This window comes from Castor canadensis, chromosome 14 (assembly GCF_047511655.1).
Source record: "Castor canadensis chromosome 14, mCasCan1.hap1v2, whole genome shotgun sequence".
NCBI classification, from domain to species: Eukaryota; Metazoa; Chordata; class Mammalia; order Rodentia; family Castoridae; genus Castor; species Castor canadensis.
In genome coordinates this window covers 85,042,161-85,330,518 of record NC_133399.1, presented here as the reverse complement: position 1 = coordinate 85,330,518, position 288,358 = coordinate 85,042,161, and the positions used below count along the sequence as shown (strand labels likewise).

The window sequence follows — 288,358 nt, the reverse complement described above, 5'->3', positions numbered from 1 at the left end:
ATATACAACTTCCCTAAAATTTTGATTTTTTTTTTTTGATGAGCTTCTGAAATGAGAGATTTAAATCTCATGCAACATTTGCTGCTTATCTGTGGTAAAAGAGCATTCAACATACAGGGGGCAGTGCTGCCACGAGAAAGGAACTAGAACTTGTTGACGAAGGCATTATATGTCCTACGGTCTGACCAGTAACTGACCAGGCACTCAGCCAGTCCAACAGATGGGCATTAGTCCTGATAGCAATGTGACCATGTATGTTCATCAAGGTTGTTTTCTATAGAACAAAATTGTCACCCACAATTGTTCCAGCAGCTGTTCACACTGAGCTTATACACTTCCAGTTGGGAAGAGATGTCATTGCCCATTTGTCTTCGAGTGGGATAAACTTTCCACATGAAAAAAGAAATCACCATATAAAGCGACCATTCAGCAGCAGCAAAAGTTACTCTAATGGCAGACAAAACCTAAATCTCCACTCGAGAACATCTACTTAAAGGCCTTCAGCAAATTAATGAGAAAAAGTCATCTCAGATCTCTGCTGCTCAACACTTCAATTACCAAAGCACTTTTTGTTCTTTCTGGTAGTTTTTCCTGTGTGTAATACCATGTTCAGAGATACATTTGGCATTTTATTGACTTATGTAGTCAAGAAATATATTACAGATCACAAAGAAAGATTTGAGGCCAAATAGTCAAATCACCTAATATTTTTTTAGCCCATTGTGGGCAAAGTGGCCTCCAGACCAGGCAGATTTCTATATGTAACACAAAGGGTAAAGCAGATGTGATAACAAACACTTATATACACAAACTGGTTCCAAATGGAGTCCAAGCTTGACTAAGTAGGATTGATGAGAAAGGAGGAATCAGAGTCGCATATGACACCAAGCTATTTAAAGTATTTTGATTCTTCTGTTTAGTTCTCTTGTTTATAAATATTGATTTTCAGTTGCCCACATTGAGATCCTGGCTTACCCTGAAGTCACCAAGCCCACCCCTGACTATACCTTGTATCTGTCCTTTAATCACTTGGGCACAGCCATTATTATGGTTGAAGCTATCATAATACAGCCCAAATCATTACAACCATCTCCTTTCTGGTCATCCTGACCCTGGTCCTGCCTGGGAAATTTTAGCCACTCTGTCTTTTATGCTACTGATTCTTTTTGTCAGCTTCTATTCGAACAGGGTAATATGAAATGTTTATTACTTTCTTATTTCACCCACTCTGGTTCAAAGGTTTTTTTAAAGAAAGAAACAGATGAACACCTGCTACACAACAAACCGTCAAGAACTATTCACTGAATAAATATTGTATATTTTAACCTGCATTACACACTCTTCTATTACTTCCTAAAGTGAAAAGTGCATACTTAATTGTGCATATGTTTATATGAAGGCTCAGCATGTGTGAATACATTCTCTGATATTGAAGTATTATTTAAATTTGTTCCAATTTATTTCAACACCTCTGTTCTACTAAGAGGGTTTTGATTTTGCTAGCATGAAGTAAAGATTACACATCCGATTACTTCATTGATCTCAGTTGAATGCTCTGAGCTTCAGAATAAATTATAAATCTCTTGAAATGCAATCGAAATTGCTTACCATTTCTCCAGCTTGTTTCCCACTAATTTCCCAAAAACACTCCAAATTAAACATACCAACCACCTCCAGCTTACTAAATACCCCACGGGTTTTCTTTTCTTTACCTTTGCACACTGGCTTCTCTTCATAGCTTAGCTATCTCAATTCTCCTTGTGTTTCAAGCTTTGACCCAACTGTTATTTTATGTCTACACCTGGTTTAGGTACCTGAGAGCTCTGAGCTAAATAAGTTGTCTGTCATCAACCCTTTTCTGTAACAATTATCACTAATAAAATACAACTATAATAATCATACATTAAATTCAAGTGTCTAATAATTCTGATAAGTATATTATCATTACTTAATTTAATCCAAATGACAATCTACATTTTGTCAACAAGGGGCATTTTCCTCTAAAGTCATTAAAAACAAAGAGGACTCTGATTCTAGGCATGCCCATATGCCTCCAAAGTCCCTGTTCTCATCCTCGTTCATATTTACTATTTGATATCCAAACTCCCCTTTAAGATAAGAAATGCAGTTTTTTCCTGTGGCACTTGCTCCTAGTGTATCATCTGTCATTTATTACATCTATTCATCTATTTCTATGTCATTTATTCATTGATTTCTTATTAAATAGATGTGTGAATGTACCAGTAAGTGAATGTTATTTCTGTGATATATAAAAGAAGATGAATTTTAAAATGTCAGATTTTTCTGGTTTGTTTTCATTTCAATGAAACTACATAGCTTAACTTGTGTTAAAATAGGAAAAAAATGCCTTCTTGTGAATACTAGAGTTCATCTCTACACTAAAGCGTTTACCATCATAACCTGGAGGACCAACAGTACATAGTTACATACTAACCTTAAATATTTCATTTCTCCATTAAATAGTGTATTTCTGAAATGTAGACCTAAATTATAAAATGCATTTGAACATCTTCTCTAAGATACCAGTTGGCTTTTGAAAATAACCACCAACAGGAACTTAAAATGTAGACAACATCAAGTCAAGGAACCTTCATGCCGAGTTAATTTTCTTAGATTTCATTGGGTTTTACAGAAAAGCAATACAATTGTTTCAACCCAACTGGGAAAGAATATTCATTTATTAATGTCAATGGCATTAAACATCAGGAAGAAGGAAAAGTAATGTTATAATCCTACTAGGAGTAGACAAGGAAATATTTTTTAACATTGAGTTATTAATTTAGTAGTAAACTCATCAATATATCTTTGACTTTGCTTATAGGCATTTAGATATATATTAACATGTGCCTACTTTCAGTTAATCAAAATCATACCAGAAGATTCCTAAAGGATAAGAATCCTTTATCTACATTCCTAAAAGTATTTACATTGGCAATTTAGAATTGATAGGACACCAGGTAATTTAGTTTGCTGATTCAATCAACACAGGTCAGGGTTTGTTACAGTAACAAGCAATTCAAAATATTATTCAATTATACTAATAGCTTTATTTTTATTTCTTATGATATATGTCTAACATGAGTCATCAAAGTAATTCAGTTTTATCTTGGTCACACACTAATAGAAGATGGCAGAGGTTTTATTTTGAGTATATGTTTCTCTAATTGTGGTGACAGAACTAATTATAACTCTGCCCACCTGAAAAAGTAACTAATAAAAGTAATTCACCCATGAGTAAGATATGGACGAACTTTAGAACTTTCTAGTACATTTCAAATGTTGACTTGAAGTCATACTGTATTTATTTACATGTGAAAACTGGAAAGATCAGTTTTCAAGTTTAGCTTTCTTTCCTTGATTTACTTGTTAGATTTTGCCCAAATGTAGATTTATTTTAAAGACTTTGATACAAATACTGGTTCTTATCTAAAAAAGAATTTTATGTACTTTCTATATCACTGACTCCATCTTGTCATAAAATATACTTCCTGCTGCTATTCCTAATAAATTAAATGTGAAGTGCTTCCATGGGCTCCTCTTTCTCAAGTTCCTGCCTCCACATTAGGCTTTGTACAGATACCAGCACCTCCAAATAGCTACATTAGTTTGACTGTCATAAGGATCTTGTAATATCTATAATAGCAAAAATTAAAATATTTGATCAAAATTCCTACATTTGATTTGGTAGAACGTGGGTTTAAACTCAGAGCCTTAACACTCTGCCACTTGAGCCATGCACCAGTCCTTTTTTTGCTTTGGTTTACTTTTTCAGATAGGGTCTTTCTCTTTTGCCCAGGCTAGCCTCCAAACTGCAACGCTCTGCCTCTCACATAGCTGGGATTACAGATGTGTACCATCATTATTGCCCCACAAAATTCCTATTTGATATAAGTAAAACTATTATAATTCCATTCGCTTTAACATTTACAATCACAGATTCTTGAAAATTTTGACATAATAGTAACACTTCTCAAAAATTGTGTAAGGGCCAACTTTGATTCTTAACAAGTGTGTCTCCTCCACATTCAAGATTTTAAGTCTTTCACAGACTAGGGATATTTCAATCATTTGATTTTTGTGATATATATGTTATAGAGAGATGATAGATGGGTGATAGATAGATGATAGATGATTGATAGACAGATAGATAGATAAGTATGTATACATACATACATACTGTGAATAATTGGATATCAGAACTTCAGTTTTGGAGAAAGCCTAAAAATTTATATAGTCAACTAATTAAGTTATTCTCCAAAGCCCAAGTTCCTCTATTTCATTTCAATTCATGCTATCCTTTTTTGGGGTAGCTGTTTACAACTCTCTATAAATTGTTAAAGAATGGAAAGTGTTTATATGTAACTCTTATTAATAATTCACAAGTTAACATGACAGACGTGTTTTAAACATTTTTCTTTCTTTTCTCTTTTTTTTTTTGCTTTTGGCTGCATTCATTTAATTTTATTCTTGTGACCTTTCTTTTTTTTAATCCCTTTATTGTTGTGCTGAGTGGGGTTACATTTTGGCATTTTCAAAGGTTCCTACAATGTATCAAATATACCATACTTAAATTCACCCCCTCCACCACTCTCCTTTATTGCCCCTCCCCCAATTCCTGGAACAGTTTCAATAGGTATCATTTTTGGATTTACATACATGTGTACACATTTCTTGCACCATAGTCATCCTCCTACCCCACTCCCCCTCTTACTGGTGTGACACCCTCCCTTCCCTGCCCTGCATGACTTTTTTGCTAGTTTGAGATAAAGATAGCTACACAGGGGGTTTCCTTGTGATATTTCCATGCATATATGTATTACAACTCCATTTGGTTCATCTCTTCTAATCCTCTTCACTCCTCCATAGTTCCCTTCCCATGGTGTTCCCAGCCACCATATAGTCATTCCTGTACAGACAGCACATCTACCACATTCAAGCTCTTAGTTTCCTTTCCTTGTCCTATCCTTCCTGTGCATGATCTCCCTTTAGTGTGACCAGTGTCCCATAACACTTCTATATTTGTTTTAGGTCTATATTCTACATATGAGGGAGAATATGTGGCTTTTGCCCTTCTGAGCCTGACTAACTTCACTTAACATGATGTTCTCCAGTTCCATCCATTTACCTGGGAATGACAAAATTTCATTCTTCTTTGTGGCTGAGTAAAATTCTATTGTATATAAATACCACATTTACTAACTAATACAGTACAGTATTTTCTTCCTTTTGTTTTAAAACCTGGGTGGATATCATTAGATATTAAATAATAGCTAGATAAAAGTAAGAAGTTCTGATGTGCTATTGAGTCAGGTGACAATAAGCAAAAAGAACATACGATATGTTTGAAAAATCTAGAATGTTTTCACTGTAAAGAAATAATAAATGTTTGATGAGATAGATATGTTCAATCTGATTTAAACATTTCACAATGTATACCTTTATTAAAATATTATATGGTATCCAATAATAAGTAGAAATTTAATGTTTTCAGTATCACTTAAATTTAAAGTATAAATATACATATATATAATTTTCTAAGCACTCTATTTTAGTTTCAAGGAAGTTTCAAGGATTTTGGGGAAATTATGTAGTATACAAGCCTAAGTGACAGCAATTCACTACTACTGATATGAAATAAAGTATTTACCTGAGAAGAAAACACATAACATTCTGAATTGACCTTTGAGACTTTTAATTTGTAATTTTGTCATGACTGCGGTGGCTAAGTAATGAATTATAACTATGTTGCTCGTTAATATAGCCAAAATAGACAGACTGACCCACAAGTAGCCTTCTAGTCAACTATGAAGGCATGCTTTTACATCTAGGCAATAATTTAAACTCTGCCTCATTAAATCACTAAGCAACAGTTTTATGTAACATATATAAAAACAGGCCAAGGCTTAGATAGCCTTGTTCACTGTGGATAACTAAGGAATTATTCATTGTAATTCTTGAAGCCCAGTTTGGTAACAAACACCTTCTGTTAGACTATAAAATGGCCAGGGTTGTAAGGAAATGAAGTGTGAAGGACCATAAATGAAAATATCAGAAGTTAAAATCCTTCACAAACATAGACAAATGTGAGCCAACTAAAATTTTTTGGTTTTTATTATTTTTAAAGAATGAGCACAAAGTTAAAAATCAATGTCCACATCTTTAAAGCCAAACACAAGCATCTCAATAAGAATCTAATCAATGGTTATTTCCTTACCCTTTTCCCTCTATGTTGTATTGTTCAGCAATTTTCAGTGCATTTTGTTCCATCTTTTCCTACACAAGGGTGATATATTAAGATTCCACTTCATTCATGTCAGAATGTCTATCATCAAGAATACAACAACAACAAATATTGGCAACGATGTGGGTAAAAAGGAATCCTAATATACTGTTAGGAATGTAAATCATAGAACTACCATATGATCCAGCAACAACACTCCTGGACATATGTCTGAAGGAATGTAAGTCAGGATATAATAAAGACACTTGAATACTGATGTTCATTGCAACATTATTCATAATAACCAGGCTAAGAAAACAGTCCAGATAGCCTACAACTGATGAATGAATTAAGAAAATGTGATACAATGAATACAATGAATATTATTCATCCATAAAGAAGAACGAAATTTTGTCATGCATCAGTAACTGGATAGAACTGGAGAACATCATGTTAAGTGAAGTAAACAAGGTTCAGAAAGACAAAGGTCACTTGGTCTCTCTGGTATGTGGAAGATAGACCCAACTACAAATACAAGCATTATCATCTACATACACACACACACACACACACAGAGACACACAGAGAGAGAGAACTAGAGAGAGAGAGAGAGAAAGAGAGAGAGAAAAACATGTTCCCAATAGTGAAACTATTAAAGGAGGCTAGGAGAGGAGGGAAAGAGGAGAATGTTAGAGAGTGAATAATAGTGAAATACATTGCATCTGTATAGGAACAGAACACAGTGAAAGGCACTGAAAGCTGTTGAACAGGAGGAAAGGGATAAGGAAGAGTATAATGGAGAAGGTTAGACTGATTAAAGTACAATATATTTACAGGTAAAATACCAAGGCAAAATCCCATTGAACAAGGAAAAGACACTTACACAATGAAGAACAAGAATGTAAACAAGGTTATGATAAGGGGAGGACCTTTGTGGGAGGGGGAGGGTAAATGAACGGGGTAAAGGAGGATGAATATGATTGATGCATTTTCTATACATGTGTGAATATGGAATACTGAAATCTGTCAAGATCATTTTAAATAGGGAGAAGAAGGAGAATAATAGAGGGATGAACCATACCAGAGTACACTGTATACGTATATGGAATTTTCACAATGAAATCCCCTGTACAACTAATATATGCTAATGAAAATGTTTAAAAAAACCTCAGCATTATGAATAAAACTCCAAAGTTATGAGTTATTTTGTATTATATAATACAGTGAAATATATACAAGAGTATCCAGAAATTCATTTTTCAATCTTTGAATTGATATATATCATACCATTATTATTACTATTTTAAAATAATTTCTGAAGAAGAAAATAATAAATATTTCAAAATTAAGATTCACTGTTTTTAAATCTTTGGCAAAGAAAAATAAAAAATCACAAGTCAAATCCTTACCTTTGGTAAATACATTTATTGGCTTCTTTTACTGATTTGAAATTCTCTATGCAACTCAGAACAATTACAATGTTAGGATTGCACATTGTAATTGTGATCTATTCTCCATACAGTGGATTTTGTACTAATAATGGTTATTTTATTTTATAAAGTGGACCAATATCTTTTTTATTTTGTGTCACTGTAATAAGTATATCCTTGTACAAGAAAATAGATAAATATATTAAAATAGTAAATGCATTTTAGCACACAATATACTATTTCATGCTTTTATATTACATTTATGTTAAGACTCAAACTCTATAGCTGACATGCAAAAAACAGAGAATATAAATGATGAAAATTATCCAAAGAATTCATGAACCGACAATGGATGCTCTGGATACATAAATTTGGAGTTTTTCTTTATCTAGGATTATTTGAACTTTGTTTTGGCATGTTCTTAAGGCAGACAAGTATCAATAAGACAAATATTTTCTTGTTTCTGAATTTTATAATATGTTATATATTTGTACACCATTTGGGCTATACTTTTTGGGTCAACAATTTGAATTACCCATTTAGACTACTCTTGGTGTAACTACTCTCAGGACTAAGATTTTAAATATTTATGAAAGTCATCACTATGGCCTCCAAATCTTCTTATTTTGTATAAAAACTGCCAGGAGTGACTAATTGCATCTTACTGACCTAACAATTATCTATTAAATCAAATATGTAATGTCCACTTAGGAAATACTGTTAACACTGTGTACACACAATGTAATTCAATGTCTTGAATTCTTAGAATTGAAGTGTCCAAGGAAATGCTCTAACATGAAACTCAAAAAGGTTGTTAATTATAAATAATTAAATGCACCATATTATATAATTAAACACAGAGTTAGAATGCAATTTTTTCTTGGAATACAAACAGCTCTTATCATTATAGCCTTGTCATTTTGCCTGGTACTCATCAAGTGCACAATAAATAGTAGGTAAATTGAGAAGAATATTTAAATAAATCTAAAGTTATGATCACATAGCCATGTGAAGGATGTGTGTAGTAATGCCAAGAATGACCATAAATAGGAACAAGAACTAACAGTCATGACCAGTCACATTTGTATTCTATTTGTGTCTCAGTGTTCTCATTTATTAAAAATAAAATGATTTGGCAGAAGATCCAATATATCCTTCATTTAGATGTTATAAAATCATTTCACAAAGATATTTCCTTCATGATTCCTATATTAAGCTGCCATTGGTGCATTAAAATGACAATCTTATCTAAGATTCTTATTTATTGAGTCAGAAATATTTGTATGGCAAGTTACCAAATAAATGACACTCTCATGCTTTGGAAGCCTGCCAAACTTGCTTTTAATTCAAATGTATGGGGCACTAGAACTATACTCACATGATAGGAAAATTGCCACTTTTCTTATTTATTCTATGCTCTATACACCTAGAAAGCCAGAAACACCATTTTCTAATAAGTAAGACTTCTTTTTAGTAAGTTTCCCATAGTTATGGGTCAAGTGTGTGTGTGTGTTAGTGTGTGTGTGAGTGTGTGTGTGAGTGTGTGAGTGTGTGTGTGAGTGTGTGAGTGAGTGTGTGTGTGTGTGTGTGTGTGTGTGTGTGTGTGTGTGTGTGTGTAGTAATACTGACAATGACCTTAATAGGAATAGGAATGTTGCAAACATAGACATTCATAGTTATATACTTTACTGGGGAAGAAGTCAAAGATTTGGAACCTGTCCCAACATTCTTATGGATAAGTTTTATGAACTTCAAAAAACCATCTTTATTTATATCTATTCCCATTACACATAAGATGATAGTATATTCTTTGTACATTTCAGATTTCATTTCCCAAATACATTCATTATGTTATCTTGGAAATTGTTATTCTTGAAAAACTATTCATATTATACTTTTAAACTTGTTATAGACTTCTTGATAAGGAATGCAATCAGACCATATCTTTAAATATAAAAAAAATCAGGAAAGAGATGGGATATGACATCATGTTGTGATAAAATGTACTGAATGATAGTCATTGAACTCCCTGGGTGTTTTTCCATTTATAGCTTTTATTTTAATTATTTCTTATATGAGTTGTATACTATGAGTTAAATGTAACTATCATTTTACTATTACTATTTTCTTATCTCTATTCTTACTCCCTTCACTTTCCCTCCTTTTCTTGTGCTACAATCCATTCTTCTCCCCCAACACATATTTTTTCTGCTGCTTTTCACCCACTCTCTCCCCCTGATTTCAATTCCCCCTCCTCACTTTCTCCTACCTTTCACATCACTTCCTCACCTTCCTCCACACTTACAACCCACTGATTAGCGTACTGCACCAACTGTACACAACCCCATCCCTCTGGAATCCCTGAAAAAGGCATCCTCCTCTACAACAACTGAACTACATCTTAGCACACATAATGGCCCTAAAACACTATAGCCTCCATACCTATTCTCCCCATACTCCATCTTCCATTCTGCTTCCCCTTTTGGCACCATCTTTTGCAATTATCCAAGTATCTATTTCTATCTAAACAACCAATAACCCCCAATTCCCACTATTTATAAATATTACCACCAACGAGTTCTCTGTATAATATGCAAACAATTGGTCTGCATTAAACTTGTGAATTAATTACTAATAATCTGCACTTCTAGGCCAGGGACAGAAATAACACATCAACCTAGCAAACAACTAAGTCAGTCACAGCACAGTAATTAAATCAAGGAAAAGAAAATAAGCAATTAAACTGCCAACTAGCCAATCAAATTGGAAGCATGGGGAGAAGAAGAAGTCAAGGAAATTTCACTCCTTAAAAGAAAAACAATTCAATAGAGGATTTAGTGAGAAATAAAGAAAATGAATACCCAGTTCCAAACACTAACAGATTGATGATAAATATCATCAATGAGCTCAATGATATCCACAAAAAAATCTCTCAAAGAGGAAATCATGGATGAGCACATTGAGATGCTCATGGAAAAACTATAAGAGACAGTTAAATAGAATGTACAGTAGGAACTCAAGCAATATTAAGACAACACAAATAAAAAACTTGAGAAGACACAGAAACAACTAAATGAACTCAGAGTGGACTTCAACAAACACCAAAGTGAAACAAAGGAGACAATATAAAAAAAGAGATATGAAATAAAGAAGACAACACAAAATATGAAAGAGGAGTTGAACAAAGGTATGGAAAATCTCAGAAAAAATGAATCAATAGAAATCCAGGAAATAAAGATTCCGTTTAGTCAAACAAAAAATACAGTGGAAAGTCACTCCAGCACACTAGAACAAGTGGAAGACAGAATCTGAGGGCTCAAAGACAAAATAAATATTAAAGAAAAAAACAGAAGAACACTTAGACAAAAGACACAAGACTTGCTAAAGGAATATGTAAGAACACAGCAATTCCATCAAAAGACCAAACCTGAAAATCATGGACATTAAAGAAGGTGAAAAGCTACAAGCCATAGGGATACATAATATATTCAACAAAATAATAGCAGAAAATTTCACAAATCTTGAGAAAGAGTTGCCAATCAGGAACAGGAAACTTCCAGGACACCAAATAGACTTGACCAAAAAAGAAACTCTCCACAGCATATAATTGTTAAAACAAGCACAGAGAAAGAATATTGAAGGCTGTAAGAGACAAAAAGACAAATAACATATAAAAGTCAATCCATCAAAATAACAGTGTATTTCTTAACAGACACCTTGCAGGCAAGAAGGGCATGGAGTGAGGTATTTCAAGCACTGAAAGAAAAAATTCCAGCCCTAAGATATTCTACTCAGCAAAACTATCATTCAAAATTGATGGAGGATTAAAAGTCTTCCATGATAAACAGAAACTAACACAATATATGACTACCAAGCCACCAATACAGAAGATTCTGAAAGGAATTTTACATACAGAAGATGAAAACAAACAAAACCACAACAAGATGGGAAGTATTAAACCTCAGGAGAAAAACAGACCAGTATTCAGAGAGTAGCATTGATTCAGCTGACACACTCAAATCCTTAAACAACAAAGACAACTAAATGGCAGGAATCACCACCAACCTATTAATATTAACACTAAAGGTTAATGGACTGAATTCCCCCATCAAAAGACACCAAAAAGGAGGATCCAACAATCTGTTGTTTACAAGAGACTCACTTTATTGACGGAAATAGAAACTACCTTAGAGTGAAAGTCTGGAAGAAGATTTACCAAGCAAATGGCCCCTGAAAACAGGCAGGATTAACAATACTTACATCAGACAAAATGGACCTCAATCTAACACTAGTCAAAAGAGACAAAGAAGGTCACTTCATACTAATAAATGGGTCAACATATCAAGAGGAAATAACAATTATCAATTTATATGCACCCAATGTCAGAGCACTCAACATCATTAAACATATACTAAAGGACAAAAATCACATATAGACCCCAACACAGTGGTAGTGGGAGATTTTAATACCCCTCTATCCCCAATACATAGGTCATCCAGAGAAAAATCATCAAAGAAATCCTAGAACTAAATGACACCACAGATCAAATGGACCTGACAGATGTCTACAGAATACTCCACCCTAAAACACACATCATACATCCTTCTCAGCAGCCCATGGAACTTCCTCCAAAATAGACCATATCTTAGGTCACAAAGCAAGCCTCAACAAATATAAGAAAATTGAACTAATTACCTGTCTACAATCTGATCACAATGCTATAAAACTAGAACTCAACAACAAAAGCAGCAGCAGAAAACATACAAACAATTGGAGGTTGAACAACACATTGCTCAATGATCAGTGGGTCACAGAAGAAATAAGGGAGGACATCAAAAAGTTCCTGAAATTTAATGACAATGAAAACACAACCTACAAGAACCTATGTGACATAGCAAAGGCAGTTCTAAGAGGAAAGTTTATAGCCATGATTGTATATATCAAAAACAGAACTCAAATAAACAACCTAATGCTACACCTCAAACTCCTAGAAAAACAAGAACAAGCTAAACCTAAAACAAACAGAAAGAGAGAAATAATAAAAATAAGGGCCAAAATTAATGAAATAGAGACAAAAAAAAAACCCATGTAAAGAATCAACAAAACAAAAAGCTGGTTCTTTGAAAAAATAAACAAGATTGGCAAATCTGACTAAAAGAGGATGATATGATCTTATATCTAAAAGGCCCAAAAACTGCACCCAAAATCTACTAGACACCAAAAACATCATCAGCAAAGTAGCAGGATACAAAGTCAACTTACAAAAATCAGTAGCCTTTCTATACAACAATGAACAGATTGAGAAAGAATATAGAAAATCAATTCTATTTACTATAGCCTCAAAAAAATCAAATATCTAGGAATAAACTTAACAATGAATGTGAATGACCTTTACGAGGAAAACTACAAACCACTGAAGAAAGAGATCAAAGAAGACTACAGAAGATGAAAAGACCTTCCATGCTCATAGATTGGCAGAATCAACATAAGAAAATGGCTATACTACCATAAGCAATCTATATGTTCAATGTAATTCCCATCAAAAACCCAATGCATTCATCCCAGAGATTGAAAAATCAACCCTAAAGTTCATTTGGAAAAACAAAGGACTGCGAATAGCCAAGGCAATGCTAAGCAAAAAGTACAACACTGGAGGTATCAAAAAACCCAACTTCAAACTATACTACAGAGCTATAACAATAAAAACAGCATGGTACTGGCACAAAAACAGATATGAAGAATAGTGAAACAGAATAGAAGACCCAGATATGTATTCACCACAGCTATGCCCACCTAATTTTGACAAAGGTGTCAAAAACATATAATAGTGAAAGGACAGCCTCTTCAAAAAATGTTGCTGGGAAAACTGGATGCTGATATCTGCCTGCAAAAAAACTGAAACTAGATCCATGTTTATCACCCTGTACTAGTATCAACTCAAAGTACATTAAGGACTTTAAATATCAGACCTGAGCCCTTGAAGCTAGTACAGGAAAGAGCAGGGAATACACTGGAAACAATAGGCATAGGCAAGGACTTCCTCAGTAGAATGCCAGCAGCTCAGCAGCTAAGAGAAAGGATTGACAAACGGGACTATAATAAATTAAATAGCTTCTGCACAACAAAAACCATGATCTCTCCACTGAAGAGGCCAACCACAGAATGGGAGAAAATCTTTGCTAGCTATACATTAGACAAGGGAATGATTACCAGAATATACTAAGCTCCCAAAAAATCAATGACCCAGTAATGAAATGAGCAACTGAACCAAACAGAAATTTTTGAAAGGAAGTCATCCAGATGGCTAAAAAAGATATGAAAAAAATGTTCACCATCCTTGGCCATAAAGGAAATGCAAATCAAAACCATACTAAGATACCACCTTACTCCTGTTAGAATAGCTACCATCAAGAACACCACCACCACCAAACCTCAAGGATGTGGGTAAACAGTAACCCTCATACTCTGCTGGTGGGAATGTAAACTACTGTAACCACTGTGGAAAACAATATGGAGGCTCCTTAAAATCTAAAAATAGATCTGCCATATGATCCAGCAGTACCACTCCTAGGATATACCTGAAGGAATGTGAGTCAGACTATTTCAAAGGCATCTGCACAACCATGTTTTTTTATAGCACTATTCACAACAGTTAAGCTATGGAAACAGCCAAGGTGCCCCGCTACTGATGAATGGATTAAAAGGCCAAAGTCACAAGTTCTCCCTCATATATCTATTATAGACCTAAAACAAATGCAGCAATATTATGGGACATAGGTCACACTAAGTGGAGGCCATGCACAAGAGGGATAGGACAACAGAAAGGACTTAAAAACTTGAATGTGGTTGATGTGCTCATGGTACAGGAATGAATATAGAAATCTTAATCTGGCTGGGCTATCATGGGAGTGGGACTAGGGAGGAGTGCAGAGGACTGGTAGAGATGAACCAATTTGGGTTGTAATAAATATATACATGGAAACTCCCTGTGCAGTTATCTCTGTCTCAAACTAACAAAAATGCATGCCTCTCTTTTTATCTTTTATGTGTTTTGTTCTACAAAATCAGAGAACAGGAGGGAGGAACAAGTTCTCCCTGGGAAGGAGGGGGATTGGTACCAGTGTGGGGGTGGTGGTGGAAAAAGGGGTAGGAGGGTGAATATGGTGCAAATAATGTGTACACATATATGTAAATGCAAAAATGATATCTTTTGAAACTATTCCAAGAATCAAGGGAGAGGGGGCTGAAAGGGAGTAATGGAGGAGGTGAATCCAAGTGTGATAAATGTGATACATTGTAAGAACCTTTGTAAATGCTACAATGTACCCCCACCTAGCACAACAATAAAAATATCATGTGACATTCTGGGAAGCTGAGAGTTAAGAAAGCATAAGGGGTTGCTGCTTTAAAGTGGATTTCCCTGGGTTGCTATTACTCTAAAGGAAAAGACAAGTTATAACTCAAAACATTTACAAATTTTCTTACAATGTATCATAGTTGAATTTACCCCCTCAATCATTTTCCTTTATTCCCCCTCCCCCATTCCTGGAGTAGTTTTAGCAGGTCTCATTTTTCCATTTTCATACATGAATACATAATATTTCCATTTCACTCAGCCTCCTTATATCACCCTTTCCTTATATCCTCCCCACTCTCACTGGGACCAACCCCCAGAAGTGTCATTTATCATACTGTCCTTCCATCTTTGTGTTTAAATGAGATGATCCAGAAAAAGCACAAATACCTAACTCATTGTAAGTACTCAATAAAGACTATTTTCCGTGGGACCTTCAGCTGTCCCTGAAAAATTTTTAGAAGTCTGAAAAGTCAAAAGTATATTTATAATAATGTGAAAACATTACTGGCATCGTTCACTTTCATTCTTTCATGAGTGTGCAATGAGTTTTAACAGTAGATTGAGATGTGAAATTGCAGCAGGTTAAGTGTAGAAGCAGAGTTGAGAATGTAGCTCTCTTCTATTCAGACAGTGAAGCTTGCAACATGTAAAACAATACCTCTTCTTTTAGCAAATGTTTTTATTTTTGAGAAATATATTGATTCATATAAGTAAAAATTGAGTATATTACTGTTGTATTAAATAAACTCATAACTACTTTTCAAAATTCTCCATTTTATTTTTTTACCTAGCAAATAACAAATTCTTTTTAAGAGTTTTAAGAGTATAAAGAGTAAAAATTAAAGGTTTGAGATTTTTCCTAATTAGAACTAAAATTATTACTTTCTATTCCTAAGTGCTTTCTAAACTTGAGAGTTCAGGATATTTAGAGTAACAAGCAAAGCAAAATTAGAATACTAGATTTTAATCTTGAAAGGATTATTTTCTTATAACATTTATGCCTTACTGAACCTTCCATTATTTATTTAGATTTTATGTCTGCCAGATGAAACAGAAAATAAATGATGCTTTATATAGTTGGTGAAAGCTATAACTGTTCATAACACTTTGATAGAGAATATACTAGTATAATGTGAAAATAGATTATTAAAGTAACTTTTCATTCATCCTGTGCATAGAATGATATTGTGCAAAAAATGGCATGTGACATAGTGTAGGACACAGTTCAGCAATTTCTTGTAATGCATATTGGACACGGTTTCTTAAACATAAAATCTAACTTCACAGGATCAACTTGGCAAGGAATAAAACTTTGTGATTAGGGTGAAATTTGTTAATGTTTCTATGTAAATTGGCTTTGAAAAGTTTCATGTCAAACTCAGAAGATTTTAATTTTGTTTTTTTCTCCATTTAAAAGATGAATTAATCCTTCATTTTTCAGATAGACTCCCCAATTCTGTATAGCGATTCCTTGAATATTCACTTCTTAGATCAATTTTCCTTTTGGAATTTTCACATTTTTGTCAATGAAACAAAAATTCCCAAGTAATTGGAATTTTTATGTTCTTCCTCTCCAGGTACTTATTAGGAATTGTACATACATTAGTATGCATTGTCAAAGCAATCACAAAACCCATCCCACAATTGTCTCAACTGCTTTTCTACCATAGGAGTCAGCAGTCAAACAATTGGAAATAACAGAAGCATTTGGTTTATTCTGCATACTACTTTTTCATTTAAAAAGTGCTTTTCTAAAAAGCATTCTTTTTTTATTTTCCACAAAGAAAACAGTATTTTCAAAAAAGAGTACATCTGGGGGAGATTCCAAGATGGCGGCTAGAGGGAGGAAGCAGAAAGCGTGCTTCCTAAAGTAAAATCTTGGAGAGATGTTGGAGATACATATTACAGGAAAACCACTGAGAAGAGGCAAAACTTTTACTCCTCCACAACCCCAGCTCACGCATAGCATCTCCACTTCACGTTAAATGGAGAAACCAGGAGGGCTCCCCCACTGCCATATGCCAGCTCCCAGACTGCTCGGGAAGACACAGACCACAAAGTTAGTGAAGCAGCACACGGTACTCCCACAGACAACCCCGGGCCAGATAAGCATAGTCCCCTAGACAGACCGACCCCCACCCAGGGGAAAAAAACTGAATAATAAGCAATAACAACAAAAAAGACACATAGCAGAGAGGGTGAGGTGCCCTGAGTGCCAAAGAGGGGGGAGGAGTAATCCCTCACAGAACTGTAAATAAACAAGCCAGCTGCAGAACGCAGGAGCGGTGGCACCCACCCAGCAACCAGGAGCACGAAAGCTTGTAAAAGCAGCAGTGGCAGAAAAACTCCACAGGAGAGGAAGTGGGGGAAGGCCCACTTCCTACATGAATGGTAAATAAACATGCCAGCCTGAGAAAGCGGGTGCAGTGTCACCTCCCTCAGTGTGCTTGGAAAGGGGAAAGCTTGTAGCAGTGGCACCCAGAAGATCGTGAAGTAAACAAAGCCTGAAGGGCTAGGTGAGTGCTAAGCTCAATCCTGAGATCTGCATAAATCAAGCCTCCAGCAACAGCAGGCTGACAGCAGTGGTCAGGTGAGCCACAGCATCAGATAGCCATTCACAGAACTGTCTCCAGACTCTGTTTTTTTCTCTCTTCCTTTTATGAGACAACAACCAAACTATACCTGCATGCTGAAAAACTTACTGAAACTATATTGCATTTGAACGTGGGACACTTTGTGGTGTTTTTTTTGTTTGGTTTTGTTTGGTTTGGTTTGGTTTGGGTTTTTTTTCCCCTTTGATGAGACAATGACAGAACTACTTCTGAGATGCCATGTCCAGGATTGGAGGCTGAGGGACTAACACCAAAATTATTAAGACTGAAACTTCATTGCATTTGAACTTGGAGATTTTTAAATTTATTTTATTTTATTTTTTTATATATATATTTTTTCAGTCTGCTCTCTGTCTCTCTAATGCCTGCTCAGCTCACTGTTGATTAGTACACTATCTCTTCCTGTTTATACCTTTGAAACTTGTTTCTTTGTTTGTTTGGTTTGGTTTTTTTACTTGTTTCCTTATTTGTTTTTCCATTTTTCTTTAACTTCTTTGCTTTCCCTCTCCTCTCACCCTTCCATTCTAAATATCACCATTGCTATTATTACAAGCTAGAAAATACTTAATTGCACACAGTACATGGACAATAACAACACCAAGGGAAATGACAGAAAGGCAGAAAAAACAGGGAAAACAGTTTCTCCACAGCAAAAAATTAGTACAGGAACCAGAGAGAAATGAAGAAAACAGATAAGCAGATCCAGACTGCAACAAAATGAAGATAAACTATGCCAAAGAACCCAATGAAGTCCACAAGAATAATCTAAAAGCAGAAATACTACAGGCAATCAATGAGAATTTTATAGAGATGATACTGGATATGGCCAACCAAAATGTACAGGAGACACTCAAGAAATTCCAAGACAACAAAAACAGAGAATTTGGGAATGCACAAGAAGAAATAAAGGAAACCATAGAAGCACTGTATAAACACCAAAATGAAACAGAGAACATGATTAATAAACAGATAAATGAACTCAGGGAGAAAATAGACAACACTAAAGACAAAATGACTCAGATATGGAAAACCTCAGAAAAAAGAACAACCCAGAATTGTAAAACAAAATGGAAGGCCAATCCAGCAGAATAGAACAAACAGAAGACAGAATTTCAGAACTCAAAGATGAAATGGTAATTAAAGGAAAAACCAAAGAACTATTAGTTAAACAACAATGCAAGAACTCACTGACTCCATCAAAAGACCAAACCTGAGAATCATGGGCATTGAAGAAGGAGAAGAGGTACAAGAAAAAGGAATGCATAATATAGTCAACAAAATAATAACAGAAAATTTCCCAAATCTAGAGACATCTACTGCCATACAGATGCAAGAGGCCTCCGGAACACCAAACAGACCAGACCAAAATAGATCTACCCCATGGCCTATTATCATTAAAACAACAAATACAGAAATCCGAGAAAGAATACTCAAAGCAGTAAGAAAGAAAAAACAAATAACATACAAAGGTAAACCCATCAAAATCACAGCAGACTTCTCAACAGAAACATAAAAAGCAAGAAGAGTTTGGGGTGAGATCTTCCGGGCACTGAATGAAAATAACATCAACCCTAGGATACTCTACCCAGCAAAACTATCATTCAAAATAGAAGGAGCAATAAAAGTCTTCCATGATAAGCAGAAACTAAAACAATATGTGACCATAAAGCCACCACTACAAAAGATTCTTCAAGGGATTCTGTACACAGAAAGTGAAACCCAACATAACCATGAAAGGGCAGGCAGCACCAAACTACAGGAAAAGAAAAAGCAAGAAAGTAGAGAATAACCTGAACTTAGGTACACACAATCAAACTTTCAAACAACTAAGACAACTAAATGACAGGAATCACCACATACCTATCAGTACTAACACTTAATGTTAACAGACTTAATTCCTCTATCAAAGCACCATTTGATGAAATGGATTAAAAAGAAAGATCCAACAATTTGTTGCTTACAGGAGACCCATTTCATTTCACTGAGAGAAATAAGCATAGGCTTAGGATGAAAGGCTGGAAGAAGATTTACTAAGCCAATGGCCCCTAAAAACAGGCAGGAGTAGCAATACTTATCTCTGACAAAATACACTTCAAACCTACATTGATCAAAGGGGATAAAGAAGGACATTCCATACTAATAATAGGGGAAATAAACCAAAAAGAAATAACAATTATCAACCTATATGCACCCAATGTCAACAAACCCAATTTCATCAAACATACCCTGAAGGACCTAAAAGCATATATTAACTCCAACACAGTGGTTGTGGGAGACTTTAACACCCCATTATCATCCATAGATAGGTCATCCAAACAAAAAATCAATAAAGAAATCCTAGATCTAAAATATACCATAGATCAAATGGACCTAGTTGATATCTACAGAACATTTCATCCAACTTCTACACAATATACATTCTTCTCAGCAGCCCATGGAACCTTCTCCAAAATAGATCATATCCTAGGGCACAAAGCAAGCCTCAGCAAATATAAGAAAATAGAAATTATACCATGCATTCTATCTGATGACAATGCAATAAAACTAGAACTCAACAACAAAAGTAAAGACAAAAAACATGCAAACAGCTGGAAACTGAGTAACTCAAATCTTAATGAACAATGGGTCATTGATGAAATAAAAGAAAATTTAAAAGTTCCTTGAAGTCAATGAAAGCGAAAATACAACCTACTGGAACCTTTGGGACACAGCAAAGGCAGTCCTGAGAGGAAAGTTTATAGCCATGAGTGCATATATTAAAAAGACAGAAAGATCCCAAATCAATGACCTAATGATACATCTCAAACTCCTAGAAAAACAGGACAAGCAAATCCCGAAGCGAATAGAAGGAGAGAAATACTAAAAATAACAGTGGAAATCAATGAAATAGAAACAAAAAAAACCATACAAAGAATTAATGAAACAAAAAGTTGGTTCTTTGAAAAAATAAAAATGATCAACAGACCCCTGGCAAACCTGACTAAAATGAGGAGAGAAAAAACCCAAATTAGTAGAATCAGGAATGCCAAAGGGGAGATAACAACAAACACCATGGAAGTCCAGGAAATCATCAGAGACTACTTCGAGAACCTATATTCAAATAAATTTGAAAATCTTAAAGAAATGGACAGATTTCTAGATACATATGATCATCCAAAACTGAACCAAGAGGATATTAATCACCTGAATAGATATATAACACAAAATGAAATTGAAGCAGCAATCAAGAGTCTCCCCAAAAAGAAAAGTCCAGGACCTGATGGATTCTCTGCCAAATTCTATCAGACCTTTAAGAAGAACTGACACCAACCCTCCTTAAACTGTCCAACGAAATAGAAAGGGAAGGAAAACTGCCAAACACATTTTATGAAGCCAGTATTACACTTATCCCAAAACCAGGCAAAGACACTTCCAAAAAGGAGAACTATAGGCCAATCTCCTTAATGAACATTGATGCAAAAATCCTCAATAAAATAATGGCAAACCAAATTCAACAACACTTCAAAAAGATCATTCACCACGACCAAGTAGGCTTCATCCCAGGGATGCAGGGGTGGTTCAACATATGAAAATCAATAAATGTAACAAACCACATTAACAGAAGCAAAGACAAAAACCACTTGATCATCTCAATAGATGCAGAAAAAGCCTTTGATAAGATCCAACACCATTTCATGGTAAAAGCTCTAAGAAAACTAGGAATAGAAGGAAAGTATCTCAACATTATAAAAGCTATATATGACAAACCTACAGCCAGCATTATACTTAATGGAGAAAAACTGAAACCATTCCCTCTAAAATCAGGAACCAGACAAGGATGCCCACTATCCCCACTCCTATTCAACATAGTACTGGAATTCCTAGCCAGAGCAATTAGGCAAGAAGAAGGAATAAAAGGAATACAAATAGGTAAAGAAACTGTCAAAATATCCCTATTTGCAGATGACATGATCCTATACCTTAAAGACCCAAAAAACTCTACTCAGAAGCTCCTAGACACCATCTATAGCTATAGCAAGGTTGCAGGATATAAAATCAACATAGAAAAATCATTAGCATTTCTATACACTAATAATGAACAAACTCAGAAAGAATAGATGAAAACAATTCCATTTACAATAGCCTAAAAAAAAAAAATGAAATACCTAGGTGTAAACCTAACAAAGGATGTGAATGACCTCTACAAGGAAAACTATAAACTTCTGAAGAAAGAGATTGAAGAAGACTATAGAAAATGGAGAGATCTCCCATGCTCATGGATTGGTAGAATCAACATAGTAAAAATGTCTATACTCCCAAAAGTAATCTACATGTTTAATGCAATTCCCATAAAAATTCCAATGATATTCATTAAAGAGATTGAAAAATCAACTGTTAAATTTATTTGGAAACACAAGAGGCCACAAATAGTCAAGGCAATACTCAGTCAAAAGAACAATGCTGGAGGTATCATGATACCCGACTTCAAACTATATTACAAAGCAATAACAATAAAAACAGCATGGTACTGGCACAAAAACAGACATGAAGACCAGTGGAACAGAATAGAGGACCCAGATATGAAGCCACACAACTATAACCAACTTGTCTTTGACAAAGGTGCTAAAAATATACGATGGAGAAAAGACAGCTTCTTCAACAAAAACTGCTGGGAAAACTTGTTAGCAGTCTGCAAAAAACTGAAACTAGATCCATGTATATCACCCTATACCAAGATTAACTCAAAATGGATCAAGGATCTTAATATCAGACCACAAACTCTAAAGTTGATACAGGAAAGAGTAGGAAATACTCTGGAATAGGTATCTGCAAGAACTTTCTCAATGGAACCCCAGCAGCACAGCAACTAAGAGATAGCATAGATAAATGGGACTTCATAAAACTAAAAGTCTTCTGCTCAACAAAAGTAATGTTCTCTAAATTGAAAAGACCACCCACAGAGAGGGAGAAAATATTTGCCTGCTACACATCAGACAAAGGACTGATAACCAGAATATATAGGGAACTTAAAAAACTAAATTCTCCCAAAATTAATGAACCAATAAAGAAATGGGCAAGTGAACTAAACAGAACTTTTTCAAAGAAAATGTGGTATTTATATACAATGGAATTTTATGCAGCCATGAAGAAGAACGAAATGTTATCATTCGCTGGTAAATGGATGGAATTGGAGAACATCATTCTGAGTGAGGTTAGCCTGGCCCCAAAGACCAAAAATCATATGTTCTCCCTCATATGCAGACTTTAGATCAAGGGCAAACACAACAAGGGGATTGGACTTTGATCACATGATAAAGCGAGAGCACACAAGGAAAGGATGAGGATAGGTAAGACACCTAAAGAACTAGATAGCATTTGTTGCCCTCAACGCAGAGAAACTAAAGCTAATACTTTAAAGCAACTGAGACCAATAGGAGAAGGGGACCAGGAACTACAGAAAAGGTTATATTAAAAAGGATTAACCTAGAAGGTAACACACATGCACAGGAAATCAATGCAAGTCAACCCCCTATATAGCTATCCTTATTTCAATTAGAAAAAACCCTTGGTCCTTCCTATTATTGCTTATACTCTCTCTTCAACAAAATTAGAGATAAGGACAAAATAGTTTCTGCTGGGTATTAAGAGGGTGGGGGGGAGAGGGAGGGGGTGGAGGGATAAGGGAGGGGGTTGGGGGAAGGGGAAGGGGGTTGGGGGAAGGGGGGAGAAATAACCCAAACATTATATGCACATATGAATAAAATAAAAATTAAATTAAAAAAGTACATCTATTTTCTTTACTTGACATCATCATTTGCATACCTAAATAGATTTTCAAACTTCACATGTCCAAAGCAAAATAAATATATTTTTTTCTGTAGCTATTTTCATCCACATGGTTTCTCAAGTTCAAATCTAGAGCATAACTTAAGTCTTGTTTTTTCTTATTCTCCAAATTCAATTCATCAGAGAGTATTGTCCACTCTACTTTCTAAACAATACCATCCCAGTCCAAACCATATTTTTGTTTTTATTTGACAACTAATAATTGTGCATTATTTTTGGTATGACTGGGGTTTGAACTTGGGACTTTGCACTTGCAAAGCAGGCACTTTACCACTTGAGCCCCACCTCCAGTTCATTTTGGTCTGGTTATTTTGGAAATGAGATCTTACAAACTATTTGTCTGGGCTGGCCTCAAACCACTGTCCTCCCGATGTCAGCCTCCCAAGTAGCTAGGATTATAGATGTGAGCCAACAGCACGTGGCTGTACATTTTTATGGATACTGCTGGATAGTTTAATACTTGCATATATTGTGCAATGATCAAATTATATTTATCACTTACATCACCTCACTCATCATTTCTTTGTGGTAAGAACATTCAAATTCCTCTGTTCAAGTTATTTGAAATTATGCAATATAATACTGTTAACTGTTGTCACCCTCTGGTATAATAGAACACCAGAATTTATTTCTCCATTCTAAATGTAATTTTGTACTCACTGCCCAATATCTTCTATTTCACTCTTTCCCTTACTCTTATAAATAGCTTCTTAACTATAGTCTTTGCTTCCACTAGCCCCATTATAGAAAACATAAACTGTGTATCAAACTATACCATCCTCCATCTCACTTAAAAATTTTCAGTTACAACCACATTTTACATAAAAGTCAAATTCCATACATTGTCTGGGCCTCCCCTCAGCCCTTACCTCCTGCTTTAATTCAATTTCCCACTGATGAAATCTCCATCTTTTTTACTTCTCTCCAGCCACTATGGCCTGCTTTTATTCCTTGTTCTGGATTCATGATCTTTATTCCTTTGTTCCCTTTCCTCTGGAATATTCTGTCATCTGCTTTCCACTTGACCTCTTCTCCTGATTATGTCTCTCTTCCTCAGAGAGTCCTCCCAGGTCTCCAGTGTGAAGTTACTCTAATTCTATATATTCTCAAACTTTCATCTTCTTTTTTTTCATTATTGCTCTTAACATTATTTGAAGTTGTCTTGTCCATTTTTGTTTCACTCTTTTTATCTACACTTCTCTCCTCCCCACTAGAATATGAAATCTGAGAGCATATGGCTCTTGTCTGTCCTCTTTACCACTGAACTTCAAGGTAAAACAAATTCCTGAATTGATAAAAGACAGAAGGAATAATATCTCTATTTGTATGTGACAAAGAACCAAGAAAAATAATTCAAAATTGTGTTTCAGATGAATAAAAATGTTTTAATTTGGCAATTTGCATAAACACATTTCAGCATTTTTGGAAATTAGCAGAATTAATATAATGAGTCAAATAGCAATACATTTAGTTAAATGACTAAACCATTGGTAAATTGATATGCTATATTTTTCCTAAAACATTAATTTCTTTTTTTCTCTTTCTCTAAAATATAAATGAAATGCATAGAGAAAAACAATATGACTTTCTGATATTGAAGACCATTATAACTGAACACATTTCAAAGACAAAACTTTTAAGATTATTTTGATGCACCTAGATAAATTAAGGAAGTAACTGCCTTTTTAATGATCTACCATAGTTTATTCTTTATATGAAACTTACAATTCTTCCACTGAATTTTACTGAAAATTGAAAAGAATGGTGAAATGTTTATTATCAGCTATCACTACAGAGTTTAAATTTATAGTATATAAAGTAATAGTTGATAAAGTTCTGTGAATATCATGAAACTACTAGTAACATAACTTAAGTTATCATAATAGTTCAATTACTTATCAGCTATTTGACCTTTGTCCAGCAGCATAGAAGCATAAACTCAATGAAGAGATTTCTGAGGGAATAAGCATTTGGGGGAGTTAGTTAGGCTTAGCAATGTTATGTGGATTGAGAATTAAATATTAATTAGCCAGAATGTGCTATCATCAATGCATAAATCATCCAGGAAATTTTAACAAGTATTGTCTCAAAGAAAATCTTAACTATTTCTATAAGTAGAAATACAAACTATATTTTCTGATCAAGATGCAATGAAATCATGAATCAATAATAAACTTTCATCTCCTATCTATAAATGAGTATCTCTGTTTAAACAACTTTAAAAACTCTTGTGGTAAAGAGTATATAAAAATCAAAGTTAGTATTGATAATGAAAATTCCACATTTTGCTATCTGTTTGATACAATGGGTAGCAATCAGTTTATATCAAAGCTTTAAATATATCAACAAAAATAAAAGAATTAAAATATGTATATTAGGTTCTTAAAAGCTAGAATAAAATTAAATTTAAAGAAAAATGTAGAAGAAAATGAAGGTAGAAAGCAGAAATAAAATATGACAGAAAATAAGAAAAATCAATAAATAAAAATGTGCATGCTTTGAGAATAATTGAAATTAAAATAATAGCAAAAACTACTGCCAAATAAATTAATAAACAAAAGCAAAACAAAAATGTGAAAGCCTGATTTGAAAAATACATAATAACAAATCTGAAAATTTATATGTAGTAAATGATTTCTTAGGAAAACACTATTTGGTAAATTTAATTCTAGTACGGACTAATTTTCCCAGATGAAATGGAGAATTTTATTAATGAACTGGTCCATAAAATTATGGAGGCTAAATGGATTCATGAGAAAATCGGATCAGTTTTTCAAAGACAAGATTATACCAATGTCATGAACTTGGATCAGAAAACAGAAAAAAAAATTTAAATCTCCTTTTGGTACAGCATTGATATGAAAAACAGATGAAGAGTGTATAAAATGATTTTATGAAAATCAACATAATAATCCTAAACAACATAAGCAAATAGAATGTAAATTATTTAAAATGATACGTCATGATTCAGTGGTACTCTGTGCAGGAAAGTAAGCATACTTCAACATTAGAAATTGCATTCAAGTGATAATTCATCATATGGATGAATCTGAGGAGAAAAAAATCCTATGATAATTTACATAAATATTTAAAAGTACTTTGACAAATTTCAACACACCTTACTGGTGTAACATTCAATAAGATATCAAATGATGACACTTGAGCTCCCAAATCAGAATCTTACTTAAAGGAGAAACTCAGGAAAATTTCCTTGATAATAGGAACTAGATATCAAATCATTAAAATGGGTCATCAGTAAAATATCAATTCTAACAGGGCATGGGTAGCTCATGCCTGTAATCTCAGCTACTCAGGGGGTGATTGGAGGATTCCAGTTCAAGGGTAGCCCAGACACAAAGTTTGCAAGACCAAATCTCAACCAATAAACTAGACTATACATTCAGAGGGTCAATATGTAAAAATATAAAATACTAAACTCAAGTGCTTTTACTGCAGACATGACTGCTTGGATCATATCACTATAATTAGTTATTCATAGTCTTTAGCCTTGATTTTCTTAAATCATGATATAATATTCAAAGATTACAAGAATGTCAAGTCTATGGTTAGTTAGTAATAATTTAGTCATCTGTTTAGATTACCTTTTTACTCAGTCTTTCATTTCCTTCATTATTAAAGATCTGAATTCAGTGAAAGTGGGGAGGATGTAGGGAAAGGGCATCCAGGTAATGGAAACAAGAGAGATAAAGGAGAATAATGGTGGAGGTGAATTCAACTATGATATATTGACTTTGGTCAATGTTACAATGTACCCCCAGTACAACAATTTTTTTAAATTTAAATTTAAAAAAAAAGAGCAGTAACAAAGGCTATAGAGCTGAGAGTCACCTGAGATGAGAGAACACAAATTTGTCCCAACATTGATTTGCACAACTGTGCATTCCTTCGACAGACTCAGTATTATTGGTTGAGGAAGTTGAGAAATGTGTAACTAGAATGAGTCAAGATTAGAGTTTAGCAAATTCAATATGTCAGAAAGAAAAGAAGTGGAGAATATGGAAATTGTTTATCGAGATAGTGGTTTCATGAATGTAATGGGGTGACAGAAGTGATTTTTAAAAAGCATAATGATGTCACTGTTGTCCAAATTCTTCCTCTGCAATTTATAAGTATGACATTGGTGCAAAAAAGTCTGAATTCAGGTCAAATCAACACTTTTCATATATGCTTTATTAGTGCCTACTCTCAGATCGCATTTAAAGATGTACTTATAATTTATATATATAAATTAATCTTCATACCAAGTGTAAAAGTATATATTATCATCCTGTTTTATGAATAAAGAGGCACAGAGCATATAAGCAACTTGTTCAAAATCATACCTCTATGGCTAGTGCAGTCTTAACACTGGAGCCACACATTCATGAACACAAGATGCATAGCCTGCTGACCTCTTCCATTCAGCATTTGCTCTCTCACCAACCAGGCAGCAGAAATACCTGACATCCTGTATCAGCATATTTGCACAAATCCTCATGTCATGAATATTCAGATAGTTTCCAAATAGAAGCTGAGGATCATGGTCCAGGCAAGCCTGAAAATAAATGAGACCCTATTCAAAAAATACCTAAAGCAAAAAGGAATGGGGTATGACTCATGTGCTAGAATGTCTGTCTAGCAAGCACAAGACCATAAATTCAAACTCTAGTACTGCCAAAAAATATGCTAACTCTGAGAAAATGAAAGAACATATTTAATTAATGTAGATGCTTTGTTAAAATTCTCCTAAATGTGGGCCCCACCAAAAGGCTCATTTCTTTGTCTTTCTCACATTTTTTTGTATTGAAGTCAGCAAAAATGTATAGCATAGAAAAGGCAAAGAGCATTGTGTCAACATTTTGACTCTTACATAGTTTTTAAATTGACTCTGACAGAATTTTAGACCAATGCTAGCCAGATTTTATAGTGATTAAAACCAATTCCAAGTTGAAGTCTACTTTTCCAGATTGGCTTCCCTCACTAAAATATATGCTCATTTTACTCTCTAAATCAGTACAGAAACCTTATAAGCATTACCTAGCTATAAAGAGAGGTCTAATTCCAACATTTGTTCTGAAAATGACATATTAGCCTTAACTTGTAAATACCAATTTAAAACAGTAGCTTAAAAATTCTTACTCCATAGATTCATTACTCACTGTATATTATTTGCTCATATCTTTAACTCTGAAAGTTAATGAAAGGTTTATATAAGGAATCAGGTAAGGAATCTGAAAAAGGTACTTCAACATTTATTTATGGACTATATAGTAAATAAAGGGAAAAAGGGAACTTTTAGGTAACTTTTTTTGAAGTAAAAGCAAGGGACTTAATAGAACACTGGCAGAAAAGATATCCTATGTGCTGATGTTATTTTTAAAATTAAAATTATGCAACTACCTGTTATACACATATTCATATCTACATATATGTCCCTGCATGCAGATATTACAAAACATGAAAAAAATTAAATTTTGAATATTATTAGATTTTGAATAATATGAATAAGTTGTAGCATGACAGATTCTCCAAGATAATTTTTAAATGTCAAATGATTAAGATATGTTCTTCAGAAAAAGGGATCATAGGACTGGAATGATAACACACCATGATTTTAAACTTTATGAGCAAGCTGGAGAATGTGAACGTAACTATTTAACCCAAGATATAATGCCAACCCAATGGAGGCTGAATGGAAATAAAATATTAAGTCTTCCTCTTTTTTTTTTTAACAAAACAAGAACTGTTTTATTATTGAATCATCTCTCAATGACTTACAATACCTAACACAATTACATGATATGTAAATAGTTGTTACACTGTATTTAGAGAAAAATCTGTCCATGTCCAGTACAGACACTTTTTTAAATATATGTTTAGAACATATATTATATATTACTTTTTTTTTTGGTGGCACGGGGTTGAAACCCTGAGATTAATCCTTCTTTGTTTAAGAAAATGTTAGTGTCTCCAGAAAACAGAATTGCATTTGCCTTCCTTTATGTGAATTTGGACTTCTTAATTTCAATGTCTTAATAAGATTAAATCAGAAAGGTCATGACTCTACATCTTTGAAATATTTAGTTTTCTCATAAAGGTGAATAGTATTCTGTGTATTTCATGCCCTGCTATAAATTGCAATAAAAGCTTTTGTACTATAATTGTAGATTTGATATTTTATTTTCATATGTATTTCATATTTTTGTAATGATAATTTACAAGATCATTTTCATCTTTTTCTGGAATTAATAACTGCTTATTTGAGTACATACATTTTTTACCTAGCCTCTTTACTGCAAGTCTTGTTAATTTTCAGAACTATCTTGTTTTTTGCAATATCTCTAAATAGTAACGATATGTCTCATTTCCTTCTGTATCTTTAAAACCTCACTCCATATTTACTTTCTCCAAAATATTTTTACCTTAAAAGAACAACATTTATGTTTGCTATAAATATTTAATTATTGGGCTTTTGGATTGAAATACCTTTTTCATGTTAGGAAATCCTCCTTCATCTAAGTTTGTTCAGATTACTGAGAGTTATTATGAGAGAAAAAAAATGGTGATTTTTTTTCCTAATGACTCTTGAAACTACTAGAAGTGGTTGTTCTATTTCTTTTTTGATATAGTAAAAACAATATTTAATTATCCTTTTGAAGGATGTTAAATAAGTCATAGTGTATTATTCTTAATTTATGATACAAATTTGACAACATGTTTTTAGGAATTTTGTATCCGTTTTCTTGTTATACTGGTCATGAATTTTCTTTTTCATGTTGGTCTCCGTCAAGCTTAGTAATTGGCCTTGCAGTAAATCCATAAATAAGTGATCTGAGAGTCTCCTTAGTCTTTACATGTAAGCAGTCAGTCCTTTCCTCTCACCAGTCTGTGAGGAGAAAAGACTTCCCATAGGAAAGGACCAACTGGAGATCTTCCCAGGGCTGTAATTCTCTGCAGCTTCATCTGCTGCTCTGTTTCACTTGGCAACATTGTCTTCTCCTTTTTGATGGGCAGTGGATCACTGATGCCTAGTTGGATAACAAAACAACATCCAGGAGAGCAAGTATATCCCATGCATGATTAACAGTGAACCCCCTTCAGCATCCCTCTTTCCTTCCAAATGGCTGCATGAGCATTGAGGATTAAGAAAACATATTTTGAGTCTGTAAATATTAGCTCTCTTATCTTCTGACAGTTCTGAGGACTTTGTAAGGACTACTAGTTCTTCTAGTTGAGCACTGGTATTCTGGTACTGAGAGGGAGAGGGCTTCACTGGAGTGTGACAAACTCCACCACTACTTCAAACCTGGCATATCTGATTCCATTCTTGACAAATGAGTTGCCATCAATGTATAGTACCAGATTAGGATTATCAAGGGACTGGTCACTTAACTCAGGTCTGGTGGCGTAACTTCTCATAAGTACCTCTTCACATGAATGTTCAGGTTTTCCCTCCCCCTCTCGTAGGAAAGACAGGGGATTGAAAGCTTGACAAGTCTTTAAAGTAACTTCAGTTCCTTCTACCAATTGGACTTGATATTTAAGGAAATGGCTGTCAGACAACCAGAGGCCTCCCTTAGAGTTTAGAATACCTCCTACATCATCGGGAGTATAAACACTTAAATGCTGACCCAGGATGAGCTTTTGGGCCTCACTGATTAAGAGGCTTACCAAGGCCACTGCTCATAAACATCCTGGCCATCCCTTAGCTACGTGATCCAGTTCCTTACTCAACTATCCAACTGGTTAGGGAGTTGGCCAACCAGTTGGGTTACTACTCCCAAAACCAGGCCTTTCTTTTCACAGACATATAGCTAGAGTTTACCTTCAGTAGGGAGGCTTACGGCAGGGACCCTAGTTAGAGCTCTTTTTAATTGGTGGGAAGTATCAGTGATAGCATTATCCCATTCAATGGAGAGCTGGAAGTGTTTTGGTGCCCCTCTAAGGACTTGATATAGGGGTCAGGCCAGATCTGCATACCCTGGGATCCAGACCCTGTAAAAGCCTGTCACTCCCAAAAAGGCCCTCAACTGCTTTAAGGTCCTGGGGAGGGGAAAGGCTAAAATTGGTTGAATTCTGTCTTCCCCCAGTGCTGTCATTCCCCCAGCCAAGACAAGCCCCAGATAGGTGACCTTGGTCTGGTATAATTGGGCCTTTTTCCATGGAAACCTTATATCCTTGGTCTACCAGAAAGTTTTAAAGAGGCTTAGTGGCTTGGGAGCCAGTGGGCTTGGATGGCCCACAAAGAAGATCATCCACATATTGTAGTAGAGTGGCCTGTGGATAAATCCATTCCACCAAATCCTGGAGCAGGGCCAATCCAAAAAATTGGGGGCTGTACTGTAACCTCTAAGGGAGGACAGGCCAAGTTACCTGTCCTGCCTTTTGAGTTGGATCCTCAAAACAAATATAGGTTGACTGTCTGGGTGCAAGGGAATACAGAAGTCATTCTTGAGGTCTAAAACTGAATAGTTGGTGGTGTTGGGTGGCAACTGAGCCAAGAGAGTATAGGGTTTGGAACTACAGGATGAAGGGGAACTACTGCCTCACTGACTAATTGGAGGTACTGGACCAGTCTCCATTTGTGAGGTCCATTCCTGATCCCCAAAATAGGAATAGTATAGGAGCTAGAGCACTCAATGAGGAGTCCTTGCTTCTTTAGTCCCTTGACAATAGGGATTAGTTCCTCTCTAGTCTTGGGTCTCAGTGGTTATTGGTTTTGGTGAGGAAACAGAGGGGTCTTTAAGGTGGATTAAAGACAGCATTATTGTTTTAGCCCTCCACACTGAGTATCCATCCATCCACACAACTGGGTCTACTTGTGATTTGATTAGTGGTGGGCAGAAGTATTCTGCCAGGGGCAAAAGGAGCTGAACTGTCAGTTGAGATAGGAGGTCTCATCCTAACAGAGGAGTGGGAGTCTCAGGGACTATCAAAAAGAATGACAGAAGTGGAAATCAACCCAGGCAAGTGGGTTGGGCAAAATAAAGCTCTAGAGGCTGGCACAATATGCCCCAAACAGTGACTTTATTTGGAAACCTGGGTCCAAGGGAAAAAAGGATAACTGAAAAGCACCCTCTTGTGTCTATAAGGAATCAGACCTTGTGCTGTTCGACTATAATAACAGCCCAAGGCTCCTTAGTTTGTACCATGTATGGGAGGCCCCAGGACCTGTAATTGTTCAGATTGCCATGTACTCACTTCTGCCAGGAGCTAAAGGCAATGTGCCTTCCAATCATTCCCCCTTATAGATGGGACAGGGTCCCAAAGGCTGCCTATTCCTCCAGAGCCACTCCCTCCTGAAATGGTCTCCCTGTCCACATTGGAAGCAAGTCCCCAGGTTTGGACCTGATCCAGAGGAAGCCACTCCTAGGGCAGTGACCAGTGCTTCCCGTCACTTATCCTTTTCTTTCTCCTTTTCCAGGTCCCTGTTATAGAATGCAGATGTAGCCATCCAGACCATTTGGTCTGGGTACCTACTCCCTTCAGCCACCAGTTTTGGAGTTTTCTATGAATATCAGGGGCTGATTGTGTAAAAAAAGAAACATCTTTTAGGATGTTCTCCTCCTTATGTGATCCTGGATCTATATTAGTATGTTCTTATAAAGTGTCCTTTAGCCCCTGTAAAAAGGTCACAGGGGCCTCAGATTCATCCTGTTGCACTGCAATAACCTGGGAGTAGTTAAGGGGCTTTATCTTGGCTCTCCTTAGCCCCTCAGTAACACAGAAAATGAAATTATTTCATTCCCATTCATGTCTTTCCTCTCAGGGATTCCAATGAGGGTCACTTCAAGGCACTGCTTGATCTTGTTGGGATTTTTCATTCCTTTTGTTGAGATTTGCTCTGTGAGAGGTAGTACTTATTCCCCACTATGGTGGCCTGTTCTAAGACCCACTGCTTCTCTAAAGTGGTTAAGGTCTAGATTAAGAGGAACATTGTATCTTTCCAAGCCATATCAAAATTTTGATTTAACTCTTGGAACTTCTGGATATATTGATCAGGGTTCTCAATGAAATTTCCTAAATCTTGTTAATTTAAGTTCATTTACTTTGAATGGAACATGGACAACCTTGTGCCCAAATTCTCCCCCCAGCAAAGCTTGCAAAGATAATGAACTAGGTCTAAGGGACTGTTGCCTCTGAGTAGTTGACTCTCCCAGATAAGGAAGTTGGGGAGCAGTGGAGTTATAAAAATCTTTTAAGTCCAGATACAGACTTGTGGTGACAGAAAAGACAAAGTCTCTAGGTCCTTAAGAGCTTTATTCAGAGATTTATTCAGGGGAGGAGGATCCAGGGAAGCCTCGGAGTCCTGCTATTCTGGAGATCAGGGAACCCAGGGGAGGCCAAAGTTTGGGAATCCAATTTATAGTCCTTTATCCATTCAGGGTGGTCTAGGAGATAAAAGAAAAGATGGACATATAGGACTTCTGTCCACTTCCCTTCCTTCCTACAAAACAGGTCTAATTGTAGAATAGATTATAATTTATGCTTCTCTCATTTGGCTATAGCTCCTGATCCCCTAGAGTATTTAGGTCAAGGTTGACTACAATAGAAGATAAGGACCTTCTTTCATAGGCTTTCTGGATCAAAGTTCTTCTAATGTTTCAGTAAACAGGCAAGGGGAGATCCCTCCAGCACTCAGAAAGTTTGTGCTCCCATCTAAAAAGAGGGATAAGGAGTTGGTCACTTTGAGGATTCCCTTTGTCTGGATGTCCATGAGTATGGGAAACATCCCATTCTCCTTTTGCTTTTTCCTCCTCATACTTGTGACCAAGGTTGAGAGAAAACAGAGCTGTCTGTCTGGATTGAAGCTGCCTCACTGGTATGACCCTAACCAATTCTCTGCCTGTTTGCCTTAAGACCCTATTGTCTCTGATTTGGGTGGGATATGGGCATGATTTAGGGTGTGATTTGGGAGGATGACCCCTCCCTGTTTTAGTGGCCATCTTAGCCATCAAGACCACATTATTTTTGACTATGTGCATTCTGCCAGCTCTCCACTATAAAATCAGAGTTGGGGACTATTATTTTGGGTCTTTGCTTCCATTTCCTTCATGAGGGCAGGAAATATTTCTCTCTCTTTCTCTCCACTCAACCCCCTTGTCAATACTTTATCCTGTTATATAAATAAATCCTTTCTAAAACTTTCACCTTCTAAGATTCTTTGTTGTGAGTCACCTTGAAATACTTTTCAATGTTTGTGGATCTCAAGGACCTGTGATTTTTGCAAGGAAACTGGGAAGCTGTGGGAGCCCCCTTATCTGTCCTCTAGTGACTTCCTGAGAGAGGTGAAGTTAAAGCCTTCACTTTAAGACAGGTTAGCCTCTGCAACAGACTGGCAGACCTAGATGTGAGACAAAACCTATACCTCCCATAAACCTTAACTCCAGTACAGGAATTTGACAGGACAGGGACCTCTCAGCATGATAGACCAGCATCAGAACAAATAACTTTTCATTCCCTATATTTCAGAAAGCATTTGGCATGGCAACATCTTGAGAGAGGGCCTCAGGACTGATGAAGACTGGGGTACTTGTGAGATCTTGAAAACAAGGAGCACTTGTAGTTCAGGGCATATTAAGACACTTGACCACAGTGTATGAGCAGGGACAGCCATGAGAAACTCATGGAGAGGGAGAGGCTTTGACTTAGGACAAGCTGAGAAGTTATGAGGGCTCATGAAGGGAAAAGCAGTGTTCACTGGCCCCACCCTATCTATTGGTGGAAAATTTAAAAAAAAAAAAAGCACCTAGCATTCACTGAAGGAGATCTCAGGTTACAAAAGCTGCATTCAAACAGTCTGCAGGCAGGCAAGCTTTGAGACTGAACAAAACTGGTGATTTAAAGAGTTGTAGCTTAGGGAATTATAGGACTCCCAGCTACAATGTCTGCACAGGAGACTGCAACTAGATGCAAACATGGAGAGGGAAAAGTTTTGGCTGGAGCAAGCTGAGAGCTTCTGGCAGAATCCCAGGAAGCAGCAAAAGGCCCAGAGTTTGGCTTCCCTGTTCTACTCAGAAACAGCAGTTCAATTGAACAAGATTAATTTCAAAAGTAAAGCATCTAGCCTTCATTGGGAGAAAGCTCCAGTTATAGGAGCTCCCCGAACTAGATGGTATCCAGTAGGTCTTTGAGACTGATGCAGCCCAGGCACTTGGAAAATAAAGGAACAGTCACTGCTTGCAACCACAATGTTGGGAGAAAGACAGCCAGAAGTGGTTAAGGAAAGGAAGGGCCATGATCCGAGAAATTAAAGCAAGGCCACCTTCCTTAGTTAGAGCAAGTGCCAGTGCCAGGAGATCACTGCAGAAACAGCACCATGGCTGGCACAGTGCTCAACATCCAGAAACTATCTGGTGACTGAGAGCTTGCTGCCAAAGGGATCTGAGAGCTCTGAGCTCAGGTGATATCCCCCAGCCTCATCGCCTCCACAGGGCAGCAACTGCTTGATGAGGTCTTAAAGAACTGAGATCTGAAGGCAGAGAACTCAAGTCCCTCAGTTCTCTACCCCCAGTGCAGAGCTCAGTGAGCTATCTTCTCCCCATCAGTTGAATTTGGGGGACATCCTGAAGCTTGCACATTTATTGCCCCAGGGGACACAAACAGGGGGACCTGTGTAGCAAGTGGGAACTTATCTGGCCTATTGACAAAAAAGCACCATGCAGACAGCAGAGGCTTCCAGCACAGAAGGGAAGCCTCTAAGATGGAAACAGCACAGAAGTAGACAACTGACACATGAACACTCCCACCCTCAACCCACACTAACACCAGCCTATTTACAAGGAAACACAAGAAACCCCAGCTAGTTCTCTGGCTAGTGCCTTAGACATGCTGGCCAGAGCTTGCCTATGGAGCTACCCCACAGTCCTGTGGTGAGAAACTACACTGCAACTTTCCCAATTCACAGTCCAGCTTAAACACTGAGAATACTTCAACTGCAGACCACTTGTGATTAAAACTTACAACAAATGAATTTGGCTTCAGATGCATAAATGTCAGTGCAGCAACATAAGAAATATGAAAATCAAAGCAACATGACATGCTCAAATGTCAACACTCCATGGTAACAGACACTAAGGATAATGATGATGAACAAAGCCCAAAGAACACAAAAACATGAGTATAAGAATGATCATCAAAATAAAAGAGGACATGTATAAAAAGACAAATGACTTCAAAGAGGATACACCAAACACCTGAACAAAATTAGGGAAACAATACAAGACATAAAAGAGGAATTCAATAAAGCTACAGAAATCCTGAAAAAGAATCAGACTGCAATTCTATAAATGAAAAAGCTCGATAAGTCAATAAAAAACTCAGTAAAGTATATCAAATTGAAGACACCTATCAGGGCTTGAAGACAAAGTAAAGGTATTAGAAAAATCAGATGAAGAAAAAGGAAAATGCTAAGGAAGTATGAATGAAAGATGCGAGAATTCTGCAACTCCATTAAAAGACCAAACTACAAATCATGGGCATTGAAGTAGGAAAAAAGTACATGTTAAAGCCATAGGAAACATATTTAAAAAACAGTAGCAAAAATCTTGAGAAAGAGATGCCCATTCAAGTACAGGAGGCCTTTAGGACTTCAAATAGACAAACCAAAATAGAAACTCCCTGTGGCATATTACAGTTAAAATATTAAGTACAGAGAACAAGGAAAAAATATTGAAAGTTGCAAGGGAGAAGTGCCAAGTCACCAATGAAGGCAAACTCATCAGAATCAGGCAGATTTCTCAAGAGAAACCATTAAAGCAAGGAAGGCATGGAATAAGGCACATCAAGTATTAAAAGAAAATAACTACAAACATAGATTACCCAGTAAAGCTATCATTCATAAATGAAGAAGACAAAAAAATTTCCATGATAAACAAAAATTAAACAATTTATGAAAACTAAATGAGCACTGCAGAAGATACGCAAAGAAATTTTAGACACAGTGGAGGAAGATACATGCAACTATGAAAATATGGGCAAAAACAAATCTCACCAGATAAATATATAATCAAATGAAAAATAGAGAAAATCAAATAGAATAAAAACAAAAATGATGAAATTGCAGGAATTACTTTATACCTTTCAATATTAACACCGAATGTTAATGGTCTCAATTTTCTAATCAAAAGTCATAGATTAACATGTTGGATCAAACAGCAAAACAAGACCATTTGTTGCCTCCAAGAAATGCTTATCACTAACAAAAGTGAATTGGCTTAGAGCAAAAGGGTGGAGAAAGATCTTCCAAACAAACGTACTCTGAAAGCAGGCAGGAGAAGCTACACTCATATCTGATAAAGCAGACTTCAAGCCAAAATTAGTAGGAAGAGACAAAGAAGATCACATGATATAATTAAAGGAAACGGTCAATCAAAAGGAAAGAACAGTGTTAAAGTAATGCTTTAGTGTTTAACAATTGTTAAACAAGTGTTAAAGTAATGTCATTATATCCAACTTCATTACATAAACACTACTAGAACTTAAAATCACAGACAGACCCCAACAAAATAATAGTGGGAGAATTCAGTACCCCTCTTTCATCAATAGATAGGTCGTCAGAACAAAAACTTCAACAAAGAAACCTCAGAATTAAACAATGCTATGATCAAATGGATTTAACAGTCATCCAAAGAATATTTCATACAGCAGCTGCACAATACACATTCTCAGTTGCCTATGGAACGTTCTCCAAAATAGATATCTTAGTACACAAAGTAAGTTTTAACAAATATTAAAAAATTGAAATAACTCCCTGTATTTTATCAGACCATAATGGAATAAAACTAGAACTTAACAACAAAGGAAACTACAGAAAATATTCCAACACTTAGAGACCAAATAACACATTATTGAATGACCAGTGGATCACTACAGAAATAAGGGAAGAAATCTAAAAGTTCTTAGAGTCTAATGCAAATGAAGACACAATCTACCCGAATTTTGGGATATAGCTAAAGCAATGCTAAGAGGAAAGTTTATAGCTATGAGTGCCTACATTAAAAAACAGTGATCCAAAATAAAAAGCCTAATGATGAACCTCAAACTCCTAGAAATATAAGAACAAGCCAAACCCAAAAATAACAGACAGAAAGAAGCAAAAAAGATGAGGGCAAAAATTAACAAAATAGGGACTAAAGAGTCTATACAATGAATCAATGGAACAAAAAGTTGGTTCTTTTAAAATATAAATGAGATTGAAAACTCTTAGCCAATCTAACTAAAAGGAGGAGGGAAAAGGTCCAAATTAATAAAATTAAAGAATAATAAGAGTATATCCCAACAAATTCCAATGAAATCCAGAGGATTGTGAGGGAATACTTTGAAAATCTATACTCAAATGCACTGAAAAATAAGTGGATACAAATAGAAGCTAAGAAGCATAAATAGAGAATCATGGTCAAAATAACCAAGAGAATATAAACCACTTAAATAGAGCTAAATCAAGCAATAAAACTGAAGCAACAATACAGTCTTCTAATGAAGAAGAGCTCAGGAACTGATGGATACACTGCCGAATTCTACCAAACCTTTAAAGAATTAACATCAATACTCCTCAAACTTCTCCAGGAAATAGGAAGGAAACAAACATCACCAAAGTCATTGTATATAGACAGTATTATACTCATTTCAAAAATGAATCACTATTATAGAGCAATGAACAAACATTCTCAACAAAATACTTGCAAACCAAATTCAACAAGGAATTAAGTAGTAGAAAAAGAGCAAGCTGGTTTCATTCCAGCAATGCAACAATCATTTAGCATATGTAAAACAGTAACTATAATACAGCACATAAAAGAGTCAAAGATATAAATCACATGATCATTTCAATTAATGCAGGAAAGGCCTTTGACAATACTCAATTTCCTTTCATGATAGAAGCTCTGAAGAAACTAGGAATAGAAGGAATGTACCTCAACATAATAAAAGCTGCATATGAGAAGCTTACAGCCAACATCATACTAAATGTGGTAAAACTGAAGTCATTTCCTCTATAAAGTCAGGAAGGAGACAAGGCTGTTGTTCTACCCCTTATTCAATATAATATTGGAGTTACTACCCAGTGCAATAAGGCAAGAAAAGGAATTTTAAAAAGGGATTCAAATATGGAAGAAGTCAAATTATCCCTATTTGCAGATGATATGATTCTATACTTAATAGACCCAAAAGAATCCACCAAAAAATTCCTGGGTCTGATAAACACTTTCAATACTATAGCAGGTTATAAAGCAAAAGTACATAAATCGATAGCTTTTTGTAAACCAACAATGAACAGGCTGAGAAAGAAGTCTGAAAAATAATTACATTCACAATAGCCTCAAAAATAATAAAATACCTAGGTATAAGCTTAACCATGGAATTAAAAGACCTCTTGAATGAAAACTATGAAACCTTAAAGAAAAAAAATTGAAGATGACTCCCGAAGACAGAACCCCATCTTCATGGATTAGCAGAATTAATATTGTGAAAATCACTACACTTCTGAAAGAAATTTATAGATTCAATTCAATGCCCATCAAAATTCCATGTCATTCTCTGCAGAAGTGGAAAAATCAATTCTAAAATGCATATGAAATAATAAGGCACCCCACATGCCCAAAGAAATCCTGTGTTGACAGAGCAATGCTGGAGGTATCACAATAGCAGACTTCAAATTGTACTACACAGCCATAGCAACAAAAACAGCATGCTACTGGCACAAAAAGAGACACAAAGACTAATAGAACAGAATACAACACCCATAAATAAAGCCACACTATTATAGCCATCTGATCATTGACAAAGGAATCAAAGACATGCTCTGGAGAAAAGATAGCCTCTCCAACAAATGGTGCTGGGGAAACTGTCTATCTACATACAGAAGACTGAAACTAAACCACCATTTCTCACCCTGTACAAAAATCAACATTAAGACCGGAAATACTGAAACTACTGCAGTAATAAATACAGAAAACTCTGGAAGATATAGTCATAGGTAATTATTTTCTGAGTAGAACTCCAATTGTCCAGGAAATAAGAATAAGAATAAGAATTGACAAGTAAGACTGCATCAAATTAAAAAATTTCTGCACATCAAAAGAAACAGTTACCAGCATGAACAGACAATCCACACAATGGGAGAAAATCTTCAACAGTTACCCAGCAGATAAAGGATTATTATCCAGAACATACAAAGAACTCAAAAACTAAATAGAAGAATAAATAATCCAATTAAAATGGCAAATAAATTGAAAAAATAGTTCTCAGAAGATGAAATACAAATGCCTATTAAATACATGAAGCAAAGGTCAACACTCTTAGCTATAAAGGAAATGAAAATCAAAACTACACTAAGATTCCATCTCATCCCAGTCATACTGGCTATCATTGAGAAAACAACAAGGAATGCTGGCAGGGATATGGGGGAAAAGGAACTCTTCATACACTGTTGGTGGGAATATAAACTAGTGCAACCAGTAACCAATCTAGAAATCAACATGGAGGCTCCTCAAAACATTAAAAATAAATCTACCTTATCACCCCATACCACTTTTGGGAATATATCTGAAGGAGTGTAAATAAATATGTAAGAGTGATATCTGCTGCATAGTAAACACCCAAGTGTGCTTGGTAGCTCCATTGGCTTTGACTCTGGGATAATTCTTTATCTCTGCATTGAAAGGAGTATTTTATCCTTTTAAATGTATTCAGAAAGTCAGCACATCATATAAAAAATTGAAAATAAATAAAAATATTAAAAGAGAGAGATACCTGCATACTCATATTTATTACAGCTGTCTACAGCTATAGCCAAACTGTGGAATCAGCCAGGCACCCAACAACCAATGAATGGATAAAGAAAATAGGTATACATAGATACAGAGAGTGATAAAGAGATATAAGTATATAGATAACATACTATGGAATATTACTCAGCCATAAAGAAAAATGAAATTATGTTATTTGTAGGAAAATGTATAAAACTAGAGATCATCATCCTGAGGAAGATACACTAAGCTCAAAAGGCCAAATTTCTCATGGAACCTAGACCTAAAATGATGATGTTGATGACAATATTACTAACACTACTACTAATAGTAGTGGGTTATGAATGTATATATGAGACTTCTGGGGTGAATCAGGTAGAGAGGGAAGAGAAAAAGGAAAGGATACTGAGGGGTAAAGGAGACGGAAGTACACTGCATATACACATATGGAGACAGCATAAAGAAACTGATCAGACACTATTTGAGAGGGAGGAAGAGGCAGAGGGGAAATAGGAATGTAATGAATGGAGTGAGTAGTGTAGCATATATGAATTATCACAGTGAAATCCCCTTGCATTATTAATGCATGATAAATCAAAAGTAAAATAATTTTTTCAAAAAGAGTACCCAGTATCCTATAAAGAAAAGTAAATGGTCAATTTTACAAGTGGTTAACAAAAATTCATATTGTTGAGAAAACAAATGAAAGTAGTGTGTCATAAATAAAATTTGAATAGAAAAAATGACAACAGAGGTAAAACTATTTTCTGTACATATGCAGAGGTGATATTAAAATTAGGCCTTAAACTTCCAATCAACTAAAAGAGAGAATAAAATATTATATATAACATTGAGTCCTTTTTCATAAGATTAAAAAATAGATTCCTATAATGTTATATCCAAAAAGCAATTTCTAACACAGACCCTCACAAAGCCAAAAATATATTATGTTATTTAATAATCAATATACTCAAAAAAGCTGCAAAATAAAACTCAGTAGTTTGGTACTACATAATGCCAACATAAAATTCTCTAAGAAAAAGTTATTCCGTGAGGAGCCAAATTTAAGAACGTGAATGTCTGATTCTCACATAAGCAAGTTTAATACAACTACAAAATTTAATATTTTAAAAATACTCTATAAAATATTTATATATCCTACAAGCATATATATTTTCAATTTTTTGTTAAGATTTAGGTAGCAACAAATTTAGATTGTGTTCTCTAGCAAGTGTCTACAGGAGTACAATTTTTTATAGCTTTAATTAAGGACAAATCTATTGTATTTAATGTTTAATGTGATGTAATGATAAGATTGAAAAGGATGATAGTTTATTTTTAAATTAAAAAGATAAATTGACTTCTTTCTGAACAGATTGCTTTTTAATTCTACACAAAATTTGACACAGCTAATGTAATTATTTTCACTGTAGTCAGATTTTCTGTGTCATTTTAGAACTTCAGAGATTGCACTTAATATTGTTATGGTTCAGAAAATAAATTGTTTGCATTTTCTTAAAGATATTAATAGCAAAATAAATATGCTGCTACTAAGCCAAGCAGCAAGATAATAAATATGTTTCTTTTATATTATAAAAACTTTATTAGTATATCTTCATTATGGAGGAAATATTCATAATGACAATTCTGATTAGGCTCATATTGTACATTGGTTAGATCACCTCCCTCCTTTCTTTCCCTCAATACCCTCCCTGCTCCACTTGAAGCAATTGCAAAAAGTTTCTTTGTTCTATTTCATGTAAATATATGAAGTCCATCAATCATATACCCTCACCTTAATCTTCTTCATTCACCCTTCCCTCTCCCACTAACACCCCCAAACATACTGTACCTATTTTGTAGCCCTGTCTTTCATTATTAATATTTTAGTTGATGTTGAAAGGGTTTCTTTCTGTATCTCAGCTGTGGGTATACTTTATTTTGATCCATTCAACCCCTTCCATTGATTTCCCTTACTCCTTTACCTCCCACCCACCCCCTTTTTCAACAGCTTTCAATACACATCCTTATATCCTCTACCTTCACAGATGTTGTGTTTTATGCTATTACTGATGCGCTATCATTCTCTTTTCCTTTCCCTCTTTCCCCAAGTTCTATAAAGTTCCACTATTAGTAACATGTTCTACATATGAGTTTGTATATGATCATGTTTATTTTCATGTATATCTTTATCTTTTCAATCTATCTTCCACGTATGAGAGAAAATATCCAGCCATTGTCTTTCTGAGCCTAGCTTATTTCATTTAACATGATGTCCTTCAATTGCATCCCTTTACCTTCAAACCACATGCCATTATTCTTTATGCCTGAGTAAAATTCCATTGTGCATAGATACCATAATTTCTTGATCCATTCATTAGTTGTAGGGCATCTGGGTTGTTTCCATAGTTTGGCTATTGTGAATAGTGCTGTGATGAACATCAGTGTACAGGTGTCTCTATTGTATCCTGACTTACATTTCTTTGGATAGATGCCCAAAACTAAATCAGTTTTGCAACTTTAAACTAAAAATGATGCTCCTGAATGTAATTTAAAGGTTATGTCAAGGTTACTGAAGTGCAAGCTATACATCAAATTTGAAAAAAATATCCTAAATTACCACTCTATGGTTGAACAATTAGTTCTTTGAGTATGTTTTAGATTTTAAAATGGTCTGCAGCTCACAGATTAAAAATATCACTGGTCTGAACCAATTCAGGTTATAATACATATATACATGGAAATATATATATAATATACAATGAATACATATATACAATGAAACTCCCTATATATTTAAAACAAAACAAAACAAAAATGTCTTTAAAATAAAAAAAAACAAGCAGAAAACAGGGAAGCAAAACAGATCTTGTTTGGGGGGTTGGTACAAGTGGGAGGGAAGATATAACCAAAGGGTCTAGGAGGGTGAATGTAGTGGAAATGTCATGTGCTCATGTATGTCATGTGCTCATGTATGTCATGTGCTCATGTATGTCATGTGCTCATGTATGTAAGTGGAAAAATGAGACCTGTTGAAACTATTATAGGAATGGGAGCAATGGGGATGAAGGAGAATGATGGAGGGGGTGAATTCAAGTATGATATATTATAAGAACTTTTATAAATGTCACAATGTATTCCCAGTACAATAATTTAAAAACTCACTGGTTTGTTTATTGTCTTAAATCATTCTGTTATGTAAAGGCTTGATATAGGATTCTCTATGTAAATAGTGTTCATTTTATCAGCTAATCAAGTGGTGGTAAAAAGTGCTGCTTACTCACTGAATCGTTGATGAATACCGTAGTCTTGTGTAAAATTTTTGAGTATACTACAAAAGTAAGACTCTGTGCTACTAGCCCTTTAAACAAAGGTCATGCCACATGACAGAAATAACTGCTAATTTGCAAATTACACCATGCAATGGGTCTCCTGCATATTTGGCTTTGTGTCGTTGGAGTGATTTTCAGCATCATTAAGCAGAAAGTACATCATTTCCCAAGTAAGGAGAAATGGAGTACATACAGAGATTGACTTGGCATCTGTTACATAAACTTTCTGTTTTAGATTTGCAAAATTTACATAACGCTGGAACACAACAATGCCCTGCAAACATATTTGTGGTGTCAGTTCAATTTCCCTACAGTGCCATTCTACAGTGAGCCCTGCCAAGTTTTATCTGGCTGTTAAATTTTATGACATGATTTTGTTTTGTTTTGTTTTTTTCTTTTACAGTGCTAGGGATCATGCCCAGGGCCTTGAGTATGCTAACTCAAGTCTGTACCACTGAGATACATCCTGGCCTGACATCATGTTTTTGACACAAAATATCTTCTACTTCATTTATCAAATTTATAGCTGATTTTTTAGAACTTTTCTCCTACATACTAGATGTCTACATGAAGCTTGGAAAATATATTTTAGATTGTTTTGGTAATTGGGAAGTCTTGAAATATTCAACTCTCCCACTCCCATATTATTTTTTAATTAAAATTATATAAAATTATTATTTTTATGTATGTGTATACATACATATTTATATAGAGTTGCTTTACAGTCTTTCCTTTGCAAGTCCAAATTCAAAGGCAAATTTAAAGATTTTAAAAATATTTTATAAATAATTTCTTAATCTTTTTAACCTATGACAAATATATTCATTGCAAATGCACAAAAATTTTTGGTAATTTGAAATAAATCTGAGGAGTAAAAACTATGAAAACATAAACCTGCTTAGGAATAGAACGGCTATGGTTTCTTAAACTTAATTTGGTTTTCTCTGTATCAAAAATTTTAAAATACCCAAAATAACCCCTAAAAAATTCTATTCTATTTTATAGATATGTGTTACACAAACCATTAATAAAGTACTTCAAATGATAATAAATTGAAAATATTTATTGTTCAACTATCTTAAATCTGAAGACAAGAGTTTTTTAATCTGTTGTAAGAATAAAAGTATACATTATATTATGTACTTACAGAATTAAGTGAGCATTAAAAATTGACCAATCACAAAATAAACTTATAAATACATGAAGGACTTCTTTTGTAAGATCTGGTAGAATCAAAAGCCTTAAATATCTGGTGCTATTGTTTTTACAGGAAAGTTGATAAACAGTCATTGAGCATTATTTTCATAACCTAAGAAGATGTCTTCAGAATCATTATAATTATCTAACAAATTCAGATCATCCTTACAGGCAACCTGAATAAAGATTTTTTTACTGAACTATCAAGAATGTTATTCTTGTAAAAATGATTCTAACATCACAACCTAAATGTAGGATCATCACTGACCAAAATGTACTTGATATATCAGAACAAAGCATCTTATCCTGGGGAAAATGCAGCCCCACACAAGGTCCATGGCCGAGTCAGAGAAGCACAACTGGCTTAGCTCCTCTTCCCAAGCCTGCCCATTGTGCTCATGCAGGACTCAGTCTGTATAAGTTTACACATCAGGTCTGCAGAATTTTTCTCACGCTTAAGAGTATAGACCCTCAATCTCCATGCTATAATTTTCAACCTCAGTGCAATTAGCACTGAACCAATGAGCTACTGAACAGTTATTATTTTATGACATGGAGCAACAATTAGGGGTGAGATGAAAGTAGGCAAAGAATTTGGTGTCACCCACCCTGATCCTTTTAATATACTTCATTTGCATTTATGGAATTTTATGACAAAATTGGGCTAGTAATCACATTTAGTGAAAATATTGAGATAAAACAGAACGTTAGTATTCTCTTTTCCCTTCTTTCTTTGGATGACTGGAATATTTAACATACTGTCAATCAAGACGTACTTTTAAATGAAAGTGTATTTTATACATATACATTTTTATCAGATTATTGAGTAATTTTTGGATCTTCATTAACTTATCATAAAATCATAAGTAAGTGTACCTTATAGATTACTTTAATGTTCATCTTTTATTTCAGACTAACATTTTAAGGTTAAATGTACCATGTCAAATATGTGAACATTTGAGACAGCATTAATTGAAATAATAAAACATCATAAGGAAGAGTTTGTCCTCTATGTTTAGAAAAAAGAGAAAGCATTGTCAAATGCTTGATGCTGTTTCCTACTTTCCAGGCCAATTTCTCCTTTGCAAAATTATTTTTTAAAACATTTTTGAAATAAGGATTGTGGAATGGCTCAAGTGGTAAAGTGTTTGCTTAGAAAACCTGAGGCCCTAAGTTCAAACCTAGTATCACCACCAAAAAAAAAGTTGAAATACACTGCCAAAAGACCAAAGTCTTTCCCCTTTAAACTGACAAAAAAAAAGTTAAGATAAAACCCAGTTGGCCACAAAAGCGTCACTGGGACCAATAGGTGGATAGACCTCAATGTGGACCAGAAGAATGTATGTCACTCAGGGATTTTGCTCCCAACTCCTCCTCCAACTTACTTGGCTGCCAGCAAACACATGAGGTGCTCTTACTGATGCTACCTTAATAGAAACTCAAAAGAAGTGATCATTACCTGCCATACTTTCTCAAGCATGGGGCCTTGCCTGATGGTACCAACCTTGGTTCATATTATATGAATTCTGACTTATGCCTACTATGGATTACTAATACAAATCAAATTCTATATTTTTTCCTTTGAATCACATCAAAGACTAAAGCCATGATCACAACTACTCTCCCAGGTTTTCACAGAGCTCTGGAACATTGCTATTTCACCCTTTGCAGTTGGAATAGCCTATCTTTGCACTTAGTTTTATAGCACATTGGGTTGAACATGTTGGTAGGCATTGTGAGATATAAAAATAAAGCCAGAATACCAGACATGGCCTTTTTTTAGTAAGATTTTCCTGGGTTTTTTTTTTTTTTTTTCTTCCCTTCCTACTTTTTTTCTGTCTTGTCCTTGTTAGTGGCCTTTCTTTCATGGTTGAAAGCTGGTGGGATCCAATTGTGTCACATCTTATTGAAGTTGGTATTTGTGGCAATAAGCAAATTCTATGTTCACTCAGTTTCCCACAAGCTATTCCTAGTAAGTTTCCAAAAGTTAGTCACCCAAAATAAACAATTCTTCTCTCTCTTCTCCTCTGATGACATAGAGTCTCACAAATTATCTTACTTTAGAGTTTGGATCAGTTTACAAACTACTTGGAGAGTTTTTAAGGGATTTTATCTTACACTTTATAATTTTCTAGTCTAGATTATACCATTCTTATTTGGAAAGTCTGGTACAATCAGCTCTCAGTCACTTAGCTCGCTAAACTACATTACATCTAGGGTAGAAAGTCAGGCACGTAATCTATGTAATGAAATGTGTTTGGGTTGCAAAGAACATAATACAATGAAATATTCCACCTTCTTGTTAAGATTCTAAACATTTTCTCCTAAAGTGTATTTTTCCTTCATTATGCTTAAATGTACGCTTTGATCTTATAAACATTAGTTATCCAGGTTATAAAGGATAGAGAACGTTTGTTAAGACAGTTTTTAAATACTTCAAAAGAAATTTATGATTAAGTTCCATTAAAAAGCAAAACTTGCATTAGAATTGGTTTTTAATTGATCTATATGGGCCAATATAGTTAAAGTAAAAAAGAACTTGAAGCACAATGTGGGATTGAATTCATGTACTTTCAGTCAGCATTAGCAAGCTTATTTTGGCTTTATTTTGTTTCTGATTTATATTATGAAGGAATGTTATTGGTTAAGGAGAACTTTAAATGTCATTACAAATTCCTTGCAAAATTTGAATGAAATAAACCCAGTTTAATGCATAAAGCATAAAAATGGTGTCTTATTATAATAAAAATTATAATTAATTTAGTAAGTCAGTGAAAATGCATATTTATGCCAAGTTTGTTTTATGCCATAACCTTTACTGCAGTGAATAATCTTTAATGTTTGATGAAAAATAGTGATACAGTTCACCTGTGTTCAGCATGTACTTATCTACCTCAATTTTCTTCCTAAAATTCAAAACAATGAGCACCTTTCAGACATGGCTGGATCATGAAATTCAAAAAACAACACCAACAAATTTTAAAACTGTAGAGGGATTTAGCCAATGGTGTTGAACTCACTGGCATCATACTTTGTTTTCTGCAACAATTCTGGAATATTCAATGTTTTTCTCTAGGGAAGAACAATGTCCATGAAGGAATCTATTAACTTTTCTGAGATAATTTTACCTCGAGCCCAAGAATTTTGCAAATGAATAGGATGAGTTCATTTTCCTTCAGGATATCTCTTTGGAATACAAAAGAACAACTCTTTTCTGGAGTTTAAAAATAAATCAACACAGTCAGATATGGCCTTTCTTAGCACATTTCATCAAGCTTAAGTCAATGAAAGAGATTTAATTAGTTTAATTTCAAAAATAAGCTACAAGAAAGTCTTAAACTTTGATGGGTCTATTTCTCATAAAATACAAAGAAAAAAATCAGTTTTGCTTAGATATAGAATCAAGACCTGGATACACAGAATAGACTCAGATCCAGCAGAAGCATAGAGTACCAAGCACTAAATGTTGAACTAATAGCATTGGAGATTTTAATTTTCAATTTTGGTAAGACAGAGCAATTATCAGTGTTTAGTTATGTATCAATCTTAGAAAAATCACCAGGGAAAACTATGGTGACACTTGGAAATCAAATAAATGCACATATTATTCACTTAAATAAAAAAAAATGGGGTGGTACTGGGGTTTGAATTCAGGGCATTGTGCTTGCTAAGCAAGTGCCCTATCACTTGAGCCACTCCACCAGTTCTTTTTATTCTGTTGATTTTGTAGATAAGGTCTCACTTTTTTTCAAGGCTGGACTGGAACACAGTCCAACTATATTATGCTTCCTGAGGTCACTAGGACGACAGGTATGCTCTAACAGGCCCAGATTTTTTCCACTGAAATGGAAGTCCCACAAACTTTTTTTGTCCAGTGTGGACTGGAGCCATGATCATCTCTTTCTCAGCCTCCCAAATAGCTTAGGATTATGGGCATAAGCAACTGCATCCAACTATTGGTTGAGATGGAGTCTTGCCCAGTCTGGCCTTGAACCATGAACCTCCCCACCTCACCCTCCCAAGTAACTATGATTACAGGTGTGAGCTACTGACACCTAGCTTCACTTAAATAAAAATTTGAAGCAGATATGCAAAGCATAAACCATCCTAAGAAAAAATTATTTGGTACTAATTACATTATATTTACTACAAGTGTGTCCATTAATGAATCTCAAAAGAATTACCTGGCACATACCTGAGGAAGGATTGTAAAGTATAGCATTCCAGAAGCATATGCATATGAAAAAAATCTTATTCAGCACTCTACTTTGTTTTTTAAATATTCTTAGTCATCTCTGTTTAAAAAGATGATAACCCATAAGTTAAAGCAGGGGAGACAGCAAGGGATTTATATTGCTAACTGATTAAGACCTGTTTTATTTTACACTGACTGTTTCTGCATAATGGTAAATGAAAGAATAAAATCCTTGTCCCTCACTAAGTGATCACTGATATTTTCTTCAAGCATGTTATCAGAAACAAAGTGGTGAAAAGGTCAGATTTAATTAGATGAAAATCACAGCTTCTTAGCTATTTCCTTGGTGCTCATCTGCTTTTGGTCTTCTAAAGAAACTGAAGATGTTTTCTCACTGGAACTCAACTTTCCCCATCCATGTATGAAATGTTTATATGAATGCATAGCCAAAATAATTGCACAAACAATTTAATAATATAAAGTTTAATAATACAAATATAATAATATAAAGGGTTTTTTTCTTTCTAAATGAGTATATTTACTGTCTCTTTTGGCTGTAATATATGTCATTTTAGGAATACAGATTCTAATGTAGAAGTTGTTTTAGTTGATCTTGCTTCACTGATTAAAACAGATGTCTCATATATATATAGCTATGCTAGAATTATTCCCATAACTTTCTCTTTCAAAGGGTACTAGTCTAATTCATAGCAAGGATATGAAAGACTGGTCAAAATTTTAAACCCCCAAAATGTACCTGTAATCTAGCTTTCATACATGACTTCCTTGAACAAAGAAAAAGCATTTCCTCTGCATGTACGTAACTACCTATGGTGTGTGTGTGTGTGTGTGTGTGTGTGTGTGTGTGTGTGTGTGTGTGTGTGTTGGTACTTGGGTTTGAACTCAGGGCTTCATGGTTACTAGGCAGGTGCTTACCACTTGAGTCACGACACCAGCCCTTTTCATCTTTGGTTATTTTTGAGATAGGGTCTCACTTTTTTGGCCAGGCCTGCTTGGACCACAATCCTCCTATTTTAGACTTCTCTACCATACCTGAGATGACAGGCATGTGCCCTCACACCCAGTTTTTTCCCCTTGAGATGGGGTCCCATGAGCTTACTTATTTTGCCCATGCTGGCCTGGAACTGTGACCCTACTGATCTCAGCCTCCTGCCAATCTGGGATGACAATCATGGGCCATCTGTGCCTGGCTTACCAATGTATTTTATTTTACGAAAACAAAATCTGCAGGGTAGTATGACATTTATCCTGATTTTAATACTTTGGGGAGTTTTAAATCTTAAACTATAAGCTTTTAACTTATCATTTTTGATGATTGGTATGTGTTTAGATTAACATATTTCTTTATAACCAAAAGCATAAACGTGACATTAAAGGCTAGACCTCTTTATAACTCTCACCTCCTAGGGCTCCTCAGTTTTCAGTTTTGGGGAACCCAGCTATCTGAGTCTCTGCCCTTCACTTTCAGCCCGTGCATGTACATATACCAAAGATGAGTGTCTTGTAAACAGCATATCACTGGATATTGACTTTTTAATTCATGCAGTTACTCCATGGAAAAAGGTATACTGTTTGTATGCAACCAAAATTAAACTATTATCAGCTTAAAGTAGACCTTTATAAAATATTTTGGGAAAGACTCATGTTTAATTATAAGCCAAAATTTATGGTAAATACATTACATACAAAAAAGAATCAAAGCATGTCAGAAAATCATCAAATCATCCAAAAAATAGAAAAGAGATGGTAATCTCTGTTTTTAAAACAGCCAGAAATCAATGAGTAAAAATGACAATAAAAACTCCTTACCTACCAATAATTACATTAAATACAAGCAGATCAAATTTTCTAATCAAAAGACAAAATGGCTGAATGGCTAAAAACATAAAACCCAACAATATGTTGTCTATAAGCGAGTCATATCATCTTTATTGACACACATGGGTGGAACACATGTGATACAGACAGAAAACAAAAGAGAGCAAGGTAGCTGGACTTTTATCAAGACTTCCCTTCAATCACAAAGAAATTCCTCAAAATATTTTCAACATATCATAAAATAAACCCACATTTATAAAATCTATTTTCTTTTCCTTGTTACTTATGTCAATACAGATAACACAGTTCGCTCAGTTGCTCAATTCAGATGTAGCACTTATCCTTTGTATCTCCTACTTGCTGATCCCCAGATTCCTTCACCATGTCCAGATGTTTCTAAAACCAAACTTATTCTATTCTATTCATGGTGATTTCTGCTCCGCCTTCAAACTGCTCTCTCTGTCTCCAGTTTTGCTTTCCATGAAGCCATTCTGTTTACTCTCAAATTATGCCATCTTACAAATCATGGCTTTATTAGCTATCCATCGTTATGCTAAACTCTGAATTTGCTAATATAACTGTCAAAATCTTCTTCTGAAAACTTTCAGTATTTCTTCAAGCTTCCATACCACTCTTTCCCTTCTAATTATAAACACTAGCAAAAGCTAAAGTGTTTTAATTCCTTTACTAGACACTTTTTCTCATCACTTTTCACCACTCATTTTTTTCAGTATGTAAACTTCTTATAGGTAAGCATTTTGCTTGTTTGGCATTAAAAACAAATCAGCTAGCCACCTGTGTTTTTATCTCCACCACATGAAATATGCATTTTTTCTCCTTCTTTTCCAGCATTTTATCAATTCCACTCATCCTCTGATTTCAATCTAATGTCACATAGAAGAACCTTCCTTAAGTCTCAAATTAGATTAGGACTCTTGCTCTCTTTTCTTAAAACACCTGAGCCCCTCTAATATCACATCTCATTTATAATCTTTTATTTTCTAGATTTATTTGTATCTGTGTTCTTGGAAAATGTACAGCTCTCCAAGATCAGGATCTACAATTTCCTTATTTATATATGTTTTCTCAATATCTAATATGGTACATATACATCAGAAAAATGTGCCTTGAAAGAACAAATACATGACAGATTACATGAACTAAATTCTTAGAGATTGAAAGAGGTAATGGTTCTTATTGTCTATGCTAAATCATGACATTTAAAAATAATATTTTCCTAAAATTCTTATAGATTAAAAGCAAATCACATAAATACTGAAAAGGCTCTAAATGCAACTAAATTAAAAAGAATACTCTGCATTCTTACAGAAAATATGATAACTCCTGAAAAAATAGTTTTAAAATACGTTGCCTCCTAGAATGTTTCCCTTCATCTATTCATTTAACAAATATTTATTGAGTGCCTACTAATATCCTAGCACTGTGACGTATTTTGATAACGACACAGTTGGAATGTTCCATACGTGTTGCATCTGAGGGTTTAATTTTAAAGTTAACACTCATATGATTTCTAAAATAAAGTCAACAGATAGTAAGATGAAATATAGGTAAGATTCTATACAATAAAAATGAGTTTAATATCTAAAAACTACTGATTTGTTCATTTAAAACAGAAAATTACATGGAAAAGTAACTTGAAGAGATAACTACCTTAACTCACTTGCCATTTTCCTTACAAAACCCAGAATCCATCTACTATACATGAATCCAGAAAAATAATGAAGGTAAGGTAACCCCAGAACCATGCTGACATAATTTATTTAGCTGTAATCAAAGTTTTAATTAAAGATTAGAAGTAATGGAAAGTGTCCCTATAATCTGAGAAAGAACTGGAAGAGGCAAGGACACTCAGGTTTTTCCACCTCATTTTTGTAAACTCATGAAAGATCTAATATTAGAAAGTATCATCTATATATAAATACAAGATTACACATAAGTTTTTACACAATGATCTAAAATAGGAGAAAAAAATAGCCTCATATAAGTACCTAAAACACTAACTGTTAACACTAAACCATGTTGCTAAAAAGGAAGAAATTCTCAGTGTTTTTCACTTAAGAAGAAATAGAACATTTCCCTTATGACAGTTACTCACTTAGAAAACATGAAATCCAGCAGTTACTTGGCTTTTGAAGGGATGCAATTTTGAAAGGGTTCAGATGAATTGTTCTAAATGTGGGATTTCATTGCTTCCTTCACTCCCATGACATATAGAATACTCATAGAAGTTTGAAAATAAAACACATTTTCCTCTTCACCCTGCTCTGTGCCATTGGCAAAGGCTGCTTATTTTCACATGTTTCAGATTAGGTGAGCTAACATGACTGGTTTTGTTTAGCAATGACTTCAAATAACTGGGCCTTTTTCAGGCATTTTTGTATACCACTACTATTCATGATGTTATCTAAGACTGAACAACAATATTCTTGGTAAAAGCTGAGCAAATTACCAATGAGTATGATGGCAACAGTCACATATTTATCATGGCATACTGGCAGGAGGAGTTAAAAAAACTGAAGGATAAGCATTGAAGCTAAATATGAGCTTTCAAAGAATATATTTTTCAATATCATATTATTGTTGTACTGGGGGTACACTATGACATTTACAAAAGTTCTTATAATATATCATAGTTGAATTTGCTCCCTCCATCATTCTCCTTTATCCCCTTCCTCTCATTCCTGAAATAGTTTCAACAGGTCTCATTTTTCTATTTATACACATGGGTACATAATATTTCTACCATATTCACCTTCCTAAACCCTTTCCTTATATAACCCCCCCTGACACTGGTACCAACTCCCCGGACAGGACCTGTTTTGCCTTTCTGTTCTCCATTTTTTGAAACAAAAAAGAAGACATTTTCATTGTGACATTTTCATAGATAGATAGATAGATAGATTATAACCCAAATCGGTTTACCCCTCTATTTTTCTCCTTTTTACCTTCGTCCCCTTCTTATGGTGATTTCAACAGGCTTAAATATATTTGAAAAATATGAATATGAATAAATATTTCCAGAGCTAGTTTTTTTATTAGTAACATGCTAATTATTTTTCTGCTACAGTATATTTTATACCTGTACATTTTTCTATCATAACTATAAACCATGACTTATTTATCCACATACTCCTGATATTTTGGTTAATTTCAGAAGTCTATCAATGATCATGAATCATACTTTTTTTATATATCCTCAATTATTTACAGAGATACATTTGTTCAATTTCAATCATCGGACTATACTATGATATCCAACTTGAAACCAATTTTTGGAGTAGAATCTACTTTGTAAAACTCCTGAGGGACTTTTGTTTGTAAGGATCTCACAAACAGAACTCCATACCACCTATAGATGGTTAGCTCCCAACTAAGGTAGGGTACAAGTCCTTGAAAAACTGATTTCATAGACCTTCATAATTATCATCATCTTTTAACTTATCCTCTAGCTTCTGCAATAAAGTAGGTAAATATCTAAAATTAATATTAAAATGATATTCTCTAATTGCCTCACAAAGAAAGAAAAAAGTCCTGACCTTGTAAAGGCTTCAAGTCCTATGTAAATTTATTTACATTTGATAGAATGATTTCACATCCCTAAGGCAGTAAATTAAAGTATTTATTTAGTAATTTATATTTTCAGGTCATGAGTTATATTGATTTCCAGTTAAATGAATATAAGAGTATTTGGTTATACTGTGGTGGTTCCTACTTTGTCTGAAATATCCATTATAAATTAAAAAGGTTATCAGAATGTAGAATAATGATTTGGTTTAATAAGTCAGCATTAGATGAAAAGTAAAAATGCCTTCTATTTCTAGATAATAAGCTAAATATATATGTATATATTTTGTCTTCCATACTAAAATATACTAACTATAAAAATGTACAAATAGTTGAGAGGAACAAATATAATGAAACTGTGGTAATGAACACATTTCCTTTCTTAGAAACACTGTTCCCATCTCCAAACTTCTGCACATATCTGCTACTGATTGGTTCCTACAAGGCAGTTTGAGAATGAGTCAATCAATAGCAATCTGGTAATAAGGATACAGGTTAGTGCTGGAAAGGAGTTCACTGGCTTGTGCGATATTTCTGAACTTAGGAAGCATGAGGGAATAGTTTATAAAATTGGGTGACTGTGACTGAGTGTCATCAATTCAGTGGAGAGAAACAATGACAGATCCAGGGTGGTAATCGCCAATTAGGAACAACATCTAAAGACCCAGACTTTCCATGGCAGTATTTAACAAAGCCCTAATCTGTAAATGAAAAGCAGATGCAATGGATGAATGGGCTCAAAACTAAATCATAAGAGCAAAAAAGATTCAGAGAATGTTAGGCACTGCCATTTTTACAAAAGTTTAAAAATTTGAAAGATTCACAAGAGAACATGGTACATGTTCCTGTAAGACTTTTTAGCAAAGGTGAAGAATTCAGTACAATATGAGAATGAATGTAAACAAGCATGAAAGTCTAAAAAACTTCCAGGCATACCTAAGTAGGGTGTTTCTTGTGCGCACAAAGCCATACTTTCTCTCAGAACTGAACTTCCAAGATTCTTTCAATTAAATTTGGTTTGGGTAGCATTCTTTAAAAGTTTCTAGCAGTGTCCTCTATTCCCATTATGGTCTTAGCCAAATTAAGCTAGATAAGCAGTTATGCTTATATGAGTCATTAATTAAAAAATCTGCCTGGGTCTTTGCAGTGGGATTCTAAATTTGAAACATTGTGTTGACTCACTATACTTCCATACTGTCCAGAAGTGGTCCAATTCTCATGTGAAAATAATGGTCATTTCTTAAAGTATGTCAGAGGACTCAAAACAAGGAGTTGCCTCATGAGACAAAATTTCTCTTTTCTCAGGATTCACTCCCATCTCCGTTGATGACTAGATCTATACCAGTGGTCAAATATCAGCTTGACTCGGCAGGAAAATAGGACTGACAGAGGTGAGATGGTATACAATGAACAAAATCCAATGAGGACACAAAGTTGAGAAGATGAGAGTTTGTAGTTATAGGATCCCTCTCCTACGACAAAGAATTTAGCTCTATGACAGACTTCAGGAGATGGAATTCATACACTGCTAGGATGGCTCTTGGAAGCTTTAAAAAAGTTATGGTCTACAGTAAGTGTCAAAACTGACCTGAAAGATAAGACTGAAAGGGATCAAAAGATTCAAGCAGACATGTTGTTATGCTAGACAAGTCTGGAAAACTCACCAGCCATCTGTGTTTCCTAACAGGACCTGAAAGATTCTGAGTTACCAAAGAAAATGGAAAGCTCTGGTGAAAAGTGCTCCAACATTGTTCAGAAGTTCAGCCATTGCTGTCTTCTGTGGCATAAGGCTGACAAAAGGAGGCACTACTAGAGAACTTGGTTCTAAATGGCAAAAGATATGGTAGAATACTGGAAAAATAAAGGGTCAACATTTAACCATCAGTGGTGCAATGGATGAAATTATCAGAAGGGCAGAGAAATTTGAGTAGTATGTAACTTTCAGTAATTACTAGAACACAGTGTTTCCATAGACAGAGATAGAAACCAAACAAAAAGTACTATTCCATTTAAAGAATCAAAATAAGGGATGAATGGATAATCTGGAGGGTATGGACAGACACTTTAATAAGTCATGTCTCTTTCCCAGTTTCACAAGCTAGTTCTCAGACCTGAAACCCTATAATTGAGGGAGCACTTTGATTCCTTTAAGGCAGAGCACTAAAATGTCATGGAAAGTTTATTTGGCAGTAAATCCCCCAGTCTAATTCACTAAAGAAATTTCTTTCAGTCATTGTCTTTAGTAATAGTGAACTGGAAAAGGAGAAATTACTCAGGTTTGGGAGATGGGTAGGATTTCTGAGCATAGGATTTTCAGATGGTTTAATAGCCAGGGTCCCAAAGTTATAATATAGACATGTGAGCTCAAAAATAAATGGAGTCTGAACCCAGAGCCAAAGAACAGTGGACTTGCTTATGGTTCATTATCCTAACTGGTAGACATTTCCTCAGCTTCCAAATGTGTAATTAGAAGCATACTGATGCTGGATGCTGGTGACTCACACCTGAAATCATAGCTACTTGAGAGACAAGATTCAGAGGAAACCTGTTCCAGTCTGGACAAAAGAAAAAATAAAGTATGGGAGATCTCATCTCAATAGAAAAATGATGGGCTTGTCATCCCTGAGATGGCAGAAAGCATAAAATAGGATCACAGGCCAAGGCCAATGAGATAAACAAAAGACCTTATCTCCAAAATAACAAGAGCAAAAAGGGTTGGAGGCATGGCTCAAGTGGTAGAGCACCTGTCTAGCAAGTGAGAAGCCCAGAATTCAAACCCAAACCCAAGTACTGCCATTAAAAAAGTATAGACTTACTTAGTAACTGATGGAATCTTTACATGCATTTCTTATCCTGTGGGGCTAAGAGCTACTGTGGGAAGGTCAGGTTGAGGACTCTGAAACTGCTTCCAGTGTCTACTGAAGACAATAGAAAAAAAAAAAAAGAAAGAAAACTACAACACTGCATACCTAAAGGAATGGATAGATTATTGCTATCCTTAATAGCTAAAAAACGTAGAGTTGGTTACTATCCTCTAATTTTTCAACCCAACCACTAAAATTTTTTTTAAGAAATTAAAAAGAGAACTCTTCTTTCTATAAATGATTCTTTCCTTTAAAACAATCTTTAAAAACAGAACTTCTGCAGAAGAATCCTTCCTTTTGCAGGGAGGACAGCAGACTGCAGATTTTCAGCCCTCCCTGTTCTAAATCATTTATGCTTAATAGCAGCTCTCAACCCATTTACTTTAAAAAGAAACCTGGGAGTCTTTGCTCCCATTTCCTGTGTGGGGAATAGGAAATGCTTCTCTCTCTATTTTCTCCTCCCTGTTCCTCTCCTAATAAATTTTACTGTTACTTTCATAAAAAAAAAAAAGGAAACCTGATGCAGTGATGGGCCCACATGATGCACAGAGGTTCTAATTAGTCTTTGCACTTCTTGCAGGGGTCTACTGGGGAAACAGATCCACCTACCAACCAACAGAGGAAAACCAAGCCAGATCCTTGCAACAATCAATTTCTTCGTTCTTAAATATTTCATGAAGAAAAAGAAATATTCTCACCTGTCATAGGAATAAATTCAATTACAAAAAAAATCAATATAAATAAGTAGTCCCAACTACATCTAAAGGCAAGAATAATTGTTCTTGAGAGGGCTCAAGATGGTGGCTAGACGACAGACTCTGGAATCCTGAGCTCTTACAAGTTTAAAAGAATACTTCAAATTCATGGTAACAAGGATTGGAATACCTGGCTTTTTCACCAACTAAGATACCACCCATTCATTTTGGGAACACAATGTACAAAGACCAACCTTTAAATTAGCTTTTTATAGCACATAATAGCCCCAAAAGTCCTGGTAGCTGCTGGTTTGCCTGCTGGAAAGCTGTTTTTCTTTTCCTTTCCTTTTTTTCTATTTATCCTCTCTCCAGAGAGCAAAATACAAAACAGAACTGCAGAACAAGTTCTGAAAATATCTGGGAAATCCTGGACCCGCCAAAATTTATGAATGCAGAATCTCTAACTACCACCTGCTTGAGCCTACCCAAGCTGACCCCCTAATACCACCAAGCAAAACTACAAACCTCACCAGGTAAATGGAAGGAATTGGAGAACATCATGTTAAGTGAAGTTAGCCAGATTCAGAAAACCAAAGAACACATGTTTTCTCTCAGATATGAAATATAGACCTAATACAAATACAGCAACTTTATGAAAAACATGTTAATCTAAGGTGAGGTCACATACAAGAGAGTGAGGGTAAAAGAGGGAGGTTAAGATGAATATGGTTGATTTACTTCCTAAACAAGAACAGATATAGAATTTTTAAACCTTTGAAATCACCATAAGAAGGAAACTAAGATAGAAAGGAGATGGGTCACGCTAAGGGAAGAATGCGTATAGGAGGAATAGGGAAAGGTAGGAAACCCAAAACTTGAAAGTGTTTGATGTGCCCATTGTAGAGAAGCAAATAAAGTAATCTTAAAATGACAGAAACCACTATGGGAAGGTGGCCGGGAAGTAGTGCAGAGGTCTGATAGAGATGAGTCAATTCGGGTTGTAATACACATGTGCACGGAAGCAATGCTAGGAATCTCTCTGTGTAGCTATCTTTATTTCAAGCTAGCAAAAATGCTATGTCTTTCTTATTATCACTATGTCTTCTCTTCAACAAGATTGGAGAAGAGGGCAGAACAGGTTCTGCATGGAAGCAAGGGGGGTTGGGGGAGAAGGAGGGGATGGGGGCAGGGGCAAGAGATGGCCCAAACAAGGTATGCACATATGAATAAATGAATAAATAATAAAAAACAGAGGGGATGAACCAATTCAGATTACAATACATACATATGTGGAAATGACATAAGGAAACTGACTCCCAATATAGCTATCTTAAACAAAAAAAATTGTTTTGTTTTATAAAATCAGAGAGCAGAGGGCAGACTGATCCTGTCTGGGAGAGGTGAAGATGGCACCAGTGGGAGGGGGAAGGAAGTAGAGAAATGGTGTAAGAGGGTAAATATGGTGCAAATACTGTGTACAAATGTATATGAATAGAAAAATTAAACCTGTTGAAACTATTCCAGGAATGGAGAGGGGATAAAGGAACATGATAGAGTGATGAATTCAAATATGATATTTTTGATATTTTGTTAAAACTTTTGTAAATGCCACAAGGTACTTCTGAGCACAACAATAATAAAAAAGATCGGATGATAGTTGGTGTTTGTTTTTTGAGTTACCTCCATATTGACTTCCATAGAAGCTGAACTAATTTCTATTACTACCAGCACAATATAAAGATTCCTTTTTGCACATCATTACCAGCATTTGCTGCTGTTTGTTTTTTATTTGTTTTGATATTTGATGATAACAGTTCTGTCTGAGGTGAGGTGTAATTTCAGTGTCATTTTGATTTACATTTCTTCATAGTAAAGATGAAAATATTTCATTTTTAAATTGTTATTTTGCTTCTTTTAAAAAAATATAAATATTCTTGAAAAATAAGAGATGTTTAAAATATTCTTTTTTTTGTTTTGTTAGTATGGTAGTACTGGGGTTTGAACTCAGGCTCTCACACTTGCTAGGCAGGTGCTCTACTATTTAAGCCTCACCTTCAGCCCTTTTTGCTTAAGTTACTTTTTAGATACGAAGCTCATGTTTTTGCCTGGGACTTCCTAAGATCACGATCTTCCTGCTTATGCCTTCTGTATAGCTGGCAATACAGATAAGCACCACCATGTCCCATACCCCACTTTTGGTTGTGATGGGGTCTTGCTAACATTTTTGACTATGCTGGCCTCAAAACACAGTCCTCCTGATCTCTGTCTCCTGAGTAGCTAGGATTACAGGCATGTACCACTGCAAGTAGCCCCAGGAAATATTTAAAATACTCTTTTCAGTACTTTCAGAAAATTGTACAAAACATGGAATCCACAGGCTGCTGTGAAGGCAGAGCCTCAAAGTATGTGATGGAAAGCATGACAGTTAACATAAGATTCAATGTTTAGCTTCTACTTCTCTAGTAACAGAAATCTGATTTTAGCTGAATATCCTACTTTTCAAATAAAATACTATGCTTCACAGCATTTTTTGAAACTAATGGGAAGTTGTGATACTGAATTCTGGCCAGTGATACGGGAGCAAATGTTGTACTGAACTCCTCAAACATTTCTCAAATGAGCATAGAGAGGTTTTCTCCTCTTCTGTTATCCTACTTTGAACATGGCTGCTATGTCGAATACATGCAGTCATCTTTGACCATGAGACCTGTGTCAAAAATGTCAAGTCACAAAACTGAACTTAGATGCCCATTGGACATCTTAGACTGAATATATGCAAAAAAAAAACTCTCTTGTTTATGGTAAATTTGGATGATTGAAGGATTAAACATAAGCCAGAACTATCCTCATTTATAAAAGAAATTGATGGCCTTTTTAGAAATTAAAACATGATTAAAGAAATGAAAAGAAAAACTGGATCAGGATGAGACTTAAAATACAGCATTGGGAAAATTGCCTGTGATATAAAACACAAGAAACAAAAAAGGAGGAACATTTTAGAGAAGCAATGTCCAAAAAACAAACACACCAAAAGTTCCAGGCATGCTAACATTTTGGTAAAAGAAAAAATTAAGAGGATATTACTTTTTTAAAAAAAATCAGGGTTGAGAAAAGGACTTTATATTGGAAGATTGAATAAATTCTAAACTGAATATGGCTAAGAAGATCCAAATCTCCATATATCATCATGAAAGTTCAGAACATGATCAATTAAGGGACTAGACAAAGAGCTTGCAGAAAGGACATTCACCAACGACTCAAGATGTCAACTTGCATTGAACTTGTCACCAGTGACAGTGGCAATGGCCTTCAGAGTCCCAAGGGAAACTGACTTTTAGTTAAGCATCTCATGCCCTGCCAAAGTTTCAGACAAATATGAAAGCAAAATAAAGGCATTTTCAAATACACAGGAATCATACAGTTTAACTCCCATAGTACATAATTTAAGATCTATTCTAGCAAAGTGATGAAAAAGCAGAAGATGAAAAAGACACGTTTAGCAAAGAAGAGTACAGTGCTGGAAGCTTCAGGGTGGCAATCACATAATACACTGGCAGAAATCTTATTTTCCCAAGGTTTAGAAATAGGAGTTCCAAAGAAGTAAAAGAAATGATAAGGCCGTGGTCAGTGGCTCACACTTACAATTCTAGATACTCGCAAGGTGGAGATTGAAAGGATGGTGCTTCAAGGCCAGTCCAGACAAAAGGTTCTCGGGACCCCATCTGAATAGACAAAGCTGGGGATGGTGGCATGTGCCTGCCATTCCAGTCATGAGGTGGGAATTATTGTTCAGGCTGGCCCAGGCATAAACAGAAGATCTGGTTTCAAAAAATAACCAAAACAGCAAAAAAGGACTAGCGGCATGGCTCAAGTGGGACAGAATCTGCCTAACAAGCATAAGTCCGTGAGTTCAAACCCCAGTATCATGAAGGAAGGAAGAAAGGAAAGAAGGGAGGGAGGGAAGCAGGGAGGGAGGGAGGATAGGGAAACTACAAAATATTACATTTCTTTTTTTCAGATAAAATATTATAGGCTTATTTAAAACTTAATTCTCACCTTTTTTAACTTTCAAAATAGCATTTATTTTATTGTTTATTTTATTTATTTATTCATATGTGCACACATTGTTTGGGCCATTTCTCCCCCCTACTCCTTGCTCCCCCCACCCCCTCACTTCAAGGTAGAACCTGTTCTGCCTTCTTCTCCAATTTTGTTGAAGAGAAGACATAGCGATAATAAGAAAGACAGTATTTTTGCTAGCTTGAGATAAAGATAGCTATACAGAGAGATTCCTAGCACTGCTTCCATACACGTGTGTATCACGACCCGAATTGGTTCATCTCTACCAGACCTCTTCACTACTTCCCGGTCACCTGCCCATAGTGACTTACCCATGGACAAACAAGTTCTATAACCACAAATCAAAACTGAAATTAGGTCCTGCATGAAGCTGAGTGCTGGTTCCCCATTACTTAATCCTTCAACAAGCACAGCAAAACTTCATCAGATACCTTGGTGAGAAAAGGTTAATTTGAAAAACTATTTTCAAATGTTGTTCATATATTTAACACCAGATTAAAATGCAAAGAAAGTATCCAAACAAAATTATATTAATGCTTTTAATGATTATGCAGCATTTGATTTGTTTATTCCAAAGATAAATATAAGAGAAACTAATTTGTGTAAAATTGACACCTTAAAATGAGACATACAAAATATTGTTTGCTTTCTCTCATGAAGTAAATGATTAATTAAATGTGATGGTGATGTCAGCAAGAGGGCAGAAAGGAGATACCAGATTCTGTCTTCTTGCACACACACACACACACACGTCTCACACTACCCATGAAAAAAATAGCCCTACGATTACTCAAGAGTGCAATTAGAAACCAAAAGCAAAAGGGGACCAGGAACTAGAGAAAAGGTTAGATCAAAAAGAATTAACCTAGAAGGTAACACCCACACACAGGAAATCAATGTGAGTCAATGCCCTGTATAGCTATCCTTATCTCAACCAGCAAAACCCCTTGTTCCTTCCTATTATTGCTTATACTCTCTCTACAACAAAATTAGAGATAAGGGCAAAATAGTTTCTGCTGGGTATTGAGGGGGGGAGCGGGAGGGGGTGGATTGGGTGGTAAGGGAGGGGGTGGGGGCAGGGGGGAGAAATGAACCAAGCCTTGTATGCACATATGAATAATAAAAGAAAAATGAAAAAAAAAATAAATAAAAAAAAAAATAAATTTGGGTGAAAAAAAAAAAAAAAAAAAAAAAAGAAACCAAAAGCAATACAGTAGAGCAAAATCTGGAAAGTAATTGCACAAATGGATCCCCAGAGATATCAGCAATCCACATACCTGAGACTTCTGGAGATGGCTTTTATTTTTATTTATTTACTTTTTTGCATTTTTTTCATTTCTCCTTTTATGTTATCATTTTTACATTTCCTTATATGTGCATACTTTGTTTGTACCACTACCCCCCTGCCCCCGCTGTTCTGGGCAGAACCTGTTCCATCCTCTTGTTCTCTGATTTTGTTGAAGAGAAAACATATGAGAAAATAAGAAAGACATACCATTTTTGCTAGTTTGAGGTAAAGATAACTATACAGAGATATTCCTAGTATTGCTTCCATGCACTTGTGTTTTGCAACCCAAATTGTTTCATCTCTACCAGACCTCTACGCTGCTTCCTGGTCCCCTTCCTATAGTGGCCTCTGCCAATTCAGTCCTTAAAATGAAGCACGTCAACCACATTCAAGTTTTAGGTTTCCTTCCCTTTCCCTATTCCTCCTGTGTGTGTTCTCCCCTTAGCGTGTGACCCATGTCTAACAATACTACAGCATTTGTTTTAGGTCTATAATCCACATATGAGGAGAACATGCGATATTTGGCCTTGTGAGCCTGGCTAATTTCACTTAAGATGATGCTTTCTAGTTCCATCCATTTATTTGCAAATGACAAAATTTCATTCTTCTTTGTGGCTGAGTAAAAACAATCGTGTATAAATACCACATTTTTCTGCTTTATTTATTCACATGTGTATACATTGTTTGGGCCATTTCTCCCACCCAACCCCTGCCTCCTTGCTTTCCCTCCCACCCCTCTTTGCTTCAACGTGTTCTGCCCTTATCTCTAATTTTGTTGAAGAGAAAACATAAACAATAATAAGAAAGACAAAATGTTTTTGCTAGTTGAGATAAGGATAGCTATACAGAGAGATTCCTGGCATTGCTTCCATGTACAAATGTGTTACAACCCAAGTTGATTCATCTCTAACAGACCTTTTCACTAGTTCCTGATCCCCTTCTCATATTGACCTCTGTCGCTTTGAAGTTTCTGTATTAGTTCCTCTGCAGTGGGGACATCAAATACTTTCATGTTTTTCTTACATATTCCCATACATCCTCTATGTGCTATCCCTTTATTGTATGAATAAGTCCAACCACATTGCTGTATTTGCCCTAGATCTAAAGTCTGCATATGAGGGAGAACATATGATTTTTGGTCTTCTGAGCCTGGCTAACCTCGCTCAGGATTATATTCTCCAGTCCATCCATTTACTAGCAAATGATAAGATTTCATTCTTCTTCATGGCTGAGTGAAATTCCATTGTGTATAAATACCACATTTTCTTAATCCATTAGTCAGTAGTGGGGCATCTTGGCTGTTTCCATAATTTGGATATTGTGAATAGTGCTACAATAAACATGGGTGTACAAGTGCCTCTGGAGTAACCTGTGTCACAGTCTTTTGGGTATATCCCCAGAGTGGGATTGCTGGATTATATGGCAGATCTATGCTTAGATTTTTAAGAAGCCTCCGAATTTTTTTCCATAGTGGTTGTACCAGCTTGCATTCCCATCAGCACTGGATTAGGGTTCCTTTTTCCCCACATCTGTTATTAGTGGTGTTTTCGATGACGGCTATTCTAACAGGGGTGAGGTGGATTCTTAGTGTTGTTTTGATTTGCATTTCCGTTATGGCTAGAGATGGTGAGCATTTTTTAGTGTGTTTTTTGGCCATTTGAATTTCTTCTTTTGAGAAAGTTCTGTTTAGTTCAGTAGCCCATTTCTTAATTGGTTCACTGATTTTGGGAGAGTTTAAAGTTCCCTACTTAAAAGGACTAATTCTGGTTATCAGTCCTTTGTCTGATGTATAGCTGGCAAATATTTTCTCCCACTCTGTGGGTAGTCTCTTCAGTTTAGAGATCATTTCTTTTGTTGAGCAGACGCTTTTTAATTTTATGAAGTCCCATTTGTCCATTCTTTCTCTTAGGTCTTGAGCTGCTGGGGTTCTATTGAGGAAGTTCTTGCCTATACCTATTACTTCCAGAGTATTTTTTCTCCACCATATATTTTCAGTGCCTTTGTCAAAAATAAGGTGGGCATAGCTGTGTGTATTCGTATTCCTCTATTCTGTTCTACTGGTCTTCATGTCTGTTTTTGTGCCAGTACCATGCTGTTTTTATTGCTATTGCTTTGTAATATAGTTTGAAGTCAGGTATTGTGATACCTCCAGCATTGTTCTTTTTGCTGAGTATTGCCTTGGCTATTCATGGTCTCTTGTGTTTCCAAATGAATTTTAGGGTAGATTTTTCATCTCTGTGATGAATATCATTGGGATTTTGATGGGAATTGTATTAAACATGTAGATTGCTTTTGGTAGTATAGCCATTTTACTATGTTGATTCTACCAATCTATGAGCATGGGAGATCTCTCCCCCTTCTGTAGTCTTCATCGATCACTTTCTTCAGGGGTTTATAGTTGTGCTTGTAGAGGTTTTTTTTGTTTTTGTTTTTGTTTTGCAGGGAAAGGGTCAGTCTGTCCACGGGGCTATGCTGGTTTATCCCAGGGGTAGCTGTAGGAATACCATGTGCCACTTATTTGCTCACACGTTGGTCTGCATCTCCCAAGCAGTTTCAGAGCCGGTGTCTGGCAGTGCAGGACCCCTCCTGTTACTCAGTGCAAAGTGTCGTGGAGAAGCTTTAAAGGGGCTGGGTGTTCGGGGTGTCAGAGTTTTGATTCTTCTTGGTGTTTCTTTCTGCCAAGTTTAATACCACATTTTCTTGATCCATTTGTCAGTTGTGGAGCATCTTGCCTGTTTCCATAGCTTGGCTATCGTGAATAGTGCTGCAATAAACATAGGTGTGCAGGTGCCTTTTTAGTGATCTGAGTCGCATTCCTTTGTGTATATTTCTAGGAGTGGTATTGCTGGATCACATGTGAGAGCTATATTTAGTTTTTTAAGAAGCTTCCACATTGTTTTCCAAAATGGTTACACTAGCTTATATTCCTACTAGCAGTGTGTGAGGGTTCCTTTCCCCCACATCCTAACCAGTATTTGTTGGTGTTGGTGTTTTTGATGATAGCTATTATAACAAAAGTGAGGTAGAATCTTAGTATGGTTTTGATTTGCATTTCCTTTATGGCCAGGGATGGTGGGCATTTTTTCATATGTTTTTTGGGCATTTGGATTTCTTCCTTTGAAAAAGTTGTGTTTAGTTCAATTGCCCACTTCTTTATTGGCTCATTGATTTTGGGGGAGTTTAGTTTTTTGAGCTTCCTGTATATTCTCGTTATCAGTCCAGCAAATATTTTCTCCCACTCTGTGGGTGGTCTCTTCTGTTTAAAGACCATTTCTTTTGTAGTGTTCAAGATTTTCAATTTCTTGTAATCCCATTTGTCAATCCTTTCTTTTAGTTGCTGGGCTGCTGGAATTCTATTGAGGATATCCTTCCTTATACCTATTGCTTCCAGAGTATTCCCTGCTCTTTTCTGTACTAATTTCAGAGTTTCAGGTCTGATATTAAGGTCCTTAATCCTCTTTGAATTGATTCTAGTACAGGATGATAGACCTGGATCTAGTTTCAGTTTTTTGCAGGTAGATAACCACTTTCCCCAGCAACCTTTGTTGAAGAAGCTATCTATTCTCCATCCTATGTTTTTGGTGCCTTTGTCAAAAATAAGGTGGGTGTAGCTGTGTGGATTCATATCTGGGTATTATATTCTGTTCCACTGGTCTTCATATCATTTTTTGTGCCAGTACCATGCTGTTTTTATTGCTATGGCTCTAGAATATAGTTTATACTTGGGTATTGTATTGCTCTTTTTGCTGAGTATTACCTTGGCTATTTATGGTCTCTTGTGTTTCCAAATGAACAATAATCTCTATGATGAATAGAGATTGATAGGTCAATCTCTGTGATGAATGTCATTGGGATTATCATGGGACTTGTGTTGAACATGTAGATTAAGTCTAGTAGTATAGCCATTTTTACTATGTTGATTCTTCTAATCCATGAGCATGGGAGATCTTTCCACCTTCTGTACTATTCCTCAATCTCTTTCTTCAGAGGTTTGTAGTTGTCCTTGTAGAAGTCATTCACATCCTTTGTTAAGTTTACTTCTAGGAATATAATTTTTTTGAGGCTTTTGTAAATGGAATTGATCATATATTCTTTCTCAATTTGTTCATTGCTGGTATATAGAAAAGCTAATGATTTTTGTAAGTTGGTTTTGTATCCTGCCACATTGCTGAAGCTGTTTATGGTGTCTAGGAGTTTTTGGGTAGAGTTTTTTGGGTGTTTGAGGTATAGGATCATATTGTCTGCAAACAGAGATATTTTGACAGTTTCTTTATCTATTTGTATTTCTTTTATTACTACTTTTTGTCTTATTGCTCTGGCTAGGAATTCTAGGATTATGTTGAGTAGGATTGGGGAGAGTGGGCCCCTTGCCTCATTACTGATTTTAGGGGAAATGGTTTCAGTTTTTCTCCATTAAGTATGATGTTGGCTATAGATTTGTCATATCTAGCCTTTATAATGTTGAGGTACATTCCTTCTATTCCTAGTTTTCTTATAGCTTTTATCATGAAGTGGTATTGAATCTTACCAAAGACTTTTTCTGCATCTATTGAGATGATCAAGTGGTTTTTGTCTTTGCTTTTATTAATGTGCTGTATTACACTTATAGGTTTGTATATGTTGAACCATCCCTGCATCCATGGGATGAAGCTAACTAGGTCATGGTGAATGATCTTCCTAATATGTTGTTGGATCAGTTTGCCATTATTTTATTGAGGAATTTTGCATCGATGTTCATTAAGGAGATTAGACTATTGCTCTCCTGTTTGGAGGTGTCTTTGTCTGGTTTTGGGATGAGTGTAATACTGGCTTCATAGAATGAGGTAGGCAGTGTTACTTCCCTTTCTATTTTATGGAAAATTTAAGGAAAGTTGGTACTAGTTCTTCTTTAAAGATCTGATAGAATTCAGCAGTGAATCAGTCAGGTCCTGGACTTTTATTTTTTGGGAGATTTTTATTGCTGCTTCAATTTCATTTCATGTTATAGCTCTGTTTAGGTGGTTAATATAGTATTGGTTCAGTTTTGGATGGTCATAAGTATCTAAAAATTTGTTTATTTCATTAAGACTTTCAAATTATTGGAACAAAGATTCTCATAGCAGTCTGTGATGATTCCCTGGATTTCCTTGGTGTTTGTTGTTATCTCCCCTCCTGCATTTCTGATTTTACTGATATGGGTCTTTTCCTTCCTCATTTTAGTCAGGTTTGCATGGGGTCTGTCAACATTGTTTATTTTTTCAAAGAACCAGTCTTTTTGTTTTGTTGATTCTTTGTATGGTTTTTTGGTTTCCATTTTATTAATTTCATCCCTTGTTTTTATTATTTCTCTCCTTCTGCTTGATTTGGGGCTTGCTTCTATTTTTTTAGGAGTTTGAGATGTAGCATTAGGTCATTTATTGGAGATCTTTCTGTCCTTTTAATATATTCACTCATGGCTATAAACTTTCCTCCCAGGACTGCCTTTGCTGTGTCCCATAGGTTCCGGTAAATTGTGTTTTCATTTTCATTAACTTCCAGGAAACTTCTAATTTGTTCTTTTATTTCATTAATGACCCACCGATCATTGAGAAATGTGTTGTTCAGATTCTAATTGTTTGCATATTTTCTGCTGTTTTTTTCTGTTGTTGAGTTCTAGTTTTAATGCATTGTGCTCATACAGAATGCAGGGGATTATTTCTATTTTCTTATATTTGCTGGTGCTTGCTTTGTGCCCTAAGATATGACTAATTTTGGAGAAAGTTCCATGGGCTGCTAAGAAGAATGTATATTGTGTGGATTTTGGATGAAATATTCTGTATACATCAGCTAGGTCCATTTGATCTATGATGTGATTTAGTTCTAAAATTTCTTTATTGATTTTTTGTTTGGGTGACCTATCTATTGGTGATAGGGGAGTATTAAAGTCTCCCACTACCATTGTGTTGGAGTCTATATGTGCTTTTAAGACCTTTAAAGTATGTTTGATGAAATTGGGTGCACTGATACTGCATGCATATAGGTTGATAATTATTATTTCCTTTTGGTGTATTTCCCCTTTTATTAGTATGACATGTCCTTCTTATCTTGTTTGATCAATGTAAGATTGAAGTCTACTTTGTCTGATATAAGTGTTGCTACTCCTGCCTGTTTTCTGAGCCCATTGGCTTGGTAATCTTCTTCTAGCTTTTCACCCTAAGCCAGCATTTGTTTCTGTCAATGAGATGGGTGTCCTGTAAATAACAGATTGTTGGATCTTCCTTTTAAATCCAGTTTGTCAAAAAGTGTCTTATGATAGGGAACTTGAGTCCATTGACATTCAGTGTTAATATTGATAGTTATGTGGTGATTCCTGCCATTTAGGTTTTTTTGTTGTTAAAGGATTTGATTGTGTGCAGCTGAATCAATGCTACTCTCTTTTTCCTTGTCTTTTCTTACCTTGTGGTTTAGTTCTGCCATCCTCTTGTGGACTTGTTGCTTTCATCTTCCGTATGCAGAATTCCTTGGAGAATCTTTTTTAGTGGTGGTTTGGTGGTCATATATTGTTTCAGTTTTTGCTTATCATGGAAGATTTTTATTGCTTCATCTATTTTGAATGATAGTTTTGCTGGATAGAGTATCCCAGGGTCAAAGTTGTTTTCATTCAGTGCCTGAAATACCTCTCACCATAGCATTCTTGTTTTAAAGGTTTCTGTTGAGAAATCTGCTATAATTTTGATGGCTTTACCTTTATATGTTATTTGTTTTTTCTCTCTTACAGTCTTCAATATTCTGTCTCTATTCTCTGTGCTTGATGTTTTAATGATAATATGCCATAAGGAGGTTCTATTTTGGTCATTTGTTTGGTGTCCTGAAGGCTTCCTGTTCCTAAATGGGCAAAACTTTCTCAAGATTTGGGAAATTTTCTGTTATTATTTTATTGAATATACTATGAAACCCTTTTGCTTGAACCTCTTTTCCTTCTTCAATGCCCATTATCCTCAGGGTTGGTCTTTTGATGGAGTCAGTGAGTTCTTGCATATTCCTTTCATAGCTCTTGAGTTGTTTGACTAACAGTTCTTCCATTTTTTCTTTAATTTCTATTTTGTCTTTGACATTTGAGCTTCTGTCTTCCACTTGTTCTAGTCTGATGGAATGGCCTTCCACTGTGTTTTGTGTTTCTGTTTGGTTGGTTTTTTCTGAGATTTTCCATATCTTGGGTCACTTTCTCTTTAATATTATTTATTTTTATCTGTAATTCAATCATCTCTGTATTTATAGTGTTCTTTGTTTCACTTTGGTTTTTATTCAGGGTTCTCTGAGTTCATTTATGTATTTCTGAGTCTTCTCATATCCTTTACTTTTGGTGTCTTGACATTTCTTGAGTGCTTCTTGTATATTTTGATTAAACCCTGTCTACTATCTTTTCCATGAAATTCTCAGTGATTTCTTGCAAGATTTCTTCTTTCAGGGTGTTTTTGTGAGCATTGATGGGTCCCTTGATGTTATTTATCTTTGTTTTGTTGGGGTCAGGAACCAGGTATCTGTTTTCTTCATTTCCCTCTGCATCTTGTACTAAAAATATTTTTTTGAGGAGTATGGGTTTCTCTCCCTTCTTCTTCTCATTGTTCCACTTGGTGCTGTGCAACTATGTTCTTGATAGGCTAGTTGGTGGGCTTTAGTCACCTGCTTTCTTTCCCTTGATTTAATTTTTGTGTTGTGGCTGTATTCGTTGTTAGCCAGGTTGTTGTGCTATTTCTGACCTTAGTCTGGAGGTGTAATTTAGCAATAACTAATTCACAGGTTCAATACCTGACCAGTTGTTTATATATTATATAGAAGATCTCTAAGCAGTAAGAGTTGAGGGGGGGTTAACATTTCTTAGGCTAGCCATAGAAATTCGGGGAGTTGTTTGGGTGGCACTAAAAGGGGAGGCAGGGTGTGTGGTGAGTGTGTGGGGGAAGTGGTGTGGGGGCTGCTGGGTTTTGTGGCCCTTGTATATGTTTGGGTATATTTCTGTTGTAGTATAGGGTGCTGTGTCAGGGATTGCAGGGGGTGGGTTTGAATAAAGTTGGTATGGTAGGTTGGTCAGCAAGTGGTGAGTGTGTAGGATGGAGAGGTAGTCTGGTGACAAGTTGGTGGAGAATGGAAGGGGAAGGTGAGGGTAGGAGGAGAGAATGGATGAGAAGGAGCAGAAAGAGTAGTTGGGAAGGAGAGCAATGGATTTTAGCACAGGAGAAGGAGGAAGGGTGAAGGGGTTGAGAGTAGGGATGAGAAGATGGTGATGGTAAAGTTGATAGTATAGAAAGAAAAAATATGAATAAAAATAAAAAATCCACAATAATAAAACAAACAAACAAACAAAAAGAACAACAGGAAAAAAAAAATGAAAACACCAGGTTCAGGAACAATAGAATTTCATTCTTAGTTTAAGTTCTGGAGTTATTGCTCAGGCATCAAGTCCTGGTATTGGCATATAAGCAGAAGCTTTGCTGTGGTCTCACCAGGTGATTGGCTTGTAAGTACTGTTTTGTTTTTCTGTCTATCAGTTTAATTGAAATTGTGAGGTGTGGTAGGTGTGCTTGTGAAGGATGGCCAGAGATACTGATTTCCCCAGCTGATAGCTGTGTTATCCTTCAACTGTAGTTGTTTGGTCAGCTCCTCCTCCAGTTAGGTGGGGCAATTCAAGTTTGAATGCTGCCCTCTGGTTCAGGAGATCAGCTCTATGATCCACTACCTGCCCTGCTTTGGAGGTGGTTTATCGCTGTGTTTGCTTACTGAGAGTTCAGTGCTGCAAATTTATTTCTTTGTCCTTTCTCTGGGGCAGATTGTGTTCCACCCTCCCCCATCACTGTCTATGTTTTAATACAGTTCACTGTTTGATTTTCAGTTTTGCAGGGCAGTTTAGTTTTGGATGCTGCTCTCTGGCTCAGGAGATGAGCTCTGTGATCCATTACCTTCCTTGCTTTGGGGAGTGGCTTATTACCACCCACTTTGTCTTCACTGCCTTTCCTTGTTTGTTTACTGATAGTTTGGCACTGAGATTAGCTCTTTGCCTCTCTCCCTTTCTCTGGTGCAGTTTCAGCATTCCACCCCTCTGCAGTACATGTTTGATTACAGTTTGCTCTTTGTTATTCAGCTTTGTTGGTGGGAGGGCTCAGTCTGCCCAGGGGCTATGCTGAATTATGTTCCCAGGGGTGGATAAGGGATTCTGCATGGTACGTGGTACTCACTTGTTTGTTCTGTCAAATGACATGCAGGCAAGTTTGGAGCTGGCAGTGGTGAGAAATGGCACCAAATTTTCTCAGTGTAATGTAGTATGGGAAGGCTTTCCATGGGCTAGGAGTTCAAGATATCGAAAGTTTGATTCTGGTTGATTCTTTATTTCCAAGTGTGGTTCCAATATATTATATTTCTTTTTTTCAGATAAAATATTATAGGTTTATTTAAAACTTAATTCTTACCATGAATTTGAAAAATAAACTCCACAAAATGTTCAATTTTTTACTTTGTAGTTTACAAATACATAAAATAGAAGTTTGCTTAAATTTATGTTACATATTTATTAAGGCAAGGGAACTATACAGACAAAAAATACATTTTTTCTGCTTAACGCATACTTGGGAATAAACCATTATATGAATTATTGCACATCTGAAACCACAGCGCATTACAGACTGTCTGCATAAAAATGTTGAAGAAGTAAACCAGGGAATTCCAAGATGGCGGCTAGAGCCGGTGCAGAGAATCTCCACTTCACGTTAAACGGAGAACCGAGGAGGCCCCCGGGGCCGCCAGTGGCCGGCGCCCATACGGCTTGGGAAGACGCGGACCAGGTGAGCTTCGCGGTACCGCGGTTCCCCCACATACAAGCCTGGCCAGAGCAGCATAGCCCCCTGGACAGACTGACCTCCACCCGGGAAAAAAAGAGAAACTGAGTACTAAGCAATAAGAACAGTTAAGACACGCTGGAAAGAGGGTGGGGCGCCCTGAGCGCTGAAGATTGGGGGAAGGGAATCCTTCCCGGGACTGTAAATAAATGAGCCGGGCGGGCCGGAGAGGCTCTGGCGGGAGCGGGGCGCGCCAGCAACCAGGAGCAGGGATGCTTGTGAGAGGAGGGAAGACCCACTTCCCACGTGAACTGTAAATAAACACGCAGGCCTGACAACGCGGGGCAGTGTCGCCTTTCCCAGTGCTTGGAAAGGGAAAAGCCTGTAGCAGAGGCCCCCCTCCCCCGCACAGGAGAACTCTGAGCAAACAAAGCCTGTGGGACCAGGTGAGTGCTAAGCTCACCCCAGAGATCTGCATAAATAACGCCGCCAGCTACAGGCTGAGAGCAGCAGGCAGGCAAGCCACAGTTGCAGATACCACTCTCAGAACTGTCTCCAGACGCTTTTTTTTCTTTTTCTCCCTACCTTTGATGAGAGAACAACCGAATTACACCTGCAAGCCGAAAAACTTACTGAAACTATTGCATTTGAACTGGGGACACTTGGTGGGGCTTTTTTTTTATTTTTTCTTCTGTGTTTGTGTGAGTGTAGTTTTGTTCTACTTTATGCATCCCCTTTGATGAGACAACTACAGAACAACATCTGAGGCACCAACTCCAGGACTGGAGATTAAGACGGACATCCAAATTATTAAGACTGAAATTGCATTGCATATAAACTTGGAAGTTTTTTGGTTTTTTTTTTTTTTAATTTCCTATTTTCCATTTTATTTTAATTCATTTTTATAAATAGATATTACTTTCATATACTTATTTTTTATTTTTTTTATCTTTGATTTTCAATCCTCTCTCTGTCTCTCTATTGTCTGTTCAGCTTACTGTCGATTAGTACACTAACACTCCCTGTTTATACCTTTGAAACTCTCTTGTCTGATACCTTGTTCTGCTTTCTCCCTCTTGTCTGTATATTTGTTTTCCCCTTTTCTTTAACTTCTTGCTTTCCATCTCAGCTCACTCTTCCGTTCTCAATATTACCATTGTTATTATTACAAGCTAGAAAATACTTAATTACACACAGTACAGGGACAGTAACAACACCAAGGACAATGACAGGAAGACAGAAAAAACAAGGAAACCAGTTTCCCCACAGCAAAAAATTAGTACAGGAACCAGAGGGGAATGAAGAGAACAGAAACTCAGAGCCAGACTCCAACAAAATGAAGATAAGCTATGCCAAAGGACCCAATGAAGCCTACAAGAATAATTTAAAAGAAGACATACTACAAGTACTCAATGAGAATTTTATAGAGATGATACTGGATAGGGTCAACCAAAATGTACAGGAGACACTCAAGAAATTCCAAGACAATAAAAATAGAGAATTTGAAAAAGCAAAAGAAGAAATAAAGGAAACCATAGAAGCACTGTATAAACACCAAAGTGAAAGAGAGAACACAATGAATAAATGGATAAATGAACTCAGGACAAAAATAGACAACAATAAAGAAGAAAACAGCCAGGATATGGAAAACCTCAGAAAAAAGAACGAAACAGAACTGCAAAACAAAACGGAAAGCCAATCCAGCAGAATAGAACAAACAGAAGACAGAATCTCAGAACTTGAAGATGAAATGGTAATTAAAGGAAAAACCGAAGAACTATTAATTAAACAACTCAAGACCTGTGAAAAGAAAATGCAAGAACTCACCGACTCCATCAAAAGACCAAACTTGAGAATCATGGGCATCGAAGAAGGAGAAGAGGTGCAAGCGAAGGGAATGCGTAATATATTCAACAAAATAATAATGGAAAATTTCCCAAATCTAGAGAAAGATATTCCCATACAAATGCAAGAGGCCTCCAGGACACCAAACAGACCAGATCAAAATAGAACTACTCCACGACATATCATCATTAAAACAACAAGTTCAGAAACTAAGGAAAGAATATTGAAGGCTGCAAGAGAGAAAAAACAAGTAACATACAAAGGTAAACCCATCAAAATCACAGCAGACTTCTCAACAGAAACATTAAAAGCAAGAAGAGCGTGGGGTGAGATCTTCCGGGCACTGAATGAAAATAACTTCAACCCCAGGATACTCTACCCAGCAAAGCTATCATTCAAAATAGATGGAGCAATAAAAGTCTTCCATGATAAGCAGAAACTAAAACAATATGTGACCACAAAGCCACCATTACAAAAGATTCTGCAAGGGATCCTGCACACAGAAAGTGACACCCAACTTAACCATGAAAAGGCAGGCAGCACCAAACCACAGGATAAGAAAAAGCAAGACAGTAGAGAGTAACATCAAGTTAGGTACACACAATCAAACCTTCAAACAACTAAGATAACTAAATGGCAGGAATCACCACATACCTATCAGTACTAACACTTAATGTCAATGGACTTAATTCACCCATCAAAAGACACCGTTTGACAAAATGGATTAAAAAAGAAGATCCAACAATTTGTTGCTTACAGGAGACTCATCTCACCGACAGAAATAAGCATATGCTTAGGATGAAAGGCTGGAAGAAGATTTACCAAGCTAATGGCCCCCGAAAACAAGCAGGAGTAGCAATACTTATCTCTGACAAAGTAGACTTCAAACCTACATTGATCAAACGAGACAAAGAAGGACATTCCATACTAATAAAAGGGGAAATAGACCAAAAGGAAATAATAATCATCAATCTGTATGCACCCAATGTCAACGCACCCAATTTCATCAAACATACCCTAAAAGACCTAAAAGCATATATAAACGCCAACACAGTGGTTGTGGGAGACTTTAACACTCCATTATCATCAATAGATAGGTCATCCAAACAAAAACTCAATAAAGAAATCCAAGATCTAAAATATGCAATAGATCAAGTGGACCTAGTAGATGTCTATAGAACATTTCATCCAACCTCTACACAATATACATTCTTCTCAGCAGCCCATGGAACCTTCTCCAAAATAGATCATATCCTAGGGCACAAAGCAAGCCTCAGCAAATATAAGAAAATAGAAATAATACCGTGCATACTATCTGACCACAATGCAGTAAAAGTAGAACTCAACAACAAAAGTAAAGACAAAAAACATGCAAACAGCTGGAAACTAAATAACTCATTACTTAATGAAGAATGGATCATCGATGCAATAAAAGAGGAAATTAAAAAGTTCCTAGAAGTCAATGAAAATGAAAACACAACCTACCGGAACCTATGGGACACAGCTAAGGCAGTCTTGAGAGGAAAGTTTATAGCCATGAGTGCATATATTAAAAAGATTGAAAGATCCCAAATCAATGACCTAATGATACATCTCAAACTCCTAGAAAAACAAGAACAAGCAAATCCCAAAACAAATAGAAGGAGAGAAATAATAAAAATAAGAGCTGAAATCAACGAAATAGAAACCAAAAAAGCCATACAAAGAATTAATGAAACAAAAAGTTGGTTCTTTGAAAAAATAAACAAGATCGATAGACCCCTGGCAAACCTGACTAAAATGAGGAGAGAAAAAACCCAAATTAGTAGAATCAGGAATGCAAAAGGGGAGATAACAACAAACACCATGGAAATCCAGGAAATCATCAGAGACTACTTTGAGAACCTATATTCAAATAAATTTGAAAATCTAAAAGAAATGGACAGATTTCTAGATACATATGATCATCCAAAACTGAACCAAGAGGAAATTAATCACCTGAATAGACCTATAACACAAAATGAAATTGAAGCAGCAATCAAGAGTCTCCCCAAAAAGAAAAGTCCAGGACCTGATGGATTCTCTGCCAAATTCTATCAGACCTTTAAAGAAGAACTGATACCAACCCTCCTTAAACTGTTCCATGAAATAGAAAGGGAAGGAAAACTGCCAAACACATTTTATGAAGCCAGTATTACACTTATCCCAAAACCAGGCAAAGACACCTCCAAAAAGGAGAACTATAGGCTAATCTCCTTAATGAACATTGATGCAAAAATCCTCAACAAAATAATGGCAAACTGAATTCAGCAACACATCAAAAAGATTATCCACCACGACCAGGTAGGCTTCATCCCAGGGATGCAGGGGTGGTTCAACATACGAAAATCAATAAACGTAATAAACCACATTAACAGAAGCAAAGACAAAAACCACTTGATCATCTCAATAGACGCAGAAAAAGCCTTTGATAAGATCCAACATCATTTCATGATAAAAGCTCTAAGAAAACTAGGAATAGAAGGAAAGTTCCTCAACATTATAAAAGCTATATATGACAAACCTACAGCCAGCATTATACTTAACGGAGAAAAATTAAAACCGTTCCCTCTAAAATCAGGAACCAGACAAGGATGCCCACTATCTCCACTCCTATTCAACATAGTACTGGAATTCCTAGCCAGAGCAATTAGGCAAGAAGAGGGAATAAAAGGAATACAAATAGGTAAAGAAACTGTCAAAATATCCCTATTTGCAGACGACATGATCCTATACCTTAAAGACCCAAAAAACTCTACTCAGAAGCTTCTAGACATCATCAATAGCTATAGCAAAGTAGCAGGATATAAAATCAACATAGAAAAATCATTAGCATTTCTATACACTAACAATGAGCAAACGGAAAAAGAATGTATGAAAACAATTCCATTTACAATAGCCTCAAAAAAAATCAAATACCTAGGTGTAAACCTAACAAAAGATGTGAAAGACCTCTACAAGGAAAACTATACACTTCTGAAGAAAGAGACTGAGGAAGACTATAGAAAGTGGAGAGATCTCCCATGCTCATGGATTGGTAGAATCAACATAGTAAAAATGTCGATACTCCCCAAAGTAATCTACATGTTTAATGCAATTCCCATCAAAATTCCAATGACATTCATTAAAGAGATTGAAAAATCTACTGTGAAATTTATATGGAAACACAAGAGGCCACGAATAGCCAAGGCAATACTCAGTCAAAAGAACAATGCAGGAGGTATCACAATACCTGACTTCAAACTATATTACAAAGCAATAACAATAAAAACAGCATGGTACTGGCACAAAAACAGACATGAAGACCAGTGGAACAGAATAGAGGATCCAGATATGAAGCCACACAACTATGAGCAACTTATCTTTGACAAAGGAGCTAAAAATATACGATGGAGAAATAGCAGCCTCTTCAACAAAAACTGCTGGGAAAACTGGTTAGCAGTCTGCAAAAAACTGAAACTAGATCCATGTATATCACCCTATACCAAGATTAACTCAAAATGGATCAAGGATCTTAATATCAGACCCCAAACTCTTAAGTTGATACAAGAAAGAGTAGGAAATACTCTGGAGTTAGTAGGTATAGGTAAGAACTTTCTCAACGAAACCCCAGCAGCACAGCAACTAAGAGATAGCATAGATAAATGGGACCTCATAAAACTAAAAAGCTTCTGTTCATCAAAAGAAATGGTCTCTAAACTGAAGAGAACACCCACAGAGTGGGAGAAAATATTTGCCAATTATACATCAGACAAAGGACTGATAACCAGAATATACAGGGAACTTAAAAAACTAAATTCTCCCAAAACTAATGAACCAATAAAGAAATGGGCATGTGAACTAAACAGAACTTTCTCAAAAGAAGAAATTCAAATGGCCAGAAAACACATGAAAAAATGCTCACCATCTCTAGCAATAAAGGAAATGCAAATTAAAACCACACTAAGATTCCACCTCACCCCTGTTAGAATAGCCATCATCAGCAACACCACCAACAACAGGTGTTGGCGAGGATGCGGGGAAAAAGGAACCCTTTTACACTGTTGGTGGGAATGTAGACTAGTACAACCACTCTGGAAAAAAATTTGGAGGCTACTTAAAAAGATGGACATCGATCTACCATTTGATCCAGCAATACCACTCTTGGGGATATACCCAAAAGACTGTTACTCCAGAGGCACCTGCACATCCATGTTTATTGCGGCACTATTCACAATAGCCAAGTTATGGAAACAGCCAAGATGCCCCAGCACTGACAAATGGATTAAGAAAATGTGGTATCTATACACAATGGAATTTTATGCAGCCATGAAGAAGAACGAAATGTTATCATTCGCTGGTAAATGGATGGAATTGGAGAACATCATTCTGAGTGAGGTTAGCCTGGCTCAAAAGACCAAAAATCGTATGTTCTCCCTCATATGTGGACATTAGATCAAGGGCAAACACAACAAGGGGATTGGACTATGAGCACATGATAAAAGCGAGAGCACACAAGGGAGGGGTGAGGATAGGTAAGACACCTAAAAAACTAGCTAGCATTTGTTGCCCTTAACGCAGAGAAACTAAAGCAGATACCTTAAAGCAACTGAGGCCAATAGGAAAAGGGGACCAGGAACTAGAGAAAAGGTTAGATCAAAAAGAATTAACCTAGAAGGTAACACCCACACACAGGAAATCAATGTGAGTCAATGCCCTGTATAGCTATCCTTATCTCAACCAGCAAAACCCCTTGTTCCTTCCTATTATTGCTTATACTCTCTCTACAACAAAATTAGAGATAAGGGCAAAATAGTTTCTGCTGGGTATTGAGGGGGGGAGCGGGAGGGGGTGGAGTGGGTGGTAAGGGAGGGGGTGGGGGCAGGGGGGAGAAATGAACCAAGCCTTGTATGCACATATGAATAATAAAAGAAAAATGAAAAAAAAAAAAAAAAAAAAAGAAGTAAACCAGGTGTATTTACCTGACTTAGGTCATACATGTAGATTGGAAGACAAAAGATTCTCTTATACTAAGAAACGGTATAATTATAAGATACAAGAAAGGTGCCATTTAAAACTCTGGGAAAATCAAAAGACTTGTAAGAAAATTATGGCACAAATATGAGTCTAATTTTAAAAATTGCAGGAATGGTAATTTGAATGAATTTAACAAGAAGGAATTATTTTGAGTTTTTGATTGAGGTAACTCAGCACTGATGACATCAGACTTGAAAAAAAACAAATGTAACCTTGACACATCACTAGGTTCTGAAGACAGCATTTACATAGTCGCAGCCATTTAGAGACTGCTTTATTAATTTTCCACTCATGATCTATCTGTAGATAAATCATGAAGACAGTGGAGCTTCAAATAGAACATGAATATTGTCAACTTTGTAATGTGAAAATAATGAAATAATTGAAAGAATCTAGGAGACTTTTTTTCCTTATCATTGCTGGATTTTTTGGAAAATGTTCACAGAGTCTACCTTTCTTTCTGGGTATCTTGAATTTTAGACTAGGAGATGGTTTTGGAAGAGAAGAATCAGAGTGTAACTAGAGTGAAGAAATAGAGATAGGATCTAAATCAATTGGAATAAAACATGGAGGATTAAATATATTTTTAAAACTATAAAATATAATAAAGATAAAATAGCATATATATCAAATATATTGTTTTTCAGGAAGGAAAGGGAAAGTTTAGTTGTGGGAAATGAGATAGATTTTTCTTTGCTGTAGCAGGGAATCATGTTTTCAAAAGTACGTGAGCATCAAATGATAACCTCATTCTTGGGATTTTCAATAATTACATAAAATTCTTGAAATTATTTGTAACTGCTTGTGCTTGAAATATTTTAATAACATCAACAAATTTAAACAAACATTCTGAGTAAAGATAATTAATTGCACTCCAAGTGTCAGACTGAAACTGAAGGTTAAAGTTGCAAAATATTTTTAGAAGAGTAATTATTCTGTGGTTTCATAAAACATTTAGTTTTCTAGTTGCTGAAATCTATGCTATGTCTATTATAGTAACAAGTATGATATGATAACTAGCAGATTCCCAGTGAAGAGATAAAAGTCCTACACTTGTTACCTAATCTATAACTAGATCTTTTCTTAACATCTTAATTTGCAATCAGAGATACTAAAAGACGTCCTGGCATGTCTCTATTACATATAGGTAGCCTGAAGTCTATTCAAAGCAGAACTGAATTGTTCATGAAAAGATTATATTGTTGCTCTGTCTTGTGTGACCTTGGACAAGTATGAATCTTTTTTTATCTCGATTTCATCACATGTAAAACCAGAATAATATCAGTTCTTAACTGACAACAATGGGGATAGTAAAATGAGTTAATTAACATAAAAATATTCAAAGATTTCTTTACACATAATAACCACTGAATAGATGTTAGCTGTTTATCATCATCCTACAAAAGAAGTGAGGCTCAACAGTTTAGCCTAGGAACAAAGTGAGTCTATGAAGAGTGGTAGGTCTGTGTCATAGCTGCTGTCTCAACCAGCATGAAAATGAGGCCTCTGAATGGATGCACATCCATCTCAGAGAGAGGGAGAAGGTAGAAGAGAGGAGAAAGGAATAAAGTATAAAACTTAAAGAGTATTTTTAAATAAAATCCTAAAAACAATAGGGGTACAAATAACACTGCTTTGTGTTATGGACAAGGATGAAAAAGGTAACTCTCCATTCCCACAGAATCATCTCAATTTCATTTTGCACCATCATAAAGATTGGCAGATGGAAACCTCTAGACAATGAAAATAAACTGTTCTGGTCAGTAGAGTAGCAGGAGAGATTCTAATGCCTGACAAGGCATTTGAAATGACAGCAATGCCCAGCAAAAAGGACTACCTTATGGAGGAGGGTAATGACAGAACCGGAGGCTAGTTGTCCCCTTTCCTTTTCTCAATCCATCCATTACCTCTTGGCTATTCTAAAACAAATGCACTGTTTCCAGTCACTCTCTGTGGCAACTGATGGTCCAAAATGCAATCACTGCTCTAGAAACCAAATGTGAGAATTTCACCCAAACTGGCAGTTCTCCAAGTCCCAAAAGTAGCTCAGGAGACTTACAGAGGAGGAATGGTGCTTTCTTTTATTAGGTTCACTAAATTCCCTTTCTAAATAAATCCCTGAGTTAAGTTAAAGGTGTCTGTCATAACTTATATTCTAATATGAGTCTACAAAAGTGAAAGCTGTAGTTCAGGGGAAATGATGCTACAATAATGTACTATATGATGATCTTGTGTATTTAATTCTAAATTTAAATTCTGTATTTCATTTTATACATGAATGTTTCTAGATATTTTATAACTATTAGAATCTCAGTTTGCTGCAATATCAAATTTCATTAAAATGATTACACTTTCTATGAAGATGTTTCAAATGGAATATAGCGGTAAACTCAAATGAGTTTCCTCATCAAGAATTTGGATCACTTTTGAGAATGAAGAGTTTTGTATTTGTATAAAATGCCCACAGTTCAAAATATCCTTTCTAATGTACTTCTGACTAAAATACAAAACACCAAACATTAACCACAAAATTCTTTTGCTTTACTTGCCTTCAGAAATTTAGTTTAGATTTCTTGGGTTGAAAAACTATATGGGATATTTATTGAAAACTTCAAAAATATTTTTCTTAATAAATAACAGAAAATAATATATATTTAAGATATTTTAAAGGAAGCAACATTAGTCCATTTCCTCCAATGCCATTCCTTTATTCTCACATGTTTAGCAGATTTCCTGCTTTATCTATTTCTATGTAAAATAGAAATACTATTAAACTATTTTACTATGCAAAATAGTAAATAGGATTTTAGATACTACTCAGGATACTATAGTACCCTAAAAATATGTTTAGGTACTAAAACTTCATTAATATCTAGAGAATGTTTCAATACCTCTAAGAAAGAAGTCAACCTTCTTAATTAGATAACAAGTCAGTATACTTTTGTCTTTGAGAGCAATCTTTTAAACTAGGCAGAAAATGATCATTTAAGCTCTTCACCATATTGCCAAGACTGTTATACATAACTAGAATGGTGATATTGTATGAATAATTCAATTTAAATGAAACAGGATTCTCTCCTAGTTCATGTGTAACCTTTGGAGAGTTTAAGAATTGGTAACATTCTGTTCATGCATTCTTTTGGGAATGCTCCCTGTCCTAGTTAAGTTTCAACAGATTGTAGTCATGTGGAAACAAGTTTTGACTCCCTTGTCTCTGGGCAACCAAAGAACTGACCATCTGGACTCCTGGTTTGATAAAGACTTTTAGGGAGCCAAAAAATGCTGGCAAATAGAACACAGAAAAGTTCTCATAGATATGTTATATTCAAATGTCATTTTATAAACAACTTAGGCTTTATACACACGCGCGCACACACACACACACACACACACACACACACAAACCACTTAAAATTCCAATAGAAATTCACGTTGGATTAAAAAATTCAGCATGATGACTTGAGTGGCCATGTAATTTGTTGACTTGTTCAGGATAATTTTTAAGAGTAAAAAGGAGACCTGTTAATTATTAATTATTATTAATTCAAGAGCTGAATAAACCAGGACAGTCTCTGACAAATCAGATGTTGCAATTGCCCTAATGATATTGAAAGGAGAACTGAGAGCTTTTTTCCTTAAAAAAATCCATGAAAAGAAAACAATAATGTCTAACAAAAGAATACAACCAAAGTCACAACTTTATGATACTGTCTCTAAAAATACCATATTCCAAGGTTCACCCTAGCTATGATCTAATAATTTCATCTATCATAAATTTTGGCCAGTTGTCCAATCCTGAAAATAACCTCAGGAGAGAAAATGCTTGCCAATAGATTATTTGGATCATTCTTGGTGTAGCAGGATCAAATCCGTGACAAATAAATAATCACAAATATAATTCCATTAGCATGAACTCTACATATTAAAAGGAAGTATTATTGCTACAGAATTAAAGCTTATTAAAACTCAAAATTCCAAGAGAATAATTATTCCAAACAATTCTCCAAAAGTATTGAGTTTTTAAATTGGAATTTTATCTCATTAGTCTAAATGATTTAAAAATGATTTTTCCATATTTCACTAAAGAGAAACTACAGAGGAGGAAACTGAATATGTCCAAGAAGGGGATGGGATGAGATTTTTGCTTTGTGATCAAATAGAAACAGGCTCACCCAGAAAGGAGGTGAATCTTCAGAGACTAGAAGAGAGGAAGTGTGATAGGATCCAAGGATGCTTGAACTCAATTGCCCTCTTGTAGGCCATGATTTTAATATGAAAGCTTCTTAAAAGGAAGGGGCAGAATTGATGACTGATAACCAAAGAATGATTTCCACAGTACAGTCATCCTTCTCTCTGCATCTGTATCTATGAATTCCAAGTTCATGGACTCAAACAACCACAGATTGCAAGTGTATTTAGGCCTGCAATGACTGCTTCTATACTGAACATATATAGGTATTTTTTGTTATACCTTAAACAATATAGTATAATAATGATTTACATAGTATTGACATTGTATTAGGTATTAGAAATAATGTGGAGGTAAGTATATAGAAGGGTGCATAGGTTATTTGCAAACACCATGTCATTTCATATAAGGGACACGCATGCACTTGGATTTTGGTATCAGTGACAGGATTCCTATAACCGATGTCCTACGAGTAATTAGAAAGAACTCTAATAGAATCCTCAGAAAAATTCCCATTAGCCAAGCTATCATGAAGGAAGTGGAAAGTACAGTTTCTCTTATATGCATAAAAAGCCTAAGCTGAGGATATCTTGTCCTCAGCCAAACTTCTCCTAAGTCTACATTTTCTTCCAATTATTTCTGTATCAAACAGCTTTTTACACTTCACTGTGGTCATATTGAATATCTTTTGCCATCTACACTGAAGATGGAACATCTTGGTACTCATGCATGTATAAATCTGAAAGTTGGGACACTCAAGAACTACTGGGGGGAGAGAGATCCAAGATGGTGACTAGGGTGCAGAAGCAGACAGAGTGAGCTCCATGATTCCAAAACCTTGCTGAGATGCTGGAGCCATACTTGGCGGAAATAAAGCAGCAACGAGAATCAAAATTTCAACACACTGAACCCTTAGCCCATGGAATGCTTCTCCATGCCATGTTACACTGAGAAAACAGGAGGGCTGTTGCACCACCAGATGCTGGCTTCTAACTTGCTTGCTTGAGAGATATTCTGTTAGTTTCAGATAACAGGTGAGCACCAAGGGTCACACAGTATTCCCCCAGCCACCCCTGGGATAAACCAGCATAGCCCCCTGGGCAGACTGACCACCCCCAAGCAAAAAAAAAAAACTGAACAATAAGCAAGGAACTGAAAACTAACAAAGAGCAGAGGGGCAAAGTTTGACATGGTTAACCAAAATGTACAAGAGGCACTCAAGAAATGTCAAGAAACCAAAAATAGAGAATACAAGAAGCCATAGAAACAAATAAACAAATTCATAGGAGCCCTAAATAAACACCAAAGTGAAACAGAGAGCACTATAAATAGAGAGATGAATGAATTAAAAACAAAAATAGACAATATTAATGAGGAAGTGACACATGATATGGAAAACCTCAGAAAAAGAATGAAACAAAAATACAAAACACAATGGAGACCACTCCAGCAGACTAGAACAAGCAGAAGACAGAATCTCAGAACATAAAGATAAAATGGAAGTTAAAGGAAAAACTAAAGGGCTATTAGTCAAACAACTCAAGACCAACTAAAAGAATATGCAAGACTCACCGAATCCATCAAAAGACCAAATCTGAGAATCATGGGCATTGAAGAAGGCAAAGAGGAGCAAGCAAAAGGGATATGTAATATATTCAACAAAATAATAACAGAAAATTTCCCAAACCTAGAGAAAGTTACGACCATTCAGGTACAGGAAGCCTCAGAACACCAAACAGACTCAACCAAAGTAGAACTACCCTATGACATATTATCATTAAAACAACAAGAACAGAGAATAGAAAAAGAGTATTGAAGGCTATAAGAGAGAAAAAACAAATAACATACAAAGGTAAACCCATCAAAATCATAGCAGATTTCTCAACAGAAACCTTAAAAGCAAGAAGAGCATGGAGTGAGGTATTCTGGGCATGAATGAAAACAACTTAAACCCTACTCTACCCAGCAAAACTATCATTCAAAATAGATGGAGCAATAAAAGTCTTCCACAATAAGCAGAAACTAAAACAATATAGGACAACCAAGCCACCACTAAAAATGATTCTTCAAGGAATTCTGCACACAGAAAATGAAAGCAAACAAAACCATAAGAAGACAGGCAGCACTTGGGGTATTTATTCTAGAGAAATGAACACTTTTGTCTGCATAAAAACCTGCACATAAATGTTCATAGAAGGTTTATTTGTAATATTGAAAAACAGACGCATAAAAATGTCCTACAGCAGGTGAATGGTTAAACACCCTGTGATGCGTGCACGCCAGGGATTACTACACAGCAGCTACGTTAGCACTGATAAGTGCACAGCATTATGCTGGGTGGAGACAATGCTGATTTCGGATGATCACATACTTGACGCTACGGTATGGTTTAAAAGACATTCTCAATGATAAAATTATGGAGCTGGCGAATAGATGTGTAGTTTCCAGGGATTGCGGAAGATGGTTGGAAGGGAAAGAAGCTAACTGTGTCTATGAAGAACTTTCATTGAGGCAGATTTTATGATGGAATAGTTGTATTTCTTTATTCAGGTGGTGGATACCCAAACGATAAAATGGAATAAAACTGTGTGCACACATTGTACCAATATCAATTTCCTTGGTTTTATATTATACAATAATTACTTTATATTTAATCATTGCAGAGAACACCACAGCTTCTCTATACCATCCTTGAAACTCCCTGTGAATCTCTAGCTCAAAATGACAATGTAATGAAAGAACCTAAAAAGAGGGTCCACTGTGGAAATTTCCTGTTAAACTGTATTTCAGAACAGTAACTCATAAGTGCTTTCTTTTTGCTAAGTATTGATTTCTTTGTGACACACTGCAGTATATTTCATATACTGAAGTGATTTTATTTATCCCTAAAATGTATCTCTGCATAATTTTCCTTCTACCTTGATGCTTTATATCTATATCTGACATAAGTTTTTTCTGTCTAACATCTAACTCTCTTTAGGACATGAACATTCTACTTGTCTAGATCTTCCAACTTAAAAAAATATATTTGTTTTTCAGTGTGTGAGGTAGAGCAAAACATCATCCAGAACCAACTTTCCTAATAGCAGTACTAAACTACTAACACGTTTTCAAAATTGCCTCAATAAAACTATTTAAAGGTGTTATATCAGAGGTCGAGTGCTTGCCTAGCATGTCCAAGGCCCTGTTCCCAGAAACAGAGAGAGAAAGAGATTTTCTACAGAAACATAAGTTAATCAACTATAATGCCTACCCATGCCTATTATATATGTATATATACACATATCTATATATCCACACACATCTATATACACAAATTAATGTAAATTAGTCTAAGAAAAAATGTAATTAACATGGAGAGAATATAAAACAAAAGTGACATCAGAATGATCACATTAATCATGTTTACCTTATTTGAAAAATACACACAGACAACATGCCAGCATCTACTACAGAGTAAAGCTAATGAAGAAAATAAGAGAAACTATTAGTTACAATCTGACATGGCAAAATTTTATTTCAAAGACACAAACTCTACGGTTAGTTCTACATTGAACTCTTTGCCAAAAATAAAATCAAATTCCTGAATACTTTTATATCTCTAAAGTCCCCCAACCTTTCTCCTAGGGCAATTTGTAACTGAAAATGTTACCTTTCTTGGAATGATCCCAGGTGCACTGAAAGGGAATCCATACATTACTCCTAATGTCTACAGCCTCAGTAATGATAGGGGATTTCTAATACAGTAATCTAAAAAATATTATTTACTCTTTTAGGCTTTTCTCACAAATGTTCTCTCAGTAAAGATAAATGGCATTAATTTTAAATTTTTTGAGTGATATATTGTCTCAAGGGTTGTTTTGGAAATCTTTGCCCCTAATATTGATGCACCTGGAGCTAATTTGACTAATTTGAAATATTACATTCCAAAAAATCTTTGAAAATATATCTTATCTAAATTGGTGCAAATCTTTCAACAATGAGAATAGAGTTAATGAGATTATGAAATAGATATAGTCATGAAGGAAAATGCAGAAGAATGGGAAACAAAAAACCATCCTAATAAAAACAAATGAGGACAGGTTGGCACATAATATTTCATGGAAATGTATTGGTCTTATCATCAGTATTAAAATGGATATCCCTCTGTCAAATGGAGAGTGGCAAATTAAGCAGAGTAAAATTATTTGTGCAACATATTAAAAGTAGTTCTTTATAGCATGAAAACAAATAAAATCTTCCTATTATAAAATTTCTATTAAAAATCAAAAGAAAATACAGTAGGCTGGGATCTGAACAGTAAAATAGTAACTGGAGGTTTAAATTCACATAGACAGTATGCCATATTCAAGGTAAAATATTAGAGATATAAGGGTGGTTAGGAATTCCTTACTAAATCCGTAGACATACAGATTATTGAGGAGTCAGTAAAATTTCCCTGAACTTTAAGTTACCTATACCCACCACATTGTTATTTCTTTCTGTGATGAACTGTGTGCCTAAATTCCATGTTCCTTTCTTTCCATGTATCTTGCAGTTAAATATATATATTTATATATATATATAACATATTTATATAACACATGTAATATATTTATATATAATATAACTCTAAATCTATCAATCTATCATCTATCTATCTATCTATGGAATTCTACTTTGGTTCCATATGTAAAACCAAACTTGTCATATTTTAAAAAAGTGTCTAACTTGGTAATTTTCTGCTTTCAGCTATACGTATTTATTTAGAATTTTATCAGTTTCTAATAGGGTTGCTGAAAACATCTGTATACAAATCTCTGCTGTGAACACAGAAGAGATGAGAGAAGTGAAGGTGATCACTTTGAGTCTCTCTTTTTTCTTTTCCTTCACATTCCTCTTCCTTCCTTCTCTCTTCTCTCTTTTCTCTCTGTCTCTCTCTCTCTCTCTCTCTCTAACTCTCTGAAGAGAGAGAGGTGAGAGGTACAGCACAGAAACAGATCTAGGTTGAGAAAAGAATTTCTGTGGATAGTTTCTTCAAATTTATAAGCAAGAATACAAAAAACTTCTCCTAGCTTCACTAGATCCCAAGCTCTGTTTATTAACATTCAAAAGAACTTTCAAAGTTTGTAAACACTAGTCATTTTCTCTATACCAAAAGAAGAAATTGAATAATGCACTAAAATATTTGTTATTTATAACATGCAGAACATAGAGATAGTATAGTTAAGAACTATTACTCAATTTTATTTATAGTTTTTTCAAGTGCTATGGGCTTTCTCCCTAACTTATTTTAATTGAGAGATAATAATTATACATCATCATAGGGTAAAGTGTGATGTTTCAGTACATTTATACATTGTGTATTGATCAACTCAATATACTTAGCTTATCCATCATCTCAAACACTTGTCATGTTTTTTTTATGAGAACATTCAAGATCCTCTTTTCTAGATATTTTGAATTATATGATACAATAGTATCATATCAAATACAATTGCACTTCTATGTAATAGGATACCAGAACTTGTTCCTTCCATCTGGCTATAATTTGGTATTCATTAGGCAATTTCTCTCCCCTAATCTCCTCAGCTTCAGGTAACCACTAGTCTGCTCTCTACTTTCTTCAGTTCAGGATTTCACGTATGAGTGAAATAATGAGGCATTTGTCTTTCTTTCTGTGTCCAACTTATTTCACTTAATATTGATCTTCAGGTCCATCTATGTTGCTGAAAATAACAAGATTTCATACTATTTTGAACAATATTCTGTTGTGCATATATACCTCATTTTTCTTATCCATTTATATTCATGAATTAACCCTTCAGTTGACTTGTATCTTGGCTGCAATAAGCATGTGAGTCCAGTTATCTCTACAATATACAGATTTCATTTTGAAAGGCCTAGTTTTAAAGAAATAATTTGCATTTCAGTTTCTCAACCTTTTTCAAAATAACTGTGTTTGTGAACTCTCCATCACTGACTCTCTGATCTTCCTCTGTTCTTGGTATCAACATTTCATTCATCTTCTCCAGCCACACTGTCTGCCTTGTTTCTAAACATGCTAGGCATATCACCACTTATGGTCTTCCCATAGGTTGTTTTCTCTCCTTCGAACATTCTTCTCCATGAAACATCTCCTTAATTATCTGTTCTATAAAGTTTATGAGTCTGTTTAAAAATATAACCATCCTCCTCTCAACAACACATTCTTGAAACCCTCTTGCCTTTCTCTAATCTTTCCTTTTCATATTTATCATTTTCCTCCATACTTTGTAATTATCTTATTCATTAAATCTGTTTTTACTTTCTTTTCCAGCTTAATGTAAGATCCATAAGGAAGACATTTATATCTCCTTTACTTACTGTGTCTCAATTTACCAGTATAATTCATGGTGCAGAGTAGACATTCGATAAAAATTTGATGAAATAATGAATGGGTGAGTGAAGGAATGAGTTAATAAATGACACATAGTGACCCTTTCTCAAACCATGGGTTGAGAAGGAAAATGAGTCTCAATGGAAGTCATATATTTTGAAACTTAAGTTATTCCAATTCATTGTTTTCAACAAATCTAAAGAAAGAGCATTAAAAAATTCAGAAGTAATACTAATTGAAGTATATGGGAATATAAATATTATACAAATTATCTTTGTAAAAAATTTTAAGACAGGAAAGAACCTAGTGGGAAACTGGAAGATACTGGCAATTTGACTATCAAATGCATTTCCTCTTTCTTTCTGAGTTCACAGCTTCACTGTCTTTCCCCCAGTTTCTTCTATAGTTTACAGTGGTCATGTCACTATGTTTCAGCAAATGGGATGTGGGAGACACTGATGTGCTTTACTCTAAAACTAATCCTTTAAAAACCCTTATCTGTGATTCTTCATAGTTTCTCTCCTTTACTGCTTGAGGCAGCAAGCATGGTAACCAAGTAAGCTTCCTGTTGAATATTATGGTACCACAAGATGGAGGAAGTCTAGCTCTGTGAATCATTGCTTAAGAAGAGTTACCTGCTATCATGCATAACCATTTGGACTCTTTGTATATATGAAGTATATTTTTCACTTGGAATTAGTGGAATCTGCGGGTTTATGTATTATGTTAGCTGGTATTACCTTAAGTAATACAGGCTTGTTACACATGGTGGATTATCACTAAGTAGGAAAAATTCAGAGACTAAAACTCTCACATGGTTAAACATGCAGAATCCAGACAGAAATCTGGGATTATATAAAATATAAAAGATGTTTTTACTTGCAATATGAGATCACATGTAGTGAAGGCTTCGATAACTGTTTCTAACAGGCTTCCTCTCATCTCCAGAACTCAGCTGACATTTTTGTGATAGAAGAACAGCTGGATTGTTTGAAAACTTGCCTCAGAAGAGATGAGACAGGAAGTTCTCTGGGGAATTTTGAAGGTCTTCATCTTACTGTCACGGGACTTTAAAAGACTTTATATTTCCTCATAAAATTCCTTCTTGAATCAGATTTGGTATTTAGGACACAATTGCTTACCTAAACTCAACCTCTATAATGTAATATTCTAATATCTATATAAAGTCCTCGATAGTGACTTTTTTCTATTTTAATAAGTTTTAACAAGACAAATAACTAACAAGTCTTCAATGATATAAAAGGAGATTTTGGAAATAGTAGATTCCAAAAATAATACATTTACAAATCCAGTTCATCCATAACCTCAGAAGAATTTGAAACATATGTATATTCTTCTAAAATTCATAAATTCACATTCTAGAATAAAAACATCTGTGAAAAACTGAATTATTTCTATTCATCTTTGCTAGTATAAAACTAAGAAATGGTTAAGAAGCTTAAATTATCAGCTGTTTATAGGGATGTTAAAATGATGTACTTAAAAGATATTTCTTTCTAAAGATGTATATTTTTGTCACCTAAAATAGCTATGGCATCTTCAAAAAAGAACATCTTAAAGAAGAACATTTTAAACAGGGGTGTATAAGGTTATGACATTTATCTGTCATTTTTCCTATTATTCATCTTTCAAAGAGCTTTCTTTTTTGTATCATGTGAAAGGATAATTGGTCCCATAAGAAGTAACAATTGATATCAGTGAAAGCAATAACAAAAGAGAGTTGCTAAGAATTTAGAGGAACAGATGTGGCCTTTGCCTATAATGTCTCTCTTTCCTTCTATTCACTATCAGAAGCTCAAATACCAACACTTTGTAATTACTCCCTTTTCCCTCTCTGCACATAATTACTCCATCTTTTGTACTTTCTGATATGTTAGTTTGTACATTGATTTCAGCATTTTCATTACTATAGCATAGTTACATTTCAGACTTGCCTGACCAACTGTCAATTCACATTGTGCCTCCTGTATTTCAGTATTTCATAAGCTGTCTTACAGTGGGCTCTCAAAAGATCTTTGTTAAGCAGCATCCCTCTGTCCAATAAAACCATTTTATGTTACCAGACAAATTTAAGTATAAAATTAGAAATTTCCAAAATCATGTTTGTGCATGTAATTAAAGGTGTTTCTGAAAAATGAATGCTTTTTCATGATGAGCAGTGTTTGTATAAAATTCCAACATCTAATTACTAAAATTTAATAGCTGAGGAATAAAAGCAAGCTAGAAAGTTGTTTTGAATGAATCAAAGAATGAGTCAATAGTTGGGACCAGAGCCAACTCAAAAAATCCACAGAGTAGAGGCCATAAGGAGTTTTGAGATTGTAGAATCAATAGCAAAAGTCACAAGCACTGTTAAGCCATGATATTACACAGAACCAATGGATAAGAGAAGAGAAATGTAGTTGTGGTGTGAGGGGTGAAGGCAGTGGAATAAAGAAAATCAATCATCACAGAAGCGTCACAGCATTAAAGGGAAGAGAAAAGACTGCTTTGGAGAGAATGAGACTGGTTGCCACTTGGCACTATATGCAGAAAAAATTCCCATTCTCTTTTTGTGTAATTCCCATCTCTTATTTAGGACCAAATCCTACCAGCTAAGTTGGCCTATGTTTGCTTCTGTTCTTTAAAACATGAACATTCCTAACAAAATGTACTGATATAATGAATGACTCAGTTCAGTGTGATTTTTTTCTACCAACTTCCACACACAAGTACCAAACACTTGATATTCTTCTTCCCAAGAGAGCAATGTCCTACACCTTTCACTTGGTTCAACTGCAATTAGGACACCAGGCAGATTTTACTTCTTCATTTCACAGTCCGTATCTGGTTGCAAACTTTAACAATTCTACTTCTGTTATATATCTCAAAATAGTACCATGATCACTATTCCTGTCACTTTGCATCTTCCTTACTATTCACTTAACTCTTCCTAACCGATCTCACTGCATTTATTCTTTCTTCTCTCTAATCCTAAAATATCTTTAAAACAGCACTAGTTGACAATAACTACAGATGAATATTATACATACAAAAGTCAATAAGACTGTGACCTAAAGATATCCTCTACTTATTGTAGAAGAAATAGATTTGTATAGAACAAACGATGATAACTTGAGATGCATTTTAAAGTCATGAACCAAGTATTCTCAGAGGAAATTGGGGGTGAAACTGATTTTATCAGGGTGATAATATGGGGTCAAAGGAAACATGACAGTGAGAAACACTAAAAGGTAGAACATTACTGGTAATAGACATGCTTCTGCCAGATTAATTATTCTGAATAATGGTACTTTTACTAAAAATAAAATAAAATAATTTAATCAAAAGTTGCTTGGTCTAGGTACTTGCGATTTGGGACCAAAATATGACAAGCTTTGGAGAAGACCAATTGCCTGTGGGTATTTGAGAAAATGTGGTACTTTTAAGTCTTTTCTGTCAGAGAAAGGAAGCCACCCCAGGAAACAGGGTTTGAGACAAGGTAAGTGGCAATGCATAATGAGATCACAGGGTCCCAGACTTTGTATAAAAAGAAATATGGAGGAGTGACTAGGTGGATTGCTCAAGTTAATGAAATGTATTATATTTATTAACACCTTCCTCAGCATTAGCATTATTTTTGTGGGTGGAAGGCACCCACTATAAACAATATTTTCAAAGTGAAGAGAAGGAAACCATGGCTTGACCAGTAGGGGATTTACAATTTGACTTTGGCAACTCCACCCTGTCAGTCTTCTGCCCTATATATTACACATGCCATCTTATTTACATTAGCAGTCTCTCTTTTTTTTTCCTGGAAAGCTTTCCTCAGAGCTTGACTTTCATTCCTCCTCTCATTATATCAGTCTATATTTTTAAGCTTTCCATGCTAATTTATTATTTATCATAGGAATTAGAAAATTAAAAGAATTGACTCTTGATTAAGTGATGGGGAAGAAATAGAAAAGGAAGAAGATGGAGAGGAAAGTGAGCTAAAAGCAACCTAAGTATCAGTGAAAATCAAGCAGTGCCTGCCTCTAGTTACTTACCTCTGATCATGTGTGAAAATCAAAAGCACTTCACTGAGTTGTAATATTTCTTGTCAAATATTATAGTAGTTCTTAATTTATGGAAGAAAAGTTTTAAATCCACTTCTGTAAGGAAATTTATCTGGTTTTATCCAAAAGCTAACTGCGTAACATATTTGGTATTATGCAAATTTCTTTCTAGGTAAGATTCTAGAATATTTCTATGCCATTGTAAAAAAGGAAGTAGATGTTGATGGGGAGATAAGTTGGAAAATTGTCCCAATGCAGTGAGAATGTGAAACCACCTAGGATTTTTCATCATTTTTAAACAGGCTAACAAACAAATCCAATAAAATATAAAACGTTACTACCACTAACAGATGCCATGGGTAGGTATTATAGTCCTTATTGTAAGTGTCCATTGTACTGTAAAATAGTGAAGAGTAGACAAAGAAGTGAATGTAGAAAAAAATCTTGCCATTTTAGCTATCAAAGAGCAGTTACAAGAAAGTACTGAAATAGAAAGTATCGACTGAATGTAACATTTACATTTTATTTAAAGAAAGACATGCATCATGTTATATTTTATTTAAGGAAATAAGTTTTATTTAAAAAGTTATTTGCATTAATGTGCTTATTTTTAAAAAATTAGAAATTTCCCAGACAAAGAGAAAATGACGGAGCGACTGAATATAGCATACTAATTTTAGTTTACAACTTAGTCATATCTTTTAAGATCTTCTTATGTATAATTGTGTGTGAACTCAGCGAGGTTTCTTAGGAAGCCTGCTCATAGTCAGCGCCCAAGTTCTCACATTCTGTTGACAGTCCGGGGTGAAAATATTCAGATAACTTTACTTAAAAGGCAGGCATATATTCAACCACTTCAATTGGATTTTGAGCTTGCTGACTTTGTGCTTAATATCAATCCAAGTGTTTTCTACTTATAGATTTTAGGATCTATGTATTTTAATCCTAAATGTGAAGTTTATAAGAACAATGCTGTTTTGGACAGGATAATTTAAAACAAAATATGTAAAACAAAATTATTTCTTGTGCCTTTGAAAACTATACCTCATAAAATATATGCATTGCCATGGCTTATTTACATCAAGAGAATTTGAATACAAATGATTATAAATGATATAGATAATATTATTTGTAATTTGAAGTGCTTATTTTAATTATGTCTATATTGTACATTTAATGAGTATTGATTGCACATTCGTTTTCATACTTATTATTACAGTTACTTAAATATTATTATATTTCTGAACTAAAGATAAGATAATCATTTTTCTTAACATGTTCTAAAGAACATAGACTTTCTCAGTTAGCCTGGTTGATATGTAGCAGGATAGATGAGTAAGGCAAATAGCCACTAAAATAAAATTTGTCAAAATGTAAACTAAATATGCAATAATCTTTAGATAAAATCCTATTTGGTATTGAAATTGAATGAAAACCTGTGAATTTTGGGTAGAGTAAATCCCTTCCCACTGATAATACTAAAATTTTCTTGTCTTTCAAAGATTTTCACCAGCATGAAAACCCCTGCTGAGACCTCAGAAAAACCTTTCACTAATATTAATGTCATCAAACTATTTGCTAGAGATCCTGTACTATTATTTGATCAGCCATAATAAAATACAAAAGTTTCAAAATTGTCATTAATTGTATAAGTTCAAAAAAATGTTTATTTGTTTATTTCATGAATTGACAGGTTACTTGTTCAATGAAATTTGAACAAAAATAGCATATATATACCTCAGACATCAAAATTTTATGTAGTATGCAGAAGGTTATAATAAATTAGTTTTCAATAATGCTGTATATTATGAGCTATTATTTGTTACTTTAAGAAAACAATTCTTTATAAAAAGTTTTGAAAATATTAGAAGATTGATCCATTCATGAAATTGTAAATAATTTTTTATAAACAAATGGAATTTCTACAACTCAAAATAGTATAAATTAAATTAAATAAAAGCTCAATCTGATGTGTTGGTACACACCTGTAATCCCAGCACAAGGGAGACTGAGGCAAAAGGAACATAAGTTTGAGGCCAGCGTAGGCTACAAAGGGATATAACCTGCCTCAGAAAACCAAAACACAAAAATTAAAATAAAAATTTACAGAATGAGATAAGTAGCAGAAAGGAAATATCAATGAAGAAAATAGAGAAACTGAAGAATTAAAGAAACCAAATTTTAAAGAACATGAACAGAACTACAAGACCAAATAGAAAGTCTGTAAAATCTAATTGAGTCATTTGAGTCCTAAAAAGAGAGAAGATAGAGTACAAAAATAATATACAAATTTTTTCTAAATTTTGTGAAGGTATAAACCTACAGATTTAAGAGGTTTTGTAAAACTCAAAGAGGATAACCATGAAGAAATCCATACCCAGATGCATCACAACCAAATGTTCAAAATTCAAAGGGGGGAAAAATTCTTGAAAGCAGCTCTTCAAGATAACTTGTTGTGGTGTTTTTTTAACTGACTTGTCAATGAAGATAAAGCCCAAGATTTAATGTTTTCTTACAACCATGAAATGGATTTGAGCACAAAAATAGCAGTGACACACAAATAGTCACTTCAAAATGTACACGGAATTTCTGATTATAAGATTAGAGTGTTAACTCACTACAGCCCGTCTCTTCTTTTGCATATAAGCAAAATTCTATACAAATACAAAGTATGTGAGAACTCTGAAAATTATACAAAAGTATTAGACTGTGGAAAAGAGTCAGAGTTTAGAGAAGCAAATGCATGAAGTGAGTTTTCCATTTGTCCCCCTCTCACCTGAGCCCCAAGTATGGGATACCATCATGGAACAGCAGCATGGTGACAACTACCATCTAAACCTCCAAAGAAATTTCAGTTCTCTTGGTACCAGGAAAAGGAGAACTTGAAGACAAACAAAAGGGGAAGAATTCTCAAGTTGACAGAGCTGAGATGAAATTCTGTTATTCTTTGTAATAAACCACTGAAATCTCAAGCTCACAAATGAGTTGTGTATGTCCAATACAAACTAGAGGCTTTGGGAACCAAACTGTTAGCTCAGCAACTGTGTAAAATGATGAGGTAGAATTTATGATCAGAACAAAACTGTGTTGATGGCTTTCACAAGAGAAATTCTCAAACGTGGAACATTTTTAAAAGAACATGTTAAATTTTTGGAACGAAAAAAATGAAATGCCTATATTTTTTAAATTATCCAATGGAATAAAGAGAAAGAGCAGATAAGAAAGGAGCCAGTAAACTTGATTATAAATAGAAAAAAATCCATTTTAATGACCAGAGAGAAATAAAGATTAGAGACTTATATAGAGCTTTAGATGTCTGTAGGACAGCCATGTGTCCTTAGAGTCCCAAAAAGTAAAGAAAAACTATTTGAAAGAAACTAATTTATTGCATAGGCTACACAACACAGTCAAAGAAAATCACACTTAACTTACTATAATTAAAATATTGAAAATCAAAGGTTACAAAGTTTTTGAAACATAAAGAGAAAATGATACATTGGATATGGATCAAGAATTCTTGCCAATAGCCCTGGAAGTAAAAAAATAGCAAAATATATTTAATTTCTAAAGGTAAAACACTGTCAAGTAAGAAGTTTACATTAACCAAAAATGCTCTTCAGGAAAGAAAGTGAAATAAAGATATTCTCAGACAAAAAATAATTTAAGGAATTGATGCTAGAAAGTCTGCTTTGCCAAAAATGTTAAACCAAATCTCTTTAGACCAAGGAGAAATGACACCAGAATTGGTTAAAGACAAGAATAATCTTGAAAATCTACATAAGACATAATTCCATTCTTTTTATGACTGAATAATATTCCATTATGCATATACGGTACATTTTCTTTATCCATTCATCTGTTATTGAGGACCTAGGCTAATTTTATAACCTATTATTTTTTTATTGTTATTTTATTATTCATATGTGCATACAAGGCTTGGGTCATTTCTCTCCCCTGCCCCTACCCCCTCCCTTACCACCCACTCTGCCCCCTCCCTCTCCCCCCACCCCCTCAATACCCAGCAGAAACTATTTTGCCCTTATTTCTAATTTTGTTGTAGAGAGAGTATAAGCAAAAATAGGAAGGAACAAGGGTTTTTGCTGGTTGAGATAAGGATAGCTATACAGGGAGTTGATTCACATTAATTTCCTGTGCGTGTGTGCTACCTTCTAGGTTAATTCTTTTTGATCTAACCTTTTCTCTAGTTCCTGGTCCCCTTTTCCTATTGGCCTCAGTTGCTTTAAAGTATCTGCTTTAGTTTCTCTGTGTTGAGGGCAACAAATGCTATCTACTTTTTTAGGTGTCTTACCTAACCTCATCTCTCCCTTGTGTGCTCTCACTTTTATCATGTGATCAAAGTCCAATCCCCTTTGTGTTTGCCCTTGATCTAATGTCCACATATGAGGGAGAACATACGATTTTTGGTCTTTTGGGCCAGGCTAACCTCACTCAGAATGATGTTCTCCAATTCCATCCATTTACCAGCAAATGATAACATTTCGTTCTTCTTCATGGCTGCATAAAATTCCATTGTGTATAGATACCACATTTTCTTAATCCATTCATCAGTGTTGGGGCATCTTGGCTGTTTCCATAACTTGGCTATTGTGAATAGTGCTGCAATAAACATGGGTGTGCAGGTGCCTCTGGAGTAACCTGTGTCACAGTCTTTTGGGTATATCCCCAAGAGTGATAACCTATTATGAATAGTGCTACAAAAAACATGGGAATGCAAGTATTGTTATTATGTGCTGACTTTAGTTCCTTCAGGTAGATACCAAGGAGTGGTATGGCAGGAGGATCATACAGCAATTTTCTTTATAATTTTTGGAGGAACCCACATACTAAGTTCTTTAATAGGTGTTTAACTTATATTCCCACCTGCATGTATAAGGGTTTCTTTTTCCCACATCCTGTAGCCTTGTCACCATTTGTTGTTGTTTCTCTGATGATAGCCATTGTGGCTGGGGTGAGATGGAATTGCAGTGTAACTTTGATTTGCATTGCCTTTATAACTGAGGATGTTGAACATTCTTTCATGTATTTATTGACTATTTGTATTTCTTCTTTTAAGAACTGTCTGTTCAACTCTTTTGCACATTTAGTGATTCAGTTATTTGGTGTTTGATTTTTCAGTTCTTTGCATATTCTGGATATTAATCCCTTGTTAAATGAATAGCCCACACAGATTAACTCCTATTCTGAAGGCTGTCTCTTCACTCCAGTGGTGTTTTCCCTTGCTGTGTAGAAGCATTTTAATTTAGTGAAATTTCATATGTCAATTACTGTTATGATTTCCTGAGCTATTGTAATCCTAGTCAGAAAATCATTACTTATGCCTATGTCTTGAACTGTTGTTTTCCCTATGTTTTTCTGTAGTGATGTCATATTAAACAAAAAAAAGGCAAAGTCAGAAAGGCAGAATCTCTCTCATATACAGAATTTGGTGAGAAAGAAAGACAGAGAGAAAGAGAGAGAGAGATGAGCACAAGGGTAACTATTTTCGGGGGACCAGTGGAAAGTGGGACTGAACAAGAAAGGATGGTATGTAGTAAATATCATCAAAGTGCATTGTAACATATGAAAATGTCATAATGGAACCCATTATTTTGTAGAATTCATATCTGTTAATAAAAAGAAAGACTTGGAGAGCTATAGTGGAAGTCCAATGTACAGAGGCACAAAGGAAATAGGAATAGTTAGGAAAGGGAGGATAGAAATAACAACCTGTAGTATGAAAGATGGGGATTTTCCAGGTGAAAGGGGGAAAAATTCCCAGAGGGGAGCAGCCTGGTCTTAGGGGAACTGCAATAGTACATGATCAAAAATAGGGTAACAGTCCTACCAGCATTAAGCTAGGGAAATAGGCTTGAGGGCTTTGGGGTTTGTATATAAGTATATAAGTATATACAAACCATATATATATATATATATATATATATATATATATATATATATATATATATAGTATCTGTGTGTGGTTATAGTTGTGTTTTAAGCTAGTGGCAATTTCATTTTAATCACATACAGAAACACTGAACTTTATCCTGCCTCTACTTTGTTTAACTATTGAAATACATAAATTCTTACTGTCTTGTATATCCATGAAAGATTTCTGTTTGTAATTGTTTCATTTTTGTCTTTTAACTTAGATTGCAATATTCTGTGTTTCTTTTTATGATTACCTTTACCAATGAGATTTGTGCTTTTATGTTTCCATGTTGTGATTTAGTGTCTTTTCACTCTAACTTGAAAAAAATCCTTTCAGAACTTCTTGTAAGGAAGGTGTTGGGATGAATTTTCTTAGTTTTTGTTTGTCTAGGGAAATCTTTATCTCTGTTTTATTCTGAAAGACATGTAAAGTATTCTTGGTTGCAAACATTTTGCATACATCGTTCAACTCCCTCCTGGCTTTCCAGGTATCTGCTGAGAATTCCACTGAGCTTTATGCGAGTTTTCCTTTATGTGATGAATCTATTTTCTCTTGAGGCTATTATGATTCTTTTTTTGTGGAAAAGCAATGTTTTATTAAATGATGAAATATATAATATTATATATATTTATATATAAATAAATAACATTATATGAATATATGTTTAAGATAGGTTGATCTGTATACATAATTAATAAATAATCTTTAATAACCCACCATAGTAATAGAAGCTTTAAACTGGGCACTGGTAGCTCACACCTGTAATTCTAGCTACTTGGGAAGTGGAGTTGGGAAGATCATGATTCTAGGATAGCCTGGGCAAAAAGTTCATGAGACCTCCATCTCAACAATGACAGAGTATGGTGGCACACAGCTGTCATCCCAGCTATGTGGGGAAGTACAAATAGGAGGATTGCAGTTCAAGCATCCAGGCCAGCTTGAACATAAAGCAAGATGGTATCTTAAACCTAACTAATGCAAAAAGGGCTGGCAGAGTGGTTCATGTGATAGAGTGCTTCCCTAGCATGAAGCCTTAGGTTGAAGCCCTAGAACCAAAAAAAAATGTCAAAATTTCCAAATGTGTTTGGTTAAAGCAACTTTAGAGACAGAGCTAATGTATTTGGTGAAATACGTATTTTCCTTTGGTAGTCCTGATTTCTCCTCACAATGCTCATCATCACCCATTTTTAGAAATTTTGAAGTTTTTGTTTTTAGATACAAATCAACGTTGCATCCTTTAATGGCATAGAATTTCTTTGGTACGCTAATTTTCTAAGCATTCTCTTACCAAAGTAAGTTAGACAATTTTTATGAAATTATGTATTTCAGCACAAACCACAAAGAAAGCAGGAGAACATGAGAGGGACAAGTGGTGAAACCCAAAAGACCAAACAAAATAAATTGCAAAATGGCAAGAGTAGATATTATCTATTGAAAATTGCTTTAAATATGAGTAGACTAAACTCCACAATCAAAAGGCACAAAAAGACTGAATCACTTACAAAAATAAGATCCAAGTATATTTTCTCTGCAATAAACTGTTTAGATTTAGGACTCAAATTCTGAGTAATTACACTGAAAGTAAAGATATGCAAAAAGATATTCCGTGCAAATGATAACCAAAGGATAGCAGTAGTATCTACATTTGTATCAAGCAAAATAGACCTTAAGAGAGAAATTTATAACAATAAATGTCTACATCGGCAAAGAAGAGTCAGGTGCAATGGTTCATGACTGTAATCCCCAGCAACTCAAGAGGCTGAGATTGGGAGGATTGCGTTTCAAGACCAGCCTGGACAAAACAGTTCATGAGGACCCATTTCAACCAATAAAAAGCTGGCTTTGGTGGCCTACACCAGTCATCCTAGCTACTCAGGAAGCTAAGTAGGAAGACTGAGGTCCAGGCCTGCTTGGGCATAGATGTGAATCCCTATTCAAAAAATACCTAAAGCAAAAAGGGCTGGGGTATAGTTCAAGTAGTAGAGCACCTGCGGAGTTCAAACCTTAGAACTGTCTCCCTCAAAAGAAGAAGATGAAGAAACATCTCAGAGTAATAATTAACTACACAACTTAAGTACCTACAAAAACAAAAACAAATGGAACACAAAGTTAGCAGAAGGAAAGAAATATAAAAGATTACAGCAAAAGTAAGTGAACTAGAGAGTAGGAAATAGTAAAAAAAACTAACAAAAGTGAGTACATTTTTAAATAAAATCTTAGAGACTAACAGAAACAAGAGACGATTCAAATAAAATCAGATATGAAATGAAGAAATGAAAGAGCAGACATCACAAGTGTCCAAGGAATGAAATGGGTCATGGTAGTTGCATTGCAAGGACCCCCCGCCAAGGATGAATGGAATTAAAGATGCTGTCAACCCTCCCCGCTGCATACATATCTGCAATAAAGTTCAATTTACAAGCCAGGCACAGTAAGAGATTACTAATTACAACAATTACTACTAATAAAATGGAACAGTTATAACAAAATACCACTGTAAAAGTTATATGAATGTGAGCAAGTCTCTCTCAAATTATCTTATTGCACAGGACTCACATCTCTTCTTGGATATTGGAAGTTGATACAAAGTCTGAGTGATAACCTGAAATGATGTGATTGCCATTAGCATTGTTACATAGCCTTAGTACACTACATAAGGAACTTGAACACAAACACTGTGGCACTACAATAGTTGATCTAGTAACTGAGACAGCAACTAAATGAGCATATGCAGCACAGTTATGTTGCAAAGAGGAACGATTTATATCCCAGGGAAGGTGGGACAGGATGGTGAATGATTTCATGGCAGTTCTAAGAAGATGGCAGCCAATTTTAAACTTATAAACTGTTTATTCCTGAAATTTTCCATTTAACATTTTCAGATTACAGTTAACTGTGGGTAACTGAAACTGTGAATAGGAAAACCAAGAAAAAGAATAGACTATGATAATATATTATATGCCAACAAATTGGACAGCTTAGAAAAAGGGATACAATCCTACTCTTCATAACTTCTTCCCCAAATAGGAAGAAGCACCAACCTGATACAAAACCCAGACAAAAAATTCTACAAAAAAGAGAAAACTTCAGGCTAATATTCCTAATGAATATAGATTTAAAACCCTCAATAAAATACCAATTAGCCAAGTTCAACAAAGTTGAACAGAAAACAGGATGACACAAGTACATCAAAAGGATGACACAATATAACCAAGTGGTTTTATCCCTGGGATGGGTTAATATACACCAGTATGAAATATCATATTAAAAGAATAAAAGTAAAAACTACATGATCTTTTTAATAGATGCAGAAAAAGCATTTGACAAAAAAAAACCATACAATCATGAAAAAGACTTTTTAACAAAATGCATATATAAGAAACTTAAAACAATTAAGACTATATATGAAAAGCCCACATCTAATATCATATTCAATTCAAAAAAACTAGAAACTTTTCCTTTAAGAGCTAATACAAAAGCAAGGATGCTCTTTTCCAGTACAGTATAAAAGACTTATGGGTTGAAGCTTAAGCTCTACCTTGAAGGAAGCATGAAGCTAAAATGTATATGTTAAGAAAGAATAAAGAGGAAAATGACATCAGCAAGACGGCAAAAAAGGAAGCCCCAGGCACTCCTTGCTCCACAGAGATACAGATTTCAACATATAATGGACCAATTGCCTCTGTGGGAAATTCATAAATATAGTAAAAGGTTCCTTTACCCTGTGTTAAAGCAAAGAAACCTGCATCAAAACCCAGAAGGAAAACTACTAGCACTCTTGATTGGGATGGTACCACCAACTCCCAGTTTCTCTATGGAGAGGGAAATACACATTTGACTATACATCTAGTGTTCTTATTTAGTGGTGGGTGGCATATTCTGAGGGTCTGCTTTCTGTAGTGTCTGAATCCAACAATAGACTCTCCTCAGTTTAGGATAGGGATATGTCCTAATAAGCCCATTCTAAGTTGAAAATATCAGGTCAAAATATATTTAATAAATCAACCTACTAAACATTGTATCTTAGGAACACATACACTGAAGAATATTTGTTGTTTACCTTCATGATCACATAGCTGACTTAAGAGTTATGGCCTGATGCTGCTGCCCAGAAACCTAAGAGAGTATCCTATCACATATTACTAACTGGAAGTTTGGGGGTGGGAGGAAACAAAATTCAAAATTGGAAGAATTATAAGTATGCTTTTTACTGAATCCATATTGATTTCATAGCACCATAAATTTGAAAAATAGTAAATCAAGCCCTTGTAAGTCAGGGACTATCTGTACTGACAGGAATAGGTATGCTAGATTGGGGCCACTGAGAACAAAGCCAATCAGCATGTACCATGGTCTGCAGTGTCACATATAGATTGGAAGGGGATAGAGAATGGAGGGATGGAAAGCCCTGCCAGTCCTGTGGCTTATGAACACCATAAAGGATGCATATATCACAGACAAACACCAGGGGGATCTCATGAGTAGAAAAATGCCGAGAACACACATCAGAGAAAGGATAGCTTCTTCAATAAGTAATGCTGGGAGAATTGGATATCCACAGGCAGAAGTATGAAACTAGATTCCTGTCTCTAACAATGTATAAAAATCAACTCAAAATAGACTAGTGACTTAAATGAAAGACCCACAAACTATGACACTACTAAATAAATCATAAGAGGAGCACTTCATGACATTTGGTATAGAAAAGGATTGTTTTGGATAATAATTAAAAAGCACAAGAAACATTAACATAAATAGATTTGAATTATATCAACTAAAACGATTCTGCACAGTAAATAAAATAGTAACAAGTGAAGAAATATTTGCAAACTATACATTTGATGAGGGGTTAATATCCACAATATATAAGTGCAAACAACTCAATAACAACAAAATTCATTGGAAATATCAAAAGACCGGAATAATCATTTCTCAAGAGAAAGATGTAAAAATTCTTAAAAGAAAATATACAAATAGCCAACAACACTACTAATCTGGGAAATGCAAATCAAAACCACAAAGAGTTATCAGCTCCCTTCAATTAGAATGGCTATTACCAAAAGACAAAAGATAATAAGTGGTGGTGAGGACACGTAGAAAAGGGAACCCTTTCACACTATTGTTGGGAATGTAAATTAATACAGCCATTATAGAAAACAGTATGAGGATCATTAAATGATTAAAAATAGAATTACCATACAATCCAACAATTCTACTACTAAGTATATGAAATAAAATTAGTATGTTGAAGATATATCTGTACTTTCATGTTTATTGCAGCATGGTCACAATAGCCAAGGTATGGAATAAACTGAGGTGTAAAACAATTGATAAGTAGATTTTTAAAGATTGTTCATAAGCATAATAGAAAACAATGTGATCATAAGACATAAGGAAATACTGCCATTTGCAACAATATGGATGAAACTGGATGATATTAAGAAAAATAAGCCAGACACAAAAAGACAAACACCACCTAATCTAATTCACATGTGAAATCCAAAATAGTTGATCTCATAGAAGTAGAGAGTAGAAAAGTGGTTACCAGAGACTAGGGAGAGCAAGAGGAATGGAAGATGGGAAGAGGTTGATCAATACAAGGTGCAATTAGATAACAAGATTACATTTTCTAGTGTTCTATTAGCCAGGAGAGTAACAGTAGTTTACAATAATGTACTATGTATTTCAAAAGACCTAAAAAAGAGGATTTCGAATGTTCTTACCACAAAGAAATGATAAATGATTGAGGCAATGGATATGTTTATTACCCTGATTTGATCATAACATAATGCATACATATATCAAAACTTCACACATATATAATTATTACATTGATTTAAAATAAAATTAAACTTTATTTAAACTGTCACAAGAGACAAAGACATTACATAAAGATAATAGGAGCAATTCATTAGGAAGATATAATGTTTATAAGTATCCATACACCTAAAATTAAAACTCCCAAATAAGAATCAAACATTTATAAAACTGAGACAAGAAATAGAGAGCAACACAATAACAGCAGGACACTCAATACTCACTTTGAGTTATTGATAAAAGAAGTGGACAGAAAAGAAAACCAATAGACATATAATATACTTGGACTTAACAGACATAAACAAAATACTTTACCCAACAACAGCAAAATACACATTCTTCTCAAGTACACATGAAATATTCTGTATGATACGCCACATTTTGGCCACAAAACAAGTCTCAAAATATTTAAAAATATTCTAATCATATAACATATCTTCTCTGACCACAGTGGAATGAAAGTAAAAATCAATAGAAAACAGGAAAAATCCACAAATATGTCAAAATTAAACAATGTGCTCATACACAAACAATGGGCCAAAGAAGAAATCACAAAAGAATTTTAGAAAACAGTTTGGAGATAAATGAAAATGAGCACACATACAAAAATATGTGATGCAGTGGAAGCAGTTCTAAGAAGGATGTTTAAAGGGCTCAAATCAACACCCTTATCTTACAAACTCAAAGAACTAGAAAAATAAGAACAAGCTAAACCCAAAGCTACTCAAAGGAAGGCTATATTCAAATTTACAGCAGATACAAATAAAATAGAGAATAGAAAAAGAGTAGAAAAATCAATGAACTGATGTTGATTTATATAGATAGAATTGGTAAACTCTTAGCCAGACTAAAAAAGTAAAAGTAAAAGAAGGCTAAAACAAAATCAGAAAAGAAAGAAAACATTTTACAACTTATGTCACAGAAAAGTAAGGAATTTTAAGAGAATATTATGAATAACTATATACCACAGATTTGATGATTGAGAAAAAGTGAATAAATTCCTAGAAATATACAACCTGCAAACACTTAAAAATCAAGTAATAAAAAATCTGAAGAAAACTGTAGTAAAGAAAACCCCAGGATCAGATAGCTTCACTATAGAATTCTATCAGTAATTTAAAAAAAAAAAAAACCAACAGTAATTAAACACTAAGTCTTTACAGATTCTTCCAGGGATTTGAAGAGCAGAAAGATTTCCAAGTTTAATTTGTGAGGCTAGCATTATTTTAACACCAAAGTAACGCTGAAGACCTGTCTCAAGTAGCAGAGCACTTGCCTACAGGTATAAGGCTCTGAATTCAAACCCTAGCATGGCAAGCACTACACAGACAAAGATACAAAAAGAAAATTGATGAGTATTGGGAAAAATTCTCAATAAAAAGACGGCAAACTAAGATCTTCACGATATTAATGGGATTATACACCATGACCACATAGATTTATACCTGAAATGCATTCAAGAAATTCAACGCCTTTTCAAGATTTAAAAAAATATTCAACAAACTAGGAAGAAAAGGAAAATACTCAGCATAATAAAATCTATAAATGAAATTTCCACAGCTAATATAATAAACAGTAAAAAACTGGAAACTTTTCCTCTAATATCGGAAGCAAGATAAAGATGTACACTCACATCACTATTATTCAGTGTAATACTGGACATTCTAGCCAAAGCAGTTAGACAAAAAAGAAAGTAAGAAAGAAAAAGGGAAAAGAAACAAAAGTTATCCAAATTGGAAAGAAAAAAAAAGAAAAAGAAAAAAACAACTTAAATTACCTTCATCTGCATAACAACCTTTTTTTTTTTTTTTTTTTGGTAAGACTGGAATTTGAACCTTGGAAAACAGGTGCTCTACACCTGAACCATACCTTCAGTCCATTTTGTTCCGGTTATTTCATAGGTGGATTATTGTGAACTATTTGCCAAGCTGTCCTCGAACTGTGATCCTCCCAATCTCAGCACTGAGAGAAATTAGGATTACAGTCATGAGTCACCAGCACCAGGCACAAATGACAATCTTGTCAATAGGATTTCACAAAAAATGTGCTAGAAGTAGTAAATAAGTTCAGCAAAGTTGCAAGATACAAAGTCAATATACAAAAATCAGTTAGTGTTTTTGTATACCAACACTGACAAATACGAAAAGAAATTAAAGAAACAATCCCATTTGCTATAGCATCAAAAAGAATAAAATATTTAGGAATAAACTTAACCAGTGAGGTGAAAGATTTGTCCACTGGAAAGTACAAACTGTCTAAAGAAATAGAGGAAGATGCAGATAAAGGGAAAGACATCTCACACTCACAAGGTGAAGACTTACTATCATTATACTGTTCATTCTAACTAAAGCAGTCTATAGAATCAGTGGAATCACTATCAAAATTCCAATGGTAATTTTTTTGCAGAAATAAAAAAAAAACCCTAAAACTGATATGTAACATAAAAGGGTTCCAAATAGTAAAAACAATCTTGAAAATAGAAATCATATTTGGGTGCCTTATATTTCCTGTCTTGCAAACTTACTATAAAGCAACAGTAATCAAGAAACTGGCAGAAAGAGACATTTGGACAAATCAACAGATAACAATCAATGAAATAAACCCTTGGATATGTTGACAGATGAATTTTGACAAGGGTGCTAACATTGCACAATGGACAAAGGACAGGATCTTCCACAAATGGTGCTGGGGAACCTGGATACTCACATGCAACCAGTTCATTTGGACCTTGACCTTATGCCTTACACAGAAATTAACTCAAAATGGGTTAAATAATTAAATGTTAGGCATTAAACTTTGAAACTTCTGGAAGACCACACCTAAGAAAGCTTAGGACATATGATTTGGTGATGATTGCTTGGATACATCAGGTACACTGGTAACAAAAACAAAGATAGATGAAGGAAACTACATAAATCTTTTGAACTTGTATAATCAAAGGAAACATAATGAAAAGGCAACAGAGTGGAAGAAATATTTGAGAATCATTTATTTAGTAAATGCCTTAATATCCAAATATTTAAGGAACTTCTACAACTCAGCAACAAAACTACAAATAATTTAAGCAAAGGCCAGGCACTGGTGGCTTATGCCTTTAATCTTAGCTACTTAAGAGGCTGAGATAGGGAGAATCATGGCTTGAAGCTAGCCCTGAAAAATAGTTCACAAATAACCCCATCTCCAAAATAACCAGAGCAAAATGAACTGGAGGTGTTATTCAAGGAGTACAGCACCTACTTTGTAACTGTGAAGCCCTGAGTTCAAACCTCAGTCTCACCAAAAAAAAAAAAAAAATGATAGGCAAGGGACTTAATAGATGATTTTCCAAAGCAGATATAAAAAAGCCCAATAAGTATATAAAAAGATGTTTGGCATCACTAATCTAAGAGAAATGCCAAAGGAGAAATTGAAAAATTTATGACATAAGTTTGTTTCTAAAGAAACTAGAAAAAAAATTGCAACTTGAGCTCACAGAATATCTCAGACAGGAAGTATTTAAATGAATAAAAGAAAGAAATAAAAAGCAGATGTATAGTTGTGACACAGTCAATAGTTCATCCTTTGTAAAGACTAATAAAATTTCCAAATTCCTACCAAAATGATTAAAAAGAAGAAAAACAAAACAGAGTTATTAACATCAGGAATGAAAAATGGCATGACTATAGAGCATAGCTATATTAAAATACAAGGAACTCCACATAAAACCTTACACACAGATGTTCAAAGCAGTTTTATTCATAGTTGCCAAAATGTGGAAGCAAACAAGAGATTCCTTAATAAATGAATGAATGGATAAACCATGTTGCATCCAGGAGATGGAAGCACTAAAAAGAAATATGCAATCTAGCCATGGAGAGACATAGAGGAATCTTGTGTTCAGGTCAAAGAAGGCAAATCTAAGTGGTTAGACACCATCTGATTCCACCCTAGAAACCTAGAGTCTATGAGAAATCATCCTCATTCATATAATTCTTAGTGAAAAAGAGATTGAAATCTTTCCTCCTCAGCTCTGAGTGTCAGATAAAGATGCATGCTCTATCATTGTATGAAATGACATCAAAGGGAATAAATTAAAATACATAATGAAAAATCACAAGCACTGGAATAGAGCAAGTAAAATTATCATTGTTCACAGATGACATGGTTGTATGCATAGTAAACATGAATGACTTTGGCCAACTTTTTTAGACCAAGTTTATCAAGTTTGCTTGATATAAATATATATTATTTCTATATACTAGCATATAAATATAAATTATTTCTATATATTAGCAACATATAATAGGAAAATGAAATATATAAAGTAAATAATTTAAAAATCTAATATATCAAAGTCAATCCAACAAAATATATGGAAGACCTCCACACAGAAAACTATAAAATTCCTGAGCAAATTTTTTAAATACCTAAATAAATGGAAGATGAAACCAAGCTAATTATTTTAAAGATTCAATATTTTTAAATATCAGTCTTTTCTAATTTTCTTTACATTCTATGTATTTCCAATCAAAATTCTGATATGTATTCAATGATAAGTTGATTTAAAAATTTATATGGAAAGGCAAACAGCTAAGAATGACTAAGTCACTCTTGAAGAAGAAGATGGGAGAATTTCCCTACCTAATATTAAGACATAAATGTTCAGTAATAAGACAATGTGGTATTAGGACATGGTTAAAGAGAAATATATTACTGTATCCGAATGCTGTGTAAAGAAACAAATCCACACACAGCTATGTAGCTACCTGACTTACAATCAATGTAAATGAGGAAAAGATTTTTTTTTCAATGAATGTTGCTATGTAAGTCAGATGTTCATATAGGGAGAAAGCAAAAACTTTGACAACTATTTTATCTCATATACCCAAAACACAAATTCAGGTGAATTTTAATTTTAAATGTGCACACTAAAACACTACAGTTGTAGAAGAAAATAAAGAACAATACCTTCATTACTTTGGGACTTATAAAGATTTTTAAACTGGACATCTACTCACTATAAAATATTAAAATTTACTTACTACACATCATTAAAGTTGAACCCTCTACTTTCATTAAAAGAAATGATTAAGAAAGTGAAAAAATATAAAGAATAAATGCATGCATTTGTAAATCCATATTTATATATATTAGTATGTATATTTCCAGGATACATAAAGAACATCTATAAAGACAGTCTACTAAACACATGGGCAAAGGATGTGATGAAGAGGTGCATCAAAAAGTATATTAAAATGGCCAAACATACTCAACATCAGTAATCATTAAGGAAATGCAAATTAATCCCATAATGAAATATTACTGTATTCCCATAACAACACCAATATGTAATACACACACACGTACATGACAGCAGCAAACATAAAGTGAGTATCTGAAGTTATGCAATATCTTGTGCATTGATTCTTGGAACCAAAGTTGGCGAAATGTTTTGGGAATCTCATTCTAGTTATTGACTTGCTCTATAGTATGATGTAGCAATTATATCTTGTGAAATACCCAAAATAGAAGTACATATACTCACAGCATTTGCTTTATGATGGCCACTTAAATTATGCCAAACCTCGCATAAGTACTCTACGATAATAGAAATCAGACTAGCAGGATGAGTAATGACAGGGAGGGGTATAAGAGAAGTCTTAAGTTCTGATTATTTTTCTAAATCTTTTGCTGGGTAGTGGTTATGCAGGATCATTCACCTATTCATTTTAAGGCTGTATCCTTAATCCTTGCTATACTCTGTTATACCAAAACACTAAAAATTTTTTTAAAAAGCAATTAAATGAACAAACAGAAGTTTGAAGGAGCAGTATTTATGACATGACTTCAATAAGAAAAATTGAACCCCTTGGCTAGAGGGGTTCAAGTAGACTTGTGGTTCCAGTAGTAGAATGCCTGTTTTGAAAGCACAAAGCCCTGAGTTCAAACCCTGGTCACATCAAAAAAAAAAAGTGACCCCCTCAAAATGGGATAGGCAAAATAAAAATATCCTTGAAGGATTACAGTTTTACTTATCATCAGTACAATCCAATTAATTCTGAACTCTAAACCCTTAAAACTACATGTAGAAAAAACATAGTTTTAGGATAGTTTATAGACAGCCAGGCATAGTGATGTATGCCTGCATCCCAGAGCTCGGGATAAGACTGAGGTAAGAAGATCTCCAGTTCCAAGCTAACCTGGGGTACATAGTGAGTTCCAGGACATCCTGGGCTACATAATGAAATCCTGTCTTTTTAAACAAAAACTTCATAACTGAGTAAAATATATAAATCCCAATTAATATTTCCAAAGAGTTTAAATATTCTGTGTTGTTGTACCTTATCAAAGTGCAAAAATTGGTATTTTCAAAGTTAACTTGCATTGAACAACAGTGTGAATATATATGCATTACATTCATGTCTGCATGTAGTTCATGCCTAATAGAATTGAGAAAAGTTTGACAGTTTTTAAAAACTTTGAATAGTAAGAGGAAATTATTGAAAAATCTTACTTTCACCACTACTGAGCTGTTGGGCTGCACAAATCCTTAGTCCTTTTAAGATTCAGAAATAGTAGTTTGACTTTGGATCAGTCACTTAAATCTTTCTGCTGTTTGGGTGAGCAATCAGAAAACAACAGGCTAGACCCTCTCTCCAAAACCCATTTTTAAGGATATACAAAAGGAACATAAAACAGGTAACAAAATCTGTTGAAATTGTTTTGAGAAGGGGAGGGAGCAGGGAAGAGGGACAAGAGTGAGTGAATGTAAATTTGAATTTGATCAGGGAATATTGCATGTATCTATGGAAGTATCACAATGAAACCCCTTTGTGCAAATAATAGAACAGAAAAAGAAAAAATACCAGGCTACCTGACATAGTCACATAAGTTGATTTTAAATCTAACACACCAAATGAAATGTAAATTTAAAAGGATTCCCTGCAAAAAAACTCATTCTTTTTATTATTGCCCAATATAAGAAATGCTTCATTTCCTCCATAATTTGCTTGACTGGTCAAATTATAAATTAATTGAAGACAGAGGACTATTTCCAGCTTGCCCAATATCAAATGTATTGACTTTCCTTTGTTTTTTTTAATTATTCATTTATTCACATGTGCATACATTGTTTGGGTCATTTCTTCCCCCTGCTCCCCTCCCCCACTATCTCCCCCCTTCCTCTCTCAGTTCCAGGCAGTTCCTGTTCTCCCTTTATCACTAATTTTGTTGAAGAAAAGACACAAGCATAATAAGGAAGACAAAGTGTTTTTGCTAGTTGAGTTAAGGATAGCTATACAGAAATATTCCTAGCATTGCTTTCATGTACACATATTATGACCCATGTTGATTCATCTCTAACTGATCTTTACACTGGTTCCCGATCCACTTCTTATGTTAATCTCTGTAGCTTTAAGGTTTCTGTTTTAGTTCCTCTGGAGTGGGGACATCAAATGCTTTCATATTTTGGGTTTTCTACCTATTTCTATATCACCCATATGTGCTCTCCTCTTGTCATGTGATCCCAGTCTAACCACATTGCTGCATTTGCCTTAGATCTGAAGTCTGCATATGAGGGAGAACATACGATTTTTGGTATTCTGGGCCTTGCTGACCTCGCTCAGAAAGATGTTTTCCAGTTCCATCCATTTATCTGCAAATGATAAGATTTCATTCTTCTTCATGGCTGAGTAAAATTTCATTGTGTACAAGTACCACATTTTCTTGATCCATTCATCAACAGTGGGGCATCTTGGTTGTTTCCATAACTTGTCTATTATGAAAAGCACTGCAATAAACATGGGTGTGCAGGTGCATCTGGAGTAACCTGTGTTGCATTCCTTTGGGTATATCCCCAGGAGTGGGATTGCTGGATCATATGGCAGGTCTATGTTTAGATTTTTAGTAAGTCTCCACATTTTTTTCCAGAGTGGTTGCACCAGTTTGCATTCCCACCAGCAGTGTATGAGGTTTCCTTTTTCCCCATATTCTCACCAACACATGTTGGTGGTGGTGTTTTTGATGATAACTATTCTAACAGTGGTGAGGTGGAATCTTAGTGTGGTTTTGATTTGCATTTCCTTTATGGCTAGAAATGGTGAGCATTTTATTCATGTGCTTTTCTGCCATTTGAATTTCTTCTTTTGAGAAAGTTCTGTTAAGTTCAGTTGCCCATTTTTTAATTGGTTCATTGATTTTAGGAGAGATTAGTTTCTTAAATTCCCTGTATATTCTGATTATCAGTCCCTTGTCTGATGTACAGCTGGCAAATATTTTCTCCCACTCTGTGGGTGGTCTTTTCAGTTTAGAGGCCATTCCTTTTGTTGTGCAGAAGCTTTTTAATTTTATGAAGTCCCATTTGTCCATCCTTTCTCTTAGTTGCTGGGCTGCTGGGGTTCTATTGAGGAAGTCTTTGCCTGTACCTATTAGTTCCAGAGTGTTTCCTGCTTCCTCCTGTAGTAACCATCAGAGTTTCAGGTCTGATATTTAGGTCCTTGATCCATTTTGAGTTGATACTAGTACAGGGTGATAGATATGGATCTAGTTTCAGTTTCTTGCAGACAGGTACCCACTTTTCCCAGCAACTTTTGTTGAAGAGGCTGTCTTTTCTCCGTTGTATGTTTTTGGCACCTTTGTCAAAAATGAGGTGGGTATAGTTGTGAGGATTCATATCTGGATCTTCTATTCTGTTCCACTGGTCTTCATGTCTGTTTTTGTGCCAGTACCCTGCTGTTTTTATTGCTATTGCTTTGAAAGATAGTTTGAAGTCAGGTATTGTGATACCTCCAGCATTGCTCTTTTGCTGAGTATTGCCTTGGCTATTCGTGGTCTCTTGTGTTTCCAAATGAACTTTAGAGTAGATTTTTCAATCTCTGTGATGAAAGTCATTGGGATTTTGGTGGGAATTGCATTAAACATGTAGACTGCTTTCAGTAGTATAGCTATTTTTACTATGTTGATTCTACCAATCCATGAGCACCAGAGATCTTTTCATCTTCTGTAGTCTTCCTCGATCTTTCTTCAGGAGTTTGTAATTCTCCTTGTAGAGTTCATTCACATCCTTTGTTAAATTTACTCCTAGGTATTTGATTTGTTTTGAGACTATTGTGAATGGAATTTTTTCCGTATATTCCTTCTCAGTTTGTTCATTGTTGGTGTATAGAAAAGCTAATGATTTTTGTAGGTTGATTTTGTATCCTGCTAACTTACTGTAGCTGTTTATGGTGTCTAAGAGTTTTGGGGTAGAGTGTTTTTTGTCTTTAAGGTATTGACTTTCCTTTGCATGAGTAAGTTTTATATAGGACCCTCCAAGCTACAATTAATAAACCATCACTTAATTTTCTCAGACATATAAATCACATAACATATGTTTGCTGCCTAAAGAGGCATCAGTTTGTAAAGGATAGCTGTAAATAGAAGAGAGTTAATTAAGCCTAACAATCTGCTTCTTAGATTTATATTAAAGTGTGGACTCAATGCTACCATCTATCATGACTTGTGTTTTAACCATATATTAAGGAAGCTTTAAAAGTGCTCTATGAAAAGACAAATTAGCCTATTTTTTATTTAAAATGATTTCAAGTATATTTTAGACCTTATTAAGAAATTTATTATAGCACAATTTGACATAAAATATATTAATATTTAATATTGCATAAATGTAAGAAAAGGTAATATGCTACAACAAAATATCATAAATTGAAAAAATGATTTAAATGACAGGAATTATTTGTCACTATTTTAGAAACCTCAAGTCCAAGACCAAGCCAGCTTGTCCCCCAATGAGAGCTCTCTTCCTAGCTTATAGATGGCTGCCTTCTTGCATAGCAGCATGGAGGCAAGGAAAGACCTGTCTCTCTTCCTCCTCTTATAAGGACACGAATTCCACAATGGGGCCCCATGCTCATGGCATGGGGAATTAAAGATGAAAAGACAGAGTTTGGTCAGATCATAAAGAGACCTTTATAATACATGAAGACAATTTTGCTTTCCAAACAATGGGTAACCACAAAAGATCAGGAGGAGAGTCACAGATCAAGTCAGTACTTCAGGAATTTTAATGTCATAGAATATTTGAAATGTAGTAATGAAAGATTTTCTTAATTCCCCAGTTTTCATGTTACCTATGCATATTCTGACTATTCCCAAATATTTATTGCTAGTTCCTTTACCCATACCAAAGGTACAGAAATGAAAGTAGAAGTGATTGTTTATTTCTCAGGTCTCTCAAGCTCAACATAAACAAAACTTGCATATTACTATTCAATATAGTAATACAATTCAAACTCTTCTGACAATATTTCCTATTCTTCTTAACACTTTCATCCACACTGACGTATATTTGGAGTCTGAACTCCACATGTAATTAATTTTCAATCTCATTTTTCTGGCCTCCAAATCACTCTCCAGTCTGGCTCCTACAGTCTCCATTTCCACTGCATTGCCTAAGTCAAGCCTACATCAATACAGTTGACCAGGTTTTTATAGTTATTAGAAGAACTCCACTCTTAAGCATGCTGCACTCTGTTATACCAAAACAAAAATAAGTAAGCAATCAAATAAGTAAGAAGTAAAAGTCTAAAGGTTCAGATCAGTTCATGTAACTGTTCAAGCCTTTAAGTCTCTTGAATCTAAAGGTTAAAATTCATGAACTGCAGCATTTCACATATGCATAGTGATATTCAATTTAAAATTGGTACAAGATGGGTCACAGAACCAACAGCGAACACCAAGTTTATTTAGAACAGAAGCTGCACTCAAATGGCCATTTTAGGATAAGAATATGCACCAGTGCCATATTACCGCTACCTCCTCAGTCTGTGCTCAGCTATTTCTACCTATGTACTTTGCAGTCCAACAATGTGGAGTCACATGGTCTAACTTTAATCATTATATAGCAAATCAAGCACAATTTCAAAGCACTAATTTTCCTGTTCATAACTTATGCTATTATGTGTTCTAGGTCATAAATAATACTCTTAAAGTATATACACTCATACTTCTATTTTGTATGTATATATATAGTGATATATACATTGAATATATGTATATATATTTAGAGTATAAATAATTGTAAATTGTGATATGTCGAACCATCCAACTGTTCAATGTTCAATGTTTGAATATCTTCTTTTCTTCATGTATGTCTACTGTCTTGGAAATTTCAACCAGTCTTGGGCTTTAAATACCATTTCTATGCTTATAACTTACAAATGTACAGTCACATGTTGCTCAATGACAAGAATATGTTCTAATAAATGTATCATTAGGAAATTTTGTTATTGTGTGAATATTATACAGTATACTTATACAGATTTAGACAGTGTAACTTACTACACATCCAGGCTATATGGTATAACCTATTGCTGTAAGCAACATTCATCTTTACACAGAATACTTCAGTAATCTTTTCATAATTTCCCCTGCTTTCATCATTGCCTCTGTGCAGCCTATTCACAACAAAACAGCTAAATAATCCTTTAAAACCTGTCTGTAGCATTGCTGTTTGCTCAAAAACTCAGCAGTCATACCTAAATTTAGTTAGGTTATTCTCCTAATGGTGTACAGAGCTCTACAAAGTCCTATGTAACTTGTGTTCACCCCACAATTAGCCTCTCATACCAGCTTTGCCTTGTTCTCATACTATTTTCAGTGTTCATTCTGTACCCAACCATATCTGCTGCTTCACCCTTCCCTCTGTCTAGAATATCCCATCCCTTCATGTCTTCGTGTTCTTCCAGTCTTTGGACAGACTGCATTTATATATGAGGTATCCAATTTGAGATCCCCATCTTTCCACCCTCTCCAATCCTAGTTGCCCAGTAAACTACTCTGATATTCCTATTTTCCATAGCACTACCATTTTCAAAAATACTACACAGTTATAGACTAGGTTTATTGGTTGTTGTTTATCTACAGGTAGAAGTATGTTCAGGAAGGAACAGGTTTAATAGGTAAATAAAAATGTCTAATATGTATCAGGAGTCTAATAACTATTTCTAAAATCATGAATATATATTTGCGTTTAAAGTTGTCTCTAGTCCTTTCTGGGAATGAAGAGTGGAAGTTCTGTTATCAAAGCCTGTTCATGTCTTGCATAATTCTGTACCCTTTTTGCTTAGAATAGTTTCACCCACCCAAACTGTTCACCAATTCTACATTCACAGACACACCACACACATAAACTCCATCACATCAAGTGATGCCTATTGTTTTAAGATTTTCAAACTCCCAGGAAGAGGAAATTGCTGTTTCTAATTAATAAAACTGAAAACAGTACATATTTTAATAACTGCTTGTAATCTGTTTTGTTTTTATGTTTTGTTTAAATGGTTATCCCTGAGATACTTCTATTTAAACAAGTATCCTAAGACCATTAGTTCCTAAAGTGCAGAGTTCATATCTTATTTCTCTCTAAATGTTTAGACCTCAAAACGTGTAGATGTTACTTGATGCTTGTAAAATTAGAAATTAATAAAACACCAGATGTGGAGAAGAAAAGATCAAATTAAGAGTTCAGTTATAACTATTGCAGTACTGTCAGCCTCCTCAACAGTAGCCTCATCTTCTGGAGGTCATAATCAGGATAGCAACAGATGTCTTTAGACCATGCACCCAATCTCAGATGTCCAGTCTGTGGTTTTGTGAGAAATAAATTTCTATTGTTTATAAATCACCAACTCTATGGTATTCTGTTATAGCAGTCACCAAAATTGATACCTAAAACAGGTACATTTTATGGAAGGTAAATTATATCTCAGTACATTTGATTTAGAAAAAATACAATGCACAATAATGTCAGAATTTAAGGGTGATAAAATATTAAATTATTTTAAGTGAAAATAAGACCTGTAAGCTGGATGCCAATGACTCAGTTACTTGGGAAACTAAGATTGAGAGTAATGTGGTTCTAGGCCAGCCCAAGCCAAAAGTTTGTGAGACCCCATCTCAGCACATAGCTGGGCTCAGTGTCATATGCCTGTCCTCCCAACCTGTGCAGGAGACTGAGATCAGGAAGATTGTGGCTCTACACCAACCAAAACAAAATGTTTGTAAGACCCCATCTCAAAGGGAAAAGAGTTGCACACAGTGATATGCATCTGTCATTCCAGCTAGGGTGAGAAACATAAATAGGAGGACCATGGTTCAGGCCACCCTCTGCAAAAAAGAGAGACCCTATCTCCAAAATAACCACAGCAAAAAGAAATGGAAGGATGGAGGCATGGCTAAAGCAGTAGACCATCTGCATAATAAGGTCAAAGATCTAATCTCAAACTCCAGTACTGCCAAGAAAGAAAGAAAAGAAAGAGAAAAGAAGGAAAAGGGAAAAAAGGAAGACTTGGAGGCTAAGAATGACTAGTAGTAACAAACAAAAATGACCACAACTTATTAAATACTTATTAAGTATATGACAATCTGCTAACTTGAAGGTGTTACTTTCTGTTTTTAAATTGACACAGGAGGTATTATTATGGATCACACTTACAGGTGAGGAAGCTGCTATCTAGAGTCTGCATTCCTAAACAACATGCATTTGATTATACTCAACTGACCAAGCAAGGTCCTGATTTCTACTCATGTGTGACTCTAAATTACTCTTATATTTTACTACAATCTTCATTATATTTCTTAAAGAATAAGAATCAAATCATCCAGAAAAAAATCTTAAGACAGATTTTATATTTAGAAATAATGGTTTGCATTTGAGATTACATTCCACATACTTTTCGTATTGCTTAAGTATTGCTAAGAGTTTGGAATCCTTTGCTAAACATTTGTTCTATGTCTCAGCTGACACAAACAGATGAGAAACACACAATACAAAGAAGTGCTGTAGTACAAACTCCAGACCCCAGAGTTCCAAAAGAAAGTGATTTACCAAATATACCATTAACATTGTTCGCAGAGGAGCAAAATGCAAGTAATTGAAAGGTTTCCATGCCACAGATGCTGACTTGGTTTCAAGGCATCAATCTGAACCTCAATGAATGGGCAGTAAAAGTTGGACCATCTCAATAGCTCAACTCCAATGAACTCAGAGTTATTCAGTGGTGGCTCGATGGGGTCATGAACTGAACTAAACCCAAAGGACTGAATTCCATTGTTAACCCTGAAACCACCCCAACTTCCTTAAATTCCTTCAGAGCAGTGAATTATCTAGAATGAAGTTTGACCTTCAAAATTATTTGGAACAAACCTGAATCTGAAATTAAGCAAAACCTTGTTATTTTGTTTTCTATCTTCTAATAGAATCAGTTGCCCATTCAAAAGACTAAGAAATATATAACTTTTGTTTTCCCAATTCCATTGCTTTATTCTAAATTCAAAAACTTTGTCATTCTAAGATTAATCATTCACTGAGGAAATAATGTTAGAATCTATTTAAGAATAAAGTCATATTCCATGAAGAACATCTATTGTCTGTCATAAATTTAGGTATTATCAATTTTGGGGAAAAGGAATATAGGCTTCTGTCACCAAATGCTCACTTTTATAAACACAGTAAAACATGAAGTTTCTTTAGACATTTTACATTTCTATGGGGATGCCAAAATGAATTTAAATTGTTCCATCAGAATCATTATGGCCATGATTCAAGAGTAAATCTATGACATTTTAAACAGATTCAGTATATTTAGATACAGAATTGATTATGAAGGAAATTCTTTTTTTCAGAACATTTAACATTGAAGTACCTAGTATTGTAAACCATAGTCCTTTTCTCTTCTCTGTCTATAATAACTCATTTATTCTCATGATTTTAAATACCACACATAGACTGACAATTCCCACAGTCATCATTCTCATCATGTAACCCTTTTGACTATATCTAACTGTTCCCTTAACCTTTCCACTAGGATCTCTAGCTAAACAACTCCACCCAGATATGTTCATCAGAACTCTTCCTCATCTGTCTTGATTGCAATTCTATTCCTCCAGTTAATCAGAGTCATCTTTAACTCCTTACTTTCTTGGAAGCCGCCACCCAACACATCAGAAAAACCTTTTGGTTCTACTTTTAAAATACATCCAGAATTCAAATGTTGTTCACTACCTTCACTGTTATATTCTAATGAAAGCACCATCTTCTTTAGCTTGACAATATCAGTAGCCTTCCATCTGGTCTCCCTGTTTTACCCGTGTTCTCCCACAAAAAAATCTAATCTAATCTATTTATGGCAGCCATCTTGATCCACTTAAAACAAAAGTAAGATGATCTTACTTTTCAACTTTTTTACTGAAAGCATTCAATGACTCACTCAGGTTAGTCATTGTAAAAGCCAAAGTAAAAATAGTCATCTATCAAGTCTACATTATTTGCTTGTTTTTCTTCATCTCTTTGATCATCTTTTACCTCTCCCTTGTTACTACTCAGCCTCATTCTTTACTGTTTTTCCAACACTCCAGACAAGTTCCTACTTTCTGCTTTTGTCCTAGCCAAAGCGTTTGCCTAGAAAATCCTTTCTCTAGGTATCTACATAGTTAACACTTGCATCAAGTGTATCCCCAAATGAAACTTATTTGACGAGACCTAATATGATAATTTATTAAAATTGCAAAATTACATTCCTCTGGCACACTTCTTTTCCATTACTGTGCTCCCTATTCTCTTTACCATACATCTGCTTCTAAAATATTACATAATTTACTAATTAATTACATTTGTTATGTATTATTGGTCTCCTCACACTAGAAGGTAAATTCCACAAAAACAGGAATTTCAGTTTAATTTTGTCTTTGGTGTATCCAATAAGCTGTGGACAGTGACTTACACAAGATACATATCTTATTGAAAAATTGAACATATAAACTATAAGATATGGAGTCTCCACATCTCATGGAATAAATAAATTTGCTCAGTCATTCAGCAAATATATTGGATGCCTACTCTATGCCAGTCCCTTTACTATCCATTAGGATAAAACATGAATCAGTAGATACATGATCACTACTTCCATGAAATTCACAACCTATATAAAAGAGTCACTACAGAAATATACACACAAATTCCAACAAAAGTGGATAAAGTGCTATGAGGGAAATTTATCACTTACCTTAAAAGAATACAATGAAGAAAACTACCTTTAACTCTACGTTCAAGGAAGATCTCACCAAAGAAGTAATCTATCAGATGAAAATGAAGGCTAAAGAGAAATTGATATGTTAAAAAATAAAATGAACATATTTCCAAATTTTTTAAAAGAAGAATTATTCAAAACTAGTGAGACTCCTTATAGTATAACCAAAGGACAGGAGACTAACACGTGGTTAAGAAGTCAGAACAGAATAGATTATTCCAGGCTTTTTTGGCAGTGAAAGGGTTTTGAATTTATTTGGGGTGCAAAAGAAGATTTTAAGACAGTAAAGGAGAGTAATAATACGATGGAACTTTGTGATATGCAGTGTCATTCTGCCTGTTGTATGTGGAATTACTTAGAAGACAGAAGTGGAAGGAAAGCCAGTCAGAACTGACTGACAATAGTGCCAGTGAGTATGACATGCAAGTGTCACCTGAGTAGTGACTGCTGAAAAGGAAACTAGCATTGCAAAGAGATACGTATAAAAAACAGAGCAATTCCATCTGCCTTACTTTTCAATACCCTTCCTGGATTACTGGCTAAGAATTATCCAGATTGAGCAAATTAACGCCAGAGTTAGTGAAATATGGGGACTGTCGATTAGAGCGGAGAATGGTTCCTTTGATGAGCCTTCACTTGTATCCTGTCCCCAGTTGAGTGACTTTCCGTTGCACATGTTCCAATATTAAGCTTGAGAACCCATTAAAAGATTAAGCAGGCAGTTTGATGAGTCTTTTCAGTTTTAAGACTCTACCAATTTAATAGGTAATATCTTATTTTCTATCTTTTAGTCATAAAAGTTATCTAAAAGAATAATCGCTGTATTCTAGGCTACTTAAGAAGGTCACTTGTAAGAAACTGATATAAATGTAAAATAATCACCTATTGAGAAAGAATGGCAAAACTGGAAATTTCCAATTCAGATTATCAACTTTCTAAACTATGTCTAAGATACAATAGTACAACTGAGGAAAATATTGTGTCTCAAAAAAGCTGGGATATATTTTAAACTCAGCATTATCACTATGCTAAGTAAGATAAGATCTTTTTTTCTGTATCTCAAGATAGAAGTAGTCAAATTCTTTGCTGAATTCCAATGAATATTGCGCAATACCGGATATCATGATCAAGCTCCAAAGCCAAATGGTAATGATGCTTGGAATTTAGGGTCCTGCCAGTTTTACACATCTTGAAGCAATATGGTTCATAACAACATAGAGATTAGCTGTCACATTCTTCATGTGGCAATTTAGTATGCAACAAAATATTGTTTTCAAACACACTCCCATTCAATACTTAGGGTCTCTCTCTTATATATGTTGGGTGTTTTGTCAATACATATTCCTAACTTTCAGGCATTTCTTCTAAGGTAATGATACATTATATTATGTATTATTATTATTATCTCAGTATATCAGTATTTTAATATAACAGTGTTCATGGTTTGATTTAATAATTTATACAATGTAATTTCATATGGGATTTATTCCAAGGTTACAGAATTATATCATTAAGCAAAAGAATTAGAACAAAGTAAAATCAATTAAAAGATTAAAATAATGAAGGTATGAGGAAGGTAGAACAAGCAATACCCAAGAGCCCACTACTCTGAAAGGTATGAGGAAGAACACAAACTTGGCTTTAGCTTTTCAGGAATACAACAAAAATATAATCAGTTTCATTTTTTCTAGTGCTTATAACATAAAAATTAAACAGTAACTTATGTTAGGCCAACTATTCCTAGCACTGAGTCAAGAAGGGACAATTTCCCTTATGTCCTCACAGACAGTGTACTGCATAATATAATAACAATTTTCTGAATAATATCCCTGCAGGGATTACATTTATAAGCCTAAAAACTAGTTTCTCCCCTTGGGCCCATTCCAATTTTTTTTCCATCCTTCATGCAATACCATCTTTCTGAAACTAAAATCTAATGATGTTGACCTGATGCTTAAATTCTTCTAATGGTTTTCCACTGCTTTTGGAATATAGACCAAAAGTCTTAAGATTACACTGAAGGCCCAAAATGTTCTGGCCCTGAATGCCTCTTCAAACTGCCTTTGAATTGAAGTCATATATTTAATGAACCCTGAGAGAACCAGGTATTCCAGAACACTTATTTCAGTTCATAACTCTACACTCATTGGTGTGATCACTTGAGTAATATTTGTCTGCCTTCTGTAAGCTCCAGGAGATCATTGCTTGTCTGTTTTCTTCACAGTTATTTTTTATTTTTGCTATTAGCAAGCATGTTTCTGGCCTAATAAATATATCAGTGAATCAGTGGGTGAATAGAAGAATATATGAATATATGGGTGGATGGAAATAAATACAAAAAATCAGTTTTTTATCACCCCAAACCAAAAAATAATATCAAACCAAAGTGCAGTTTGGGGTAGGGAATGCTATTTGAGATTCTTTGGACACATTGTTCTGATTTCCTAATTTAAAAATAGATTTTTCCTACTGCTAGGAAAGGATATAATACATACTTGTCAGGCAATCCTCTGAAGCTATTTTGATTTCAAACAAAAGTTTAATAGAGGTAAAGTTACTTAGACTTTAGAATATAATTTAAATATGTACCTATAAATTATAGAAAGTTAGATTCTGGCAATCACTCAACCTGGGTAGTGTCTATGACCCTAAATTGACTTACTGAGAAATCACTTAGATTTAAATGTCCCATCTGTAACATAGAGGTATGGTGGATGAGGCAAAATTAAGCATGCTTTAGATTCTGTTTCTAACATTATTTAAGTGGATAAAATGTAAAGGGTAATAGCAAGTAGTAATTATAGAAATGACAGAAGTCCAGTTCTGTCATTTGTTATTCCTTTTTAAAAATAAAGTTTTATCCACTTAATAATCACAATTTGTGTTAACAACAGTATTATAATGTTCTGTAGGCAAAATTAACTTGAATACTTTTTCACCAACTAAAAAAATATAGTCCTATGTTTGTTTTCAGCCTGAAAGTGGTTTTTCCTGGAAAGCTTATCAACTTTGCTCAAGTGTTGCTGAATTATTATTACAAGAAAAAAAAGTTGACATTTGTAACATTTTTTTTTACCAGTTTGGGTGGCTTGAATAAATTCCAAAAATGTTTGAAATAATTTCCAGTTTACTTAAAAAGTCAAAGGAAGTTTCCAAAAAGAGCAAGTAACTACTTCATGTATTACACACAGTAAGGATCCAGTTAAAGAATTCTGAGGACATTCTAATTGATTTGTGCATATCATATTGCAGAGGAATAAAGATGTCTTAGCATTTGAATCATAATAGAATTTGCAAACTGTTAATACAGTCCAAGGCCTAGATGCTTTCTAAGTTAATACCAGACATACTGACGTTAGAGGGAAAATTTACTTAGAAAGTGTAACTTCATTCCAGATTATCAAAGTTTCTGCATGATCCTATAAAACAAGAGAAAAAAATAGCATTATATTATCGTAAACTTTCTCATGAAGTATAGATAAGAGATAAAAATAAAAGAATAGTAGGGAATGGGAAAATTATTTAGATGAATTTAACTTTTGCCAGAAGCTAAAAACAAATAAATTTTCTATGTTCTTATTTGTCCTTTGTTTATGAACAGTAGAGCCACTTCAGAATGGTCTGCTTGCATGTGTTGTCTTCTTGTTTACCTTCTGTATTTTTGTGTCTGTCCCTGACAATATTCTTGGAAAGTGCGATCTTGCTCTCTCCAACTAATGAGTAGTGGATAAGGTATGGAAGGAGAGCTCAAGGACCACGCCTTCCTTCTGCTCAGCAACTCTATTGTCTGTGTGTCAACAACCACATCATCTAGGGTTTTACCCTTCTTGTAAATTAACAACCCAGCCATAGATTATGCTATTCCTGGGTCAGTAATAAACGACTGTTATATCAAAAACATTAGTCAGAGTTGCATGTCAGTTTGTGCTGGTTCCTTGCCCCATACCCAAACTCCCCCCCACTGTCACTGTTCCACTAGGACAATGTATAAGAACTCATCCTGGATCAGATTTTGGAACGCACTTGGTAACGTACACTCCAAAACAGGAACACTGAGCATGGAGGCATAAACTTGTATAAGAGGCAAGCTTGCTTTAAGTCTGAGGGAAGATGTTTCTTCATTCCTTTGAGTTACTCATTACAACTACAACTATAACCTTAAAGGATGTCCAGGTAGAGAGTATTCTGGACCTTGCACTCCTTGCACACCTGAAGAACACATTTAGAAACTTTAGGGCCAATGGACAATCACCGGGCAACACTGTGATAAAGCCCCAGTCCTGCAGTTTACAGGGGTCAGCTGTTTTTCAGGTCCTACCTCAGGTTCTGCACCCATACCGCCAGAGTGTAAGTCCTAGTTTCACCACCTAATAACTGTGTGATGTGAGGTATGGCAATTAATGACTTGGTGCTTTTGTTTCTCTGTTAATAATTGGAGCAATAATAAAGCTATATCAGAGAATTGAATTAATATACATACATAATGCACTTAAATCAGTGCCTGACACATAGTGATATTTCTGTTTTTGCTCTTGTTTTGATGACCACTTTCCAGTTACCTTTTGGATAATTTGATATTTTCCCATTCAAATTCCCCAATTGAAGTTTCAGGAGAAAAGTATACCTGAATGGCCCAAAACCAACATTGTAAGCAGTGACTAAATTTCTCTGCTATGAATCTAGAATGATACTAGCTCAGTATCATCCTTGGAAGAATCGAAAATTAGCAACTTTAGTAATTTTCAATGATCTCTTCTTCCACTTAAGAAAGGTGATTATCTTTGTTACAAATGGATCAAGCATTTCACTCCAGTTACATCATATGAGGCCAACCTGTGAGGCCCACTTCTTCACTGATCATCGGCCATCCACAGTTCAAGACACAGTCAAGTACTGTCAGCCCCAGCAGTCTCATTTGTTTACCACTGTGTAGCTAGGGCCTAGCACCAAGTTGGATAACAGTAAATACAGAAAAATGATTTATTTAATCAGTCAATAAAAGGACCATTACTGATAGCTTATTTCTGCTCTCCAACCTATTTTTTACTTGGGCTTGACTAATTACAACACAAATGCTTTTAAAGAAGAGCTCACTTATCTCTTTTACTTAGATCTTTAAACACTAAGATAGAGAATTTAGGGAATTATATAACAATTAATATGTTCCCTAAAATAAAATTTTTATAATACCTTAGCTAATTTTTGCAGTATGACTGATGTAAGAAAGTTTACACACATCTGTAGGGTTATGGAAATGTCCCAGGTACATTGCTTTCTGATGGTAAAAAATTTAAAAACCTAGGAAAATAGTTGACAGATCCTAGATGATTTCTTTTCAATATCATGTGTCTCAAACAGAATTTCAGGAAGTTCCATTCCATATTCTACTTAAGTCTGAATATTCTGACATGAAACCCATATGCTTTTAATATCAGTCTTCCAGAATGTCATGAATTACATGGATAATACAGGTTTTGGCACTTGACAAATTATTGGTCCTATAGGAGTTTGCCCACAGGCTGTCTGAAAATAATTTAGAATATTTTCTCAGAAAAGATCTTTTAAGATATTCAAACATTGATAAATGCCAGTTGAAGAATCAATTTTGGCTTGAAAAACTGTAGGATATTTTGTATCAGCAGCAATAATTGCAGATAATATATCAAAATTCCTAAGCAAGTAAAAAAATTATTGGAGAGCATTTTTAAGTTCAGCACAGTACTGGACACATGGGAAGTTCTAGTGTGTGTGCCCTGCCTTCCCGGAACTTTAATTTTTTCTCCTGTACCCTCACATATATGCCCCTATAATCATTTGACTGTAAATTCTACCCCTCCAAAAAGTGTCTACACCTTCGAAAAGGAGTAGACTTCTTTGTAGATCACATTCTAAAAATTGGGGAAACCTAGTCAGCAAATGAATCTGATGTTTCAAATTAGCCAAATAAGTTGTTCCTTAAGATTATTTTAGAACTTTATTTAATTCTGTTCTAATTTAATTGCAAGCCTAAACTCTTCAATATATTTTTGAAATTAGATATGATAATTCTGTGATCTTTTCTGCATGTTAATTTTAGTTTTCTAAGTCCTTGTAAAGTGTGGCTGAGAGTATAGTTCAGCTGTAGAGTACATGCTTAGCATGCCTGAGGCTCCGGGTTCAATCCAGAGAAAAAAAAAAAGGAAAAAAATACCAAATTTCCTATGAAGTCCAGTATTGTTTTGATTAATTTTTTCATCATCTAATTTTTTACATATTGTGAACTAAAATTGTTTGCTATAAAGTTGAACTTTACTTTCTCCTATCTGTAAATATCTTCTGACAAAAAGAGAAAGAAAAAGAAAAATATGTGCTGTATCAATGTGTTCTCAATGACTAGGTCCAATAAACAGATTTTCTTTTTGTTACACTGGGGTTTGAACTCAGGGCCTCATTCTTGCTAGGTAGGCACTCTACTACTTGAGTCACTCTCCCAGCCCCAATAAACAGATTTTTAAAATTTGCATGAGCCAAGAAATGAACTGCTTCCCCTAAAGTGCTCATGTGCTTCCATTGAAGGAACAGAAGCTCTACATTGCTTACAAAGAACATCATGATGCTACAAATGGAACTGAATTTGTCCATGCCCCAGCTGCCTTTATTTCTGCTGTCACTGCCACAGTCACTGGCCGGCTAGGAATCAGGAGGAAGGCAGTGTAACATCTTTTTTTGCTAAAAGTTCCCAGAAGCTCATTATATACACCCTCAATAAACCATGAAAATACAAACAGTAAAAATGGATCCTTCTAAATCTGTGCTTCCTTCCTATAATTTATTAAAATTTTGAGTGAAATTAAAATTTAAATAATATTTCCTTTATCACCTTTCAAATCAGAAGATCTAAACTAACAAAAGTTGTATGTCCAAGATTAAAACCAAAAATGACATCTATAGATTAAATTCATTTGTTAAATTAATAAAAATGCAAGGTGATGTATATTCACCAGATCATTTGCTTTTCCTAATTTTTAAATATTGTGAACTTCAAAGAACATTTCCTTGAGGCTTTCCAAATATTTATATATACATTTATATAAATATACACATATATACACATACATATATATGTGTACATAGATATATATCTTTCCTACACTTTACTGATTGAGTTAGATCATCTGACATAAGTTCCTTCCTTCCTTCTCTCTTCACCCTTCCTTCTTTCCTTTCTTCTGCAAATGAACTGTGAAAACATTCCAGGCACTGCATTCATCACTAGAAATTCACCAAAATAAAAAGAAGGGGTGGGAATAAAAAATACTTTGTCCTCAAAAAGAGTAGGCAGTTATCCAAGGTGCTAAGATCTTTTGCCATAATAGGTAAAGTTGCAATTAATTTCTCTCCCACACAAATTTTATAGGTTCTTTGGTTCAAAAGGAAATTGCACATCAAGTTAGGTGCTTTCGTTTTGCTATATATATGGTAGTTAGGTTTTACTGCAAAAAAATTAATGTGAAAATAGAAAAGTAATGGAAAACACTTTTATAGCTGACTTTGCAGAGCATTGCATCACAATTTGATTCATGCACCTCGTTAACATTTAACTGTCTTAAGAGAAATATTTTTCTTGTTTACAGCCTACATTTCTTCCTTTCTCCAAGCTTAATTTAATGCAAAAACTCCCACTGATATAATTGTTAATGCTTGAGAGTTTTTGTTTCTGTTCACAAAGCATGAGATACATTTTTATGTGCTAAGTACTATATGTGTTGAAACAGCAATAACATTTTTCATGGCCTTGCAAAAAATAAAACCTAAACTAGTACAGTGATTTCAACAACAAAAATCCTAAATTTAATTAATAGCAAAGAGCTACTCTTCCAAAGATTAAGTGAAGATTTTATTTAAGTCCAACTCAGCAAAGAAAATTGGGTTCTTAATTGTTCTTTGGTATCTGTCTTATAGATTCCTAATGATTTCATTTTATTATCCAGTAGAAAATTTTTACTAAAAGCAATTTTCTTACTGACTTGCATTCTATGACATATGAATCATTAAAAAATAAAAGTCAGTTAATCAAACTTTATTGTAACCAGTAATGTGCATATTGCAATTTCTACCTGGCATCGTGTATATGAAAAGCTGGCTCAGACACACTATGTCTAACCTGTTACCTAGATTCACCTTGTGTTTAAGTATGCATGAGAAGCATACAACAAACAGTGAAGGTTCATTTTTGTATTAAAACAAAGGTTTATGATGAAAATATTTTCTTAAAAATTCAAATTTATGAGTTATAATAATTGCTTACAAAAGAGTGAGGGACAGACTTTATCTTCCTGACAAAATGTATTATCAATTCATTTTAAAAATTCACACGTGCAGTCAATTGAAATTAATTAATTTTTACTGAGCACTTACTCTACATATGGTTTTTTTTCTGTCTTCAAAATACATAACCAGCTGTAAAGTTAATATGTGTTCTTGGTGATGATGCACATGTTTGTATAGATAAGTAGTTTACCATTATGAAGATAAAAAATCTTCACCAAGCACTTTTCTCCTTTTTTGCAGGTTTTTAAAAATTTATCATACATCTTAGAAAAATGAAATTGTGTTTAAGAATGACTAATATTTTCCTGGGGGATAGGAAGAAATTAAAATATATAAATATGTTTATATTTTGGATAAAATATATCTACAGATTGAGCTGTTACACAGTTACAAATGTAATTTCACTATTAGGTTTATTACAAAGTAGACATGCTAATCAGTTATATGCTTTATCTAATTTTATTTATAACTTTATGTTTTTAATTGGTGAGACACAAAAGTAGAGATGCCAAGATAAATAACTAATCACTTCAGAATTAATTGAATTCTATTGTTTACAGAGTGAACCTGGATTGCTAGTAGTTAATGACCATAAAGGTTGTATAGAAAAAGGAAGAGCAGATTTCTCTAAGTATATGGAGATAAAAATGCAGTATCTGTTTTTTTAAGAAGTAAATCCATAAAACTCACAGACTCTTTGTATCTTATAAATGAAGGCTTTCCAGAATATTGCATGACCAAGCTTTGAGTTCTACAAGGTTATGGGGAGAGAAGCATTTTATGGGCTAAGTGCCAACTTGGAGCATAAGGAAGGAAACTTGAGAAGTTAACATTAACTTAAATTTGAATTAGAAGTGAATGTGGAATTGTTGAAGGGTGGACCCTGAGAAACTTGAGTACTTGAGTAGTGTTCTCTGAAGTCCAAGGTCAAATGACAATTTTAAACTTGTCCCATTTGGTCATTCATTCATCAGGAGTGAGGATTTTCCTTCTTTCTACTAATGCATCTAAGGCTCCTGACTTTCATTGGAAGATAGGAGATTTCCCATGTCCTGAATTTTAAGAAGCAGTTTGTTGTGAAATGTGTGGGAAAGACCTCTGCATTAAATTCTTTCTGGACACAGAGCATCAGTCTTAATCTTGAAATATTAATGAACTTTTTTTAGTACCAACAAACGGTGGGCAAGGGATAACAATGTAAAAGAGAGTATGGGTGCTACCCCAGCCTCCAACACCTCTCTGGACAAGTGGTGTTGATAATGCTGACTCCAGGGAACCTCTGACTCCCAGCCTCTCAGCCTCTTGCTAACATGCCATCCCCTTAAGATCTCCTTTGCTATGTCGTTTGTTTTTTCCATCATAGCTATTTGGAGAAGAAGAGAACTGTTTTCTCTGGAGATTATGGACCTGCACTATTGCATTTTTTTCAAAATTTCTCTTGTCATTCTATGCACTCCTAATTTTGGAAAACAAGGTGATAAATATACAGTATTAACTTTGTAGTAGGTATCAGCCAAGCATGAGGAGAAAAATTTTAAGATGAAGACAAGCATAATAAATCTTCCAAAAAATTATGTTTGGCTAAACACACACACACACACACTTGACTAATTATTTGCTTTAAAACTTCAAAATTTTGGGCTGGAGGTATGGCTCAAGTGGTAGAGTGCCTGCTTAACAAATTCAAAGCCCTGAGTTCAAATTCCAGTACCATCAAAAAAGAATTCATTCCTATTGTTAATGTTTTTCAAATTATAGTCTAAGTAGATGAGTCCCACTCACCTGAGGTTGTTGTCATACAGATCATGGGGATGCCTACCATGGCTCTGATTCTGCAGCCCTGGAGCATAGACAGGAAATCTGCATTTTTAACAAACTCTCCAGTTTGCCCCATGTGACTTCAGAGTTTGCAAAACTCCCTACAGGTGAAAATTGTCATCACTACTGCCTTGCTTTAAGAACTGTTTAAGTTCATCTTCTTTATCTACCAAATTAACTTAATATGTACATCTTAAACTTAAATTATGAATACTTAAATGGAGGTTCTATATTGGCAATAAAAACTAAAATAATATTAAATTGTTATTAGGACAAAGGACTTACTTCATAACAGATGTATAACAAACAAAGAAAAGAAAAGGCTTCAAAACACAGTTGACTTCTCTTGCTATACTTTCAGATCAATTGGAAGGATTTTTTCCTCTCAGGCTAACTTTTGTGTATGCCTGACTTATGCATCACTACACAGAGAGGTAAATCAGTTCACTCTCCTTGTTAGCTTGTGGGGTCACTCTGTCCTCCCCTGCTGTTCTAGTCCATTGATAAAGGAATCAAATTCTTCATTTTACCTGAAATGGTGGCAATGTGCAGAGGATCCAGGGACAGTGACAACTTCTAGAGGTTATTTTTTTTCTTGGCAAAAACAAGCAAGAGTTGTTCACTAGAATATTTTGAGTTAGGTAAAACTGTAGGTACAGATTCTATACCATCCTAGGAACAATAGTTGGGAAAGGAGCAAAGAGAGAAGTGTAGAGAACTATCTCTTTTAAAATTTTTATCCCTAATTAATAATATGAGTGGATTGTTTTTAACTCCTGAAATAAACTACATAATTGACTATTGCTTTTAGCATTTAAAGTTATTTTTATGTCTTATGCACCACCTGGCATCATCTTAAGTTATTTTTGAACCAGGTACAAAATCAATCAGATGTCTACCTAAAGGAAAAGTGAACATTCACCTCTAATGTTTAGGATTTAAAAAAAAAATCACATTTCTACATTTCTTTATATATTTCAGTCAGGTTAGTCTTCTTTAAGCTCTGTTTGCCCAATCAACAAAAATTCAATCTTCATTTTAAGTGTGGAACAGAGAGTGAAGCATTAGGCTGGGTAATCAAAACCAAATGCAGGACTACAAAAGAATCCTTAGGATTTACATAGTGTAGAGAATTTCAGAAACACTCCTCTGACTTGAAGGTTGCACTGATCTGTTGATAACTGAATGGGTAATTAAGTCATAAAGGTCATAATCAGAAGCACTGATGATTATGGAACCAGGAATTTTTCCGGAGGGTAAATGTTCATGCCTGGTGCTCAGTCTTCCTAGGCTGATTACTACAGGAAAATCTATTTCCTCCACAGGGGACTAGGAGAGAGTAAGGCACCTGTATCTAGTACTTGAACATTACAAAACATAGTGTTCTTAACTTGAGAAATTCCTTTGACCCACCCACTTTAGTTGAGACTAAATCCATGCACGAACATTCATACTCACCATCTCCAGCACTACAGAATAACATCTTTCAGAGACTGGTATCTTCTTCCTGGGGTAAGTAGTAAAATAGTTGTTAGTAGCATAAGATATTTTGTTCTTAAGAGTTATTCATATATAATTAATTCCATACTTATAAAATGGGGAAGGCAGCAACAAATCCTCTGGTTTATCTATCTGTCTGTATGTTTGTTTCTCTGAGGATTTCTATATTTTTTAAATATATAAAATACATTTAAGTAAGTATTCTTAATTGGCAGTTTTTTCTTTCAGCCCTGTGAGTATGTTACCTAGCTAGCCTCTTGCCTCCATTGTTTCTGAGGAAAAGTTAGCTGTTAATCTTGTAAGGATCTCCTTGAAAATGATTAATATTTTTTTCTTGCACCTTTTAAGATTTTTTTCTCTTTATCTTAACATCAACATGTTAATTATAATGTGTGTGGATGGTAATCTCTTTGTGTTTATATTTGGAGTTTACTGAACTTCTTAGAGGTGCATTTTAATGGTTTTTTTTTAAATCAATTTAGAAATTTTACAGCCATGATTTCATCAAATATCTTTTGTCCCCTGCCATTTTCTCCTCCTCCATCTCCTCCTCCTCCAAGTACATAGGGTTAAAAAAAATCACTACAGAACCATAACAATAAAATCAGCATGGTATTGGCACAAAAACAGAAACAAAAGTCAATGGAACAGAATTGAACACCCAGACATAAATCCACACAGCTGTAGCCAACTGAGTTTTTTACAGGGGAACACAAAACACATGGTGGAGAAAAGGTGGCTTCTTCACCAAATGTTTGCTGGGAAAACTGGATATTCACATGTAGAAGATTGAAACTAGATCCCTGTCTCTCACCCTGTACCAATATCAATTGGTACAGTGGATCAATGACTTTAATATAAAGCCTAAAACATTGAAACAACTACAAGAAATAGTAAGAATTACACTGGAACACTCAGGCATAGGCAATGACATTCATTAAAGAGATTGAAAAATCTACTGTTAAATTTATATGGAAACACAAGAGGCCACAAATAACCAAGGCAATACTCAGTCAAAAGAACAATGCTGGAGGTATCACGATACCCAACTTCAAACTATATTACAAAGCAATAACAATAAAAACAGCATGGTACTGGCACAAAAACAGACATGAATACCAGTAGAACAGAATAGAGGCCCCAGACATGAAGCCACACACCTATAACCAACTTATCTTTGACAAAGGCGCTAAAAATATACAATGGAGAAAAGACAGCCTCTTCAACAAAAACTGCTGGGAAAACTGGTTAGCAGTCTGCAAAATACTGAAACTAGATCCACGTATATCACCCTATAGCAACATTAACTCAAAATGGATCAAGGATCTTAATATCAGACCCTAAACTCTAAAGTTGGTATAGGAAAGAGTAGGAAATACTCTGGAATTAATAGGTATAAGTAAGAACTTTCTCAATGGAACCCAGCAGCATAGCAACTAAGAGATAGCTTAGATAAATGGGACTTCATAAAACTAAAAAGCTTCTGCTCAACAAAAGAAATGGTATCTAAACTGAAGAGACCACTCACAGAGTGGGAGAAAATATTTGCCAGCTACACATCAGACAAAGGACTGATAACCAGAATATATAGGGAACTTAAACAACTAAATTCTCCCAAAACTAATGAACCAATAAAGAAATGGGCAAGTGAACTAAACAGAACTTTCTCAAAAGAAGAAATTCAAATGGCCAAAAAACACATGAAAAAATGCTCACCATCTTTAGCAATAAAGGAAATGCAAATTAAAACCATACTAAGGTACCACCTCACCCCTGTTAGAATAACCATCATTAGCAGCACCACTGCTAATGATGCAGGGAAAAAGGAACCCTCTTATATTGCTGGTGGGAATGTGAACTAGTACAACCACTCTGGAAAAAAATTTGGAGGCTACTTAAACAGCTAAACATTGATCTACCATTTGATCCAGCAATACCACTCTTGGGGATATACCCAAAAGACTGTGACACAGGTTACTCCAGAGTCTTCTGCACACCCATGTTTATTACAGCACTATTCACAATAGACAAGTTATAGAAACAGCCAAGATGCCCCACAATGGAATTTTATGCAGCCATGAAGAAGAACGAAATGTTATCATTCGCTGGTAAATGGATGGATTTGGAGACAATCATTCTGAGTGAGGTTAGCCTGGCCCAAAAGACCAAAAATCGTATGTTCTCCCTCATATGCGGACATTAGATCAAGGGCAAACACAACAAAGGGATTGGAATTCGATCACATGAAAAAGTGAGAGCACACAAGGGAGGGGTGAGGATAGGTAAGACACCTAATAAACTAGATAGCATTTGTTGCCCTCAATGCAGAGAAACTTAAGCAGATACCTTAAAAGCAACTGAGGCCCATAGGAGAAGGGGACCAGGAACTAGAGAAAAGTTTAGATCAAAAAGAATTAACCTAGAAGGTAACACATATGCACAGGAAATCAATGCGAGTCAACTCCCTGTATAGCTATCCTTATCTCAACTAGCAAAAACCCTTGGTCCTTCCTATTATTGCTTATACTCTCTCTTCAACAAAATTAGAGATAAGGGCAAAATAGTTTCTGCCGGGTAGTGAGGGGATGGGGGAAGGGGAGATAAATGACCCAAACATTGTATGCACATATGAATAAAAAAAATAAAATAAAAAACAACAAAAAAAATAGATAGACCTATATATCATGGAGTTTTACTCACCCATAAGGATGAATGAAATTATGTCATTTTCAGGTTAACAGATGGAATTGGAGGATATCATGCTAAGTGAAATAAAACAGGTACAGAAAGACACATACACAAAACAAACATGATAATATACACACTATATATATAACATGTTTACAATAGTGGAACTACTCTGGAACTTGGGGGAGGTAGAAAAGGAAAACAGAATAAAAGTCAACAGTATCAAAATATATTGTATCTGTGCAGGTAGATGACATAGTGATGTCAACTGAATGCTGCTGAATTATGGGGGTAGGAGGGAAAGGGTAAAGGAGAGTAATAAAGGGGGATTACTGACCAAAGCACAGCATATTCATGTCTGAGACACATGGAGAAACCCCTTTGAACACTGACTTTGGAATTAAAAAATGAAGGACAGGACTATAAAAAGGTACCACTGGGGGATACTTGCGGTAGAGGGGAGGGTGAATGAAGATGAAATTGAGGGAATATGGTTGATGGGCTTCCTATACACATATGAAATAGAATGATGAAACCTTTTGCAACTGTTTTAAGTGGAGCAGGGAAGGGAAGATAGTGGGGGTGATCTAACCAATGTACAATGTAAAGTTATTTAGAATTGCCACAATGAATTCCCCCTTTACTATGAATATATGCTAATAAAATGAAAACAATCACATTCCCACATAACTTTATTTACAGTAATGAGTTGAACTTCCTCCTTCTCTTCTCCACTCCCCTTCCTCTTCTTCTTCTAAGATTCTCAATACAAATATATTGGTACACTTAACTGATATGCCAATTTGAGGCTTGGCTTATTCACTGTTCGTTCTCTCTATTATATTGCAAAATTTCTTTTGTCCCACTTATTTTTTTTTCCTTCTGCTAACTCACTTTGGGTATTATATATTTGAACTCGCTAATACTCATTTGGTTCTTTTTTATTATTTCTTTCTCCACTGATATTCTCTGTTTGATGTCATACTTTAGTTCTTCAGATCCGTGCTTTTTTAGTTCTCTCAGTATACTTATGATGGCTACTCTGAAGAGTTTATCTACTAAGTCTAATATCTTGGACCCTAAAAAAGCAGCTTCTATTGCCTGGTATGTTTTGGGGACTGAGGCAGACTGGTGGTCAGGATTACAGTTGTAAATTACTCAAAAAAAAAATAAAAACGGGGGGTATGATCTCATACATACAATTAAAGACATGGGACTCTACATAACTGCATGTGCAGAATGTCTTATGTTATATAACAAGACCTTGTCAATCACACCTTTGAATTATCCCAGCTTCTCCTGCAAAGACTTCCCATATTCCCCACCTCCCCATTTGCCTTTACAACTTATAAATTGCCCTTTAAACAAAGAGATCAGCTCTTCTGTGCCATCTGGCCAGAACCCACCACTCTTTCTTTTGCATTGCCCCTTTTCTGTTCAATAAAATCTACTACCGCTTTGCAAGCTGTGTCTCTATCCAGTTCTTTGTTCCAGAAGTGCAAGGGCCTGAGATCTTCTGAAGACCACCCATTGGTAACAGAATGACACTTTTTATTTCTTTTCATATCCGATAATTTGTTGAAAAGGAGACATTTTAGATAATATATTGTAGCACCTGTAGATATCTATCTTCCCATCTTAAAAAGGCCACATAATTATTATCGTCTGCTTGAGAATTTATTTATCTAATAAGTGTCTATTTCTGTTTCTTCCATAATATTCAGGCTTTATGTCCCTGATGAAATTTTGTTTCATATTTTTAATCTTTTAGCTTGGCTACTTAGGGGTCACCTTTTGGTCAACATAAACTAATTACTTATTAAAGATTTAAACTTCTGGGCCTCATAATCTTTATCTTTAAGGATTAAAATTCCTCAAGATCAGTTACTTTTAAATTTTCAGAGTCATAACTACTAAGAAAATCATTTAAGCCTTTATCACTATATTTTCATAAAGCTATAGACCAACACACTAGAATTATACTTCAACACATAAACTGATACATTTTTGCATATTTAAATAGATTTTGGGCTTTTGAAGGTGATTCAGATTAAGAGTCCTTAAACAATCTGCTAAATTGTTATCTTCCTCATCTTCACTTTTTCATAAAGTTGAGTGAACTTTTGATTCACTCAGTTGTCTTGGAGGAAAAAAATCCAAATTTTCCATGTAGCCAAGAAATCGAATTAGGTAAGGCTTTAAAAACAAAGATATGAAAGATGTGGTTGGCCCTAAAGTTGAGTTTTAAAATTTCCATGGCTTAAAAATTGTTGTAAAATAAAAATTGCTTCCAAGGAGCTTTTATGTCAGAGTTGGTGAATATAAGTAAAGATGTAGCAAATATTTTAGTCTTTGTAGGCCATTCAGTCTCTGCTGCGACTCCTCAGCTCCTCCATTCTAACAGGAAAATAGCCATAGACAATTTATAAACAATTGAGAGTCACTTAGTTCCAAGAAAATTTCCCTTACAAAAACAAGCAACAGTGCTCACTTAGGCAGCACATATACAAAAATTGGAACAATACAGAGAAGATGAGCATGGCCCCTGTGCAAGAATGACATGCAAATTTGTGAAGTGTTCCATATTTTATTTTTAAAAAGCCATGAATGGGGCTTGACCCACAGATTACTAAGCTTTTATAGATAGTCAAAGTTATCTTTAAACTTTTCTTTCATTTTTGCCTAACATTATTGCTAATATTTTACCATACACTGGAAGCATAACAACATTTATAGCATAGCTTATTTTTTGGTCCACTATTGAGATTTAATAATTTCTAAAATCTAAATTCATTATTTTCATTACATAAGCTTATAGTTCAGAAAACATAATTTTATTTAAAAATACATTTTGCTTTTTAGACATAAGAGCTACAGAGCCCAAGAATTTCGTGATAGTCTTATTAGTCTAATAATGTATACCAATTTTTTCTATTCTTTACTGCATAAAAATTACGTTAGAGTACAGCTTTACTACCAGACATTGGTAACATAAAAAAAGGGTATTTTCCTACTTAATATTGCTATTGCCAGATTGGTCCATCTAAATTTATAAAACATTTATTTACTCAGTACTGGGGTTTGAACTAGGGCTTTGCACTTGAGAGGCAGTTGCTCTACTACTTGAGCCATGTCTCCAGGTGTAAATTAGTTTTAAATAAATGAACATAGTCACTGAAAATTTTATAACCAGACATGGTTTCTACAGTTTAAACCTTTCAAAGTGTTAGGAAGACTTAAATTAGCTTAGAAAAGAAAATACTGTATCATTCAAGATAAGTTTTCTGTGTTTAAAATACTTTCATAGATAATGGAGGGACAATAAATGGAATTGAAATTCCAAGTGAACAGGATCAAAAGTCTTGCCATATATCACTGTACATGCATTGGAGCAAGTAGCGTCAATACAAGAAGTTACTTGTTGTCTTTGTGGTTGATTTTTAGTAAATTTGCTTACCCACAAATCTCTTCATTGTATATATATGTTTACTTTTTCATAAATGTGTCCTTAAAGAACCCTGTGTTCTGAGAGTAAAGATTAATGACAATGTCAGTTAAATTATTTTGCTTTTCAGAGGATTTTGTACATTTAATACTCCATTATTTTACTTAAGAAATATAAGATTTATTTCTCAGGGTTTAAGAATTGATGTCCTTTTTATATAGCATCCTTACACCATTAATTAATTGTTTTTATTTCATATTTATCTTGAACTAAAGATTGTGAATGATAATTGAAACTCAGTCTCATTGCTGCCCATGAAAGATTAAACTTTCTTTTCTCTTTAGATAGTCTTTTATGGCAGCAGTTTAAGTAATGACTGATGTAAGGCATCTTGTATGAGGAAAAATATTTTCAGCTCAAAGAAATTTTATAATCTCAACATCACTTTTCCAGAGCTCACAAATCTGATACTTTTTTCTTTCCCTCCTTCAAGAATTTAAACTGTTCTCTGGATCTTTTCCAAGAGCCTTAAATTTTTTGATATGTCATCTGCCCTTTCCTCCCATTAAGTTCCTAATTTTCTTTATTTTTCTTTTTTGTAACATTTTACACCTCTACTGTTCTCTGCAATATTGATTAGGATAAAGAAGTAAACAAAAACAGCTACTAGAGAATATATTAGTCTTCAGTGTTTTGACTTTTCTGTTTCCTTTATTATCTCTTTTGTAAATTATCCTAATATTTCTTTCTCCCTTTTATATTTACCTAAGTCAACACTTTTTATTTCTCCAATATGTTAAAGTTCATTACTAGATTTCTGAAGCTAGCATTTTCTATATATTCTTGTAAAAAAGTTCTCATTTACTTTTAAGTATTTGATTGGCCTATTTCAAAAGCAAATTGCATGACATGTGTCTTTATCACAATACAAATATTTACTTTGAGATGTTCAAAGTTGTAATCAGTGGCAATGTCCTCACATATTTTGGGTGCATTTTTGATTTTGAAAGAGATTTTATGTTCCCAAGTTATCACTTGTCCACAGGCATTGTTTTTACTCTAATTGTTCAAAAGTTATGATCAACAAGTCCTGCCATTGATCTCATCCCTCCTCAACTTTCTCCTTTTAGAAGAGCTTCTCTACCAAAATGGGAAAAGAATGTACATTCATGTACATGCACACTTATCAGGTAATCTCATACACAGTCTGACCTTGTATTTTCCATCTCATTTCCACATTTTATACGCAATGATGCTGAAACCAAGAAGTTAAGAATTTTCCTAAAAATCATAAAAGCAATAAATTGTGGGTCTATAACACTAACCTTATAGGCTTGTCTTTAATATACCACATCGTTTCCTATGTAGCATTTTTTATCCCTAAAGGAAGAATATATTGCTTATACTCTATAACAGTCATTTAGAAGAAAGGTCTAAATATTCTTCTTTACCATAAAGTTTGAGAACTTAAAAGTAAGTATTAGTTTGGTAATCTTTTTCACAACTTTTCTACTTTACTGTCCAAAAAAATTCAAACAGAAATAAGCTTATAGATTTGGAATTTAATTATCGGTTAATCTAAGAAGCATTTATTGGACATCTACTTACTACTATTCAAGATGTTAAAGAACTATAAATACAGGCTCTGACTTGAACACATCTAGTTTCCATTTGCTTCAACACCCTTAATAAGAACCTGTTACTTCATTTTTAAAATGAATAAAATTATAATAACAAGCTCACTTAATTTTTCTGTGGATTAAAGAAAATGAATATTGAAGGAAGACAGCCCAGGACCTGACTAACCAGTGAGACATTTAATATCAGTAGTTTATCATAACTACTAATTCCATGAAAAGTAGATACATATTGAATTTCTAATATATTATGCAACATATATTACCCTTTTTCATGTGTAATCTTATTTATTCTTTGGGCACTAAGTCAAGCTTTTTCTAAATCTTGGAAATAAAAAAATTCTTATTAGCACTGACAGGTAAAGTATGAAGCAAGCACTAAAGGCTGACAGCAGGTCAAGTCACAATCATCTTCCTGAACTCCAGGACTAAACAATGAAATGAGGATATGTAAATTAAAAGAAAGGTTGGAAAGACCTAGGAACTACAAAAATAACTTCTTTTTATTTGGGCACTTGCTTTATACCAAGCAGTGTACTAAGCACTCTTCATTCTTTTCTGACACTGCAACAGAGTTGGACCTTGATACTAGGCCTTCCTGACAGGAGTGTCTGTACTATTGGGATCAAGAAACCAATGTTAGCAGTCCCTATCTCATCACTAATGGTGGAAGAGGAATATCTATTGTTGCCATAGGAGTTCTAAGGAGCACTTGCTATTCAATATCTGAAGTTTGTTCCCGTGATTAGCATATCCACATAGTATGTGTCTGATAGAAGGCTCAGACAATCTGTGGCTCCCACCAGGCCTAGAATCCAGAACAGTGGATTCCAGGAAACAGAAGCCATATGGCTACTCTAGCACGTGGAGTTTTAAGGAACCAATATGACAGAAGCACTAGTGCTCCAGTGATCTGTGCTAACTACAGTTATAAGCAGCAGTATTGTTCTCCAGGTTCCCCAGCATGGTCTTGGCACAGCCTTAATTTGTTCCTGCTCATTTTTTGGTGTGGGTTCCCCAACGTCCCCCATGATCTCACAAGTAAACAAAAAGCATTTCAATAAATTATCTTCCTGCTTATATCAGAACAATGACTGACACAAACATTATAGTCAAAATATCTCAAGGAAACTCTATGAAGATAGTTGAATGAGACTGTATTAGAAAATTACAAAATCAAAACTTAATTTGAATCATAAGAAAAAAAAGCTACAATGGCAAATTCCATCCAAAGGTGCAGGGTGCCCACGACCTGCATGGGTATGCTGCGTGAACCTGACTAAGAGCAGTGGGAAATGAGAAATACAACACACACAGACATACAGACATACAACAGAAAAGCTGGGGGCGGGAGGGCTGCACGTTCCTGATAGGAAACATGGCGCCTACCTGAGCCAGAGTGTTTATTTTAATAGGTCAGTACAAGGAAAAGACTCAGGTAAAAATCAATCTTTAACAATTCTTGATGCAAGGTAAAAGGAATGAGGTTTGGTGGGCTAATTTTCCTAAGGCTAATGAAGCTTAAGTACAACTCATCAGTTCTGGAATCATCACGGCATGCAGGACACCTTATCTAAAGTATTGATTAATCTGGCATCAGGGAGTCTCCTAACAGTTCTGGTACTTTATCTAGTTTTGCATCAAGGGGCTGGTATGCAGACACAGCAGGTTGTATTCTTCAAGGAGATGTGAGAACAAAGGTCAAGACACCAGGTACTGGGAAAATTATGGTAGAAAAGGCTGTGCAAACTTCTACATGGAGAGGCTGTGCAAACTCCATTATATCCCAGTCCAGGGTTCATGCCTGGTCCCCAACAGCAGGGAACTAGAAGGAGGAACCTAAGTGGATTACAACGATGATTTGAGGGGAGATATTAGGAGTCAGAGTTCAGCCTAAGTTTTCTAAAAGCCACTAGTGAAGATAGAAAACAACTCCAGTCATCTAGAGGAATAAGTGAGAAAATCAATTGCAAATAGCATAACTAAATTTTAACTAGTTCCTCCAAATATGTCATGTAAGTACACAAAATCCTATTAGTGAACTTGACATCCAGTTGATAGCTAATAGGAAAACTGTGCTTCAGAAAACACTGGTGATAGGAAGGCCAAAAGTGAAACTTTGTACCAAAACTATTAGACAAATAGATTTTAAGAAGAAGGGAGAGTGGAATAGAAAAACTGTGTGCATGAGAAGGGTCAAAACAACAAAGGAGAAACTCTTTCCCAAGAAGAAAAAAAGCAAAAGAGCTCTGGGAATTAAGAAAGTGGTGGTGGGAAAGCTAAAAGCACAGGAAACAGAAAGACAACTAAGAGAAAAATCCAAAGCAGTCTCAATAACAACCCGGCCCTGCAGCAGAGAGCAGTGAACCTGAAGCCACAAGCACAAGCAGTAAGAGAGCTTGAGCCTAGAAAAAAGGCTGCTCACTAAGAAGACCCTCACATAAATGTGGAAGAGATTTCCATCCAAAAAGATGCATAAATCTCAACATAGACACATAAGATACACAATTGAAAAGGTAACATGACTCATGCAAAAGTTACAACTCTTCAGTAACTAAATCCAACAATATGAAAGTGGATGAATTGATGGACAGAGAAATTAAAAAGATGATTCTTTAAATGATTAATGAACTAAAAGAGGATACAAATATATAGCTGGGTGAATTAAGGAAGATCATACAAATATGTAATAGAAATTAAGAGATAAAGATTCTGAAAGAACCAAACAGAAATCTTGGAAATGAAGAGCTCAATAAATTAGATTTTTTAAAAACTCAGTTAAAAGCCTCACCAATAGACTAGATAAAGTGGAAGAAATAATATTAGAGCTTGAAGATAAGATTGATAAATTATCATAATTAGTAATAAAAAATAATTTCTAATTTCATAAGAAATTATGAAAAGAACATATAAGAACCACAGAACATGAACAAAAAGACCAAACTTAAAAATAATAGTCTAGAGCAGGGAACAGAGAATAATTTAAAGGTATAGAAAATCTAGTCAGTAAAATAATAGCAGAAAATTTCCCAAATCTTGGAAAAGATAATGGTCATCCAGCCACAGGAGGCCTTTAGAACACCAAACAGACATGGCCAGAAAAGAACCACTCCATATAATATTATAGTTAAAGTGCAAAAAGTACAGAATAAAGAAAGAATAATATTAAGAGCTGACAGGAGAAAAGTACAAAGTGACTTTTATGGCCACCCCATCAGAATAATAGATTTCTTAACCAAAACTCTAAAAGCCAAGATAGAATGGAATAATGTGCTTCAAGCCCCGAAAGAAAATGGCATTCCAACCTAGATTACTATATCCAACAGTTATCTTTCAAAATCAAAGGAGAAAGTTTTTTCATGATAAACACAAACTAAAGGAGCTTGTCATCACTAACTCAGTATTATAGAAAATACTTAAAAGAATTCTATACAGAGAAGAGGAAGAAAGACAAACACTATCAAAAGAGCATGAGGGAGCAAACAACAAGCATTTTTGTATATTATTAATCATAAATTATAAAATAATGTAAGAAATATAATTAAAATATGTGCTGAAAGACAAGAAGTATATCATATAAAAAATTCTGTATTTGTAGACTGAGTATGATGGCTCAATGACTATAATGCTAGTTACTCGGGAGTAGAGATCAGGAGGCTCATGGTCTAAGGTTAGCCTGGGCAAAAAGTTCTTGAGACCCCCATCTTTACCAATATCTATGCATAGTCATGAGTGTCTGTCATGTCAACTATTCAGGAAGCATAAATAGGAAGACAGAAGTCCAGGCAAGTCCCAGACAAAAATGCAAGCACTTATTCCAAAAATAACTAAAGCAAAAAAGGACTGGGAGCATGGTTCAAGTGGAAGAGTTATTGTCTAGAAAGCACCAGGCCCTGAGTTCATCCTCCAGAAACTCCCCCCACATACACACACTCACACACACACACACAAACACACATACACACAAAGTACCAGTAGTTGTTCCTGTATATTCTAGAATAAGCATATGTAACTAGAATTTTCAAGAATAATCCAGTATCATAGATTGAGAGAGAAAATAACTATTTCTCTTGGTTCCATTTAGATACTGATAAAAGAACTTTTATTTAACAACAACAACAAAGAAAAAATCTCATTTGAAGAACAGACAAACAAATGGGGATCAGGGAAGAATCAAGTATGACTAATTCAGTAAATCATCACATATCTAAGATTAGTAATGGAAAAAGAAATGACCATAGATTATTCAAACCAATAAGAAGAAAAACAACAAACTGACAGGAACTAGTAAATATAATTAAAAATTTCCCTGAATATAAATTGCCTTACTTCTTCAATTAAAAGATGCAGGTGGGCTGAATTGATTTAAAAAAAAAAAAAGAAAGAAAGAAAACAAGACCTGAGAGAGAGAGAGATGGTAGACTAGTGGTATCCACAGAAAACTTGCATCTTCTTAAGATACAGCTGGAAAGCAATTACCATTAGAGGTGAGGAATGGAAAAAAGACACTGAAGTTTCAGCAGCAAACAGACAGAAACTTTAAAAAAAAAAAAACAGTAGAGAATTTAGAGAGGACACCAGAGGAAGAGAAAGACCACCTGAGTACATGGAGTGTTGAGTGCATAGGATGGAGTTGTAGAGGGTGAGGAGTGAGGGAAATGAAAAACTCAGAAAACACAATTAACACTGCTCTCCGTATCTATCGGAACTACAGTCTAATCAGACAGATTCTGGAGTCCACGTAGCATATAAATACTGGGAATGTTCTTCCTGTTTCTCACAACCCATCATGGTGCACTGGTGGGAAACCATTTTTGAGAGGCTCCTATCTGAATCTGCAGCTTTGAGTCAATGTTTCCTTCATTGTCCTATCTCTGGGAACTGCCAGCAAGGGTCTTATATTTTATCAGATCACAAAACTCAACAGTAAGAGAAACTACAGAAAAATACACAAACATATGGAGATTTGAACAGTATATTTTTAAATGATCAGAGTCATTGAAGAAACAAGAGGGAGAATTTAAAAATTCCTAGTATCCTCAGACTGGCAGAATAGCTCAAGTGGTAGAGTGCCTGCCTAGTGAGTGTGAGGCCCTGAGTTCAAACATAAGACCGCAAAAATAGCAGAAAAAAGGAATTGGTAGAAATTCATAGAATCCAATGAAAATAAAAGCACAACATACCAGAACCTTCAGAATAAAGTGAAACAGTGAAAGCAGTGGGAGTTGTCATTGTTGTTTTGATATTTGATTTGGGTTTTTTTATTGCTTATTTATTTGTTTTGTTTTGTTTTCCTGGCACTGGGGTATTAACCCAGGGTCTTACACCTGTTAGTCAAGATTCTACCATTGACCTACATTCCCAGCCCCAGCAAAAGTAATTCTAAGAATGATGTTTACATCTATAAATGCCTACAACTAAAAATCAGAGAGATTTCAAATAAATAACCTAATGATGCACCTCAAGGTCTTAGAAAAACAAGAATGAACCAGTCTTAAAATTAGTACAAGGAAATAAAGAATAAAGTCAGAGGTAAAATTAATGAAATGGAAAGTAAAAAAGCAAAACAAAGAATCAATAAAAGAGTTGATTCTTGATAGAAAAGACAAGAGTAACAACTTTTAGTTGAACTAACCAAAAGAAAGAGAAAACCCAAATTAACAGAGATGGGAAAGTGGGATATTATAATAGATATCACTAAATTCATAGGATCATTAGAGAACACTTTAAAAAATGATATGTGAATAAATTAGAAAACTTAGGAGATATGTACATAAATTACTAGACCCATATCACATATCAAAAATGAACAAAGAGGATATAAATAATCCAAACAGCTCAATAATAAGCAATGTGATTGAAGCTATAATAAAAAGTCTCACAACAAAGAAAAGCCCAGGAGCAGATAATTTGCAGTTGAATTCTGGCAGACTTTTAAGAACATCAATTATCCTCAAACTTTTCCATAGAATAAAAAGAGAAGGTACACTTTCAAACACATTCTACAAAGCCAGTATTAAATACCCTGATACCAAAACAAGATAAGAACACAACAAAGAATTAATTCAACCACAAAAAGAAAATTACAGATCAGTATCCTTAGTGATTATAGATGTAAAAATCCTAAATAAAATATTTGCAAATCAAATTCAACAACATATTAAAAAGAGAACACACATGATCCAAGGGTGGTTCAAGATAGGCAAAGCAATAACATAATATAGCAGATAACTAGAGTCAAGGATACAATCACATGATCATCTCAATTGATGTTGGAACTATTAAGACTTTGAGGACTTTTATAGAGATGGAATAAGTGAATTTACATTGTGAGATAGTCATGAGTCTTTGGGGGCCAGGGGTAGAATGTGATGATTTAAATATAAAATGTCTTCCACAGGCTCATATATTCAATGCTTGGTCCCACAGATAGGTGGGAGTTAGCTGGAGGAAATAAGTCCCTGGAGGCAGGTCAGTGGTTTCTTGCCCCTGCTCCTTCCTACCTTTCTGCTGCTTGCCCACAGTAACATGAAGAAACTCTGCCACTATGATGTTCTGCTTGAGAGCATGGGGGCAAAAAACTCTCTGAAAAAAACATGAGCCAAAATAAATATTTCCTCCTCCAAGTTGCCTATGTCAGATATTTTGGCACAACAATGAAAAGCTAACTACAGACATAATATTAACATGGTCATAATACTGAAAGCAATGTACAGATTCAGTGAAATCCCCATCAAAGTACCAATGATATTCTTCACAAAACTAGAAAAAAATCATAAAATTCATATAGAAGCACAAAAGATCCTGAAAAGTCAAAACAATCTTGAGCAAAAAAAAAAAAAAAGCGATTCTGGAAGTATAAGAACACTTGATTTCAAAATACATAACAGAACCATAATAACAAAAATATAATGGTATTGGTATAAAAACAGACGTGGAGACAAATTGAATAGGTTAAAGGGCACAAAAATAAACTCACCCATCTACTACCAACTAATTCTCCACAAAATTGTCAACAGCATACATTGGAGAAAAGACAGCCTCCTCAACAAATAATCTGGGGAAACTGAGTACTTGCATTTAGAAGACTGAAACTAGATAGTTGTCAGCTCACTTTTCCTTATTTTTGTTTTTTAGCTATGATAGAATACATCCAAATGTGTGAATAAGAAGGGGATACTAAGTATGATGGAAAATAATTGTCAAACAGAAGAATATTGATGACTATAGATAATGTGATCAAACCTGGGAAACATAAAGTAGACCTTCTGAACGAGAGCTTTAGATCAATAAACCATTTTAAAAGCTTCCAAAGATTTAACTTTTGGAAGCTTTTAGATGCTGTGAATCTGAAAATTTATGTTTTACAATGACTTGAGAGCATTGGGATAAATTTAGGAGAACGATTCTTAAAGATGGATGATGTCTTAAAATTGTGTGACAATACTGTATGAAAACATCCTCATACATTTTTAAAGTTACTGATATAAAATATTGGGAAGTCTTGGTGGGCTGCTTTAAATAACAAAACATAACAGGCAGTCTTGCAGTGAAGCTGAGAGCTTGATCTTAAGATGGGTAAAAAAATTAAATTTTTAGCAGAAATTCAGTCAAAAGTGAAATCCTTGATATCTTCTTAATATGAATAAAAGACAAGGTTATTATAAAAATTATTTTAACTTGGCATTTGCAGTGAGAGAGCTGAATTATGAAATCTTGAGAACCTGGGAACTTATAGTACTAGTGTGATGCTTACATTTGGAAACTGAACAAGCTGAGCATATTTAATGTACCTAATTTTAAGATTACTTAAACATAATAAAATTATGCATTTTCATGCGATTTGAGGGGATTTAAAAATGTGTCTAAGAGTGATTTAAAGCACCACGACTATACACTACATAAAACAATCTCAAATTTTACACGGCATGATTGAGATGATGGAAATCATAAACTCTCCTTTCCTCTTTTTTCTTCTATTTTTTATTATAACTCTTCTTGGGGTACTGTGGATTGAACCCAGGGTCTCCAGCCTGATGGAACTACAGACACATGCCACCACACCAATCTATTTTTATTGTGATTATTAATGTAAGTTAATTGCATTGTTTCAATGTGGCAATTCCACACCTGCTGTAATGCTATCTCTGAACCACCCTCTCTCTCCCTCCTCCTGCAGGGCTCCTTACCATTGCCTAGTAGTCCCTTTACTAGTTTCAGGTTGCCTTTTTATTTTTTTATTCTAGCTTCCATATACGAGAGAAAACACCCTTGTCTTTCTGCACCTGGCTTTTTAGGTTTCACATGATGTTGTCCAGTTTGATCCATTTTCCTGCAAACTATATGATGTGTTCTTCTTTATGGCCAAATAATATTCCATTATATATAATATTTGTGACATATTATATATTATAATATTTTTCTCTTTAGCCCTTTAGCCACTCACCTGTTGATGGGCATCTAAGCTGATTCCCTAATTTGGCTATTGTCTATTGTGAATGGTGCCACAATAAACATTGGTATCTTCTATGTATGCTGATTTCATTTTCTTCAGGTATATACTAGGAGTGGCATAGCTGGATGATATGGCAGATCTATTCTTAGTTTTCTGAGAAATCTCTATACTATTTTCCTTGTGGCTGTACCAATTTACATTCCCATTAACTGTTTTTTTCTTCTCATCCTCACCAGCATTTGTCAACTTTTTTCTTCTCATCCTCACCAGCATTTGCCAATTTTTTGGGCTTTTGATAATAGCTATTCTATGAAATGGAATTTCAAGATAGTTTTGAATTGCATTTCCCTGATGGCTAAGATGCTGAGCACTTTTTTATGTATTTTTTGGCCATTTTTTATGTATTTTTTTGGCCAATTGTAGTTCTTCTTTTGAGAATGTTTGCTCAGATCATTTGTCCATCTACTGATTGAATTACTTGTTTTTTTTCCTGATAAAAATGTTGAGTTCATTATATATTCTGGTTATTAGTACTACATCAGATGCATTCATCTGATTTTCTTCCATTCTGTAGGCTGTCTTCCTTTGCTGTGTAGGAGGGTTTTTTTAATTTGAGGCAATCACATATGTAATTTTTGCTTGTCTTTCCTGAGTTATTGGAGTTCAATGTTTTCCTTTAGTAGTTCAAAGTTTCAGGTCTAACATGAAGGCCTTGGATCCACTTGGAGTTGATTTTTGTGCAGATTGAAAAACAGGGGCCTAGAATCATCACTTATTCCATCACTGTGGATGTATTTTATTAAAGCTAGAAAACAAAAATAAATAAGAGGGGTATAATTTTTTTATTCATTTATTCACATGTGCATACATTGTTTGGGTCATTTCTCCACCCTGCCCCTGCTCCCACCCTCTCTCCCCCTCCCCCCTCGCTTCCAGGCAGAACCTATTCTGCCCTTATCTCTAATTTTGTTTAAGAGAAGACATGAGCATAATAAGGAAGACAAAGTGTTTTTGCTAGTTGAGATAAGGATAGCTCTATACAAAGAGAGTCCTAGCATTGCTTTCATGTACAAATGTGTTACAACCCAAGTTGATTCATCTCTAACTGATCTTTACACTGGTTCCTGATCCCATTCTCGTGTTGACTGCAGTCACTTTAAGGTTTCTGTATTAGTTCCTCTGGAGTGGGAAGAGGGGGACAATTGTATAATTATTTATTTTATTTTTATTTTAATTAAGGTAGATGATGGTGTCCTAGTTCAACATAGAATCAATAGGAGACTTTATTGACTACAACTGATTGAATTTTTATCCAAAACCTCACTCGCTAGTCAACACTGACTTAACCTTAGATAACGAACTAAACTATTTTATTACCCCCTAAGAATCATCAAGTGAAAACTGTTTCTACTTCATTATTCCTAGAAAGTAAAGTACTGTCAAGGTACAAAGTCCCTAATCCAAAAATACAAAATGCCTTGAACAACAGCATAATACTACAAGTGGAAAATTCCACACTTGATCTCGTGTGACAAGCCATAGTCTAAATGAAAATGCACTAAAAATATTACCTTCAAGTATAAAATTACCTTCAAGTTATATGCAGAAGGTGTAAATGAAATATAAATAAATTTTGGTTAAAGTTGGGTTCCATCCCCCAAATATCTCATCATTTATATCAAATATTCCAAAATCCAAAAGAAACTATTCTAGGAATTGGGGGAAGGGAGATAAAAGAGAATAGAGGGGTGAATTCAACTACAATATATTATAAGAACTTTTATAAATGTCACAATATGCCCCCAGTACAACAATAACATGATAATAAATTTTTTTAAATCCAAAATCTGAAAATTTTCAGATTCCAAGCATTGCAGATAAGGGATACTCATCCTGTACAATTTAGCATCAATAAATTGCACCCCAAGAAAAATGTTAGCATTTTTAGCATTTTAATTACTTTATATACCTTATATATGTATTAGAAAATTTTAGTCTATTTTTACACTACTTATACAAAATATAACTTCACAACAGGTAACAGTTCTTGAGAATTAATTATGTCAACCATATAAATTAAAGCATATGATCATAAGTTTAAAGCTAATTGTATATCTTTATGCAGACTGAATTGGTTAGAGAGTCATTGAACACCATTCTAGAACTTCTTCCTCATGGCTAGGTAAGTTGAATACTATTGAGAATTTTATATTAAGATATGTCTGTCACTCATGTGAATCACAATGCAATATATTCAGGAAGTATAAGCCAAGTATAAGTGTGAAAATACTATGTATGTGAAGGTTTATACTTTTTCCTATGATTTCTTTTCAACACATACTACACCTTATATTTCATTTACGTATATTCTTATAGCAGTTATTTCTCTTTTTTCATTAGACTCTTGGCCCGATGGGATTGTGTTGATTTTGCTCACACTATGTTCATAATGCCAGACAGAAGTTGACACAAACTGGGCTTCTACAACTCCCACTGAATGAATGAGTGAAAAGGAGCCTATAGTTGTCAGATGCTCTTCTCAAGGATGTGTTGTGACCCACTGTCAGCCTATTTGAATTCAATACCTTTGATCTGTAGTAAGAAAAAATGAGAAAATATAGGATTTGGAGTTTAATATATTGTTTTGCTTCATAGCTATATGGTAATTTCACTCTACAGTTCCCAACTTGCTCCTAAAAGATGGTGATGACTTCTATTATCACTTTTACTCAAAAAATAATAATAAATGGAGTTTTACATGCTACAAAAGAGTCACTACACTATTGATACAAATGATAAAATAAGAAATTGGGACTAATTATAAACATAGTTATAAACATCAGTCATTATGCTGACTTAGTTATAATTCTATCTGTTCTCTTCAAATTAATAGATTTAAACTACTGTTATTTATTAAAATACTAATTACTGATGAGTTTCAATTAAACTCCTTGGCATTACACCAGGCCCACAAAGCACAATTCTGCTCATCCTATATGTGGATTCCAAACAGTCTGTACTGAAGAAAGGAATTTAGTAAATTTGTTGTACGGAGTAAGAAATTCCTGCTGCCACAATGATGCAGAAATCTGTTTCCATTGTGCTAGGTACTCTCTATCTTATTATCACTATTATTTTTGGTAGTAGTGAGGAATTAACCCAGGGTCTCACAACTGCTAGGAAAGCACTCTACTACTGAGTTGTGCCCCTAGCCCTTTACTTTGCCTGGACTGGCCTTGAATTTGTCATCCTCCTGCCTCTATCTCCCCCCACCAGCTGAGCTTACAAGCATGTACCACCACATCTTGAATCCATCTTGTTATGTTTTTGTCAGATCGGAGAAGAGATGTTCTTCCTACTACTATAAAATAGCTAGAATGACTCATAGATATAACATTAAACTAAAATATTCTTTCACATACTATTGGAAGGCATATAGAAAGTGTATCAGGAATTTTACAGATACAAATTTTAGAACATTTTAAGTGCTGTTAAATTGGGTCAAAATATTGGTTCATAACATTTCTTGGTGACTGACAGTGTGGCTTAAGTGGTAAAGTGCCTGTGTAGCAAGTGCCATGCTCTCAGTTCAAACCACCAAAGTTAAATAAATAGACCAATATTGCTTGGTTAATGTGTATTACACATTAATACGAAAAGGCATGAAGAAATACCTTATCAGAAAGCATGCATCTCAATGGTACTGACTTCTTTAGTAAAATAATGTTTTAGGGCAAAACTATGTAAGTACAATCAATAATAAGTTTTTTTGTTCTTATATGTTTAGTTGTTTGTTTTGATACAAAGTTTCACTATATTGTCCATACCTGCCTCAAATTTCTAGACTCAAATGTTGCTTCTGCCTCAGTCTTCTGAGTAGTTGGGACAAATGCGTTACTCCATTCCCAGCTAAGTTGACTTCTTTACCTGAAATTTTAACAGGATTCCAGGGAAAGTTTACAGAAAAAGCACTACTCCTTGTGTAATTCAAAAGAAAGCTATTTCAATCAACTATTTTTAAACTTCACATTTTTATGAAACCACTTATGCAGTTAAATTTTTCTTTCAGATGTTTTTTTTCTTTTGGCAACACAAGGATTTGAACTCAGGGCCTCATGCTTGTGAGGCAGGAACTCTACCACTTGAGCTACTCCAATAGCCCCAGATCTTTAGTTTAAAGAATTGTGAAACTTTGTACTAAGATGTAGAACAATCATGAAACTATTTTGAATCACAAAGGTTATTGGTACTGTTTGTTAACTGAATTGTTCATTCCTCTGCTATATATTTACTAAATTTATAACATAGAAGAGTTGAAATAAGTGGCACATTGTACTTTTGCAGAAAGATAATGTTACAAATCTATAAAAATTTAGGGAATTATAAATTACCATCAACTGGGCTGAAGATGTGGCAGGAAGCTTTGAATCCAAATCCCAATACCAACAACAACAAAAAAGAAATTTTGTCTAAATTATCATCAATAGTAAGATAAGATACCAAGCAGAGCAGAATCTTTTGAAAAATGATAAATGTAACTGGTTATTTTTTGGAATAGCATTTTATTTTAAAGTGAAGCCTCCATCAATATTTTACTGAAAATAATACATCAAATTCTTATTCCATAATTGAAAGTTGGAACTATAATTACTTACTTCTAAAAAAATCTAAGATTTATCAATAACTCAACTTCAAGTTGTGGTTTCTAAATGCTGTTCTATAAAAAAATGGTTTTTGATCTAAGCTTAAAAATAGAAAATTTTAACAACTTTTGATTACTTTTCAAAAGGTCAAGATCAAGGAAAGAAATTAATTAGCTCAGTTTCATTGAAAAAATTTTATATAACTACAACTGAGATTAAAAATCAAGAATTACTTTTCATAAATCATTTCATTTAAAGCTTTATATAATCATATTATGCTAAGACAACCATTAAAACCAAATATTAAAATAAATTAAATTAAGCAATAGACTTGAATTTTAAAAATGAAAAATATGTTCAATCATGGTACTTTCACTAAAAATGTTAATATATTAATTGTTAGTTAGTGAAAGTAGTTTTTTGAACTGTTAATAAAAATTAAATTCATTTTGCATTTATTTCATCTTTTTTGAAACTTCTGCTTTTATAGAAATTTCAAAATATGTATGATGTATTTTGTACTACAGGTACATTATGTAAGTTTTTCTAAATTATGACCTGTATATTGTGGGTGCTTGTTCAAAAATGTTATAATTTGAAACATAATCCTAAGTCAACATGTCCTATGTTATATGATAGTATTTCTTGTGTGAGAGGTGTAAGAGAAGATAAATGGGAGAGGTTTGGTAAACGGAAACTATCCACCAAACCTCATAACCTTTGTCTTCCCAAATTCACCAGAAATTGTTTTTGTGGAGCTTGTAATTGTCAATTCCTTTTCAAGTCAATGTGGGATGATTTGTGATATAATTTAGAGCAAAGAAGGTAAGACAGCAAATGTCCTCCTTCTCCTCCTCCTCCTTTTTCTTTGCCTTCTTCTTTATTTTACTTCTTCCTCCTCTTCCTCTGCCCTGTTCTTCTCTTCCTCCTCCTCCTCTTCCTCTTCTTCCTTCTTATTTTTCTCCTTCTCCTTCTCCTTCTTCTTCTTCTTCTTCTCTTGTTTTTCTTCCTTCTTACTCCTCCTCCTTTTTCCTTCTTTATTTCTCTTCCTCCTCCTGATCTTTCTCCTCCCTCCCCTTTCTTCCTCTTCTTATCATTTGGTCTCATGGATAGGATCAGGATCCTCTTTGGCAAGGCACAGATTGTTTCTGACTTCTGGTAGTGCACAAATGCTACTTGGGGATAAGGGACGCTGTGAAATCTAGAATTTTCAGAAATGTCTGGGGTGCTGAAATAAAATACCTCCCAACTTTAAGGGGCTTACACAGGCTTCTGGACCAGGAAACTATAACACAAAGGCAGATCACCTAATTTTCTGATCCACCTCACTCCCTGTTCTCTATTTACACTTAAAATGTTTTTTAGTTTGGGAAATTTCAACCAAGCCCTTTCTTGAAAGAAATGTTTTTCCTTGTGCTATTGAGACAGACAAAGTGATAACCAGGTCAGGAAGGTAATGGCTTTTCTCTCTAATCATTAGGAAGCACAAAGAACAGCTTTCTAGAGAGGCTAGTCCAGGTAGGGAAACTTTGTGGGCTACTTCCCTTACCATTTTTCCTGTAAAAGAGCTAGATTCACTCCTTAGAGTCTAGGGACAAAAAGAAGGAGGAAAGGAAAGGGGAAAAAGAGGATGGAACCTATTACTGAAGTTATATCTAGTGTTCTGTAGACGATGAGATTGAATTAGTGGAGCTATCTCAGTTTCCTTAATGATTCCAGTCTACCCCAACAGCAAGAGCCTAGAATAGCAGTGAACAAATGTAGTACATCTATCTTCTACAAAAAATATAAAAAGTTAATGCCAGGATGAAAGATTGGTTTCCTGCTGCTTGGTAAATGTGCACAAATATTGACCTTTAATTTTTAATTAAAAACAATGTGATTTTTTTTCTCACCAACAATATTCTAGGCAATCACAGAAGCAACACATATTGTAAGAATATCAAGTTCCTTTTATTTTTTGAGACAGAGTTTTGCTTTGTTGTCCAGGCTGGTCTCAAATTCTTGAGTTCAAGAGAATCTCCTACCTTAGCCTCCTGAATATCTGGAACCATAGAAAGTATTCCATTGTATCCACCTTAAGCTGCTTTTAGCTTGGGAGGAGAATAGTTGTTTTATTTTTTAGGAGGTTTTTTCTAAGTTTGCTTTTTTTTTTTTTATTGTTGTGCTGGGTAGGGGTACAGAAAATCTGTTCAAAACCTACCATTCAGATTTTAGCTTCTGAGCACCATTCTAAAAAAAAAAAATAAACAAGGACTCCATAAGAAATGGCAGATTCTATGTCTGGACAAGGAAGAATACAAGATATAAATAAGATAAGCCTGGTGTTAGAAGTAAGGAAGTGCCCAAAAAAGTATGGAAGCCTTTCCAAAGAAAGAGAAAGAGCTCTAAATGGACAGAGCAGGAACAATTTGGGTAACAACAGATGATAGTATTGAATTATTACTTGCGGGATATAATAAATTACCATAAGTCAATAAACACATAAATTGAATACATAAATGAAGAGAAGGCACGACCATGACTAATAGAAAAAACTGTGGTTAATAAATGTAGGAGAAATGGGAGAATTACAAAACCAACGTTAGGCAAATATGATAATTGCATGAGTGTCTCCTGAAGACCATGTGTTAAAGGCTTGATATCCAACTTGGAGCTATTGGGAGGTGGTGTAAATTTTAGTCTTTGAATCATTAAGCAGATGCTCTCAAAATGTCCTGTGGAGCTCCAGTCTTTCACTTTCACTTCCTGTCATGAGGTGGGCAGTTATGCTCCTCCATAGTGTTCCCTGCATGATGTGCTGCTTCATCACAAGATCAGAAGCAAAGGGCAAACTGATCATGGACTAGGATATCCCAAATTATGAGCCAAAATAAACTTTCTCTATTTATAAGTTGATTATCTCCGGTATTTGTTGTATTTATAGAAGACTAACTCATATAAAGATTGTTAGAGTCAAAATCCACTAATAAACACTAAAAATCAGTGAACAAAACTTTGAGGAAAAACAGAATATTACCAGAGTCTTAAAGAATCTTCCCCATAATATTGTAGGAAAAGTAGCAAGTTTATAGTGGCGAAACCCCACAGATACTAGCCTATATACAGGTGATTCTGACTAATATCAACAATGAAAAGACACACTAAGGTCATGTACTTCCTATGGAGGACCCAGCACCACTTCTGTGGGGTTTTTGGTAAAAACACATAACAAAAATCTAGTCATGAGATCCTCAGATAAACACAAATTAAGACATATTCCATGAAACAATGGATTAGTTCTCAAAAAAGTCAACATCATGAAATATAAAGGTAAAATGACAAATTATCACAGACTTGAGAAAACTAAGAAAATATCACAACTAAACAATGTAGGATTTGGGGCTAAATTCTGGAATAGTAAATTGACACTGAGAAATAGAAGTGAAATTCTAATGAGATCTGTAGTTTTAAAAATGTCATCAATGTTAATGTATTAGTTTTTGATCATTGTACCATGGCTGTGTAAGTTGTAATATTAGGGGAAGCTGGGTGAAGGATATGTAAAATACTGCCCAATTTTTCTATAAATGCAAGATTATTTCAAAATGAAAGGTTATTTTTAAAGAATACTGATAACTTTAGCTATTATAGCTAATCTATATGAAGAGAATTTGCACTGATAAAAACCATATTCTTTTAAGTATTGTGGGAAAAAAAATGATAAATGAAGAGCACTTTAAATGATCTTGCAAAGCAATGAATTTTGCAAATTCTATGTACAGGTTGACAATTGAAGTGCTTTAAGAATGATTAAAACAGAAGAATAAATGCAACCCATTTTACTTGAATAGCAGACATGAAACCACCCATGTATATTCAAAAATGAAATAATTAATAATGATATCTAATGCTTATGGAACCTAATTTTCCAGGCACATTAAATCTCCCTACAAGCTGATGAGTTAACTATCCTATTTGACCTCTTCACACAGTCAAACAGCTTTCACAAGGTTACACACATAATACGAAGCTGAGCTGTAATTTTAACTCAGGCTGATGAAGCACCAAGACCATGCACTTAACCACTAGCCTATATGATAGACCTTTGATCTCTGAATTCTAAGTTTATTGTGCAGTAGAAATGCTAGATTTGCATTTTACCACTTTCTATCACCACTAATGAAAAGCATGCCTGAGAGAAAGGGCTGTGGTTTTCAATTTTTCAAAAGCAAAGAATGATCATGAGCCTTGAGTTCATGGTCACTGTACTCTAGTTGACTGAGTTAAATTGTTTATGGAACTCTAAGGTCACTGGTGTCTTGTGACAATTGCACTCATCTGAGCCTTCTCCAGAAGCATAAGCTCATTCCAATACCAGAGGGTGTTATGTACAATACTTAATACAGAGAAGTAACCCCTTAGCTGATTTGTTATATAACTTTGAAAGATACATGTATATATGCATATATGCATGCATATTTGTATTATATGTATATGTGACGTATATTGTATTATATATTTGATATATTTATATATATTTGATATAGATCAGATAGCCCTAATTTTCCAATCCCTAAAATTTCTAAAATAGTATGTCAAGATTTCCAAAAATGCAGATTATTTATTAATGAGGAATTTGAGGGATAGAAATAGGTGGTTCCCATCTCTACAGAAAACAGCACATAAAAATTTTTAAAAGTAACTATATCTTGTTGTTCTACTGCTGTTGGCAACATTAATATTCTTCATTGATAAACTTGAAGAATATGCCATTGACATGCTGTATCATAACCTTTTAAACCTAAAAATCTGACTTTTCAAATTTATAAAATAAAAACTGAAAGGGGATTTCCACGGCATAAAATGTAGGGGAGGGAATAAATGGACATGAATACTTAGTCAAAAGCAATCTGAACATTCCTAACCCACTGGACTAGAAAATCTTAAAAGGGCTGGCTTCTGATATGCACAATACCTAGTGGTGAAGGCCAGCCTGAAGAAGTCATATGAGCACTAAGCCAAGAGTTAATTCCCTGATATTTCCACTATTTTAAATTCTGATTGAAAGAGTAGAGAAGGGTCATTTCTAATCATTGAGGGACTTTTTTCCTAGCAGTTCCTGCCAAAGTTTGAAATAGTAGTCACATGGTTTCTGGTCAACATAATGAACTTGTGTGAACCTCCAAAGACATCACAAGTTCAGTCTGGTGATTTAACTGAAGGTAATTTTAAAATAAAGCAATATCTTAAAGTCTGTGGAAATACACTTCACTCATCACTTTTTTCATTTTTCTTTTATGTGAAGCCCTGACAACAATATATTTTTCTCAGCTTTTATTTAATCAGTTCTAAACTTCATCTCCCCCAGCACACAAGTACCTCTGATTCAGTGCTAATTAGCTGGATGTTTATGGGCAAACCATTTAACATCTTTGGCCTCTGTTTTTTGTTTTTTTCTTTTTTAATCTGCAAAATGAGTTTATGAACAAATAAACAGTAAAGCACAATTCAGTTATGAAAAATATAGCCTAAATTTAAATTTCATATTTACAGAGAATCGATACTGACATTTTAGGGCTTATGGAAACATACGCTCTTATAAGAGATTTATCAGTTCTAACTAAAGTTTTGCTTTTTTTCTGATAAAAAAAATCTACAGTTAAACTTGAAAATGGTATCAATTCACCCACATCAGTAATTCCTGAGAGAAAAATAAGTTCAAATATCAAGCTAGAAATTGAAGAGTGACAGCTTTGCTTGTCTCTAGTAGCCCCCTTTTTTTCATGCTATTTGTACAAAAAGATCTGTTCCTAAAAGTCTCTGTTAGGTACTAATACGTGATTAAGGAAGCTTCATGATAAGACTCAACACAAAAATAATGGAAGGGTTATTTTATTTGTAATGGAATCATAGAGAGTTGTGTACATTCTTTAGATATACCTTATAATTGTGTTTGTCTCTTAAAATCTATCAAACCAGTCCATATACAAAACTCTTCAACTTTCTTCCCTATACATATCCATTTCTTTTTATAATTTCCTATCATAATTGGATATAAAAATACAGGCATGTGACTGGAGATAAATCTTAAAATAAAAAAGAAAAGTCAGTCAAAGAGTATGGAAGTTAATAGACAGTTTATTAAGTTTCCTGCTAGAGGACTGTAAAATAGGTACATTGTGGTAGCGGATATTTGTGGGAAGGAAGGTGAATGAAGAAGATTAAGGTGAGGGAACATGGGTGATGAATTTCATATACTTATACAAAATAAGACAATGAAACCTCTTGCAATAGTTTTGGGGGGCTGGGGAGAGGGTTGAAGGGGAGAGATGGTGGGGATGATCTAACCAATGTACAATATAAGCTTATTTGGAATTGTCACTATGAATCCCCAGTATAACAAAAATATACTAATAAAAAATTTCCTGTTTGAAACAGGCTTGGTAAGTTTTCCTTTTCCTCCTATATTTTAGGGTTAGACCGGGATTTTGAAGTTATTTGCAAAATGCTACTTGCAGCGCATTTTTGAGCAAGTTTGGATTTTCATATTTGTTAAAGTGTACCCATGACCTGACTTACATGTCTGAGGTGTCCTTTGCCAGGAAGAATTTTTGGAGTTGGTCTCCTGAACAGTGGAACTACAGAACCACTAAAGGCTCAGAAAACACTTTTTTCATGTAAAATATTTAAGAAATGGCTCAATTTTGTTTAGCATTCATACATGGTAATAGAGGGTAGAACTTAACTTTCACTAATTGTAATTCTTTCACTTTTTGGTGGGAGCAAGAAGTGAGAGTACCTCCATTCTATATTTTAAGAGCCTGAGTCAACTGAAATGTTAAAGGATCCATTTTACTTACAAGGAAAATTCTAAAGCACTCTTAGGAAAACTGTCTTCTAAAACAATTGGCACATTGCAAATGCCCTAACTTTTTGGAGTTGTGGGAGAAAAACGTTCTATCAAATCTGAGGACCTGATTCTATCCTCCCTTATGACAAACTCAATAACGGATGGCCTGTAAAAATTACAATCTGAAAGAGAAGTACTTTAAGATATGGTTCCCATTTAAAAAAGAAAATCATTGCTGGATAACAAGCCAGACTGTTTCTTCACATCTGCCTTGATCAAGAAGAGTTGGGCATTTCCACTATCTTTGAAGCTCTACTAGGAAGAAAATTATTCCCAGTGGTTTACTTAAGCAAATGGTTACTGTTTAGCATAATGATTTCTTAAATATCACCTTCAAATCCTATGCTAAAAAGAGAAGTCACCTTCATTCAAACTTTTCCAGAGATATGTGGGGATTTGTGCTGTTGTTTAACCAAATGTAGATGATAGTGTAATTGTTTTTTGCTTAAAATTCTATCCTATTTTGTAATAAAACATATTTTATACTATGTATTTTTCAAAAATCTAAATAATTTATTAAATAAACTTGTCAAATACAGAATCAAGTCAACAAAGTATGTGAGAGGAATAGGGAATCAAGCTTTACATTTTATAAATTTATATATATGTGTATTTATACTATATATGCATATATATTACCCCTGCAATGACATTTGTGGTGTTTGGAGGAAATAAAGTATGAAACTAGGGCTGATGGAGTAGTTCAAGTGGTAAAATGCCTGCCTAGCAAGTGTTCGGCCCTGAGTCCAAACACCAGTACCACCACCAATAATAATAACAATAATAATAATAAAGTGTGAAATTGAAATATAAGCACTTCTCTGAAGGACATTTTTTATATTGAGATTTTTGTCATTCTTTCTTAATTTGAATACTGATAATACATATCATATTATTATAAAATTAAATATCTCTTTTCAAAAATAAGCATAAAATTGTGACTTTGAAGTTTGATGTGTTACAAATATAACAAACTTCACTCAGCAATGACCAGTAAAGTGCTAAAAACCTCAAAGGACATGAGTTATATTTCATGGTGCCAAGTGGGACTTGGAAATTATTTTGTAATTATTTGTTGTTAGTCTCAGGAGTGTATGTTTCATGTATTTCTTTCTTTTTACCCAGAATTTGATTTCACATGGGTGGTGACCATGTGAGAATATCAGCACTGTGGGAAGAGTTCTTGTGCAATTTTCATTGTAATTTGATCAATATCAATAAACAGTTTGTCTGAAGCTATTCACACAAAAATAACAACTATCTGGTAGTTGTTTGTCTAATGCTCAGAAGAATTTACATAGGGAAGAAAAATACATTGACTACAAAAAGCCATAGACTAATAACAAATTTTCTCCCAAAAGATTGTCTTTCTGTGATCTCCAGGATACTAAGCCTCAGAAAAAAAAAACTGACAATTTTTTTTACGTGTGAGTTAATAAAATTTGGATTGATCATATGGGAAAAAATCAGGTAAAATGAAATCAAAATATTCTTGGGTTTAAATTGACAGGGTAGTCCAGGTTGTGGTCATCAATAAATAGTTGTGGAATGTTCACTATGCAGCTGCAACCTGATTGCTGTTTGCTCCTGGACACACACCACTTTCATCTTTGAAATTAGAAACAGGGGAGTTGAATTTGACTCATTTTTATTACCCTTCTACTTCATTCAAGCATCATCTCTGATTTTGCCTTCCAACTGTTTCTCATACATGCTTTTTTCATTGGTCTCTCCTATTATTGCACTGGCTCACAGTCCACGATCTTTGGACCACTTAAAGGGCTTCTTTACTCCTTCTATTCCTACCTAAAATCTTATCTACCTTAAATTCATCTTCCAAACAGCCACTGAGTGACAAATAAAATACAAATGTGACAATGTCAGAGTATTCTTGTTTAAGATAATGAAATCAGGCATATTGTAAAACTTTCATGATGGGGCCCACGTTTTTGTCTTTTGCTACTCTGTAACTCAAACTTAATCAACTTAAAATTATTGTACCCGTATGTTATAGCATCGCCAGAACTGCTGAAATTTTTGATGATTGGACTGTCTCCACTCTATGTTCACTGGTACTATTCACCCCAGTCAGGGTCTTATTTGTACACTGCAATAGCTTCTTTTTTTTTTATTTCTTTTATTCATATGTGCACACAATGTTTGGGTCATTTCTCTCCCCTTCCCCCTGCCATCTCCCTTTCCCCCATCACCTTTCCTCTCCCCCCACCCCCTCGCTACCAGGCAGAAACAATTTTGCACTTATCTCTAATTTTGTTGAAGAGAGAGTATAAGCAATAATAGGAAGGACAAAGGGTTTTTGCTAGTTGAGATAAGGATAGCTATATAGGGAGTTTACTCACATTGCTTTCCTGTACAAATGTGTTACATTCTAAATTAATTCTTCTCAAACTAACCTTTTCTCTAGTTCCTGGTCCCCTTCTCCTATTGGCCTCTGTCACTTTACAGTTTCTGCATTAGTTCCTTTGCCTTGAGGACATCAAATGCTATCTTGCTTTTTTGGGGGCGGGTTTTCTTGCCTATCCTCATACCTCCCTTGTGTGCTCTTGCCTCATCATGTGATCAAAGTCCAATCCCCTTGTTGTGTTTGCCCTTGATCTAAAGTCCGCATATGAAGAACATATGATTTTTGGTCTTCTGGGCCTGGCTAACATCGCTCAGGATAATGTTCTCCAGTTCCATCCATTTACCTGCAAATGATAAGATTTCATTCTTCTTCATGGCTCAGTAGTATTCCATTGTGTATAGACACCACATTTTCTTAATCCATTCATCAATAGTGGGGCATCTTGGTTGTTTTCATAACTTGGCTATTGTGAATAGTGCTGCAATAAACATGGGTGTGCAGGTGCCTCTGGAGTAACCTGTGTCGCATTCCTTTGGGTATATCACCAAGAGTGGTATTGCTGGATCATATGGCAGATCTATGTTTACATTTTTAAGATGCCTCCAAATTTTTTTCCAGAGTGGTTGCACTAGTTTACATTCCCACCAACAGTGTAAGAGGGTTACTTTTTCCCCGCATCCTCGCCAACACCTGTTGTTGGTGGTGTTGCTAATGATGGCTATTCTAACAGGGGTGAGATAGAATCTTAGTGTGGTTTTAATTTGCATTTCCTTAATGGCTAGAGATGGTGAGCATTTTTCATGTGTTTTTTGGCCATTTGAATTTCTTCTTTTGAGAAAGTTCTGTTTATTTCACTTGTCCATTTCTTTATTGGTTCATTAATTTTGGGAGAGTTTAGTTTTTTAAATTCCCTATATATTCTGGTTATCAGTCCTTTGTCTGATGTATAGTTGGCAAATATTTTCTCCCACTCTGTGGGTGTTCTCTTCAGTTTAGAGACCATTTCTTTTGTTGAGCAGAAGCTTTTTAGTTTTATGAAGTCCCATATGTCTATGCTATCTCTTAGTTGCTGAGCTGCTAGGGTTCCATTGAGAAAGTCCTTGCCTAAACCTATTAGTTCCAAAGTATTTCCTACTCTTTCCTGTACCAACTTTGGAGTTTGGGGTCTGATATTAAGATCCTTGATCCATTTTGAGTTAATATTGGTGTAGGGTGATAAACATGGATCTAGTTTCAGTTTTTTGCAGACTGCTAACCAGTTTTCCCAGCAGTTTTTGTTGAAGAGGCTGTCTTATCTCTATTGTATATTTTTAGCTCCTTTGTCAAAGACAAGTTGGTTATAGTTGTGTAGTTTCATATCCGGGTCCTCTATTCTGTCCTACTGGTCTTCATGTCTGTTTTTGTGCCAGTACCATGCTGTTTTTATTGCCTGCAATACCTTCTTAATTCTTCTACCAATACCTAGTCATAACCTAATCTAATTAATGTCTATGCTATGGTCAGAGGGGTCTTTTAAAACCACAAATCTGATTGTGTTATTTCCAAACTTAAAATTTATTGAAGTAACCAAGACCAAGATAGGACAAGGAGGTCTCCAGAGGGAAAAAAAACTCAATTTGAGATTTCCAAGCTCACAACCTTGTCACAGAGAAAAATCTCAGAACATGTTGAGGTAGAGATCAATGAAGTTCATTAGTAAAGCAAAGGAAAGGACAGTTCACACCCAGACATGGATGTGGGCATATGAAAAGAGGTACACCGAGCATTCTAACATCACGGATATTTACACCAGGTAAAACAGGACAGGAAGTGAGATGTATACATAAATAAACTTTCCAGGCAAAGTGTGACATGGTTGATCCTTATCTCAGTCCTGGTTCTGAGGGAGTTTTGGAGAAGTTGTCATCACTGTCATGACTTGAGGGACTTTAATTTGGTCCCCATGAGATAATTATTCCTGCTCTAGAGTGCATCATTATAGTTAATTGGCCTTATTTGGGGGTGGTCTGGTCTGTGAGGGTCTTATTTCTTGGGGGCAGTTTTGGTCCCTTGTCAATCAGTCCTATCATTACTGGTATACAAGGTAGCTCAGGAAGAGAGACTCAGAGCCAAGGAGACAGATGCAAACTGGAGGCAGGGATGTCATAGTTTTATCCTTTTTTTGGTTAACTTGTAGGGCTAAGTAAGGAGTCAGTGTTTCTAAACAAAGCAGTTTCTAGGTAACTTATAAACCTATGATAAAGTTAAGAATCCTAACCAGTTCATAAAGCCTTGCAAATGCCTCTCTTCAATCTTGAACCCAGCATGTTCCTGGAATCTAAAGCTCATACTGCTCACTACTTACCAAAAAAAAAGAAAGGAAATAGAAATTAGAAATTATTGGAAGGAAATTGATTTATTTAAAAATAACCCTGAAGAAAATAGTTTCAAATCTCCATCTTGAGGAGGGAAGGGTGATAGAAGAGCTGAAGGTCTTTATGAGATGCAATGGATTACAATCAGACAATGGATGGTTCTCATACACACATTAGTCTGTATTTCCACCTGCTCTGTTAGAAACCGTTCTCTTTCTTTTCCTCATTTTCTGTAGTCCTGTCATATTGGATATTTCACTTTCCTTTCCTCCTTTCCTTTGTTAAATCCTACTTATCCCTCAGGTTTCAATTTAATCATGAATTTATTAATATGGCAGTCCCTGACCCTCTTGACAAGGTTAAATTATTTTCTCCTGCGTTGCCATAGAATCCCTTCACAGCACTCCTCACACTTGTAATTACTTGTGTAATGTCTGTAACTTCCTCACGGATGCGTTCCCTAATCCCCTTGGCAAGGGAAAATATAAGCATTAAGTGTTCTCCTAGGTTGCTCCACTTCTAAGCATGCACCACAGTTCAACAGTTACTTTGTTGAGCTGAATGGAAGATACATCTCTAGTCCTGAAGGAACTTTGAGGTTTGGCTCTAGCAGTACACAAATACTCCTAGATAACTCTCTAGTTGTTTATTTCAGCAACTCTAAGAGCCTTTGCTAATCAAAGTTTGCACTACTTCCAAACTGGATTAGATCCTTTTCTTCAGCACTTACATAATACCCAGTGTGAATTTCTGCCATTGCATCTACTAGAGACTGCAGTATGGTTGTCTATTTATAAGTCTCTTACTAGACAGCAGTTTCCTTGAGATATGGGTGATGTCTTGTTCATGTATTATATTCATATATACTCAACAAATATTTATTGAATGGACAAATGTAAAATAGGAATCAGATGACCTCTTGCAGCCAAGTAATACAGTCTCTAATAGGAATGAGAGACATCTCAGTGGCAAAGCTGTTCAGACCAATGGAACAGGGTCTTCATAGTTACTCCTCTCACACTCAGTCCCTAGTGTTTGATATTTGATAGACCCTGACACAACCCAGAATTGATGGAAATTGTTTCTGAAACCCTTAAAAATTAGTATCAAAAATTATAAGTAAAAATATATTTATTTTAATCCTGAACTTTTACACTGAGTATTATGTTTTCTATATGTCTATAAGCACATACAGATGTATAAATAAATGGATGATAGATAGAGTATATCCCCCAAATATGTCCACATCCTAATTTCCTGAGCATATGTTACATTATATGGTAAAAAGGACTTTGTAGATTTCATTATGATGAGGATCTTCAGGTGGAAAGGTTACCAAGGGTTATCTGTGTGGGTCCGATGTAATCGAATGAGTTCTATTTTTGAGACAGGGTCTTGCTGTGTAACCCAGGCTGGCCTGTCCTGACTCAGTCTCCTGAGTGCAAAGGTTACAGGAATATGCCACCATGCTTGGCTTCAAAAGTATTCTCATCATAGGGAAGGGTATCCTGCTAACACCTACATATTTGCAAGTGTAATAGGAGAAGTACAGTGACCAATGAGAACATTTAACATCCATGCTTCCCTAGTCCAGAGGATTAGGGACTATTCTTACACATACAGACACACATATGTATTTTTCCCAATGGTCCAAAGTTATACAGACATCTGTTTATATTTGAAAGGATTTGATTCTACATTATTTATATAAATTCAAAAAGTAATTATCTGTAATAGAACTAACAGTATAGGAATTTTTGAAGGGATATAGTACTTTATTTGTTACTATATCTTACTTATGTCTATATTATAATAGAACCAGAAAGTGTCTAAACATGTTCTCTAAAAAAAAAAAATTGCTAATAGAGATTTTTTAAATAGCCAGCTGTGGTGGCTCTTGCCTATAATCCCAGCTACTCAGAGGCAGAAATTGGGAAGATGAGGTTTGAGGCCAGTCTGGGCAAAAATTAGCAACACCCCATCTGAATAAATAAGCTGGGTGTGGTGGTATGTGCCTAAGCCACAGCTACATGGAGGGCCAGAGGTAAGTGGACTGCAGTCCAGGCTAGCTGGAGCAAAAACTCAAGACCCTATCCTAAAAAATAATCTAAAAATCAAAATAGTCTGGGGGAAGAGGATCAAAATAAGCTATATGTATGTGTTTGAAGTCAGCATAGTGAAATTCACTAAACACTGTTTGGAAGGGGGAGGAGGAAAGAGGAGAGAGTGAGAATATAATGAAGGGGTGAACTTGTTCAAAGTATACTGGACACATATATAGAATTACCGCAATGAACCACCTCATATTATTAAAGTATATTATTAAAATTTAGTAAAACTATTTGAAAAAGGAGGGGCATGGCTCATGGCAGAGCACTTGCCTAGTAAGCACGAGGGCCTGAGTTGAAACCAAATGCCACCAAAAGTGAGAGGGATTTTAAAAATAAAGTTAATGGACTTAGTAGAATCTTATGAGATTTTAGCAATTTGAAATATTTCAATTTCTAACATAAAACAGACCCCAAGTCACCATACATTGTTCCCTCTATATAAGAATTATACTAATAAATATAATTAATCTCCTTTCCAACTAAGATCATTTAATTTTATATAATCTAAACATTTGTGATTACTTCTTTTATAACACTTAAAAAATAGATTCCTTTACTTCCACTTATTGTAAGGAAACATTATTTTAAAACAGCAATAATTTCAATGGGAAGTATTTCTCTATCACATCTAAAATATCATGATTGCTTTTGTTGTCCAAAAAATGAAACAAAACAAAACAAAACAGAAAATGATCTCTCTTGCTGACAACCAGTTGCATTCTTCCAGGAAAAGACTTTGCAAAACTCTACAAAATTACATGGCATGCATTAAGAATAACAAACATAATTTAACTCAGAATATTTACACAATCCTTAGTGAGCAAGCTCAAATAATAATTTTAGCCTACTTCTCAAAATCCTAACCAATTTGCACTATTTTACTATGTGTCATGGGTTATTTTGGGGTTTTTTGGCATAATTAATTTCTTTTGCATAACAAGAAATGTGAAAAAAATCTATGTGAGCATTTTTTCAGAACTTGTATCACATTATTTCATTTATATGTTCATTCATAAGAAATGTAGTGAAGGCCACAGAAGATTAATATTAATAGTGTGCTATTTTTCCTAGCTTGCTCAAAATAGAAACTATTAGTCTTTTAAAAACATTGATATTATAGGTTAGAAATTCTAAGGCTAATCTTTTCCTCCCAAGGGTTCTATGATAAAAAAGAAAGATAACTTCGTAATAATCTTCTTGACTTTATAAGAATTAGATTTATATTCTCAAATAATATAAAGAAAGAAATAGCCTTTGAAGGCTTTAATCTAGAGAAATGAAACAAAAAACTGAAGTTCAACTTAAACAGTTGATTTCTTTATTTATTCATTTATTCATATGTGCATACATTGTTTTGGGGTCATTTCTCCACCCTGCCCCTCTCCCCCACCTTCTCCCCACTTCCTACCCTCAGTTCCAGGCAGGTCCTGTTCTGCCCTTATCACTAATTTTGTTGAAGAAAAGACACAAACATAATAAGGAAGACAAAGCATTTTTGCTAGTTGAGTTAAAGATAACTATACAGAGAGATTCCTAACATTGCTTTCGTGTACCCATGTGTTATGACCGATGTTGATTCATCTCTAACTGATCTTTACACTGGTTCCTGATCCCTTCTCATGTTAACCTCTGTTGCTTTAAGGTTTCTGTATTAGTTCCTCTGGAGTGGGGACATCAAATGCTTTCATATTTTGGGTTTTCTACCTATTTCTGTATCTCCCGTATGTGCTCTCCCCTTGTCATGTGATCCAAGTCCAACTACATTGCTGCATTTGCCCTTGATCTAAAGTCCGCATATGAGGGAGAACATACGATTTTTGGTCTTCTGGGCCTGGCTGACCTAGCTCAGAATGATGTTCTCCAGTTCCATCTATTTACTTGCAAATGATAAGATTTCATTCTTCTTCATGATTGAGTAAAATTCCATTGTGTACAAGTACCACATCCATTCATCAGTAGTGGGGCATCTTGGTTGTTTCCATAACTTGGCTATTGTGAATAGCACTGCAACAAACATGGGTGTGCAGGTGCCTCAGGAGTAACCTGTGTTGCATTCCTTTGGGTACATCCCCAGGAGTGGGATTGCTGGATCATATGGTAGGTCTATGTTTAGATTTTTAAGAAGTTTCCAAATTTTTTTCCAGAGTGATTGCACTGGCTTGCATTCCCACCAGCAATGGACTAGGGTTCCTTTTTCCCCACATCCTCGCCAACACCTGTTGTCGGTGGTTAAACAGTTGATTTCATTCGAGGTATCTGGGTCTAATCTTTGTTGTGGTGTACATCCCCTCAGTACAGCACTACCATGTAATGCTTAAGTATTATATAATACCAATTTTGATGACTATATGCTATAGAATTATTAAGACAAGATACTTTTAATATTTTAACTAGTTATAAAAAATACAGCATTCTTTAGATACAAAGATATATCAGCAATATTCTCAGGTATTAAATCCCATTAAACAGTTTGTTTAAATATACAAAATGTATTTGGGCTAAACTATGCCTGGGAAAATCTTTATACAAGATATTGAATATGTATGTATTTATTTAATTCAGAGCTTATCAAAGCTTTGAAATGTTAATAAGTACAGTGAATTTCCAAGAAAAGAAGATGGGAAACATTCAGTGCTTCATCAGCTAGGATAATCAGTCCTAGTTCTTTTCACTCTACTAGAATCCTGACCTTTTCATTAAGTAAGGAGTTCTAAGTTGAAATGATGCTGCTCCCCAAATTCTATATCTGATAACTTTGTTCTCTCTTCATTTCAAGTGTTCTAGAAAGACTACTTATGGAATTGAATTGTGAATCTAAACTGAAATTATCATCAATGAATTGGGGACCTCCCCAAAATTCATTCACCCCCTTATATGGAATTGACCCTTAAAAGTGTCCCTCTGTTTTAAATGCCTCTTCTTCACCCCATTGGTGAGGTAGGGATTCCTTTCTTCTGGTTATTCAGGATGGCTAAACACATGACACTCAACACTTGATGTATAAACTCAACAACAGTTTATTAATCACTTATACTCATGGAAAGAGTCTTTGCACACAATGCAAGGCCAAATGGGTTAATCATGAGAACAGAGTGAAAACAAGGAACTGTGGGAGGCAGGTTTTGTAGTATCAAGAGGATGAGGTGCCTCCTGGTACCCAGAAGAGCATGTCACTGGCTTATTAGAATAATTTTGACAATAACAAGTAACTGAAATTACTACTCAGGCCTAAACAGTACTGTGCTTGGTCTGCTCAATAAGGGGAGCTATTTAGCTAGGAGAACTTCTCAGCAAAGCAAAGTGGAGAAGAGAATCTGCAGTCAGACTATTCATAGTCCACCTGGTTTCAGATGTCTTCACTAGGCCTTACCACAGCCCCTTTCATCCACACTCAGTGGATGAAGTTAGGTAAGCCCTATCCAACTCCTAGCACCAGAAAAGTGGATCAGACCCTGACTTAAATTTGCCACAACTTTTGCCCACATGGATCAATTCAAGATTGAGTTTGGCACCCAATTCAGGCCAACTAAAGTTAAGAGTTTTTTAATGTTACTTTCAGGAAAGAGATGTGATTTTCTAGTATAATATTAGCAGTTGTGAGCCTGGTGGTCTCAGAGACCTCAATGCCAAGCCTGTGAATAAAGTCAATAGGTCCTAGAAAGTGAACAGAACAGAGCCTGCTGACTGCTTTACCAATGCCCAACCATGCCTGAAACACCTTTACATCTGGACTTTCTTTACATGTGAAACAATCCCTTTCTACTTTTAATTAAGCTGATTTGAGGTGAATGTTGTTCCCTACAAATTCAATAGTCTTGACTGATCTATGAGCTAAGTTGCCTCAATGCCTGTATAGATATAATGAATGTTTTTGATAAGAACCATTTCACTATGCTACCTCTGCAATATTTTACAAGAAGTCTGCAATTTTCTCACTCACAACCTAAATTTCAGCTCCTTTTCAAAGTCACTTCACCACATATCTCTTCACGCAGTGTTATTGTTATATGTTATAGAGCAGCCTTTCCACTACTGCACAATAAACTATCTTTGATAGTCATGTGTGCAGAATAAGAACACAATGAAAAAGAAATGAAGGATAATTGTTGTCAAGGCATGAGACTATTTTAGAAGGAAATGGTTGATTTGGTCAATTCATAGTCAATTAATACATTTTCATTTATAATTTGGATTTTAAAATCTTAAAAACACCCTCATTTCGATAATGTAAATGATAAATGGTTTTCTAAACTCTGGCAGGCAGTTGATACTTTTTTTTAAAGATGAAGGGCAAATAACAGTGAGAGGCAAATATGTAATGACTATTGTTCAACAAGTCATTATGAAACATAAGTAAACTAAATGTTAGAATTTGGGCCTCTAACTTTTAATGTTTTCTTTAAGAAAACATTAGCAGAATTATCAACAACATTTACACACTGTTTGATATTTTCAACCAGATAAATCCTGCAACTAATAGCCACTCAGCAATGATCTGAAGCAGCAGAGCTGGTTTTAACATTTACACTTGCTTGATGAGAAGATGTTGAAATACTCACAAGTACACTTATTAAGTAAAAGAAATGACAAAGCACACCAGCTGCCTCCAAATGTTGACAAGGGACAGAGAGGTAGAGAAGGTGAATGTTTTCAAAATGCTAAGTTGTACATGAAAAGGAAATGAAATTGGTTTTCTAGTGTTTCTTTATATATCTCCATCTACATTTCTTTATCTAGCTAAAATATATTTTATAAATATTAAAGAAAAAATATGCTATCAGAGAGCAATTGAGATTAATTTGAAGTTTGAAAGGCACACTATCAGGGATAAGAAGTTTCAGAGCATGAATTAGTCATTCATTAACATTTGGCTCCAGTATCTACAGGCTTAGAGTCAGTTTCTTATGCAATGCATTTATCTGTTAATTTAATCATTTACTAAATGGATGTAAGAAAATTTCAAAGGAAGGTTATAAAGGGACTACCACATACTTTATCAATGTAACAGAAGATTTGCAATATGTACAACATATAAAACTTTTCAAATACATTTAAAGAATCAGGAGACTAATTCATTTAATGCACTATATAAGTGTATCAAAAAATACAATGAAGAACAAAAAAGTGTATCAAGTAGAAGAGAGGCAGTGTCTTTATCTCTTTCATTTGATGCAGTTGAGCCCACAGAAACCACAGAAGGTGAAGGTTAAGTAGACTGAGAGTAAAGAGATGTGGAATGGAATTTCCTGCAGACTTTCTTAGGATTTTTTTTTCCTTTATGGAATGGGAGTTTCATAAAATACATATGTCCTTTTTTTCTTTAATTTGGAATAAAAATGTTAACCTATGATGTAATATTCAGTAGACCTTTTGTAAAAATCTCTGGTTTACTGAAGTTCTAAACAAGTATTTATAAGATAATATGTAAGGTGAAAATTCACCTGTTGTCCAAAGCTGACCAAATTATGTAAAGCAACAGCTGATTGGAAGGTCCTGTTTACTGGTTTAATTGTTATATTTTACTAAAACATATAGCAATAAAAGAGTCACCATTTAAAATAGCAGCACTGTAGAACTGGGGGCTCAAGTGGGAGAGCCCCTGCCTATCAAGCACAAGCCCTGAGTTCAAACTTCAGTACAGCCAACAAAAAAGAAACAAAAAACTACTTCTAAATAGCCATACTATATTCCTTCAATTGCTCTTAAAACAACTGAACTTGATATTTTTTGTTATGGGCTAAATTGACATAATTTTTATATCTGTATTACTCTTGGATTAACTATTATATTTTTATCAAATAAAACTGCTGTAAACCTGGGATCAAATCCAACAGTCTTTCTGTATTTAAATATAGAACAGTACTGTTATGCCTCCAATAAATGGCTTCTACCCAACTTAATTATGTTCAAGATGCAAATAAATGCATATGCTGTGTCCATGGATTTGTAAATACAAAGCTGGGGCTCCCTCTGCATAACCATCTGTGCTCTGCTTTTGTTTTTTATATTTAATAACATAGACAATAAAGCAAAATCCTCTTTAAAATCACAATTAAATAATTGGAACCTGATACTATTTCCTAGTCACTCAATAAATTTGAAATAATAGTAGTAGAAGCAGTAAGAAATGTGTTTTTAAAGAAAAGAATCCACTGCTAGGCCACAATGAAAAAGTAGCTTATATTTGAAAACGAAAAATTATAGCAAGTCTGCTTAGCAGAAGATGTGAAAGATATCACTAGATACGCAGTTTTTATGTTACATTTGGGGTCCCAAAGAGATAAAATGCAAAAGAACTCAGAATATGTTCTAAGAATGAGAAGCATTCTTTAGTTATGTCACACACCTAATGTCACCCCCAAACAGGTGACTTCTGTGTACTAAGCATCCAGTATCCTAGCTCTATATGTGCTCACCCTCAACTCCAATTTGTCTATATTTCTTCGACCCATCTTAGGACTTTGCTCAAGACTGCAGCATTAAATCTTGCCTGAGTTTCAAGGCTACCTCCTTGGTTTATCTCTTTCAAAAACAAGAGTACAACATCAACTCTCACCTTAGTGTCCAGCCTCTGTGATGATCCCTGTAGATCTCAGAGTTGAAGGACCCCACAATCACATATACCAATTACTTTAAAGTTTCTCTCTCATTCTGTGTGTGTATGTGTGTGTGTGTGTGTGTGTGAGAGAGAGAGAGAGAGAGAGAGAGAGAGAGAGAGAGAGAGAGTCTTCATGTCAGCAAGCAAAGCAGTTATCAAAAATGTTATAGATGGCTGAGCGCCTATGGCTTGCACCTGTAATCCTAGCCACTTGGGAGGCTAAGATCAGGAGGACTACAGCTCAAGCCTGGACAGTTTGTAGCACCCTGTCTCCAAAATAACCAGAGCAAAATGGACTAGAGGTGTGGCACAAGAAGTAGACTGCCTGAGTTCAAACTCCAGTCTCAGAAGAAAAAAAAAATACCATAGAAAGGGGGCTTAAACAACAGAAATTTACTTTTTTGTAATTTTGGAGACTGGAAAGTCTAAGATCAAGGTTCTGGCAGATTTCAGGGGTTTTTTTGTTTGTTTGTTTGTTTGTTTGTTCATTTTGGTTTTTTGTTTGTTTGTTTGTTTTTCTTTTGGCAGGACTAGAGTTTGAACTCAGGGCCTCAGGTTTGCTAGGCAGGTGCTCTACCACTTGAGCCGCTCTGCCAGCCCCAGAATTCAGTTCTTGTGAGGGTTCTTGTCCTGACATATAGATGGCACTCTTTTACTGTTTTTATATCTAGAAAGAAGGAGTAGGCAAGCTCTTTAGTGTTTCTTCTTTCAATTATACCACCCCATACTCATGACTTCATCTAAACTTAGTTACTTCTCAAAGGCACATCTACATATATGATTACATTAGAGGGTTTCAACACATAAACTTGGGGTGGGACACGAGTCAATTGATAGCATGGGTTCTTTCAAAGGATATCCTAATGCTTCTGTCTCTCTAGTAAACTCAGACTCATGCTTCTCAAGTGCTTCATCATCTCTGAAATGTAAACTCCAAAATGGCACTCTGACCAAATCACTCATTCCAGATCATTCACTTTCTTATTGCCATCTCAGCTGCTCTTCATTTTCTGTGGGACCTCCAACCCTTAGGCCACTTTAGTTCTTTGCAAAACTATCGATTGCCTTCTAGCTTCATGTTCATTTTCAGCTTGGTACTCAAAGTTGCCATTGTAATTTCCTCAAAAGTTATTCCAGATTTTCACCTCATTCTTCAAACCACTAAAACCATCAATAGTTTCATTTTGCCCAACCAATCAACATCTTTTTTTCTTACTTTACTTAAGATCTTTGTGCCCTTTGACCCTATGATTAGTATGTGTCTGCACAATCTGAAAACATTGTGCTTGCTACATGTTTCTAAAAGAATATAAAGATTACATTAATTGTCAGATACTGGTGGCTCAAAACTATAATCCTAGCTTCTCCGGAGGCAGATATCAAGAGGATCCTAATTCCAGGCAAATAGTTTATAAGACGCTAACTCGAAAATACCCAATACAAAAAAAAAATCTGGCAGAGTGGCTCAAGTAGTAGGGTATCTAATTAGCAAACATGAGGTCCTGAGTTTACATGGTGCATTTACAAGAATATCTTGATCACCCCATCTTATTTTATTTGGCACTCCAGTGCCTACCACAAATACTAGTCATTAGTAGATGCTTAAGAAAATCTTTTTGAAGGAGTAAGCCTTCTCATGAAGATTTCTACATAGATTGATGATGACAGTCAAATGACAGAGTAAGGAGTGATTGTGGTTAAAAATGAAAGTACTCCTACTTTCCATCCTGAGGTTAAGTTAGTTAGTGATAATTCTTCAACTTTTTATTTTCAATTAGGGGCAACAGAATTCATTTAACCCAAAGGAATGATGAAGCAGAAATATCTTATACCCATTCTTTCCTGCAAATTATGCAAAGGATCCATGAACTTTCCTGTAGTAAAGTTACTTTCTCATACTCTTTAAAGTGCATTCTCAGCAAACATCCTGGGTTAGTGGAAAGCATAGTTGGCAGGGAACAGAACTCAGTTGTAGTTCTGCTACTTCCTAATTTGCTGTGTTTGCTAAGAGAAGCAAAGAGCTTCCTTAGAATTCAGTTTCATTACTTGTGAATGGATCAAATTTGATTATTTCTAAGATCTCTTTGAGCTCCAAATTTTTATTCTAGTCTGATGAGATTTAAATTTTTAAACCCTTTACTTCTTACTCATTCTTTAAAAACATAAAATTACCATGCAGCACTTTTTTCTTGCGGAAGAAAAAGTTTCTTTGTCAGCATTTCAGGATGCTTATACATAAACTTTCATACATCTTAATGTGGAAGAAAATGCTAATTTCTTAGTCATTTTAACCTTTTCAGTCCTCATAAATATTATGCCATGTTATTCATTATTTCAGTGGAACTAGTTATAAATGATATAAACTGAGTCTTTAGAATGGGGATGTATCTTACCTAGGTTTTTCCTCTGGATAAGGTGGTACTTTATGCCAGTTTACTGCACCAAACTAAAACAAAGCAAAATGCAGGTGTGCATTTATCACCACCTTGTATTTGTCAGGCCACTTTAAAATTATTTTGAGAATGATGACCATTCTCTCCATTATTTTAATCTTCTCAAATGAGGATTAACATTCTACAAATACTAACACATGGTATATTTAGGACTTCCTTTCAGATTTATAAAATACTATGAAGCTATGTTTATTTTTAATCAGAAATTATTATAAGCAATATAGGGTGAGTTCATATTACACAATATTGTTGAAATTGAATTGTTAAACATCAGTAAGCAGGACAAAACAGGAAATGACACATACAATTAACTAAACTTAGGAATCCTTATTTAACCCACTTAATCTTTTTCCCCATTTGTCAAAAGACTTAGATTTGATTACTTGAGAAAAAATATTTTGAGACTTCATGAGGACCAAAGGATAATTAATGAATGGCTAGTCCATAAAATATGTAGGATTATCTCAGGAGAAGAGACAGTACTCCAAAGCAAAAAAATGTAACTTAGATATGGCCTGACTCACCTCTTTTCTGTACATTCCAGAGAGCATTTGACAGACCTTGAGCAAGACATTATCACCATTTCCTGTGTTCATAATGGGTAGAGAGTGTACCTAAAGTAAGGTATGGATTTCTATAGTGGGCATTCAGTCACTCACTGGGACCCACCAAAAACAAAGCCAAGGAAATAAATACACCAATTTCATTTTCCTCCCACCTCTGATCTTCTGTTGCCTTGACTGGAACCAAACAGAAAGTGGAAAGTTAAGGGGCTGGTCAGTCAGTCAACATGGGCACAAAAGGGTGGAGAAAAAAACATGGAGGAAAAAACAGGAGCTAGCCATCACAGAATGTTCGTATAAATAAAGATATTATTTAAAAGTGATAAAGTGCTCACCTGACAAGTGCAAGACCCTGAGTTTAAACCTCAGTATTGCTAAATATGTAAATGAAAAAATATAAAGAAATTGTTATCAAACACTAGCATAATTGAAACAAGAATAGGCAAAAACCCTGAAAATAAAAAACATAATAATGAAATCTTTAAATCTGAATGGACAAGATAAACCATTAATTGTTATGAATTAAGAGTAATAAGAAATTCACACTGACTGGAGTACAGAAAGAAAAACACATTACAAATATGTAAAAATAGAGGAGATTCCAAGATGGCAACTACAGGGAGGATGCAGAAAGCGTGCTTCCTAAAGTAACTCTTGGAGAGATGCTGGAGATACACCTGGCAGGAAAAAACCACCAACAAGAGGCAAAACTCTGACACCTCCACACCCCCAGCCTGTGCATAGAATCCCCACACCACGTTAAACAGAAAAACCAGAAGGGCTCCCGTGCCACCAGACACCAGCTCCTAACCTGCTTGGAGAAGCAGACCACCAGGTGAGCTAAGCGGCACGTGGTACTCCAACAAACAACCCTGGGCCAGATCAGCATAGTCCCCTGGACAGACTGACCCCAACCCAGGGAAAAAAGAAAAAAAGAACTGAATAATAAACAAGCAGCTGAAAAAAAAAAAGATAGGTAACAAAGAGGGTGAGGCCAGTGAGTTCTGGAGAGAGGGGGAGGGGCACTCCCCCACGTGAACTGTAAATAAACAAGCCGGCCAGAGAAGGTAGGTGTGGTGCCACCTCCCCCAGAGTACTTGGAGAGGGAAGGTGTGTAACAGCGGCTAAAGTGTGGCACACTCTATGGGAGAGTGGGGGAGGGGCACCTCCCCACATGAACTCTAAATAAAAAAAGACTGCAATTGCAACAGGCGGGTAGGGCTGTATACTGGAGAAAACAAAAGGGGCATGCATCCAGGAGAACTCTAAATAAACAAAGCCTGCAGGGCTAGGTGAGTGTAAAGCTCATTGCTGATATCTGCATAAATAAAGCCTGCAGCAGCAGCTGGCTGACAGTAGGTGGCAGGTGAGCTGCAGCCTCAGATAGACATTCACAAAGCTGTCTTCAGACCCCATTTTTTTTTCCTTTGATGAGGCTGAAATTGTATTGCATTTGAACTTGGGATTTTTTTTTCTTTTTTTTTTTTACCCCTTTGATGACACAATGACAGAACTACTACTCAGACACCAACACCAGGACTTGATGCTGAAGGACTAACACAAAATCTATTAAGACTGAAACTTTATTACATTTGAACTTGAGAAATTTTATTTATTTATTTTTATTTTTTTTATTTATTATTTCTTACTTTTTTATTTTTTTTTTATATCCTCTCTCTGCCTCTCTAATGCTGGTTTAGCTCACTGTTGATTAGTACACTATCTCTCCCTGTTTATTTCTTTGGCTCTGTTTTTTGTTTTGTTTTGTTTTGTTTTTTTCCCTTTCTTTTTACCTTCTTTGCTTTCCCTCTCCTTTCACCCTTCCATTCTAGATATCATCAACGTTACTGTGATAAGCTAGACAATACTGAATTACACACAGTACAGGGACAGTAACAGTAGCAAGGGCAAAGATAGGAAGATGGAAAAAAGAGGGAAACCAATTTCCCCCAATAATAAATTAGTACAGGAACCAGAAGGAAATGAAGAAAATAAATGCCCAGCTCCGGACTCCAACAAAATGAAGATAAACTTTGCCAAAGAACCCAATGAATCCCACAAGAACACTCTGAAAGAAGAAATGCTGCAAGTAATCAATAAGAATTTTATAGAGATGATACTGGATATGGTCAACCAAAATGTACAGGAGACACTCAAGAAATTCCAAGACAACAAAAATAGAGAATTTGAGAAAGCAAAAACAAATAAAAGAAACTATAGAAGCACTGTATAAACACCAAAGTGAAACAAAGAACATGATAAATAAAGAGATAAATGAACTCAGGACAAAAATACACAATATTAAAGAGGAACTGACTCAGGATATGGAAAACCTCAGAAAAAAGAATGAAACAGAAATGCAAAACAAAATGGAAGGCCAATCCAGAAGACTATAACAAGCAGAAGACAGAATCTCAGAGCTCAAAGATGAAATGGTAATTAAAGGAAAAACCGAAGAACTATTGGTTAAACAACTCAAGACCTGTGAAAAGAAAATGCAAGAACTCACTGACTCCATCCAAAGACCAAAGCTGAGAATCATGGGCATTGAAGAAAGAGAAGAGGTGCAAGCAAAAGGAATGTGTAATATATTCAACAAAATAATAACAGAAAATTTCCCAAATCTAGAGAAAACTATGCCCATACAGGTACAGGAAGCCTCCAGAAAACAAAACAGACCTGACCAAAATAGAACTACCCCACAACATATTATCATTAAAACAACAAGTACAGATACCCAAGAAAGAATACTGAAGGCTGTAAGAGAGAAAAAACAAATAACATACAAAGGTAAACCCATCAAAATCACAGCAGACTTCTCAACAGAAACATTAAAAGCAAGAAGAGTTTGGGGTGAGGTCTTCTGAGCACTGAATGAAAATAACTTCAACCCTAGGATACTCTACCCAGCAAAACTATCATTCAAAATAGATGGAGCAATAAAAGTCTTCCATGATAAGCAGAAACTAAAACAATATATAACCACAAAGTGACCACTGCAAAAGATTCTTCAAGGCATTCTGCACACAGAAAGTGAAACCCAACATAACCATGAAAGGGCAGGCAGTACCAAACTACAGGAAAAGAAAAAGCAAGAAAGTAGAGAGCAACCTCAATTTAGGTACACACAATCAAGCCTTCAAACAACAAAGACAACCAAATGACAGAATCACCACATACCTATCAGTACTAACACTTAATGTTAACGGACTTAACTCCCCCATCAAAAGGCACTGTTTGACAAACTGGATTAAAAAGGAAGATCCAATGGTTTGTTGCTTACAGGAGACCCATCTTATCCATAGAAATAAGCATAGGCTTAGGATGAAAGGTTGGAAGAAGATTTACCAAGCCAATGGCCCCCGAAAACAGGCAGGAGTAGCAATACTTATCTGTTACTATTCTAATCTCATTTTTAAATTTTAAGTTTTAAGTTTAATCCTCACATTTACTATCCTACATATTTAATGGTTTAAGCTAGTTTATATGTGATATTTATATTTCATGGGTATTATTAACTTTTACAGCATTGTACTTTTATAATAATAAAAACATATTTCAAATTGACACAAAATTTTACCATAAAACAGAACAAGAATTGTCACTGAGTGCTGGATGTGGTGGCCACACTTATAATTCCAACTCTTCAGGAGGCAAAGCTATGAGGATCCTGGGTTGAGGACAGCCTGGGAAAAGTTAATGTGAGACCCTATCTAAATAAACAACTAAAAGCCAACCAGGACTGGAGGCATGGCTCAAGTGGTAGAGTGCTTGCCTGACAAACACCAGGCCCCAAGTTCTATCCTCAATACTGCATAAATGAATAAATAACTAGTATTGTTTCTGAGTAACATCTAAGATGTTTATATATATTTAAAATATGAATATTCAGGTATTTTTAATAATAATATGTCTGTAGTACTTATAATTGCTTGTATATGGAAGAAACCTCTACTATTACAGAGTTGTGTATTAGAGTTCAAGAGGTCCAGGAATTATATTGAAGTTGACTTTGAACTATTTAGTCTTCTAAAGACCATGTTTGAGGGTGCACTGAATGTATGGTTTGGTCAAATATCAAAGCCAGGAAAATATTCATGCAACTCTAATAATTAGGAATAAATCTAACAGAATTCCTAACATGTTCAAAAATATAAATAAGAATCTAAATATGGAAATAAATCATGCTTATGTATGAAAAGTTGTAAATAAGTTTTATGAACATTATAAAAATGTAATTCTTTCAAAATAAATTTACAATTTAATTTCAATTCTAAGAGAAGTTCCAATGAATTCTTTCATAGCACTTGGAATTTTTTCCTTAAAATTCACATGGGAAAGCAATAAAACAAAAAATAAGTTTGAAAAAATAAGAAAGAACAAAGTGGGAGGACATCTTAAAGGCATCTTTTTCTGATTTGAACAATGAGATCCCATGATATCAAGCCTTATTATACAAGTATAAATTAGACCAATGTAATAGAGTTGAGAAGAAAAAAAGTAGATGTGTGAATATTAGAAACAATAAATTATAAAGAGGGCATGAAAAATAAAGAGGATCTTCCAGTAGATATTACTATAAAAATGGATTTTTTAACTTAGAGAATTAAAGAAAATATGATAAAGTATCTTCGTGATCACTAGGTAGGGGAAGATTATTAAAAACCAGCCACCAACTGGAAACACTATTTGTAATTCAAGTAATTAATAAAGGATTTATAATAATATATAAACTGCTCCTACTAATTACTTATTAATTATAATAAAAAAACAGATAAACAACAAAAAATTAAGAAAAAGATTTGAATAATGAATTCAAATAATGATTTCAATAATGAAACCAAATGTCCAATAAATGCATAAAAAGATACTCAACTTCATTTCTAAGTAGGGAAGTAAAAATGAAAACAATAGTAAAATATTATCTCACATCCCTCAAACTAATAAAAATTAAAGATATTTTATAATATTCACCTTACATTCTTGGAGTGTAGAATCATACAATTACCCTGGTGATTGTCAATATCCGGGTTGAGCTACACAAATTCATGCATTTGAACTGTCAGGCATATACTGTTCTAGAGAACTGCTAGCACATGTGCAAGAGCAGACATACGGTAGGACATTAACATATGGTGTTTATAACATTGGACACAGGTCTAACTGCTCATTAGAAAAAGAGTGGACAGTAACTTGTGGTGTACTCCATCAATAACGTAATACACAGTTCGTAGGAAGAACAGGTGCTCAGTGGTAAAGCATGTACTTGGCATGCTCAAATTCTTGGGTTTGATCTCTAGCACCTCAAAGGAGAAAAGCCAAAAATATACAGATTACTATGGTGAAAACTCTAGAAAATGAACAAATAAATCCAAGTTAAGAAATGATATATGGGCTGGATGTGGTGGCTCAAGGCTATAATCTTAGCTACTTTGGAGATATAGATTGGGAGGATCACAACTCAAGGCCAGCCCAGCAAATCAATGACTGGGTGTGGTGGTGGGTGCCTGTGCATGGATAAATAGGAGAATCATGGTCCAGGCCAGCCTGTACATAAAGCAAGTCCCTACCTCAAAAATAACCAAAGCAAAAAGAATTGGCAGTGTGGCTAAAGTGGTAGAGCAGCTGCCTAGCAAGCATTAAGGCCCTGAGTTCAACTCCCAGTATCTCCAAAATTTAAAAAAAATAATGTGTATTTTTATATTATTTTGTAAACACTGAAAATACACAAAACACTTACATTACACTTATGGATAAACTGTATGATAATAATTTAGGTGCACATATGAAATTAATAAATGGTCTGTGATAAACAGGAATGAATTGAAAGAAGGAAGACAATCCGAAAGGGTAGCCAAAGTTTTGTAATTCCTTCTGGATTGTTTTCTTTCTTTAAAATCATGAATTTGTCAAATTGTTAAAGATTTCATAAGGTTGTTTTCTTCTGTGATGACTACATTATTTCTATATGATCTGTATCTTTGAAAACTTTACTGTGCAAAGAAAGTTTTTACCATCTTCATTGAATGAGAAATAATAACTGAGACAGAACTAATGTCTCAGTTAGTTCTGCCTACAGAAAACATACATGTAGGATAAAAAAGGATTCCTATAAAATTTATAAATTGTCAAATTTATGCATAACTTTGTAAAGTTATGTTTGGGTAGAAAACTCAAAAAAAATTGAGAAATGAAAATTTAAGGTTTAAGTTATTCAGGCTGGGGGAATAGCTCTGTAGTAGAGTACATGTTTAGCATGCATGAGGCTTTGAGTTCAATTCCTCAGCATCAAAAAGAAAAACAAAATTAAGTTATTCTGTGTAGAATATATTATTTTTAAATTTTTTGATATTTAAATACCTGGCTCAAAATGATTGCAATTTACCACAGCCATTTACTTACAAGTAACTCTGATTATTTTCCGTAGATTTCCAATCACACTCCTAGTTCTGATTATCTAGTACCAATTTTTCATATTTATGAGATCATTGCCCCATTGCCATTTAGCATAGTGAATACCCATTTGTAAATAAAATGATGATGCATTATGATAGCCAAAGGGCAAAGCTTTACCTGGACAGAGATTCATCATTTTTTAATGCAGCACAGCTTGATACTTGCAATATCATCAAGCACTCTGAAAGGTTCTTGCCAGAGATTGATGCCCTAACCAATTACAGAAACCATAATAGCATCAATAACTGCAGGTTGATATTGCACACTACAGAAACACTACCTTTGTTCTTATTCATGTACATTGTGGGCCAAATTATATCATTATTTTGATATAATTTAAAAATGTTTTTTAAAAAAAGCTGAAATCTTATTATTCCATGTTAGTAATCATGAGGCATCTAGAATGCTATATGAGCAAGTACCATGTCAAAAGTAACTAACTTCACAATAACACAATATATTAATACATTATGGCACAATATATTGATGTGTTTTTTCAAGGCAGCATTTTATTGGCTATATGACACATGGAAAATACCAAATGGAAATCTAGAAAGAAAATAATATGATGCTAGTCAGTTTGTTTTAATATCAAATATATCCAAAACACTGCATGATAGATTTTATTCATGCCATCTGTAACACATGGGTGAGACTGTGTCAAAGAAGAAATTTCTGGTTTTCTTCTCCTTTGTTTTTCCAGAAAATGCTTAATTCCTATGAGATCTACATATAAGTATATTTTGCTGGAAGGCACCTCTAATTGAACTACAGAATATTTTCCTTTGTACATAATTTATCTGATTTCAATAATTTAAATGAAGTATTAGAAACAATGCTGTATACATCACAAACAAAGCATTACAAGGTAGACACAGCTTCTACAATATTCTGAAAGTAGTTGAACTATAAACACCGTGGTTGGTTCACACTCATTTCATAACTTACTATTTTTATCTTTTTCAGTGCTCTTTGTGAGCACATAAAATTCAGGAATATAATTGAATAAAATACAAATCAATGAATGACTTGTTTTATTTAAACTTTATTGTGGGAATTACCAACAAGGGCAGACCATTGAAATGTTATTTTTTTATGAGTGAATTAATGATAGAAGAACAACTAGTGTAAACTATTCTGCAGACAGCCAATAATGAAAACATAGTTAAGCAGTAAAGCTTGCCAACTACTGATGAGACTCAGGAGAAATTCCTTAACAGATGTTTCCCTGAGCAAATATATACTTTGCCTACTCTGATTATGATGGCCTTGAGAATTCGTGATTTGATTCAATACTCAGCTACTCTTCAGCAGCCTCATAAAAATATAATTCGTACAAAGAGGATATTCTACAGTTTCCTTTCCTGAGACCCAATAGCTACTACATTTATAGTTCTTAGTCCCATATGGTAAAGTAGTGATCCAACATCAGTGTTTATAACACTGTAATTAAGGTTGTATCAGCATTTTATTCTGAACAAAAGGGGCAAAACCTTTCCCCCATTTTATAAGCTTCCTTTAGTTGAGTGCCCACTGACTGCAAAAATCTGACCTCCAGAGTTTCAGCTCTTGGCTGAATGATTTGTGTACAAACAGTATGTTTTAAAAGACTTTTTTAAAAAGCATGACATTTTCCCTGATAGACAGTTTAACCTTTCAGGTTCATGTCTAATCATTACAACATTCTAAAGACTACTTGCTGGGAAAAACATTAGCAGGAAAATGTTGGTGGTTTGTAATAGCAATAAAGCAAAGTATATAGAGAGTAATGAAGATCACAATTGCTGAGTCCCATTATAATGCATATCACTGGCATCTCTGTGGTTTTTGCTGTTATCTATTGCCATGTATGAAAGACTTAATAGTTTTAATTATTTCTTTCTAAAAATCATCCATTGTTGACTTTTTGGTTGGGCAAGTTATATCAAAATATATCCTATTAGTTTTGTGACCGGGCAATTTGTTTAATTGTAGCCAAACCTCAAAACTGCTGAGTTTTGAATGTGAATAATAAGCATGTCTGCTTCAACAGACTATGTGAGGATTAAATCGGATAATCCATGTGTGAATGCACAAAGTGCCTGGTATTTTAATAATAATCTACACCTTCTTCTACTATGGCTCTATTTTAGTTACCACCAAAGGTACCCTCATTCTGCAGCTACCTAACTTAAAGTGCAGGTATCTAACTTCCTACCCAAAGCATTAAACACTCTAAGCCATTTTTCTTTTTATTCTAACACAAGCTACAAATTAACCAAATCAACAACTGCTGTAAGATTAATAAATTATCCTCTAGGCTCTGTGAAAGAGAAAGACTATGTCTGCTTTATTGACAAAGTGTCTCATGCCTGGCATTGAGGTATGTGCTTCATAAAATATTTGTCTTCAGAACTGTTAAATAGTTATGATATTATGTGCAGTTACAAAACCACTTATGTGAAAACAATTCTTTGAGGCTATGAATTCAACTTCTGATGTGGCTTGTAAGTGAAAACACAAACTTCTGATATTATTTTAACAGTTTTTATAGAAATCATATTATAACTAATGTTAACCCATAAGTTCAACAAGAGGCTTTGAGCTAAAACTAGAAGACATACTCTGATGCTGTCAAGGTGCACTAATTAAGTGGCCTGAACACAGTGAATATCCCGAGCTAAGGAAGAATTCAGCTCACTGCTTTGCACCTTCTTTGCCATGACTTGAAAATATTACTATACAATGACCCTTATTGCTAATTCAGGATTGTCCCTACCTGCCCCTCCTCACTACTAATTTACATTTGCAGATTTTCCAGTACTTCAATGACATCTTTTACCCAGGTACATTTAAAAGAATAATTGCAAGTCCATAATTACAAAGAAGAGTTATCTGGCTGATAATATTTTCTACTTATGTTTTGATTTTTAATTCATTTTTGGACTATCTTAAAATTTGAGTGAACAAGTTTTACAATTTAGTCAAGAGCCCAGTGATAATTTGGTTGGGTCACAAATTTATCAGTGTTAAACTGACCAACAAAACAGTCTTATAATAGTCATTAGCATATATTCCAGTCTGCATTCATCAGCTTCTTTTTATTTGCATTCTCATTTTTGCATACTCAAAAATTTAGTAATATTACTTTTTAAAAATGAAATTAATGCATTATTACAGACTCTAAATATTTAGATGTGTCCTGATAGACAAGAATTTTCAAATTGTTGAAGGATTTTCCTGTTATCAAGAGATAATTCACAAATGTCACTTTCCCTTATCAATTGTAGCATTCTTAATGGCTGAAAGCTACAAGAATCAAATTCTTTTGCTGTCAGACTTGCCACCTCCATGCTTCACCTTTCCCTCTCAGAAATTTGTATCATAATAACTGGTTCCTTGCCTTCGTCCTGCTGCCTCACAGACTGCTATTTTGCCATTGCCCTCCTGGGAGCGCTGCTGGACCGTGAGCCTGCTCTGGATGTTTAGTGCAGAGTCCCTGTCAGTTCTCAGCCCCAAAAGAACACTCTTTGTTAGAGCAATAGTGTCTGCATTAAACCAGTGCTATAGGTCATGGATTTTACTTCTGATTCCAAATGACAACTTGTTTTCATCAATGACATATAAATATCGAGCACCCTAAAGGTAGCCAAGTTCTTTTCAAGGTGGCAGTTTTGCAAAAACATGCACTATCAGAGTAAATCTGTTACTCTTAGAGGTTTATTACATGGAGCTATATAAACATCTTTTTACTGAATGTATCAAATAATGTCATTTGGGGTTTTGCCTCTTAATTCTTAATATTTAAAAGATGGCTGAAATAGAAAACCTGAATCTGTTTGTTAATCCTACTACAGAATTGGGTATCAACAGTTGTGTTTACATTGTATATTCTGGTGCATTAATACTCTTTACAGCAAATATTATTTAAATTTTAAATATATTGTTTTGTAACACTTACATTGCCTATAGCAAACATTAGATAGTTTTAGAAACATTACTAAAAATAAGTTCTAGTAACTGTCATCAACAAAACTGTTAAGCACTTAACAGTGTCTCAGTCACATATCTTTTCCTTTATTCATTTCAGAGTAAAATGTAAAGATTTTCTACACTTGCTTTTTGTGCATATCATATTTTCTTATAGAAAACATATTTTAATTTATATGGTTTCTGTATTTAGAATTGTTTTCCATGTTGTATCTGTGATACAAATGAACTAGCTGAAGTAATGAAGAGAACATCTGTTAAAGGGAATAAATATCCTTTTAGAAATGGGCTGTTTACCATAACTATTTATTGGTATGAAAGTACAAAAAGCAAACATTTGTAAATCATGAAAAGGGTGACATCACATGCCCACAAAAACCCTACAATCACTTCCCATTGAAAGAAAAATAGAATGCAAAATTTAGCACAGTTTACATGGTTAACATGATCTACCCCTCCTTTATCTAGCTACTCTTGTGTCCTGCATTCCTTTTCCCAGGTCCTTTGCTCATTATCTCCAAGCACTTATTCTAGTTCTTTTTAGATGGTAAGGCTATGCCTGCCTACACTGGTGCTTGTACATGGTTTCCCTCTCCTAAATGTCTTCTCCCCTGGCTAATCATTGTTGTCCTTTAGGGTGTCAACTTAAATGTCATTGTCTCACCATCCTACCCCAACTCTCCCTCCACTGTCCTCACCCATACACAGCAAGTATAACATTTGTAATTTTGAACAGGCCTTTGTGTTATTATCTTTCATTTCCACTAAAGTTGAGCAAGGGACCACAATTTACCAGTTAAAAGTAAGCTTCCAAAGAATAGCTAATTATGTCCATAATCCTAGATTGGCCAACTGCAGGCTTGTGCCTTCAGTTTTTCAAATATAAAATGTGATAGAAGTTCAATGTGTGTGTGTGTAACTTTGGAAAACTTACTTTCAGTAACTTTTATCAACAACACTGTGAAGCATTTAATGGTGTCACTGTCATACATATTTTTATATAATGCGTGTATCTGCACCACTTATAAAAGGTTTACATTAATTAGTACATAAGTTCTTATATGATATTTTGTTTGTTATAGTCTTATGTCACATATTGATGTTTTAGTCAACAATGAACTGCATATATAACCTAGGGCCCATAAAGTTACAATGGAGCTGAAAACTTTCTATTGCATAGTGACATCATGGCCATAATAATGTCATAGCTCAAGGCATTACTCATATGTTTGAAGTGATGCTAATGTAAACAAACATACAGCACTACTAGTGCTATAAAAATACAGCACAAACAATTCTGTACAGTATGCAACATTTGATCGTGATAATAAATAACTGTGTTATTGGTTTAATGTATTTACTACAACATACATTTTATTGTATTTTACAGTACACTCCTTCTACTTATAAAAACTGTACCATAAAATAGCATTGTGTATTATTCCTCACATCCCATGTTTATGACTATCAATTTTTTTTTTGAGATGGGGTCTTGTTATGTTGCTCAGGTTAGCCTTCAACTCTTGGGATGCAAAATTGTTTAGTACTGAACTTGGTACACAATAAGTACTTAATAAGTGTTGTGTTCTTATTTTTGTTATATGTGTCCTTACTATAATAAGAAAGTCTTCATTTCAAAAATTAATTTCTATAAAATACACTTAGGAGATCAGAACATTACATATGCTTTAAAAAAAAAAGGCCAATAAAGTTAATTCTAGGAACCAAAAACTAAGCCCTCAGTCAGCAGACTCACTCAAATCAATCTTTGTAGAAAAAGCAAGTAGAAGACAATCACCATTCATGCTACAAGATAGTGTGAAGGGCTACTACAGTGATAGGAAAATCCTGTCCTAAGACAAACAGCCTCAATGACATTATAATAATGAATATTTCCACATTATGTGGCAAATTATAGCACATGCTGTCTATATCTGAGGTTAAGAGTTTTCATAATACCAATAAGATCTCTTCCATTTTCCCCAAAAGTTATGAATATAAAAATAGAAAATGCAGACAGAAGCTTCACATTGAATGCCACTAGCCCATAAATTGATTTCCATACATAATTGATGAGCCTAAACCTTGCATCTAAATATCATTTAGAGCAATTATTCTCTTGCCTGCTTTCCAAGTTACTCATTTTATCCCCAAATTCTCATTCTATGGGAATAGAATGAATGAGAATTCTCTCATCAATGCTTAGGGAACAAATATTTTTAGGCAATAAGTAAAGAGGTAAATGTAGGTATCAGAAAGATGCTTTGTAAAAACAATTTCTTCCCTTAGCCTTTTCTCTTTTCACTGAATTCTTTTTCAAATACTGAGTCAGTCCACGTTTACAAGAAATAAACAAGTACAAATAAAACAAACACAAAGAAAATTTTGTATGTGTACTTCTGAATCAGACTGCACTGCAAGCCAATCAAATTTTCTTCTATTGCTTCCATGGGGTTGATACTTTTCAAACTGTGTATGTGCATTTGTCTTTCAGTTGAATTTTCCAGAATAAAATGAATTCTCCAAAATTTCAAAACAGTTAGCTTACAGTTATGTTTATTTCATTTGTTCTTTATTAATGTCTATCAAGAAGAAAACACTTATGTCAGAACTTACTATAAGGTAGCAGTCAAGAGTGTGTCACATAGTCAGCATACTCATTTTTGGCTTAATTGCCTTAGTGAGAAGATTGACTCCTCCTAATCTAGCAAAGACTAGATCCTCCATACCATACTGTTAAAAGATGGGTTGGTCTTAATGTGCCTGATATGCAAATATATTAAGTCACTTGTAATCATTGGCTAACTGACTTTAATAGAACAAGACTTTGTTAGAAAAGAAAAATGTATTACCATTAAATATAAAACTAAATGTCAGAATGCTGGATCCCACTTATTTTCATGATTTAAGAATATTAAATGAAAGAGGAAAATAGGTGTCACAGATGCTTATGGGAGAACTAGAATCAATAGAATTATGAATTTTATGAGTTTTATGAAACATTATTTATAAATACACACTATGGAAATTGAGTCAAATATTCACTGCTTACAACTCTCATTAAAAACAGATTACTGGTTGGATTGTGCCTGAATCTGTGTGTGGCAATTCTCACTATGCTGGCCCAGATTAAATATTGTCAACTGGCTTGCTACAGCCTAGATCCCAGCCTGTCTCTGAGATTTGGGGAAACTGTTAACAATATTTGTCCATTTTAACTGGGATTCTGGATGCAAATTAGATTCTAGATTAATTATACTTGTATGAGATTTGAAAAGTGAAAATAAGACCAAAACCATTTTCTTGTCTCTTTTGGCATTTTCCTGATTAATGACATTATGGAAATTTGAAGATTTTTCTGCTTAATTCATCAAGTATCCTTTTCCCTCCTTCTTTAGTTTTTATAAGGTGTTATATCACTATGGCCTCTTGACACTGGACTCCTGACCCAAGTCCAGTGGTTACCTCAGTGGAATGGGTCCTGTATGGATCTTGTCCTTGATTGCGAAAGTCATTTCTGGTGGTTCAAATAGAATACCTTTTGGTAATCCTTAATGTAAGACTAAATCTCCTATGTTTAAAAATATGCATAGTAGACCTGGTTTTTAATACTGAGTTTTGACTGAGATAACAGGACTGGAACTAGTGACAGGCAAAAATTTTCAAAGATAGGAATTCGAGAGTGATTGTGAAACCTATTTTATGAAATAAGGATGATCCCAATACTACTAAAAAGTGGAAAACACATATACACACACACACACACATAGCCCATAGCACACAGTTACTCATATTATTACCTTCAGTCACTTGAAATAAACTGCCCATCCAAGGGAAGGTTTTGACAGATGAAATGGCTATTCTGATAGACCATTATGAAGGAAATGAAGAATACAGAACTCTGGCTATTTCTCATTATACCAGAAAGCTTAAAGAAAAAAAAAAGAAAAAGAAAGAAAGAAAAGGACAAGCTCTCAGTTTTAAATTCTTGGCTCAAGACATGGTTAGAATATTAGGAAACATCTATTATGATCTCTTGCAGTCATGAAGCTGACATAGCCAGAAATCAGACATAGAGTTGTTTCCTAGAATTTGCTAGATCACAACATAAATTGAATGCAAACCTTGCTATGTCTTGTACATCAAAGATGAAGCATTTACCAAGAGAATGTGGAATCCTGAATGAGGATATTTTGGTGAATTCAGGTGAACCTGAGCATTCTGCATCCCTCAAGACCAGTGAAAACAGTTTTCCCCTCTCAGATGATTTGCTTAAAAACCTGTAATACTTTTAGCTTAAGAGATGGCAATCTCCCTCTCTCAACACCACCTCTACTACACCTCACAGACACTAGACCTATTACAAGAACTAGAGCCCAACTTGTTCTAGAAAAACAAAAGGTCAAATATGGAAACAGTTATATTTTATATCAAAAAATAATGATTTGGCATATGTGCATATATGTGTGTGGGGGGGTGTGCAGAAAGCTGAAAAATATATGTAAGAATAAGTCCTAATAGGGATAAGTAAGGAAAAAAAACAAATTTTAGTATACATTAGGCAAAATGTATCAATATGGGAACATACCTACCAGAAATTATATAGTTGAAGTGCCAACTCAAGCTTTTCATTATGGTAGTGAATGTAGACTGGGATAACTGGCCAGAATCTGTACTCAGAATTAGCCTGCAGTAAGTGAAGGTGAGATACTTAATATTATTTAGTGTAATATGGAAGATGGAATTGTAAAACTTAGAAAGATAAGAATGGGAGGGAAATACTTGATGGGCTCCTTATAAACAATCTATAGGTATTTTTCTTGAGGAGTCTTAAAGGAACCTCACTTACATAGACAATTTAGAAATAAATTGGTAAGCAAAATAATTAAAGACAAAAATATTTTATGAACCACTGGCATACCATTTTGTACCTTACATGTAAGTTTTAAAGTATATTTAAAATAAAAAAATTTTAAATATAGATGTTTGTAAGAACATATACACATAGCACATTGAAAAGTGTTATAATAGCTATTCCTATTAGGGCAGGTAGGATGGTAGAAAATGCTTCCCTTGCAATAGGCTTATGGATTTCAGTGATGATGATTGGATCCAAGAGTGGTAAGACTAAATGGCAGCCCTAGCCACTAGAAACGAGATGCTTATCATTACAAAGACAGCAGCAAGAACAGAGGGTAATTAGAATAATTTGCCCATAGGTATCTTTAGTAGTTGCTAATTAACCATGGTATCCCCTCTATTCGAATAGTCAGGTAGACTACTAGGGTCTACTTGATCTGACCAAAGTATTGTAAGCAGAAGCCTGATTTTGACATCACAAGACAAGTAGAAAAGCCCTCTCCTAAAATTCTTAAATACAAAGACCAAGATACCCTCAAACAGACTAAAACAGATTCCCTGAAGGGAGGACTCTGTGATATTGCCAAATCTTTCTAGTCTGCCCCCCAAAATACATACCTATATTTACTATGGCACTGAAAAGGAAATTCTCATACTACTTAGGGATTATTGAATTTAGACTAATCCATGGAGTTTTTAGGACTCCAAAATATTGCACTTCTATGCTACCTGCTTATATTCAGAATCAATTGAGATTTAGACAAATCTCGAATTTGGATTAAAAATACAGTTTTTATTTTCTAGTGGTGCTGGGATTTGAACTCAGGGCCTCACATATACTAGGCAGGCACTGTTTCAGTTAAGCCCTTTTTGTTTCAGTTATTCTTCAGATAAGATCTTGAGTTTTTGCCTGGGATTGGCCTTGGTCTGCTATCCTTCTAAGTTCCTGAATAGCTGGATAACAGAGGTGCAAGCCACCATACCTGTCCCTAAAAATACATTTTAACATCAATAAACATAATTGAGGACTTTTTTTGTCAGATATGGTCAAGTAGGTTAGATAATACATCACCCCATACCCCTCACCATGGAAATACTTGAAGTATAATCACACTTCAACACATCCGTTATTTTATTAGAGTGCTTTAATTAATAGTTTGTCCTCAGTTGTCTAAAAATTTGAGACAAAATTAAATTGACTGTTTTATGACCTGCTTGGCTACTTGACCTTTTATCTGTGAGTTGCTGAGTGGATAAATTATTAAGACATGGCACTTTAGCCTTTTGAATGGTTCACTGACTTAAAAAAACAAGTTTAAAGCACTGACACTAAAGCAATATTTACCTATGGAAAGTTTCAAATTTTATTTTATTTTTGGACCAGAGAACAAATGAGGAACTATGAATTAAGTCAAAGAAATAAAAGGATTATTGATAATGCAAAAATTTTTCAACCTAACAGCTATGCAGAGAAATTTTTGTGATAATGATTGCATTTAATTACATAAAGAGTGGTAAAGTCTCTTTCATTTTATCTCAGTAATGAAGCCTTGATTCTGAGAACAATCCTAAGCTGTTTTTGTCAAGGCCAGCATGTGAGTAATAGAGAACAAAGTCAGAATAATTTTTCGTGTATATTATGAAGATGAAAAATGTTACCTTAGAGCATGTTTTCTTTAATATACTCTAAAATTTATAGGTAGATTAGTGGAGGAAAAAAAATAGCCCCTAAGTAGTTTCTACAGTTAACTGCAACACTATTCAACAAAAGCTAAAGACTTTCTTCTATAGAGAGTCCTTGCTTTTTTGTTTGTTTGGTTTTTTTTAAAAAAAAAAAAAAAAAAGATTTTGTTAAATTTTCTAGTACCTGAGCTTATTTGTGTGAGATTTAGCCATGGCCTCTGATGGCTTACAAGATCACTAGTTTTATGAAAAATAATTAGGAAGCCCAGTTCTGCCTTGTAAACTAGAGTCTTGAGGTTAATTAAAATGGAATGAATACTGCATGTTTGGACTGCCAACAAAGTCTGACAGTCAGGTATGCAGGATTCTGCCATCACTGAGAACACAGGCAATGAAAGATAGCACCGTAAATTAAATGGGAACTTCATACATTTACATTTTGTATTATAATATTCATTTGGCATTGACATCTGATATATTATACCAATAGACTTTGTAGTTGTATACCACACCGATTTTGTTCACAGCATTCAGGCATTTTCAAAATATTTTCTATGTCTTCCTAATATATGGTGAATATATTTTCTATATTTTTAAATGAAAGACTTCATGCAAAAATTTTGAAACAGTCTCACTGATTCAGTAAAGATGTCAGATGTCACCTGGTCTAATTAGACACATCTGAGACAAAAATTCTATTTCAAAAATTATTTACTCCCCAAAGTCATCCAGAAAGATGGTGGCAATACAAAAAAGAAGGGAAAAAAGTTGAAGTGTACTACTCCTTGAAGGAATTGGAGTCAGAAGACGAGATTCAGAGCCAGAAATCTGCCTCTGAAAGGAAAGTGAGTGGCCTGGGCAAGCCTAAATGTTTTGATGTCCTATTTTTTAAAATATGAAATAGACACAAAAAGCAAAACCTTCTTGACTTTAGGGTGTTTGAAGGAGGATAACATAAGAAATATGAATACACTTTGTATTTTTTTTTTTGACTTCCTTACTGACTGTTTCTTTTTTTTTTTTCATTTTTCTTTTATTATTCATATGTGCATACAAGGCTTGGGTCATTTCTCCCCCCTGCCCCCACCCCCTCCCTTACCACCCACTCCACCCCCTCCCTCTCCCCCTGCCTCAATACCCAGCAGAAACTATTTTGCCCTTATTTCTAATTTTGTTGTAGAGAGAGTATAAGCACATGCAAGAATTTCATTATAGGAAATGTAGCCTGTTACTCCTTTAGATAGTGAAATTTTCTTTTAATTGGTATATGAAAGCAGCGTGGCAGGTGAGGGGGCAAGAAACAACCTTTTTACAAATGAAGAAGGTATAAATTTTGGCCAGGTAGTTAAATTTTTCAATAATGGACAGAGTTAAAATAAAGCAGGAAAGCCCATAGATATCCTAACCGATATATAGAAAAAAGGTAATGAAAGTTAGAGAGGGATGACCACATGCAAAGCTTGCCCAAAGAGGTATGTGTTCCACACATAAATAGGTAATATGCAGACAACTGAGAAAATTATAATCTACATCTAAATGGAAGGTTTCAGAAAATATCTAACCAAACTAAATGAATGACAGGATATAATAGAGTTTCAACAGTTAACATAGAACCAACTAGTCAATAGAAGTCTACAAAGCACTATTCTGCACATAGAATCCCTTGGAAGTTTACTATATGACAGTGAAAAGGTAGTTTACCAAACTAGGATGTCAAAATAAAGAAATAAGGTAAAAATAACATCACTTGAACACTGCATTTCTATCTATTCTGAAGCAAGCATCAAGGGAGGGAAGTCAGGTTCTAAATGAAATTCAAGAGCATGAGTCATAGAGCATGGATTTGGAACATCATTATTGATAGGCTGAAGGCCTTATCTCCCTTAATTCTAGTCTAATATATTCTGAACAATATCTAGCTAAGTGAAGTGCATGCATTCAACATTCATCTAGAACACGAACACAAACACATAAACATACACACTTCAGAAAAGTAATTAAATTGATTTTTCATTGTTGAATCCAGTCTGTTCTCCAAGTGTTACCTTCCTTACACAAATTAAAACCCAAATGGCTATTTCCAAGACTATATAATACCAGGTTACATTAATCCTTATCTGGGTAATACTAATAATTTTAATCATGACTCCAATCATTTGAGAGAACTCCTCACTCCAAACAAAATTTCAATAATTTAATCAAGCTCATTATTACAGTAGATTTAAAACATGAACAAATCAGGTTATTCTGGCATCAAGATCCAAACATAGAATTATCTGTGCTCTAACACATAAAGACATGACATTTATCGTATTATAAGAAGGCTGGAGGTAGGTAGGGTCAGTGCAGAAACATAACAGTGACAGAATGTTGGGTCAACATCATGATGGAGTTTTCTTTTTACTTTCTTTCATGGTCAACAATGATTTTCAAAGACACAACACATATTCTCAAACAACTAAGTCTCAAGCAAGAAACAATAGAGCAGAAACAAAGATATATATTTCACTATCTGTTTTTATTTTAAAAAGGAATGAAATCTCAGAAATAGCCCTGATCATTCCCCTCCACTCCACTCCCCTTCCTTTTCATCTTCCATTGAGTTATATATCCAGATAAATCACTAGTGAAGAAGAAGAAAATAATTGCCAAAGTTTGCTCTGACCTACCATGTTTCAAATCTAGAAGTACTGCATTGTAAAACAAATACAATGGGGTTTCTGTTAACAAAAGGGAAGGAGAATGACTTTGAATAGGTAATTAACAGGTTCTCCCTCCTTGGATAAACTCACAAATGGGACTGAGCTCTGATTAAAGCTTATATATATATTTTTTTAATATACATACATTTTTTAAAAAGGTACATGTTCAACAATAAAAAGGGATCTGCAGACATTTCTTTGTAAAAGGCCACAAAGCATTTTAGGTTTTGCAATCTTTGTCACATATTCTTTGTTATTTTTGCAACCCTTAAAAAGTATAAACAAAAACCAAACAAAACAAAATTTCCTCTCAAAGGTAATACAAAAACAGGTCATACACTAGAATTGACCCATGTGTGTTAATCCCTGAGTAGACATGAGATTTAAATGGGTTTATTGTCTTTGATTTCAGTAAGTGCACACTTGAATGACATAGAATATATTTCTGAGAAAAATTCATAATCTAGTGGGATGCCCCCAAAAATCAAACCCTAAATTTATAGTTAGACTTAATTTTACACAGTGACTATCCTAAAGGATGGTTTGTTTGATTGGTTTTTCTTTGCAATTTTATACAGATCTAGACAAAATGACACAAAGTTACATATAAATATATTCCTTAAGCTTGGGAAAATCATACAGTTTCCAATTTCTTATACATATTTGAAGCATTTAGGAATATATGAAAATGTAAAGTAGCTAAAACAGTCTACCAAGTCTATACAACTTGGTATGGGGTTTTGGCCCAATAAAGTTGAAAAATTATAAGCAAAAAATACACTTAGTACAGCTAACCTACTGAACACACTAACATAGTAACACAGTCTACCATCCTAACTGCATGGCTGACTGGGAGCCAGTTGCTGCCCATCATAGAGAAAATATTGTACTGCATATTGCTAGTCCAGGAAAAGGTCAAAATTCAAAACTCAAAATACCAATTTACTGGATGCATATTGCTTTCATACAATCAAACATAAAGTGTGTTGGCAATAATGCTGATAGGTTTTGGTTCTTACTGCACCCTTAAGCTTCTGTTTCCCAGGGTCATGGTCCTGCCTCAAGTTTAGCTTGAATTCTCCTTCTGTCCCAACCTCCAATCAGCATGAACCATAAGATCCTAACCAATCAGATCATGCTGAGTCTCACTGAGGGGTATTTAAGCACCTGCCCTTCTCTCTGTCTCTCTCTTGGCTCTCTCCCTCTTCCATCTGGCAATAAAGAATCTCTTGGCCAGATCACTCCTCTCCATGTGGTCACTTTGGGGCCTACATTTGGTGCCATGACTCGGATTGGGTTTTCCTACTAATCCTGGCGGGACCCTGATTCTGACTCACCTCACGACCACCCTGAGGACATGACTGGCCAGGACTCATCCTCTCGATCACCCTCACTCGCATCCTACACTGGACATCCTTTGGTGGTCCACATACTCTTATTGGGCTCCTCTTGCAGTCTCTCCCTTCAGTGTCTCTGGGGTTAAAACATTCCCCCTTTTCAGCAATCTCTGGGACTCAAACGGTAGAGGGGGGGGGTTCCCTTCCCTCTGTTCAGCTTGGGTCTATTTTTGTCATTGTCCTAGGAAACTGCCCATCTGCAAAGCCTGGTGTCCAGTGACCCACAGCCTCTGGGCCCCAGGGGTCCTACAAACCACTTCAACACAGTGACGACTGCTTCTCGTGTGCCTTGTACCATTCTCAGGATATTTGAGTCATGTGGGGACACCCCGTGATTCCATATATCCTTCCAACCAGCTCCCACTATGGGGGCCACCTCCTCTTTGCCCATCTGACTCCCCACTGAGATGCCTCCTCAATAATTTAGACACCTTGGGTTTGACCCCAGATATAAAACCAAAAATTTGATCTGCTTTTGCACCCAAATCTGGCCCACTTATCCTTTAGACAACCAAAGTCACTGGCCCCTTTTCGGGTCTTTAGATCCCAACCTTTTACGAGACATATAACTACTGTGAGCGATTGGGACAATGGGGAGAGATTCCATATGCCCAAGCTTTTCATACCTCCATCTAAATCTGGCTCTCTGCACCACTTGCAAGCCAAAACATGTGCTTCAAACCCTCCCTCTGTACTTTCTGTTCCCCTGTGCAGATTCTATTAGCCTGTAAACCAGTTCCTAAATCAGCCAATTCCTCTCCAAAACCTCCTCCTTTCCCATGTAAACAGACTTCTTGCACTGCTTACCATACCTATCTCCTCCTATCTTCCTGAAAAACTTTCCCCATCATGGAGTTAAGCAAGCCACTCCTTGTCAATTCTGGCCTCAAGGCAATTCCAGCTCTGGGAGAGCTCATGCTCCCTCCCTGTGGGCTGAGACCAAGCCCTGGATTTATTCGGGTATGCCTCATGCTACATAGGTGGAGTCCTATTTGATTATGGCATCTGACAACTGCTTCTTCCCCCCCCCCCCCATCTAATGTCTGTTTTTCCTGAGACAGTGACCAGAGAGTGGAGGTTTTGTTTTGCTGAAAGCATGCCAGTACCAATCAATGGGAGCAACCTAGAGATACAGGTGATGGCTAATCCCATAAGCATGTGTCATGCCTCCAGGCTCTGCCTTCCCCTCCCTTACCTAAGATGTCAGCACACCTTTTCTGCCTCCTCCATGGTCTCACCACATGTCCTTTGTCTCTGTCTGCCTTCCCCTCCTTGGGCTTACTGGGACCCTGCCTCCCATGAAAAGCTTGTAACATGGTTCCAACTAGTTTTCCAGCCCTCTTGGTCTAAAGTAACTTTAAGTCAGCTGCTTTACAAAGGTGCTTAAAACTGCAGCTGCCACACTTACATCGTAACTCCACCCCCACAAGAGGAGGAGGAAAGCAAACAGGCACACCTGTGCACAGGATGCCAGCTTCTGGACACAGCAAAATGCCTGCCATAGCTAAGAAAATCCATAGAGAGGATCCAGTACATCCTTGGCCACCAGCCACATGTGGCGATGACTGCTGCCTACCGCCACTTCCCCTAGAATAAACGCGTGCAAAGTACACAGGAAGGGGGGAGGGGCAACAGGCCACAGGATCAGGCCTAGGCAGTCAGGGTCATTTGTCCCAAATGTGTGTGGAGGGAGTGGCACCTTGCACAAGTCCTGCTCCTAGCCCCACCTCAGACCTCAGGCATCAGAACCAGCCCTTGTAAGTCAATTGTTAGCTCAAGGTTATAGTTCCAGAAATAACAAAATAGACATTACTGTGGTCTCTAAATTTCTCATTTAGAATTTTCTATACCTTTGGCCTCAACATAAATTTTTCCTTCCAAATATTAACACTAGTTGTCCCATATGGTACTGTTATTGGCCTGAAATGCCCTCTGAATGCCCTTCTCTAACTTTACAAATGATTTCTTTGTTAAAAAGGTAGACTTTATTAAAGAGGCTGCCTGCTGTTAGCTAAAAGACAGGATCCTAACGTTTTGTTTTTTCTAGATGGGACCTGCATCTTCCAGTCTTCTGGCTGGTAGATGTGGAAGCTTTGTACTGAGGTCGGCCTCAGTATGAATTGGGTGATCAAGAGAAGTGGCCTTCACAGGGTTCCTTAAATTACAATACCATACTCCAATTAGACCTTTTAAAACATAAACTGAGATCCCCTATACAAATTTCTACCTTCTAAGCAACCCCAATACTCAGAACCTCTTAACAAGTGCTTCCCTCTTCAACAGGCAATGGTAGGAAGAGGGAAAATTGTATGTCCCCTTCCAGTTATTAGATCTAAGGGAAATTTAAAAACATCTAAACAGCTGTACTGATGCCCAGACAAATACACTCATGTCTTTATCTCTGTGATCCAAACCTTTCAACTGACATGAAAGGATATTTTGCTTCTACTAGACCAGACTCTTATCTCATTAGAAATGCAATGGGTTCTGGCCCAGGCCACTCAGGTTGGAAATAATTATATGGCTCAAGCAATAGAGTGCTGCTTTACAAGCATAAAGCAGTACAGCCAAAGTTAAAATAATAATAATAATATTTGGGGCTGAGGAAGTAGCTCAATGGGAGAATGTCTGCCCAGCATGTGCTGCAAAGCCCTGGGTTCAATTCCCCAGTACTAGTAAAAAAATTAAAAAATGGTAAAGAAGATAAGTGGCATTAATGTCACTTCAGCCATCTCATAGCAGAAAAACGTAGTTTAACCTAGACCAGATCCTTCATTCTTCAAGTGAGGAAACTGAGGCCCAGAACAGTTCAGAGACTTGCTCTCCAGAGTGTCAGGAGTCAATGTAAAATAAGAACTTTACTTTACAGCAACAACTTAAAAAAAAATCCTCTTACCTTTCTACAGCATCTTAAGGATGCTCTCAGAAAGCATACCATGCTGGACTCAGAGTCACAGGTGAGAGAGGTTCTCCTCAAAGATAAATTTCTAACAGTCAGCCCCAGATATTCGTAAAAAACTCAGACTGTGGCTGAAGTCACTGAACCAAGTAATATAGCTAGCCACGTCTGTATTTATGGCTATGTCTGTATGTCCGGGACCTTACTAACAGGAGAGAAAAAGATAAGAGACACCATGGCCTCATTGCTGCTCTCAAAGAGGGCCCCACCCAACTGGGGACTGAATCCTGAACTTGCTACCATGGTGGACAGGAGGGGCACTTCTGCAGAGAATGCTTAAGGGGGTACAGCCTGGGAGACAGTCCCACCCCCAACAAGGACCCTGCCCTCTGCAAGGGTAACCACTGGAGGTCTAAGTGCCCCCGTCACCAGATGGAAGGTGAGATGCCACCTCCTATGGATTGATGGGTGATGGGTCCCAACCTCCTGTCCACACTCCACTTCTTGGAATCAATGTTGAAGAGCCATAATGGCAGAAAAACAAAAGGTAATTTTCCTCCTAGACAGTGAAGCCCATTTCTCTGTTTTACCTTTTTCTCCTGGTCCCTGGTCCAATGACAAAAGTTATTGTTTGTGGCAAATCTGGCTAGCCCCTAGAGCACTAGTTTACTTGGCCTCTGGCCTGCTCTTGGGGAGACCTGCTCTTCTGTCACTCTTTCCTCATAGTACCTGAAACTCCAGAGTCCCTGCTGGGATGGGATTTACTATCTCAATTAAAAGCTCAAATTCTCCTCCCCCCAGGCAGCTATCTCTGCTGCCCCTTCCTTTAGGAACAAAGAGACTCTACAGGGTGGACTGATGAGATGAGTTTAGGGTGAGCCAGGATGGCCCTCCCTATTCAATAAAACTCAAAATTCCCTCACAGTTTCCACACCTAAAACAATACCCCTCAAGCCTGACTGACGATGAGGCCTTATGCGTATCATAAATTCCTTAAAACAACAAGGGCTACTAGTTAGTTGCTGCAGCCCCTATAATAAATTTAAAATTCTTATAAAAGTTAATTTTAAGATACAAGTTACAAAGTAAACAACTGGAAAGGATATAGATAGGTAATAAATGTATCTTTGGGAAGTTAAAGGAAAAAGGAATGGTTTTTTGGATGAGAAGGGATTTTGCAAAGAAGGCGTTTGTCTTAAAGATTGTTTCAAATAGGAAGGATAAGGACAAACCATCAAAGGATTTAGTATGTTGTCTGAAGGTCTGAGTAAGTTTGAAAAGTGTATAATAAAAACTTTGGTGTGTGATAAAGTTATAGTTGAATATAATCTAAGAGTTGCCAAAAAGATTTTTGGGGTCATGTGAAACTAAAATCAAATCCTCTAGGTCTATGAAATAACAAGGTTATCTTAATATTGTTCTGCTCTGAGTAACATCTACAAAAAACCGTTACAGAGAAAGATTTTATCAAAGAAATTATTTGTGTTTTCTGCTGATCTTGTCAAGCTTTTAAGTACTACTAAATCAGAGTTCACTTACATACTTGCTTATGTGTCTTAAATGACCACCTTGTAACAGTGTTATGTTATACTTTATTTAAATATGGTACAAACATTAAAAAGTTAAAAGTGTCAATTTATATAAAATAATGAGCTAAGGCTCTCTTTTATCCAAGAGTGTTACATTTAAATCCTGACAGCCCCTGCCTCCCACAGGTCACCTATCTAGGTGTGGCCTTAAAGGGACAGACTCACTCCCTGAGTCATAAATGCATCAACCCAATCTTCCATTTCCCAACCCCCATACCATAAGACAGCTTACAGCTTTCCTGGCAGTTATAGGATTTTGCAGAATTTAGATCCCTAGATATGTAGTACCTTTTTATGCTCCTCCTAATATTCCCATTTGGGTCTTAGATAATATATGCCACCCATTTGTCTTAGAAAACTTGCCTCCAACAGACTCTGCTCCTCTGGCTGACTACTGCCTTCTCAGGGAACTTCTCAGAGAGCATGCAAACCAGATCCTGCCCCACCCTATAACAATTTCTGTTAAAACAGGGCATCTTGTTCTCCAAAAAGGATCTTCTACCCTCTCCATTGGGACTTCGATGGACCAGCCCTCATCTGGTCATTCTCATGACACCCATTGCTTTCAAGCTCAATGGGTTCCCCCAATGGCTGCACCTCTCAAGAAACAATTAGAAAAATGGAGAAGGGAATTGGAGGACTCTTGAAATTATCTAGGGAACAACATTTCACAGTGGTTCTCCTGGCCAATGCCCATCCTAATGCCTGTTTCTTGCTCTCCTAGTCTTAAGCTTTCTCCCTTGTATCATACTACATGTCTGCTATTGCTAATAAAAATTTAACCAGTTTTTCCTCCAAGGATACCAACCCCTGATAGCACAACCAGAGGACACCTATAATGGACCCTATCAGGACACCGAGTTATAAACATCAAGACCCCCTTACAGGTGGGGCAGGGGGGGAGAAATGACCCAAGCCTTGTATGCACATATGAATAATAAAAGAAAAAGGAAAAAAAAAAAAAGACCCCCTTACAGGATGCCTGCTATAATTCCTCGACTCCCTACATGAAGATAGCTGGCTAATACTCGCCATGCGGAGGTCGGAGGATTGGCTCGAGACTCTTTCCAACCTATGGCTATGAGGGACCTTCATCAACTTCAGGGAAGAGGAAATTTTCATTTTTGCAGCCTGGATGTACACCATCATGAGGCTCACCACCCCAACATTGTTTGCCAACTAACCCTCCCTTCCCCTATGCTGCCCCTTGCCAGCTCGAAGAAGCCAGAGCAAACACAAACAAAAAAGGGAGGAATGTTGGCAATAATGGCGCCAAGAGGTTTCGGTTCTTACTGTACCTTTAAGCTTCTGTTTTCCAGGGTCACAGTCCTGCCTCAAGTCTAGCTTGAATTCTCCTTCTGCCCCAACCTCCAATCAACATGAGCCATAAGATCCTAACCAATCAGATCATGCTGAGTCTCACTGAGGGTATTTAAGCCCTTACCCTTCTCTCTCTCTCTCTCTCTCTCTCTCTCTCTCTGCTCTCTCCCTCTCCCACCCGGCAATAAAGAATCTCTTGGCCAGATCACTCCTCTCCGCGTGGTCACTTTTCCCAAGTAGAATTATTATAAATCAGGGACCATCTGTAGAAATGTCCTGATGTAATTGATGGTTTGGTCCTGATGCTAAATTCCTATTAATGCTCCTTGCCAAAAAAAAAAAAAAAAAAATCATTGAACAAAAAACTAGGTGTGGTGGTGTGCAACTGTAGTCCCAGCTATGCAGGACACTGAGGCAGCAGGGATTCCTGGAGCCCAGAAGACTAGCCTGGGCAGTATAACGAGACCCTGTTTCAAAACAAACAAACAAAAAGTGATTGCTTAACAACACAAGGCAGGAAGCAGTAACTGTCAAAAGAGAAGATATCCATACACTAAATAATAGAATACAAGATTATTCTGCCTTAAGTAAATAATTTATTACTGAAATTTCAATACTTTTAAATGAATTTCTTAGATTTACTAAGAAAAATGGATATTCTCTAGGAAAAAGAAAACACTTAATCTGAGTCAATCTGACTGGGGTCAGTTTTTGAAGAACAGTTGAGTCTGATTCTAAAAGTCTTTACCAGTATTACCTAGAGTGCCTGCTTGTACTTAAAAGCCATCCTTAATCCACTGTCTTGATACCATCAGAGCATCATTCAGTTTCTTGTTCTTTTCTCTTTTTTCATGTTGACTAAAGAGGCTTAGTAAGTAGTCTTCTAAACAAAATAAAACAACAAAAATAATCACCAAGGCATTTTTGGAAAAGAATAAAACTGTCCTGAAGACAGTTTTTGGGAACTGTGTGTTTCTGTCCTTAAATGCAGCCAACAAAATTGCTCCTTTCTTAGAAATCATTTGTTTGTGATAAGTGAGCCTTCTTTCTCTATACAAAGTTCCCAGAGAAAGTTTCCATCACCAACATTTCCTTTCCTTGGACTTAGAAATTAGAGCCTGCTGATAACACACATGCCTAGCAGCACAAAAATGTTCCTAACTTCGTGGAACTTTTGAACAACTTTGGGAAGCAGCATCCCACCAACCTCCCGGCAGAGGAATTCCGCCCTGGAATGTTTATGGTGGCCTTAATTCTCTACACATGTCCATTAAAATTTGTGGCAGCTTCTCAATCAGCCTTTCTGCTATTTTTATGCTGAGGAAGTTTAAGTCTGCTTGATGGTTCTAAATATCATAAAAATGACAGAGATAAAGTATAAACTATTCACAATAAATTTCTGTGGAAAAAAATATGCCTTGATAGGTAAGCTTTAAACACATGTACAGATTTAGGAGGAGAAGCAGCCTAGAATAATTGAAAGGACAATGGCTTGCAAGTCAGGAAGTCTGACTTAAATCTTAGTGTTCTTGGTTATTGTCTCTGTGACTTTGTAAAATATTCCTTAATTAATCTGTCTGAGTCTTTTCTCATCTGTCTAATGGGAATAATGTTCCTTCTGCACATCAGATATGATAATGTTTGTAGGCATTCTTGAGTTTAGTTAATATGTATTGAATCAAGCTCTAAACCTAATGCTGGAAACACAATAGGAAGAAGACATTGTCTTGCTTTATAAAAGTAGAAATGCTTGGGAAAATAAAAAGAAATCAACACGTTACATCCTATGATAACAAGAGAGACACAACTGCTTGAGGTGCACAACAGTGACCAATTCCATTTTTGATAAATAATAAATACAAATTGTACTCCACATTGAATTAATTAAAAGAAAACTATGCACACACACATCAATTTTGAGGATTTTTTTTTATATATGAGATTCTTCTATAAAGCAAAATTCCAGGGGGTGATATAGAAATTAATTTGATTTCTCCTGTCAGAATCTGATAAGGTTGGTTACTGTTGACATCAGTGCAAAGCTACAGTTAGGATGCTGGTCTCTGGCCATGACATTTAGATATGGTTTAAACAGTTTGATGCTGCAGTTAAATCATGCATTAACTTAGATTGCTGATGAGATACATCAAAATATATTTAAGGAAAGAGTTTATTTATCAGATACCAAACATTTTAAAGTATTCCCATCACAAAATAAAAGCACATTGTCCATCTCCTAAGGAAATGTAGAGTTGAGATATTTTAAGTCCTAGCTTAAATCTTGCCAATTATTTTCTTAAAAATAGATAATACAGAATCTTATGCTTAAACTTTGAACACCTTTGATTGTGTTGTGATAGACACTCACCCAAGTTAGGCACGCAGTACTGCTTTTTTTTCTTCTGTGCCCAAATTAGGTTTGTATCCTGATCCCTGTAGGCTACCTTGTTCAGAATCTACTCAGTCAATTATTGCTAATAATTCTAATGCTTGCTAATTTTTTTCAATGTGAATAATACGTTATAGTTATATAATTTTAAAATACACAGGGCTGGGGGCATAGCTTAAGTGGTAAAGCCTAGCAAGTAAAAGACCCTGAGTTCAAGCCCCAATAGTGCAAAAAAAGCAAGAAACTAAATTTAAACAAACAAATAAATAAAAACTATATACACACAAAGCTGGGCTGAAAATGTACCTGAAAGGCAGTGTGCTTAGCACATGCAAAGTCCTAGGTTTGATCCCCACTCCCTCACTCACACACATACAATGCAACAAACTTGGTATTAAGTCCAACTATTTTATAAATAGCTGTTTTTCTTTTACTATTTCTTTGTATTTAGCTTTCTTTTTAGGCAAGCCCATTTTCCTTCATTTGATGTTTTTCAAAAGTATTTTGAAATCGGTTTTTCTATTTTGTTTTGGTCTTCATCATATTATGTTACATGTTGATAGTTTTTTCTACTAACCATATAATCATAAGAAAGTACATGTGCCAAAATATTACATTATTAAACATTTGTCCTTGCTAAAGTCAATGCCTAATGGTCATGACAATATGAGGCTAATGAAAAAAACTTTGAAAAAATACAAACACAGGGTATGTTTCCAGTCCCCAGGCGGGAAACGTGAGTTAAAGGCCCAAGAGTGTGGGAACAGGAGCAGGAGAGATGAATGAAAGATATTTGGGCTTTAGTTTGTAACATAAATACTTTCCATTCCTGAGAATAGGTAAAGGAAAGAAAGCTCCTTTACCCTAAATTCTGTAAAGAAAGGGAACATACACAAAAGATTTTCTAGGTTCCTTTTTATGGTTATAATAAATTTTAAAATCATTATGGATGGAATTATTAGAAAATCTATGAAATAGAAGGCACAATTATGTTCAATAGCAATTACAATCTGCAAACGTTCAAGTTCTTTGTGAATCATTATTTAAGTAAGCTGGAACATCAAGTTTTAGCAAGTATAGACTTTGAGAAAATAAGCATGCTACAGAAAAGCCATCTGCGATTATAAAGTACGAAGGAGAGACAGAAGATTGTAAAACATATTCAGGAAATAAATGTGCAGCTAGTGGTGCTCAGAAATAATGCAAGTGCAGAATGAGGTTGATATGAATCCGTATGAAAATTATGAAAGCTCATGAACGAAATAAGAAAGCATGCGTCAAATATAGTATCACACTAAAACTTGCTTCTAAAACAAAGAAAAGTTAACAGCAAGGATAAACTATTAAGGAAATAAGCAAAATAAAAGTACAAATATGTTCAGGGGAAATAAACTATGTCGAACAAGAATGTAATGTGATTTTAGTCTCACAATATTAAAATAACATAGTACATAATATACTTTGGAGGAAATAATATGCCTATTTCCTAAATTCTGTTAGTTTTTTAAGTATGGTCATTTACCTTGTGAAAGCACCTATTCTTCTTGCACAATAATCTTTGCTGTCAATAAAAGGTTTGAGTCCTTTCAAAATACTTTAGGTTTAACTGTGTTCACTAATGATGGTTGGGTTTTGTGACTTCATGGTGAAATATTATAACATTTGTTTAAGGATAGTACACTCTAGTTGAAAGATAAATTATGACCCAGGTTCAAGTTCAGTTTTATTCTCTTATCAACTGTGTGAATTTGGGCAATTAATCTATTTTCTATTACCATTAGCTTCTTCATCTATAAAATGTGTACACTAATTATTTCTCCAGAGGCATAACTTAAGAATTAAATATAAAACATTTAGTCCTATTCTTAGGACTGATAAATATTAGCTCTTGCTTTTTCCTCCAAATCCTGAAGGTTCTGGCAAACCTTGAACTTAGCAATGTCATCACTGAGGTACATAATGAAGAAAAATAGTACTTATTAACAGTGAATGCATTAATGATTTAAAAACTTAGCTAAAAGTGGTAGTATCACTTTTTCATCAGATTCCTTCAGGGAGTACCCACAGTATAAAAGGCTTTAGTGTTAGCTGGCTGACAGCAGCAGACAGGATTGCTTGCAATCAGAGATAAGCTCAGTAGGAACAAAATATCTAACGATTCAGAAGCAGAAATAGGACAGTAAACATTATGCAGAGCACAGTGCTATGCACCCTGTGGGCACTCAAAAATATAATCCATGGTGATTATGACAATGATGAGCAGGACCAGGCCCTGCAATCAGTGTCGAGAGCCATTAAGGAAAAGCCATGCACTTGGGAGGAGCAAGGCTGCTTGCCTTCCTAGCATTGGCTGAATATGTTTCCACACACAGGGTTACAGGGCAGTGATTTGAGAAGTGTAAGGCTTTGAGCAGACAGGAAATAGACTGTTTTGTGACCCAAATAAAATGATGACAGTCTGTCATGAAGCCATGTTCATTTTCTGCCCTGAAATCTTATTTACATTTTTTTTCTTAAAGGTTCTTAGTGAAACTAAATTCTCCTAGGAAAAGTGTTTTCTGCAAGTTATTTATATCAGAAAACTTGAACATAAAAACATAGCTTGGCAAGTGCTTTAACTATACAAGATGAGGCCGAAAAAGGCTCTATTTTCAAATGAGGTATTGATCAGACAAAAGAAAAAGAGTAAATAAATAAGTAGAATAAAAGGAATTCAGACATTTCTGTACGTTGTCTAATTTTTTTAAAGTAAGCATATGGCAGAAAGTACCTGTCATTTGCCACTCTCTATTCTCCCATTCTTCCTTACTAACCAAACTCCAATGTTGTCAGAGGTGATTGTCAATATTACCAGCTACATATGTAAAACTATTCATTTTCCCCAAACTCCTTTGCAGCTAAGGGAAGCTATGTCATCTAGTTTTGGCCAACAGGATATGGACAAACATGTCTGAGAATAGCATCTCTTTTCAAGACAAAGTCTGTAGGCAAGGTTTCTGTACCATTCCCTTTCTTTCTGCCTGGTATGAGAATAGGATGCCTAGAGAGGCAGTAGTCATTCTGTAAACATGGGCACCATCTTAGTCTGTTTGAGCTGTTATAACAAATTATTATTTTTAAAGGGTAATTTATAAATAATAGAAACTCAATGTTCACACTTCTGGAGGCTGAGTAGCCCAAAATTAAGGTTCTAGGAGATTTGATATGGGGTTGGGGCCTATTCATCATAAATAGTACCTTCAATGTACTCACATGGCCCAAGGAGCAAACATGCTCTCTTGAGCCTTGTTTTTTAGGGACACTAATTCCATTCATGAAGCTAGAGCCAATACCACCTAATCACTCCCAATAAGACCTCCTCTCTTAATACCATCACATTGGGACCCAAGTTTCTACATATGAATTTCAAGAGAAAAAAAGATTCAGTCTCTACAAAGCCAAAGGCCACAACACTAAGGAAGGCAAAGTAGGGACTTTGTAGCAGTTCTGCTACAGCAGCCCTGGCCTACTATCCCACACCTGGTGTCCAACAGAAAAATAATCACATTCTGTGTTTTTAAGCCACTGTGTATCAGGTTTTCTATAGCTCAAAGACAAACATGATATAATGTAGATAGAATATGTATTATTGGTGAAATTGTACTTAAGTTCAAAATAGAAGAGGCTTGGAAACCTAACTGGAATTGGATAAGCCCTCATGGGCACTTTTATAAGACTCTGGTAAAAAAGAGATGGTAAAAGAGAACCTCAGGGACCCCAGCAATCCACCCTTACTCATTCCACAAGTGACTCTGAGTTCAATATCAACCAAAAGAATACAGTGTTGCCTTGAAAACTTTCTGTCTTTTAATGTCAAAAAATGTTTACCTGGACCTAACTGGAAAAAGCATTCTGAGACTCTAGTTAGCAAATGAAGAGAATTTGCTCTAAGTATTAAGCAGGGTATTAAGACTGAGATCTTCCCTACATAGATAGAGGTGCTGAGACCAGAGCTCTCCAAGAAAGTATTTGCAATTCTAATCCAAATTTGATTAAATCTCAACCCTGCCTTATCTACTTATCTTGCCTTGACTTTCTTCCTGGAAAAGTCTGCATTGATGGTTTGTGTCCTCCACTAGCCTTGATTCTGCCAGTTTCTTGGCCTGTTAAATCTGTCTGCTCAAACACTTAACCACCTAAACCTGGCTAAGCCAATATGCTTCAGGCTTCCATTAAGTAAGCCCATTGTTGTTTTGTCCATAACCTTAATTTCCCTCTACCTCATTTAGTTGAAGTAGAAGAAAGTACTGGAGAACCAAGGCAACATGATGTCTTAGTTAATAAATATGGGAAAGGGTAAATTAAGAGCTTTTTAAAAATTAGATTTTCTGCAAACATCATAAAATTATCACAAGATTTAATGCTAATGAATCTGAAATAGCACTTCCAGAGTGAGTTTCCTAAAACAATTTTCTGTGATAAAAGAGAGTTGGGAAACTGTTCCATACTTCCTCCTGGGAGGTCCACAGTGAACAATAGCTGATTAAGATCCTTAAAGCATATACAGAAAAAAATCGATTTTATATTTCTTTAACCCAATGTTTTAAGTCTGTTGAACACAATTTGCAAAATTTTAGCCTAAAAAATTAGTTCAGATTTTTCAAATAATTGAAGGAAGGGTGTCTGTTCATTTTTAGTAGGCTTGAAGATGACTTAACTCTTATTATGTATTCCAAACAATGTTTGGACTAGATTAAAGAAATTCAAAATTAATAGTAAATTTCCTGAATTAGACTATAGGCATTTATTTGTTTCCTTAAACTTTACTCTAAAATTTAAAGGTTAAAAGCAAAATATGTATTTGATGCCATTTAATTCTAGTTAATTAACAAGCTTTATTGTCAAAATTAAGAAAACTCTATATTCAAAAATCTAGTTTTCATAAGAAACATACACAATGACTTGTCTGTAATCATGTTCCTCTGTTAATTTGGTGAAACTATTAGCAAAAGTACCTAGGAAAATGGGTGCCTATGGCTGATGCCTGTAATCCTAGCTACTCAGGAGGCAGAGAGAGATCAGAAGGATCAGGGTTTAAAGTCAGCCTGGGCAAAAAGCCAGGGCAAATAATTCGCAAGACCCTATCTCGAAAAACCCTGCACAAAAATAGGCTGGTGGAGTGTCTCAATGTGAAGGCCCTGAGTTCAAGTCCCAGAACCACCCTCTGCCCCAAAAAAAGTAGCTAGGAAAATGCCAGCTTTTTCAGGAAGTAAGCTACAGATATTACCAATCAGCTGGTTAAAGTCCTTGGTGCTACTTGAAGAGAAATCATAAGTAAGGAATTAGCTCTTCTACTAGTGGTCCAAGGCCACTGAGTACCTAAGGCTTATGGACTGGGCTCACAGACACAGAGGGTTAGAAATACAATCCCTGAAGACCAGAGACTAATGGTTCCAAGCCTTAGAAGCCAAAACCTCAATAATTATAGGTGCTCAGGTTAGAGGTTTACAGCTTGTAGTTCTGATTGCCAACAGCCCAGCATTTGACAGCTAGTGAAATCCTAGGCTCTAAGCAACAGCTAGCAACAGCAGTAGTCAGCAGCAGCAGGCAGCCCCTGCTAGTGTTATAGCTCCTGAACATGTCTCCGGAGCCTCAGCTCCTATGGTGTCTGGACCCATGATCCTTAAGGATAGGTAGCTCCCTCAAAATCTGCCAGGGCTGCCATTTCTCATCTTCAGCTCTTCACAGCCTTTGCCATATTTCCACCATTCTTTGTTATTTTCACAGCCAAAGCTCCCTGTTACCTCTGCCCCACTGCTGCTTTTGCGAACTCTTCAGCTGACCTCTTGCTGCTACTGCTGTTGGTCCCACTACCTTCCAGTTCACTATCTTCTCTTTGTGTTACCAGCTCAGCCTGCTCTACTCACAATAAAAATCTAAAGAAGGAAAAGAAAAGATCATCTGGGAGAAACCTTTTATTGGGCCTAATGCTGCAAAAACAGAGCAGTACAGGAGGATGTCTGTAGATAACTCAAAAAATAAGCTGAATAGTTGCTTCTATAGCCAAAAATAGAGTGAAGCAAGGGTATTTGCTTCAATCATGGTATAGTCCTCATACAAATGAAAGATTGTGTTTGTACCAATCATAGACCTTGTGTTGGGCTGCCAGAGGAAATGCTCCCTCACTGGCTTTTAAAAAATAGCTTCTAGAGTTCAACAAAGCTTGTGATGACAAAAATGTCAGCACCAACTCTTTGAAACATTCATGGCTGGAATAGTCAGAAATGTGCTTCAGCATCAACTAGCTGTGGTTGCAGTGTGGCTTCCTCAAGATGTCCATGCAGTGCTCAAAGCAGCCAAGCTGTCATGAGGGTGGTCCCCACCAATTGTCAAGAAGAGGTTGTTTGGCTACTTGTCCTCTGCTCAAGGCAGCTGGGCATAAGGAAAAGACCTATGAAATAGCCTGCTCTTGACAGTTTCAATCATTCACAAAAAGCATCAGAAGGGTGTTTACAATATAGATTTACAAATGCTCAACACAGAACTCACAATTCTAAGAGTATTTAGCAGTATTTGACAATGCTTAACAGTGTTTAACTCCTACTCTAGTGCCCATGAAGAGGTGGGTCCCTCTGATCTGTTTCACAGACTGTCAAAAAATGTCACATCATTATTCTAGTATTATTTATTCATCTGTGCATACATAAATACACACATATATATACACATACACACATACATATATAGAGATATTTGTTAGACACTTTCTTATACATACAAATGCTCAGGTTTATTTGTTCTCACGATCAACAGAGATTTTTTTCTTTTTTATTGGTTAGGAAAAGACAGTGTAGGATTAGCAGTATAAAAATGAAGCATGTTTGGGGATAGGTACCAGTCGGGTGAGGGGGAGGATGTAAAGAAAAGGTGTAGGAAGGTGAAAATATTACGTACTCACGTATGAAAATGGAAAAATAAGACCTGATGAAACTATTCTAGGAATGGGGACAGGGGAATAAAGGAGAATGATGGGAGGGGTGAATTTAACTGTGATATAAGAACTTTTGTAAATGTCACAATGTACCCCCAGCACAATAATAATAAAAATATATGTATATATGTAAAAAAATGAAATGTCAAGAAATTAGAGATACATGGATAATGTGTGAATCATAAAAGGAAGAACTGGTATTTTCAGGCCAAATGCTAACCAATGGAAGTCAGTATGCCTCTGAATTCCAATATGAAAAATCATGTAAGGCTATATTTTTCAACCTCTTTTGTAAGGCAAATGTAGGCCCAAAGTGACCACGTGGAGAGGAGTGATCTGGCCAAGAGATTCTTTATTGCTGGGTGGGAGAGGGAGAGAGCCGAGAGAGTAGAGGTTGGGGCAGAAGGAGAATTCAAGCTAGACTTGAGGCAGGACTGTGACCCTGGAAAACAGAAGCTTAAGGGTGCAGTAAGAACCGAAACCTATCAGCGCCATTAATGCCAACCTCTTTCATTCATGACATAGAAACCTAAAATCAGAGTTAAAGGGGACCTGAGAAATCACCTTGGTCAAACCCTCTGATTTTAGAGGTAATGAACCCAATCCTCAAAACAATTGCTAGTCAATAACTGACTAAAACAAAAATCGTTTTTCTTATTTTTCAGCCAAGACTCTTTGTTACCAGACAGACAAAAGTCAAAGGACTTCCCAAGCTCAGAATCCCTCTCCTGTCATTCACTGACTACATTACCATACATTTGGGCAGTTTGGTTCTTGGACTTAAGAACAAGGGGAATAAACAGAGACATGTTGATAATCATGTTGTTTACTGTCTGTGAGTAATAAAGTCCTTTATTTCCAACCTAGGAGTCTCATGTCTTCTGACAGACTTTATGAAACAGTACAGGTTAATTTATATTGTAAGCATGGTAAAATCAAACCTGAAGTCTGACATAGAGGCCTCATAAAAAGCTGGAAATTATTTTTTCTTCTCCTATTTTATGTGAAAATATTTGTAAGTATTGCACTGTTTTTTTCTTAAATGTTTGGCAAAATTTGCTAATAAAACCATTTGACATTTACTTGTGAGAATATTTTGATAATAAATTCAACTCAAGTATTATAATCTATTCAGATTTTCCATTGGGTCCATTTAGGTAACTTGTGTTTTCAAAAAATTTGTCCATTTTATCTAAGTTGTCATATATGTTTGCAAAATGTTCTTCAAGATGTTCTATTATTATGCCTTAAATATCCATATTATTTGAAAATATCCTCATTCATTTCTTTTGGAGGAGGGTTGCAGGGTCTCACCATGTAGCCTTGGGCTTCTGTAGCCCAGGTTAGCTTTGAACTTCAAATGCTCCTGCATTTGTCTCCCATATGCTGTGATGATAGTGTGACACAATGCCAAGCTTCATTTTTCTTTTTTCTTTTAAATTTGTCTCTATCAATTTAGCTATATTTCATGAATTTTAATCATTTTTTCAGTACCAGCTTCTGACTTTGTTGATTTTTTCTATTGTTTGTTTTATATTTCTTAAATCTCACTCCTTATTATTTTTTCCTTTTATACATTTGAGTTTAAATGCTTTTTTTTTTTTTTAACCTTCTTAAGGTACAAAACTCATCTTAAATCTTTTTTCCTTTTTAATTTTAGAATTTTCCTTTAAGGTACTGCTTTAGCAGTGTCCCCCTTCCTCTGCCAAATTTTCATAAGCTGTATTTTCATTATAATTTCTTTCAAACAAAGTCTTTAATTTCTTTGTGAGTTTTTTTTCTCTGACCCAATTGTTATTTAGAAGGGAGCTCTTTAATTTTCAAATGTTTTGAGTTTTCTTGATATATTATTGGTTTCTAATTTATTTGTTATTATCAGTTAACACTTTAAAAAACCAAGCCTTTCAAATTTATTGAACATTTTCTTACAGATGGTTTATCTAGGAGATTGTACACATGTGCACTTAACAAAAGGTGTTAAAATCACCACTGAATTTGTCTCCTCTTCTATTTCTTCCACTAGTTTTTGATTTAGGTATTTCTAGTTTTGATACATTATATTTTTGGGGTTCCAGCTCTCAGGGCCATATAAAGAATAATGTCAGACTTGTTTTTGACATCTTACCCAGTATTGCTGCTATAACATAACCTACCTAGTCTTTCTGCATGTATGAATAATTAGGTTTTTGTTTGTTTTAGAGTATTTTGGAGGAAGGAACTCTTCAATAACAAGCTCTCAGGATAGTATTCTTCCCTGATAATATGTGCATTAAAGCTATTTTGCACAAAATCTGTTTCTAGCCAAGCAAAATACGAATATGAAGGTACAATTTACAAAATAACTAACAATCAAGATGTCACAGTGTCTGCTGAAATTCCTAATGGGCTCTGGTAAATACCTTGAAGTAACATATGGTGGAACATGCCACTGCCTATGAGTGTTCATGTCCTCCCTCGTCTTTACTAAAAGAACCCTCATTTTATTTTTACTGGCTATACAATCAAAACACACACACACACATACACACACACACACACAAAAGAAAAAAAAGCACCTACTTCTCAGGCTCTCTTAAAGCAAAGGTTACCCATATATCATGGTTTTGGTCAATGAGATTAGCTGAGCCCTGTCAGGAATTCCCATGTAGTTTTGCATTCATGGCATAGACATCAGCCATTGTACCTCATTGGTTTCTTATTCTTCTTGCCTAGAACAGAAAAAAGCAGGCTAGTAGTAGAAACTCCTATCTCACAACTATGAAGAAATCCTGAGTATGAAAGAATAAAAGACAAATTAAACCCAGAGTGTTAATGTCTTAAATCCACTACACCAACCTTGCCTGCCTATAGCTTGTTTATAGGTGAGAAATAGAAAATCCTATTTGTGTAACCCACCGTAGCTGTGTTCCTAATATATTCAGATGAACATAACCCCTAACACCAAAAGAAAAAGTCTTAGGAAATTCATGAATCCCTTAGTAGCCAAATTTAAACTTCTGTCCGAAAATTGTGCTTTTACATTTTCTCCTATTCTAGGACAGTTTCTATATAGATCAGTTTCCATAAAGAATAAATTTTAAAAGTTTCTGTGTAATCATGCAGGGAACTCAGTATGGGCTTTCCCCCATTATGCATCATTTTGGTAATCAGAAATCCTCCCAAGTAGTTTTTCTCTCTTTGAAATATCACTACATTTTCTGAAATGAAACATTAAGTCCAGGCAATATTGAGGGAGATTGTTGACTGCCCTTCTGTAAAACAATTCAACTTCCTACAGAGTTTGAAAGGCATTACCAATGTGAAATTTGTACAAAATTATTTTCATATCTGGAATCTTGGCAAATGTGTTTCTGTAACTGCCTTGCCCTTTTCTATCTAAGTTGATGTAATGCTTAACCCTTTTCTTAGAGGGAGTTTTGAATTCCCTACATACAGTGCTAATCCCTTTCACATTCACAGTCAACCTCAGAAGCAAGTTCTAACATAGATGTGCTGAAGAATTAATCAAAACAATTTATAATCAAGCTGTCACATAAATGTCCCCTGAAGCAAACTTCCACATCTAAGACAGACAATAATTCCAGTTGACGTTTAGGATATGGCTCTTGATATCCTAGTAGAAAGTTAATATCTGAATAGGATACAGTGTTTCTCAGCTTTGTTAATCTAAATTGGAATGTTTTTTAAAGGTAAGTGATTGTCCCTGAAAGACTCTAAAGTACGTGTGTATTTACATGCAAAAGCACTTGTAAGCATACATAAACACTCTCTCTCTCTCTCTCTCTCTCTCTCTCTCTCACACACACACACACACACACACACACACACACACACACACTTACACCCCTTAACATTTTCCAATTGCTTCCCAAATAAAATCAGTGCAACAGGGAAAAAAAAAAAAACAAAACAGATATTAGTATTTGGCAAGTAAGCAAAAAATCCAGAATTTTAAAATGCTAGATAAGTTCAGGTCTGATAAACCTTTCAAGCCCAAGAGATTAATAATGGAAAAATAGAGCCCATTGAGGTTTAATCACTAGTTCAAATTGGGTCCAAGCCAATAATAATTAGATCAGAAATGACAAGGAGGCTTAGCATATATATGAACTCTGAATGCTGTCTGCATAAGATTAAAAATTAGAAAATATTGTTCTTTTTCTAATGGGTGTCAAGATATATAAAAATGGCATGATTTTGAGTTTTTCTATTGTCTCTGGTAGCTGATTAAAATTGCATGTTTAAAATTTGAGCAAGAAATGATCTTTTATTTGCCTGCTGTTTTGTTAGGAATATAAACCTGTTTTTCTACATTATAACCACAGTATTCTCATTAAGACATTAAATATAATAGATTGAACTTAACTGTGTCCTGAGACTTCTAACACTGTGCTATTATACAGGCAGAGAAAGATACATGTTTGGCTGACAAATTATCTCCCAGGTGAATAAATGTGATTGAAAAGGCTAGATAGAGCATTCCCAACTAAAGTAAGCAAGCTCACTGTATCTATTCTTTAGCTAATGATATAACCTGCTTCTATATGGTCTGTCAAACTCAGGATGTAGTGTTTTTTGCTTAAACTTTGCACACCTTTGATTGTTTCACTCTAGCAAGGCCCATCTGTTGCTGTCATTTCAGTTATCAACTTCAGTGCTACCTTGCTTTAAATCATGCCTCAGTACAATCAAGCTGAGTTTGGAATGAGCACAGAGTAGACAATGTGGAATGATGACATAATCAACCTTTCTGCTTTTAAAATTTTGGGTCCATTCTTAGACACAAGACCTTGTCTGTGCTCTCCTTTTCTTCTTTGTAGTATTTAGGACTTGGCTTAGTTTCTGCCCTTCCTGTGGGCTTCTACCTCCTACAGTGTCCCTTGATTCCACCTCCTCTGTGCCTTGCAGTCCCTGAAAAAAAGTTGTTTATGTCTTCAAAGTTATCCAGTTTTTCATTTTAGATAACTGGAAATCTTTAAAAATGGCAAGGAGTTGGCCTATAAAAAGATTTCAAACCTCTTGGTCTTAAGTGACTTAAATCCCTGCCTGAAATGCTAGCTGAAAGTCAGAAGGATGCTTGTTCTTCAGCTATTACTTCTTAAGGAGAGTTTCTCATTAAGCCCTTCCCCCACATTCAGAACTAAGACAAGTAATAGTTGTGCCTTTTTCTTGAGTAGGAATTCTAATTTTTAAAGATCAGTTACTTTTATTTATCTTCTGACTACAACAAATGCAGTTGAGAAATTTAATTTTTATAGTAATTGCCTTGGGATCTTTGGTCTTTCAATTTGCTATCCTCTACAAAAATATAACTTAAATTGACATAGTTATTTTAATTCTTTGCATTAATAATCTAACAGGAATTGTGGAGATGACTGCCTTCCAAAATAGCTGGCAACTAAAACAACAATATCAAAGGAAGCAAAGATACAAAAGCACTATTCTTAATCTTTTCAAAATTGCCAAATACTATGAATTTTAAAGTTCTATTGTGAAGCTTTAAAGTTCATCTATCTTATGAAGAATTACAGAAATTATTTAACTGACTGAAGCAGCTTCCTCTAGAAAATGTCATAACACATTTTGATATCCTTGTTTGGCCTTTGCTAATTAAATACCTAACACTTAGTTAAAACAGGGTATTTTAAAGATTGACAAGTGAAACTTTAAAAAGCAGATCATCTTTACCTTATAAAAGCTCTTCCCCCCGCTAAAAAAAAGTAAAAGAGACTTTTGAGTCTGGTACCTTGATATTAAAAAATATAAAAGAAAAAGAAAAAACAGTCTTAGTGCACTTCTGATCACAAAGGAGGAAGTGCTAAATAAAATATTAGCCAAATAAATTAAAGTGCATTAAGAATAATAAAATGTGAAGTGAATAGCTAGGGATTATCAAGGAATAGTAGAATGATTTATTGATCAAAACTCAATGTAATTCATTATAATAGTAGGTGAGAGAAGAAAAAATAACTATCTCAACAAACATAGAAAATGCACTGAATAAACATTTATACTTAATGACAAAACAAAAGAAAAACTAAGAAAACTGGGAGCAAATGTGAGGCCCTTAACTTTTCTTATTATCTTCTTCTATCCACAGGACACTTCTGACAGCAAATGTGTGGTTTGTGTCCTGACACCAATCAATTGTCTGATTCTCTGGACACCCACAGACCCCACAGTTCAAGGGCTACGTCCTACAAGACTGTTCTACACTACAAATGCCACTTGCAAGTCTCAGACCTCCTGAACTTTCAGTCTTTCTAAGGGAGTTCCCATGACCTCCTCCTAATGTTCAATATTTGCTAGAAGAGTTCACAAAACTCAGGAAGACAGTCTATTTACACGTACAGTCTTATTACAAAAGAACAAAAGATGGCAGGGGCTTGTGACTCATGCCTGTAATCCTAGCTACTTGGGAGGTGGGTGGTATGCACCTGTCATTCCAGTGACATCAGGTAGCTGAAAATAGGAGAATGGTGGTCTGGGGCAGCCTGTGTAAAAAGTGAGACTCTATCTCAAAAATAACCAGAGCAAAAAAGGCTGGAGGCATGGCTCAAGTGCTAGAGTGCCTGCCCGACAAAAAGCAAAGCCCTGAGTTTAAACAACTCCAGTACCATCAAAAAATAAGAAAAGGATAAAAAAACATATAAACTCAGCCAGGCACTGGTGGCTCATGCCTATAATCCTAGCTTCTCAGGATGCAGAGATGAGGAGGATCACAGTTCAAAGCCAGCCAGGCAAACAGTTCACAAGACCTTATCTAGAAAAAAAGCCATCACAAAAAAAAGGGCTGGTGGAGTGTCTCAAGGTGCAGGCCCTGAGTTCAATCCATCCCTGGTATCCCCCCCCCCAAAAAAAAAGAAAGAAAGAAAGAAAGAAAAACTCCGATAAATTCAAGAACAGTGAATGGGGTTGCATAGGGCAAGGTATGGGGAAAGAGGGAAAGAAGGCAGACAGGTTCTATGCCCTTTCCTAACACTAGTCTCTCATCACTTAGATGTGTTCACCAACCCAGAAGTTCACCAAATTTCTGTTGTTCAAGAGTTTTTACAGAGCTCAATCTCCAGTCTCCTTTCTTTTCCCAGAAGTCCATGAGTGGGGCTAAAAGTTCCAACTCTTTAATCACTCAGGCTTTCTGGTGACCAGCTCTATCCTGAGGCTATCTAGGTGCCCCAATCTAAGTCACTTCATGAGCCTAAACTAAGATGTGTTTAAAAGTGGCTTATTATGAATACAAAAAAAAAAAATTCTATCACTTAGAAAATACAAAAGGTTTTAGAAGATCTGGAAACCAGGAACAAAATTAAGTACAGTTTTATATTATAGTATAATATAAAAAGGCTCACCTAGATAGTGCTTATTGAAGAAATTTTGAACTCAAAAAGATAAAAATACCTTTAGTCAATACTTCTATTTACTACAGTACTAAAGATCCTAGCTGACACAGTAAGATGAGGAAAATAATTACCAATGATAAGAACTGGAAAGCAAGAAATAAGACTATCATTTTTTTGTAGATAATAAAATGATCTATGTAGAAAAGCTAAGACAATGACCAAATTAATGGACCCAATAAAAGGGTTAACCAAATTTGGTAGATATAAGATAAACTTTTTAAATTAATCATACTTTTCTACAACACTAGCCTCAAAATATTAGTTCCTCTAAAAGGTGATAAATAAAACTTTAAAGATACATAATCTTATCTTTAAAAAGCCTGTGTCAAGGCAGAATATCCTAGTGGGAAGTTAGTGGTGCAGCAAGCTGCTCATCTCATGATGGCTGAGAAAGAAAAACAGGACGAAGAGGAGCCAGGGTCCCAGTATCTCCACTAGGCCCCTCCTCTTAAAGTTTTTACCACTGCCCAGTAATTCCAAGCTAGAGACTAAACCTTGGATACGTGGGCCTTTGGGGGACAATATAGATCCAAACTATTATAATTACAGAATTATAATTGAGTATATAGTATATAAATAATGTTTTAAGTAGATTAATACATTAATAATCAATTTCCCCAAATTAAAATATAAAATGAAATTAAAAATAAGCATATATAGAACTGAACAGACAGTTTTCAGAAGAAAGTCAAATGGCTAATAAATAATGAATAAATGTTCAACTTCCTTAGCCATAAAGGAAATACATATTAAAACTATACTAAGATTCCATCTTACCCCAGTCAGATTAGCAATCATCAAGAAAACGAACAACAACAAATGCTGGCAAGGATGCAGGGAAAAGGGGTATCCTAAAACACTGTTGATGGGAATATAAACTAGTAACCACTGTGGAAATCAGCATGGAGGTTTTTCTAAAAACTAAAAACAGACTACCTTAGGGCCCCACCATACTACTCTTGAGTATATATCTGAAGTAGTATAAATGGATATAAAAGAATACCCATGTTTATTGGAACTCTGTTTACAATAGCTAAACTATTGGGTGCCCAACAGAGAATGGATAAAGAAAATATGGTATACACACACACACACACACACACACACACACACACACACACACACACCCCTGGAATATTAGCCATAAACAATGAAATTATGTCATTTGTAGGAAAATGGATGGAACTGAAGATCATTATGAATGAGAAAAGTTGGGCTCATAAAACCAAATATCACATGTTCTTACTCATTTGTGGAATGATCATCATCTTAATGATGGCTATTAAGATAATAATAGTAATAGGACATGAATGTGAAAGTAGAGGGGGATCCATGGCAGGTGGGAAGAAAAGGATACAAGTATGCTACGTGTACATGTTGACAGACAGCATAATGGAATGCACCAATCACAGTCTAAAAAAGAGGGACTAATGAGAATCTAATGGAAGGGGGAAACTTGCTCAAGTACACTGTACACAGGTATGGAATTACCACAATGAAACCCCCATGTATTATTAATACACATTATTTCAAAAATAAAATAAAAACTATTTTTAAAAGAATGACCTAAAGTTAAAATATTAAAATAAAATTTTAAACAAAGATATATAAATCTTTCTTCTTTTCCTTGTTCCACATTGGCATTCAGTGCTTTATGTGATAAATATCAATTAAGAATATAAAAGAAAATAATATGCCACTCAATGTAAATTAAAACTATAAAACAAATAGGAACTAAGCAATAAAGAAAGCACAATATCTTCACCAGAAAAACTTACAAATTTTCTAAAGTTACTCAAATGACATGTTAAGGATGTAAAGCTATTAACTTTTCTCCACATTTATCTAAAAATATAATGTATATCTATTTAAAATCTCAGCAAAATTTCAGGAAGAACTTGAAATATTGATTTTAAATATAACTTGAAAGTTTAAACACTCATGAAAAGTTAATATAATTTCAAGAAAAGAGATTAAAAATGGGAGTTCACTTGTAAGATATTAAAGAATAATATGTCAGTGATAAAAATAGCACAGATGAGCCAGGCATGGTGTGGTGTACCTGTAGTCTTAGCTTAGGACACTGAGGGAGAAAGATCATTTAAGGCCACAAATTTGAGGCCAGCCTGGCCAACACAGCAAGATGCCATCTCAAAATAAAGTAAAAAATAAAATAAAAACAAAAATAGCATAGAACTGGGCCAGGAACGATAGATCAATGAAACAAAAGAAAGACACCAAACATCAGATTTATATATAAATGTAAACATTGTGTATTACACACAGATAAAAGGATTACATGCAGATATAAGTGTGTTGGTCAAATCTTTTGAGGGTATGCTGCAGAACAAGCTATCCCAAGGTGTCAGTGGCTTCTAAAATAAATATATTATTTCTCACTCACAATTCTATGATCAAATAACAGAATTCATATTCCATTGCCCAAAGTAGTCAAATGGACTATCTTGACAACATACAATAGAGTCTGTCACTCTAGAGGATGCTATTCAATGGCAGAAACCAGTATGTAATCGGGAACAATATTCAGCCTAGCAAGAATAAAACCATAAAGCTCAGTGAAAGAAGCTAGAAGATACTTTTATGATATTGCAATCACTTTGGATTTGGGAGAAAAGTACAAATCAAATACTGACAAATTTGAATGAACCAAAAGTAAAAATCTCTGAAGAAGCTAGCTAGTGTAACAGTTGGTAAAGAAAATTGGTATTATATATTTAAGTGAATTGTTTTCTAGAGTTTCACAAGAATTTTTTTCTGCCTTGGTCACTATTATATTTCAGGATTCAGATATGCACCTGGACAATCTTTTTCCTGTTAATCCTGTGTCAAAATTTGCTTCTTATCAGTCCTCCAAACCAAATAAGTTACTTTCCTATTGCTGTTCTAAAAATTTACCACTAATTAAGTGGCTTAAGGCAATGCAGATTTATTCTTGAGCTGTTCTGGAGGGCAGAGGCCTGAAATCAGACTCAAAAGACTGAAGTAAGGGGTCAGGAGAGCCAATTTCTTCTGGAGCTATGAAGGAGAATGGGCAACTTTTAGAGGCCACTGACATTCCTTGCACCATGATCCTTGTGCCATCTTCAGAGGCATCAACATACCATCTCAACTCGTACCATTACCTGTTCTGTCACTGACCACCCTGCCTCCCATCTAAAAGAACACTTGTCTTTTGGATTCATTCATACCTGTAGTGTATGTTTTGTCATGTAAGGTAGCATTCAGAGGTTCCAGGAATTAGGACAGGGGCGGGGGGCGGGGGGGGGGGCGGGAAGCGGGTAGTGCTATTATTTAGCTTCCAACACCAGGATTTCTCAAAGTTGGCCCAATTGATATTTTAGCTGGACTATTCTTTGCCATGGCAGCTGGTTCTGAGCACTGTAGAATATTTAGTAGCATCCCTGCCCTTTGCCTATTAGTTGCAAGTAGCACATCCCCTTCCCACAAACTGTGACCAAATGTCATATGAAGGACAAAACTGTCTCAAACTGAGACCCTTCATCCTGTTCTGGAGATTTTTCTAAAAGGTAAATTTAATCATGCAACTCTTCATCATAGAATTCCTTATTCATTTCCCTTTATTTTCAAAATAATATCCACATCTCTTAGCAGATCAGATTTCCCATAATCTGCCTTTGCTTATTTCTCTTTTTTCTTTCCCTATCTGCCCTCTGTTGCTATCCTCTTGTCCTACAGGTGTTCTTGTTTTTCCTCTATCTACCTAGAAAGTTTCTTCTGTTCTTCATCTGATGACTTCTTACTTACTCCTCCTTAAAATCTAGCTTGGATGTCTTGGAATTGAGGTAGTGGTGTTTATTCCTACTTTTCCTTGCGTTTGTCTGCGGGCTGTTTAGACCTACCATTATTTGCACCTATGGGTCTAGTACTCTTCCTGGAACATATTAGTGACCCATAATTGTTCTTGAATGACAATTTTTGGATGCTTCAAATTAAACACACTCTCTAGAGACTTAGACTGATGAAAAAGTTTGCTTCAAGATATTAACAGAAGGCAACATGCTTTTCTATTTTAAAATAGCAAAGAAATCCTCTTTCATTACAGATAATGCCTCCAAAAGAAACTATTTTGGCTTTTGGCTCTTTTGTATTTAAGAATTATTTAGTTGATATTTGTCCCAAAATTTAGGTACATTTTTAGAAATTGCTTTTACTCACTAAATATGTTTAAACAAATTAGAAAAAAATAATCCCGCTTTAGAGAATTTGGAAAACCAAAACTAGAATGGAGAGGGGGAGAAAGGAGAGTGGTGGAGGGGGTGGATTCCAGTATGATCTATTTGATATGTTGTAAGAACTTTTGTAACTGCCACAATGTACCCCCACCTAGCACAACAACAAAAATAAATGCTAACTACAAAATAAATAAATAAAATAAAACAGCACCAGACTCATAGATCCCACAACTTTACGGAAAGACTGGCCATGTCAGAGAAATTTCTTGGATCAGGAGGGCATGGTTGGTTTCGAAGGTTCTATTCTGACTTTGCAAGTTGAAAACTGTCACCTGGGCACTCCCCAACCTTCATGATGTGACAAAACCAACTGATTTGCTAAGTTCCAACATTTGGTATATGTTGCAAACAACAAACTATAAAATTGGCTTCAGTTGCTGGGCATTTTATTATTCTTCTGGTAGTCTGATGTTAAAAGTTTCTTTAAATGCTTAGAAACTGAAGATTCCTTAGTAAGTACCTCTGAAAACATCTATATCCAATGCTCACTAAAGAAGGTTTTCTCAATTCAAAGCTGTAATTAAGATGGCTTTGAGAGAAAATGTACCTCTGTACTTCTTAAATATAGTCAGGTAATTTAGGTACAACAAAGAAATTAAAGAAAATCCTCCCATGCTATATTTTATCATTCCAGCCAAAAATCTTCTCACAGACCTTGTAAGGAGAAGGATATCAACAAAGTTTCATAATCCAAAATATGTCAAAACATAACATGCTGAGGAAGATTTTTAGACTGTCTTTAATTCCCATATGACATTGACTCAAAGATTTTCTTTTCCTCTAAACCATTGCTTCTTAAGTTATTGCTAAAAATAATTGATTGTGAGCCCATGTAACATAATTGATGCTGAAAATGCTTGGCTAGTACTTACAGCCTGCCTGGTTGACTCCCAAGTCTGAAACCTTGAACAAGTTATTTAGCCTCTGTGTGCCTCAGTTCCTTCAATTTATAAAAGGAGAATGACATTAATAGTTCAAACCTCAGATCACTGGGAGGTAGGAAAGAGAACATTTGCAAAACACTTTCAGCATTGTCTGGCACAAGGAAGCACTAAGAATCTGAGATAATTATTAGAGAAAACAGGGAAATTCTGTACTAAGGACACTTCAAAGCATTACAAACTCAGGCTCATGCAGGAAACAGTACCCACCTACCATCAACAACTATGTTTAATGAAGATTAAACAAATACTGATCCAAACCACAGCTTTGGTTTCCTCTCATAACCTGAATGGAGTTTTGGATTTCAGTTTAGTACATTTAGTAAATATGGATTCCAGATTCAGTAAATAAGCATGTTTTAAGTAAGTATTGTGAAGTCATGAGTTTGGGATCTGCTCAAAATTTCATTAATGACTGATATCCCAGGAAAATGAATTCTTCTTTTCCTTATCCTATATTCTGTACAATATAGTTCCTAGTACTCTTTCCAATATTATCTAGTATTACTTCCATTCTTTTTCATTTTATTTTTGATATACATTAATAATATGAGGGGGTTTCTCTGTGATAACTCCATATTTACTTCCCTTCTTGCCAATACTTCAGTGATCAGTGTGTCCCAAATATATCACATATTTTCCTGCATTTACCTTACTAAGAAATTCCTTAGTTGACCTTTTATTTTCCCTGGCTCCCCACTTCTTAAGGCAGCCACTCAGTTCCCACCTCTCCTCGAGCATCACTATGCTACTGTTCTTCATTGAATTCCCCTAGAAATCTCTATCCTTTTTTGTACATGAGATCTGTTTTCCTTTTGTTATATTTTTGATGCCATTACTTCTAACTACCTTGAGATTTCTTTGTGTACAACGGCTCCTCTATGGCACTTTGTACCCTCAGATCCTGGCTCTGTGCCTCACAGAGAACTTTTTTTTTTTTTTGGTATTTTGAGACAGGTCTCACTATGTAGCTCAGGCTGGCCTTTAATGTGCGATTCTCCTTCTTCAGCCTCCTGAATGCAGGGATTACAGGTATGAACCACTATACCTGCTTGAAGCATGTTTTTCACTAATGAAAATATTTGGAAGTAAAATTCACATTTTTTTTAGCTCCCACCCATTTGGCAAATTCTTATGCCCTTTCTGTACTGTTTCCATTAGTAACATATATATGCTGCATATTGGCTACTTGGAGTAAGCTATTTTTTCCAAGTTTTAGACATTACCTGTATTTTTAGGAAAAAGAACCCTGATCAAGGGATCATAAAATTTGGATTCTTCTTCTATATTTCCCTTCTTCCCTATATATAATCATAGAAAATGACAACTGAAATACAGTTTCTTCATCTGTAAAATACTAATGATAAGACCTATTCTGGTTATCATAAAAGGTTATTGTGAAGATAAATGCATATAAAATAATGTCCACAATGACTGCACATATGGTTGGCCCAATTTCCTCAGGAACACATCAAGGTTACATTCACCATGCTGGCATGAAGCAATGAGAGTCGAGTCTAGCAGGAGACCAGTATGTATACAAATAACTGTAATATAAGTTTCCTTAGGTGGGTTTCCCAAAGGACCAACTACATAATACAAGAGATTAACTGACTGCATCTAGAAGGTTTTTTATAAAGAGGATATACACACAACTGGGCCTTAAACATTGGGAGAATTTCAGGAAACTGGAATGAAAAGAAGGTGTATATCAAAGGTTAGAATAATAACATGAAAGAAGATACAAAAAGTGCAAAGTATATTCTGAGAATAGCAAGTGCAATTAATCTCAATTCTTTGAATTTGTAGTTTTTTATATTTTTCAAATTGCTTTCACATACAGATCAACCATAATGAAGTTTATAGGAAAATGTCTTAGTCTATTTTGTGTTGATATAATAAAAAAAAAACTGAGGCTGGGTACTTTATAAAGAAAAGAATTTTATTTTGAGTAACAGCTCTGGAGGCTACCCCATATGACCACATCTGGTGAGGGCTATGTCCTAACATGACAGATACAATCACATGGCAGGAACATGTGCAAATGTGCAATTGTGTGCTGAAGAGAAATTCAGGAGAGGTGCCAGTCTCATGACAACCAGTTCTCAAAATTACTAGTCTAGTCCCATGAGATCTAGAACTTCTGCGAGGCAGCATTATTTTAAAGACCTAATCCCTTAACAGCCCCACTATCTCATTGTGGAATTCAGCTTTAACCAAGTTTTGGCAAGGACAAACCACATTCCAACCATCACAATAAAATATTAAATATTGTACAGATGAATAAGTGAGTTTTACAGTAAATAAATTATTTATGGAAAGCTATCAGTTAGTAAACTGTGCTTAAAAAGAAATCATGAAGATTTATCTGGCAACAATCTGAAAGTACAAAGAGTAAGGTGGTTAGGAGGTTACTGAAATGGTCTAGAAAAAAAGTACCTACAGCCTACACTAGAGTAGATTTTCTTGTGATGGTGAGAAAATCTTTTTTTTTTTAATGAAGTAATCATGATGAATCATTTAAATGAAGATTTCAGCAGTTTGAAAATACGTCCACAAATTATTGTCCTTAAAGAACATGGAGCATTCAAGGTGTCTTCTTGGAAGCAGAGACTGGTACCTCACTAGACATGTGATCTTGAACTTCTCAGCCCCCAGAACCATGAAAAATAAGCTTTTGTTCATTGTAAACCTCATCTCAGGTACTTTGTTACAGCAGCACGAAATGGACGGAGCTACCAGACCATAAATGCCTTGCAGCATCTCTCTTGAGTTCTCCCTAAGATCACACACTCAGGAAAGTCAGCTACTGTGAATGAGAACAGCCCAGAAGTTCAGAAAGAGACTTAAGATGAGAATTGAGGCTTCCTGTCACCAGTTGTACAGGCATACTACCTCAGAAGTGGATCTTCTAACTACAATCAAATCTTTAGATGACTGCATTCCTGGCCAACATCTTGACTACAATCTCTTGAGATATGCTAATACAGAACTACCCAGCTAGATCATCGCCAAATCCTGACTGACGGAAACCATGAAATAACAAATGAGATATCAATAAAAAATCCAAAGATGGAAGTGAAAAGTTTACATAGGATTTTCCTTTATCAAAGGGCAGAGAATATAACTCAAGTTGGAGGCAATGAGATTTTTTTCATGATTACTTAAAGAGTAAATAAAAATTGAATAAGGAAGTAAAATACAAGTAGTACCCAACCTGATCTAGCCAACTTTGACCACTAATCATTCCCCATTAAGATTCAAGCCATTGATTATTTAAATCTCATATGTATATGTGTGTGTCGATATATATATGTATGTATATATATGTATATAATCTGGTTTAAATGCAGTGCAGTACTGTGCTTTTACAAGGTCACTTACAAACTGACAGGGTTTTAATGCAGCATATTTCAAATAAAAAAGGAACAAATTCTTCATCATTTGTAAAATTGTATGGAGTCATTAGCGTCATGTTTGTCTTCATCTTTGCTTAGGTTTCTTGGTAAATTTGAAAAGCTATGCATTGCTCTCAAATTTATAGAGACCTACTTTTTACAAAGATATCTCACAGCATTCACCTCACGACACTCCATAACAAAATATATGCACAGTTTTGAGTAGAGTTCATTTAGCTATTTAAAAGTGATGAGGTTTTTACATGTAGACAATAATATACATTTTTCATAGAAATCCCTCTTTTAAAAAGACATTCTAAGCCTAGAGGAGAAAAAAATGTAAACCTATTTGCTCTATAAAACTTCAACTTGGTCTTTATCTTCTCACCCACATATGAGTAGGATACACAACAAAACACATGGGGCAGCCAGCATGGCTGTGACAACTTTGGATTTTAGGGTTAAGAGAATCAGATCAGAAAATGTGCGTTGACCCAGTAGCTCAAACAGAAAGGCAAAACATTAAAGAAAGTAAGTTTGGAAGTTCTCAATTTCCAATTTCCTCTGTTCTTACAGTTCAGCCCATTCAGCTGATGCCACTCATCCTGCGCGAGCGTTTCCTGAAAATTCAAAGTGGAGCGGCAGAGACGTGAGACACTACGCATGCGCCAGAGGCGAGCCGCAGCCCGCCACAGGGTTGGTTCCCTGGGCGGGGCCTGGGCGGGGCCGAATGCGCGGGAGATTTGAACTTCCTCTCGGTGGAGTCAGTGCCGGCGCGAAAGTTAAGCTAATTGCCCAATAGTCTTATCAAGCTTTGCGGCTAGTGGGCCGCAGTACCTGCTAGGGCGATGGTGGAAGGCCCGGGCTGTACTCTGAATGGAGAGAAAATTCGGGCGCGAGTGCCGCCGGGCCAGGCGATGGTCAGTATGCGGGGTAGTGCCCTGCAGAGCCTCGCGTTGCCGCACACAGCCTCCGTGGCTCAGGTCTCTATCCAGGTGAGTTACTCTTATAACTTGCCCTGGAGCTTTCAGGGGAAAATGGAATGAAAACCTTCTCAGGTGTCTAGGATCCATAGCGCTGTGTCTTTACTCCGGTGTAGGTTCCCTCCGGCCTTGAATTTCCCAAAGTTTAACTTTATAGGAGGGAGAAGGCCATCCTAGCCAGAGGCTGGGCTGATGATAATTCCTGAAGGAGATCTCCAAGATAGAATTCATTGGAGGTGTTTCATTTAAAGTCACCTTGCTTAATTTCTTAAAAAGCCAGTAAAAGATATTTTCCTTATGTCTGTGGCTATATTTTCCACTATTAATAACAAATCTCTGCAACCTCTGATTTTTTTTTTTACATTTTAAGATGAGAAACTTCTTTCTTCTAGCTTCTTTCTTACCTAATATTCTGCAATTGCTAAGTATGTGACAAGTAATGTATAGTTCTAAAATTGCACATAGAATAATACCACTAACATCTCACTCAATATTGCCGTGTAATGAAGGGTCAGTGAAACTCAGTTCTATTCCTCTTAAGTGCATTTATTTCTTTTTAAAGTAAATTGTAGCACAGCTTTTTGCCACTAGGCATTCACTACAGATGGTGTGATATTTATTTGATAAGAACTTAGAATTGTAGTAAAAATACTCTTATTAAGCCATCCTGCTTTTAAAGCCCTTTAGATGTGCAGATGATTGTATTTCATGGATACATGCAGTATTGTGCTGTACTTCAATTGTCCTGCAAAGCTTCCTCACAGCCTTTGGTCCTAGAAAGAAAAAGTCTGCTATGAAATTAGCATGTGCTTCCAACCTGAAAGAAATGAAGTTCTAAGTGTGAGAGAATTTATTTTCAAACTTGGAAAAAGAATTAAGTTTTGCATGTTCTTCTTTTATTTAATTTCACTTGATAGGTCAGTAAGTACTCTCTGTACTTATTTTTATAATTATCACATTTCTCTAAATCATGTACTATCGACATGTATTTTAATAGTTTCTTAATATTAATTTTTACGAAAATCAACAAAATTTTGAGTATTCTCAAGGCACCTGGGGAGGGGAAAACAAACATTTCTCCTTGTGAAGACAATATCTTAGTTAGGAAAATACATAGGTGTTCCTTAAAGAATAGCATAATGAAATGAAAATTGAATATCTGAAGGAGAGTTGCATTCTTCTGTAAAGAACTTACACAAAGGACAGAGAAGGCTTCCCTAAGGGAAGAAAGGTGATTAGCACCTAAGCTGAAGGTTGGCTACAGAATACTTTAGGCAGATCCAGAGCAAGACAGATTTAAGAATATGAGATACTGAAAGAAAGCCAATGTGGAGGAAAAAGGGAGAAAGATAAGAGAAGGCAGTTTGATATAAGATTGGTGGTGGGTAGGAAACAGATCACAGAGTACTCTCTAGACCAGGTTGGGGATTTTGTGTTTATCTTAGGCATCCTGAAACTCGTAAGAGTGTAATAGGTTAATTTTCACTTTGAAAAGGTCCCTTTACCTTGAAAAGAAAGACTGAGAGAAAGCCAGAGTAAGTACTGTTCTATCTGGAAACTGCTGCAGGTGAGGAGCTTGGACTCAGGTTCTGGTGATTAAGAGAAGTAAAAGTTACAGGACTTAGCAATGGATCTGATTTGAATATCCTTGTAGATACCATAATTTACATCATTCAGCCATAATATTTTGTGTTAGGCTTTATGGAATTACATAATATAAAGATGAGTAAGATAAGGTTTCTGCTGCAAGAATCCAAACTAATGTTTTAAGTGATCACCCCATTAGTATTTAGACAAAAGTATAAACATTTCCTTTTAAGTTGGTTGTGATAATCTCTGGGGCAAAGCATTGCATTTCATTTAGTTATGAGAAAGACTAATTGTAAAAAAAAAAGGATTAACCTGGTTCTATAGAAAACTAATGTGAGGGGCAGAGTAAGTTTAAATCCATTGCCCAGGATCACATGGGTAGTAAGGAGTTGAGCCATAGTTTGATCTCCCTTCTTTCTAAAGCCTACACTTTTAACTGTGCCTTAGCTCCTCTCAGTAACACAAACTTCAGTAGGAGAGTGGCTAATATAATGGTAGGGAATCCATAACACTTTTTATGTGGTAGTGATTATTAAATAGAAGAAGTGTGATCTTGTGTTTTGACTATGTCTCCCATCATTTTTAATTTTGTCCAGTTTAGTCAACTCTCTTATCTACTCTAATAATTCCCTTCCAATGACTTCCGTTCCCATGTTCAGATGCACAAGAATGCAACCCCATAACCTATTTAACCTATTATAAATGCTTCATTAACGGCTGGGTAATGATTAACATCACTTGGCAACAATTCTCAGTAAGCAATATTCCACAAATAAATTAACCCTGCCTTTAAAGCTATTATGTTTGAAGCCTTATTAGAAACATGAAATAAAAATTTAAAAGGTTACAAGGTGCTGATGGCTCACACCTGTAATCCTAGCTACTCCAGAGGCAGTGATCAGGAGGATCATGATTCAAAGCCAGCCCAGGCAGATAGTTTGTGAGACCATATCTTGAAAAAAAACCCATCATAAAAAAAGAGCAGGTGGAGTGGCTCAAAGTGTAGGCCCTGAATTCAAGCCCCAGTATCTAAAAAAAAAAAAAAAAAAATTAAATAGGTCTGTGTTGTTAGAGTGAAGAATCTGGTTCTGTTGATACAAGATTTGAAAATCAATGTGGAGTTAATTTCCTTGTGGCCATTGGTATACTTTTAAATATTTTAACATTTTAAATATTTTACTTTTTGGGCTTTTGATCTAAAAAAATAATAATTATAACCTTTGAAAATATCAAGAATCTTTTGCATTTGAGTGGGATGTTGGATCCATAGTAAATTTCATTAAAATATGGTAGGTTGTCACAAACTTCTGACAAGATCATTTTTGTAACTAACAATTCCATGTTTCTAGGCTTATATGCCATAGAGTTGATACTGTTTAAATACTTATGCTTGAAATGATTATTTTTCTCAAGGCAGCATGTAAAAGTAACTTTATAACTGCACGCTGTATTATTTACAGTACAGTAAACATGAAAAAAGACTACAGAGGTAAGCTAAAGAAATATTAATTGGGCACTTAAAAGATTTCATCTTCAGATAATCATTGTTCCAAAACCAAGCAACCAAACAAAAGCTTACCTCAGTACCTATTGCCATAATGGGCCAGTTACTGTTTGTCATATAGCATTCCTCTTTGTTCCAGTTTAAAGTCATAGAAAACACTTTGTGCATATCTCGCTTTGACAACTGATCCTTATTTTGAAGAAAGCCTAGCCAAAGCAGATCCTAGCAGCTGCCAGTCATGTATGCACTACATTATTTCTCTGAGTTTTGATCCACTGTCTTGTCAGCATAAAATTATGCAACTGTGTAAGCTCATTGCATAAAATTCTGCTTGAGCTTGTGGAACCTTATGGTAAGAAACAATATTGGAATGTAAATGGACATGTCTGTAAAATGAGCTTTGAAGAGTCAATCCTCCAATTTTAATTGTTGGGTGGATACAATATTTTATGGAAATCAGTGTATAATCTGCATGTGTTTTCAATCTCCTTTCACAAAACAGGATATGAAACAGTTTATTTATAAGCATTCATCTCACTTGAAATACAGTCTCCTGGTTATTCCTATGTACTCCTTAAAATTTGATATATGTATTTAATATTTTAGCTACTTTTATTCATCTATATCTGTGAATATATATATATATACACATATATGTCAGTATCATGAACAGATTAGGCACTTAATAAAAGTTGAATAGATGGAGAAAAACAAAGTTTTGAATATAGCTTAATGATTAAGGATTTAAAAGTTCCATTTGGAATCTTCCACAATGAATATATGTGTATTTTGTTGGGCCTGTTATCTGGAGATACCTACTACATGAAAATAATGGAGCCCCATAGTAAAATATTTCCTGTACCTTTACCTTGCTCAAAGAAGAAGAAAAAAAATCATAACTTTTTATTGCCCTTATTTGAAAAATGAGCTAATCTACAGAGATTGTTTTTTTTTTCAGCTAAATGCAGCTCATTCCTTTAAATATTCAAAGGGGATTTTTCCTTAATGAATCAAGATCGTTATTAGCACCCCAAATTATAAAGAATCATGGAACACAGGATAACAACAACAAAAAAGGATTACATTATTCCTACAGATGAGCAAACTAAGGGAGGTGATTTTCCATGACGTTTGCTATTCATTGTACTATAGAGAAAAGAATAACCGATCACCTTGATTTTGAATTCCCACTCCTTGTTAATTCCTTATCTGGAGATGCTTATACTCACATTTTATTTAATCAAGATTAAGTTAGAGGACTTATAAAGCCCTTAGCTTAGTAGGTAGCAAAATAAATGTCCTTGTGATTGTTCCCTTTTCTCCTGGATCACTGGACTCATTTATCTCAGGAACACTCTCTTCCCTTATGAAAGATATGTAACCATTTGCTATCCTCAATTAAAGCACAAAATGTGGAGTCTCTGGGTAAGCACTCAAAGGTGCTCTTACTGCATTGTAGAATATTTTTTGATGCATGGACCTATAGACTTTTACTTCAGAACTTAAAGACCATTTTGAAATTAGGATCTTCAGTGGTATTCATTGGTAGGTAAGTGATCTCTAATTTAAAATGTATTACAAAGAGGGAAGCTTGTGAAGAAGAGGAGAGAATATGAAAGTAAATATGGTTATTTTCTTCTCTGTGGCAAAAATATGTAGCTGCATGAAAGTCGAAAAGATTTATCTAAGAAAAAGTGTTATGTTGCTCTGAAAAGTTCATCTTCCTGGTTCACCCTTGGATAGGCAGGATAAATAGTAATCAGTGCAATAAATCATGTGCTGTCTCTGAAAATATATGTTGTTTTGAAGATTTCATATTATTAAGCCACTTGAAAATGGGAAGGTGAACCCTACTCAATCATACTTAAAATTGTGGCAAAGCAAATTTTCATCCCTATTTCAGAGGGAAAAAGGTTGAAATGTGTAAATAATACAGTAACAGGATTATAAGGGTCAATATAAGAAAGTCAAGTATATATTGGGCAATTGTGTATAGTTATAGCAAAGATAATAAATAAACTGGTGGAAATTAATTTGAATTTGTCTGGACAGCAGAAGCATGAAGAAAGAGGTGATAACCCTGGATTCTACAGCAGGACAAGTGAATATCTTATGATAGCTTAGGTTTGTTGAAAAATCCTGGCCCAGTTTGTTTGCAGTAGGTCACAAAATAAGTGAACAAACCATCACTGGTATACCAGAATGTACCCTAAAATGGAAATTTTTTTTAAAGCAGTGAAAAATATAGTTTGGGGCTTGTGATAATCAATCATTAAGTTGAAAATTTCATTGTTCCAGTATTATGCAGAGAAATTGTAACATTTCATTTATTGTTTTAGAAATGGTAATGTCCTAGGAATCAGCTGACTTGGGTGAAGCACCTGCATATCAGACAGCTAAAATTTTTAAAATGATCTTTATTTATCATCTCCCTCTAAAAAAAGTGAAGTATGTTTTTAAAACAGCCAATTAAATGCTAAGTAAACGTCTCATAAAAGCAGGGTGTTCTGGGAACTGTTGCTGAACATATGTGAGTCCCTGTCCAAACCTTCCCATAAAGTTCTTTTTACTTCCTGGGAACTTCTGGTAAATATAGAACTTTAATTCCATATGGCTTTTGATAGTCATGAGAATTATGTCCTCTTGTATTGAAGTGCACTCCATTCCAGATAGAGTGAGAAACTGGAAGCAGGGTATGGTGCTGTGTGTCTATAATCCATACTAGTCAGGAGAATTGTCGGGGAGGGGAAGATTTAGTGAGACTCAACCAGTAACTGAATGTGGTGGTCTCTACTTGTCATTCCAGTTATGTGGAGAAGCATTAAGTGTAGATAGGAGGATAACGATCCAGGCAGCCTGGGCGAAAAAACAGGAGCTCTGATCCAAAAACAACCAAAGGAAAAGAGAGAGAGAGGGAGGAAGAGATTTTGAGAGACTTACTGGGATGTTAAGAAACTTAAAAGAGATGAAACATGTAATAGAGTAGAATTTTTTGACAAGAAATCTTGTGAATGGTAAAGCCAGATGGGCATACTAGGTAGAGACAGTGGGTCTTGGTTTTAAAGCTATACTGGGTTTTGGGAGGGCAGGGAGAGGTAACTGCTTAATCCCACAAATGTTTACTAATCCCCAGGCATTGTGGAAAGCCCTTGAGGACATTAAACAGGCATTATTATGCCCAAGGAGTTTATACAGAGAGGAGAGAAATACAAGTGACAGACAAATAATTAAATGTAATCAGTACCATGACCAGGCTATAGAAAATAACTGTGCTCAGAACGGCAGGCAGAAGGCCTTGAGATCATTCAGCAACTCACGTGGGGCAACATGAGAACCAGAGAGAATTACAAACTCTGTATGTGAGCAAGGAAGAAATTATACCAACATTTCATTTTAATTCCCAAACACTTCACCAGGTATTTACAAAACTAATTCTCAAGCCAAGGTCACACCACAGTGCTGACTGGACTCGTTTCTGCTACATGGAAGTCATTTGATAGTTCTGGGTCAGTATTTCTCCACAAGTGAACATTTCTTCACCCATATTCATTCCTCCATTTGCCCTTCTGCCTTCATCTATGTGATAATATTCTCATTCAGGGGGCCTCAAACATCTTTTTAAACATTTGTCAAACCTTTAATTTCATAATTGCTTTAACTTTTCTTCTTTGGTGCCATATTCTGTATTGCTTTTAATTATGGAGAGTAGGGTCAAACACCAGTAGAGGAATAAGGCATGTATTATAACTTTAAGGTTTGACTTGAGGATCTCTTTGGGGCTCTGTCAGCCAGGAGAACATATTTCACTTTCCACTGACAGCTGTGTGAAGATATATTATGGTCTTACGCATTTTAAGCATATTGGCCTTTATATTTTTGGACAACTCCTCAGAATTTATCTACAAGGCATGTTGTCTCCTTTGTCTTGTTAATAAGTGGCCAAGTAACCATAAAGGTCCATCCACTGAGACTTTTACTAAACAACCAAATTTTTCATATTTAGATCTTTCTATAATTTCTGATAGTTGATAGTAGGTATGTAGGTATAGTTGACAGCCTTTTTTTGCCTTGAAGAATTAATCCTGAGGGGAAGGGGATGGGAAGATTTGAAACCTACTCTTCAGTGTTGGCTATAGGGAATATTTTAGCTGTGCTCTTCATAAGCTATACATGGAATCAGATTCTCTACCACATAGCTTCTGCACAGTTCTGAGGTCAAACCTTACAAATTTATGTAGCACATTATTTTACTACATAAATTGGGGGGGAGGGATCTAGAATAAAATCAGGATAAGCTAGGTCTAGATCACCTCCTGATGGACATTTTTAGGAGCCTGGGCATTTTAGTGCTGGCCATGAAAGAGTTTAGGCTTCCCTCATGAACCCATTTTCTTCTGTTTCTTTCCAGTTGATTCTTCTGAAATGCTAGTGATATAGTGGTTTAAGAATAAGTAGTTCTAGCCGGGCTGTGGTGGCTCATGCCTGTAATCCTAGCTATTCAGATCAGGAGGATTGCAGTTTGAAGCCAGCCCAGGCATTAGTTCACGAGCCTCTATCTTGAGAAAAGTCTTCACAGAAAAAGGTTGGTGGAGTGGCTCAGGGTGAAGGCCCTGAGTTCAAAATCCCAGTATCACAAAATTAATAAATTAATAAGCAGTTCCAAAAAATTTGACATTAATTTTACCTGTAAATGTTTTGGTTCTCCAATTACAACAAAAAACAGTGGTGCAGTATTGCTTAATTATATTTCAGTGTTTTGATAATGAAGCAATTAATTGTCCTTACAGAGTAGAAAACATCCATAAGTAACTGGCTGGTTTTTCAGAGACCATAGGATAAAATTAAAAATCAGGAAAGTTGAGATGTGAATAAGGACAGATAAATAGGTAAATAGGAGGACTTTCTTTCCCTAGGATTAAGACCATTAACTAATGAGTTTTGGTAGCTATAAATAGAACACCTAGTGTCCTTTCCAGTGAGAGTTCTATGATTTTTTTTTTTTATAGATGTCCCTTAGCAGATCCCAATTGCTAGGATGGAACCAGTGACACAATTTGTATGAGGCCACTGTCGTCAACCTATGAATAACGACTGGAGTGATATTATATGTTATGTATAACTTTAGAGTATCCAGAGTAATGGGGCCTGCCTTTCTCTCTTTTCATGAGCTAATTTCTACTTTACTAAGAAAACTGGATCAGTTACAAGAGAATTTGTACAACTACAACTACCTGCCATCCATCAGCTGTACCTATAATCTGCCTTTCTTCCTGATGTTATAGATGAACTGCCCATGTTTCTGTTAAGACCTGTACACTGTATGTGTCCTTGAATCATTCCTTCTTGCCTATAAAAGACATTGCTGCAGCTGTGTTCTCTCTCTTATTTGATTACTGTTTTCCTCTTTATACTCTTTACTCCATTTCCCCTCATATATCCCCCTTTTTCTGCACTCCATGCAGCATTGTGTGTTCATACTCTCTCTGCCAATAATTCCTCTCCTCCACTTTCTCTTAAATCCACTGTCTCCAACCAGACTTTTGCCCAATTACTTCTGCAAAACTCTTGTCACTAATTACCACTACATTGCTGAGTGCAGTGATTAAATCTCAGTCTTCATGTTACTTGATCTGTCAGCAGTCTTTGACATGTCCTCTTTCTTGAAACATTGTTCTTCACTTGTTTCTAAGAAGTCACAGCTGTTTGGTTTTGCTCCTGTCTTGCTAGCTGCCTTCTCAGTCTCCTTTGCTGGTTCTTTCTCTTATTCCCAATACAACACTGTAGTGCCCTCAGTTCTTGTACCCCTTCTCTTTATCTAGACATACTCCCTCATCCAACATCACAGCTTTTGACGCAGTTATTCTGCTACTCGTTGAAAAAATTCATATCTTCAGTCCTGACGTCTCTCTCTGCTTATTCTGTTTTTTCTAATAGTCAACCTTAACATATCTAAAACCAAGCCCCTGTATTTCCCTTCCAAATATGTTCTTCTCAAGTCTTTCTCATGTCAGTGGGTGGCATTTCTATTTTTAAGCTGTTCAGGGAAAACTGATCATGCTGGATCCTTTCTCCCTTCCCACATACAACCCACTAGCAAACATTCTCCTTACTTTCAAAATATGTTTAATAATCTCACACTTTTCACACTTTTCACTGTCTGTACCTCCTCTGGTCTAAATCTCCTTCATCTCCTGTCTGGATGTTCCTTCCTGGCTGTTAACCTCAGCCACAAATTCCATCCCGAGGCCACATTTAAAAATAGTAATGCCGGTCATAGTTTTCCTCTACTCCACCACTACCAGGGAAAAGCCTACTCCTTAAAGTGGACCTTTTGGGTCACATAACTGAATCCTATTCATATCAGTTCTTATTCATCAAGTCTCATTGCTCTCTGTGCTGTGGCCATACTGGCCTATGGTATACCAAGGCCTTTGTGTTGCCATTCTTTTTGCCTAAACCATGACTCACTCCACTGGCCCATTTAAAATTTGCTTATAAGTTTGGTGGTACATGCCTGTAATCCTAGCACTCAGGAATGGGGGTGCTGAGGCAGGAAGATCATGAGTGTGAAGCTAGCCTGAGCTACATAGTGAGACCCTGCCTCATAAAGGAATAATAATAATAAAGTTCAAATGCCAATTCCCCAATAAGAGTATGATTACCCCCTTTAAAATTTCAACCTGTTATACTCTCCGCTCCCCTAATCTTTTTCTCTTCTCCATTTCTTTTCAAAATGTTGTAACAAATTGTGTCAGATTTATTGCTTGCTTTTGCCCCCTACTATACTATAATATGAACTCCATACGGGCATGATAGTTTGAATTGTTTTATTTATTCATACATCCCCAGATTCTAGAATTGAAGCCTGACACAGAGAGGGTTAGTAAACTTTTCTAAAATGAATTAACCCAACTAAACATCCATGAATGCTACATGTTTTCCTGTGGAGGGTTGTCTTTTCAGATGTTATATACTGCTTTTGCTGTTAGAGAATGTCAGTGTTGTAGGCAAAGGCAAGTGAGTAACATGAACTGTTAGAGCTTTTGGCTTCTAGATTTTTTAAGTAAGTGATAGAAGGTCTTTTAATTTAGCAATGTGAGCAGACTTCACAAGTGACAGTTGAAAGTTGTTTATGATTTTACTATCTGGTGTGACAGCACTATAGCCCTGTTTGGTTTCAAGGTTGCTGTGTGTGTCTCTGCCAGGAACCATTTTAAGATATGATAAAATCAGAATGGGCCAAAGGAAAGAAGGTCTGGGCGTGGAGCAGATGGGTAGTGAGAGCAACCTAATCATGTGACTTCCCATTTTGGGAAGAAGGGAAGTGGAACAGTCAGGTACAGGGCCTTACAGTGAGAAACAGTGATGTGGCAGCTGAAAGAATAATTTTTAATGAGTCAAATATCAGATAGATGCTGAATTTGGAATTTAGCTTATAAAACTGAAAGGGCCAAAGGAGATGAAAGCACAGGGATGGCAGCAGTAGCTAATTTCCTTCTAACCTAGAACTGCAGAAAGTTACTAAAATTAATGTGTGTGTGTTAAATGGGTCAAAGTTCATCTCCCAGCCTCTTCTGGATCATGATTAAATCAGTTGCTAATAAAGAATATTGCAGGGAGTGGGGAGGCGATTAGAGATTTTTTACATTGAAGTGGTGGAGAAACAAAGTTCTAAGTTATTAATTTATAAATGAAAGTTTAAAATGATAGTAATTTTTCTGAGATTCTAAAAATGTAAAACCTAATCTGAACTGAGGCAAAGGTTGCTCATAACAGATCTATATCTGTTCTTTGTGTCATCATCTTAAAACTGTCCTGGTAGTTTGTAAGAACTTCTTACATACTAATTGTTATGGAAACCTACCTTGAAACCGCTGTTGTAATCTGTACTTGGCTTTAAGTGTGGATAAGTGTCTTAAAGGCCCTTGTGAGGCAGAAAAGTATTAAGACTCATGTGCTTCTTAATCCAGGGATCTAACAGGTTCATTTACAAAAGCAGGGCAGATGTGAAAGTGTGTTTTTTTTTTCTACACTGAGTACTCAAGCCTGCTATGCCAAGGCTCAATAATCATTGATATACCCTTGAGTTTATCCAAGAAAGAGAAATTAGTGGCAGAAGTTCTTAGGACTTAGTGACATATTTACCTACAGTTCCTGATGCCAGAGTTGCCCACAGGTTCCGTTTGTGATTTGCACAGAACTGGAAGGTTATCACTTTTTAACTGCTCTTGTGTATTTATCAGTCATTCTAAGGCAGTGGTTAATTCTCCATTATTTATTACGCAACAGAGAATTATAAAGTCCTTTAAAGTTTCCTGAACTTCAGGAATGACCATAGTCATTACATCTTTGAATGGGTAGAGTAGAAGAATGCCTGTTCTCAGTCTTTATATATATTTTTATCTATCTATATATATATATATATATAGAGAGAGAGAGAGAGAGAGAGAGAGAGAGTGCTCCCTATTATCTCTCTGAATTAACACTATATTATCTTTTTTTTTTAACAAGGATCAATTTAGTAAAATAAGGAATGGAATAGACATGTCTCAAGCATTTAGAATATGGTTGCTTATGAACCAAAGTTTGAGGATCACTGAACCACATCATTTCATGTGAAACTGAGGAAATAGGATGACTCTCTTCCATGCTCTATATCTAAACCTGTTCTATAATAACCTCCCTGGCACTCCTCCATCCTCACCTACCCACTGAAATTTCATTCAGAATCTTATGAGGCTCCTTAGACACATTTGAGACAAATGAAAAAGAAGTTGGAAGTAAATGAGGATATTACCTTAGACTGAGAATTAATATGTAGTTCTGGACATGGTAGCACACATACAGCCACTAGAGAAGAAGAGACAGGGAGGAAAGAGATTCAAGGCCAGCCTGGGCAAAAAGTTATGAGACTTTATCACAATAGGGCATGACAGTTCACATCTGTAATCCCAGCTGTGTCAAAGGTATAGGTCAGATGCCTTGAACAAAAGCAAGACCCTATCTGGAAAAAATAAAAAGGAAAAAAAAAGATATGGATATGTAATCTTATATAATATATATGAATTTATGTTCTATTTTTATTAAATTGTGAGTACAAATTAAATAATATTTATAAAAAATATCTAAACAATAAAAAGATGATACAAGGAACACCAGTGTATATAGACCCCAAATATATCAATATCTAAACCAAATCCTATCCCTTTTCTTCCCCCACAGAATAACCTATATTTTATGTTTTATATTTATTTGTGTTTATAATTTCCTGGATTTTCTTGTAATATTCAATAATACATTGCTAATCTAACAATACATTGGTTTTGCAAGGCTGATGAGGAAAGTGGAAAGTGAGCTTATTTTTCCTTTATTCTGAACATTCTGGTGGGAGTAGGGCAGGTCTTGAACTAGATTCCCCTATGCTGACAACCACAGTCCTTATCTGTGATCCCACAAAACCATGGAAATTGAAGCTCTCTCATTCCTTCAGTGTGGTAAATGCCCATATGGTGAAAGTTGATGCCAGGGCTCTGCCTACCTACCTCTCAGTGGTCTCCCCAACTTGAACCTAGTTTTTAACTTCTCGTACTTGCTTGACAAGCACTCTACTGCTTGAGCCATGCCCCAGTCTTTTAGCTTCTAGTTTATTTTTCAGATAGGGCTTCATGCTTTTGCCCAGGCTGGCCTTGCACTGAGATCCTGCTATAGGCAAGTACCACCACACCTGGCCAGTTTTCAACCTGTTATTCCTTTCTTGCTTAAATGTTCATCAGTGTCATTAAAACTATTTTGTTTTCATATTCTGTCCAGTATTTTTAATGACTTTCATCTGAATACACTTTTAGGGAACTTGACTATACTTCTAAAACTTGAAGGCTGTATGTTCCAGTTGTTAGTTTTACAACATTCACATTATTTTCCTGTGCTTTCTTTTCATATGTACAAAGCTATATGGTCTTAGAAAAAAAAAAAAGAACAAAACTCATTTTGATTATCTGCCAATTTAGTTTTTTCATGTAAAATTTTTGGCTGCTTTTTTTTAATGACTGCATAGTAATTTGACAAAATGTATGTAAACAGCTGATTGCATTACTTGACTTGTTGGAGATTATTCTTCTCATTGGAATGCACCTGGGCATGAAGTAATAAATATAAATACGTTTACGAATTAAATCCTAATTTTGTTTAGAGTTTGTAAGAGCATGTGTGTTGATGTGGGTATGTATTCTCTACTAGACTGCTGCACTGAATAACAATAAAGATTCCAGCTGGAATGTCTTGAGACTGTTTCATGGATATGTTTACAGTGGCGTGGAAACCCTGGGAAAGGAGCTCTTTATGTACTTTGGCCCAAAAGCTTTACGGTAAGATAAACCTGTGCAATACATCTTATCGCTCCATGTTTAAAAAATATGTGAAAGACTTCTTTTAGTTTGCCGGGTGTCACATTTAATCATGTAGAGAATACTCTGTGTTTAAGAGAGCTCTAATGTAGGAGGTTGAGAGTCTTATGATGGAAAGCAGTAAGTAGAAGAAGAATAAATTGTGATGTCATCATTACTCTTAGGCAGGTCAGTTTTATTTCTTTTTAAATAACTGATAGGCTAGCAGTGCATCCCAATGCCTCAGAATAGCACATCTCTGCTTTGCTGTTCCCTAAACTCCTTACTTCCTAATCTTCCCTCTTGTCATCAGATATTCACCATATTAAATGGTGTCATTTTATATTTATGACAGGCATATTTTATTTTAAATATGTCACTACATTTTTATGTTTTGCTGTCTTCCTTTGAAACCTTGAAGAGAATTTGGGAACTCACAGAATTAAAAAACTTCCTTCAGAAATTATGGTGCTCCATTGTCTTAGAATTCTTATGGAAATTCAAGGCTAATATATTGGCAAAGAACCACAAACAATCTGCTATCTTGATTGACTTAATGATAAAAAATGTCAAAATTAATGTAATTGTGATGCATGGTTTACCTATTTATTTTTTAGCAGTACTGGAGGTTTGAACTCAGGGTCTCATTCTTGCTAGGTAGAGCTCCACCACTTGAGCCATGTCCTCAGCCTATTTTACTTTAGTTATTTTTTGGAGAGTGTCTTTTGAACTGTAATCCTCCTGCCTATGCCTTCTAGCACCTGGAGTTACAGACATGCACCATCACACCTGGCTTTTTATTTGAGAGGGCATCTTGCTAAACTTTTTGCCTTGGGGTGGCCAAGCTTCATCTCTTTAATTTTTGCAGAAAAATGAAAAAGTTCTGTAAGTTAGTATGTCTGTTGAATCTCATCTGAGTTTAGCCTAAGCCTTTGAAAACTATGAAGATGTGTTCTTCTTCTTGGAATCTTTTTTGGTTGTTTCTTTAAGATGTTGAACAATTACCACCTTAAAAGTAGAACTGTTACTAGACCCTGTGCTTTGAAGCAAGGACTGACACTGCTCACAAAGGAGGATAAGACTCTATGATTATTATTTATTGCATCTCCTCTACTACATATTTAGAGTGCTTCAGGTTTATATAATTGCTTTTCCTTTGAGGTGTTCTCTCTCCATTGTCAGCAACTTCTGTCCTTGGACAGCCTTGCCACTTCATGGGTTTTCTTCATCTGGAATTGATACCATCAGTATATGCCTACTGGTTCATGCAGTAATGATATATTGAGGGTTCCATTAATGCTGTAATGGATTGATGTGATTGAAAACTCTTAGCTCTGAACCAAGTAGTCTACAGTGGAATCCATGCATGATAGTTGAAAACATTGACATGTTTTTGATTCTCTGGTGTTAGGGACAGATTTATTGCTGTAGGATGAGAAGGAAGTTTTTATCAAATGTTCTCCACCTGACTGATAAGGAGGGAATCATTTCTCAGTGCAGGGTTGTCAGTAAGTGTTCCATGAAGTTCTGAACAAGGGCAATCACTTCTTCTAACTACGTGAACTAGTAACATCCCTGGAGACTACCTATCTCCGTAAATGGGTAGGAAAAAATGCAGGGCTTGCTTCCCTCTGATTTCCTGCAGACTTAACAACTGTTGTATGTAAGAATTCAAGGTCAGTGACAGATCAGTTGTTGGAATCTCAACTCTACAACCTAAAATCACTAAAATCAACTGTCTCCTCTTTTTTTTTTTCATTCGTTTATTCATAAGTGCATACATTATTTGGGCTATTTCTCCCCACTAACTCTTGCCCTACCTCTCTCCCCCCAACCCTCCTCCCTCTTCCAGGCAGAATCTGTTCTCTTTTGCAATGTAACAAGTTTTTTTGTTTTTTTTTTTTTAATGTACTTCCAACCTATGCTTCCTAGGGGAATGAATGACTCTGTCAATGAAATGTGATCTTTGTGTGAGGCTACAGGTCTGTGAGCCACAGATAGAAATGTTGTCTTCATTTTTGACTTCTGTTCTGTATCCACAATGCATGTCTGCATTTTAGAGAGCATATAGCAAGAAAAATGTCTGAAAGTTTGTTACAGTTTTCCCTTCATACACAGCTCTTCTTGATCAAAATTGTCTGGATCTTAGTCATAATGCAGGTACATATCACAGAGCTGGCCATTAGTCTTCTGGGATTCATTCATGTATGAACGTAGAATACGCTAATAAAATAAGCTAAGGCATTGTTATCTACTATAAAGGAATCTGCCGTGTCAAAGCTATACTTCAGAAAAACACAAATTAGAGAGTGATTATTTCTGTTAGTTAATGATGTATCCAAGTGTTCCTAATAGTGCATGCAATACTAAAACTTATTTGATATACATTTATTTTATAAGCACTGTTGTGATACTATGTGATTAAGAGCTCTCCTACTTCATAATACTTTACAGTAGCTCTTCAACTAACACAAGGCAAAATCATTTTTTTTCTGGTATAAATGTAACAAATACTTAATACAGCAAACTGAGAAATAGTGAAGAAAGTGTAAAATAATAAATTTATCATTCCACTATTATCATCCCACTACTAAATATAATCTTTATTGACTTTTGGTGCATATGTCTGCCTAACATTATGTACATATATGTCTATTCAGCCAGATAAAGCCACCATACAAGCTGTCACTTTTAATCAAAATGGACACAGCCTTACATTTGGGACTAATATTGGAAAGATATCCATGTATATTAATGAAAATCTCTTTCTAAAATGCTTTACCAGTTCCAATTTGATTTATATGACTGACTTGTAATTAGCATACATACTCAGAGAACAGAAAGTATACCTGAAATATTTTGTAGGCTTTGCCATTTGTTTTGCATAATCAGTTCTGTAGTTTCTTAGAGTTTAAGTAATATGAACCCCCCTAAACTGATGTGCAAGAGGTAATATTTTTAGTTTCCTGAGATGTCTTTTGGAATCTATCATAAGCTACTTATTAAAGGCTTTTACAGTTTAGACATAGTTTTTATAATCTGTCACATGACATGTTGGGAGAATTTGAAGTTTGATAACAATTCTAAACTAAAACATATATTTAGAGTAGTAAATACCTTCTATTCACCCACATGCCCATTTGGCTTTTGGCAACAGTGTTTCTCCTGGAACCTAGTCATCTAGACACAATGATCACATGTGAACATTTGTATATTTTTATACATACAGTTTATATGTTCTATGCGTGGTTATCTATTTTTTTTGCCTTTTATTGGATTATATGTCTTTGCATGATTGAATCATAAGTATTTCTTATATATTCTAAATATAAGCCTTTCTACCAGATTCATGTTTTGCAAATATTGATCATGTCCTTTGAAGATCATGTCTTTTGAGGATCAAAAACTTGTGATAATGATGGATTCTAGTTTATCCAATTTTTCTTTTATGGCTTTTATTTTTAGAAGCAGTTTAAGAAATGTTCACCTAATGCAAATTTGCTAAGATTGTCTCCTTTGTTTTCTCTTGGATGTTTTATAGTCTTAGCTTTTGTTTTATAGTCTTTAGGATTTTGATCCATTTTGAGTTAATTGTTGCATATAGGGCAAGGATTAATTTTTTCCTGTGTATATACAGTTGTTCCAATCCGTTCTGCATTGAATTTCCTTACAATTTTGTTGGAAACCATTTGACCATATATAAGGGTCTCTTTCTGAACTTACTGTGTTCTTTAATGGATCAGTATATCTATTCTTTCACCAGTAATACACTGTCTTAAATAAAGTATCTTACAAGTAAGTTTGTTATATAGTGTGAGTCCTTCAACCTTATTCTTTTTTTTTTCAAAGTTATTTTTGCTATCTTAGTTCTCTTGTCTTTCCAAATTTCAAATTCAACTTGTTGGTTGCTATAAAATTCTTTCTGGAGATTTCTGGGGTTTCTATAGTGTTTATTTTAGTTTTATTATAGGCCAATTAGGTATTATTCACAAGTTAGCAATATTGTCTTCTACTCCATTGACAGTATGTAGCTATGTTTATTTAGGTATTTTATCAGTGTTTTGTAGTTTTCACTTTCAGACATATTTTATATTTCTAAGTTGTATTTTGTGATGTTGTAAAGGATACTTTTTTAATTTGAATTTTCAACTACTTATGGAAGTACAATTTTTGTGTGTATAGTGACCTTTTATCCAACAATCTTGCTAAACTCAGTTATTCTAGGTGCTCTATGGTTTGTTGGATTGGCATATCTTTAGTATTTTCTGTATAGACTACAGACAATCATATCATCTGCAAATTGAGTCAGTTTTATGTCTTTACTTCCAGTCTGTATACTGAGATGATGAGCTCCACAGCCCTCATGGTGCCTTGTCAGTAATACTAACCTTCTCCATAGCTTCAACAGAACTGCTGATGTTCAGAGGCAGCCGGACAAGAACACTTGTCTTCTCTACATTGCTCTGTTATTGTACCTGATTACCACAGGGAGAGGGGTTTTAAATGTTAGACTACCTAATCAGTAACATCATTAGCTTAGCTTGTATGACCTGCATTCCAAGCAATAGTTGGCTTAGAGGGCAGGCAGGAAGCAGGGTCTGTTCTAGCTAACACTAGTTCGCTTATGTTCTCAATGTGCATGAGAGGGATTCAGTGACCCTCCAGCTAGCACTTAACATTCCAATCTCAGCCCACTTACATTGTCCCCTTGATTTGGTAAGGGTCTTGGGAATAGAAAGTGGCACTTCTGGAACATGACCACTTGATGCTGGTACTCTTCTTTTCTTCAGGGAGAACACATATGGTAAATTATACTGATTGATTTTTGAATAGACCTTGCATTCCCAGGGTATCTTTCACTTATAATAGTATAATAGCCTTTCTATATTGCTGAGGACTTTTGTCTCCACAAGAGGTATTGTCCTGTAGTTTTATTATTTTTCTCAGTGCCTTTGTCTAATTTTGATATTAAGATAATGCTAGCCTCCAAATGAATTACAAATTTTTCCCTCCCATCTGATTTTCTGGAAGAGTTTGTATAGATTTGGGATTGGTACAATATTAACTAATTATGTATCCTTGGAAGAAGAGACAAGAGCATAGCAGAAGACATTTTTAAAAGAAGTAATAGCCAAGAATTGCAAAGAATTAATAAAACTATAGAATAAGGTAAAACGGTCTTATAACTAGAATCCTAAAAAAGGGGTTTGTTTTGAAGACTTAAGGCCCAAAAAAGTTCAAAGACCTTAAACAAAAACAAATATTCCTCACACATACCTAGCCAGTGTGCTTATAAAAACAAAAATGAAGAGAAATCCTAGAAGCAAACATATAAAAAGAGATATTACATATAAAGGAACAAAGTTAAACTAGTGGAAGGGGGGAGGTAAGAAGGGAAAGGGGGTAGGAGGGTGAATGCAGTGCAAAAAATATACACATGTATGTAAATGCAAACTATGCTAGGAATGGGGGAAGGTGAGATAAAGGAGTGGTGGAGGGGGTGAAGTCAAGTATGATATATTTGATACATTATAAGAACTTTTGTAAATGCCACATGTATCCCCACCTAGCACAACAATAAAAAAATACATTGCACTTATCAGAAACTCTGCAAGACAAAAGACAACATGGCAACATTCTTTTTTAACAGTACTGGAGTTTTGGATGTAGGGCTTTAAGCTTGCTGGACAAGTGCTCTACCACTTGAGCCATGCCCTCAGTCCTTTTTGCTTTGTAGTTATTTTTTCAGACCAGGTCTTATGCTTTTGCATGCCTTGAACCATGATCCTCCCATCTCTACATCCCAAGTAGCTAGGATTACAGGGATGTACCACACATCTAGCCTGGCAACACATTTAAATTGCCAGAAAACAATAAACTGTCAGCTTAAAACACTAAATCTACCAAAACTATGTATTAAAAATAAAGGTGCATTAAATACTTTCAGACAAACAAAGGTAAGAGAAGCCAGTACTAGTAGACCTGCCATAAAGAAAAGTTAACTTGTTAAGTCTGTCCAGCATAGCAAATACAATAACAGGTAGAAATTTAAATCTAGAGAGAGAAAAATAACAATTGAAATGGAACACATGGCAATAAATATAAAGGATACTTTTCTGTTACATTTTATCTCTAAAGCAAATATGTCTTTTGTTGTTTGGTTGATTTTTATTAATCTGTATTCACCTTCACTTATGATTTCCTCTGCTGTGTATAGCTTGCTGATGTGCTCATTGAGGTAATTCTTTATCTCCAAAACCATGTTTCTTATTTCTCTGCTGAAATTTCCATCTGTTCATGTGTATTTGTACTAGATCATTTCATATATTAATCACTAATAGATTGATGACTAAAATGTAATATAAAATTACTGTATTTACATGTTGATTTTAATTTTTAATTCAAATCACTTTTTAATCATTTGTCTCATAGTTCCAACATAGGCAGCATCTTTGGGTCTTTTTCTATTGACTACTTTATTTGTTTGTTTATAGTAAAAGGTATAGTTTATTAGAATAGAAAACATACTTTCAGGGATAAAAGTGGGTCTACTCAGAAAGACCAACTGCTTTATTTCTTGATATTTTGTTTTAAAATCCATGTGTGTGTGTTATATTTGAATCCCAGACATCATTTCTAGCAGCATCCCAGATAGATAAAATTTAGGTCCAGAAATGGTAATGCCTGTGCTGACTGTCATTAGTGTGGGGAACTGAGTAAGTCTGGTCAGTAGTTGAGCTTGGTCTGGGTACCGTTGGATTGCAGTTGCTTTCAGTAGTACGCCAGTGATTTCAAAATTCCAGCTGCCACTGCTGTTTTATGCTTCTTGTATGTTCTGATGTGACTGTATATTTGGGTCACAGAGGCAATGTCAACTTTTGCCCTTTCTCTTGTAGTAAAACACTGTTGCTTATTCCTCAGTGACAGGCTAATGATACAAACAACAGAGGCTCTTGTTTCTTCTGGTCCAGTGTTAGTCTTGGACAGGCCTTGTGCATGTAAGCCTTTGGGGTTGCAGTTTTCCCAGAGTCGCTGTCCCTTTCCTCCCTATGGCAGCCAAATTCTCTCTTGCTTTGTCTTGGTATTATTGGGTCCTAGATTTTCCTACCTCTTTCCCAGTGGGAGCAGATTTCTTTTCAAACCATTGCAGGTTTCTGTTCCAAAACTAACTTCCTGCCTCACTTCTAGGGTGAGAGAGCCTTTGCTTCTGCCTCTGCTCAACAACCGTGCACCTTTTCCTGAGCCTGTTGACAGGACAGAAGGGTTTCATATCCTGCCCCCATGTCAGGCTGCGTAAGCTTGTTATCTGGTGCAAAACTTACATGGACAGAGGGAGTTTCCGAATCTATACTCAGGAACAGACAATTTTTTGTTTCTACCTGTGCCTGGCCTATAGCAGCCTAAGGCTTTAAGAGTTTTGTTTCATATTAGAGAAGTGTTCAAGAAGCAGACAGGGTTTCATCAGGACAGGTATCATGCTGCATAATTTGGCCTTTCCAGTCTCTTGCCCTGACTCATCTTTCTCATGTCTACCTCCCTAGTGGATGCCTGTGAGACTGGGACTACAGGGACTCCTTTGCTTCTTCCTGAGTCCTGCCATAGTGTTAACAATTTGTGTGTTTGACTTTTCTCAGTGGGCCTTGTTGCTCTGGAATTTAGCTCACCTGGTTGCCTTGCAACTTCATGTCTCTGGGTTTAAGGAAATATATGATTTTGTGAGTTATGAAAGTTCCCCCCACCCCTTGTTAGTGTTTACTTTCAATCTTCCATATCCTAAGTAGATTCCCTTCCTCCTTAGCGTGGTTAAAATGTTATCTTTTTACAACCTCCTTCCTTCAATTCTGACCTTAGATTTTACAGTTTCTATATTCAAGTACTTTGCCTTTTTATTACCTTTTTTTTTAATTGTTGTTGTACTGGGGGTACTTTACTATCTTTAGGACACTTTCTGCCCACTTGATAATTTTCCTAAGAAGTTACCCTATTTTCAAGGCTAGTTGTCATTAACATGAACCTGTGACAATGGTGTTGTCTACACTATTTCTACTTATTTAACAATGTTCGGATTATTCTAATAGTGATAACCTAAAAGTTTATCAAAATAGGATCAGAGTTGACTAATTAATTTGGTTTAGGAAGCTGTTTCTCACTAGAGGAATTTTCTTAGCATCTATACAGTTTTAGTTTGGGCATAACTTTTATGACTTTGGCTGCAAGCTCAAGCAAGTCCAGTAATTACTCTAAGGATGTGAGGTATCCTATGAAACCTGAAGACAAGGCAGATAAATTGAGGGAGAACTAGAAGCAAAGACTAAATGTTATGAGAACTTTCTTCATTTCTTTCTTCACTCTGCTGTTCATTAAAATCTGCCATGTCTCCTCTGTGAAGGCAGGCCTTCCTTGGCTTCTCCAGTGACCAGTCCCATATGGAAACATTCCCATAGATCACTCCTGTGTTTGATTTTCCAACAATAGTGAGTCAGATCAGAGGGACGCATTTCTCCCTGGGACACTGGAGCAGTAGTTAAGCATTGTTAAATACTATTAAGTTCTATTAAACGCTATTAGAATTATTAGTTCCATGTTGAGCTTTAGTTAGTATTGTAAACACCCTTTTAGTGCCTTCAGTGAATGATTAAAGCAGTCAAGAGCAGGGTGTTCCATAGGTCCTTCCCTTATGCTTGCAACCTTCAGTGGAGAACTGTCAGCCAAACTGCCTCTTTACTGGCAACCAGCCAGCTCAGGTGTTTTGGACACTTTACAGTCACTCTGAAGATACTCCAGCAGCTGCAGAGGACCACTACAACCATGGCTGAAAACATGCTCCAGCCATGACTACTCGAGACACTAGCCTTGGAAAGCAGCACTGTAAGCAAGTTAAGCCTTGATGAACTCTCAATGACCCAGGTCTCTGGCTTCAAACGTCTGCAGCAATAGGCACCTAGCTCTCAGAATTTGGATCTTTAAGCTTGTGGGTTTGCTAGTCCAGGCCCATGGTCTTGGTCACTAAAGGGCTCAGGACCACCAACACTAGAAGAACTTCTCCTTGCCTATTCACAACTTCTTTACTAGTAGAACAGAAGGACCCATGCTAACTCATTGATAGCAATAAGAAGAAACTGTCCTGTGTCCCAAATCAATAAATTTATCAGGAGAACGGATAAGTCCAGCTTGGATACTGATAAGTCCAGCTTAGGACAAGGGCCCATTCCTTAATCAACAGTTATCAAAGGCACCGGATCATAGGAAGGAATAGAGGTCAGGCCAAAAAGCAAACAAAACTCTTAAATGTAATATGGGTCTATGTGCTGGTACATTACAAAACATTATGTCTGTCTTTAAGGTAAAAGGTAATTTACAGTAACTACATGAAGTCTGTTGGTTTATTGGGGCTCACGCATCATAATATTTAGCTATTTTGTAAAAACAGCAATAAATAAAGTTGAATAGGTACAATTTCCCTGAATTGAGTAGATACAAGATGAAGGCACATTTATTTTATTTGCAGTTCTGATTGGAGCTACTCCTGCATTTGTATTGGGTCTTAACCTTTCAGATTTTGATGTGGATGTGGTTTCATTATGGAAAGTGATTTAGAATCCACTTCATCAGCCACGCAGTTGAAAAGATTTTAGATGTGATGGCTTCTGGGCATGACAGTTGTACACCTTCCACTAGAGCTGAGCCTCCATAAGCTAAATTATGGAGTACTTACAGGCACACATTTTTCCTGTCAAGAACTCTGGGGCATGCAAAATGTATTTATGATTGATAGTAGGGCACACAGAGTTTAAAACCCACATTTTTAAAGTTAGACTGGTTAACCTTGTACAATACCATAACATGGCACTTTGGAATTAGAAGCACAGAGTAGTAACGTTTGCTGCCAAAAGAACCATATTTATTAACTCAACAAAGCTATTAGGAGATGAATTTGAAAGGCAGAACACAGTATTTCATCTTGAGAATCATTTTTGATCTTCATCATCAGAGGTCTCACAAAATCACTCCCATTTTTTTTTTTTACTGGACATGCTAATCAATCCTGTAAAATCTGAAGGGTTATGAATTTTTCATCACTGCATTGTAACTTTAAAGTTAACCGTAAATATTTATAAATCCCTTCTTCCCAATACATATAAAGGTAAACGAAAATGAAAAGGATTGAAAACAATGGTATTTTGACTTGTTCTCTCACTGTCTCTGTCTTTGTATTCCTTTTTTTTTTTTTTGATACATAAGATTTTGCAAGAAATTGTTTCATCGCTTAGCCCAAAGCAGTGAGGAAGAAAAGAGTGTCTTAAATTGTAGATCTTATTTTGCAATAGGTAAACATTTCCAATCCATTGTGGCTAGAAATAAGGAATTTAAATGTTAGTGGCTTTGCAGAATTTACAAACATGAACTATAGGCAATTTAAATTTAGGCTTAGCTCACGCTTTTGAATCAAAAATACCAAGTAATGCTAGACTGTTCTGTGAACAAAAGATACTTAATCTGACAAGAAAAGAACAGGGGTACGTTTTCTTCGGCTAATTGGTAAGGCCGTACTATTTCTCTAGGAAGTTATATTCACTAGTATTTTTTTCTCCTTTAAAAGTGCCTATCCTGATTAACATTTGTTTGTTTAAAACCCTTTCCCCCCAAAATTGATATCTGATAGACTTCTACTACTCAAAAGTGAGTATGTCTTTGTTTCAGGATTCATTTTGGAATGAAAGGCTCCATCATGATTAATCCACTTGATTATAAAAATAAAAATGAAGTTTCTCCTGTTTTTGAAGTGCAGCTCACCAAGGATTTGATTTGTTTCTTTGACTCATCAATAGAACTCAGGTAAAAAATAAAAATAAGTACTTCAAGTGCAAAACTGTAGAGCTTGGTTTGAGATGTCACTTAATGTTACTAAATAAATAGTTTATAATTGAAACATCTTTATAAAGGAAACTTCAAATAATACAGTCTTCACTGTTCAACCATGACTGTTATGCTATGAATAGCATAACATTCATATTTTTATCAAAACTCATTTTAGATGACATTGAGACTGTAAACCAGACTTACGATTAATGTGTTTTATATTCCTTTTTACAGAGACTCAATGGAAAGCCAACAGAGAATAAGAATGATGGAAGAATTAGATGTGTGTTCACCTAAATTTAGTTTCTCAAGAGCAGAAGCTGAAGTTAAAAAGCAGAGAGGTCGGATGCTATGCGATGTGTTACTGGATCAGAAAGTGTTGCCAGGGGTAGGGAACATCATCAAAAATGAAGCTCTCTTTCACAGTGGTCTCCATCCAGCTGTTAAAGTAAATAAGTATTGTTTAAAATTATTTCTCATTCTTTCTGAATTAGTTTTAAATACTTTTAAGGGACCAGTGTGGAACACTTAGATTTGTGTTGTAGTAACACAGTCTTCTCACACTTAGGTGTCTTTCAGGTCTTGACTTACTGTCAACTTCTCACTATGGCCAACTCTGACCACCTCTTAAGATAGCAGTGTGCCGGTCCTCTTGCTTTGCTTTTTATTTTCTCCATACCATTTATTATTTTCAAAAATTTACTTACTACATTTTCTGATTATGTTGATTAGATGATTTTTCATTTCTATATTCACTAATAAGTTATCTCTGTGTATGCATGTATTGACATATACATTAATACACATACACAAAAGTAAACCATCAGACAGAATTTCTTTTGGAATTGCCATTAAAAAAGGTATTTGTACCAAATGATTAATTCTTCAAGGATAACACTAAGACTTATGCCAGCCTTTGTCACAAAAAAATTCTTCAGTAAGACCTGCTTCTAAGTTCTTTTGTGTATTAACAAGTATTTTCATATTAATGCATGTGTATAAATGCATATCTTTTTAAATCTTGATAGTGACCTTGATTGCCATCTATTCCTGTGCCTATTTTTCTTTCACTTCTTTGTTTCTGCTTTCCTTTTAGCTTTAATTTTTAGCTTTAATTTTTTCAAATCCAGCAAGACTTTTCAAGTGGCTGGTAGACAATACTGAAATTCTGAAGATGTCTGATACAGAACATGCAATAAATACTTAAATTTAGAATTAAAATTTATAGGAAGGAATAGTATCTTTATCAGTATTATTGTCAATTAAAAATAAAGGTCCTGATAGTGACACAAAATAGATATATAAGAAATAAAGTTCTAGAGGGCTAGAAACCTAGCTCTGTGGTGGAATGCTTGCCTAACATGCATGAGGGTTTTATCCCCAGCAAAAGGGAAAGAAAGGAGAGAGGAAGGGAGTGAGGGAAGGAAAGAAGAAAGGAATGTTGGCTCAAGAGGATATGCATGTATTTTAATTCTATTTATAGTTCCCTTTAACAGAATTAGCAAGTGGTATATTTATACAGTAATGAATAAACTATGAAATTATGCTCAGTTATTTTTCCATTTCAAGGTTTGTCAATTAACAGGTGAACAGACTCATTACTTTGTGAAGATGGTACGTGATTTCAGCATTCTCTTTTACAGGGTAAGAGCAAGCATTTTCAACCATGTAAAATGTTAATGGTTTCCCCTTTGATTGCACCAAAAATGTTAAAGCTATATATAGCCATCTAGTGGTAAGAGTATAGTGGTACAGTAAGAAAGAGTGAGATGAGCTTAATTAGTATTTTAAAATTAAAGGGCATAGGTCAATCCAAACTTGTCTAACTGTAGATATATACTAAGCTGGAGGACAGTTATGGTACTATTTATCTAGGCTTGTGTTCTGTTTTGGATATATAAAATATAGAGAACATGAAGAGATAGACTTAATACTTGAGGATAAATAGACTTTAGTTCAACCAGGCTTTGCCACTTATTACACATGTCTTGTATTATTTAGATAACTTTAAGTTTAGTTTCGTCATCTGTAAAATGGGATAATATTTCTCTACCATAGAAACCATTCTAGGAATGAAATAACTACTTTGTAATGTGAAAATTTTGAAAGTTGTATATGTGCATATATAGACTTCAGTATTTTATCTTTTAAACAAAGTATGATAAATAAGTCTGTTTTTCTACTACAGTCTGTTTTTCTATACTCAAAATTCTTATTTTTCTCTATTCACAACAGAAGGTGTTGTAATATTCTTCATTAATTGACTTAATGTGTTATGTTAATATGCTTCTTACTTTACATATATACCTTGAGCAACTCTGGCTATTTTTAAATTATGTATGCTCACTTAATTTTTCCAGAGAAAAATATCTGTAAACAGCCCATTTTCAGCCCAGATTGAGTATCTCAATACTGTGCTTAAATTAATATAAATTGTGTAATTTTTAGCTCCTATCTAGTGAGTCATACTTCTGGGCTTTTACCTTTACACACTGCTGATGTAAACCCAAAATATTCTGTTTGTGAAAGCTTAAAATATATGTGATTAGAATAATACCATGATGTATGATATCAAAATATCTTCTGAAATAGGACTTAACTGAAATCGAAGATACTCTCTGTTGAATTTTTTTTTCCTAGTGAGTCACTAAGGTTCAAATAAAAAGTCCTTTTTCAGGCCAACAAAGAAAATGCTCTTGCTAAGTTTTGTTCCCTAGAAATAAAGTTTTTTGGTTGTTGAAACAAATGAACAGCTTCAACCTCTAAAAATAATCAGACTTAAAAGCTAATCTAGCCTTTTTCTATAACCACATAATTATATTTAATTAAAAAAAACTGTAAAAGCGTAAAAGGCATTTGAAAATATGGAGCTTTTATATCTCATTTAGGTAAGATAATAAAACTATGCAAAGAGTAGTTGTGAATTCTAATAAGTTATAACATAGTGACTTAATGATTTCATACAAATCTTGCAAGATATAGTACAAGATTATCAACCTTTTTCTCAAATGAAAGAAAAGATTATATGTTACCATGCTTAAATATATATAAAATTTTATAATTGTTTCCAGAGATGACTTTCAAGAATGTATCTTCAGCATCTCAGCAACAATGTTTTCTATATAACATCTTAATTATTTTTTTTTTAGTGCCATAAAACAGGATCTGCCATCTCTAAACACTATAAGGTTTATAAGCGTCTTAATTGCGGTCAGTGCCACTGCAAAATTACTGTGTGTCGCTTAGGGGAGAATAACAGAATGACATATTTCTGTCCTCATTGTCAAAAAGAAAATCCTCAACATGTTGACATATGGTAAGATACCTAATTTAAGTAATTTACTATCTAAGTAAATGACTAATAATCAGAGAATATACCTTTTTAAATGTCAAGCTACTCATAATAGAACATAATTCAACAGTATTTGAACCTTTTAAAGGAAGCAATAAATAACATCAAACAACTAGAGAGAGCCAAAGCAGATTTATTAATCTCTTCTAAGTTCAGGTAGAAGACCTCCAGCTTTGTTGATAATATCTAGCCTTTAGGTTTAATCTACTTTATCAAGTACTAGCAGGAGTCAGTGATTGAGAAAAAATGCATCTGTCTTCAAGAGTCTTTGCTTCATTTAGAAATGATGTAAATATGAGCAAGATTTTCTTCCAGAGTTTATCTTGTCAGTAAAACAACAAATTACATACTAAACATTTATATGACAATTTTGCCAATTGCCAAGTATGTCTCTTCCAACTATGCTTTCCAAAATTGGAGAAATAACCTCAGGATAGGTTTGGAGTCCCTCTGTAAGATGAGGTTGGACAAAAATTCCATTATCACCTGATCTGACTGGTGAGACACAGTGATGTTTTGGGTCTGTTCAAAGCCAATATCCACTAACCCTTAAAAAAAAAAATCTGATTTTTTTTTTTGCCAGTGCATAGTTACCCTGATAAAAGGCTATAGTTCCTTTTTAGGGGCAGCTAAGAGAAAAATTAATTGTATAAAGTAGCTGCATAGCAGTATATGGATGATAAACCCAAATTATCAAAGGTATAGACAGGAAGCATATAAAATGCTGCAGGAGTTTAGGGATATTAGAGGCTTATACATACAGAAAGGATGGTAAATCTCAGGAATAAAGTGGAATTTCAAATTGTCTTGAAAAAATGGAAATTTGGTTATTTAAGTGAGAAAGGAAACATTGCTTAATTGGAAAAAGGAACATAGCCACCAGTCTTGAATTGTTGATAAGCATGGCATGATGGAGGGATGATGTCCAAGCCAATGAAGACTCCAAGCTGTTGAATAGTAAAGACTAGTTTCACACATAGGATGGATCAAAGAGTTGGTATCACTAGTAATTCTGGGAATGGCTAATATCTCGCCTAGATCAGTGGATTAAGGACTTTTAAATGACTATAACATATAGTTAATATGGAAAATGAAGAGACTTAAAAGCATGAATGAAGAAGCCAGAAGTCAGTGTAGATAATGAGTGAGAGACCCAGACCTAGACCTAGGGTCAAGACATTAGAAATAGCACCTTAATTAAACAAGAGCTGAATGGTGGTAGTTCACATTTATAATCCTATCTTCTTGAGCAGCTGAGATTGAGAGGATCAGGGTTTGAGACCAGTCTAGGCAAATAGGTTGTGAGGCCCACTCCCCTCCAAAAAACTAGAGCAAAATGGACTGGAGAACTGGCTCAAGTGGTAAAGTACCTGATTTCAAACCCCAGTCCCACCAAAAAAAACAAACAAAAAAAGTCAGCAAGAATTGTGATAGATTTGATATATAAAATAATGCAAAAAAACTCAGAACCATATAGTAGAAATGTTGACTTTGTGAATCTGGAAAAGTTGGGATGGGATGGAATAGATACATTTTAGTGTTGGAAATGTGAAGTAACAGTGGCGCATCCAGGACGGATGCCTTATGGGTCACATTAGAGTAGGAGATAAAGGCTGGGTTACTACAAATACAAGATAAAATATAGTATCTCCCCTCAAAATTCTGTGGGAAATAATTGAATAAATACATAATTAAAACACTGATGCACTTGTTGTAAAGGGATATGTTTATTTTAATGGCAAAGGAGGTATAGAGGAAAGAAATCTATCTGGAAAGAAATTTTTCTGAAAGACATGACATTTGAGTTTAATGTAGAAAGAAGTAGGAATTAATCAAAGACAAGAGGTAGGGAAAGAATTTCCTGGAAGAGAAACCAAGACATGGGCAAATGCACAGGGGCGACACTTGGAGCATTTGGAGAACTGCACATTTTGTTTCTTTAAAAAAATATATTCAGAGACTAGGAATGTGGCAAGCACAGAGCCCTGGGTTCAAACTCCAGTACCGCCAAGAAAAAAAAATAACTAAAAAACATATTCAGTTCTTAAGAACCATACAGTTTATAAATGTGTTAATAGTTGTTTGCTAGGCAATGAAATTTAGTGGTATTTGCAAGCTGGTTCTTAACTCGGGCCTGAACCGCAGAGTTATTTGAGGGAACGGAGCAAGTCGAAGACACATGGAAGACATGAAGAAAACCTGTGATGGTTAACCTTGATACAATAAGGTTGTTTTCAGAAGAAAGTTTGATTGCATAGTTGGTATGTTTATAACGTAACTTAAAAGAGACATGTAGGCAAATGAGTATTGGGGTAATTCAGGGAATTAATGGAAAAGCTGTAGAAACCAGAGCTTTGGGGACTAGAAGCAATGAAGGTGAACTAGGACTGCCACCACAGGCAATATAAAGCTGGAATTACTGCTTCCATTGTCCACTATCCCCATCCTGGGCTGAAGAGAAGAATACACCACCCTACGGAAGGTTAAGCTTCATTAGCTTTGTGGTAAATTTGACTCTGCAGCAGACTCTACAGGATTTGCTGATGGACTGAATGGGGGATGTAAGGGAAAGAAGTATTAGTGTGACTTTAGGGTTTTGGCCTGATCAGCTGTGTGAATGCTGATGCCATTAGCTGAGACAAAGTATCATGGTTGCAGATTGGAGGCTCATGAATTTGTACAATTTCCTGTGGCTACTGTAGCAAATTAGCAGAAACATAGATTAAAGCAACAGAGATTTATTTACTCAAGTTATGATGCCAGAAGCTCAATAGAAATTTCATTAGGCCAAAATTAAAGTGTGGGTAGGACTGTGCTCCTTCCGAAAGCTCTAGGAGATTATCTATCCCTTGCTTCTTCCAGCTTCTGGTGTGGCTTCCATCATTCCTTCATATATGGTTGCATCCACTCCAATCTCTGGCTCTGTTTTTGTAGTACCTAATTTTCTTTGTGTACCAAATCATCTCCATCTACCTCTCTTACAAGGACACTTGAGATTGGATTAAGGAACCATCCAGATAAGGTCAAGATCCTTAATTGCACCTGCAAAGACTCTTTTTCTTAATGAAGTAACATTTTTAGTTTTTTGAGGTTGTGACCTGATATCTTTGATGGGCCATTATTTAGCCTACCACAGCATATTAAGTTCCAGGTGGAGGTTGGAAAGAGTTTTTTGGGGAGTGATTACAAAATGGAGCAATAAGAAAAGAGAGCTTTCAAAGCCTCCATATCTAACAATAAACATCCTCTTGTAATTAGTGAAATCCATAGAACGGAAGAAGATAAAACAGCAAAAACTTGGAATGCGTTGAAAATCTGAAGGTCATTTAAATTGTGCTAAATTATTAGTAAATGCAACCTGCTGCCTTTCAGGATAAGTTAATACAGGACAGGGATTAGATCAAGTAAACAAATTCCTTAGAAGGTCTTATATTCCATAGGAATATTAAATACAGAATGCATTAAAAGTCAAGGTAAGTAAAGATAAAAGAATGATAATGAGATGTATCTCGCTTTCAGATTTTCTTTATGCTATTTATTATTTTACCGGACAAGCCTGAATTTAAAAACTGATGTAATTGTAAGGAGCAAAACATTACAGAAGTCAAGGCTACCTTTGAAAGTCAAGGAACTCATGTTCTGAAATGTAAGGTACATAGCTTTTACCTGGAGGTGATTTTTTTCACTCTTAATTTCTGTAATCATGAGAAGAATCAGGGACACTGCCAAGGTTGCTTAACTATATGAAGTGCCCTGCATACTTACACCTGAGTATTACAAAGCAGGAGTCTATAAAAGCTTTTGTTGTATAGCAAAAAAATGGTTAATGAGTGCTATGTGGAAAAATATGACATATATACAGTAAAAATTACGGTTAGTTTTATTATTTGCTTATTATCATAATTATATATCTAACAGTGATTAGATAGTAAATATGAACTAATTTTATAAGAGAAATAATACAAAGATAACTTTTTTTCATGATGATAGATTAACCAATTGATATATTACTTAGAAAATACCATAAAGTAATTCCAGATTTTCTAGAATTTTCTGTTCAGAATACATGAAGTAATATAAAACTTTTATTTTATTTTCAGTGCTCTAATCTCTGCATAACTTTTTCTGGTTTAGTTGAATAAACACACTTTAATTTTGCTTTAAAAAGTATTAAAAATTACTTAAATTTTTGCAAAATGCTTCCTACTGGTTATAGCAAATCAAAAACAATAAATTTTTTTTTACTCTAAATAAAAATTTTTATTATCTGAACTTACCAGCAATCATCAGGGCTCAAAATAGTTATGCTATAGTTAATGCCTTCTAAGCAATAATAAATAGCATGGGGTACTAATGGTTCTGAGATTGTTTCTAAAATACTCAGAATGTATAAGATAAGGTAACAATGTTAATGATTAATTTTTTTAATTCTTATAGCAAACTGCCAATTAGAGATACTATACTCAGTTACACATCTAACAGGAGTCATGTTATGGACTCAGTGGCTCAGAAATCTGAAGAGCAATGGACCTGCGTGGTCTGCACACTGTTAAATAAGCCCTCTGCTAAGGAATGTGATGCTTGCTTGACCTCTCGGCCTCTTGGTAAGACTGACTTTTTACTTTCAGTTCATTACAGTTCCAAGAGGGTTCATTATACAAAGTCAGGTATATATCTTGCTCCATCTCGATATTCCATAACTGAGTAAAGTGCTTTCTTTCTCAAATGTTTAATGGAATGCCAGCCTTTGCATGTAAACCATGCTGATACTCTGTTGAAAATATTTTTTTTTAAACAGAGAGGGAAAACATGCTTGTGCTAAAACAGTATGTGCCTTTGTGTCTCAAAAAACTGAGATGATCACATCTGTTCTCTACTGTTTCTAATGAATTATTCAATAAAGCTTTGTTTTATGCAGATTTCAGCAACTTTTGAGTTTGTTATTCAGTCCAAGTGTTTCATAAATTGAAAGGGAGGATTTCTGTAAGAATATCTTTGCAGGTGGAATAGAAAAATGCTGAAATTTTTCTCTTCTTTATCCTTCCTACTCCTTGTTATTAAAATCTTTACTCAGACAATTGTACTGATTTCATTGAAATCCTTCAAAATAACTCTTTAATGCTCACAATTTCATGTGCTCAGAGAATGTAAAACCTCAGAGGAAACCTGTGATTAAGAACCATCTCATTGATGCAGCTTCTATTGTATTCTCAAAGTGTTATTTCTTTCTTCAATTAGAGATGAGAAAGTTCATTCTTGACTTAAGGACCCTTACATTCTGTTAGCTGTCATCTTGTGTTTTGTTCCCTGGGCCTGCAAGGCAGGCCTCACCCATTGCACCACTTTGCTAATAGCCAAAGGGACTGCACCTCCTATTTCTCTCTCCTTCTTCGGTATCATTCAAAAGAAGCAGGGCCCTCAGAAGATCAGTCTTAGGTTTCCACATTTATTTCAACATTCTGCACTGCCTTTACATATCTCATTAACTGTTTTCTTGTTAATTTTTCTGAGGGCAAAAGATATGTCTTAATGTTAAATTGTAGTATAGATTCAGAAATCATATGTTTTGTTGACACATTATATTTACTAAATATTAAGTCTTTGTATTCATCTTTATTTATTTTAAATAAGTCTGAGTTTTTTTGTTTTGTCATTCACAGAAATATTCCTGAGAGACCCATACATGGGTCTCTCAATGCTGACCTAAATCTTTATGGGATATGCTTTAGTGCTTTGCTAATATTGACAGAACTGATAGCTGAGTAACCTTTCAGGGGTTAAGCACAATACAATATAAATCTTTGTTAACTCCATCTTTGGGTTCTTATAGATTGTTAACATTTTGCATTTTGAATAATAACTTCATTTCCTAACCAGAAGATGACTAATTAGAACTTGCCCAAGCTAACTTTGCACTATTGGTTTTAATATATTAGCTTACTCTAATAGAATACATTTTTATTTAAAAAAAAGATATTTCAAACAGTCAATATATTATATTTTTAGTAACATTACATAATACTTCTCTCTTCTTCCAGATTCAATGCTCAAGAATGCAGAAAATTCTATTGCTTCGAACAACTTAGTGAAGTACCCTTGTAATAACTTTGGGATCACCTATACTGAAGTGAAGATCAACAGGAAAACTGTATTTGGAACTACAACTCTTGTCTTGACTGATTTTAGCAATAAATCGAGTACTTTGGAAAGAAAAAAAATCCAAACCCAGACACTAGGAGGGGAATTTCAAAACTCTCTTCCTACAAATGTTTATTTTAGTGATACACAGCACCCCACAAAAGAGAGGACAAACTATATACTTCAGCCCTCTAACAAAGTAAGCATGTTGCCTACAGTTTGCTCTCAGTCTAAATTATTTAGTCCAGCACATAAAAAATTAAAAGCAACTCACTACTCATCACCGGATCTCAAAAGTGGCAACCATGGAATTCCTAACAGGTATGATGCTTCTGACCTTGGTATTTAAGGTATTTGTTTTGTACTAAGTTTGAAGAAAACAAAAAATCATCTATTGCCAAGGAAGTTGAATTGATTTTCATAATATAAACCCTGAGAAACTGTTGTGGTAATTTGCCTTCTTTCCTACTAGCTAATTAGTTTTAAGAGAAGAAAGGAAATGAACACAGATTTTTCTACATCTATCAAAAGTTGTTCAGCATGAACTCAACACAGTATTTGTAAAATATTGGAAAGTATGAAGAAAAAATTTAAATCACCCATAACAATAACAGTTTTCAGTATTCACTGGTAGCATTTTTCATACAGATATCCCTTGACTTACAAGGCAGTTATGTCCTGATAAATATGTTGTAAATTTTAAAAAATTTAATATATCTACTAAACACACAGCTTAGCAACACAGTACACTGTAGAGAATTGGTTGTGCCCCTTGTGGTCTTGTGGCTAACTAGAAGCTGTGGCTTGCAGCCCAGCATCAAAAGAAATCATTGACCATCTATCACTAGCCCGAGAAAAAATCAAAATTCAAAATGGAAGTATAGTATATACTGAATGCCTGTTGCTTTTGCATCATGCTAAAGTCAAAACATTGTAAGTAATACCATAAGTCAAAGCTCATCTGTATATCCTTCCAATGAAGGATAGTTCTGAAAGGGGAACCTTCATTCATAAAAGTTTAGTAAGTATCCTCTATTTTAAAAAGAAATCAGAGAAACCTTTAATAATATTTTGGTTAAAGAATGTTTCTGCATCCCAGAAAGCCATGTGAAATTATGTTCTGCATTTCAACCAAAAAGTCCCAAAGAGCACCCATGATATTTTTGTATCATAAGTAAAAAGGTTGTAATTTCAATTAATAAATATGTCTAATGACACCATCAGTGTCCAGGAGAAGATCTCCAATTGCCGCTACTGAGAGGCAGATTTCAATAAGTATCGTCATCCCCTTTTCCTTAATGAATGCTAACAGCTCCTGAAATAGTCTTCTGTTGACCTTCCTTTCCCCAATGTCTCTCATCCCTTCAGCCCTTCATGTAGGCTTCCTATCACAATGCCTTCATCAGAAAGTGACATTTCCGCAGTTTTTTTTATAACTTTTATTTTTCATCAAAAGGCAGGTGCCATATGTCCAATGTGAAGAATATATTACATGTGAATGAAAGCTCTTTTTCCCATGCATGTCTTTTCTTGTGAATGGGAGACAAAATTATTTTTGAGTGAAATCTAAAGTAACCTCAGGTAGAATTCTGATGGCTGCTGTTCCTCAGCCATCAGATTTTAGCTATGCCTTAGCTGATGGAGAGATTGCGTCTCTGGTTAGTGGGATGGGGGACCACCTGGTGTACACTCCTAGATTAAACTCTGGGAAACCTTAAAGCTTATTTCACTTTTTGATCGACACATGCATTTATTTCAAGTTTCCTATTTGAACTCGAAATCAATCCTGATGATTTATCTTCGACTGACTTTTTAAAAATAATTTTGTTTATAATCATTTTTGGTAACTGGTTCTTAACTTCTGCCCATGATACATTTGACTTAAGCTATGGGGGCTGAACTTTTAACTGACTAGATAAATATACCACCTTTTTACTTTAACCCTAATTAGTGCCTCATGATGAAAATTATGGGGGAATTAGTTAGAAATGTCTGAGTTGAGTGGCTGTCTTGTAGGAGAAAGCACTTTTAAACAGCTTTTCTGTTATGTGGCTTAAGTGGAAAAAAGTGGAAATGATCATCTTAAAACATTGTGCCACTGGTTGTACCCAGATGAAATATCTTGGCATATTTTTATTTCCTTAATGCTTTTTAAAAATTTTTGGACAATTTAAGTAATGAATTAGGGATTTAAAAAACATTAATGTAACCTTAAATTTAAATGATTTCTTCATAAGCTATTAGCAACAGAATCATATGATTAATCACAGTAGTACTTAGGATTGCTGCAGCCATGTGTATGTATTGAATATAAGAACACCAGGACTGAGACTGCACAATCAATCAAGATCAACTAGCAGAATAAATGTCAAGTGATGAAATAAATTCACCCAGCAGCCCTTCTGCACCCAGCTACTTTACAAGGAATAAATTGCAAATTACTGTCATTTATTTCATTTTTCTCCTTGTCTGGCAGCTACAGTGTTCATCTTGTAGACAAGATGCCTAGCAGAAGCTCACTACATAATACTATTAAAGCAGGTGGTCCACTCAGAATTTATAGCCAGCTTGTTTTTTCTTGAATAATTGCAGGATAATTAATTTGGGTTTTGTTCTCTTAATTACTGATCTTGTCACCACACCATACATGCTATGTTGATGAGGCATACTTTTGGATTGGTCTTAGATGTCCTTGAATATTGTCCAGCTCCTAGAGTATACATTATATAACTAAACCAATTTTTGAACATTTGCGAATAACTACTAAAAACAGTTCTAAATCTTTGATATATAAAAGATTATAATCTTTGATTATAAAAACAGAACAAAACACAGTGCTACTTTTCAAAGAGAACATCTGTACTAGTTTGAAATTTTTCCTGAGTTGATGCAAAGGCTCCTGTAGAAGAGTGAAAAAACACTATCAAAATCATTTCTATTTTCTCTTTTGTTGTCACCATTTTGGCAGTACTGGGGATTGAACTGAGGACCTTAGACAAATGCTCTACTACTTGGGCCATGGCCTTAGCACTTTTTGCTTTTTTGGTTTGTTTTTCAAATAGCGTCTTGTGCTTTAGCCTTGGCCAGCCTTGGATCAAGTATCTTGGATCAAGATTATACTGTATCACTATGTCCAACCCTAAAATCATTTGCATTTTCTCATGTTGGCTGCCATCAATGGTATGGAAGATCTACCTATAATGAGTGTTGCAGTCACTGATACCTTGGACTTGTTTCTGGGTCACCTTTGGGAGTTTCAGTCCCTAAGGATTTCAGAACCACATGGGACCATTCACTATGTTATTTGACTTCTATTTATTTTAACCTTGAAGTAATCTTGAATGACCAAATCTATATTCAATTTGACTAAGTCAAAAAATTTTCCAGGCAGTATTTTTATTATAGTGAATCATTCTATCTGCAAAATATATTAAACCATGATAAAGTAATCATTAAAAAATAACATCTAGTTTAAAATTCTGAATCTGTGCTTGGCAGATAGTTTTTATCTATTTTACTTGTTTATTATTGATTTAGTGGAGCGGTGCCTTGCACATGCTAGTCATAAATTTTATTTCTTTAGTAAAAAGTATTTGTTGAGAACCTGTTAGGCCTCAATCATTGTTCTTGATTCTAATGATGTTTACACCAGCAAACTACATGCACTAGGGCCAAATCCAGCCTAGCACCTGTTATGTAAAGTTTTATTTCCATTTGTGTATTTTCTGTGACTGTTCTTCTGTTACAAACAACAGAACTGAGTATTTGCAACAGAGAACATGAGACCCAGAAGCCTACAATATGTGTTATCTGAAAAGGTTTTCAAGTCCTGATCTGTTTTATTACTCTGCCACTTACAAGTCAATATTCAAAATGATGATCCTAATCATCAAAATAATTTAAACTATTCTCTAGACTAAATTTACCTAAGAAAATGCTCTGCTACATTTTAGAAAATTTTTAAATAATGATTAAAACAGAGGAACCAAGATGTCCTCAATTAAGCAGAACATTTAATTATCTTGGATAATGTTCTCAATCATAAAATTAAAATTAGCTGTGCATATTTAGAGAGGATGTGCTTGCAGGTGGCTTCCAGTAGCTTGGTTATATTAACTCAGTGCTTTATAACTTAATATGCATATGAATCACCTGGGAATCTTGTTAGCATGCAGATTCTAATTCCACAAGGATCTGAAGGCAGGATGGATAATTTTGCATATCTAAGGAGCTTATGGGTGATGCTAATGTTCCTGGTCAGTGAAACACACTCTCAGTGCCAAAAAGAAAAATAGCCTATGACTAGTGTTTTGTTTAATTTTACAACAAGGAAGAATGAAATGGAGGACAAAATGAACTAGAGGGAAGACACTGAGGCAGTCCCTCCATTATCTTGTTCTCTTCAGAAATCTTTAATAGTAAATAAAGAATCTAGAGCTCCCTGAATGTGTGAAGCTCTGGACATCTCTAGGTTGAAGCAAATGAGTTAGAAAATGTTGAACAGCCATTTTTTAAATTATATATTAAACTAAGTTTTATCAGTATTTCATTTCTACCTATATTCTTAACCTCATTTCCCACTGTCTCTTGAATTAAAGAAAGAACTATTTATGAAAGTATTTTAATTTTGAATTTTCTGGACTTCTTTACAAACATCCAGGTGTTTAGCTTCTCTCAAAGTTAGCTTTCATATCATCCCTTTTGGAGGCAGTTGGTAAAAAGGAGCCGTTGTGGAAAAGAAAGTCCCATTGCCTCTCAGCTTTTCTCTTTCTGATTTGGTATTTTGCAACCACCACCCACTCTGAAGAAGTTATCAGCAAAATAGTCACTAGTGAAATACAATGATTTCCTTATTTAACAAATAGCCACTGTAGAGACAGCTTCAAGAACTGCCCTTAGAAAGCTTAAGTCTGTCTCAACAAATACTTTTAGGGCAACATATTTAATCACCTGTTTTATAAATGAACTTAAACCAATTTCATCACAAATAAAAGATCACATTCTCTGAATGTTTTAATCACATGATACCTTGAGGCATCATAATAGAAACAAGTGTGTTGAAAAATGTAGTTTAGGAAGCAAGGATAAAAGAAAAAAATGCCCCTGCTTTTTAAGTATTTAAAAATTAAGAATGATATTTTATTTTTTAGAAATTTCCCCCAAAGTGAGAAAGTATGAACTAGTTTATCATTTAAAATTTTTTAAACAGGGATATTAAGGTCAGGAACTTCTAATTTCGTTTCATTGTATTTTCACTTTGTTTCAGTGCTGGGGATCAAACCTTATGCATGCTTAGGACCCTTACTACTGAGGGACCCTGGCTTTAATTAATTGTGAATACTTTTTCTCTTAACTGGTTTATTAAAAGTCTGTTATAAAGGCATTATTTAAAATGTGCAAAATGTAGAAAACTAAAAATAATATTGAAGCTCCTTTTCAAAGAGAAAAAATTGCTTATACAGGTGTAGTACAAGGTCAGCTCCTGTGGTTTGTTCACTCTATACAAGGATGCTCCAAATACTCTTGATTCTAATTGTGTGGAAGATAAAGAAAGCTTTCCTACTTGCTTCACAAAATATGTTTCTTCTCTTGTGAACAGCTGTTTCTTAGTGGAATATAACTGTGACTATTATAGTAGACTTGATTAAAGGAAAGTATAGAGAGTTGTCTTTTAAGTGGACAGTAGAGAGAGGGATCTCTGGCCTTGTCAACACCATTAATGAGGGTTTCTATAGATGGAAAAATAGTTAGAAATGATTGTGACTCTAGTTGCTCTAAGGTAGACTTGAGATAATATGTGTTGGATATATAATCAGTTGTTACTATTATTTAAAATTTGAATTTATATATCTTAGATATGTAGATAGCTTTCGAAGTGTATTAGAATTACCTGGGGAAACAAAGCATTAAAAACGTAGCAGTTTGTATAATTACCTAAGTTGACCATGGCCCACTTTTTGCTATAATTTCTTTGAAGGTGGAATTATAAGGGGTAGGGGTGAAGTGATCCCTGTAGCACCATTATTCTGTGTTATTTTGTAACCTATCATTACAGTGAACTCCAGACCAATATGGCAGATGGTCCTTGTACTTTCAATAATGGCAGTCCTCGCTGCAGTAAACACAACCGCCTCTGTGTTCTCCGAGTTGTAAGGAAGGATGGTGAAAACAAGGGGAGGCAATTTTATGCTTGTCCTCTACCCAGAGAAGCACAATGTGGATTTTTGAAAGTACGTGTACAATCTACCAAACTTACTTATAATTGACCTACTTATATTTGTTGTAAGTGTAATAAATACCAATACTTTCTCAGTTTTATCTTTACATTTTAAATAACCATATTAGTATTTGGGCTAAAGCATGAATATTGAATAACTTAACATTCAAAGAGATTCAGCAAAATAATAATACAAAAGCAATAGCTATTAGTAGAGTATATTTGTAATCTCAAGTATTGAACTATTGCCTTTGGTTCACAAAGAAGGAACGGCATTGAGTGACTAACAAGTACTAGTAGTACTCGTGTGATCAATAATCCAAAATAAGAATTTTCTCATCCTAATTTCAGTGCTATATCAATTTTTTGTTTTATGCATTGAGTAGAAAGACCTAAAAAACAATGTGTACACCTTGGATTTACAATAGGCTTAATGAAGCCTCCTACACAAGGTTGACCAGAAAAAAACTGATGGTACAATAACGATTTCGCTACTGATGATTCCTCACTGTATTTTAGTTTATGGATATGTCCCTGAAAATGAATCTGATATAGGAGACAAGAATCTTGGATCTCCTTAGTCAATCTCACTTTCTGCATTCCTCAATGTGTGAACATCCCACCATGCTGAGTGTGATTCTAATGTTTTAAGATACATATTTTTTTCCATTTGGTATAAAACTGAAAAAAAAAATTGATCTGTTTCAGTGCTGGAGCAAGTTTTCTGGTTAGGTTTATTGATAGATAAAATACCTGTTTTCAATGTAATACTTGTCTCAGAGAACTTTCCATTTTAAATTTGAAAGTGATTTTAGACCTCTACCCTGATCAAGACATGCCTCTAACCCTACTAAGTCCACATTTCCTTCTCAAAAAACTTTTATAAATACAATGCAAAAGTATTAACAATTTTATATTACTAATACCATAACATCCTTCCTACCCCTCTGAAGGCAAAAATTAATAAGTAATACAGTGGAATCTGCATGGGTAAGTCCATGCTGAATTCTTTTCCTAAGGGACTAAGAAAGCTTAGTATTAAGTGTTGTAACAAACCTTTGTAATTATTTTAACTAAAACTTATAGCAAGGATACTGGTGATTGCAAGATTCTGGTAGTTTTCAGTTATTGCTAATAAAGGCAGAGAATTCTATAAATTTATTTTAGATCAAGAGAAGCTTAGAATTATGGCAGTTTCCTATGTGATTCAAACATATTTTTTAAGGGAGATGTTTCTTACAGTATATGAGGTTTTTTGAGGGCAACAACTAATGGCTTATTTTATGATGTCAAATTAATAGCAACAGCAGGAAATAATACCAATGAGGCTAAGCTTAGTCTGTTCATAATTGTAACTTCAAAACTTTATAGTCCTGTCTTTTTCTCTCCAAATCTAGTGGGCAGATTTGTCCTTCCCACTCTGCAAGCATGGCAAGCGCTCCATTATGAGAACAGTTTTGAAGATTGGACCTAACAATGGAAAGAATTTTTTTGTGTGTCCTTTGGAGAAAGAAAAACAGTGCAATTTTTTCCAGTGGGCAGAAAATGGGCCAGGAATAAAAATCATTCCAGGATGCTAATATTTTCTCTTTTTTGTAAAATATTTGACATTTAATGTCTCCAAACTTTTCATAATGGTTATCCCCGTTTTATTTTAATAGAAATGTTGTAGAATACAGTACATGTAAAGTAAGTGTACTATAGTATTTGAGAACCATTCTCTTTTTTTAATGTGTGTCATCTTTCCATCCTACAGCTTTTTTTTTCTTTTACATTAATGAAGGTACTGCATTTCATCAAATAGCAAGTATATTCCATTTAGAATACATATTTAATGCATATAGTAATAACAATAAAGTATTTTAATATGCTCTTGGTCTCTTGTAACTTCTTAGGGGAAGCAATGATTTATTTTTTAGAAGAAAACTGCAACACAGTAAAAATAATTCAGTGCTCTATAATGAGAACTTTTCTCAGGTCCTACCACTTTTATAATCTGATTAGAAGTATTTCTTGTTTTCACAAACCAAATCTAAGATAAGAGATCTCCTTTATGAAAAAGAATATTTTATTCTGTTCAACAAACATTAAGTTTTTGTTAGATGGTGGGGACATGCCAAATCCTTGAATAACTTCACATGTATAGAAAGTTGCAGATATTCAGACTATGAAGGTAACATTTAAGATCAGAAGTTGCATGTATATGTTTAAAATAGAAATTGATTTGTATTTTTCTAATCTTGATTTTAACATCCATTACTTAACTTCTTTTTTCTTTTTTGTTTGTACTGGGGTTTGAACTCAGGGCCTCATCTAGTGGCAGATGCCCTACCACTTGAATCATGCGCCCAGCAGTAATTACTTAACTTTTAAAAATAAATCCATTTCAAAATCTTAATGTATTGCTACACTTTGGATCTGAAGTGACCTCGGCCTATAGCACTACGGGAACATGGTGGAACTTTTAGGGAGTGGAGCTTAGCAGAAGGAAGTTAGGTCACTGGAAGTGTGCCCCTGAAGTGGGACCCTGCCACTTTCTCTTTCTGCTTCCTGGCCACCATAAAGAGAGTAGCTTTGCTTTACTACACACTATACACAGTGAAATACTGCTTCACCATATTCCCCTAAACAAGGGAGACAACCAGCCATGAACTGAAACCTCTGAAATTGTGAGCAAAATAAACTTTTCCTTTTTATTTTTTTTATCAAATTCACCCACTCTGTTCTTTATTGTCTCCCTCCCAATTTTAAATGGGTTTTATTCTATTTTCACACATGTGTATAAAGCATTTTAATCATAATCACCTTTCCTATCACCCTCTTTTTCCTGCCCCACTCCCTTCCATTGAACTCCTCCCCAAATGGTCCACTTTTTGCACTCATGACTTATTTGTGGGTGATCTAGATTCTGAACATGAGCGAGAGTGTGGTATTTGTGTGTGTCAGTCTGCCTTATTTCCTTAACATGATGAGATCTAGACTTCTCCTTCTTTAAAGTTGACTTTCTCATGAAATCTGACACATGAGGTTTTTTAGTTGTTTTGTTTTGGGTTTTTTGTTGTGCTAAGGATCAAATCCAGGGCCTTGCACATGCTAGGTAAGTATTCTACTGTAGCTCTACATCCCAGCTTGCATTTTCATTTCTAATATTTTTTTATACCCTTTATTTTCCCAAAAAAATTTAGTCCAGGTAATTATGATTATTTCCGAAAAGAAACAAAAATCAGTCTTAAGGTATTTTTGCATATTTGTGGAAAATTCCTTTCAGAGCTGGTTCAATACATTTTTTTAAAAGGGCAGCAGGTTGGAGGTATGGCTCAAGGGGTAGAGCACCTGCCTAGCAAGTGTGAGGCCCTGTGTTCAAATCCCAGCACTACAAACAAACAGGCGGGGGAAGCATCAGGGAAGACAACTTCAAATTGTACCATAAAATGGCCAGTGCAAAGCTATATGAAGTGATCAGCAAGAACACAGCATATTTCATAGTTTTACATGTGTTATTTCTATACTGAGAAGGCAGAACCAACCCAAGAACAGTGATCTTAACTCAAAAAGTTCAACAGGGCATTGAGTACCTGGACAGACCAAGAACTGAAATGGACAATTGACAGTCTTAGCTGACTTGATAAGAAGTACACAGTATGTATATATTAAGAAGGAAACTGCAAATTAATTGTGCAACAAGGAGAGAAAAGGCCCACTGGAAAAAGATCTTTCATAAAGTCCAGTCTCCAAAGACATTAAGAAAATATAATGAAATGAAACAATTGTTTTGTGGGATTTTGTTATTTTGGGGTTTTTTGGTGGTACTGGCCTCACAGTTGCTAGGTGGGCACTCTACCACTTGAGCCATGCCCTCAGCTCTCTTTTGCTTTAGTTATTTTTCAGACAGTATCTAGCATTTTCACCTGATCCAACTACAGACTACAAATCTACCTACTCCTCCCTTGCTGGGAATACAGGTGTTGCTGTCATCCCCAACTTAACACAATTGCTTTTAATTTGATCAGTTTAGATCCTTATCTAATAAATGTGAAGGATCTGTAAGAAAGTTCTACTGAGAAGCACCAAAGAACAGATAGAGAAAATAGGCTCTTGTTTGGAAAGTTTGTTTAAAATATGGAATTCTATAATATAATGTACCATAAAATAAGCTGTAAGCTGTTGAACATTAGGGGAGCATGGTGATAAAGAGTAATGATAGAGAAAAAGTAAGTAATGGGGGATTAATTTGATTAAAGCATGATGTATACAGGCCTGAAGTACCAAGGTAAAACTCTCTTGGACTATCATTACACACTTTTTTTTAAAAAATGAAGGACAAGAGTGTAAAATAGGTCTTTTCTGGATGTGAGTGCCAGTAGGGGGAGACATAAGAGTGAATGAGGGTGAGTATGGTGGATGTATTTTGTATCCATATATGAAAATAGAAGAATGAAACCTGTTGAAATTGTTCTAAGAAGGGAGAAGGAGGATGAGGAAAAATGATGGAAGAGATAACTCTAAGATATATTGTAAGCACATATATAAATATCACAATGTATCCCCCTGTACAACTGTTATATGCTAATAAAATTTAAAATTTTAAATATGGCATTCTTTCAATCTTAATTCTGAGATACAATGAAATTTCAAGGGAGTTTCTGCATCCATTGTGCCCTAGCCCTCTCACAGATAACTACATTTTGGATAAAATCAAAGGCAGTACTAGAGTGAACTCACATAGATGGATTCGTAAGGAACGAAAGATTTGCAATAATGAACCACTGGAGGTGATTTCCTATTTTTTTCAGCTTTTATCCTAAGAGCAGAACAAAATCAACATCAAGTAAGGCCCAAAACTCCAGTTAAGAAGAAAAAAAAAAAAAACCTTTGACCTGCAAAGCCAGCAGTTTTCGCAATGATAGCCACTGGTACATGTGTGACTGAAAACTCAGAAAGGAGATATTCAGAAAAGGACAACAGCAAGTTCTGTGTTTAAATTTTGCCTAAACCATTGACCTCTGAACCCTACACAAGTGGGATAAACTGGACACAGCACAGCTAAAGATAAAAGTACTGATGCAAAATTTGATCTACCACTCCAGAGTTTGCAGTTTGAATCAGTGAATTAATTGCCTGCTGAGACAAAAATATAAGCACTCTAGAGGCATATACCAAATCCAGAACCTCCACCACATAACACAGTATTCCAGGAACAGTTCACAATTATACACACAAATGAAGAACCAGACTGATGTCATTCAGATTTAGAGAAAGACAAATAGTCAAGACTAACTCCAAAATGATGCAGATATTAGAATGATCAAAAAAAAGTTTTAAAGCCACTAGTATCACTGTGCTCATTGATATGAATTCTAAAAGAGAATTATGAATGAAAAATCCAATACTTTAAGAAGTGATGCAGATATTCTGAAATGTCAAATACTATCTGCATTGATTCCCACAACAGCAGAACCAAGTTCAAAACCTGTATCTGTTAATCCTGGTGCTTAACTTTGGAAGAAGCTGTATAATCTTCTGGTATTCATCTCTGGGTTTGTCTAACTACTTCCTAGTATTACAAAACAATATGACAAAAATACAAGGTATTTTAATGACAGGAGAAAAACATAAAGGATAGTATGAGCAAGGTAATGACTGTAAGAGCCCTTTTTAACTGGGCACTTTTGAGCCCAGCTGCTTTGTTGAACACTTTACATGGGTTATTTCATTTAATTCTCTTGCCAAACCTATTAAGTAGATTTGCTCTTGTTTTTGTTGTTACTATTGTTGTTACATCATTTCTAATTTCCCAGTCTGGGAAACCTAATCTTATGTAAATTAAATAGGAAATGTGTTTGTGTTTCATAAACCATGGCTTGAATGAACTTTTCAAAGTGTTAAAGCCCCTGCTCTAAATAAGGTATTCTCTTTACCATGTATTTAAAAAAGGAGGCTATCCCCAGCATTGCATGTCTTTCAAATATATGTACATCTAACAATTGCAGATGCAGGAAAAATAAAAGGGAAAAAAATAAAATAATCATAGGTTGAGATTATAGTTTCTCTAAAACTTGTGATAGAATTATAATGCTAAAATTTCTAAAATTGTATTTCAAATTTCCATTGCTTCATTTAATTTCTATTATTTTTTAAAAGCCATTATTTTCATGTATTTTTCTCAAAAGCATTTGTCCTGTAGAACGCCTGCCTTCTAAGTGTGAGACCCTGAGTTCAAACCCAAGTACTGCCCCCCCCAAAAAAAAATAATAAAATAAAGGCACTTTTCATTAGAACAATATTATAGGTATTAAAAAATTAAAGGAACCACTATAACAGGGTCTTACGGTGGAAGACAGATTGGGCTTAATGTGACTGACTACACCACAGGCCTCAGAGCAGAGTAGGGGATCACGAAAAGGAAAATTACCAAGAAAGTCAGGAGGGCGTAAGGAGGATTCTGGTTAAAACAACCTAATGGGATTCTTGCTGAAGATGGGACAGGATGAATTGAATGGCTGAGGATGAGGAACCTGATCAAAGTTCTGGCTAAACTGAACTAGGGTTTTTTGTAAAGATGAGATTTTATAAAGAAAAGCAAAGGTGGGCCTAGCAAAAGCTTCAGAAACTTGCCTAAAGTTTGGCCAAGGAAAAAATCTTTGTGATAGGTTACCAGCATTAGCAAAATTGGTGAACAAAATGAAAAAGCAAATGTTGTAATGAGATTCCCAAAACGTGAAACCTTTTTTTTGGAGATCTTTGCATCACTTCTTTGGGGTTTATGCCAAGGTCAGTTATCATGCTGCCTTGTTATGTTAATTGTCCTACCTGCATTCCGTGTGTGTGTGTGTGTGTGTGTGTGTGTGTGTGTGTGTGTGTGACTGGATATTGAATTCAGGTCCTCTATCTGCACTTCTTTAGGTTCACTTCCTGAAGGAATTATTCATAATTTATTTATTCACAGGATCTTACCAAATATTTTGCCTTACACACAGCAGAAACATGATACACATTTGTTGAATTTAGTAGTAGTTGAAGGCTACTGTAATATAATGTCAGTCTATTAAACATCTTTAACCTTGTTGCCACTAATCAAGCATGAATGTACTTAAAAATCATTGAAAAAAGTGTCACTGGTTTATTACAAAAGATATTGCTTAATATATAAGACCTATTAAATTTTTGTAGTGATTTAAATGAAAGTCTCTTTTTTTGATATCTTATGGAAATTTGCTTACAAATGGACAGAACAAAATTAACTGGATCAAAGAGTATGTGAAAATAATGCTGCTTTACATGTATGCTACATTAGAGAGTATATAGAGATGAGTAAATATAGTTATTCTTCTCAGTCCCATGAATTTGAATATCTTTATTTTGTGGAAAAACAAGCAAGCCAGGTTAAATAATTGAGTTTTTAATTTGTTAATCTCTATTGAGCACCATGTGAAAAATAGTTTTAGGGTATATGTTTTGAAAGGATCTTGCAAATACATAATTGAGGCTGAAATGATAAGGGATAATACCACTATTTCAAAAAAATGCTAAAGTGTAGGAGGGAAAGTTCACACATCTAATCCATCAACTAGAGCAGCTCAAGAAAGAGATAGGAAGCTGGAATTTCACCTTGGTGAAGATTTGCATATGTAGAAGGGCATTTCAGGCAGTAGGCACCACATAAGCAAAGATCTTTAAGAGCAGCCACACAAGGGATGTGTGCAGAATAGCAAAGAGGCCAGTTGAGTGAGGTGAGATCATAGGCTATGTGAAGGGGAAAAAAAAAAAGAGACATAAATGTATAAAGAAAGAAACAATTGCCATTTCATGGCTTTAAATGGATTTCTAAAATGGGCCAGTTTTGTGTTCTGAGGCTATAAAATAAATAAATCACTCTGTTCCCTTAAAGAGCCTATTGGCAAATAAGCAAGCCAATATACAGTGGGACACATGACAGAGATGCAAATAGAAATCCATTTGAACAAATGAAAAGGGAATCTACTGGACTCTTGTGGGAGATATACCCTGTGGTTACTTACTCTAAAATAAGAGCGAGTTGTGGAGTCAGACCACAACATCCCTTACCTCAACCTTGACCATGTGACCTTAAGTTCAGTATTTTACAAAGTTTTGGCTGCTGTAAACCAAGTCTTAGTTACCTCATTTGGTAGATACTGACAATAGGAAAACAATTGTGACACAACTGTTATAAGGACAAAGTATAAATGTCCACATAACTGCTGTCATAGACCCTAGCAGTTAAAGCACTTGAGTTAGATTTTATTGTCCTTGTTGTTAATACTACTACTACAACTATTTTCATAGAATTATTCAGTGAAGAAATAGTAATTTCACCAGAGAAGGAACTAAGGATTGAGGAGGTCAGGATGAAGGGATAGAAGCATGAGGAAAGACGTGCTGTGTTTGTGGAACAGAGTTGGGAACTTTAAAAAAGAAGACATTAGGGAAAAGATGCCAGAGTGAGTTTTATATTTTTCAATGAAACATCAAAAATTGAAGACTAACAAAAACCCTTGTGGGGAGCGGATAATGAGAAGCCTATGAGAACTTGCCATAAGCACAGTTGTGCTCAGTGTTCTACAGGCTGAGTTTGGCACAGGCCCAGCTCCAGAGAGAGGGAAGGCAAAATGCAGCACAGCTGCTTTTCCTAAGTTGTTTCTGTTCAGAGAAGTAGGGAGCAGGTTTCTCTTGTAACAATGTCAGGCCCCTCCTGGAAAAATGTTGCTTCACCTCCTTGTTTACCACTGGATATAAAAAACTGTCTGAAGGAGGATGTGGGTTTTTTTTGCTGGGATGCTGATTGGCTGCCTGCAGCTGCTTGTGAAACCGCCCTGAATGTTGCAGCTGACTGTTGCTGCTGTGGCTGAGTTATGCTAGAGATTAGAGGAAACATAGGTCAGTGCAAGTCTGAGCATGGAAACTTTAAGAAAGCCAAAGAGAGAACATGGGACAGTGCAAGTCTGAGGGCCAAGACTAAGAGAGATTATGCTAAAGAAAACATGGGACTGTGAATCTAAGGAAAGAGACTTTAAAGAATAGAAAAGAAGCAAGGTTTTAAAGAATGATACAGGAGTAAGGCCTTACAGAATAGAGAAAATAAGAAGCAAAGTAAAAGAAGAGTTAATAGAGAAAAGAAGTAACAAGGCTGTTGTGTGTCTCCATCCAAGCACCCAGCACACCTGGCCCCAGCTTTATTCATGTTTGTCTTCTATCCTTTGTCCTTTCTGCATCTCTAGTCACCCTGTTAGGTCTGTAGTAACAAAGCTCATGAGAAAGCTCTCCAAGGCCCTTAATTTTTGAAAAAAATTGAGAGATCAAAAACTTTAGAGCAATGTAAACATATTATATTCTTGATGAAAACTGTATATCAGAACATGACTAAATCATTAATTAAAATTATTCAGGGGGGGGGAAGAGGAGAGGTGACCCAAATAATGTATACACATGTGAATAAATGTAAAAATGATAAAATTATTATTTTTTTAAATGACAAAAATGGAAAAAAAATTATTCTAATCTCATTTTCCTTATTTCTCTTACTGCAGCTTATGGGTTTGGCTTTAAGTGCATGGGAAAATAGTATGATGTTTCTAGAGGAGCAGATCATAACACACAATATTACCCAGAGTGATGGCGCAGGCCCACAGGGTCCTGATCATTGAAACCTATTCTAAAAGGGGGTGATACCAAGGCTACAAGAGATAGGGCAGGGCTTGTTGGGGGAATGAAAGAGAATGCGAGTTGTGTTATTCTTAGAAGGTGCAGAAAGAAAGCCAAGGGGATTTTAATTGAAATGCCTATTTATTGACTTCTCTAATAAAACAGTAGTGAAGGAGGAAAGACATGAACTAATAAAGTAACTATAGGACAAAAAAAAATTGGTCTTGTGAACAGAAAGGAAAAGAAGAATGGAAATACCTCGAACATCTATACAGGCAGTTTGCATCCATTTTTGATAATAAGAAATACAAATATACAGGACCAACAATCAGCCTTCTAAATTTTTTAAACAACATGCAAGCTTTTTGGACTAAATTATATCACAAAAGGTAAAACTAGAAAACAAACTAATGATCTCATTACAATTCTGTATCTACTTTCCATATTAACATACTTGTGTTATTCTCAAGCACTAACATAAACATCTTGGCTTATCTATTAATAAATATTTGTCTGCTTTTAATATTCATTTTTTGTTATATTATTGCAGTCAGCTTGTTTGGCACCATCTAAAAGAATTTGCTATAATGGCAGAAAACAATTTAGGAAACTGAACAGAACAGGAAAAAAATGTTAAATCTATGTATTTGAGTAGGTTATTGACTCATTAGTTTAATAACTCGTTTTCTCAAACTTGAATAATTCAAATGCATTAGAAATGATGCAGCATTAGAAAGTGCATTCTTAAAATGGTAAACACTGGATCTAGGATCTGAGTTTGTAGTTATTACTTATTTAAAATAAACAAGCAAATTCCGTTGAGATATGGTCTCATTTTCAGGAATGTCTATTAGTAGGCAGCAGTGAGCACAACAATTAACCATATCAGCACATTAAAACCTAATGTGTAAACGCAACATAGCAGCAAACACACATCCTACCATGGCCTATTAAGTAATCAGAAATGATTGCAGATAATTAGGTTGTGAACAGCTGCATAAACACAACTATTCCATTTTTTATCAGACATGGAGACTTCAAGTAGAAGGGAGGTTTATTAGCTATGTCTTGAACTTGGTGGGAGTGTCACCATGAAATAAAATTAAGGACAGACTCTAATGTTTGATTGCATATTGCCATTTGAAATTTCCTTTCGAAATTATTTCTTATGTTCTCACAACTATAGTTCCGAAAGTGAAAAATATGGAAACAAAGATATTATCAGTGACCAAAAAAATTCTCAAAATTGGAAATAGACATAGCATAGTAAGCAGAAATCAATTAGTAGATTTCCTTTAATGTGTGTACCATCACACTTGTTTATATTTTAATTTAATTTGCATTCCCATCTATTTTTCTGAATGATATTATGTGCAACACCAGTGGTAAGTATATAGTTGCATTTGAATTAATAAATGTACTTGATAAGTGTTTTTTAAATTAAAAACATAATTGTCTTTTTATCTTTTTCTTTCTCTTTTATTGTGGTACTGGGGCTTGAATCCAGGGGCTTGCACTTGTGAGGTTTTTTCCCTGTTCTTTTCATTGAAGAAACTGCTAGGCAGAATATGACGGCTATATCTAGAAAGCTGAAAGATAGATATGAAAAAGAACTATATTTTCTCCATGTGTGCCAAAAAACAAAAAAGACAGAACTAAAAGAAATTTATTTTTAAAAAAGAACAAAATTCCAAAAGTTAGCATTCTTAAAATTGAAATGGAAGCCAAGCGTGGTGGTACGTGCCTGTAATTCAAGCACTTGGGAGGCTGAGGCAGGATCACCACAGGTTTTTTCCTATTTTAAGGTTCAAGAATCTAAAACTCTAAAGGAAATGGACTCAAGAATCAATGAATGTATGATCTTGGATGGTGCTAAACTTTTGAAGGGTAATTTCTGAATTGTGAATTTATATTTAATGTTTTTATCATTTTCACACAGAAATTTAGTTTTGATTTTACTTATAATCTACCAAGAATATAATGGAGATAGCTAGAGATGATAGATGATAGATAAATTAAATACATATAGATAGATAGATGATAGAATGAATTAAGAACCATGAATTTTGATCATGAAGACTTAGTTCTGTTAGAGGTATTTTATGTTCATTTTTTCCTCTAGTTACTTCATTTTTATAAGAATTTGAACAAGTATTTATATGGTTGGTGCTAGGCTACACAATATGAAAGCATAAATAAAGAACAGTTCCTTCACGGAACTACTATTAAAGTCTTTGGGGAAACTAAGCATGCAAAGGAGCAATTATAGGTCTACGTGACAAGGGCTATATAGTGGACAAATACAGGGTATGAACAGAAAACAGGGAAAATAACTCTCATGGCAACCTGCAGGAAACTAGGCATGCTTCACAAAAGAGGTAACAATGCAGAGATAAGTAGTTTGGCAGCTGCAAAAAAGGTAGAGTTTAAGAGGAACCCCTAGGCAGAGAGAACTTGTAAAAGGCTCTTTGGCCTGGAAAGTGAACTAGAACTAAAATCAAGCAACTCTGATGTGGTAATTTGGTTCATGCTTTTCGTTCATTGCAAATTATTCACTGCTCACACCCAACTTGCCAAAAGGCTTACTATAACTATTGCCTACTCCATAGAGCACAGAGTGCTTGTAAAAGTGCTAATAAATAAGTGGACCAGTCAGGCCCCCATGGCTCACACCTGTAATCCTAAGTACTTGGGAGGGTGAGATCAGGAGGATCAAGGATCATGGTTTAAGACCAGTCCAAACAAAAAGTTAGTGAGGTCCCATCTCAGTCAATAGCTGGGTGCAGTGTTGTGCTCCTGTCTTCCCAAGCTACGAGGTGGGCTGAGACTGGGCAGATGGTGGTTCCAGGCCAGCCTAGGTAAAAAAGTTTGCAAGATGGAAAAAAAAAAACTGGACATGGTGGCACATGTCATCCCAAAAAGGGTAGAAATCACAAAATCCATCTAGGCTAGCCTGAGACCCTATCTCCAAAACAACCAAAGCAAAAAGGGCTTGGAGGTATAGCTCAAGTGGTAGAGTGCCCAGCAAGCACAAAACCTTGAGCTCAGTACTGCCCAAACCCTACCCCACTCCAAAGTGTCAACCAGCCACATTAGCATTTCCTTACAGCTTGCTATACTCTACAGAATTAAGGCCAAGTAATATTTGCTCCAATAAGTCCTTGAGGTGATTCTTATATGACAAGGACTTAAAAAAGAGCACTGACTTCTTATTTGGGTGCACAAGTTAACTAAAAACAGGAGAAAAGCTTGGCATTCTTACCTCCATGTTGCATCTCCTTTACCCTGAGTCTCGCTCTTTTGCAATCACCTTGAGTTTCAGGAAGGACAAGAGTGATTCATAACATCTTTGTGGCAAGAGATGGAAACTACACCCAAGGAAAGAAACAGCAGAGTCTCTCAGGAGAGCCACCTCACAAATGAGGACAATTACCTACCAGGATGAGGCTGCACCCAGGGCAGGAGTAATCAATTTATGAGAACCAGATTGCTCCCCTCAAGTGATGTTAGAAATAACAACTTCTCTGGAAATCCTCACAGAACTAGACCTGAGATAACAATGAACCAGGACATACATTGCCTGAAACTGCCTAATGACGCCTACCTTTCTCTCCCCGCCCACCCGCCCCCTTCCCCCTCCACCCCACCATGACTCTTCCTCTCTTTAAAATCTAAAACTCATGTCTGCACCCAGAAGATGAACTGATGTGTTTGCTTTGCCTTTTCCCATGACACACTGGGGCCACTTAATAGATCTCCTTTCTCTTCCCTTGACCACTAGTCTTTATTTGGTTTATTGAGAGAGTGCTGGACCTGACGTGCAGATGTCCTGGGCCTATGGCCTAGGACCCCCCAGTTACATTTATACAAGCTTATATTTTTAGGACCACTGTTCTAGAGCAGAGTATGTATTTTAGGCAACATTTTCATCGATCATAGAATAGGCACCTGACAGTTCTTTTTCGAAATGGTGTAGTAATTTGGCAAATTATTTTTTGTAATAATTAAGTAAATTAATTTAGAATGAAATAGGAATGTAAGGTTGAGTGAAGAACAGTGAATGGTCTAGGAGTTAGGTGACCTGATTTCTAATTCCAGCTATGCCACTAAATATTAATAAGATTAATAATAATAACTGCTATTAAATAATGGATAACTCTGCCAAGATACTGAGCTGCTCTTGGATTTCATCTTCAGCCATAAAACAAGGATGTTATATTAGAAGACCTTTAAAACTCCTCTCCAAATCTAAAATATTGTGTTTCTGTATAGCTTTTAACATTACTCATTTGCATAATTAAATAACATGATCATTCACAGTGTCTTTTAGATTACCTTCAGTTTTCAGTTTCCAATATCTTTTCAGAGTGGTATTGTTCTTACTCAATGTTGCATTTCCTATTCATCACAGTTAAAATGGCTTTTCTTCTACCTTTCCTCTTTGGGGTCAATTGTTAGTTCATTACACAGTTGTTTAAAATGAGATGTTCTTACTTTTATACATGTTAACTCCCATGAAGACTCCTTGATTAAATCTCCCCAATAGATTTTTAGAAGAAAACAAAATGGAATAGCACTGATCTCAATGTGTGAAGCATCCTGTCTTGAATGTCAATTGAACAATTCACAGGGGCTGAGAAAGGGAAAAAAAAAAAGCTAGTGAAAGTAGATTAGAGAAGCTGCAGACCGAGGGAAAAAATTGAACCCTTCTATTTGTACATAGTGCATTAGAATTTTCCTTTCTCTCATTTTTCCTTTCTTTCTTCCCTCCTTCCTTCCTTTCTTCCATCTTTGCATTTTTCTTCCTTTTCCCCATTTGTCCTGACTTTCTGTTTGTTGAATTGCTTTCTCACCGTGTCTTGGACAGGTAAACTAAACTTCCAAATGACAGGTTTTATTAATCCTCATAACAGTGAGCATAACACTCCAAACAATTTCTTAACAAAAGTTAAAGAAACACATACTTAAAGAACAAATGCACAATGCTGTATAATCCTGGCCACAGTCAATTAATTGGTTTTCATTACAATCATTGGACTTCTCCCCAAAAATATTTTCTCTGCATTTTTGCAAGAAGATACCCTTTTGCTATTTACCCATTTGCTGCTTCATCTGGTCCTGCTCCTTTTATTATGATCTGTGACTGGGGAGCTAACATATGCTGGCACTTTCTTGTATCTTACACAGTGTGATGTTTTAGCACTCCATATTTTATGTCCTGGCATGCCAGCACCTAACACATTCCTGGGTAATGCAGCTTCTGCCTAAGTGCCCTTGAGACCCACTTAGAGCATGTGCATGGTTGCTCTAAAACTTTTCAATAACCCTTCTCTGGCTAGGATAGGAAATTACAGAAGAATGCTCTATTTCAGCATCACTTTGCAGTCATTCTACCTTTATGCCTTATGATCTTGCATCTTCAAATTGGTCTTATCTGCTGTAGCTGATTGTTCACTGCTTTACAATAAGGCTGGAACCATAACACATTTCCAACACTCTCATTTTGTTTCTTGAGTGGACACAGATAATTTTGATCCATGGTCAACTCCAAAGGTGTAAAATCTTCAAAGCTGTTATCTGTTCTGAACATATCGGGAAGTAAATCATTTCTAAACAGTACATCATATTTGGAATTTGAATTACTATGTAAGTCTCTCTTTGTGCCACTCTTAAAGGAACATTACCAATAGTCTTTCTAAACAGTTTCTGTGAAAATAATTGTATCACAGATCATTGTTGAGGGACTTATTGCCACCCACTTTATTCACAGTGTTAGTCTAATTTTACTTCCTCAACTTGTATTTATTCTTGTTCTCTGTCTCTTTCTCTTCAGTACGTTATGCTTAACTCAACCAAAAGAATCTTCAACAAAGCTATTTCTAAATCTCAGATCAGTTCAGAGGCCTCTGTGATTTTTTTCTGTTTAGGTAAACCCTGTTTATTTTCTTCTAAAAAATAATCACTGTTGTAATGAAATAACTTAATGGATAATCAGTTGCTTAATATCTATCTTCCTTTTAAAAATGAATACCCCATGAGGACATACAAAGATTTCCTCTTATTCAATATTGAACTCCAGCTCCTAGACCAGTGGCTTAGTGTTGTCATAGGCACTCCAAATGGTTATTGAATGAATATGAATCCTATTCTTTTATTAATTTTACCAACTACTCTTTGGCTATTATTATAATTCTAAAAATGCAATCCTTTGGCCTCAAAACTGATAAGG

General features: G+C 35.1%; 1 protein-coding gene and 2 non-coding genes across 5 annotated transcripts; all 3 read left to right on the top strand.

Annotated features, from left to right (window-relative positions):
- The first annotated feature begins 41,048 nt into the window (after positions 1–41,048).
- On the top strand, positions 41,049–41,172 carry LOC141417099 (small nucleolar RNA SNORA22). The gene has a single exon (XR_012441718.1). It is a non-coding gene; the product is annotated as a small nucleolar RNA SNORA22 (small nucleolar RNA).
- A 93,710-nt stretch (positions 41,173–134,882) lies between these two features.
- Positions 134,883–277,058, top strand: Neil3 (nei like DNA glycosylase 3). 3 transcript variants are annotated; one of them, XM_074054931.1, is made up of 12 exons: positions 134,883–135,004; positions 153,343–153,399; positions 232,020–232,139; positions 245,757–245,884; positions 256,604–256,738; positions 256,997–257,210; positions 258,332–258,406; positions 259,912–260,078; positions 264,552–264,718; positions 266,153–266,573; positions 272,308–272,482; positions 273,867–277,058. In XM_074054931.1, exons 3-12 carry the CDS (start codon positions 232,107–232,109, stop codon positions 274,047–274,049), a joined length of 1,698 nt encoding a protein of 565 aa, XP_073911032.1. In that variant the 5' UTR covers positions 134,883–135,004; positions 153,343–153,399; positions 232,020–232,106; the 3' UTR covers positions 274,050–277,058. The 3 variants fall into 3 exon arrangements, with proteins under 3 accessions (XP_073911032.1, XP_020008740.2, XP_073911033.1); XM_020153151.2 differs by lacking the exons at positions 134,883–135,004; positions 153,343–153,399; positions 232,020–232,139 and adding an exon at positions 232,187–232,438; XM_074054932.1 differs by lacking the exons at positions 134,883–135,004; positions 153,343–153,399; positions 232,020–232,139 and adding an exon at positions 236,610–237,069.
- Positions 140,164–140,270, top strand: LOC141416995 (U6 spliceosomal RNA). The gene has a single exon (XR_012441630.1). It is a non-coding gene; the product is annotated as a U6 spliceosomal RNA (small nuclear RNA).
- Positions 277,059–288,358: the final 11,300 nt, after the last annotated feature.

Excerpts from the sequence above, each read along its gene's own strand:
- Neil3 (XM_020153151.2), top strand. The coding sequence starts at position 232,292 with ATGGTGGAAGGCCCGGGCTGTACTCTGAATGGAGAGAAAATTCGGGCG. Across the intron at positions 256,739-256,996 it reads GACTCATCAATAGAACTCAG|AGACTCAATGGAAAGCCAAC; the intron begins GTAAAAAATAAA and ends TCCTTTTTACAG. Across the intron at positions 258,407-259,911 it reads TCAGCATTCTCTTTTACAGG|TGCCATAAAACAGGATCTGC; the intron begins GTAAGAGCAAGC and ends TTTTTTTTTTAG.